General features: G+C 47.0%; 14 protein-coding genes across 23 annotated transcripts; 10 read left to right on the top strand and 4 right to left on the bottom strand.

The window, feature by feature from the left end:
* The first annotated feature begins 1,541 nt into the window (after nt 1-1,541).
* Nucleotides 1,542-15,688, top strand: LOC149365915 (ribitol-5-phosphate transferase FKTN-like). The gene is made up of 8 exons (XM_089547224.1): nt 1,542-1,871; nt 6,897-6,932; nt 7,156-7,341; nt 9,539-9,837; nt 12,260-12,516; nt 13,330-13,463; nt 13,884-14,008; nt 14,625-15,688. The coding sequence occupies exons 1-8, from the start codon at nt 1,776-1,778 to the stop codon at nt 14,851-14,853; spliced, it is 1,362 nt and encodes a 453-aa protein (XP_089403350.1). The 5' UTR covers nt 1,542-1,775; the 3' UTR covers nt 14,854-15,688.
* Nucleotides 15,689-16,339: 651 nt separating this feature from the next.
* Nucleotides 16,340-50,603, top strand: LOC149365914 (uncharacterized). Of its 6 annotated transcripts, none has more exons than XM_089547201.1 (23): nt 16,340-16,443; nt 17,557-17,601; nt 18,534-18,623; nt 19,315-19,458; nt 20,373-20,414; nt 20,507-20,590; nt 20,670-20,711; nt 21,296-21,355; nt 22,926-23,117; nt 23,750-23,919; nt 24,518-24,689; nt 26,264-26,388; nt 27,953-28,124; nt 32,045-32,107; nt 33,162-33,209; nt 34,057-34,206; nt 34,779-34,955; nt 36,830-36,880; nt 38,629-38,719; nt 39,317-39,396; nt 42,601-42,652; nt 42,977-43,053; nt 46,708-50,603. In XM_089547201.1, exons 1-23 carry the CDS (start codon nt 16,417-16,419, stop codon nt 47,008-47,010), a joined length of 2,457 nt encoding a protein of 818 aa, XP_089403327.1. In that variant the 5' UTR covers nt 16,340-16,416; the 3' UTR covers nt 47,011-50,603. The 6 variants fall into 6 exon arrangements, with proteins under 6 accessions (XP_089403327.1, XP_089403336.1, XP_089403330.1 ...); XM_089547195.1 differs by lacking the exon at nt 16,340-16,443 and adding an exon at nt 16,506-17,006 and having other exon boundaries at nt 39,320-39,396; XM_089547187.1 differs by lacking the exon at nt 16,340-16,443 and adding an exon at nt 16,506-17,006.
* Nucleotides 50,604-52,396: 1,793 nt separating this feature from the next.
* Nucleotides 52,397-53,514, bottom strand: LOC149365913 (CDAN1-interacting nuclease 1-like). Its single transcript, XM_089548234.1, has one exon. The coding sequence runs from the start codon at nt 53,300-53,302 to the stop codon at nt 52,442-52,444; it is 861 nt and encodes a 286-aa protein (XP_089404360.1). The 5' UTR covers nt 53,303-53,514; the 3' UTR covers nt 52,397-52,441.
* A 4,459-nt stretch (nt 53,515-57,973) lies between these two features.
* Nucleotides 57,974-66,378, top strand: LOC149365912 (uncharacterized). 2 transcript variants are annotated; one of them, XR_016283329.1, is made up of 8 exons: nt 57,974-58,402; nt 58,510-58,576; nt 58,744-58,912; nt 59,101-59,192; nt 60,160-60,348; nt 62,901-63,146; nt 64,603-64,706; nt 65,653-65,790. XR_016283329.1 is itself a non-coding variant. In XM_089547179.1 (7 exons), the coding sequence occupies exons 1-7, from the start codon at nt 58,212-58,214 to the stop codon at nt 65,809-65,811; spliced, it is 1,113 nt and encodes a 370-aa protein (XP_089403305.1). In that variant the 5' UTR covers nt 57,974-58,211; the 3' UTR covers nt 65,812-66,378. The 2 variants fall into 2 exon arrangements, 1 of the variants encoding a protein (XP_089403305.1); XM_089547179.1 differs by lacking the exon at nt 64,603-64,706 and having other exon boundaries at nt 65,653-66,378.
* Nucleotides 66,379-67,406: 1,028 nt separating this feature from the next.
* LOC149365911 (synergin gamma-like) lies at nt 67,407-90,529 on the top strand. The gene is made up of 12 exons (XM_089547169.1): nt 67,407-67,494; nt 68,410-68,481; nt 70,472-70,630; nt 73,386-73,636; nt 75,555-76,311; nt 78,118-78,720; nt 82,198-82,401; nt 83,723-83,932; nt 84,612-84,709; nt 85,693-85,855; nt 86,804-86,952; nt 89,043-90,529. Exons 2-12 carry the CDS (start codon nt 68,445-68,447, stop codon nt 89,259-89,261), a joined length of 2,850 nt encoding a protein of 949 aa, XP_089403295.1. The 5' UTR covers nt 67,407-67,494; nt 68,410-68,444; the 3' UTR covers nt 89,262-90,529.
* Nucleotides 90,530-98,306: 7,777 nt separating this feature from the next.
* Nucleotides 98,307-159,062, top strand: Kank (KN motif and ankyrin repeat domain-containing protein 2 kank). 3 transcript variants are annotated; one of them, XM_089547160.1, is made up of 17 exons: nt 98,307-98,583; nt 133,125-133,174; nt 136,314-136,451; nt 137,078-137,217; nt 138,931-139,092; nt 142,075-142,297; nt 142,815-142,975; nt 144,793-144,993; nt 148,211-149,865; nt 151,223-151,310; nt 152,053-152,202; nt 152,272-152,370; nt 153,365-153,478; nt 154,172-154,372; nt 155,247-155,345; nt 158,145-158,230; nt 158,868-159,062. In XM_089547160.1, exons 2-17 carry the CDS (start codon nt 133,168-133,170, stop codon nt 158,908-158,910), a joined length of 3,567 nt encoding a protein of 1,188 aa, XP_089403286.1. In that variant the 5' UTR covers nt 98,307-98,583; nt 133,125-133,167; the 3' UTR covers nt 158,911-159,062. The 3 variants fall into 3 exon arrangements, with proteins under 3 accessions (XP_089403286.1, XP_089403283.1, XP_089403289.1); XM_089547157.1 differs by having other exon boundaries at nt 138,925-139,092; XM_089547163.1 differs by lacking the exon at nt 144,793-144,993 and having other exon boundaries at nt 138,925-139,092.
* A 3,773-nt stretch (nt 159,063-162,835) lies between these two features.
* Nucleotides 162,836-169,103, bottom strand: LOC149365909 (uncharacterized). The gene is made up of 4 exons (XM_089547147.1): nt 168,948-169,103; nt 167,876-168,277; nt 166,931-167,297; nt 162,836-164,692 (listed from the first exon to the last, which is right to left on the bottom strand). The coding sequence occupies exons 1-4, from the start codon at nt 168,950-168,952 to the stop codon at nt 163,958-163,960; spliced, it is 1,509 nt and encodes a 502-aa protein (XP_089403273.1). The 5' UTR covers nt 168,953-169,103; the 3' UTR covers nt 162,836-163,957.
* Nucleotides 169,104-169,859: 756 nt separating this feature from the next.
* On the bottom strand, nt 169,860-177,704 carry mRpS35 (mitochondrial ribosomal protein S35). The gene is made up of 8 exons (XM_089547136.1): nt 177,466-177,704; nt 177,016-177,092; nt 175,786-176,011; nt 174,276-174,415; nt 173,596-173,705; nt 172,298-172,367; nt 170,816-170,941; nt 169,860-170,278 (listed from the first exon to the last, which is right to left on the bottom strand). The coding sequence occupies exons 1-8, from the start codon at nt 177,608-177,610 to the stop codon at nt 170,054-170,056; spliced, it is 1,119 nt and encodes a 372-aa protein (XP_089403262.1). The 5' UTR covers nt 177,611-177,704; the 3' UTR covers nt 169,860-170,053.
* Nucleotides 177,705-181,432: 3,728 nt separating this feature from the next.
* On the top strand, nt 181,433-188,651 carry LOC149365907 (uncharacterized). The gene is made up of 2 exons (XM_089547128.1): nt 181,433-182,628; nt 187,709-188,651. Exons 1-2 carry the CDS (start codon nt 181,433-181,435, stop codon nt 188,649-188,651), a joined length of 2,139 nt encoding a protein of 712 aa, XP_089403254.1.
* Nucleotides 188,652-197,961: 9,310 nt separating this feature from the next.
* LOC149365906 (isocitrate dehydrogenase [NAD] subunit gamma, mitochondrial-like) lies at nt 197,962-201,446 on the top strand. Its single transcript, XM_089547123.1, has 2 exons — nt 197,962-198,630; nt 200,668-201,446. Exons 1-2 carry the CDS (start codon nt 198,147-198,149, stop codon nt 201,357-201,359), a joined length of 1,176 nt encoding a protein of 391 aa, XP_089403249.1. The 5' UTR covers nt 197,962-198,146; the 3' UTR covers nt 201,360-201,446.
* Nucleotides 201,447-206,323: 4,877 nt separating this feature from the next.
* On the bottom strand, nt 206,324-207,644 carry LOC149365905 (uncharacterized). Its single transcript, XM_089569421.1, has 2 exons — nt 207,117-207,644; nt 206,324-206,344 (listed from the first exon to the last, which is right to left on the bottom strand). The coding sequence occupies exons 1-2, from the start codon at nt 207,642-207,644 to the stop codon at nt 206,324-206,326; spliced, it is 549 nt and encodes a 182-aa protein (XP_089425547.1).
* Nucleotides 207,645-212,842: 5,198 nt separating this feature from the next.
* LOC149365904 (putative hydroxypyruvate isomerase) lies at nt 212,843-217,093 on the top strand. 2 transcript variants are annotated; one of them, XM_089547120.1, is made up of 9 exons: nt 212,843-213,199; nt 213,660-213,886; nt 213,947-214,058; nt 214,145-214,244; nt 214,305-214,380; nt 214,475-214,524; nt 214,599-214,668; nt 215,174-215,308; nt 215,417-217,093. In XM_089547120.1, exons 2-9 carry the CDS (start codon nt 213,694-213,696, stop codon nt 215,467-215,469), a joined length of 789 nt encoding a protein of 262 aa, XP_089403246.1. In that variant the 5' UTR covers nt 212,843-213,199; nt 213,660-213,693; the 3' UTR covers nt 215,470-217,093. The 2 variants fall into 2 exon arrangements, with proteins under 2 accessions (XP_089403246.1, XP_089403241.1); XM_089547115.1 differs by lacking the exon at nt 212,843-213,199 and having other exon boundaries at nt 213,427-213,886.
* Nucleotides 217,094-218,924: 1,831 nt separating this feature from the next.
* On the top strand, nt 218,925-221,240 carry LOC149365903 (putative hydroxypyruvate isomerase). Its single transcript, XM_089547109.1, has 9 exons — nt 218,925-219,065; nt 219,199-219,416; nt 219,474-219,585; nt 219,680-219,779; nt 219,841-219,916; nt 220,013-220,062; nt 220,142-220,211; nt 220,876-221,010; nt 221,093-221,240. The coding sequence occupies exons 1-9, from the start codon at nt 218,989-218,991 to the stop codon at nt 221,143-221,145; spliced, it is 891 nt and encodes a 296-aa protein (XP_089403235.1). The 5' UTR covers nt 218,925-218,988; the 3' UTR covers nt 221,146-221,240.
* A 6,468-nt stretch (nt 221,241-227,708) lies between these two features.
* Nucleotides 227,709-241,898, top strand: Pif1 (Pif1 DNA helicase). Its single transcript, XM_089547102.1, has 6 exons — nt 227,709-228,388; nt 229,073-229,298; nt 231,087-231,358; nt 233,535-233,700; nt 237,455-237,721; nt 240,404-241,898. The coding sequence occupies exons 1-6, from the start codon at nt 227,858-227,860 to the stop codon at nt 240,730-240,732; spliced, it is 1,791 nt and encodes a 596-aa protein (XP_089403228.1). The 5' UTR covers nt 227,709-227,857; the 3' UTR covers nt 240,733-241,898.
* The last annotated feature ends 41,541 nt before the right edge of the window (nt 241,899-283,439 follow it).

Below are 283,439 nucleotides of genomic sequence, written 5' to 3'. Positions count from 1 at the left end.
GAGCAACTGCGCGACCATCTGCTTGCGTTCACTGATGGCTCCGTGGTGAGCGCAAACTGCTCGCTCGCCGCAGCGGCCACCATCCCCGAGCGACGCGTGCGCTGACTGCGGCGCAGTGGAGACACTGGAGCACATGCTCCTTCGCTGTGCCGCTTCTGCAGTGCCGCGTCGCGAGATTCTCGCGGCCTGCAGGGCGCTGGGAATCATCCCGGACAGTCTCGAAGCGCTCCTGTGGCCGCGCGGCACTGCGCGCACCCGTGATATTCTAGCCTCTATACCCGTGACAGAACAGTGGTGAGCCTCTGTGCGTTCATCGAGCAGGCGGGCTTGACTTCCCGACGGTATACGCGGCCGGGCGCCCCACCCCGGCCGCTAGTGCAGTGTGCCGCGCGCGCGATTAGTCCGAGACAGGACGCTACGAGCGCGCGGCTATGTATACATACAGTTTACTTCTTTTTGTAAGTGATTGTGCGCAGTGGCCGGGAGACCCCGCGCAGGGGCAGACGTAAAGCCGCCGGCACTCTCTCTCGACAGCGAGAGAGAAAGAAATACTTCACTGCTGAATTTCACGTCGGAACCGCCTATGTGCGCGCGCGTATTCGGCACGACTTGTGCCTCGAGAATAGCGGAGAACGGAGGGCCCATGGGCGGGCCGAAGTCCGCCTGCCCGAGAAATAGAATCTTGCGCAGCGCGCCGGAGCGCTCGTTCAACACGTCCGTCCGCCGTGAGCGCTCTGGAAGCCGCTGCGCCCTTTTTAGAGGCTCGTTTCTTCACCTACTCTCGAGTTCTCCGCTCATAGCATGCGCTGAAATAAACGCTCCGTATGTGTGTATAACGACGAAAGGAATTTCTCTCCATTCTCTTTATGAACCACAGTTGAACAGTGACGAGGTCGCGGCCGCACCCTTTGATGAAAAGTTTACCCGCAGTTTTCTACAGTGCACCCAAAAACTCAAGAGTGTAATCAACAGAGACGCGGAGCCTTCAGACAACCTCGAGCTCGGCACGCATTCCGCCAAAGCTGCAACACAGGCGCTGCGCTACTTCGGAGCACGGACGTTCACTAAAAAGCACAGCTGGCTGGCAGTCTGGTAACTGTGGAGGAGGGCCTATTTCCCATGAGTCAGTGCGCCAAAGGGCCCTCGGCAGCGGCGTCAGAGGAGGATGGCTTGCAGAGGCTGAGCGCACTCCCTCCTAGTTTTTTTACCTCCATGTTTAACTCGCATCCTTCCACAGTGCTCTTACCGCAAGTTGAGGGTAGTGATACCACTCGTAGCGTTGTTCTGGAAGGGCCAAAAGGAGTGGACGATAGCAGGCTTGGCGGAGGAACACGATCTGTGAAAGTCTACAGCTCAGTAGTTCCTCCTGATATTCCTAGCACCGTAGTCAATTTCAATGTGTTACGGCAACGGTTGACTTTGGCGGGCTTTGAGGTCACCAAACTCTGTGAGACGTCGTAGAAACAAAAATGCGAGTTTTGGTTTCAGTTTCGTAGCTGCAGGTGTTAAATCCGACATCATCCAACGCAATCCAGTTTGAGCTCTCATTGATCGGCATGTGTGCGATCGCTTTGATCGCGAGTTGTGAGAGAAGCTTGTTTTGTTGGTGACGAGATATGAACGCCACCCATGAGTGCTTTCCAAACCTGAATTCGGAAAAGTAAGCCAGCTGACAGCACTTGGTGCTCAGAATACAAGACAGCTGAAACCAAGTGCGGTGTTGATGTGCAGTGCAGCCCGCTTGACGTGAGCACATCCTGGTAACGGCGTGCTGCATGAGAAGAAATGCTCTCAGACTCGTTTGTTTGCTTGCCTGCGGTGCTGTCTTGCTCGCCGTTCAGTCGGTTGTCCTTCAGTACATCTTTAAGCAGGTAAAAATTTCACTGGTGTCGTTTATAGTGAGGACCGCGCGACATTGTAGCTTGTAACGCGAAGAAAATCGACGTACTTGATTACCAAATGGTTTCTGTGTTGACTGGACCGATAATTTGAGCATGGATTTGCAGCATAGAGGTAGGGAGGTTTGCTGGTTTACTGGAAAACTGCACTGCTTATGAGGTAGAAAAAAAAAATATTCCTTATATTCTTGCATTTTACTTGAACCAGCCAACGTGCCGCTGTCGTTCTTGTTCTGTTTGGATTATGTGAAGCCTGCATGGAAGCAAATAATCAGTTGATGTAGTAACTACAGAGCTGGAGTGGGTGGTTTATGTAAATTCACACAGATCAAACCACTCACCATGTGTTGTACTTAGGTGCAACTAATCAGGTGTAACACAAGCAGATGTCACCTTGGAGCTATTCGTTGTTTCAGTTCAAAAACATCCACTGTTTATAGCGTAAATGTAAATCACTAATGGCATCTCATTCGGTCACTCTCAGAGTAAACCCTACTCACTTGTCAGATGAGAGCTTGTTTCATATACTCTTTTTGTTATAGCGGGACAATCTTTAGGGCCAAGCAACCCTGAGCTACCATGTGTCACGTGTTGGCGGCTTCCCCGCCAGTCTGTACCCTGCCACCAGCAATAAAGGACGTAACATATAATTGGCGACGAGGTAAAAATGGCAACTGCGCTGGGCACGATTGGGGAATTCGTTCCAACAGAGGCGACGTCTTGGCCCTTGTATTTGGAGCGCCTCGAATTTTTCTTTCAAGCAAACGACATCGACGGTAACGAGAAGAAGCGAGCAACGCTCTGCAGCGTTTGCGGCCCAGCAACGTATGCCATCGTTCGCTCCCTTTGTTCTCCGGATGCGCCGTCGGCCGTGGCCTACGATGAGATCGTCAGGCGTCTCTCAAACCACTTCTCGCCGCGACCGTCGGTGACAGTACAGCGTTTCAAGTTTGGCACACGTCAACAGCAGCCCGGTGAGTCAATTGCCGACTACATCGCAGAATTGCGACGTCTCTCGGAACACTGCGATTTCGGTGCGTCGCTCGATGACATGTTGCGCGACCGGCTAGTGTGCGGGGTGCGAAGCGAGACCCTTCAGCGTCGGTTGCTGGCGGAGCCGGAGCTTACGTTTGCTACAGCTCGGGAGAAAGCCATTGCAATGGAATCTGCGCAGCGACAGACCGAGCAAATTCGCGGCAGTGCCGCATCGTGTGAAGTTGGCAGCGTGAGCGGGCAGCGTTTCGACCCGTGTGTTGCGAAGGTCTCTGCGCCAGTGACAGCCAAGGAGGGTACCCATAAGCAGGCTGGTTCGCCTGGAAGCACAAGCGTATGTTTCCGCTGCAAGGGTGCGCATTCGCCAAGCAGTTGCCCATTCATGAATATGCAGTGCCACTTCTGCAAGCAACGAGGGCACATAGTGAGAGCATGCAGGAGGAAGGCGGCAGCTCGCGCTTCGGCTGAACCCAACTCTCAGAACAAAAAACGGGCCAGTGGAGGCCGTCACAAGAATGCTGCGTCGGACGTTTACGACGTGTTCGTGCTGTCTGGTGAAGAGCCAGCCGTGAGAGTGGAAGTGCGCGTCAACGGAAGTCCCCTAGAGATGGAGGTGGACTCTGGTGCAGTGTGTTCAGTCATCAACGACCGGACTATGCAGAAGCTGCGAATATCGAAAAGGGCGTTGCGCCCAAGTACTCTTCATCTCCGAGCTTACAATAACAAGGAACTACGAGTGTTGGGTGAACTGACCGTGAAGGTGGAATTCAAGGGGCAGGAGCATCGCCTGCGATTGGTGGTGGTTAAGGGTGCTAGTATCGGACTTCTCGGTCGGGACTGGTTCAAGTCTTTGGGAATAAGTCTGAGTGGTGTTCACAGTGTGTACGAGCCGAGTCGAACTGGCAGTAGGGGAACAACAGCCTTGCTCAAGAAGTATTCTTCAGTCTTTGAGCCTGGACTTGGGACAAGTAAAGGGCCTCCTGTACGCATAGAGGTGAACCCGGCAGCTCCGCCGCGATTTCTGAAGCCACGACAAGTACCGTTTGCATTGAGACCGAAGGTGGACGAAGCACTGGACAAGTTGGTGAGCCAAGGCATTTTCCAGCCTGTGCGGCACTCGAAGTGGGCAACACCTGTCGTTCCAGTTGTCAAAAAAGATGGATCGATAAGGATCTGTGGGGACTACAAGAGCACAGTCAATCGTGTAGTGCAGTGGGAGACGTATCCCCTGCCGACACCGGAGCAGCTGTTTGCCAGGCTGGCAGGTTGCTCGAAGTTTTCAAGGCTAGACCTTGGACAGGCGTATCAACAGAAGACTGTTGATGAAGAAACAGCTGACTTGTTGACGGTTACAACACATCGGGGACTGTTCCGCGTAACCCGTCTTCAATTTGGCGTGGCAGTGGCAGTGGCTATCTTTCAGAGGTACATGGAAGAACTGTTGCATGGAATTGATGGTGTTCTTGTGTTCTTGGATGACATCTTGATCGGTGGAAAGGATGAGGTGCAGCACAATGCTCGTTTACAAGAAGTGCTCAAAAGAATTCATGAAGACGGTCTGCGACTAAAGTTTGACAAATGTCAATTTGGTGTTGAGGAAGTGTGTTACTTGGGATTCCGTGTGAACTCTGCAGGTGTGCAGCCGACAGAAGACAAGGTGCGTGCTATTCACAAGGCCCCAGAGCCGACATGCAAAAAGGAACTTCAAGCCTTTTTAGGAGCTCTGAACTTTTACAACAAGTTTCTTAAAGGAGCAGCTCATGCCTTGGAGCCACTGTACCGGCTGTTGGACAAGGGTCGCGAGTGGCGTTGGATGGAAGCTGAGGCGGAAGCATTTCGCCAGGCGAAAGATCTGCTACAGTCATCACATGTTCTGGTGCACTATGATGTCAACAAGCCCCTAGTGCTGGCCTGTGACGCATCCCCGTACGGACTGGGTGCTGTGTTGAGTCATGTGTGCGAAGATGGCAGCGAGAGACCGGTTGCATATGCGTCGAGAACTATGAGTGCGGCAGAACGGAATTATGCCCAGACAGACCGAGAAGCGCTCGCCATCGGCTTTGGCATAAAGAAGTATCATCAGTTTCTATATGGGAGACATTTCAAAATTGTGACAGACCACAAACCCCTCTTAGGACTGTTGCACCATGCCAAGCCCATTCCCCAGGTGCTATCACCACGGATGCTGCGTTGGACCCTCATGTTATCGGCTTATGACTATGAAATTGAGTATCGACCAGCGGAGAAGCTTTCCAATGCTGATGCATTCAGTCGTTTACCACTGAGAGCCAGTAGGGCAGAGGAAGAGGAGCAGCGTCTTTGGGAAGTAGGGATGCTGGAAATGGCGCCGGAAGTAGCATGGAACTCTAGGAAGGTGGCAAGATTCACGTCAAGGGATAAGCTGTTGGCTAGAGTCTGCAATTGGGTGCAGCATGGGTGGCCAGAGGGTAAGCTGCCAGAAGAGTTTGCAGCGTTTGTGAGCCGCAAGCATGAACTGTCGGTGTACCAAGGTTGTTTGCTGTGGGGCAGTCGTGTGGTCATTCCAGAGCCAGCTCGACCGTATGTCATGGACATTCTTCACACAGCTCATCCAGGAATTGTCAAGATGAAGGGGCTTGCCAGAGGAGCCGTGTGGTGGCCAGGAATCGACAGAGATGTTGAGCAGAAGGTGAGAGACTGTGCACGTTGTCAGGAATCCAGGTCTGCGCCAGCAGCTGCAAAGATTCACCCTTGGGAATTCACCAAGCGTCCTTGGACAAGACTACACATCGATTTTGCTGGGCCCTTCCAAGGCAAAGTTTTCCTCATTGTGGTGGACTCTCACTCAAAGTGGTTGGAAGTGTGCCGGATGAATTCCATGTCGACAGCTACAGTTTGTGCGAAGCTTCGTTTCCTTTTTGCTACCCATGGCATTCCAGAAACTGTTGTTTCTGATAACGGCACTGCCTTTTGTTCGGAGGAGTTCAGAGACTTCATGTGCCGGAATCAAATCCGACATGTGACCGTTGCCCCATATCACCCTTCTTCGAATGGTCAAGCAGAACGCATGGTGCGCGAAACCAAGGGAGTACTCAAGCGAATGGTTGGAGGCGATATCGACACACGTCTGGCTAGGTTTTTAATGACCCAGCATATCCTGCCTCATGCTACAACAGGCAAGAGCCCGGCCGAATTGCTAATGGGCAGGAAACTTTCAACTGTGTTAGAGCGTCTGCATCCTGACCTGCAGTCCAGTGTGCAGCAGAAACAAGAGCAGGTGATGCAGCGCCGTAGCCAGGCAGTGCGACTGTTTGATGTGGGGGATCGGGTGTTTGTGCGCAACTATCTCTATGGGCCCAAGTGGTTGCCGGGCATTGTGGATGCTGTCACAGGACCAGTGTCGTACTTGGTCGTCACCAAGGACGGTCGTCGATGGAGACGTCATGTTGACCAACTCAGAAGTCGTTCTGCCAGCTACGCATTGGACAGTTTCGCTTCTGGGATGTGTGAAGAGGAGGAACCGCTGGTTGCTTCCCCGGCAGGGTGTTCCGGGCTTGGCATTCCTTCAAGCCTAGAGGACCCTGGAAGACGGGACCAAGGAGAAAGACTGGAGGAGGCTGCAGCGCCCAGTACCGAATCTGCTTCCTGTGGTGAGGACCGTGAAGCGAGTGCTTCCCTTCAAGTCCAGCGACCACAGCGCCAACGCAGCCGCCCTGCGTATCTGAAGGACTTCGTGACGTAGGGGGGAGGAGTGTTATAGCGGGACAATCTTTAGGGCCAAGCAACCCTGAGCTACCATGTGTCACGTGTTGGCGGCTTCCCCGCCAGTCTGTACCCTGCCACCAGCAATAAAGGACGTAACACTTTTGTTGCCCTTGTATTTAGAGTGCGTTCATTTTGATTAGGTGTTTCTGCTATCAAATTTTTTGGCGTATTGTGTGGTCTGGGTTTCATTTTTTCTTTGTTATGTGCTGTGGTGGGTGTCAGACCTTTCGATGATAGTGCTGTTTTGCCTGATTATTGCAGGAAAAGGATTCCGTTCAGCACTTCAGCCCTACATGGGTAAGTCAATGATCTGTGCTTGTAGATATTTAATAGATTGATCGGTGCGGTGTGCATGCTTACCATGGTAGCTGAATGGCTGTGGTGTTCTGCTACTGATTATGAGCTCATAGGTTCATTTCCTAGCTTGGACACTGCAAACATAGCCCGTGTATCGATCTTTGGAGCACATTGATCCCTCTCTCACACCATTGTGAAATTCATTTTGTACGCACTTTTCCAGAGCCTGATTAGAGATGTGGCAGATGCAGCAAGCCAGACCAACTTCCCACTGTTCATCTTGGATGCGGGCATCCTGCAGTGCCTCGCAGACAAGCCCACCCCTTCTGAACGGCCTTCTTGTTTCGACCTTCCCCATGGGCGCGGTTTTGTGCAGTTTGGCTCACTGGGACAGTTTGCCACTCAAAAGGTTGGTTGGATTTTTTCGTCAGCATATATTTCCTTTTGTGTGCGTGTACCAGCTTTCTAGATCATCCAGAGATCGATGAAAATGTGAGGTCAACTGAGGTACAAAACAACACCAGAGACACAGGGTCAACAAGAACCAGCAGTGGCCAGCACAGGTCTTTCACTGCATGCTAGCATTACGGCTGAAAATGATTGTAGAAGCAGTGGAAAAAACATGGCAGCTGTGGCATGCAAAATGTTTCAACTTGAGTTTACTGCCAAGAACAAGTACAGAACCTGTAAAAGCTGCATGAAAGCAACTTGAGTATCTCTGTCCTGCTTCAGTGCTTGTTTGCAAAAATGTTTGACTGATTCCATTTATCAAAAATAAGAGCAATAAAAACCCTGACCTCTTCCACTGCTTTGTGATGGCAGTGACAATTTTTATGGTTGCCTTGAGTGAGAATTGAGGCTCTCCTACAATAGTGGCTCCTTTTCAGCATGACCTAAAATGTGTAACGGATGATATGATTTGTCATTCTACATCTTTTAAGCCCATTTGCCAACGTGACTTCTCTACTGAATTACATGTTACTCTCTGCACTTTCCTATTTCAGATATTTTGAATTGCGAAACATGTGAATTATGTTCATTACTGGTTGCCTGAGAAATGGACTGCAGAGCACCTAAATTTGGGGAACTGCTCTCACTTGAGCACTTCTGGTGCTTTATAGGTGCCTGAAAATATAAAGGTGTTCATATCATAGGCTGATTTTGGAATGTGCCTGAGTTTCAGTTTCTGGCACTATTAGATCCCACAGTGTTGGAGCTCTTCATTTTTAAGTGCTTCTGTCTCGTTAGTGAGAGGTGTGTTGTTTATTGTTCCCAGTAGGGCTGGATACCCACTGGTTTTTAAATGGATACAAGTTTTCTCGTAACCTAGTGCTTTGCTTCTCATAGGTGAAAGGCTTAGAAAATAAGGGTCTTTTGTCTCGCCTCAATCCTTGTGCCATTGTTGCGCCTTGTGCCATTAACGCCTAATCAACATAGCAGGCTTTGTCACAAAGCTTTGTTTTTCTTGTAGGGCTTTCTTAACCATATTATGCTTTTACCAAACTATAAATGGCAATAAAAAATTTTTCGTTAAAAGAATAGCTGCTCACTGAAAGTATAACAGCATCTAATGCATCTTGGGGGATTCCCCATACGCATGGAATGAAGGTTTTCGTTATTTCAGTATTGCAGATTTGCCAGTCTTGTCTTTCTTTGAGTAATCGCTCACAAAGCTGCCCTCATGTCAAAAAATTACCGGGAGAAAAAAGTCTCACAGTTTCATAAAAATTTTGGACACAGCCTTTTCTTCTTGGCTGCTCGAAAGGAGAGTGGCAAGGCCGTGTTATGTTCTAGATGCGTAATTTATTTCCTTGATTGCCGAACCGTACACCAAGTGGGCACCCAATTTTTGTTCTTTGTACAAATATATTGTTTGCCGCTTTCATAAAAGGTGGTAAAAGCTCAGTTTTTTAGTGAAAGCAGTTATTTTTCATTAGAATGCAGGAATCTATTGATGTGGGCCAACTTTAATTTTACCTCGGTGTTTCTTTAGAGGGAAACTGCATATGTTTTAGAAATCAACAAGCTTACAAGGGTCGAATGTGTGAAACTTGCAGGTAAAGCGTGCAAAATCTTTTTGGGTTAGCGTTTGAAACAGTGACGTAATCGCCGATTAAAATCGCAGTGCCCTTCAAGCTTCTCCGCAGTGCAAAACGCCAAGTGCGGGGTGCATGATGACGTCATCGAAGGTGTCATTATATTTCTAACTCATAAACGCCTGCTTTGAAGGGAAAAAAATGCCACCGAAGGCAAATCCTTCCTAGCATTGTTTTACAGTGCCCAAATGAGGCAATGCAGGGTGTGGCTGATGAAAGGGGTAATTTGAAATCATACTTTCCATGACGTCACATTGAACTTCCCCGCACTCCTCCTATGCATTGAGGAGAAGCGCAAAATTCATTCGTCGATTATTTCACTATTTTGAATGTGAGTGCAAACACACGTGGCATGCTTTGCCTACAGCCTATATTGATTTTAATCCTTGAATATCACGAAATTCTCAAAAAGTGGTGCAGTTGCCCTTTAAAGCGCCTGAAACTGGCTTGTTAGCAATTCTCGGCACAGTGACTTATTCGCATTGCACCTTCCTCGCTTGGTCTTGACAGGAGCATGACTTCCTGAGCCTGCTGTCTCATGCTGGTTACCACACATCCAAGCTGAGCATCCCCAACCCAAAAGTTCTGGCCCATGGCTTGGAGGTGCACATCCCCACCCACTACCTCATCTCTCAGAAGCAGAACGCCCTTCACGTTGTCGTCTTTCACGAGCGACCCGGGAACTTCTGGTGGCACGCGGCAGCAGCACTAGATGAAGATGCCAACAGGACTGAGAATGTCTCATTTAACAGGCTCGTCAAGTCTGCCAGTAGCCTGCAGTTTCTCAAGAGTGACGGCGCATACGACAAGTGAGTGTTTAGAGTGCAGTAGTGGCTAAAGCGTGCTTTGAGCTCATGCTAGCTGCAAATCTGGTTGTAGCCCTGTCTGCAGAGCTAGGATACAGACTTTGATAATGTTCACGAATGTTGCTGTTAATTACACTTCGTTTCCTGCACTAATGTGCCCCTTAAAGGAGCTTGCTGGAGGTGAAGGCCAAATACATGATAGGAAGATACTACCTCATATCTCTGCTTTGTATATTTTATTTAAAGTCCAGGCAGGTTGTGCAACTTAGACGTACCATGATAGCTTAGTGGTTTTGCTGGCGTTTGACTGCCAAGCCGGAGGTTGCAGGTTCGTTTCGCAGCCTTATCAACCGCATTTTGATGCAGGCAAGGGCAAAAATATCCATGTGCTATGTGTTGTCATTGTATGCTAAAAAACCCTAGATGGTCGAAATCAATGCTGAGCCCTCCATTACGACTTCTGTCATAGCCCACATGTAGCTTCTGGGATGTTATAGAGACGTTAAATGTGTCACGAGATTATAGTGGAAATAAAAAGATCTTGCCTTACATTGTAAGGATTGAGCACTCCAATACAGTAGAATCTCGATGATACGAATCTCACGCCCTTTTTTTTATCATCCAAAATTTTGTGTCATCCAAACAAACAAAATTCGAATATAGAAGCATAGAAATTGCATTCACATACATCCATTTACAGACGACAGGATTTATTCACGGCCATGAGACCATAGCTCACTACTCGTGCAGCGCTCGACGCAACTGGCAATCGTGTCGGCGGCGATGTGGGTTGTGCACCGCCCCTCACAGCTTACGGTGCGTACTGCACGGTTAGCGATTGCAGCGTTGGTGATGTACGGAGAGCGCCTAATGCTCGAGGGTGCGGCCATGGCTCTACATGTTCGTATCATCCGTAGTTGCACGAGAGAGTTCGGAACATCCAGAATTGTGCACGTTGTGCACAGTGCTCTCAGGCCAGGGAAATTTATGAACTCTTATCATTGCAAAATTCATATCAATCGTATTTGCATCATCAACATTCTACTGTATGCAAGAAACAAGCAGTTATAATTTTATCTTTGCATCAGAAATTTCATAAAACAAATTGCCATGCCACCTCTCGGTGTAACCTGCCATTAACAGTAAATCCCACCTCCTGACCACATCTCTGGGAATTATCGCTAATTTGTTTGAAGTCCACAGTGTTTTTTTTTTGTTCTTTTGAGCATGTTCATGTTGTTTTATTACGGTTTACTCTCTCTCCAGTGCACTGTACGATGAAAAGCAACGCTTCCTTCACATTGCTGGTGATGTGCTTTTAGGTTTTGTCACTAGATGGCAGAATATCTTTTGCATTTCATGGATGGAGTGGTAACCGCGGTTCACTAAAGCTTTCTCGACAAGGTGTACGTCACTGTGCAGTAACAGTTTTGGGTGGGTAAACTGAAATGGGCGGTACTTTTTACTAAAAATGTCTAGTGAATACCGTCTGGTCGGTGAGCTTTATTTTTTGGTACATCACTGTTGCTGATGTTCAATCAGTGACATGCAATCGCTGATCATGGCTTCCAGCATCAGGATAAATAAAGACGGGCGCATGCACTGATCAAAAGATTCTCGGTAAAAGTCTTTACAACATTTCTGACAAAACCATTGTAGAATCGAACACCATAGAGAACAAGCTTTTCATTACGCAGCAAAAAAATATTGGGTGCTTGAAAATTCAGTGGTTAGTCCCTTTAAACTCCACATACCAGCTGTGCAGCTAGAACTCATGGTACAGAGAGTACTGAGAAAACTTGACACAGAAGGTGTAGTGAGCTGTGGATGTGTGCTTTTTCTTCCTCTTTTCTCTTGCAACCATTGTTAGCATATTCTAGGAAGTGTTAATGCGTGCTATTATTTAACTCTGTACCTGGAGGTGCAACCTATAGGGGATATTCAAAATTCCGCAAGTGCGCTTTCCCGCATAACAATGTTGTCCCAAACAAGATGGCTGACCATGCGTTTGCAGCTGAAACAAAGCAAGAAAGACTGTTTTTTTTGTTTGATTCTTCCAAAATACGTTTCTAACATTCTATCCACACCTTTAGCGCCTGTCCTGTAGCCCACGTAGTTCATTTATAGCGAAGTCGGCCATCTTGTTTGGGGCAACATAGTTATGTGGGAAAGCGCACTTGCGGAATTTTGAAAGCACATTCCTGAGTGTTTAGCGTGCATAGCTAAAGGTCCTGAAAGACTGTTCTGGTAGCTGAGTAACACTGTTTGACTGTAAACGTACGTAATCAATGAAAGAATACAGTAAGCATGCACATGTCCAAAAAGACCTTCATATTTGTTGCTCACTGGCAGTTTTCATTGGTCAGCTTCGCAAGCCTAGCTTAATTAGCAATGAAATATTCTCTCCCGTCATGTATTTTTGCAGAGTGGAAGTCCTACCATGCGAGCTAGGAGGAGGCATGCACTCCTTTGCCCCGACACAGTTTGACACGTTTGTTGACGAGCAGCCGTTCATCGAGTGCAACACGACACGTGCCCGTCTCTTCCACACCGTCCACGGTCGGGACGAAACCCCCGAAGCCGAGCTTTTTCGACTCAAAGTGCATCGGCTGCTTGTGAAAGTGAAGCAGCTGCTAGGAGAGCTCGACGTCCCTTTCTGGATCAGCAGTGGAACATGCCTCGGTGGGTCCTTGCAATAAGTTGTGTGCTATTTATTTAAGCATATATGTACCTACTGCACCCAGGTAATGTTATTACAAAGGATATGCACTGAATATTCATATGCAAGTGCTATTACAAAAAATTATGGACAATCAGTGGAATTGATGCGGTAGAGTGTGCATTATCATTAACGTTCCCCACCAGATGGAGCAACCTCTGCTGCTGAAGGGTTAGGCCCTGCCAGTGTGCGGTGCGATCTGGTTCTTCGATCACCGTGTGACGCCATATGCCCAACATGGGGGCTCTAGTGCCATTGCATTAAAATACAGGATATAGTATGCAGAAAAAGTGGGGCAGCGTGGCCTGAATTCGCACCTCAGTCTGAGAGGCAATTTATTCCAAGTGGTAATAGTGTTAGGAGAGACAAAACTGTTCAGTGCAGTATTGTAGCATGCAGGTTTGCAGATTTTTGGTGAATGATAGCATTTTTCATCAATGGCGAAACATGTTGCACTCACTAACATGAGGCACGCAGTTCAACTGCGGTATGGTACTTTGTTATGTTTGATATTTGCAGTGTTGCTGATGGAATGTTGCACGTGCCTTTCCAGCAGAAGCCATTTTACAATTCACTTCTTTTGCACAGCACTTGTGCTGCTGTTTAATTTTTAACGTAATGTAGTGCTACGCAGAATTGTTCTAGTGTCTTGAGCTTGTAGCTTTTTCTTCAGCAAAAGAGAGGAGCAGTGCATGGCGAGACGTTGTTCAGCTGTGTAGAAAAAGCATTGTGCCCAGTAACATGCTCAGCTTTGTTTGTTTACCTCATCCAACCAGGCTTCTTCAGGCAGTGTGACGTTATTCCTTACACAACTGATGTTGACATTGGAGTCTTCATCAAGGACTACAAGCCTGAGATAATCTCTGCATTTTCAACTCATGACATCCCTCTCACGCACCTGTTCGGAAAGGTATGGTAGACTGCACTCCAGGAACAATATTTTTGAATGATAATATTTAATGTTATCATCTTTATCATATTTTTCTTTGCTGAGGCAGGTGAACCAGATGCGGTGAAAAGGGTCTGTGGGCGGGCACCTGTCACTGTTGCTCTGCTGACAGCTGAAAATTGAGCAGTGCCCTACTGATGCCTTTCATATTAGTCAGTCACCTTTCAATGAGGCTGTAATTGATATCACAACTGATCCGAGTGACTAAATTAATCCCATTGCAATGTTCTTGGCCAAATTTAGATATGAAACAGCCTTTCAAATCTGTCCCATGCTGTACATTTGGTGGAGGTGAAAAAGCAAGAGATAGAAAGTGTCATTAGTGATTATCCTAAAATATGGCCATAGCTCGTGTTCAGTATTGCAGTCATTTCATTTTAGGTTGAAGACAGCTATGAGCTATCCTTCAGAGATCGTGACGTGAAGCTGGACATATTCTTCTTCTACGAGGAAGATGATCACGTTTGGAATGGGGGGACACAAGCCAGGACAGGAAAGAAGTTCAAGTGAGTGTCATTTTTGTGTACCGGCTAATAATCCTTGATCTTGCACGGTGGTGTTCCCAAGACGGTTGCCACAGTGGCTGAGGTATGCAACCTTTCAGTGCCTGTTGATGTTAGCACCTTATCCCACCTTTTTCATTCACATCTTTGCCCACACTTTCCCGCACTGTTCTTAAAATGCAATATGCACCAAATCATTACTAGCCCACTTGTCTGTCTTGACCACTTGCCACACAATGCACTAGACAGCAGGTGTGTCATGCAATGACTTAAATATTCATCATTTTGTTCAAGCAACCTGTTTGCTCTTACACTTTACTGTGTTTGTTACCACTTGTCCGAATGTCAAAATTTTCAACACAAGTGCTACGTCATTGCACTGAATCATTGGATGGCTCTTTGTACAAATGTGTAGCCATCCATGTGTAGCTTTGCTTCCTTTCTTTATGTACTTATTGAGTTGTGTTTTGGCCTTGCAATACTGATGCGATACCTAAACCTATACTAAACACTTTCTGTCAGGACAGTGAAAAAAATTGAGAGTGTAGTTTGAAATCAATGAGTGTACTACCTATCTCCTCTACTTTAATGCGTTAATTAACTGTTTACTTTCTACTAGGTACACATTCCCAAAGTTCAAGCTTTGTTGGACGGAGTTTCTGGACATCAAGTTACGGATTCCATGCGAGACTCAGAAGTACATAGAGGCCAACTATGGCTCCAACTGGTTCCAACCCATAAAGAGGTGGGATTGGAAAGCAAGCCCTCCCAATGTTGAAGAAAACGGCGTTTGGCCTGTCGAGGAATGGCCTCATGTCATCAAGCTGTTTCCACTTCCTGAATCATGATGTGGCCTTGATTGCAGATTATGTAGTGTGTGTTAGAGCTGTGCACGGGCTCGGGCCGGCCCGAAAGCCCGTACCCGGCCCGGCCCGCGGGCCGGGCTCAGGCCTTGCGGAAGTCCATTCACCTGGGCCCGGGCCGGGCTCGGGCCACGGTATATTTGTCTCCGACGGGCCGGCCGGGCTTCGCGAGCGAGTACTTGGCCACAGAGTCGACCCCTTGCTCAGAGTTTGAGCTATCAGTTTTTGAGAAGCAAAGCAGCGACGTACTCAAAGCTTTCTCTTCTTGCCAAGAAAGTGTTAGCCATTCCGGCTACCAGTTCAAGCAGCGAGAGAATTTTCAGCGCTGCCGGGTTCATTATGCAGGAGCGCCGTACTTGCCTCAAGCCGTCATCAATGGACGATTTGTTGTTTTTACATAATAACTTGGAGTGATAACTCTCTACATGCACCGTGTTTGCATATACTCACTAATTTTCATCTAGACCATGAGAGCCGAGCATTTTAAAAACACTGAAATAAACTGATTTTCCTTAAATTATCTCTTTCTGTTTCATCGTCACTTCAATTTCAGTTTTGCAGGTCGGGCCGGGTCCGGGCCGGGCCTTAACTCGGGCCGGGCCCGGGCGGGCTTAGGTTTCTTCAGTGTCGGGCCGGGCCGGGCCTCCGTCAGTAGTGTAGGGCTCGGGCCGGGCGCGGGCTGAAATTTGCGGCCCGTGCACAGCTCTAGTGTGTGTTGTCACCATGGTTTGGTTCCAGAAGTGTCGTGTTAAATAATGCAGCCCATTTTCATCTGCCTCTGCCTCTGTACGCACAAATAAACCATTTTCCTGCATGCTTATGCTGATCTCTAGTCTGACGTGAGTAATTTACGAATAAAAGCGTCGTATCAGCAATGCTGGTCTTGGTTTTTACCTCATTCAAGCATGGCGTTGTCATTGACATGTTGAGTAGCATGTTCAGCAGTGAAGGTTTCAGCGAACCTAACATTGTTCAACTGATCTCATTCTTATGAGTTACTTCATGACAAAAATGTCCGCTTCGAATTTTATAAGTGGCCAAAGTTGCATTCCTACATTTCTTTCAGTGCAATGTGCCGATGGAGTATTTATTGCATTATACTATGTGCAATAAACTAATTTTGGCAATCAGTTATGTTGCTTGTTCTTCGCCTACAGTAGCCAACATCAAAATTTTTTCTCCTGCCAATTTTAATGTACCTTTCCTCGTTTCATAACCAGTTCTGTTACTAACTTGATTTCAAAAGTACCCGCCTCCAAGCGAAGGAAACGCAGCATAGAGGTTGTTCTCAAAAACGTGTACACTACAGTTTCACAGAACTTTATGCATTTTGCTGATATGAAGGAAGCTTGTTCCACCATCTGTTGCAAGTAAATTGTTCGAATGTATCGCTAATGATTTAGTCGGTAGCGCTAGAACCGCTAAAACCGTCCCAAAAGCGAGAGCCGGCCAGCAACCCTGCCAAGCCAAGGATCACGGAAAGCGAGCCGCAGTCGTATCGCACTCTCCCGCTACGGAGGTGTCGGCGATTTTCTCGGCGTCGTTGCGATGGCTGCCCTTCCCTCACTCGCACAGGTAAGACCGTTGCGAGTTGGCGAACGCGCCGCAGACCGGGGTGAGACTCCCGAGCGGTCGAGTGCTCGCAAACAAGCTGGTTTCTTGAAGGGGGCGGAGTGGGCAATGCCTGCAAAACTTCTCCGTGGAGGCTCGCTCGATTAGGGTTAATTGTTGTTGTAAAATGAATTTTCGACGCCTTTTCGGCGTTCTCCCGCCGTTTAGAGCTCGCCCGGAACGCACAGCATCGGCAGGCGCGTTCACCGATCATATATGCAGCGTTTCTACTCGTCAGCTTGACGAGCGGCTGTCAAAACAGCAGCGGTCGGTCCTCGGCGAGCCAAGTTCGCCGTGTCGTTGTAGGATGTGTCAACATCGGAATGCTTTCGCGCGGTGCGACGGCTTTGAGCGGACGCGTCTGTAGCGGTGGCGTTTACACGGGCGTGCAGTTGTGCGTAGTTCTTCCACGCATGGTCGAGCCGGGCCTTGGTTCGTAGGGCTCGCTCGCATGTTACATGCCCCTAGCCAAGACACACCTGAGTTGTTCTCGATCTACATATGCCTTCGCTGCTGCTTCGTGTGCTGTACGCCGTTATCGGTGGCCTGAGTTCCTTCTAGTATGTCTGCTCGAAGCGGAAGTAGCTAGTCGAGTACCAGTGAAAGAAATGTAATGAGCAAGCTTGCTTTCGGATTCTACTCGAGGCCAGCAGAACTGCGCGCATTCAGCAGTTTGCGAATCGACAGCGCTTCAAGTCGATCGGTGTCTGTTGTGCTTCAGTATTATGAAGTGTCACTGTTTGTGCTGACATTCTGGGTCTTCAAACACGCCTAAAAGCGTTCTGCTTGAGGATTGGTTGATAAGGTCCGCTCGAGCTTCGCGCGGATGCGAGATAACATCGCGCTGCCTTTAACCGGCAGAACAACACAGATAAGGTGACACGCGGCGCCAATATTGCTTGCGGTTCGCGTGGCAGCCGGAAAAAAATTACGCAGTTTCGCTTCGGCCGCGTACAGCGATGTGAATCAGTTGTCAACATTTGCTTTCTTTTCGTTCTGCTTGCCAGCCTTATTGGCTGTGACATACTGAGACCGTGAATCAGATCAATAAACAGTCCGCGTACCTTGCCATTACAGATTGCTGGAAACCACACTACAATATATGAGGCTTTCTATCAGCAGGTACGTAATCTTCTCATTCTGAGTCCAATTATTGATATCCTAGTGTCAGACAAGTTTATCAAGGTACATATGAGCACAGCTGCGTATTTCATTTCATTTCCAGTTTTTAGTGTGGAAGCATTTCTAGCCCCACTCCGCGGGTTTCAGCAGTGACTGTGTATGTGTGTGAAGCCTCTGAGTAGCAAGTGTAACTGGCTCGCTGCAGTGGACACCTCAGTTGGGCTGTGCTGAGTAGCAAGTGTAACTGGCTCGCTGCCGCGGACACCTCAATTGTGCTGTGAGTAGGGTGTGGCATCCACCTACAAATTGAGGCAGTTAAGCACCTTCCCTTTTCTCAAAACCAGCTGAAGGTAAAGGAAGGGCGCATAACTGGCTCCCTGGGTCAGTAGACACCTCAACCGCTTAGCAGGATATTTCTTGCTTAGCAGTGTTAAACCACCAGCCATATTTTTTGTTTCTGTATGACCGCACACTCTGTATCTGTATGTTTCCCTAGTGTGGAGGGGTTCATTGCATTTAAAAGGACCTGGATGCATTTTTATTGATAACTGTGATGTTTGAGCGGTTTGTTAAGAGTTCTTGACTTCCGATTCTCTGACAAGGCATTGGCAGTGCACGATACCTTTTCTTTATGATTCCCTTTGTTGTAGGTTTGAGTTGATATTAGTGTTTGCTTGTCGCATTTTGGCACATTTCGTACAGATTTCATATGCCTAAGGGTTTAATGCTTACCTGTTGCTCATCTGTCAATGTAATTGTTACGTAATTAATGCAGTTTAATGTCTCAAGTTCATACTGAGAAGTAAGAGTATAGCATGGACTAAGGTGGGATCCCTTGTACTGTAATGTCCAGTGCCTAATTAGCCACGGCAAGTGGTTAATAGGGCACCATAGCTGCACCAAAAGCTGACACAAATATTCAACGCCTGCAGGTGGATCCAGCGGGCATAAATCATGTTGGGGCCCTCGAGGCAGCTGCATTCTTGAAGCGGTCTGGTCTTGCGGACGGCATTCTCAGCAAGGTATGGCAAGAGTCCGCATGGTGTTGTGGAAAGGGCTGTGAAACTGACCAAATCGGCTGGAAGTTACTTTGATTGGTGCTAGTTGTCTGCATAGCTCAGCATGAGAACAGTTTCACGATTAGTTCTGTTGAATATGGTAGTACAGTATGTGTGCATAATTAAAGTTTTATACCTATGTTCAGCATATGCACTGTAGCCTCCAGAACACACTGATGCGTGTAAGGCAACTGGCATAGTCTTCCACCGTTATGATGATCCAGCAGTAATTATTATACCCGAAATCACTATTTGCTTTCCCTCTCGACATGTCGAGATTCTGGATGGAAATGGCGCTCACGCTTGAATTAGTATTCTTCTCACCCATGGTCATTCTAAATGTTGAGGTATCCGAATGAATCGACATTGTTGGTAATCTTGGTTACTTTACATAATTTGTCTGGTAACTTTGCTTAAGAAGAGAGATAGATTGCATGACCTTGACAGTCAGATTTCCACCTGATTGCTTTCGGGAAGTTCTGTCAAACAGAGAAACAGATGTTGTATGGGGACGTAAAGCTTGCAATGTGCGAAATGTTTTTCAAGGATTTAGCATTGCACAGCTGTTTGTCTTGCTGTTTTTTTTTATCTGCTTGTTGCCTATGCTGTGCTAAAGGCTGCTGGTATCTTTTCACCTTTTTCGAAATGTATACAGATCTGGGACCTTGCCGATGCTGGTGGGAAGGGGTTCCTTGACAAGCGGGGCTTTTTCGTCGCCCTCAAGCTGGTAGCCCTTGTGCAGAACGGCAAGCCACCTGCGTTGGCAAACCTGACTTTGCCTGTGCCTGCACCAAACATGGTACATTCCTCTCTGCAGTTTCTTTTTACCTTTAAATCCAGAATAAATTCGCTGCACATGCTTAACTGTGCCACAACAGTGTCTTCTAAGCACACTGCTTCGACTTCACACCCAAGATTTAATGCCCAAGAACATTGATACCTGAAGGAAAGTCCGTCTTCTATCACAAGATGTGGTGCTCTCTGGGTAACACATGAAAATTCATCTTACTGCTGTGAAAAGTGGTTAAAACGAAATGCACATAGGTGACACAGGCTCGGTCCACTTTCACGAGACGCCAACTGTGCGTACGAATTGGCAGGTGCATGTTTGACAGATGCTGCCACCTGTTTCTTGCACCTGTCACCACTGTGAATTGCACATGTGCACTGGTGGTTTGTTTTCAACCAGTGAAATGTTGGGAGAAAGCAGAGAAGGACAGGTATGCATGCACGGAGTGTCCCTGGGAAAAGGCGGGTCGGGGGCGGTGTGGTATCTACTCCCTTGCACGAAATCTCCTTTACATTGAGGAGTCTCCCAAAACGTGTGGCTCCTTTGAGAATCCGTGTGGTGGTTTAAGTCAAACCCTATTCTGTTGTGGTGTTTCCCACAAACCGCACAATATTAATATTGTTTGTAAATACTCAGTGTTGTGAGCCTTCACTGAACATAGCAACTCTGTTGCGATGTCTCGCTTTCAGCTTATTTGTCGCTAGCTTGCAGGTGAAGTTAGCTTTCTTGAAGCAAAATCAAGGACGTGTTTGTCTCTTGAGTTCATATCTGTCAATGTTTTGTCAACCTTGCCAACCGCTGCAATGGAAGCACATGAGGCATGGAAGTAATGCTGAATGCTGAAACAAGTTTCGGAAGAATAAAAGATATGCAATCTGTCAGAATTCGTAGACGATGCTATGACATGTTTTTTCTCCACGCAGGCGGATCAAGTTCGCAGCACAAACATAGATTGGTCGGTGAAGGTAAGTTGCTAGACCCGTGTATGATTTACAATGTTTTTATAGGAGTAGAAATGTAAAATCGCATATTTGTTTCCGCTTTGTCTCTTCCAAAGCCATTAGAACAGACTAAATATGTGGAAATGTTCAACTCGCTCGGGCCTGTCAGTGGGAAGCTGCCTGGCACCAAGGTGAAGCCGGTAAGACGTTTTCCCTTGGCTGTAGCAGACATGTGCCTGACTGCGACTTGAGTTAATGTGTGGTGTGCCTCATTTCTAGGTGATGCTGAACTCGAAGCTTCCATTGGATGTGCTGGGCAAGGTAGGTGCTTAGTTAGGTAGGGAGTAGCATCATATACAAAAGAAAAAGACTGTTTGTGCTAAACATTAGTACATCATTTGTTTTTATTAATGCTGTTTGGCTGACAGAACTTGGCCTAGGGTTGATTTCGCAACCTGTAATCTAAGTTAAATCTGTGACTGTGATTTGCTATTTTATACAAGCTTGCTTATACTCACACTTTTCATTTCCTTTTCAGTCATTTTCCTTCGAGTAAAGTGACTAATATTTATTCCTCTATATCGTGTCGTATGATACATTATTGATACGGCCCCACCGCGGTGGCTCTGTGGTTATGGCACTCAGTGACCGCGGTGGTCGAATTTCTATGGAGGTGGAATTCTAGAGGCCCGTGTGCTGTGCGATGTCAGTGCACGTTAAAGAACCCCAGGTGGTCGATGTTTCCAGAGCCCTTCACTTTGGCGTCCCTCATAGCCTGAGTCGCTTTGGGGCGTTAAACCCATAAACCATAAAACCATAAACCTATAAAACATCTTGATGTCTTTGTATGTTGCATTGCAGCTGATTGCCATTCTCCTGAAGTTCTGTTCTTGCTCCTCTTCTAGATTTGGGACCTAAGCGATGTTGACCAGGACGGTGCCTTGAGCGAGGAGGAGTTTATTGTGGTGAGTGGAACAGCTGGTGGCTGACTGGGTGGCCACCAGCAGTACCAGCTTCTAGAGTGATGTCAAGTTAACCCTGAGGGCAGCTAAGCCCTGTGCATTGCACTAGACATTCCTTTCTGGTTGAAATTTGATAGAGATGTCGCGCTGATTGACGGACGTCCGAAACATGGCCTGAGCAGCATCCCTCAACATCGTGCTGCTAGAGATGACGAGAGAACACGTTCCAAGTGCGACCACTTATTGTTAAAGGGACCGACCACTGACTTAAACATGTCTATGTCGCAATTTTGCAGTGGAAATGAAAAGATCGTGCCTGCTATTGGGAGATATAGCACTGCAGTAACAAAGAACGAGGATTTATCATTTTAATTCATCGTTGCAAGTCACGTAAAGTGCTATCTTGTAGTGAAACCCTGCCATTAATAGTGCAGTACACTATGTAACCACATCTTGGTAAAATATAACTGATTTGTTTTAAATGCACAGTGTGTGTGTGTGTGTGTGTGTGTTTTTTTTTTTTTTTCTAGGAGTGTTCCTCATGTTTTATTAAAGTTTGAAGATGTGCTTTTAGCTTTTGTCACTAAATGTCATCATTGTGTTTTGCATTTCTTGGATGGTGTGGAAATCACGGTTCACTAAAACTTTTGTCGACAAGGTGTACGTCACTATGTGGTAATAGCTTTGGGTGTGGAAACCGAACTGGATGCTACTCTATATTAAAAATATCTCATTACTGTCTGGGGGGTGAAGTTTCTAATCTTTGGAACATCCCTTCTGCCAGTATGCAGTTGTCATCGCTTTCGCTGATCGTAGTTTCCAGCACAGGCTTACTAAAAAAGGCCGCCGACACGCACTGATTAAAAAATGCTCAGTAAAAAATCAGTCTTCTGCGTTTCTAACAAAACCGTTGCGGAATCTAGCACCTCAGACAGCAAGCTTTCTGTTGCGTTTCTGTTTTTGGTGAGGAAGTGTGCTGTTAGTTCTGGTCACCGAGATCAGGCCGCACTCCAGGCCTGGTTGGACAATTCCATCGACACGTGGAGGTTTTTTTTTTTAAAACCCGGTGGAGAATTGCGTGGCAGCGGGATTCGAACCCCGGTCCTCTTGCACGCGAGGCGGATGCTCTACCTCTACGCCAGGGTTAATGGAGTTAATTGGAGAGACATGGGAGAGGCCTTTGCCCTGCATTGGGCGTAGTCAGGCTGGTGATGATGATGATGAAATCTTTCAGTCAAGTAAGATTACTTTACAGTTTAAACTTAGTGGAACATGCTCTTTCTTTCTTGTCCTGTAGTTCTGTTTTACAGTGGACCAGTTCTCTGTAACCCCACGATGTAGTGTGGAGCTCAGAATTAGGCCTGTGTTCATTAATGGCCAATACTTTTTTGTTTGCGTGGTAATTGTTGGTTTCAGGAACAGCAAGTGCGTCAGCAACTTTCTGCCTAGCATGAATTGGTTCATAGTAAAAAAATTCAGTTATGTTAATCCACGGTTACTTGTACCTGTCTGCATCCTCAAGTGTTAAGGATGCAGTGGCCAAAAAAAAAGAATGCCCTCCTCAAACATGCAGGCAATGCACCTAGTGTACAAGGCCTTGGACAACTGTCCCATCCCTAGTGTCCTGCCTCCAGTGCTGATGCCTCGGTCGAAGCAGAGTCCGCTGCCAATGGCCGTGCCGCCGGACTTCTCTCCCATGTCTGGGCTGCGACGAAGACCCAGCACTCCGTCATCAGTTGGCTCGGCTGATGTCGCCTTGCATAATGTGAGCTCTTATGCTACTGCTGGCAGTCTTAATTCCCCACTATTGCGTATTGATATGGGCCCCTTTGTTTCAATGTTCACTAGGTCTCTAATGCTAGTCTTGCCCGTGTCTTCGTGTCTTGGTCTTTTGATGACCCTTCAGTTGACCATTCAGCTGACCCTTTAGTGGCCCCTTTGGTTGCCCCTTTGGTTGCCCCTTTGGTTGCCCCTTTGGTTGCCCCTTTGGTTGCCCCTTTGGTTGACCTTTTGGTTGACCCTTTGGTTGACCTTTCAGTCTCGCATGACCCAGCCATGTATGACTTATTCCAGCAGCCTTCCTGCAGTAAGGGGCAGCTTATCTTATATCATTACTGTCTTATTTCAGCAGGTCATTGTTTTCAGCTTGGTAAACTAAGCGCCAGTTTATAATGTGCTAATGTCAAGGTGCTTGCTTTGTGTCATGGCTGTTCAATTATCAGGTCCTGTGTCGCTGTCTGCACATCTTTTTTTTTTTTTTTCTGTTACCCAAAAATGTTTATAGAAAGATTTGCTTTTATGCTGGACCAATTCTTGTGGTAGAAACTCTGTATGAAAACGAGAAAGCGGAGGTAGGATCTTGAAGCAAAGGTTGTGCAAACATTCTGTCCATGACAGACTCTCCACAAGCCGCCGATTCCATGGGTGGTGAGCGCAGCTGAGATGGCCAAGTTCAACCAGATTTTCATTGGCCTGGACACAGACATGGACGGACTGGTCAGTGGAGCTGACGTCAAAGGCATCTTCCTCAAGACTGGGCTGCCACAGGCCGACCTGGCTCAGATCTGGTCAGTGAGTGGATTGGTTATATTGCGGCAGCTTTTGCTGGCTATGACACCAATTTTTCTTCGCGTTTGTGTGTGAGAACTTAGTAGGGATTGCCTGTATAGCCATTGTCTGGTTTGTACCAAAGCTACGGTCACTCTTCGTAACCTAAACTTGAAAGGGATCAGAAGTCAGTATGAATTGTGAGAAGTCAAAATTGAAGAAATCTTTTTAGTACGCTTGGTGATAATGGGATCGAAACATCAGTTTGAGTAAATCGAAAGTTTCTGATTTAATGATAGGGCACTTTACTTACCGTATTTACTCACTTTGTATACTTTTCCTAAAATTGCCTTCAGAATGGAGGTGTGCAAATTACGCGGAGATTTCGCAGTAGTGTCCTAAAAAACTGCAATGGTCATAACGCGCAGCGTATACTGTATATAGCTGCGTACAAGTCCAGCAACTCTCAGCTTGCGCCCTTCACTTGGCAAAAAAAAAAAAGTTGACTCCAAATATAATGCACATTCGCCGGCTAACCCAGCTTGTAGGTACACCCCTTCCATGTGTTTTTGACTGTGGTTTGTGCTTTTTGTGGTGGCACTGCCCCTCGTGACGCAGGAACCTCTGTGACACCAAGCAAAATGGAACCCTGAATACCGAACAGTTTGCGCTAGCCATGCACCTGGCCGCAGAGAGGACGAAAGGCGCCCCGCTTCCCGCTATGCTGACGCCGGACATGATGCCGCCTTCGCTGAGGCCCAAGCTCCAGGCTGTAGCAGTCGGCTCGCTGGTGAGCTGTGCCCTCGAGTTCCTCTTATAGCTGGACTTATCATTCGCGGAGAAATGATTGGGGTGTCAATGTAAGTGTGTGTGAGCATACTACAGGTCGGTGTTAGTATGATGTTAGGATACACCAGCTCTGCACTGGGGCTTGAGATTGAATTGCATTTTTTTGGGTTGATCATTGTGGCAAATGCCAATTCTAATCCTGCTTGGCCTGTTACGTCACCTCTTTCACTGTCTTTGTGGGGACTTTGTGCAACTTGGTGTCATCATCACATCTGATGTCATCCTCCCAAACTGGGCAAGTGAAGAAGTCTGAGGGCTCCACTGTTTGCCCTGTTCGTATTGCCATCTGTGGGGACAAACACAGTGTGCAGTTGGCTTTTGCAGAGTTTATTTGTTGATTAGAGGCTGCTGGCTCTTGATACTCGATGCCCGCTGAATATCGGGACCCAGCAGCCTCTGACTGGCACTTTCTCACACTGCTGGATCAGTTTAGCTTTGACCGGGATTGATTCATCGATGAAACCATGGACATATCCCCTAGTGAAGCTCTCTTCCCCCGTCTCAAGTGTCAGCTTACCAGTTGTTAGGTGTTAGCTTTATCTAGTACGTATTTATCTTGTGGAGTTTGGCTCATTTTGCCGCTTGTTGCAACCTCTGGGATACAAGGACAAGCATCATAGTTCTGGCTGGGAATACCTCAGCTTCGAGCACAGCAAAATGGCCCAATTGGTTGAGCAGTGAACATGAGTGGGCTAGTTCAGTGTGCTGCATTCTGTTCTGATTTTAAAAATGTTGTCTGAGCTGTGTCCCCATTTGTGGCAAGTAGACTCCAAAAGCTATTAGTCATCATCCCTGTTGTGAGGGCAAAGTTAGGGAGTATACACAATTGGTCAAATGTTTAGGGGAATCCCCCAAGGTGGAGTATAGATTTGTAATAAGGGAGTAATTACTCATTGACATCCACCCGAGCGCAGCCATACCCCTTCCAGCCATACCCAGGAACGGGGGATTCCCCTAAACATTTGACCAACACAGTTCCCACTTCGAGTTATTGATCAATTCGCTCTCGCCCTACCATAAGCTTGCCCACCCGGTTAGCTCAGTTGGCAGAGCGACTGCTCCGGTGAAGCGGTGGTCCTGGGTTCGAAGCCCGGACCAGGACAAATTTTTCTTTTAACTACGAAGTTTCTGAGAAAGCTGTATAGCTTTCCTTTGTAGCCTTACGGCTGCGCTTGGGTGTATGTCAATGAGTAATTACTCCCTTATTACAAGTATACACAATTCTCAAAAAAAAAAAAATATGCAGGTGTTCCACTTTTTAAAATTACAAATCTTGACCTGATGTTCCACCTAGTAGCACACGCTGGTTGGGGTATGCATGAAAACGATTATCCTGGCATAGAGTGCAGCTTGTGTTAAAGGAGGATACACACAGTGCAGGTAGGAAGGTAGGTGGAATGGCCACAGTCTTTTTCTTTTTTTTGGCTTTCAGTGTGTTTGACCATAAAGTGATTAGTGTTGCTTGTTCGAATCTTTAGCTTGGCGTGGTGTTGAGAACGGGACCCTGGTTTGCAGGATGGAGGTGGTCCTCTCGTCGGCCTGGAAGGACTGACCAGCTCGACACCGCCCCCCGTGGGTGCCCCAAGCTCTGGGAACAAGGAACTGGACATGATCACTGAAGAAATGAAGTCACTGCAGATGCAAGTGCCTCACTTTCTTTGTTGCATTTGCTCTCTATTCACTTGCACGTGCGGCGAACCATGTTACGACGAGCGTGTCGAGAACGTGGATGGGATGCTGAGCAGTTGAAATTGCGCAGATGTAAATTCTGAGCATTTCGGTTTGATGGTGTAGTCAAATAAACCCTTCAGGCACCGCGTCCACTTATGTGGACATGACCTAAACTCTATAAAAATTCACCGCAGCAGTGGCCTGATGGTTTGAGCATTCACCTCTCAAGCGGGAGATGTGGAGTTTGGTCCCTAGGTCCACCGGGTACCCAGCAGGGATACAGTGGGCGCAAGCTTTCCCTGGCCAGGTGCTCGGTTTCTTTGGGGTGAAATGCTTGGAAAATGAGTGGCTGAAAAACACCTTGCGCTCTTTGGCCTCAGATGCCCTTGTACCGCACAAAGCCATCATTATTGTCGCTATAAAATTCTGCTTATACAGGATGGAGCGTCCTCTAACGTGGATGCAATAAAATGTACTGAGGCCTGGAAAACTATCTACACATATGGCCACCCATTCAAAATGAACACACAAGATAATGACTTAATGTGACAGGAATCAGTCAAAAGAAGCATCGCTGACACTTTGAAAGCAGCCTCGAGTCTCAACATGGATTATGAGGAGCTGGGAGAAATTGCAAAATTAGTCGGTAGAAAACAGGGGAATTTTTTGTGTGGATTCTTGACATGCTCCTTGCAGAAATTTGACCTCATTGAGTAATAATTACCACCTAAAGGAGATAACAGGGCATGTTGCAACCACTTCTCCGTTTAGTGCGCAAAGCCATTTCTTGTTAGTTGAGAAAGTTTTTCAATTGATCTGGGCCTGTAGTGCTGAGCGCAAGAATTATTATTTTCTTTTCTTTTTTTTTTCTTTTTTTCACTTACCGGAGCAGTAACGGGCTCTTAATGTTCAGAATGTCCTATTCTGTTTTCATCCTTGATGGCCATTACAGTAAAACGCGCCTCTGAAATGCATGCACTCGCTGTCAGTGGTTGCGGGCACCGAGTGTAATGTGTAGGAAGGGGCTGAAAAGGTTTATTATGTTGAGTGAAAAATTTACATAATTGAGCTGATGCGACCTGTCCAGACCGATAGAAGTTGAAATTAGTGTGGCGTCATCCTTGATTGCGCGAAACAGATCGGTTTGACTTGTTTACAGAATTCTGTGAGGAATTCGGAACCAACTGAGTAGCCTAATTTTGGAAGGAAACTAAGCGGAGGTAGGATGAATTGAAGGCGACAGCAGGCATTTTCATATCCTGTCTCCAAGCTGTTTCCTTCTAGTTTGTCAAAACCAACTGGCCCAGACAAGTACTGTCTTGCCTTATACTATGTCGTAAACAGTTCCCTCCTTCTTGAAGTCAAAACTGACAGTACAGAAAAAAATTAAATGATACGGTAAATTATTTGGGATATCTACTTCCACATATGGTCAGTATCACTGAACAGGGTTTGTGCAGTGCTTGTTAAGGGAAACAAAAATTGATAACTTAAAAATTCACGGTTTCCTGCGTGCGGCGTTTGTGGCCACAGGGACAAGTCGACACTAGAGCAGGAGATACTGCAGGCTGAGACAGACCTGAAGACCAAGAACGCTGAGCTGAGGAACCTGGAGACCGAGATTGAGACCGTGTCCGCCATGCTCAAGCAGCTCGACTCGCAGAAGAGGGAGGCCCAGAAGAGACTCGCCGAGCTGGGCGCTCAGGTGAACCACGAGGCAGATTCCTGTGCAAGTGCTAGGACTCCAGGTTAACACGGGACAGTGGGCTGGCCGGTTCTTTGGCGTGTTATTTTGCATCTTGATTGCCTCTACGGTGGGGCACGTAACAAAAATGCAGGAGTATTTATTTCTTGAGAAAAAATACAACCAGCACCAGTAATACCAGCACCAGTAGTACCAGCACCAGTAGGTGGGCACGGAAGCCCTAGAAGCCTGCTGCAGCCATCGATAGTGTTTTCTTCATGCATACAATAGCTTATTTGTTCTGTGTCAGGAGAAAACTGTTGTCCCACTTCACTCACAACAATGTATGATCAAATTGTAAATAAGTGTACTCGTTATTACTTGACCTGGAACATTCCATTCTTGCCCACCGTTTCTTGATGTGTGGCTTAAGAGGCTTGTTTACACGTTGTACAGAACATTAGAGAAAAACACTCCTTTTCGTGACCGTTTCTGTGATATCTCAAAAGTGGGGCGAAAATTCTTTTTAAACTCTGGACCAAAATGAAGTAAATTAGGGGCTGGCGGTCAGCATTGCAGTTCTATTTTTTTTCTTCAATGGTGTTTGATATGCAACAGATGATGCATCCCATTTATTATTTTTACTCTATGTATATTTGTATTATGGAACTGTCTACTTTCGGAAAATGCGCTTCTCATTGTGCTTTCAGCGATATCATCCAGTGATTCAGGTGAAGTAAAAAAGCACCACTGAACGGAGTCGGCGAGCTCCAGCTGCGCTTCTGTTTGTGTCGATTGCAGTTGAGAATACCTTTTTCGTTGTAGGGAAACCAGATATGTGGCATGTCTTGCTTAAGGGGGGACACTGATCTTGAAAAAAAAAAATTTATTAATGAAGTCGCAGTTACGAAATCTTAAGGGAATATGTATTTTTGTGTGCTGATTCTAAATATGTCATTTAATTTCATGGAAAACAATTCCTTGAGCACTTATGCACTTTTTATGCTAGTATTTTGCAAAGAGTTTTGAAGAAAAATTGCTGTGTGAAACTCGCTGAAATGTATGCCATTGGGTTCTCTTGACACCACGGAATACAATAAGGGTAAAATTGTCTTTCTGCCTATCATAGAACTTAAGTTATAGAGTTTTTAAGTTGTCGCTTCAGAAATGAGAAGGAAAGTGTGTATTCCTGTTTCTGAAGTGGCAGCTTCAGTACCCTATAACTCAAGTTCTATGACAGCCAGGATGATAATTTCACCCTTATTGTATTCCTTGGTGTCAAGAGAAGCCAATGGCATACATTTTAGCGAGTTTCCTGCAGGGAATTTTCTTCAAAACTCTCTGCAAAATACTTGCGTAAAAAGTGCATAAGTACTCAAGGAATTGTTTTACATGATATTAAATGACTATCTAGAATCAGCGCACAAAAATACATGTGCCCTGAAAATTTCATAACTATGACTGAATTAATAAAATTTTCTTTTTTGAAGACCAGTGTCCCCCCTTAAATTTCGTGGCCAGTGATCCGTAAATTATTGAGAACTCGATTGCGTAAGAGCGTACTCACAGACGGTGCATTGTGGAGGCAACTTGCCCCTGTTGTTGCACACTATACAAAAGTGCCGCATGTTGGCGTGTTGCCGAGATTTCGTTGCACCGTGCGCATCGTGCCTCCGCCAGCACCCCCAACGCCACTGCCACGACAACGTAGATCCGGCGTAAAAGGCTTCATCCCCCCTGAATGCATGTCTGAGTGAAGAGAAACCCCAACCATACTGGGTTTTTTTTTTCTTTTTTTTTTGCGTGTGTTTCCTGCGTGCATTGCATAGCCGGCACCTGTTTGTTTTGCTGTAGCCGTGGTTTGTCACAGCATGGCGAGTAGTCGGCCGCTCACTTTTTACGGTTGCGCACTTTTGAGAACCTGCAATACTGGATGTGTTCCGCTTCGTTCTGGCAATAGCAGGTTGGTTTGCAGGTTAGAATGGGCAGTCTCAACTCCGCAATTTAGGAAGCTTTGTGTTTGGTGTGTTAAGTCTAGCCTGATTGAGGTTCATGTCTAGAAATTGCGAATATTGCTGAAGTGGGGGAAAAAGCAGCAGGGTGTTTTCTGGATGGTGAGGTCGCCATTTCATTAAAGGACAGCTTCACAGCATGGAAGGGTGGTGCACAGTATGGTGGCATCATCTGTTGCTAAATGTCTTAACAAAAGCTCATCTGGTCGGCGTGTCGGGCGGTTTCGTTTTCATTGGTGTTCTCTGATTTGCCAAGAGTTCGTTAAGACGACAGTAGGCCTCTCATTAGGGTGTAAATGGGAGAAGAAGTACGGGACTTTATTTGCAGTTTCCTCAGCAATGCTGCCACCTATTTGTGGAGAAATAAATGGTGGCAGTGTTTTCGAAGAGCTATGTGTCAGTCTAACAGGGGTTCTTGTTTTCCTTTAGTGCTCGTTTAACAGGGCAGAGCTTAACGTGTGTCAGTCATCAAAGCCTCAGTCATCAAAGCCTCAGTCATCAAAGCCTCAGTCCTTGCAGTAGTGGAAATATTGATAGAAACGAAATGCCGATGTTGACTTTGTTCAAAAAGGCTTTGAGAAAGAACCTGGCATTCACTGCTCTAGACATCTGAGCTACTAGAAATCCTTTCTTAAAGTGGTTTAAAATGTTGTGGTAGTATTTGAACCTTTATGGGGGGTGGGGGGAATATGTAGGGTTTTGGTGAACAGTTTCATTCGCTGGCTGAAGGAAGACTGGAATCAGGCTTAAGTTCAGCTGGGGTGGTCTGCGTTGCAGGCCACACCAGCCATCTGCTTAGCTGTCTACCGGTGCATTCGGAACACACCCAGTGTTGGCTTGGCTTTTTCACATGCATTTTATAGCATTACCCATTTATTGCAGCTCCTTACTTGCCCACGTCCTGATTGATTGAGTGAGATCAATTGTAGACCAGTTAATATTATTGTCAAGTTTTTTGTTAATTCTGCAGCTTAGAGGCAGAAGGCTCGTGTATACTGCACATTTTTGTAGTCGGGCTCAGTCTAGCTGTGCTAAACTTAAAAGGGCTCTGAGGGAAATTCCATGGAATTATTGTTCTCAGTAAAATTTTATGATCTGACCCTTTCTGGCTGTGTTGCCGTCCGTCCAGCAGCAAAAGACTCGTTTACTGGCGAGAAATTCGGTTTTAAAAAATGTTCCCGCCAGTCAAGTCAAACAAATGGCATCCTCACTGAAAAGGACAGGTTCCCATTGCTTTGAAGTGAATGGCAGTGTGTAGCGCATAGCCTCCGAGATCCACGCGGAAAAATCTGTATGGATGCGCGCATTTTACTTGCAAAATCGGCTGGTGATTGCAGCACCTGTATTTCATTGTTTGGTGTTCTCTAGATTATAAAAGCTCAGTTCCCAGTGAGAGTGATCTCTCTGCGATTAGAACTCGGTACCCTATTGATGCAGGCCAACTGTTATTTCTCCTCAGTGTTCCTTTAATATTTGCTGGCTCGTCAGCGTAGCATAAGCAGACAGCCACTTCTTTCCCGCTGCCGCGGTGGCTCAGTGGTTATGGTGCTCGGCTGCAGGCCCGAAAGATGCGGGTTCGATCCCGGCCATGGCGGTTGAATTTCTTTGGAGGAGAAATTCTAGAGGCCCATGTACTGTGCGATATGTCAGTGCACGTTGGAGAACCCCAGGTGATCGAAATTTCCGGACCCCTGCACTACGGCGTCTCTCATAGCCTTAGTTGCTTTGGGACGTTAAACCCCATTAACCAAACCAAACTTCTTTCCAATCACATGCTGCTTGGTAGGTTGCCTTAAATGGGTTTTGCGACAGAAATTGCTGGTTTTTCCCCCCCTTTTTGTGGACTTTAATTTTTGCATGCAACATACCGGAGTGTGACCATGAATAGACATGCATGTCTTTTTTTTTTCTTCTTTTGTGTTTTTTTAGAAGGCGGCATTAGATATGAACTTAGCAGAAGTTAGACACGAGCTTGAAGAAGAGAGAGCGAAGGTACATACCACTGTTACTTTGCCTTTTTCACTTTTTTTATGTTGTCGTTTTCCTCAATACTTTTCTTTCAAGTCTCGGCCTTTTTCTGTTTAGTGTTGGCATGACACCTGCTTCACTGCTTGTAAAAGTTGTGCATGATCACTCTCCTCTGTTTTGCATGAGTGAAAGATTTTGTGCAGTGGCTATCACCTTAGTGGTTACAGTGTAAGGGGCATCTCTACTCTTGGTGCCCCAAGTATTTTTAACCATCTTTTCTGTCTTGAATTTATAATTGCCCTCTTAGTTTTTAACGGAAAGCAGCTTGCAGGCTGTAGGGGTGCATTGTGGGTAACGTTAAGCCTCATCTCTTTTAAAAATGAAATGCTACGATATGCTGGTTTCCATGCACAAGAGAAATGTGTGTGTTCTTGAATGCAAGAGAGTATTGTAAGATAGTATTGAAGGGTGTACAAAGCATCACAATGTGTGACTGGTCAAGCGTGAGGAGTGTTGAAAGTGCAGTGCTTGACCTGCCTGCGTACCATCAAGCACTCAAGCAAAGTCAACAAGGAAGAGAGAACCTTGATGATGAGAAAGTGGCAGCTTCAACAAAGTGTTCCAGGGACCCTTTAAGGTTTGGAGCGCAAACAACTGAAAAAAAAAAAAAAAACTTTGTAATGGTCACTCATTTTGGTGCGGTCAAAGTTGCACTCAAGTAACAGCAGGCATAGTTTTTTGTTCTTCTTGTTAACCACTGTGCGGCCAATTCCAAAAGAAGATTTTCGGAAACTTTGTTATAGAAATACAGTTTACAACACTGTTACTTCTGTGTTGGTAGAGTGGCGCTTCCTTAACTGCGAAACAGTGCCGACCTTTTGGGAGAACGTGTGAAGCTCGGGCCAGTTCTTTGCATGCCTGCCTCTCTGTCGCATGCATTCGCCTTTTCTGGAATTTCATGTTGCGGTTCAAGCTTTCTCTGTGTACTGTCACCAACGTTCTTTCAAAAAGAATTCAATTCCCCTGTGGACGTTGCCTGACATTCTGTTTTGATGCTTTGCGCGGTGTGCGTGCCTAGGTCTCTGCACTAAAGAAGCAGCTTGAAGAACAGGCTAAGCTCTTAGAGGTGAGTGACTGAAGCTTTTCTCTTTTTTTGTTTACGTTTGGCCGTTATGCTTTGCCTTGCCACTTGCTGGCAATAGCCGAAGTGTCTTTAGGTGCCTCGCACAGCAAAGCATAGATCATTGATGCCAGCTCGGGTCATTTGGTTTTGCATCTTACGCTGAACTGTGCAGAAAAAGCACTGTGGATGGGTTAAACAGCAGTGCATGCTGTAACTCTGTGATCATCGTTTCTAGAGATCTGTGTGCTGAAAGCTGGCTTGATGCACCGCAGTTTGTTTTGCAAAAACCGCCTCAGTGACGATGCAGTCGTGCCTCGTTAACACTGACACTTTGGTTCCCTAGCAAAAGTGTCCATAAAGCGAGTTGTTCGTGACAACGAATTGTGAGGAAAAACACTTATCCAGAGAAAAAAAAAACATTTGCCAGTAATGTCTGCTTCTGTGCATAGTGGTGGATGGTGGAGTTGAAATTAGACAATGTATCATCATGATCACCATAGTCTCATAAAATAAAGGTGAGTGTACTGTTCAAAGAGCAGGTTAACAGTATCCTTGCTCGTGTATAATTTACCTGCTCTGGGAAAAATGAATAAGGATGAATTTACAACGCAAGAAAAAGACAGTGCTAAGAGCTGTCATGTTTTTTTTTTTATCACATACGAGATCGACTTCTATTGATGTGTCCAAATAAAAATAATAAAATAAAAATAAACGGTTCTTAGTTCTGCGTCTGTCTCCTCAATCTCTTCTTTCTTGCATTGTAAATTTTTTTCCCAATAGAAACTGCACAGTTTTGATGTGCCCTTGGCGCTGACACTTGACATAGTGCGACCGCGAACCCCCTCTTCAGGAGCAAGAGCGTGACCTTGAGCAGAAGCGGGCTGAGCTCCAGGGCCTGTGCCAAGAAGAGTCGGCACTGCAGGCCGAGATTGACAGCAAGAAGTCCCAGCTGCAAGCACTGAGCCAGACACAGCAGGACACGCAGCTGCAGATCAGCCAGGTGCGACACCGCTCCCTCGTTAAGGCATCAACCACCGATGAAATGGAGGTTCAGCCGTAGTGAACCGAGTGTTTATGCAGTCTGGGAACTCACGCTTACACTCGCAGGATGTGCCAGTTATAGCTCAGTCTCACAGTTTGTTGGAACTGCGAAGTATGGCTGTTGTCGCACAGTCTTTATTCGAAAGAGATTGTCATTGCCCAGGTTCTTGCCAAATAAATTTCGCTGCCACACAAATGTTTTATGGCAGTTTTTGAATGGAGCATACGAGAAGTTGACAGTCAGTTAACATGGATGTTGTTTTCACTCCCTTGAAGTTTAAATTTACGATTTTTTACTATGCGAGGTTGCATTCCTGCTTTGCAAAGCCTTTCAGGACATGGTAGGCTGTAAACTATATTGAAGTAAACTTTATAATGGGTACTTGTAATAAGGCAATGAACAGTGTAAATGCCACATAATACATCTGTTTTGCTTTGGAGATCTGGGGTCTCGCTCATTGGTTACGCTTGTCTTCTGTACTTGTGCCGGCAGTGTTCACTCACTGGGGCTTTTTTCTTGTGTCTTGGTAGGTGAAAGCCAAACACGTTGCCCTGGAAGAACAGCACGTGCAGCTCAAGACGTGGGTGTCACAAGTTGAGCGCGCTCTCCAGGCCGGAGACCCAGGCCTAGTGCCCGAGTCCCTACTACGGGAGGACCATCTGTCCACGGGGCTTCCCGAGCCAGAGTACCAGCAGCTCTCCAACACGGTCAGCTACTGGTCGCTCGTGCTTTCTCAGCAAAATTTGGCTCCTTCAGAGTCTTGCTGCCATTGTTATTGTTCGGTGCCAAAGGGTGTTGGGATGGATGATCAGCAAAAAGCACGCACAGTCAAGCCCACTTATAACAATATTCAAGTGCCATGGAAATACATTGTTATAACCAATAATTGTTATAACAGGGTTGTGCCGAAAAAAAAAAGAAAGGATGACAAACTTCAGAGCATGCCTGTAAAAGCTCGTTAAATCGAACTTCAGGGAACCAGAACAATGTTCACCATTCACCGATGACCAAAGCACCGCCATCACTGTGCCACCGGGAGCTTTGCGCACCTCCACGTCACAGGAATCAAGCCGGCTTTTTGGAAGCTATTCTTATGGGAAATTCAAGAAGCATGCAGAACCAAGGGTGCGGTGACAGCTGACAAGAGAAAAACCGCGCTGGCTGCATGCACGCGCGCTGCACTGACTGATTAGGGGTACGCATGGCGTGCGTAGCCAATGCAGCAATGCAGCAGCTCTCCTGACGCGATGACGCCTGCCTCTTTTGCTTTCGTGGCGTTGCTGCGCCAGCTTAGTCCATTGGTCGGCCCCACACATGCACGCTTTTGTGTTGTAAGCATGGTTTTGCTGGTGTGGTTGTAGCATTTCTTTTCTTTTTCTGTAATGGTTGACACTCAATTACCAGATTTAATTGTTATAACCAATAATGTGCCTTGACAGCATTGCTATAAGCAGTTTATTTTACCATAGAACACATGGTAAAGCTGATGGTGCCATGACTAACCATTGTTATATCCGATATATTGTTATAACCAGTATTGTTATAAGTGGACTTTACTGTATAGGCTTTCACCCTTGGCAAGTGTCATACAGCCGGTTTATGCTCCATGCAAGTTGTTTTAAAGCAAGGGAAAACTGGAGCCATTCGATTTCGGGTTCCTTAGTTGAGGTGCTTGGGAACTGAGATCCTGCATTGATCCGGCATCCCATGAACGTTTTCTGCTGATAGCATGCAACAGGCTGAAAAATGCAGGAGTCAGTAGTGATTGCTGTGACCATTCCTGGAGTGCTGGTGTAGTGTTCACTTTCTTTTTTGCTTTTGTTCAGTTGTCCTAACTTTCTTTTGGTTTCATCTTATGTGCTATACTTTGCCAGCCAGAACAACAGGGGTGTGCACTTCTACTGTCTGATTGTCAGTTACTGAACAAGTCTAGGGTCCCTTCTGTTGTAAGACTCAAGTGATATGCAGTGTTAGACCCAACTTAACCGGTTGACTCTACTTAAAATCTTTTTTATGTTTGCGCGGCGAATTTAGGGCTAACACTTAAAGACTTTGGCACTGACATGAATGACAGCACAGAACTTAATGATGCCTTGCATCGTGCTGCAATTCTGTGAGTCTTGTTAGCCGAGCAGCTTTTACTGTCACAATAAATGGGCCCCGAAATGTGCCCTTCAAGGTTTGTCTTTGTGGTGGCATAACAAGCGGCACCACTAGACTCATTGAAGGCGCCAGAAATGCCAGCGGTCTCATTTAAGGTGGCTTCTGTTTAAAAAAAAAAAATGTGTTTAGGGTGCAGTGGTCTAGAGACTCTGTGCTTTATTTTCTGGAGGAAAATGGACAATGTATGAAGTCACTTCATCATGGTGTGTATACCAGAGTGTAGTGCAAAGCCATACACTTCAGTTTGTGCACAACCATAGCAGCAGCGATGAGTAACAGGCTGGCCAAGTGTTATACCTGCAGGCTGTTTGTCCTTTTGTTGTTCTGCCTGTCTCTGCTTTGCTTTTAAAGGTTTCCTGAGTTTGTCTCCTATATATTTTACTATTTTTTCCTTGGTTCTCCGTTTTTGCTCCTGCAGGAAGGAAGCAGTCCCACTAGCTTTGTGAGTGCACCCGACGACGATAGCAAGGTAACCGATGCAATTATCTGCTGAAACAGTGTCATGCAACAGGCCTAGAGACACGAGGGGCCACCAAAATCTATTTTGTGTGCAGTAAATGGGAAAATTTTTGTTGTTAGCCACGGAACATTTGTAATAGGGCAAGCTACTTGAAAATTCTCAAGATTTATCGTTAACAAGGCTTTTTCAACAAATTTTCTCTGGTTTTGACTACTGTGAGACATTTCGTATTATAGAATAGCATTTTCAAAGCTGACTGGCACTCTTGGCATGCTAAGCATAAAAAATATAAAGCAAACAGCGATGCCATACTCTGTGTTGTTTCAATCTGTACAAGACAGTGCGTATGCATTTTTTACCATGTTTTGTGAGATAGAGCACATGTTTAACGTTCACACCAGGTTAAACCATGCTGAACTGGCTTAACTCTGAAATGGTTAAAATGTTAATGGCTTAAATGGTTATAGGAAATAGTGTTTGGCCGTGGCAACATACTTCCCGCATAATGTTGACATCGCGATACTCTCGCAGTGTAGAACATCTCAGAGCAACACATGCTACAGCATAATTGCAATGCCAACATATGTTAAGTTGGGCTGCATAACAATAAATAAAAGCACCCTGACAAACACCGTCTTCAGGTTTGGCCAATAGTCAGAGGCACATGGATATCAACTTTAGATCATAAAATGGTACTCTGAGATGGCTCTACCATCAAGCTCTTGAGCTGCGAGGAGAATCTAACTTTTTGAAGGCTTTGGGGTGTGAAAGCTGCCATGGTGGCTCAGTGGTTATGGCGCTGGGCTGCTGACCCAAAAGTCGCGGGTTCGATCCCGGACACAGCGGTCTAATTTCTATGGAGACGAAATTCTAGCAAGTTAAACGTTAACGTTAAGAACCCAGGTGGTCGAAATTTCAGGAGCCCTTCACTAAGGCGTCGCTTTGGGATGTTAAACCCCCATAAACCGTGCACCAACTTTGTGGTGTGAGGCAAAGCGTGTGTTGGCTACGAACACGGAAAAAAAAAAAGCCGGCACAGGCCACTGAGAACGGTTAAGTGGCAAATAAGGGGCAAGGAGGGTGGAAGGTAAAAAAAAAAAAAAAGCTGAATGGTCGCAGCGAAGAACAACTCTAAGCACGAAGCAGCGGTGGCATTGAGTTGGCTATATCCATGCTCCATTGCGTCATGAACGATTCTTGTTTATTGCCTATTAAAGGGTGCTGTGTTCATGCAAAGCTTTCATTTCATGTGAAATCAAACTTTCCTTGTGCAGATACAGTACTTCCGAGAGACTGAAACGAAATCGAAAACATAACATGTAATGTGATGTAACTAAAAATAAATCATTAGCACATAATGGGATGATCAGAGCAGGATGGGAGGTATTTCTGCTGTATTTGCAAACCAGCACTATGTGTTTAGTAAGCAGACAGATTATTACCGAGCATCGTCACCATGCCACCACCAACAACTGACATAGTAAAGATTTTTGTGGGTCCGAGCGGCTTTACTATAGAGGGGCTCTACTAGTGAAATTCAAGACCATCCCTCCACCTGCTGATGAAGCAGTACCTTTCTCAAAATTTTGTGCTTGTTTAGCTGAGGAGATTCTGCCGTGAGGATTCTGTATTCTTTTTAACTGGAAACTAAATCTGTTCAGGTAGGTACAGTCTGTTCTGTATGAAATGTGTACAGGGCAGTGCGTTGGTTAACTGCAGTCATAAAATATGCCTGCTTGGCCGTCATTGTCTTTCAGGATGACCCATTCAAGAGCAGCAAAGACATGTTCAACGACATGAATGGGTTCCTGGGAGACCCATTTGGTGGGGAAGATCCTTTCAAGTCGGGTGAGAGTGCCAAGTTTTCATTCTAGTTTATTTCAGTGCATTGAAGGTTGCTGCAAATATTACATATGGGAGGGGGTCCCATAGTCAGTGACAATGCTGCTGGGACTTGCTGGAATTAGGGGAATAAGTGAGTGGCATTCTCAGTGGCATAAGTGTGGCATTCTGCACGATAAGTTTGTTCACTGTTGTCATTACATGTCGATATTGTCACTTTTACATGTTACGTGTTGATGGCATTTCAAAGAAGGAAGCTAAGTCACCTACATTGAAAGTGTGTTATACTATGAAGGTGGCAATATTTTAGTATACCTGATTAAATTAGCTTTAGGGTTTATTCTACTGTTTGATTACAGCGGAGATGTCAGTGGCTTGTTTTAAATGGGGTGCCGCAATAAAGAGTGTGTAGATTGGGCTTGCTGGCATGCTTCCATCTCTTGATTGAGGACCTAGGACAAGAAAATAACTGCTCATTTCCTTCTTTCTGCGCTGACTGAGAGGTTGGGAAGTGTCGTGCACCTTTTTCCGTGTTGCACACATTCATTATCTCTCAACGTAGCGCACATTTGTTTAATTCTTGCGGCGTGTCATTCTCTGCAGTAGACCCATTCAAAGGCAGTGGCTCCGAGGACCCGTTTGCTGGGGATCCGTTCAAGAGCACCTTCAGTTCCGAGACAAAGGTATGCGTCGCCTATTTGTGTGGCTTAGGGAACACAGTCCAGTTCAAGCGAACGGAGTTACAGATGTCTGGTCATGACATACCGCCTGTTCCGTATTTATCTGTCCGTGTTATAAAAAAAAATTCTCCTGCGCAAACTACTGGACTATATGGGCTCAAACGCCGTCTACAAGGTAGCTTATGAGGGTCTTCGTCTTTCGATAACTAATTTAACATCTAAACTTGCCTGCATTTTCAGGAATTGGTGAAAAACTGCATTCGGCTGCGGCAGAACTTTTCGTCCAAGCGAGCAAAGAAGCCATTTTGGCAGGCTGCGCCATCTGGCGAGCGGTGAGTCAACCGATGTCATGGCTTGGGGCAGGAATGCCCACCTCGTGCAGTTTCGTCGAATGTGCGTGTCGTCTGCTCCTTGAAATTAATAAGCTCGCCAGATGGCACAGCCTGTCAAACTGACTTCTTTGCTCGCCTGGACGAAAAGTTCTGCCGCAGCCGAATGGAGTTTTTCGCCGATTCCTGAAAATGCAGGCAAGTTTAGATGTTAAACTACTTATCGAAAGACGAAGACCCTCATAAGCTACCTTGTAGTCAGCGTTTGAGCCCATATAGTTCAGTAGATTGCGCAGGAGAATTTTTCGTAACCGATATAGATAAATACGGAACACGCGGTATAGATGACATGTCATGAGGGTGGAGTCTGTAGGCCTGCTCCAGGCATACCTTATCCCTTTCTGTGCTGAAGTTGTGAAATACCACTAAGTGTGTTCATCATAGCTCAACTGAAGTGCAGGTTACTGTCCAGGGCTGTCGATTCAGTAAAGTGGAATTCCGTTTCTTTTTTTCTCAATTCCTCCAAAGCAGTACGAAATCAAAAGGCATTCATTTCTAATCCTGTAAAATTATTTATGTTTTGACATTATTCTGGACTTATCACTGCTTTTTATCTACTTCAAGAAAGTGTCTACTTGGTCAAAGTTTCTACCAAGGCAGGCAGTTCTCTTTGACCAGTTTAGTAATTATGGTGAACAGTGCTTGAAATGACTATTTTTTCGTAAGTTTGGCTTTTTACAGCTGTACCTTAACCTTCTTGTACCATTATGGGCACCAACACCGGGTATTTGTATGGAGGGACATACCTTTAGCTCATAGCCTTTAGTTTAGCTAGCAAGTACAGAGAGAAGCATTGTAACGACTAATTTTTTTTCACAAGCAGTCCTTACCTTTGGATCAGCCGGTTTTTTTGGGCTTTGGGGAAAGAATGGGGGAGCTTAATCTTTAGCTTTTTTCCTGCTGTTTTGTGTTCGGAGCACATAGACCTCTTTTTGAAAAGGTCTGTAACCCAAGGAATGTTCTTTTACCATTATGAGCACCAACACCTGCTATTTGTATGGAGGGACATACTTTTAGCTCATAGCCTTTAGTTTAGCTAGCAAGTACAGAGAGAAGCATTGTAACGACTAATTTTTTTCACAAGCAGTCCTTACCTTTGGATCAACCGGTTTTTTGGGGCTTTGGGGAAAGAATGGGGGAGCTTAATCTTTAGCTTTTTTCCTGCTTTTTTGTGTTCGGAGCACATAAACCTCTTTTTGAAAAGGTCTGTAACCCAAGGAATGTTCTTTTACCATTATGAGCACCAACACCTGCTATTTGTATGGAGGGACATACTTTTAGCTCATAGCCTTTAGTTTAGCTAGCAAGTACAGAGAGAAGCATTGTAACGACTAATTTTTTTCACAAGCAGTCCTTACCTTTGGATCAACCGGTTTTTTGGGGCTTTGGGGAAAGAATGGGGGAGCTTAATCTTTAGCTTTTTTCCTGCTTTTTTGTGTTCGGAGCACATAAACCTCTTTTTGAAAAGGTCTGTAACCCAAGGAATGTTCTTTTACCATTATGAGCACCAACACTTGCTATTTGTATGGAGGGACATACTTTTAGCTCATAGCCTTTAGTTTAGCTAGCAAGTACAGAGAAGCATTGTAACGACTAATTTTTTTCACAAGCAGTCCTTACCTTTGGATCAACCGGTTTTTTTGGGCTGTGGGGAAAGAATGGGGTAGCTTAATCTTTAGCTTTTTTCCTGCTTTTTTGTGTTCGGAGCACATGAACCTCTTTTTGAAAAGGTCTGTAACCCAAGGAATGTTCTTTTACCATTATGAGCACCAACACCTGCTATTTGTATGGAGGGACATACTTTTAGCTCATAGCCTTTAGTTTAGCTAGCAAGTACAGAGAGAAGCATTGTAACGACTAATTTTTTTTCACAAGCAGTCCTTACCTTTGGATCAACCGGTTTTTTTGGGCTGTGGGGAAAGAATGGGGGAGCTTAATCTTTAGCTTTTTTCCTGCTTTTTTGTGTTCGGAGCACATAAACCACTTTTTGAAAAGGTCTGTAACCCAAGGAATGTTCTTTTACCATTATGAGCACCAACACCTGCTATTTGTATGGAGGGACATACTTTTAGCTCATAGCCTTTAGTTTAGCTAGCAAGTACAGAGAGAAGCATTGTAACGACTAATTTTTTTCACAAGCAGTCCTTACCTTTCGATCAACCGGTTTTTTTGGGCTTTGGGGAAAGAATGGGGGAGCTTAATCTTTAGCTTTTTTCCTGCTTTTTTGTGTTCGGAGCACATAAACCTCTTTTTGAAAAGGTCTGTAACCCAAGGAATGTTCTTTTACCATTATGAGCACCAGCACCTGCTATTTGTATGGAGGGACATACTTTTAGCTCATAGCCTTTAGTTTAGCTAGCAAGTACAGAGAGAAGCATTGTAACGACTAATTTTTTTCACAAGCAGTCCTTACCTTTGGATCAACCGGTTTTTTTGGGCTGTGGGGAAAGAATGGGGTAGCTTAATCTTTAGCTTTTTTCCTGCTTTTTTGTGTTCGGAGCACATAAACCTCTTTTTGAAAAGGTCTGTAACCCAAGGAATGTTCTTTTACCATTATGAGCACCAACACCTGCTATTTGTATGGAGGGACATACTTTTAACTCATAGCCTTTAGTTTAGCTAGCAAGTACAGAGAGAAGCATTGTAACAACTAATTTTTTTTTCACAAGCAGTCCTTACCTTTGGATCAACCGGTTTTTTTGGGCTGTGGGGAAAGAATGGGGGAGCTTAATTTTAACTTTTTTCCTGCTTTTTTGTGTTCGGAGCACATAAACCTCTTTTTGAAAAGGTCTGTAACCCAAGGAATGTTCTGTTGCAGGACGAGGACTATTTTGCTGCCAGCTTTCAGGACGCCCCAGAAGTTCCTGTCGGTAAGCTGCAATTCCTTACTGCGAAGTGATTGGGTCGGTGTGAGCATTGGAGGTTACTTTCCTATTTCATTAGCCGATAAAATGATTACTTCATATAAATTGCTTATCAAACAAACAAAATAAAGCTATGACTTGCACTGAGGTTGATGAGAAAACCAGTAGAATGTGTAATTCTTCATCAGTTGATGGCAGGAACTTGTTTCTTTTCGTTATGGCAAAGTTTGTCTTTGCTGAGCCGCTTTTATTTTAACTGTGAGAGTTGTCGTTTCACTTTTTGAATTGGAGCGCTGAGTGAAACTTTGGATTTGTTTTTTTGCTGTGCAGCTGACACAAAAGACCCTTTCGATCCATTCGGGACAGGGAAAGCAGCTTTTGGTGCAGCCAATCCTGGGCCCGATGAGGTGAGTAGGATACACAGTGTTGCTTGTTAGGGGCGTTGCACAACTTTCCTCAGTTGTGTGTCTTATTTTTATTTCCTTATCATTGTGGACTGTGAACCATGTTGATGTGATTAAAAGGCAGTTGAGGCAGCTTTATATCTACCGTAAAAGCCTGTGTATGAACTGGCGTTTGCATGGGCGCGCACGCTTGGCAAGTGTCTGTAGTCGGAGCTTTGCCAATCATCGTTGTTGGATGCACTGTCTCCCAAGAGGCTCTTGTCAGAGATCTTTCAATAGAAACATGTCTTCAGTACCATCAAATGCATTCGATATTTTGCGCTTCTTGAAATCACAACCGGCAAGCTTCTCGGGAATGCTGGCCCAAGCTTCCGTAATCCAGATGCACAGCGTGGCTGGAGAGGCCCATGTCTGGTGACAGTAACTGCAGGTTCTCCACATCTCATCCAAATCATGTAGCAGTGCTTGATGTGGTATCAATGTTTCCAGCAACTTTCTTTTTAAAAGCAGCCGTGTACTGCTTTTGTGGTCCCGATTCCATGGGAGGTGCAATCGTCCTGGGCATCGCGAGGTCAAGCCAGCATAGTGAAATAGCGTCCAAATCGAAACTGACCAAAGCCACTGCAAGATAGTGCCTCCTCCCTTATTTGGCGCATTTATATTAAACCAGAAAAGGCCTTATTGGGCATTTGGACCATTTTTTTCTCTCATGTCTCCAAATAAAGTGCAACAAACCACACAAAATGGTGCATTTTGCATGACTCTGTCCCACTGCCAGTACAGAGCAGTGATAGTGCTAGACCTAGGTCTTTCACACCGTTTAAAGAAAGGGCCTTCCTGGCCAAATAGGAGTGATACTTTAATGCAACATGAAAGCGTGAATGCTTGCTGCACCACTGCCAACCACTAGTGTAGTGCGGTAAAGCCTGCCAGCTGCAATCGGAGCGGGTACCACCTGGCGCTGGGTGGTTTGATATATCCATTGTTTGGCTCTGTTAATTTTCAGCTGAAAAAGTCTGTAATGTTCATTTGCACCTATTTTCTCTTGCTGTCGCCAAATGGTCTCTTTTCACCAGCATCACCGTCACTGGGCGCCCGCTGGAAAGCGTCCAGTGGTTTGCTTGTTCATATTATCTGCCATGGCTAAGAAATCGTTCTTATCATCCAGAACAGCAGCTTATTGTATGCAGTTCGGGTTTCGGAGACATTTATGAAATTCGTGTCACCAAACTGACGTCAACCGTAATCTTATCGTCCAGATTCTACTGTGTTCTGGGCTTTGTGCTTCTTATCCGATAGAAAAAGGTTCAGTGATTTTCTTGTTTTGTGATGTGGAGATATGGGGGTGACGTCTGTGTCTTGTATTTCTTGTTTTACTTTGGTCCTAGTAGAGTTTCACTCAATGGCCCTGAGCCTTGATGCATTCTGCAGTTCTTCCCATTTACCGCTCCTATAGGGGATATTCAAAATTCCGCAAGTGCGCTTTCCCGCATAACAATGTTGCCCAAAACAAGATAGGTGGCAATGCGTTTGCAGCTGAAACAAAGCAAGAAAGACTGTTTTTTTTGTTTGATTCTTCCAAAATACGTTTCTTACATTCTATCCACACTTTTAGCGCCTGTCCTGTAGCCCATGTAGTTCCTTTATAGCGAAGTCGGCCATCTTGTTTGAGGCAACATAGTTATGTGGGAAAGCGCACTTGCGGAATTTTGAATAGGCTGTGGCTAGAGTTCCGTCCAGACGGAACTACAATTTGCGCTAGAGTTCCGTCCGGACGGAACTACAATTTGCGCTAAAGTTCCGTCCAGACGGAACTGCATGTAGCGATGGGGTTCCGTCCAGACGGAACTGTATCTGACACCATACAGTTCTGTCCAGCATTATCTGCCACATGAGTTATGTCAAGACGGAATTAAAGCTGGCGTTAGGGATTGGGAAACCAGCTTGCTTGCAGACTTTTGCATGACCATTTAAAAAAGTGGCAATCCTATTCCGCCTAATGTGTGACAGGATATTCTGCTGCATGATTTTATTTTCCAAGCAGTCAGTGAGAAATGGCAACAGAACGAGCTTTGGCTTGGGTTTGTTGGTGCGTTTGCATAATGCTTGTTGACCGTTTGTGTACGTCTTAGTCTTTTTCCCGCTACGTCATCGTGCAGCGCAAATAGCGACAGGGCTTCACATCACTTCGCAAAGAGTTCCTGCACTCTGCTTCTAACAGTGTCATTTTCCCGATCCTGCATGCATGCACGGAAGTTATACCTTCGAGGATGTAACTAAACGCAATGCGTGGACAGATATTTTGGTGCCGTATAAATGCATAGAGAGAACATCTGAATGCAGCTTTGTCAACTGATTATTCTAGAGGCAAATAAATGCTTTATGTGGGCAGAAATCACCCATTTTGTATAGTATGGACAATACGGACATTAGACAGTTCTAGTTTTACGTACGTAGAACCTTCACGCACGTAAACGTGAGCGTGCGCTCGTGTCGCTTCGTACAGTTTTAGCTACACGTACGGGACGCAAACTGTGTATATCTGCCATAGAACCTAAAAAATGCACTAGCATGTTGTGCCGCGCCATCTAGTACAGATAAAGAAAACTAATTTTGTTTAGTCGAGCTGCTTGGAGCGGAGCCAGGCCAAGCCATAGTGCGGGCGGTAAATACTTTCCCCCTTTCTTCTGACTGAGCAATTTCAGTCCACCGAACTGTATGTTGCATGTTATCTTCAAAGGGGTTGCATTCCTTCACGTCCCGCAGCATAATTAAATCATCGCTTTTCGAGAAGCGAAGGCGCGCTGGTGTCCCACTCATGTTGACGACGTGCGCATATGGAGCCAAAACGTGCACATTTTTGCTTTTCCCGCTGACCGTGCCGAGGGTCTCGCGATATCCCGCGAGGTTTTGAGCTTCGCGTGGTCTCGCGAGACTGTCGGCACACTCATTGCTATGACGACCACAAACGCTTCTCCGTCAGGCTTAGGAGCTGCTGAAACGGATTTCTATCTGGAAAACAAAAGCTAGTGCTCACCTAAAACTTCATGCGAGAGCAAGGATAGACCATCTGAAGGCAAATACAGCAGTATACAGCACGATACCACGTCGAGGGAATAGCGACGAAGCTGTTATCGTTGTGAAGCGGGCGGGCAGGGCGCCGCCATCTTGCCAACGCCACGCACGCAAGCAATCAACGTGAAGGCCGCAACGCAAAGATCCAAATCTCACGTACGTCCGTGCGACCCACGCAGACACTTCACGTTCTGCGCATGCGCACTGGTGACCCGTAAGCGCTCTACTTACGTGAAGTTTCTACGTACGTGAAGCTAAAACTGTCTATTGTAAGGACGGAACTCTAGCTGCAGTAAATATTCCGTCTGGACGGAACTGCAGCAGCAGCAAATGTTCCGTCTGGACGGAACGCTAGACACTCCGTTTTGAATATCCCCTATTGGGCCATCAGTGCAATTATTGTAGACGAGTGTATGAAGATGTTCCGAGCCCAGTGCTAATCTGATCTTAATTCTGGCAGAAATGCACATATATACGGATGTTAAGCAGTGGCACCGTCTTGTTTATATTGACCGTACTCGTGGCATGCACTGTGCCAGCTGTACCATTCGCACATTTTTACTGGGAACACAATTATTGCAGGCCGCTCCTGCCGCTGCCAGTGCAGACCCATTTGGTACCGACCCGTTCGCGCCGGTGCAGCCCGCACGCGCCGAGAGTCCGACACCTGCATTGCCGCCGAAAAAGGGCAAACAACCGCCGCCAAGACCAGCACCCCCCAAGCACCTCGCGAGCTCGCGGGGCGGCGGTTCATCGTCTGCGAGCGGACCCACACGCGCTGCTCCCGCTCCGCCCGTGCCGCCGGACGACGACCCTTTCGCCAGCACGGCAGGTGGTTCCACCACGGAGTCGTTTGCGAACTTTGCGGACTTTGGGAACTGCTGAGAAGACGCGCGCAGAGAGTCTACGGGTCACGATGCCATGCCTCTTTTACGCCCGTTCACACACGCACCTTTATTTTCTACCCTCCGCCACTCTTGCCGCACGCGTTGCTGCACTATTTATGTGTTGCCGTTCTGTCTTTCAGCTTGGGCTGCGGCTTGGACTAGCTGGCTGTTGAGGTTTGTTCTTTTGGGGAGTTATGCGGTCTTACGAGTGGAGACTGCCTGCATCTCGATTTGTATTTGTGCTTTCAAGGTGTCCTAAATTGCATTGAAAGCGCCGAGCTGAGTGTGCGGTATTGACGGCTGGTCCCCGAATATCTGGAATGCGGTTCATTCGTGACATCGGACGGCAGCAACGGCAGTCCACTGCCTTCGTGTGGCCTGCTGAGCGGTAAAAGTTGAAATGTTGGTTCAGAGAATTCATCTATAGCCATGCCTACAGTGCAGTATCATTGACTGCTGACTGCTGCTTTCTGTTCGCTTGTTCTCCGCAGCTCAAGTGTGACTGTTTTTTGTGGAACTAAGGTGTAGTATTGAATCTCTCGCACTCCGCAAGTGGACACAGCCATAAGCAGTGCGTTACATGCGAACAAAATTGGTAGCCATCCTCTGTTAGCCAGGTTCCTGGCGGGTTGTTATGAGCTTGGCTTGTTTCACTCTTGTGTTTAGGAACATCAGGAGTAGAGCTGACACTACCAAAGCTTCAACGTCGGGATAGGTGGGGCTACTGCCAAATTTTTGCATGAGTAAACCTGGGAGCTCTAATGCTTCTTCAGGGAGGACATAAATGTGCGTTTGCATATCTTGTTAACCACTCGAGCTAATGCTTTGCACTTCTGCATGGGCCACTGGCTATTATGGCACCACTCTTGTGCTTATGTGTGCTTCGTGGACTGAATGGTATCAAGTGCTTGGGCTGGCTTGCAGCAGTGGACATCAAGCTGTGCTTTCATGAGCAGGAGTACCACATAAGCTGCGCTTTTCAGCGCACATTTAAAATTCACAATTCTCGAGAAACATCAGTGCAGGGATTGCCACTTGACCCAAGGGCCGTGCAATTTGCAGAGCCGGCTTGCTGCGTGAATAATGTAATTAAAATTGGGCACAATGCAAGTATTATTGGATAATTTTTCTCTGGATAATCTCTCTGGCCCATTTGGTGGTACATATGAGTGAACTTTTCGTGCAGAAAATGCCTGTTCAACTATACACCACTTGTAAAGCTTCAGAGAGGGAGGGGTAAAGCTGCTGTTTATGTGTTCAATACAGTGCAGCCAATTCATAATTTTGTTTTTTGCGTGCCATACAGACTCTCAACTTTTTGTCACCTTATATAGCTTTCCAGCACATGTGCTTGTGTGAATGCCTTCCAGAGCAATCTTACAGTAGTGGATCATGGGCTGCAATAGTCTTTTGACACTGTTGAAGAGCGTTTGTTTTTCTTCTTGTACAGCCTGTTGATAGCACTCTTGTTGCTAGCGCATCAGTTCCTGCATTTGGCCGCCTGTCATGCTACTGAAGACTTGCTAAGTGTTGTGGCTTTAAGTATGCTTTCTACTGTTGGCGGTCCTTGTTTGGCTGCTGACGGCCAATGCTGGTTCGAAGTGCACATTTGCTAGCTGCCCGTCTTGACATTGCAGCATCCGTGTTTGTAGCAGCAGTAGGAACGCATGCATGTTAGCTGAAGACATCTGTATGCAAGCTTGCCTCTCGATGTTCTTGCCACTAGGGAGTGTACCGTGCTTGCCTCGGCTAACTTCACAAGATGGATCCGCTTGACTGACGGAAGCGCTGTTTTAGCCAGGAGACTGCTCGTCACATGGCTGCGTGGATTTTAGACTTAGTGTTCAGCTCATCCACGTGAGCTACACGACTGACACGGTTCAGTGTCGGCAATTGATGTCGTAGTCTGAGGAGTAGCCAGTGCTTTGGTCAGTCACGTGGCTCCATCTATGATGATGGCACTGATAGTTTCGGAATGCTGGGAACAGACATGTCACTGGGTCAGCAGCCCTGCACAAGGTGGTCAGCCATGTAAATTATTCATTCCTTTCACGGGTGTGGTGCGTTGTTGAATAGTTTGGCTAGTCTGTACATTTTTTGAGTGTTTGGTTAGGATGTGTAACAGTGAAGGACGGGTGTACATAAAGGTGAAGATGTTTTTGGAGCTCACTTCATTGTTTTGTTTCTTCATCATTATTATTACTTAAGTTGCAATATTAAAGGAGTACAGACACCTAATTTTGGTGTCATCTTTGACTCTCTACAATGATGCAGAAGACACTACTGTGCATAAATCATCACGTGGTATTCGCCTATGAACACCAAATAATTTATAATAGAATTTTTCTGCCATGCTGTTTCGGCTTAGGTTTCGGTTTCAACAGCGGAACGATGACTGACGTCAACATGTGCTTATAGGTCACGTGGGGCATGAAAAAACTGCGATATCGCTGCTTCTACATTCATTTTCATTCTATCTGTTGAGGCAGGCTGGCTTTAGCATTGTTATGTATTAAAACAACAAAGCAGCAATTATATCTGTTTTTTCATGGCTCACGACCTATACCGTCTCTGACGTTCAGCTGTTAAAACCGAAGCAGCACGAGAAAGAAATTGAATATAAATTATTTAGCGGTCATAGGATAATACCACACGGTAACCCTTGTATGATGCCTTATGCATCATTTCAAAGAAGTAAAAAACTCGCCCAAAAAGTTAGGTGTCTATACTCCTTTAAGATGTGCGTGAACACATCTCACGATCTTGTGTACATAACTGTGACGCAACTTTCAGCTTATGGCTGTTACACATCAAGATGTCTTCCCAGGTAACAAGTGCAGGTCATGTTCTTTGCCTAGTCTACTTAGCTTGTTTGTGTTTTTCTGAGACTTAAGCACCGCAGGCCTTTGGTTACTGCTGTCTGCTTTGAACAGTTGGTGGGGACACATTGTTTCTGCCTGCCACCAGCACCTCGCGGGAGAGCAGTCTTGGGACAACTCGCATGGCTATGCGCCGCCACGAAATGCATTGTGTATTTCTGCGTATTGCAGGTGGCACTTGTTTTGAGACTCTGCACAGCCATATATATATGTGATGAGTGCACGGGCAATAGCTGCCTTCACAATACTTGCAAAACTGCCCGTGAACCGTAGTGAGTAGTAATAAGCATACATGTGTCGCGCACCTTTAGACAAGTGGATCCAGTGTTCTTGAAAGCAAGTTGTGGTGTAGGCCTACGTGCACGTCTGTGTTTGAATTGAAGTAAATGGTTAAAAAGTAGTGTGAGCACTTCTCTCGCCTCAGAGCTAAGTCACGGTCGTATTTCCTTCAGCAGCTGTAGCACTTGTCTCGAATGTCAAGGCCAATTCTTGCCAGCTTGACAACATATTCATCCGTGATGGCGCGCTTGAGAAGAGAGTACGCTCTCCGTGTGTCTGTTGATTGGCCTGGTGCTATGTTATCTCTCTTCTTGTTCCCAGTGTGATCCACGCGGTGGGACAGTTGCGTTTCGTGTTGAAGTTGATTCTTTTAACATTCCCTTGCATTTTATGTAGATATGTATACCTTTTAAATAAAAGCCATATGCATGTTTGTGTGGAGTTTGAATAGCCTGCATCATGGGTTTGTAGCCTTGCTTGGGCTGACAACCCTGCATTTCAACCCGTTCAGGCCTCATACTACTGGCACTGGGCAGTAGTCTACTCACTACCGTAATAATGGAATGGCAGCTCTACCACTGGTAGCACTTTCAAGAGTGCTGATCACCTCGAGATGATGTGGCCTGTGATAGAGAGTACCCCCCCCCTCCCCTTTCTTATTTTTGGCCTGATCTTGGATTCTGGTTGCCAGCTAGGAAGAGCCTAGTGATGCAGAGCGCCATCACTAATCCGAGTCTTATCAAAGTAAGGTCAGTTCTTCGAGACTTTCACTATGTTGCTTAAGACCAAGCTTATTTCAGAAAAATTTTAAGGGTCGGTACCGGCCATACATGTAAATGCACTAGGTCAACAATGAGAGCAAGAAAACGCACTGCTACTGTTGACTAAATGTTTTTTGAAAGCAGTACATATATATATACTGTTAAAAGAGTCTAGAAACAGGTAAAAAGATGAAAATGGGTAAAGTAAGTGCTGTGGGGCAAGTAGGTTAATAGCTTTGGGACTGCATGGCACACACATGAGAAAACGATGAGGAGAGTTGCAAGTAGCACATGTCCAATCATTTTATCGTCTGAGTGCTAATTTTTCTTACCAGAGTGTGTAAAGCAGTAAGTAAAAAAATTCGCCTTCTAACAAACAAGACTAACCGCATGCCTGTGCCACATGCACATAAGAAATAGCAGTAAATGCTGAAGGCCTTATGTTAACGCCATTATTTTTGGATTCAGTGCTACACGCCCATGTTGAATGTCATTGTACAAAAGTCACAATAATGCCTGCAAGGCACTCAAAAATTTTGCCTCAATATAAACAGTGCTAATCAGCACAGTATTTTGGCTAAATTTTTCACATGTAACATAAAAGTCATTTTGCAGGAAATGTTTCTTTTCTTGCTTGACAAGTTGAAAAAGTAACCATAAACTCTCGTGTCAACATACAAGGTGAGAGTATCTGTCAAAAGTGCTAGCAAAAATAGTGCCCTTTACACTGAAAATACAGAAGAAATGTCTCATCTGGATAGGAAGTTGCTCCAAGCAAAGCTGCGTGCTTTTTTTGCATGTGGAATGGGGTCGACAGTACGCATTGCTCAGGCAAATGAGATATGACATTAAATATGGCATTAAAGCATTAAATTTGTGTGGCATGAATTTAACTACACTGCCAATTCATCCTCTTCGATTTCAGAACAACATTTGAAAGAGCAGAACTGTAACCCTGCTGCTGATCACAAATATTTGCACTGCACCTAAAAATTATTTGACGTTCTGAACTTCTAGCACTTCGTCATTAATGGCCTATACTTTGTTTGCAAAAATGCAAACAACTCGTTGAATGGGCGGATTACAGCACCAGCGAAATTCGCGAACCTGACAACTTTCTGAACGTCTAAGAACGATAGAACCGCGCACTTGACCTATAATAACAGTCAATAGAAGCATCCAGCATAGCGTAGACTATGCCGGATTACCGGGTGCCTCCGTAGCGCATGCGCAGTAGTAGGGGCGGGGCCAAGCGCAGCCGGCGACCGGTGAACCGTATGTTTACGCTAGTACATTTCCGCTATGCTAAATGTCTCTTCTAGCAAGAATGCACAGACGCAGTGATCGTTTAGACAGCGCATGTTTCCTCCGCACCACTAGAGCATTGCTTGAAGCTGCGTGCTGTACGCCATAATGGCGCCCGTGGCTTCACGTGCAAGCCACGGAACAAACACAGGAACAAAGCCACGTGAACAAAACTGCTTTATGAGGCGCGCCATTGTTCACAGGATCAGCTTAAATCTATGCCCATAACGTCCTCCATTCGCACAACGTTCTTGGGCATGTAGTCACGGATTATACATCCATCCTCACGGCTCCCGACGATCTCCTCGACAAAACCGAACCAGTAGATGACCAGGCCGGGCCCGAAGCGATTCCAGTAGCTTCGGTACTGGTCGCGCGAGTAAGTCCTGTGGCAGTCGGGATCGCCAAACTGCGCTTTGCTCTCTATCCAATTCACGATGGTTCCGTCCACCATGATCGGCAGTTCCAATTTGATGTCGGGAGTCTTGTCGTAGCCGCGTTCTCTGAGCGCGTCCTCGTCCACAAAGGCCAGTCCCAGGAGTCTGAGCTGTGTTTTCAGGTGAATTTCGTACTCCAGGCCAATGGAATTTTTCATCGCGTCGCACAGAGGACCGTAGGTGTTGTCGTTCACGACGCATATGAACACCTCGGCCGCCAGCGGGCCGTCCTCGATGATGGCGCTGTTTCTGAGCATCTGACTAATGTCCTGTTTTGATGGGGGTTCCTCTTCTCCCTGATAGTTATAGTGCTGGTAGTGCTTCTCGACGATCAGGCGCGCCATGAGGGCTGGCGAAATACGGAGCTCGTCGGCGTAGACCAAAAGAAAACCGGGCGGTTCGCGTGCCTTGACGCACGCCTTGAAGTAGTAGTAATGCTCGTCCGCGGCTGGCGGAGACGTTAAAATGTGGTACGTCTTTTTGATGTTTCGCTGGGCTTCGGATGAGATGATGCTGCGAAGAGTGACTACGTCCACGTCAGGAAAACAGTACCGCACTTCGTCTAAACAATTGCGCAAGTTCAGGTATGCCAGCTTTCGCACGATCGCCTCGTAGGTGGCAAGCTTCATCTCTGACTGCACTCTCAACAACGCAAACGTGAACTTTCGAACAAGGCGCGTCACACAAAAAGCCGCCGTAGGGAGGGTTCCTAGAAATACTTGCTAGTCTGGCGTCCGCCGGCTGCGGCGGGGGCTGCTGCTGGATGATCGCAGCGGTGGCGCTGCGAGCAACCGGTGTGCCGTGCCGGCCACGGCGTCTGCAGTAGACGCGCGCGTTTCGCCCCTCGAAACGAGCGCGTTATCAGATACTTTGAGCATGCGATTGCGCACTTTCTTTCTATAATTCTAGATTAGTAGTGGTATTTCAATGCACACTTCAGTTAACGACGCAGCGACGCCAATCATTTTTTTTTTTTTGCGAACGAATTTTGTGCGCGTGCTCATGAGTCGAAGGCGAAACAAACCCACTCATTTTTATACCCTATTCTCCTCTCTGAATACTGCAACCGTGCCGTATCGTCATACCGTCTTATGGGGAATTTAATAAATAAAAATACCTTGCTTCAAGACATTACCCTAGGATTCTAAACCCCACGGCTGTGTGTTTGCAACAGAGCGCTGTTGACAGCGGTCTGATCTCAACTTGTACGGACTTTGAAGTTAGAACACAGACTGAACACTGGAAACTTCTAGATGCAGGCACAATTAAAGCATTCAAGATGAAAACCCGAGCCCTGTAAATCGCAACGTGCTTCAGGCGAACTGCGGGCATGCATTCCTATAGTGCTTAGTTACATAGAAATGAACACAAGCATATGCATTCTAAGTAATCCATAACTACAGCGCAAACGACAGGACAGAGATGAAGAAGGGACACCACACAGCGCTCATCTCTGTCCTGTCGTTTGCGCTGTAGTTATGGATCATCAAAAACACCAACTCGCCCAACAAATGCTTTTGTCATTCTAAGTAGTTTCTTTGAATTCCGTGCTCGGTAAAATAGCATTATTAGTGCATGCAATGAAGATCAGACGTACTGTCAGGGAAAATATACCTAAGAATCACTCACGTATGACACCAAATAAAAACTTTTGTTAAACACATTTATTTCCGTCAATTTTGCACTCAGTGTCAGGTTGATCACATTTTTGTTTGCACTACCTACTGACATCATCTCATCTTTAAAAGCTTCAGCTGCTCCTTCTTGGTAGCCCTTTGAACAATGATTGACTTCGTGAAGCGCAGGTGAACCAGAATGTAGAATTTGATTATGCCATTAGCCATTTCATGTCCATGTTTCACGCTGGCTAGAGACGGAAAACGTACAGAAGGCAAAACATATGTCTAGAACGACCCATGGCTGTGTGTTCCGCAGCTCCCGAAGCCGCTGCGATGAGGAAGGCAAAAAATGACGCTGAATGAGTTTGACTGCCCATGCTTACATCCAGACCATTTTTAACCAAATGTATAATCACTAGATATCGCGTGTTAAAACGGAAACATACCAAGAACGTGTTCTAGACAAGCGTTTTGCCCTCTGTACATGTGTTAAAAAATCAGCGAAGTCAACAATTAATGCTCTTATCGTGGAACTTATTAAGGCTAAAATAAGCGCAATGAAGCTGTCTTCAAGGACGGTGATAAATTTTCTTCAAGGGGCCAGAGGGATACAGCAAGGCACCATTATGAAAGTTTGCAGTGAAAGCTGCAGCTTGATCATTTGCTGTAGACGCTGCTTTTTCAGTCGTCAAGGCTGACACAGTCTACACACTGGCTTTTTTCACTGCTTTTCTTGCCCGAGATATAATAAATTAACATCTCGTGGCTTTTTCCTGGAGCTGGGGTCAGATATGTAGCACAGAGACCAATGCAGTTTCTGCATCCTTGATCGCTACTTTATCAATTAGGCTGTCGAGAATAACCAACATATTCTAGCTGCATGGCTGTTCCTTAGGCACCAAAACTAATGAAGTGACCACTTCTGGTGCAGTTTCCCGATGGTGTTCGGTTCGCAAGATTGCAAAATCCGAGTGCATTAACAGCAACCGAACATGGTGCGGCATTCGTCATTATAGCTCCTGACAACTACTGAACCATGCTAAATAGGCTTTCAAGCCTGTCTTGGCTCCGGTTTGCCACCAAACACCATTACTGCAGAAAAAAGAAAACAGCATTCCGTGCTCGCCACCAAGAAGCAGCGCGCAACACTTCCGTAGCCACGGCAGGCACAGCGCGGCGGCCGGTGCAGGCACAGCGTTCCGAATGCGTGCAGCGCCCCCTGCGCGTTCATCCGAGGCGCAGCCAACTGGTTTCGTGGGGAGCTCCGCGCGGACGGCAGACTAGCCGCCGTTATGTTGCGCGAGACATGGGCGTCCGGAGGGGGGGGCAAGGGGGGGCGGCTGCACCCCCCTGGAAAATCACTCACTCGAAGCGTGAGTGATGGCCGCACGTCAGGGGCGGCGGTGCGCTCAGCCAAAAGAGTAAAAGCGGCTCCGCTTCCACGCTTTGGGTCACATCTGCGAAGTGCCGCGTCTGGGGACGCGTCGTTGCAGACATACAGCGGCACCGGCGAGCATGTGTTTCGAGCCGTCTTGAGATGTGTGCCTGTTTCTTTGATCTCTAGAGAGATAGCGACACGGAGGCAGACAGTGCACACCCCGGCCACCGATGAATTCTTCAGGAGGGAGGGACAAATCAGCCGTGTCCATCCCCGCTTTGTCGGGCTGCTCAAGGGCAAGCGGGCGATGAGTTGGTGCCGCCGCCGCTCGCTGTCTCCTCCGATCCACGGGAGAGCGCAGTTCGGTACAAGCGCCGCTTTCAGAATCTTCGGCAAAGGGGATTAGCTGCTTTTGTTCACGGCGACGCAGTCTCCAGAGGCGCCCCCACACCAGCGTTCCTTGCGTCTTCTCCGGAAACCAGCGCCTTTGGTCAAGGCAGCCCGATGGCGCCTGCCTGGCTCGCCTGTCACCTCTGGCTGGGCCTCAAATCCCAACAGCGCCCATGTACTGTGCGATGTCAGTGCATGGTAAAGAGACCCAGGTGGTCGACATTATCCGGAACTCTGTACTAATCCGTCCCTCATAGCCTGAGTCGTTTTGGGGCTCTGAACCCCATAAAAACACACAAAACAAATTTTCCGACCGGAGTGGCGAGTGTCCCTTCCCCTCGGAAGTCGCGCGGCGTTCCTTGCGTGTGCGCGCCTCTGTGTTTGTGCTTCGGTGTTTTTAGTGGCCGGTTGTCAACGAAGGTGAGAACAACCAAGACAGCGGACGAGAAAACGACGAGCGGCGAGTAGTGTGTGTGCAAATACTCGACTGTGCGGTTGCGCGAGCAAGATGGAGCGAGGTGTATGAAGCTGCGAGCGTGCATTTATCTTGTAAATAAGTTTTCGTTGTATATATAGTCATTTTTTGTTTTCAACGTACGCATTCAACCGTTTTTCCAATCAATGTGTATATATTTTTAATACTACCAACCCCGAGGAACTCCATAGCCAGCTTTGTCTCGCGCGGTCCCGAATGATAGACATTCGACGCTTCTTCAAGCGTCAGCGGTTGTCTGACGAAGCATTATCCAAATGCGCCCCTCCAGATTCTGGTGTGACATGTGACAACGGTGTAGCATTTGAACAGAGTGATGCAAGCTTTTATCACCGGACAGTAGCTGATGTCGTCGACTCCATGGAAGGGACTCTGTCAACAGTGAGTTCAGGTGATGCAGCAGGCCGAGATGATTCCATTTCTCCTTTCTTGGGATTTAAGTCCGGATTTGACCAGAGCGATGCAACCTTCATCACCGGACAGTAGCCGACGTCGTCGTCTCCATGGAAGTAACTCCACCAGCGAGCTCCGGTCACGCAGTAAGCCGAGACGATTCCCTTTCTCCTTGCTTGGGATTGAAGTCCGGAGACAACATCAAGAAAACAAATAACTTGCCTCAAGAATATGACTTAGGAGAGTTTCTAGGCAAAGCTAAACTCACTGGCATACCGGACTTTTTGAAGTTACGTCTTCTTACTAAGCCATGGTCGCCAAATGTTACATATGATTTTAAGACGGATGTAACACCTAGAAAGAGGCCTTTTCGACATCAATGGCTGGGAGATTACGCCCCCTGGCTTGCGTACTCAGCGACAGCGAAAGGCGCCTTTTGTCGTTTTTGCGTCATTTTTCCTCCGCGTGTTCACCGGGGTACTCAAGGTAGTTTTATCGTGCGCGCTTTCAATAACTACAGAAAAATGCACGAGGCGTGCAGGGATCACGTAAAATCCCAATGGCACCAGGAGGCAATGACGGCCTCACAGAACTTTATGGATGTGATGAGAACCCGTATACAGCAAGACTGAGCACTCTTCTCCACGAAGTGATAGTATCTTTTTGCATTTTTATTAATTTTAATTCTTTCTTCGTTGATAAACTCCAATGTATCTCTCCTAGCCTCGCTTTAATTTGCTGTTTGTATTTTTTCTTTCATGTGTGTATTTTACTTATTTATTTTATTTATATATAAATAAATAAATTTTCTCCGCAAATAGTGCCTTTTTGCAACGAACATACCCCCCCCCCCCCCCCCCCCCTCCGGCGCCAGAACCAATGGGGCCCCCCCCTGCAAAAAATTCTGCGGACGCCCTTGGCGCGAGACTGCGGCTGCAGCCATTGTAGGTGAATCAGCCCTATTTTTTAAGCGCTGAAATGCGAAAGTGTCTCGTGGCTGATTCAGTTGCTCGAGATTACTGCACAGCGCTGCTAGGCTGCTAGCCACCCTAGCGCTGCTGCGCTGCTTGGCTTGCTTGGTTTCCGTTTTTGTCTCGAAGCGGTTAGTTTCATTGGGAGCTTGTGCGGGTGGTGGACCAATTAATTGAGAAATTCGAAGCGCCTTGTTTAAAGACACTACTTCATGGCTACGTCGTCTTAGACACTGCCATCCAAACTGCGCAAACTGCACATGAAAACACGGCTGGGGCAGCGGAGCCATAGCCATGGCTACGTCGCTTGCGGCACCCGAACCGGCAAAGCATGCTGCAAGCCCTTTAGAGGTGAAAAGTAGAACCGGTAGAACGGTTCGGGCTGCGATTCCATTTTCGCCAGACGTGAGATTGCCCGCGAGAACGAAGAAGAAAGCAGCTCGCAAAGAGCCAAACACTTGTAAGAAATGCGGCATTCCCATTAGGCAAGTAACTCCTTGGCATGCTACGCTTTCTCGTGCTCTCTCCGCGTTTTCAACTCTCCGATCCACTGTCACTCGTTTGTAGAACATCCCTCACGTCTGTCCCCCAGGGGTGCGAGTAGACTTCTTTGCGCTGCGTGCCTCCAGTCATCTCTAGACGTCGGCTACAAGGAGGCGGTAAGTTAGTCCAGGCACGATGGCCCTGTGCGGTCTGCGAAGCCCTCGCGCGGTATTTTTGCGTAACCGCCAAATTTTTAACAGCATTTCACAGCTTCTCCACCCCTGATCAGCTTGATGTAGTCAAGGTTACGACAGTCGTGATCAGTTCCATACTTTTTCGACAGCAAAACAACCAAGCGTTTGAGGAGGAGAAGGCGAAATACCTGGACGATGCGAAGGCATTCGCTGCGAACCTCGCCAACGGTTACGACGACCCAAACGCCGAACGCCTTTATTGCCCAGAGTTCCGACTGCCGCGTGGACCTTGTGCATGTATCCAAAAGTATCTTACCGGTGAGTACCTCGTCGTCGAACCTCGTTATAACGAAATGATGGATATAACGAAGGAATGCCGATTCTCCTTGGAAGCTGGTCCGGACCCCTTCAACTTCGTTATAACGAGATTCAACTGTATATGTCGCCGCGTTTTCTCTGAGGGTTTTGCATTGACAGAAGTATGAACTAAATGCTGCTTGCTGCAGGTGATGGCTCGGAGCAGAAAGTACGCAGTTTGCTGCAGCTGCTCCAGGAAGCCAAGAAGCTGTCGCAGCAAAAATGCTACAACTGGGAGGAAGTGAGCGTGATGCCACATTTCTTTTTTCTTTCTTTTTTTTTCCTTAATGCCACAGTGTTACTAGCGTCGTCGGGAAAAGATGTATCATTGGTCATAAACTTCACCCCTTGGCTAGAGGGAAGTGAAAACTATTCCGTTGAAGGCATCAGCAGCTTTTAATGCTATCACATTGCAAACTTGTGAGGTAAATAGATGTCCATGTGAACATTTTTCAGAATGGCAGTTTGGTGTCAATGCCTCGGGAGATAGTGCACAAACAAATTGGTCTAAGTCCGTATAGAATTAACAGTAGAGCTTACCTCACATTTTCGATCCCACCTTCTGCACGTTGCTTAAACTGCTAGTGTGTGCCAGCAGTCGCTCTAGAAAAAGACCTTACTGTTAACGTTAACAAAGGGCCTATGAGGTGGCTCAGTGGCTTTGGCATTGGGCTGATGATCCCCAAGGTTGTGGGGTTAATCCTGGTGGCCATATTTTGATGGAGACGAAATACAACAACACCTGTCTCTTGCAAGATGTCATTGCATGTTAAAGAATCTGAGGCGATCTAAATAAATCCAGAGCTCTATACTACTGCATCCTTCATAGCCCATGTGTTGCTTTCATACGTTAAACCCCACCATTTACATTTATGTTTTTATTAGCAATAAAATTTAGTTTAAAAAGTGGTGCAAGGCAGCGAATATGTACACCTTGTTACTCTGTGTGATTCTCGCTTTTCACTTGAGTGTTGCAAATTGTCTCATCGTATTTTATAAATGTTTTGCCAGAATATGGGCTCATAAAGGAGCTGTAAAGTTCGCTGGTTTTGCTATGCGTTGTGCCTTTCTTATATATGTTCTTGTGGAAAATCAGTGCACCACTATGCTATACCAGCACTAAGATTTTGCTTCGGTTGTCGTGCAGCCACCAAAACCAGGACCACACATGCTTGATGAGGTGATGTGCGTATCCACGTGCTTTGCAGGTCAAACGTGGCGGCAAAAACCACGCTGTGGGCATGGGCAACGGCCAGAAGCACAGTGAATCTTTCGAGCAGTTTGTGAACGAGCATCGGCCTCGCTTGAGAGAGTTGAAGATGTGTGAGCGAGCAACGCAGAAGATTCTCTTCTACTCCAACAACTTTCTGCACCGGTACCTCAAGACAGAACCAAGCGTAAGAGACGGAGGATTTTGAACCTTTAAAAGATGGGAAAACTTGCACGATGTGCTTTATTCAGCTCATCAGGAACGATTTCTGTTATTCATCGATTTATCTGCTAAGCTAATTATTTGTGGGTTCTGCTTAACTCTCATTTATTGGCGTGATGTTTATTTGTCATGAAGAGCACGCATATTATCCACCCATACCTTCAATGTGTGTGCTTGGTCAGTATTGGCCTGCTATTAACATTACTGCAATAGATGATGCACATGAAAGTGTAAATTTTGGTGTGTCAGCAGTGTTGCACACAGGGCATGTGTATTTTACTAAAGTTTAGAGACAGGCAAGAGCAGATCTGCACAAAGCAATAGCAGCTGCAAATTTTGAAACTCAAACTATATTTTGTGCAGTGATAAAGCAACATTCTAAAAAGCAAAACCAACAGACGAGACTCTCTTGGTGCTTTGGAATATGCAGAATTGACTTGTCAGTAAGATTTAAAAGTTGTAAATTTCTCAAAAATTTACTTTGTATTGCTTTATTTTGACTTACCATTGATGCAAAAGCTGCTGTATTTGTATAATGGGAAAGGTGCTCCACTGAGGGGGTTCATGACCTTGTTTTGTTATGTTTGAGGTACCAGGAACCCACAGAGCTCGATTTTGTAGTGAGCGTGTGGTGTGATGATCAGTAGCACTTCAATTACCTTTGGGGTTCTTGGCAGAGTATAGGCAGCTTCCGCAGTGATCACTGTTGATGACACATCTGCTAATCGCATTTCCTCTGTGGGTGTAATATATGCTGCAAAAAATATACACTTCGTACATACTAATAATGGTATAAAGTTAGGAAAAGGATGAGTGTAATGTTAAGAGACAGGAATAGACGAGAGCGGGTTAGGGAACAAATGTGAGTTTATCTTAATCTAAATCAAGAAGAAGAAGTGGGCAGGGCATGTAATGCGAAGTCAGGATAACCGCTGATCCTTGAGGGTAACGGAGTGGATTCCAGGAGATAGCAAGCACAGCAGGGGGTGTCAGAGAGTCAGGTGGACGGATGAGATTATGAATAGCGGGGATAAGGTGGCCGCATCTGGCACAGGACAGGGTTAATAGGAGAGACATGGGAGAGGCCTTTGACTTGCAGTGGACGAAGTCAGGCTGATGATTTATTTATTTATTTATTCAATAAACCCCTAAAGGCCCTCAATCGAGGGTATTACATAGGGGGGAGCAATGACGCACAACGCAAAATAAGAATGAGCAAGCACCAAGGTGCAATACATAAATACAAAAAGCACATGTAGAAAACAAAACAAGAAACAAACAAAAACCTGTAGTATACACTGTAATTTACACGAAAAAAGAACAGATAGCGTTTTAGAGGCAATAACAATCGCAGGAACAAAACAAAATAATAAAACAGCTAAATGCAGCAAGTGGTACAATCAATTAGTAAAGCTAAACAGACATTTGGGTTAGAAGGTCGTGAAACTTTTTAAGATCCCTTTCAGAAGCGATGTGTGATGGTAGATTATTCCAGTCGACTATAGTACGTGGTACGAAAGAGTTAGCAAAAGAAGAAGTGTGGCATGATATGCGTTTAACTTTCAGCGGGTGGTCGCGACGTGGAAAAAAAGATTCAGGTGATTGAAAAAAATCGTTATGGAGCAGAACATGATGGTAAAGTTTATGGAAAAGGGTCAAGCGTGATAGTTTGCGGCGATGTGATAACGTATCAAGTTTGGCGCGAGCCTTTAGTGCGGTGACACTAGTATGACGAGAATAATCAGAAAAGATGAATCTAACGGCACAGTTTTGCAAAGATTCCAAGTCATCTATAAGGTATGCTTCATCCGGGTCCCAGATGGCCGACGCATATTCGATTTTAGGCCGTATTAAGGTAACGTATGCTAGTTTTTTTAGGTGAAAAGGCGCTTGTTTAAGGTTACGTTTTAGAAGACCCAGAGAGCGGTTAGCAGCTGCAAGAATATGGCTAATATGGTAATTCCATGTTAAAGTGGACTGAAGGTGTAGTCCCAAATACTTGTAGGAAGTAGAAAGTTCAACCGGGTTATTAAGGAGAGCGTAAGATGTCGGGATGCGGCAAGACTTGCGAGTGAAAGAGGCAAGTTTAGTTTTAGAGGAATTAAGGGTCATTAACCAAGAAGAACACCAGTTACTAATGGAATCTAAATCAGTTTGCAAAGATTGGCGGTCAGAGTCGTTAGAAATGCTACGGTATATAACACAGTCATCAGCGAATAATCTGATTTTGGATGATACGCAGGCGGGTAAGTCATTTATGAAGATTAGAAAAAGTAAAGGTCCCAAAACGCTTCCCTGGGGAACACCGGACGAAACGGGTGAGGAGGACGAAAGATGATTATTGACAGAAATGAACTGAGGTCGACATGCAAGAAAAGCTTTAACCCAGGCAATAACATTGGAATGAATGTTCAAGTGGGTTAGTTTGAGCAAAAGTCTGTGATGGGGGACCCGGTCAAATGCAAATGATGGACAAAGTATGGCTGATGATGATGAAGATGTACATATACACTGCAGAAAGGGCGACGCATTCAACGGACCAAGGGAAAGGCTGCACTGGGGAAGCTGAGGAGCCTGGATGAACTGGCCGAGGATAGGTGCTGTCAGCAGAGATGCGCTGGACTGGCGCAGCGCTACGCTACACTCGTCAGCCAGTGGCGTGAGCGGTCGCAGCTGGGCCAGACCGAGAACCGGCGTGTGCTCGCCGAGATGCTCACCCCCAGTGGACCAAACTCAACAAACTGCTACAAATTCATCTCCTGGGTGTGTGTCTGTGGATGGGGGCAATGAGCTGTGAAAGTGCAGAGCGTAGGAGCCATTAAGGGGAAAAAAAGTAACTAAATCCTCTCGTGGTTTTCACCTGTAGCCTAGAATCAGATGACGTCGTACTCTGTTCACCGCACAGACATGTACAGCTGCTATGATAAGTTTACAGAACACAGCTATGGTGAATAAATTTAACTTATTTCCTCTTAGGATGCATTGTTTAAGATTTAAAGAAGCACTATGTTATTTGCACTCTCATGTTTAGTCTCTATATATTTTATTGTAGGGTGGAAGGAGCAACAGCAATGAAACGAAATTTTTCCACTAATATTGCATTCAAGAAACTTTTGGCTATAGGAGTACTATACGAGCTACTGCACAGCATCCACTTTCAGTCTTCATAGATTTCAAGGATGTTCAGTTTGTGCTGGTTGCATTCTCCAGTCTTGAGAGCCAATTGCACTTAGATTGTTGCCATGCTAGTTGTATGTCGGTGTACTAATGAAAAGTATTCATAATAAATGTCTACTAGAGCACTACCCTGTTGGAGAATTGGTAAGCTATGTAGGCTTTCATATTTTCTATGTAGTCGCGGAAATATTTGACGTCAGAAATCAAACTTAACCGCTGCCCGATAAGGGGTACCGCTGTAATAAGGTAACGAAGACAAGTTACTGCTAATTTCTAATAGTAGGCCTGAATTTTCTGTTGGTAATTGGATATACCCTCCCTAAAGGCTGTACCTTAACTGTGCTGCTCCCAATTAAACATTAGCATAATTTGATTGAATTACATCTTGTTTGTTTTGGTTAAAATGCAGTTCTTACTTATTTTCATAAGTTGCTTGGGTTTATAACTTGTACACGTTTCCACTGTACTCCGTGACGTTTCTTACAAAATGGGGCGAAGGCTAGAGAGCCAGTTCACACTCTTTCATTCTACACTACTTATTATATAGTCCCTGGTCGCAGTCAAGAGTGTCCTTTTAAAATGTAGTCTACTGGTAACACTCATTACTTAAGGCACATTCTCATAAATGGACATTTTCAACATTACAGAGTCATGGCAAAAACACTTTTTTTTTATTACAATGGAGCAAAGCAACTGCACATCGATCAGCTTGTCAGACAGTCGTCCTGCGGCTGACCTATTGGCGGATGGGCGCAGTTAAAGACACTGCCTCTGTATCTTTCGCTTCGTTGCCAAAAAATGCTGTCACTGAGTATTAGATTCCTCACCCAGCAGTACTATTGCATGAAAGTACAGGTGAATTATTTTACTTCTTGTTTACATCAGCTTTGCAGCAGCAAACGTTGCCAGCAATGTAAAGTTGTTTGAAAGGTGTGCAACTTTGTATGTACAGTCTTTGTCAAAAGTTTAAAGCCCAGGGGGTTCACTTCTAAGCTTTATACTGAGACTCCAGGAGCATTCATGGAAGTCCTACCTATTGCAGGAGGCAGTACCAGAAATCTCCTCATGTCCAGGAAATTTGGAGCGCTAGAGATCCATTAAAGGGGCTGCGAAACACTGCCTGGGGGAATACCGGCTATACTTCAGGTGGGTTCTTTATGCCACACAGATGCTGACTTAAAAAGAATTACAGGAATCGATGCACAGGAACGGTAGTTATTCAGTGAAGAAATTTCAAAATACAAGCAAACAAAACGCTGCCCTCAACTCGATTTTGGCGGGGCTTCCCACTCCTATTTCGCTCTCCCAATGACGGCACCTGGCGCAACCAATCAAAACAGCCAGCCAGAGCACGTCGCGGAAGTTTGTACTCCATGGTTGCCTGCTCTCTGTGAGACTGGCAGTGTTGTTTCCATGCCAGAGCGCCCCTGGTGGTGTATTTTTATTTTACTTGCTTTGCAGGGCTTTTATCTAAGACAAACAAATTGTTTTTGTTGATCTAATATAAAACGCAGACAGGTAACAAAATGTGTCTCTATTTATTCACACAATTTGCAGTATATTTACTGTCTGTCCGGTCATCAAGCTGGCGCCAGGTGATGTCATATCCGCTGCTAAAAACCCGCCACTGTGTGGCGACACCATCAGACCCATGAAGTTGTTTTTGGGAGGACATTAAAATATAAAAAAACGGAATGTACGCGGTATTACCGACGCTAATAGGACCATTATAACTCACTGTGTGCAATCAACAGGCAAAACAGTTAACTAAGATTGTGTTTCTGGGCCCCTTTAAGAAGGACACAGTGTGGCTCAAAAGGAAACCCCCTGGGCTCCAAACTTTTGACAAAGGCTGTACTTAGTTGTTTTCAAGTATGTGGCTGTGTGTAGTCCTGGTACACGTTTAAGTAGTTTGTTTTTTTTTCTTTAAGGGCACTGCTTTGTTTTGTAAGTTTCTTGAAAATTTTGAATTCCTTGCACTGCAATTCATTTGGCGCAGTTGGCTTAACATGTTGTATATTTTGATGCAATGATACGGTAATTTATTTTTTTCAGGTGGTTAATGACCTCTTTCCTCCCTCATTTGGTGCAGGTGACTGGGTGCAGCTACACGACAATCGCCAAGGTCAGCAAACAGATGTTAGCCACTGGAGGTGACCGTGAACCACCACCTCACAAGCTCAAGAAGTTCTGGGACTCTAAAAACAGCACACAGGAAGAAGAAATCACCGCCGAGAATGAAACATTGTGAAGCATCTAATCATTTTTATTAGCCTTAGACACCTCACTTCATGAAGCAGAGACAGCTTTCATCAGTCATTATGTGTGACATTGTGTATCTGCATGCTCTTTGTGACTCGCCAATGGTGCCAAGTTAAAACAGAAAACATGCATTTTTTGGGGGACATAACCACGGACACTTTTAGTAGTTATGAGCTGATGTAAGGGAGGACTGTACTCTATCTGCTTGTAATTAAATATTTATTTGCAATTTATTGAGGGGAAAGTAGCAGCTAGAGGAAGGAAAACTGAGGTTTGTTAGAAGATAGAAGCATTTACTGTACAGTACCATGCATTTATTTTATCATCCTGCTGTCTTTGAGCTGCTTTTGTTTTAAATATTTGCAGTGAACAACCACAAATGTTTACATTAACATGTTGAGACAATGTAATGCATGCAACCTCTTTGCTCTTCAAATGTAGTGAAACTTCTCTTTTGAAGGATTTGTGCTCATCCTGTCGTCTTGTCTATGTGTTGTCTTTTTTTGCGCAAAGAACCTGTCGTGGCGAATGAAGAAGCTGGGATCTGCAACATGCAGACTGTCCACTCTGTCCTTTTGTGTATATCTGTCAAGCCACAGAATATATTCCTTATATGAACTTAGCGCTTAATTTTATGAAGTGGCTGTGGTGGCTCACTGGTTTTGACAGACTACGCAAGCAGCCACATTTTATGGGAGGTGAAATGCAAAAAAGTTTTTCTGTATTTCACAGCATGTTTAAAGGACCTGGGAGTTTGAAATTAATGCATAAGCCAGAGATACATTTATTGTTCTCTCCACTTCTTGTTCCCAAACTTCTGTGTCCTGTTCACTTCTTTCATCGATTTAACCCCGTATATTCAGCACATTAGCTTGCAATGGAACAAGTTTACCAACTGGTCCAGCTACATGCAATTTCAGCACCAGTACTGAGAAATTACATCATTTGGACTCTCGTTTGACATTCTGACTTTCAAAGGTGAATTGTCTTTGAGCCTTCCAAGTAATCATTCATGATTTTAAGCATTAATTTTTAATCATAAGGTAAAGCTACTGATGAACATGACAGGACATGGTACTGCAAGTAGTATTGGTTTGTTTCCTTCACACTCTTTGCACCATTTTATTGGGACTACGTGTAGGGCATTCCTGGATGGTTGGTTGGTCGGTATAAACTTTATTCAAGAATAAAAGATGGACAATTAAACTATAGCCTTTCGAGGTTTCTTAAACTGCATCACTGTGCGAGAAGTAATAAACCAGTGCTTCATCCTGGTTTAGGTGGATTAGATGGCTCTTTGGTCCCTAACAGTGCTTAAAAATTTTGAGACAGCTTTCTAATCCCATGAGAGTTGTTCCACTACAAATTTGTATGCAGCTGCGCATTTTAAATCTGTTGAGTTTCAGTTTCGTTTACATTTCGTGTAAATTTTGCTGTCTAATAAACGCCACACTACTTTAGTTGTGTAATGCGAACATTACATTTTTCGTTTTGTTTTTCTTTACTGAAAGCATACGATGTACTTTGCTAGCAAAGGTGGTTCATGCCGAAACTTATGACCACAACAGCTGCAAACACGCTTCGCGGCAACCATGGAATATTTTTAGTGCACCTAACAGCCGCAAGGTGGTTGAGCGCAGCGAGCAAGCGAGCAAGCAGACGCCGCGAAGAGGTGAGTAATGCTTTCGGGATATTTCGAGCATTTAATCGAAATCAAATGGCTCTCCCGGACGTCAATTTCTCGAAAAGTGCTCTCTGTCGTTAACGCGAAAGCTTTTCCCGCGTCGTGACTTAAAGATCGTCCCGGCGTATAGACTGTTCGGCGCCACTCGGGGGTGAGAGACGTTGTGAAGCCTTATTGCTTCCTCAGCGGACGAAAACGAAATGTAATGAACATATGGCTGGCGCAGTGCCCCGATAAGCCGGATGTTCGCGCTTCCGTGCCGTTCGCAACTGTAGACGGACCCGCTTTCAGCCGAGGCTGCGTTAACGCAACCGTCTCGCCCGACTGCTGTCAAGAGTCGCGGCGCAGCTCGCGACCTTCACCTAAGCCCGAATTGCTGTACCTCGGTGCTCGCACGCGGTACAGGTGCTATACACGGGCTGTTGCTGTAGCAAGTTCTCTCGACAGATTGCTCTCGGTCGTAGACGCGACAAAACGACAAACCGTCGCGTCGGCTCTGACGACGGAAATCGCGATATTGCGGCATTCGTGTTGTCGTACCTCGCGCAGCGCATGCTGTATTCGGGGTCTTTTTTATCTACGCGCGATGGCACTTCAGAAACGTCTTTGCCGCCAAAGCTCTCTTCCTTCCGATTATCGGTTGGCGCCCCATCGATGTTTTCACTACCTTCGTCAATAGGTTCAAGAGGGCGGTCGCATGTCTGCCTGCGTAGACAGGTCGCGCATGCAGATGATGCGCGTTGTCGAAGTTGACTGCGCGCTGGGGTATATTTTTTTTTTCTCCGTTCCCTTTTACTGCCGTTGTCGCATGTCTGTCTGACGACTCACAAAATAGACAAGGTGTCGGCGACTGGCACCTTGGTGTCATCTGCCCGGGTCGATCAAAAGACAAGCTTCTCGCAGGCGGCGGCGGCGGCAGCCGAGTTTAGGTGGGCAAAATGGCCAGCAAGCAAGGAAGCAAACAACCCCTGAGCGGTAAATATCGTTTTTCTGACCACCCTTTAAAGAGTGACCTGCTTAATTTGCTCCCTTCGCGATGCCTTTACACAGTACTGGCATTTCAACGCGTTGCTTTCTGTGTGGTTGGCGTAGACATGTTTTCTGGTATGGATGCAATTTCATTGTCTCATGGGTCAGTTTGTCGTGCACTGTACTGCGCTATAGGTCGATGGCAGCGGAACAACTGTAATGCAAAACAATCGATGGCAGGAGAAGGCTAAACTTTTGCGTTTTTGTTCTGAGATCAAAGATACTGTCACCAAGTGACTTTTAACACATTTTTTGAGGTCTGCATGCCTTTAAAGACTGGTAGCCGTCCTTAGTAGATTACCTCTAAGGCTGAAATAGTGCATGTTTTTGACTGATGGCCTTACAATGTTCGTAGCTTGTACAGGTAGACAAAATAAGTAACCTGGAAAAAGTTAACCCACGTATGCTACCAATTTTTTTTACGTTGCAGAAGCATTGCCCAGTACAAACAGCCGGTTAACAGCATATCTTGCTCCCAATTGCACATTCGCACATTAAACAATTAAACATTCGCAATTGCACATTAAACGAAAAATCTCATTGCATTTACTGCTTTCGGATGTAAAATGATTGTCATATGTTGCCTCATGCACTTGGTTTTGAAAATCAGTCCATCACGATGTTTATGTGATGGCTGTTCCTAAACTCTATTTTAATTTAATTGTTGCACTGTGACGGCGAATCTCTTATGCTGATTTGAACATCACATTTTGAGAACCAGTATTGCAGAATACTTCAGATATGTGCAATAGATGCGTGCTCAAAGGATTGTGATCAGTCTGTAAAAAGTCACAGGAGAGCAGAGTGGATGTTTTAACCGCTACAAATCAACTGGGTGTGTCAGTCATTTACTTTACTGGAAGCTGTATACCACCTCTCTATGTGGATAGATGCAGGGAAGCGCCATCACACTTTAAGACCAGTGATTGTTCACTATTCCGCATGCTCACATGATGGTGAAATTTGATGGATGGAATTGTGAAGATGTTCCTTTTGCCACAGTATTCACTGCATCATTTGTTCACAACATTCCAGACCTTGATTGTGCATTGTAAAGGATGTTAGATCGGATAGGTGGCTTTCTCTGCCACTGCTCTGCCATAAGGTGTGCTAATGTCAGATTTTTATTTCTTGCTCATAAACTAGGCGGGAACCTGAATATTCTGAACTTTGAACTGTAGGACATCACCATGCCTTTGAGCGAAATTTCAAAAAAAAAAAAAAGTAATTGTCTGTCTCAAAAAGTCCATGAGAAATTTCCGTGTCAGTTATTAAAGGCGTGTTTGTGCCTTATGAGTGGTGTAAATTGAAGAAATAATATGTGCAATATTCCAATTCTGTCATTTCCATCAACTTGAATTGTCTCCTTTGTTTCTCTTGGATTCGGGTCACTGGATCTATCGTACCGCATGCAAAGGCTGCACTTTGGTGCTTCCCTTAACAAAATTAGCCCCGACTACTTATCTAAAAAACAAAACAGTATTGGTGGTGGTGCGACTTAGTGTGTGCGCTGACCCATCAGTAGTGGTTCATGGCAGCATGGTATGGGGCGTATGGTGTGTACTGAGCATAAAATTTGTAGCATTAAGAGGATGGGTACAGAAAGAACTTGTACACACACAGCATTACTTCCAATAAGGTTTACTGCAGGTAGGATCTGATACTGGGAAGTTAGCATTGTGTGCATGCATATTCTTTCAGTCCCCATCCTCTTTGCACTGCATTTTATGACTTATTCGTTAATTGTAGTTGCTTGCCAAGCTCTACATGGGTGGGTGGATGAGGTCCAGGTTGAGGAAGGGGCAGGGCATTTTTAATGAATTTCCTGCCCCTTGGGAGTGTATGTCATTCAATTGCATGTCTCAAGATGTAACTATTTTGTTTTGTTGATTCTTCAGCTGTCAGTCATGTTGCTCTTCGAATGCCCCCTTTTCAGCACTCGAGAAGAAAATGATGGAGTGCTCGAACCTGTTTGAGCAAAGCCGAGGCTCCAGCTTTGCCAAGCCGCGGCTCAGCGCTTCCGGTGCCACAAAGCACACCTACGCATCTGGCTTCAACATGCCGCGACCACCGCAGCAACCTGCACATGCTCCACGTGAGACCTTACATGCCCTAACATGCTTTTGTGAGCGCCATTGAGCTTTTCAGCAATGCTGTAACATGAGAGGGTTGAAGTTTGTAACTTCTGCTGCCTGGCTATCCAATGTAATTAACTTAGCAGGGCTTTCTTCAGCGTTATTTGTTGTGCTTGCATGTGCGTGTGCACATGCACACATGCATGTGTGAGGGATATAGAGAGAGACTTAGTAGCTCCACATGCCTTTGACCACTCTTAATTTTTTAGCAAGGCTGTATCTTTAACTCAGTTCAGAAGTGCTATTGAGTGCTAAGTCCGAAATTAATGGCGTATGTATTACAATGTTCACTACTGTCTCAGGACAGGATCGCAGGACAGTTGTTGGTAGTTGTTGGGGGCTGATACAGGTCGTGTCAGGCCATGTCGCACATGTGCAGTAGTCCCTCGTAACTGGCAAATTATGGTTTATAATTTGTAAAACTACACCTGATCAGGAAGGCTGCATTAATAAGACCTTGTTTTGCATCCCAAGCACTAACAGTTGCATGTGTCGCTCAGTGTACGCCCAAGTACTGTGCAGTGTCAGTGCACGTTAAGGGGGGACGAGGGTCTTAAAACTAACTTTTCTATTTATGGCTACAATCTCATGAAATTTTGCACACTGATGCATTTTTCTCTTCTGATTCCAAATATGTAATCATAATTGAGCTGGTGGTCTTAGATCTTACAAAGTCTAGAATGTAATTAGGTAATTTCTTACGCAGCTTTAATGAACTTTCTCATTGCATTTTGTTGCTTTTATTTACATGAATTGATAGCCAGAGACTTCCCATACCCGATGACATTCTTCGTTTTTCTCTAAAGGCATGTCATCCTGATATACTATGTCGAGAGTAAAAGGTTGCAGTATTTGGCACTGCAACTCGTTAAGGTAATTGTAAATTGCTGTTTATATGTGGCCTAAACAAAAAAAAAAAAGAATGTCATCGGGTATGGGAACTCTCTGGCTATCAATTGATGTAAATAAAAGCAACGAAATGAAATGAGAAAGTTCATTAAAGCTGCGTAAGAAATTACCTAATTATACTCTAGAATTTAAGATAACTTTTGATCTAAGACCACCAGCCTAATTATGACTATATTTTTGAAATCAGAAGAGAAAAACAGATCTGTGTGTAAAATTGCATGAGATTCGAGCCACAAATAAAAAGGTCAGTTTTAAGACCCTCGTCCCCCCTTAAGTAATGCCAGGTGGTTGAATTAATCCAGAGCCCTTCACTGCAGTATCCCTCACAGCCCATTTGAGGGATACTGCAGTTTGGGATGTTAAACCTTATATATCGTACCATACCGCACCAAACTGGTACCATACCAGCTGTGTGTTCTGGTAATTAATGACCATAGTTACATGACAAAAACAGTGTGTGTTTGCTCAAGGTGCACTCTTTCTTCTTGAAAAGCAGCTATCATCGTATTTTAAGCATATAGTGTCTTTATGCAGATATATTGCAATGTCATCCACTTTTTTTGACGCTGCGTTCCGGGAATTGTAGCTGTGTCTTGTGCGTCTTGCCTTCCTCTCAGCAGATGTCATTAGCGAGGCAAATCTGTTGCTGTCAAGAGTGTCACAGTCAAAACTGTCACTGCTGTATGCCCCTACAAAAGCCTTCCTCATTGGTTGTTCGATATTGCTGCTGAAAGCTGCTAATACCATTCTTTTTACCAAAAGTGGCTTGTGGTGTAACAATGTGATGCCACACAAAACCTGCCATTGAATGCCGCCGCATGATGAAAGCTGAGCACAAAATTCTGCTGGTTTGCCCCCCAAAAGCACTTGCATTCGGTCTCTTAAAGTGAAAAATCCAGAAGTTGCTTTAATTTTGCCCATGTTTGTTTTCTAACTTTGGCGGCAGGGTCTAGCACTAGCAAATAACTACTGGGCCATATTTCGTCCTAAAATTGCTATTACCGATTTTTGGCTGTCTTAAAAAAGTGAGGCAATTCCGAGGTCAGTGGTAGAGGAGAACAAAGTGGAGCTCATTGAAGTTTTGCAACGCCAGATTCATAGACTGAAGAAAACCAATACCATAGCCAAGCAGGCATATACTTGAGTGAAATACATTTCTATTTAGTCATGCTTTCATGTGTAACAGCACCTGTGCCTGACCCATTTTTCTCTGCCACCTTCTTGTGTGCTGTGTTTTTTTTTTTTTTGTTAAAAACGGGTCAGCATCTTGCCCATTGACAAATTTCGCTGAAATACAGGGATCATTCTTTGCTTGCATAGTAATTCAGGTTCTGAGACGATTTTTGGGGTGCATTGATTTGATAGTCTAGACATAACTGCAGTGCAACCTTCTGCGTTCACATGAACGAAGGCACTTTGGATGGACGTTGCACTCACAGCTGTTCATTGCTAGAAGTCATGCATGAATGTTAACACCTGCACTGCAAATTTACAGACATACTAAATAAAAAGAAAAAACACAGACACGCACCAAAGGCAAAACTAGGTCTCATACACACTGTGAAGTACCTGATCTTGTAGTAGAGAAAAGGTTGTATCCCTATCTATATTGCAATCAAAACTTCATGTATGCATTCAGTGGGCATCTGTCTTGTGTGGAAAGCTTCCTGCAGTTCTTTCATGGGGACCTGATTGTTTGCTTTGCAATTGTATCTGAAGAAATTCAGGTCGTTCCTTACTGCATGAAACACTTTACTACATTGCTACTTACTCAATTTCCCACGCGTTCTGTACTTTTCCGCGCAGAGGCCCCGCCTCCTGTCCGGCTCCCCGTGTGGTGTCAGCGGGGGGATGTGCCCTCTCTGTACCGGGACCTGGAGCGGCAGGTGACCGGTCCTGCTGGTATCAACGGTGCCCTCGTCTGCTCACTGCTGCTGTCATCAGGGCTATCGCGGCCTGCTCTGGGCCACATCTGGGACCTCTGCAGCCGAACCATGCCGGGGTCGTTCACCCAGGCTGAACTCTATGCGGCCCTCGCTCTGGTCGCACTCGCTCAGGTGGGTAGTTGCAAAGTCCAGACCTGCTGTATGCCCTTTTAGGAGGCTGATTCTTATTCAAAATTATTCTCATTCATGCTGATTTAATTGTGCATTTGCTGTCAAGTCTTCATGTGACCGCATCGTGACTCGACACTGCTTCAGAGGACTCAATTATACTTCTTCTGACTCACTCCTGTCATACGAAGTCATTATGCGAACAGATCGACGCAGTTTAGGCACTTTAAAGCACTCGTGCTTGCCAAACGAACATATGAAAACACGCACTCACTGTAGACACACCGGAGCTACCACAAAGCACGGAAGCATGCCTGGCTTGCAGAGTTGTACATTATATGTTGCAGGTAATTGATTACTTGTAATCTATTACATTTTCTTGTAATTTTGTAATTAAGTGTGCAGTGGGAGCAGTGATGTTTAATCATCATTTGTGATAATTTATTCATATTCTTTGTCTGCTTTATTAATTGTGATAATAAAGTGATAATAAAGTATCTTCATTTCTCAACAATTAATTGTGATAATAAACTGTCTTATATATTAATAAGGATAGTATAAAATCAGAGTGTCAAGTATGTGCAGGTTATGCAGGTTTATCAGGGTTGATGGTTTTAGTTACTGTTTTTCAGTTGGACCTGACTGTATATTTGGATTAGGTTATTGCTTAGCCCAGGCATTCTTCAACGGGGTTCCGGAGTATCCTTGCATTCTTTGAAGTGTTTTTTTTTTGAGTCCTCCGAGCACCTAAACCCATGCATATCTCAACGTCTACCTTTGCTTTCCCCTATCTATTTTTGGACGATCAAAAATTGTCAGGACGTCGCGAAAGGAACGAGGACGAGGCAGGCACAAGAACACTACAGGACAGGTGCCTATCCTGTTGTGTTCTTGTGTCTCTGTCGTCCTTGTTCCATTCACGCCGTCCTGACATCAGCTACAGTAAAAGCTCTTTAATTCGACACTGACAGGACCGCGAAAAATTGTCGAATTATCCGAACGTCGAAATATCGAATGAACAACGAAAAACAATGTTTGCCGCAACAGGACGAACCTTTATTTGGCTAAGCAATCTTTTATCGTCGTCTGCTTTTTCGAGTGAATTTGAGCGACTACGATAGCTCTAACAGCTCCCAGGTGCTCCGCGGCACACGCACCGTCAGGGATTTGTTCACAGAAGTCCTCCCGCACGGACAAGGCTTCTGCGGCTTCTTTCACCGTGCACTTCGGCATTTGGGACAACTGCTCACAATCGTCACCTTCCGACGAATCGTCGTTGTCAGCGCCTGTCACTTCTTCAATCATTTCATCCTTGGTCAGCTGACCGGACACAAAGGCGAGGCGCGCAGGCACTGCACTCTACCCACTCGATAGCAGCGCAGTAAACACACTGATAAAGCACACAATTACCAAAAAAGGCGCTGCCTGACAGTAAATTACCGCGGTCGTAGCAGCAAGAACACGTGGAAACAACGACACACGCCAAAACGAGACTTGCTGTCGATAGGGTTAAGCGGACGACACCAACACGACTGCTGCGACACAACAAAGCACAAAAAAAAAGATGCCAGTCGCTTCAGCCGCCGCTAACCTCGCTTCCCTCGCCCTCTCTCAGGCTGCTGATGACGATGACCATACGGATGGCCTATCAGCCGTACAGTAGCGCCGCTCGTAGAGTGCTCTCGGCCTGGCGGGCTGCGGAGTGAAGTCGAATTAACCGACGCAGGGCAAAATTTGTGCTAATTCACGACAGTTTCGCCCCATAGACTCCTATGTATAATTGTAGGAATCTCGCGTGCGTGTCGAATTATCCGATTTTCCAAATTAACGGGCTTTCACTGTACAACTATGAACCAACTAGCCCAAACCAAAGTTCTTCTTGATCAAAAATTGTCTTTTGGTCTCCCGATCCATCTTGCAGGCCGGCCACCCTCCTGAGCTGGAGCTGCTGTCCCGGTTACCGCAGCCTCCAGTCCCCATGTTTGCCCAGCCCGTCAACAACGTCTCCACTGCGGCATCGATGCCCCAGGCGTGGCCCAACCAGATGTCACCGTCCCCTTCTCCCACGGCCCTGCAGCAGCCCTCGGCGACTTGTTGCCAGACATTCCAAGCTTCGACCAACCTGTTCCCATCGTCCACTAGCTCAAGACCTCTTCAAGCAGCGCCCCCCATATCATCCGTCTCTGCCGTGACGCTTGTGTCATCTGCGGGGAAACCGGTGGTGTGCGCATCACCCGTTCCTTCCGCAGCGCTCGTGTCATCTACTCCCGCTACGTTTGTGTCCTCCGTTCCTGCTGCATCGTTTGTGTCGTCCGTTCCCACCGCCACGTTTGGCTCGTCCATTCCTGCAATGACGTTTGCGTCCTCGGTTCCCGCGGCGACGGCAGCGCCACCTGTCGGTTCGTTGCCAGCTGCGCACGCCGTCCCGAAACTGGGGGCAGCAGCGCCCTCCAACCCTTCGGTGCTCCCTGTGACGCCGTCGCGGCCTTCGGTGACGTTTATGTCTGCGCCGACTCCTGCTGTGCCCAAGGGGTCGCACGCTCTTCCCGGCTGTGGCGTGGTTGGTGCATCTGGCGAGTGCGGTGGTGCTTTGGGAAATGGTGGCGTGTTTGCGTCCTCTGTGCCATCGCTCGTGAACCACGGTTGCCCGGTGCCTGCTACTCTGTCAACTGGTTCAGGTAGGGCCAGTGAAATGGTAATTGCTACTAGATCCTCAGCATTCCTTGCATGTGGATGTGGTGCCTTGGTTTTATGTAGGTTACCGTATACCACCAGGTATAAGTTTTTTTTTTTTTTTAACAAGCATCTGAAATTGAGAGGTCGGCTTATACTCGGAGTCGACCTATTTTCGGGGGTCTAAGGTGGTTTGGTGGTGGTTGTGGTTATGCTTGCTTTCAGAGAATGCAGGCTTGATTAAAGGTGCATTGAAAGTGATTTTTTATATGTGTAATTCAAGGTCATCTTTATATTTACTTCAAGAAACTAAAGTATGGAGACTCTAGGGCGTACTCGGTGCCCATTGTGCTTATTTAGACGAATTTCCTTCACGAAAAGAGTGCATCAAGCGTCATCACTGTCTTCTACAGTTTCTGCATTTGGTGAATTAATTATAAATCTGCAACATAGATGAAAATTTTAATTGTTTCTGTTTTTTTTTTTGTTCATGAAACATGTATTTTAATTGAAATTTTCTTCAGTGTCCCTTTAATGTGGACCTGCCTTAAACTGTGTACGGGACTCCTGTTTTTTTTTTCGTGCGCCTGGTACATTTTGTGCGCTAACTGTAAGGGAAATAAATATGGGAGAAAAGGTGGAAAAGAACCATTTCTTGAGGGCACTAGAACACCTCGTCTTCCCTGTTTGCTGCTGTCCTTGGGGCTTTGGGTCAGTACAGATCTCCAAGGGCTGTTCTGCTACTCAGGTGCGTTATTGAAATCTGGCTGCATCTAGCTCTTCTACAGGGTGTTTCAAGTAACTTGAACCAAGGATTTTAAAAAATCGGTAAACCGCAGCCCGCTGAAACCAACGATACATTGTTCGCCATCATGTGGCACTCCTCAGAATATTTCTTGTATTGCGCTTAATTAGTAAATTAACTAAGATGAATTATGAACATTTCCAAATAATTCATTTTAGGGCCAAGACTGTTACTTTAGGTTGTAAAGCAGGTTTATAAACAATCGATACAGTTTATTGTAGCATCGTATCTTCTGCGGGGTCCTTTTTTCCGGCATCTAAAGAAAGCCCGCGAAATATGAAAAAATAGCACGTGACTACGCTCGTGCGCTACCAAATTGCAGCGCTCTCAACGGCACTTCAAGCAAACACAGCGTACCCGCTGACTGTGGGGAAGTGAACAGCTGTCGCGCCGCTGCGGAAAGTGCTGACGCACTGTCAAGCCGCCGCTAAGAGCAGCGGCCGGTCAATTTGTCACGGTCAGCGGGCACGCTCCGTTTGCTCGAAGTGCCGTTGAGAGCGCTGCAATTTGGTAGCGCACGAGCGTAGTCATGGGTATTTTTTCATCGCGGGCTTTCTTTAGATGCCAGAAAAAAAGACCCCGTAGGAGATACGATGCTACAATAAACTGCATCGGTTGTTTATAAACCTGCTCTACAACCTGACATAACGGTCTTGGCCCTAAAATGAATATTTGAAAGTATGCATAATTTATCTTAGTTAATTTACTAATTAAGCGCAATAGAAAAAATATTCTGAGGAGCGCCACATGATGGCGAACAATGTATTGTTGGTTTCAGCGGGCTGCGGTTTACCGCTTTTTTTTAATCCTTGGTTCAAGTTACGTGAAACGCTCTGTAGATACGCTCATTTGCACTTCACTGTCAACTGGAGGCACTTCTTGTTCTTCTCTTGTATCCTCCATCGTCACGTGGACAACTTATACGTGCTTTCCATTTCGTAGCAAATAATTCTTTGCCATAATGGATATGGCTGGTCTGATCTTATCATTTCTCTCTTTGCACCAGGAGACTTCGATGATGAATTCGACGACTTCAAATCAGCACCAGCGCAGAGTCATCTCCAACCATCTCTTACTACGGATAACGCATCAAGTCAAGTGAAACCATTCCCGCTAGGCAACTTGTCAAGAGTCCCGACTAGCCAGCCACCACTTATCGAACCCACCTTTGCACGTGATCCTCGGAAAGCAAACTCCCTGCCCGACTCACCGAAGTTGGGACCTTCCAAGATTGCCGCTGTGAATGCACACAATATCCAGCTGTCCCATCAACGGAACAACATCTGTGAAAGCCCAAAGATGCCAAAAACGTTTAACTTCGGCCTCAAGATCGATTTGGACTCTCTGATGTCTTTGAAGCCTGCGGTTTCTCAGGCAGCCCCAGTGACTAACAATGTTTCGATGCCGGAGCCGCCGCCGGCAGCCGACGACGATTTCGCTGACTTCCAGACCGCATTTCCTGAGGATTCCAAGCCATCGGCGCCCACTGAAGATCGGTACAGTGTGTTCAAAGAACTGTGCGACGACGGACTGTCGTTGTGGAGTGTGACGGATGCTCCGGCGAGTGATTCAAAGGACACAAATTTGAGTGCAGATATCGTGGACACTGGTAAGGCTGCCTGTTTCTTCCATTCAGAGCCTCTTTGACTTACCAGCTTGACGCTTGCTGACTAAATTGTGTGAACACACCCGAGACATTACGAATGTCGTAGCACGTACTGCCCGGCTCAAATAAAGCAAGCATGTAATTCGCATTAGCTGAGGATTATTGCACAACGATGCAAGAGTGCCTTCGCTGTTGTCTTCGCCATCAGTTTATGCTTCGCATAATTGACTCAAGAAGAAAGTAACCAATGTTAGTACACAGTTCAGGCTGCTTTTTCCAACAGCCCTTCTGCCTCCCCGGAAAATTAACCATGGCATATAAATGTTGTCATATGTAACATGGTTATATATAGTAACATGCCAAACTTTCTGCTTGTTCACAAGCAGTTGAGAAGGTGGGTTAGCAAAGCTAGCATCAAACCACGGAGACAATAATGAAAATGCCATTTAAGGAGTAAGCCCACTCATATCGACACTCAGGTTTGTTTTTTCTTGTGGTAGCGCAAATTCATGACTGTGTTAAAAACTGGCTTGAATGTGAAGCAAGGATGTGTTGTGCTGGCAACATTGGCCTTGTGTTTGACTCCCACACATCATATAGCCTAGCTGTGCTTCAAGGAAACAAGTACCGAATTTTCTGCAGCATTATTTTGATTTCTTGATTTCTTAAGGTGAGTACACAACAATATGGTTTAAGATTTAAGTTGCCTACGTGGTATGTGCGTTGACCTAAAATTTTGATGGTTCAGTGTAGCTCAGTAAAAATGTTTATGGCTGTAATGATATATTTTATATGAGGTCCGTGCAGTTTGTGTTTCCTGTATTTTTTCTTTTATGATAGTTCTCAGCAGTGCAGCCTGAATAACGCTTTTTTCTCCTACATTGCCATTGTTCATGAGCCCACTGACTCAGTGTTCACTCCTATCCTGCCTGAAAATTTAGTGCCTAGTTGAAAAAGTGGAAATAACTTAATTGCTAGAGCTGCATTGTAAGAGACTTCCATAGAAAGGTCAAGTAGCCTTTAAGTGGCACCAGTCCAGTGCATGCTTAAAATGCATAGATGCCTACATTTATTGTGAACGATTTCAGCATTGCCCTAGCACTTGAAATTCTGCCAAGTTTTTATTGATGTTAAGTTGAAACACTGTTTATATTTACTGTACACTGCTGAAGATTTGGTTTTGTAATTCATTTGTTGTACCTCCTCACTTCTTTTTAGCACAAATGTCATATCCATTTTACTTTTTTTTTTTTCAAATTAAACCACTGTCATACACATGGGATCTGGACTGTAACGAGACAACCCCCCCCCCCCCATTCTTTCAAGCTCAAAATTTCCAACTCAAGAGTTCTGCATAAAAATGAAGATTTTGTCAGTTCTGGCTTGAAAAATAAAACAAATAGTAGTACCATTTTGGCCATGTGCGAGAAGTACATATTGACCAATGCTTAATGCGAAGCCCTACACTGCAGCGTATCTCATAGCCACCAGTTCTGGTTTGGCAAATAAAAACTAACCATTAAAGAAGTTGCTAGTTGTCAGTTGTAATTGGTGTTTGTGTAACATTGCTGATGCTGGCTGAAAGTAATTTTATGTTTGCATTTTTTACTACAGAATCCTTATTGTTTTCTAAACCGTTGTCAAACCTAATTTTAGTAATTCTGTGCATGTTGGTGTAACAAAGTGTGATGCCCACGCACACTGCTACAGAGCTGAAACAAAGTTGTTCATGGCTTTCTTGAAACGTGTTATATAAAAAGTCAACCTAATGTCACTGGATTTCAGAACTACCTAATTGTCACTGTATTAGTTTCTGCATACTAGGGAACGGCGAACAGCTAGGAGCCAAATGCGAAACCAACTGAGACTCATCAGGTAACCGTCAATTTGAATTGGCCTCGGCTGTGTGAAGAAAGATAAAAGCTATCTATGTCTGCTTTTGTACCTAAATATATTTGAGGCCTAAAGAGGCGGCCTTGACAAAGGCGATAGCAAAAAGTATGCCAGAGGGTAGCAACATTTTTTTTATCTCTCATATCCATATCCTGCCATGCTTATTCCTCAATTCTAGCTTTGTGCACTTGACACCTGGATTTCACTGGAGGTGAAATGCAATAACTTCTGTGGCCTTAGATTTCAGTGCACGGCAAAGACACACGGCGGTTGAAGTTAATCCACTTCATCACATTTCACAGTGATGCTTTTAATGCATAAAAATTCATTAAGCAATTATTAATCAATCATAACTAGCCTTGCTTTAGCCTGAGCATGGTTACATGATTACAAGCTGAAGGAGTGATTTTATAGGGATGGAAAAATATGAGAAAAGCATGTGTAAACACAAATTTGGCCTTGAATTGACGCTTACTGGGGATAGTGAAAGTGAACCTGAGTAGGCCCCACAGTTTGCAACACCCACTCAAAACAAGTGGTAACGGAAGAACTGACCGGTCTTCTGTGAACCAACCCAGATGCATAAATATTCTAGTATTTGCCCTAGTACCTACTAGCCTGCAAAGGCTTGGGTAGAGTGGTGAGTGTTTTGCTGTCTAACATGCCAGAAAAAAGTTCTCTTGGAGGCATATTGCCTGGTCCAGGAACAGGCAGGGTTATGGGTCATATTTATACTTGCATTATGAATGCACTTTCTTTTGCTAAAATTTACAAAAATTTGGGAACATTTTCTTTATGTGAGGGAATATATTTGCAAAAATTTGTATTTTGATAATAAGGAAACGGGTGTTTTCATTACTTAAGTGCACCAATTGTGCGGGTAAATATGATGTATAGTGTATTACATATGACAGAAACCAAGGGGCACAGGGGATTTTTTTTTTAATTAATTTATTTATTTTGTGCTGTTGATCAATTTAGAATATTGCTGAATATGTCATCGCTTAAAGCTAATTGATTAGAAAAGCAGAAGAAAAAGACAACCACATGCCACCGGTGGGATCCGATCCACATGCCACCGGTTCGGATCCCACCGGTGGCATGTGGTTGTCTTTTTCTTCTGCTTTTCTAATCAGTTAGCTTTAAGCGATGACATATTCAGTAATATTCTAAATTGATCAACACCACAAAATAAATAAATTAATTAAAAAAAAATCCCCTGTGCCCCTTGGTTTCTGTGGCTGTTGGCTTCTGTCATATTTACAACGAGCCCCTCATCCCCCTTCCTTGTTTGCTTAAGTGTATTACATAGTCAGGCACATATTGCCTGTCATTTCCTGTGCTAGCAGCAACTTATGCATTCACAACCTTCGTGCCATTATTTATCTCCCCATCTTTATTACTGCTTTGGGATTCAGTTAGGGGCTACGCTCCATTGTTCTGGTGAATGTGGCGCTGCAAAACGTACTTGTTGGCCAGCAAGCAAGGAGGCTTGTTTAAAGCATTTCATTGGGCTGTCACGTGTGTTCACTGTGTGGCTTGAAAGATGTTTGTGCCTCTGTGGCTGATGAAGCTGCTTTCCCGCAGGCGGGCACACTATCGAGACGTGGCACAACCCGCTCCCCGAACTTGAAGTCAAGGCAGACGACGAAGACTTCGGTGACTTTTGCCACGTCCAAGTCGTTCCTCCGCCAGCACCGGCGACTCCCGATAAGCGAGCCAACATGTTTGGCGGTCTCCTCTACAACCCCGGTCCCTTTTCGTCGCAGTCCAATGACACCATCTCACTAGGTCAGTGATGCCTGCATAGTTTAGTGTAGGGTAGGGTGCCTTTAGTATCATTATTGGCGAGTGTATAGTAGTTGTAACTTGCCAGTGCTAACCTGCAGGGAAGAAACTTGGAGGCTGACGAAAAGGATTAAGCTGTAATGGAGTAAAGGGCAGCAAACTTTTGAAAGGAAAATGGTAGAGGTTACATTAAGAATCGGGAAGACAGCAGAGTGGGTTAGGCAACAAATGCTAGTTAATGATATCCAAGTTAATATCAATAAGAAATGGGCATTGCCAGGGTATGCAAAACGGAGAGGAGTGAATTACTATTGAAGTGAATTAAAGACAACGTACGAAGCAGTAAGTGGCAGAGAGTCAAGTGGCCGGCGACAGTAGGAACTTTGGGGGGGTATGGTGGCCGCAGCTAGCACAGGGCAGGGTTAACTGGAGAGATATGGAAGCAGCCTTTGTCCTGTGGTGGATGTAGTTAGGATGTAGTTACTGGATGAAAGGGGTGTTACTATACACAGCAACTCCAGTTAATGTCTTGGAGCTTATCTTGAGTTAGTGGAAAATTCATGTGTTCCACATGCTCTCAAACATTGTCACAGCTGTTAAAAGGGCCTTCATTTGCTGCTCATTTCAGGGAGCGCAAAACTGGGCAGTGTGGTTGTATTTGCCTTTGCTTTTCAAAACGGCTTGTGTCCGTACGTTATAGCTTTCACGGACATCTGATGTTAAGTGAGAGTTACTAATAATTTTTACATGTTTATTTGTAAAAATGATTTTTGTTCAACAGGCAACAGAAATAAAATCGTTAAAGATTACATCTGCTTCGAGACATTCTTCATTCTTATTTCAAAAATTGATTCCTTTTTGTTTGCCACGATGCATTTGGGCACTCGAGATAGTGTACCACATACTCTGCGAAGTGGACGGAAGGAGTTTATGGCTTATGGCTAATGGGGGTTTTAAGTGCCAAAGCGACTCGGGCTATGAGGGACGCTGTAGTGGAGGGCTCCGGAAATTTCGACCACCTGGGGTTCTTTAACATGCACTGACATCGCACAGTACTGAGCATGTTGCAGATATGTTCTGTCGATTTCCCTGGTAATGTTTCAAAACATAATGCCTGCTTTTTAATGGTGGAGCTGCACTTTATTCTGCTATTTTTCTTAGGTGCCTACCAAATGGTACTGATCAGCAATCATGGTTTACAATAGGTCTTGACTGGTGTTTTGTATTTGAAATCTGGGCTGTTTTCTCTGCAGAGGGGGGAAAGGAAGGAACAGCTTTGTTTGTTCTGCAGGGGCATCAAGCAGGGCACTGTTTACGTGTGCAGGTGATGGGCTTTCTGTGAACAGCCTTGAATTTGGAGCCCGCGAAGGGTCGCTATCCAGCCGGCACGGTTCAGTGCTAAGCCTGGATTTCCGGCTAGGCAACAGTGATGACGACGAGTCCGCATCAGCCAGGACAGGATGCTCGGATGACGCAAGGGTGGCTGCCACCGCTGACAGTCAGGAGGAAGCGTCCGAGGCTGCCACCTCATCAGGTGAGGATTCTCCACTCCCGCCGCAACTTTCTTTCAAAACGAAAATTGAGGATCGGCACCTTTCTGTCCACACGTTTGATTGGCATGGGAAATTAAATTGAGTAATGGTGCTGTTCGGGCTACTTTGTTGTCCATTTGTTAAAAAAAAAAGAGAGAGAGAGAGAACAGCGCACTGGAAACACGAGTAGTCAAAGGCCCTTAGGGCAAAGGTGTTACTTTGAAGGTCTTTAGGCAGAAGGCCCTTATGGTAAAGGCCTTTAGGTTGAATACCTTTAGCACGTAAGGACGTTAAGTGCCCACCGGAACTAGCACTACTGCATGATATTCTGCACTTAACCTTGTTAAATTGCCTGATAATTATTTTTTCCCTCACAGTCTTAGACACCTGAGTACAGCTCGTAGCTTCCACTCCTGTGCCACCAGATTGTGAGACAGAGTACAGCTATACCATGCTTAGTGTTCAGCAATGCTGCCTTCTCTGTGCAAGTACATTAGAGAGCTTGTCAGTTTTGAGGCAATAACTCCATAACACGGAGACCATGGATTGACTGAATAAAAATGAGTGCTCGTAAAGCTTGCTTGGTGAGAAAACCGTGCTCCATGTTGTCCTGATTGAGAGCAAAGATAAGCTGTAACAAGGGACTGCAGCTGTGATCGTTATCCTTGTCTTTGTCTCCAGACACAACGTCCGACACGCAGCCTGAAGGTGCTGCCTCTGTGGCAGAGCAGCCAGTACTGCTGTTGGACAAGTACAGCGTTATCCGGGGCATAAACCAGGTGAGACAGCCGCGAGAATTATGCATTGTTATATAAGCACCTTTGTGTTCACTTCACATGTTAGCTTTTATAGAATAATTTAAACCTGTGTCCTTTGATATTATAAGCCCAACATTGCAACTTCTGTGCTTTGCACTTATGTACATGAATGGCAATACACCTTTTGTTTGCTTGGCTTACACTTGCTTGTCCAACATTTGCGTAAATATTTGTATCTGTTGAAGATCAAGCAGTGCTTGCAAGCATTTTCCACGCTTAGCATGGTGTTGCAACACGAACAGCTTGAAGAAGGGTATATGCTTGGGCTTGTTGGTTCATATTTGAAAGGTGAAAACGTAGCGCAAAAAGAGACAAGGACACAGAAAGACTGACAACACACGGCGCTAACTTCCAACACTGGTTTATTTCAGAAAGGAAAGGTGGTTTTATATCGACATCAAGCCCAACACGCCGTCAAACCATGCGCTAGCAAAGTGTATCAGCCAGATATGCGAGCTCTTTTGCCAGCAATGAAACAGAGGGGGTACTAACACAATCATCTTTCAAAAGTAATATCCATTCCGCTTCTATGATTTCTCGTGTCAACCGGTTATTGTGCACTTTTAAAACCATGCATTGTTCAAGAAGCGGTATGCAGTGACACCCACGGCAGTGGGCTGACAACCCTTTTCCACGCATATCATCTACGTCACGCCCATGCTCTCGAAGCCTATCATTCAGGCATCTGCCAGTTTGCCCTACATACTGCTTGCCACAGGAAATAGGAATCTGATAAATGATATTTTCAGTACAATTGACAAACTTTTCCTATGTTTTTTCGTACAACCAACACCCTTTTTAGATTTTTCGAAATGTTGCGTACACAGATGACTCAACTTCTTAGGCGTCGAAAAAACTACTCTGGCTCCCGGATGTTGTGCTATTTTTTTTTTAGATTATGTTGAAAAGTTCGAAGAAGCTTGAAGAGTTCTGCTTCCCCCCAGGATGCACCAGTTGGGGAGGCAGCCTGCATCGACAGCTGGACGCGCTGCTTGGAGAGTGTGCGCGAGCTCATCGCGGAGGCCGAGTCCGTCTTCAACCGAGAGGCCAGCAGTCAGATTTGCAGGGAGGCGCTCGACACTGAGGAAGGCACCAGCTACATCCACAGTGAGTAGTCGCTGCTCACATCGCTCTTCTTTGTGCCAGTGGAGCGTTCAGGAGCAGTGATCAGCGCTCGTTATTCGGGGCCTGCTCTAAAACAAAACATCCTCTTTGTAGCAGGATCATTCTCAGTTACAGAATTTTTTATTAACAGAGAGCTGACTTTTTCATTCATGGGAACTTCATCTGTTTTAAGGGGGGATGTGGGGATCAGATCGCAAAAATCACGAAAAAAGTCGATTTTTGAAAAGTACACTTTTTGGCATCTCCAACACTGTTTCTATGTTGTACTGAAATATTTCATTCAAAAATAAACTTTACGCGCTCCAAATAAATATATTTGTCGGCATCTACACATAGACAGTGTGCGCTCGCTTAGAACTTTCAGGCTTGTTTGCTCGAAATTTTGTATTGAGCTTAATACTTTGCTTGTGGAAAGCGTAGCACAGCAATTGGTGCATGGATTTTTACCCCGTTTGTTTTGTTGTGATCACTGAAGTGTGGTCTGCATCGATACATTCTAAACATAAAGAGAAGGTGTATATTGTGTCCTCCAAATAAAAGAGCAGGGAAATTTTTGAAAAAAATTTATTTACACCACTCTTCTTCGTAAATATTAAAAGCATTTACAGACCTGTAGCCTGCTTTTATGTCATGCTAGGCTTTCCGCAAGCAAGCAACATGAGAACAACATATAAACAATGATAAAAGGGAACCTACTGGAGGTGTGTGAAACTTTATATCTGATTGTTTGATGCTGTTTTAAGCCAGTCTGCCAAATTTCATTGCTTTAAGTCAAAAAATAGAAAATCACCTTCGATCCCCTCATCCCCCCTTAAGCGGCTTGTCTGTTTCTCTTAGTGGTCAGTTTGTGTAGCATGACACTGAAGAGTTGTCCTATTGTCTCTGCTCTTGAGATGGCACATCGTCCTCTTCACCTCTTATGATGTGCAGACTTGGCCGAGGTTTACAAGGTGTGCCAGCGCATAGCCCTCTCCTCTCGGCTGACGGGCCTGCAGTCCGAGAACCTGGACAAGCTCTGCTCCGAGGTGCAGGCCACCTGGGAGCAACTGACCTCATACCTCGAGAATTCGTGCCTCTTTGTAAGCCTCACCTGCCTTGCTAGTTACCTAGCAGGCTGCCACTCTTGCATGGCATTTAGTGGATGGTGCGAAGACTTGAATTGTCCCCTTGAGTTGTGAACGAATTGTGAACGGTTTATGAATGAAAAATTTAGTCTTTTCGCATTGGCGAATGAGTATAAATGGTGAGAGCAGGCTAGAAGTGTGCCACCGATCTCCTTCTGCAGTTATAGTGTAGGAGCTCAGAACCTACATTTAGGTAGTCGGTGCTCGGGGTTCTATCTCCTCTCACCAATCATGAATTGACATTACTAACAGCCCACTTGTTTTGTTTTTTTCTGAGGTTATGAATTGAGCACTTGCTCTCACTTGGAAGCATTTAGCGTGCACAGTACGCATGTGCGAATATTCAATAATTTCGAGCACATGGCCTAACCGTAAAGTACTCAATTAGAATGTTTGGTGCTCGAAATCTCGAACTATTTGTATCAAGTGAATAACATCTTTGGAACACTTGCTTCATGTGGTCGGTTTAACATACTTCCTGCGGGAAGGCATCGCGGTAAAAGCGAAGCCAAAAGCAGCAGCTGCACAACGACACAATTAAAACCGGCAAGTGTCGATCAAAACTAATAAAACGGCGCAACTTTCATGCCTTCCATTTGCGTGCGCCCCGGCTTATGAAGTGGACGTTCGCCCCCACACTACCTGCCCCTTGTCCAGGAAAGCAACCGTCAGCATGAGCGAGCCAGATATATGGAGTGCAGTTCGAATTTTCGTTAGCCGAACCAATTTGTGTACAAGAACTGACAATATTTCTTTATGGCACATGGAGTTCCTGAATCGTGGCGAGAAAAGATACCGGCACGAGGCATGCAATACCCGTGATCTGGTCGAGCCTACCTCAGACACCAGAAATTGGTCGGCTCCCCCAATTTCGGATGGCCATTTTTCACCGAGTGCAACAAAGCTTCAGTGCACTTAAATTTCTTTTTAGGTGCTAGTTTTGCGTGTTAGACTGACACATGGTTTCGATAATGCTTCATTGTGCCATTCAACCTTTTTTGTGTGCGAAAAGTTTTCGAAATGTTTGCTTCGAAATTATTTGAACAAAATTAATATTCGCTTCGAATTTGCTTCAAACCAAAGAAAAGAACAGTGCTGTTTGCATTGCTATAATTCACAGGCTTAGGTCTACTGAAAATAGTGACACGAGCACCTGAAAATAGGGATTGCAGCTGATTTGAGCCAGTGCCAAGACTAAACCAATAGTATATCTGTGGCAGCGTTCCTAAAGCATCTTGCAACCTTTTTACAGTTCATTCATTCTTCGTCCCATGTAAATGGTTCTCTTTTTTTGTGTGTAATGTTTTGTAGTTACAGTACTCAGCACAATGTACCAGGTGTGTCAGGGAAGGTAATCACTACTTTTTTAAAATACGGTTTTCGGGGTAAAGAGAAACTTTTTGTGGCATAGTAATACCAGTGTTGGCGGACGTCAAAAAACAGGCGTACAATGTTTACTAGTAAAGCAATTAACTAAATTCTAATATTTAAGTTTTTAACTTATTATAAATAGGCACCTGATTGCAATTAGATATTTGTTACCGGCCATTAGTAATAGCCATATCAGTTTTTATGATTTCGAAAACCTGATTATCCTCGCCACAGTGGCTCAGCTAATTTTGGTTGCATTGTGCCAAAACACATCCGCTTTCGATAAGCATGCAGGCAAAGAAACGTCTCCAGTGCACATATAACTAGTCAAAGTAGCGAAATTTTGTCGAGCCACAGCTCTAAGGTTTATAGTGTTTTCAAAATTCTAAAAACCGATTTTCTTTTCGTCAAAAAACCTTGTTCTTTTAATTATTATTCCTCTTCTCTGAAACATCTGGTATATCATACTGATTACACCCACTGTGACCGGGAGGTCCCGTTTTCAGTTTCTCATGCTGAAACTTTCTGTATCCGTGACCCATATCTCGTGTACCATTTTTGCTTGGTTAGGGATAAAGTTTACGATCAATCAATCGATGAATCGGTTTACATATGTCAATATATTGACTGTCATGTGTGGGGTGTGTTGAGACCGTGGGCTCTCCTCGACGCAGACGATGAAGATACCTCCTGCGGAAGACGCCAAGTGGCTGCCCGGTGCCGAAGAATCGGCCAAGTCATGCGGCGTCTGCCTGCTGCACGTTGACAATCCTGAAATCGCATCTTCCAAGCTGTCATACAGCGGCCGCGAGTATCACTCACCGTGTGCCAATCTGTGGGTGAACTGCGTCAACTCGCTGCTTCCCGCAGTGACACCAGTGCAACTGCTCTAGTGGGAGCCATTCTGCAACATCCACATGCACCCCCCCCTCCCCCCCACAACCTCTGAATTTCCACCAGAAACCTCAGATCCTAGACGGTGTATTTTCTTGGTGCATTGCCGACCAGGGAGTCATCTAACAGCCGCGACGTAATTGGGCTTCGTGGCATCGTTCGATTGTCCCGAGCGATCGAAGCTCGCATGTTCGGCATCGTTTGCCAGCGTCGTTTCACCTTGTGCTGGCAACAGAAGCAGCGGAAGTATATTTTGAAAGATCAAGCCGGTGTTATGTGCTTCTGCACGCAGGGCCCCAAGCACTGTGCTTGTTTCAGAGGAGTTGCATCAAGATGTTGCTCACTAAGCCAGTCCAGGCAGAGTATTGTCAACTTGGGAGATCCACTGGGGCCTATGTCGAAGCAGTGTAGCTAACTTTGGCTTTAGCTAAGTTTGGCTTGACCATGCCTTGTTGTGCATGCTGTTTGCAGTGTGGACAACAGCCAGAGCTCGTATGCTTTTTAGTGCTCCCTATTGGGCTTATTCAAGGGCACATGTTGGCACTACAGCTAAACTGAAACAAAAGGTGCATTTTTCTTTGTTTTTGTTTTTCTTGAAGGGCTGAATTTGTGAGAGTTTCAAAGAATATGACTTTGTTTCTTTCAATGCATGCATTTGGCTTGCATTTATTGCAAACCTCTTGATTCAGGACGACTTAAAAAGATGTGCGATAAACTTGTGGTTAACGTACGCCCGGCTTGACCCATTGCATCTAAACATTGTGAGAACCGGTGTTCTTGAAGGATGACAGCAGCCTGCTTTTTTCTATTGTCGTTTGACCATGGCATAGCATTATACAAAGATTGCAGTGTGCTGCCTTAGTGCATTTATTTTTACACTTAAAGTGACTAGCAAAATGATATAAAAAGAAATTGATAGTGTATTTATTTATCAACCTTGTTAACCTTGCCATTGTGGGAGAAGCATTTGAGTGTGTTCTTTTGTGTTATGTTTTCTTGTTATGTTGAAGATTAGAGATGCCACAAATTTTTACATGCCTCATTTGAGGCATTTGGGCCTGTTGTTAAGTGACTGGGTAGGATTATTTCTTTTAATGTGCACATGCAGTTAGGGGTGGTCTGTGTGTAGGCTTTTTCTGGCCGCTAGCAAAAGCATGCATTACAAGGCTTCTAATTGTGCACTGTGTAGGCAGTTGTGTAGAGTCACATGGCTATGAAATGTGATCTGTTAATACCGTGTACATAAAATAAACCTTTTCAAACATAACTGCTTCTCTCTGATGCAGTTTCTGTCACGCAAAGTCGTGGATTTACATGGTTTTCAATACAACTAAAGCCCGTGCTACCGAATGCCTGGAATGCCATCTCTCCCGTATTTTAAGCCTGCTGGACACTTGACCATTCTCTGCAGTGAAGATCCTGGGTCTTTGACCTCTTCAGCCAACAGCACTGGCAGCTGTGCAGCCTCTGCTGTGGTGCTTGATGTCTACTTGTCTAAGAGACTTACTATAGTCTGTGACGAACTTTCTACTCTCCCGTTACCTTTTTATTTTTCTTTCCCATGTGCAGGGCAGCAAATCGAACCCGAGCCTGGTCAAACTGTCTGGTCTGCCTTTATCTCTCTATTTCAATCCCTACTTCCCTCCTAAGGATTCTATGGCTACAGAAAGTGTTACACATAATACACACCCTACAACCCAAACCAGTGATGGCTCTGGGTGACCAGCGGCAACATTGTGCCAGTGGTGTATTGTGCCATGGTAAGATTGCACCTCAAAGCAAAGCCATTTTATAAAAGTATTTCTCTTAAAACGAATTCCTTGGACTAAGGGCCATAGGCTGAACAAGGTATTTTGCTGTACATTACTATGTTCTCGTAGGCTAAGAATGAAAGCTGGGCTAGTATCGACATGCTCGTGGTGGGTTGGCATAAAAAACATCTCCCACTCTAAAAGGTTGCGACTGAATACATCCTAAAGGGCCTCAGAAAGGGTCTGTCAATAAAGTTGCGGTACATCTGGGATGTTAAAGGACGTTGCTCCACAAATAACCTCCAGTAAGAATTTTTTTTTTAATGCATTTCGTGGAAGAGGAGCTATCAACAGTCAAAATGTGAACTTCCGCGTCTCCGCGCCTTTCCCTCTCCTCTCGTCAACTTTCGCACGCCAAAAATGGCGCTCCCCTGCCAGCCCGACAAATTTGGCCCCTGCCTTACCTCCGCCGGCTGCCGACGCGCGCGGAGCGGCCGCGGCTGCTGCGTGCCCTGCTGCGTGACGTCTGAAAGAATTTGGCGCGGTGAACCAATGATAACCCCCCCGGCTGCTGACGTCACTTGCAAGATGTGACGTCATATGCTCGACACCGCGTGTCTCTGCGAGGTGCGAAAGCGAGAATTTTTAAAGATGTAAATTTCCCGCTCGCTTTTGAGGTCTCGTACGCGGCACGAACGCTCGGTGGCCTGTACTCTATATAGTGCAAGCATTATAAAGCCAAGTTCGAACACCCTTTTCTGTGGCCCTTTAAAGGGACCATGAAATGATATTTACTGAGGTTAGGAAAAGGTCACGAGCGATCGGTATTCATCACTGGTCACCGCACAACACAGTTTTTAAGCTGACTTCACTACGACCGCAGATGTTGGCGATTAGGAATGATCCACCGCTTCATCCCCAACTAATACGAGCAGACACGCCGCAGAAAAAAAAAAATAAAGAGGTCGGGGCTGCACAGCACTCCGACCCCTCCACCGCACTTGGGCACGCCCAATGAAAAGGCTCGCCCAGATTCTCCATTTTATCAGAAGGGGATGTGCTGCTAAGAACGCGCGGTGAGGTGCCGCGGGTGCAAGCAGCAATTTTTTTTTAATTGTTTGCAAATTATTGGATCCACGCAGAGCTGACAAATTTTACTCCCCAGCAAACCAAACACCTCTCAGAGACGTTAGTATACGTCTCTGAGAGATTTTTGGTTTGCTGGGTCGAACACTCGAAAAGACTACCTGTACAGATTTCTCGCATTAGAATCATCTCGGGGCCCCTTTAAGCTCAACTCGTATTTTTTCTCGAAAAAATACAAACGAAGCGGAACGGAATTTGTCGAACGCGACGCTGCAGAATGATAACGCTAGCCACGTGTGACCACGCCATGGCGACTGTTTTTCTTCGCTTTTTTTTCGCCGTCTCCGTTTCTGTTCTTAAAGAAAAACTGAGGAGAAACAGAGGTTTGCGTGCATCGATGGGATATATATGCCGCGTTGTAATACAAAGAGACCCTACGAGCGCCGAAAACGGAGGTTTTTATCAGCAGAAAAGACCGAAAAGAAAAACGTATCGCCCTCCGTTTTTTTTTTTTTTACGCGGATCCAAAAGCCAACGTCACACCACCATATTGCGGCGAATTTTTTCAGTGTTTGTTTGTTCCTTCTTCAAAGCTGCCGGCACGCTGCTTTGTCGCTTTGTTTGTGATGCAAGACGCGCCTAGATTTATCTCGATTGATCGCATCCAGGCGGAGCCAATTCTACGTTGTTCCAGAATATTCTGAACTTTTCAAGCTTTATCTGGAAAGTGCGCTATCAGCTTTAAAAAGAGCACGGCCGATCGAGAGCGGCGGGCATTTTATTCGACGACCGCCGAGCAAGCTTATTGCTACGCCGTTGCCGAGTGATCCAGTCCTTTGTGGGCGCAAGTCAGCCCAAATAAAGAGCTTTGTTTAGAAGCCATTTTTCTATGTATTCCTACTCTCCGGACTGCAGTCACCACTAGGTGACATCTGGTGGAGGTGCTAACGGATTTCCCTGTCGCCTTCACCCCCTGGGAGCCGCCAAAGCAGCCCGAGCCGTTTTGAAGAAGCAGATCGCGAGAGAGCCGCAGAAGCCGTCCCAACCGAAGACGAAGTGCGAAGCAGCCGTCGTCTCCACAGGCGTTCACCAGAATACGGACTACTGCCGGACCGCACTCGAGCAAAGAAGGACTCCTCAACGGCAACAGTTGGGCCGACTAGTGAGCCATGTTTTCTTCGCCTTGGAAGGACCAGCGATAATGTGATTCGAAAAACATGAAGCTTCTCTAGCGATGTGGGAATCATATGAAGGCATTCACAAAGACTTGAACCAGCTGTTCCCGAACGCTGCCCCCCTGCCCTCGCCCGCCCAGCCTACGAATGACTCCCAAGCCCCAGGAAGTGCGACGCCTGGAGGACTTCCGACAATCGCCGCTGTGCTTCCATTGTGGTCGCCGGTCACATTTTTCGTCACTGCCCGTACCGCCGTATCGGTCTTCGTGGCTTTGCCTTTGACGCGCCACTACCACGCTTCGGCCAACATCCGCAAGAAATCGACGAGTACCTGCGTCGGGAGGAGTATGCGCCGAACCGCCTTTCGCGCTCACCATCGCCGTCAGCCTCATGTTTTACGTCTCCACGCCGCAGCTACGCAGCCACGGTACGAGGAAGGTCTCCCAGCCCTCGTAGGGGAAACTAAAGGCAGCAACCTCTGGAGGTGAGGTTGCTCACGAGCGAAACGCCGATTGGATTGGATTGGAGTAAACTTTATTTGTGCCTGCAGTTGGACGCTCGCGCGCCCCGACGAGGGCCTACGTCGTCTACGAGGCTGCCGTTACTCGGCGCGGGTCTCCGCTCGCCGTTGCCGGCTCGCTGGATCCCTGCCTTTCGAGCGCCCCGAGGACCTGCTGGACGGCCCATAGCTTTTGGTCATGGTCGTTGCTCTTCGCGGCTGCCTCCAGCCGCGGCGGGATTGTTCCTGATCTTGCTTCCTTTGGATTTTTGATGCAGTCCCACAGGATGTGCGTGTGATCTGCCGGCTCCCTCCGGCAGACTCTACACGTATCGGTCGGGTAGGTCTCGGGGTACATGCGATGCATCAGTCTCGGGCTCGGTAGCGATCCGGTCTGGAGCTGTCTCAGTAGTACCGCCTCCGCTCGACTCAGCCTCGGGTGCGGGGGTGGGAGAGTCCTGCGAGCCAGGCGGTAGGCCTTCGTGATTTCGCTGTAGTCGGTCATGCGGTCCTTGGCTCCGAACCACGTCGGACGGTCTGTTGCCGGGGCGCGGTTGGTTAGCGCTCGCGCCGCTGCATGTGCCGTCTCATTGTGGTTCGCACTGCGTTCCGACGCGTCGCCCGCGTGCGCCGGAAACCACTTGATTCTTACTCCTCTGTCTTGCAGTTTAGTCGCTCGTAGTACGCGCTCGGCCTCCCTGCAGACTTGGCCTTTGGCGAAGTTTCGCACCGCCTGTCTCGAGTCACTCAGCACCGTGTAGCAGTCTGCGTCGGCAATGGCCAGGGCGATGGCCACCTCCTCCGCTTGTTCCGCTCCGGCGCATCTCACGCTCGCTGCCGTCTTCGTGGCGCCGGTCGACGCCTCTATGACGACCGCTGCGAAGGCGTTCCGTTGGTATTCGGCCGCGTCCACGTACCGCGCGTGCTCGTCGTTGGCGTGCAGGTCGATGAGAGCCTTGGCCCTCGCCGCTCTTCTTTCCTTGTTATACTCGGGGTTCATGTTCTTGGGTATGGGGTCGATTCTGGTCTGGCGTCGGACCTCTTCGGGGACGGGGAGCTTCGTCTGCGCGTCGTTCGAGTGTCCTATTCCCAGGTCGTCCAGTATCTTCCTCCCGGCTTTGGTCGTGGACAGCCGCTCCAGTTGAGAGGTCCGTTGCGCTTCGGCTATTTCTTCGAGCGTGTTGTGGATCCCGTGAAGATCCTCCAACGACCACGCGGCATATGAAGATCATAAGATGCCGCTCCCGACACACCGACACCGCATACAATGAAAACCGCGACCACGACGCGAACCTTCAAAAGGACGCCGCCACTCAGAAAAGCTTCTACGACACGCCCTGTCCACGCTTCACATACCCGACGAAGCCGTGACCCGACGCCGAGGACGACGTCCAACGCCAGTCCATCGACGAAGAAGGACGTTCTGGCGGGCTAGTTGGTTCATAATGAAGAGAACGAGTACAAACTGCGCGAACGTAAGGCACACAAAAGGGCTGACAAAGCGCTGACTTCCAACTTATTTTATTCGTGAAAACGCGTGGTTTGCAAGGCCCGTGAACATAACAAGAAAGACACTATCGCCAAAGGGCTCGGCGAAAGAAAACAACAGCAGAAATTTGCAGGAGAATCAGAGCCGGTGTGAAACACGAACATGCTCTTCTAAAAACACCCTCTTGTGTCGACAGCGGTAACGAGGGCGAGCTAACGCAGCCGTCACCCCTTCAGAAAAGCTTCGATAACCTCCCTTTCAGTTTTGCTGCGTGCCTTTAGAGAGGAAGGCAGTTTTGTTCAGGTAAGGAACGCATTCATTATTACATATCCCCCTCTTGTTTTGTGCCGTCGTTGCGCTGTAATAACGAATGTAGGTAACCAACTCGCCCAAAATGTTGCGGCTGTCACAGCTTTCGCAATGCAATGGTAGATTGCTGCCTGTGCCGGTGTGCAGCGATCTTTTGTTGCGAAAGCAACACTACGCGAGTCGCTGAGCCATTTAGCGGAGCTGATCAAAGGCCATACTGCGCATGCGCGAGGAGCGGTGACGTCATTCGGCGCACAGCTGGCGCTGTCGGGGGCGCTGTCGGGGCCGCCGCCGCTGCCGCGCACTCTCCATCGCCTCTCTCTCTCTCGTTGCTTTCGCAATCCTCCAGGTTTAACCAGAGCTAAACCACTACCATTTTTTATGCTCCAGGACTGGCTGATTGAAGAACGGCCGGAAATTTGTTACCGCTCTAGTCGACACGGGAGCTGATTATTCGGTGATGAATAGAGCATTCGCTACGCCGCTGGGGAAACGACCTCTTGGGACGGACCACAAACACCTAATTTTAGTTGCATGTTTTCTTTCAAACGATGCGTTATCCTTTAAAATACATGAATCACCGTATGATATTCTACTACGAGTGCTAATAACTTGTAATTAAATTTCTTCTCTCATGCTGTTTCGGGTTCATCAATCGAACGATGGCTGTGACAAATTTATAGTTGGCCTTTAGGTCCCGTGAGGCACGAAAAATGCCGTCACGACCTATAAGGCGCTGTGCACGTCGTTCTGGCCGTGATTCGCTTCCGCGGTGTGCCACTGCGCATGCGCAGATCGCCCTGAGGGCCAAGATGGCGCGTCGGGACCAATCAGCACGTGCGCAATCGCGGCGCGCGGATGCCGATCACGGCAGTGGATCGCGCTATGATATGTCACTTTCTAATATAAACGCTGATACGTAGTTTTAACTCACGATAACCCTTAAACCAGCCTGCTTCAAGAGCTGGAATGACAACAAACGATGCATAAGCAGTTATATTGCCGTTTTGTTTTTCATTTTTCAATCCTCACGTGACCTGTAAGTCCAACTACACGTCGCAACCATCGTTCGGTTGATGAAACCGAAACAGCGCAAAGAAGAAAATCAATTATAAATTATATTGCGCTCGTAAGCGAATATCGCAGTTTCCTTCACTACGGCGTCGAACATGTCAAACAAGAAAATTACCTCTGATTTTGTATGCCCTCCTCTCTGTAATGCCTCCGGGCCTTGAGAGTATTGAAAATAAATAAATAAATAAAACGAATATCACATGGTCCGATGTATGTTAACGTCTAAAACATCATTTAAAATAAGAAAAACTGCAAAAATGGTGGCAACCCGGCAATCCGTCCTTTTCAAAGACGTCACGAGTTTGAATAAACTGATAGGAAGATTTTTAAATCCAATTTTCTCGCGGATAAATGCGTCCCTTTGCTAACGGGCAAATGTCATCATATAGCCAAAAAGAACCAGATAATCATTTTTTACTGGGAATAGTCGGATGGAGTTTTCATCTGTGCCCCTTTAACAAAGCCTGCTTTTGAAGTAATCTGCATATTCGACATCGTTGATAAGTAGCCTAACGGTTTGGTTTGGTTTATGAAGTTTAACGTCACAAAGCAACTAAGGCTATGAGAGACGCCGTAGTGGAGGGCTCCGGAAATTTCGACCACCTGGGGTTCTTTAACGTGCACTGACATCGCACAGCACACGGGCCTCTGGAATTTCTCCTCCAAAGAAATTCAACCGCCGCGGCCGGGATCGAACCCGCGTCTTTCGGGTCAGCAGCCGAGCACCATAGCAACTGAGCCACCACGGCGGCATAAGTAGCCTAACGATCTTGTCTTACTTTATCATTATAGCCGTGTACGTGGCACGAGAATCGGGGCATGTTGTAATAAAGAACGGAGTGGAGAAATCCTACCGAATGAGGGCATCACTGTTATCACTATCTAAAGCGAGAGGGAATTATTTTACAAAGAGGGGACAGGAAGTGCTATCTGAAGGTCACCAGTAGGGCTTGCTTAAATATAAGGTCCCCCCAGGAGTGGATTATGGTCTCGCATGACCTGAGAGGGATTTTATATGCGAATCTCAGAGACTTAAAATATGCGAAGTATGAACCAAATAGCTCAGATTCAGAAAATTCAGAATATAGTGGACGACATGTACCCCAGGAGGTTTTGCCGAAGTAGTGACTGCCGCAAAGCCACGAGCCGTTTGGTTGACCGAAATAGCTACGCAAACAAAATTTCTTACATTGGCGCCGAATTCGCAATTAAAAAAAAGATTTGCATAAGTGCCTAATGTGTTTTAAAGCACTGCCCTACTAAAGCAGGGGCAGAAAGTTCACGTATTTGATGAAATATTCATTCCATCGCGGTTGGCAGGTTTGCTAATTTCAAAACTCCCGCGCTAGCCTATATTATTGCAGTTCGTATGGGCTACACAGAGAGCGGTGGCGCTACCAGTCAAGCCAGTCTAAAGTTGCTGTAAAATCTCTCTTTCGTGGCAATTAATCTAGCATAATGTACACTGTTTGTGTTTTAAATAAATAGCTTTATATTATCTTAAATTTCTAGTGTTTGTTTTATTGTCTAAATATGTGAAGAGGAGAAAATAAACTATGCGACAAAATAATTATCCAGCGATGCTGACAGTGCCCTAGCGGAGAACATCTGTAACTACTTCACGTTGGCACGGTTTAGCGCGGGGCAGGCTTGAACGCACATTGTTCGGGTCAGCCCACTGCTGCCCACTCGCTTCGCGCCCGCTTTTCCGTCGCAAGTTACGAACTCCGCTTCAAGAAAAATAAGCAAGTCTTGTGGGTTGTCGGCTCACAAGTGTTGCTCGAGGAGCAAGAGTCCTTACGCCTGTGTGTGCCGCTACCAGCCTGCGCGCTGTCTCTTTTGCCTGACAACTGGAATACGCCGTCGCCGCCTCCGTGCCGCCTTCTGTTTCTCGGAAAGGATTCACAGGTGGTCACCGATGACAATTCGTCTTTTAAGGTAAGGCAGAGGAAGACTTTTAACCCACTCTTCCTGCGCTGTCTTAGCGCTCGCAGCTGACAACCCTTTGTGGCCGGTTTTCCTTTCGTATTTGGCGGCTCAGAGATGTGCGTCGCAACTTGAGCTTATCGGCGTCGTCGCCGATAGTGTGGCGATAGCATTCGCAGCAAGCTGATGATGTCCAAAGGGCCTCGCAGGTGCTTCCAAACAATGCTCTCTTTTTTTCTCTTCATAACAACGCTGCGGCGAGGTCAGCGGGGGCCTCTCGTTGACGACGTCGGCGCCTGTCTTATTGGAAAGAAGTTTTTGAATAGGCGCCCGGGTGGAGGTTTCGGACGAGCGCTCTTTCGAATGCGAATGGGACCGTATCGCGGTCGCCCCCGACTGGTAGCGTTTTCAGTTTCTTTTTTTTTTTTTTACATTTGCTTCGTCTTTCGCCGCAGTTTTGAGTGCGTGTAAGTATAGCGCAGATCCCAAAAGCGCACACGCCCCTACCTGGCCTACCTGTTGATTCTTTCGGGTCGTAAAAAGCTGGAGAAAGAGGGGCAGCCGTGAGTCTGGCGGAGGTGAAGGCGCATGGGTGGCTGCCAAACTTGGAGCGGCCTTCACGTTTCTCGAGTTCGGAGCGCCGTCGAAACGGTTCGCTGCGTGCGCTCCCGGGGCTTATGTAAGCGCTTAACGTGTCGTCCAAGTTTGACATTTCCTTCGTTCACAACGGCGATTGTGAGCATGTTTGGGTCATGGCTGTTCATTGTTTGCATGACTTAGCAGCGGGATGTTGAACTGCTTCATCAAAGAAAGTTCGCGTTGTAGTGATACTGCGCGGCTTCGTGAGTTAAATGTTGTCAATGACAACTTCCTTTCTATCGGTAATCGAGCACACTGCGAGCGAAGGCCAACTGAGAAAGCTTTCTAACTCCGCATCCTCCAGTATTCCTTCGCAAGGCAAGCACTAAATGGCATGAAGAAAGACCTACATCATCATGAATTCGTGAAAATGAAATTTTCTTTCATTTATCTGTGAGAGTTAAGCATGTAGTGGCGAATGCGGACAGGAATTTTCAGGTCAGTGGCGAATTTATTAAAGAAATTTATAGTGTGGAGAATTTCTGCATCTGCATGATATCGATTAAGTGGGGAGTGACCGACCACCTTTGAGTTGTGTAGGATTCTTCGTTGCCATTCAGCTTGGACAGCTCAGGTAAACGCTTGAGTTTTCCCTTGGGGAGTGGAAAAAAAAGAGTTAAAAATGCAGCTAAAACAGCGAAACTGCATAGTGAAGAACATAGTGCCTTTGGAACAGGAAAAAAATGACATATTTTAGAATATATAATACAAAATGAGCAGGCGAAATTACTCGCGAAAACTACGCAGATAAAAATTTTAACGAACTATCGAAACACACCTGTATGACACTGTACCAACTATAAGCAACTATAAGATGACGCTGCAAAATTACGCGACTTATAACACGCGGTGAAACCGAAGAAATCGGCTGGGTTCAGACTGAGATGGCATAAAACAAAACTAAATAATCGTACGTCCTTAAAGGCCGGCCTCAACTTGTATTCGTGCAGTATAAACATGTGGAATATGTGTTCGAAAATTGCGAGTGCTGTGCAAAAGAGACTGGCGATTCCTTTGCCACCAGTGCTCGAAACCTCCCAGTGTAGTGCACCATGCATGGCCGAGCGTTCACGCGGAAACCCCTGTCATAATTACACGGCTGCACGAGCACAGAGGCGGAAGAGCTGGGCTGTAGGCCAATCGCCGAGGCTGGCTAACTGTCATTGGCGTAGTACGCGGTAAACAAAAAGAAAAAAACTGGGTCGCATGGCTCGGTGGAAAAGGTGGAGCAGTACACTACGGAGCCCATAATTAATTCGCTGCGAAAGCCGGCATAGAGGGCGTGCCGCTGGTTTCACTTTATTTGTACGTAACGGGACATTGCGCTGGGGTCCCGTTACGAATTCGTAATAAGCAGGTGTTCGTTACAGCGAATTAATCGTAAATGATGGGAGGACGGAAGCGGTGTTGCGGTACCTTAGAAGGCGCGAAAACGACTGTGAACAAAGTATTTCGGGCGTGCCCTTTTAGGTGTATTGGGGGGTGTAACGGCTTCCATAATTACTTTTTCGTTTAGTTTCCCGAGATTTTGCATGCACATTTTTATTCGTATACATAATGCAAGCCCTAACGGGCCCAAGCAGGTTTGGTTACACTGTTGACATTGTAGTGCCACTTGCCGAATAAACGGACCTATTTATATAAACTTGTCCAGACTTTTCCAGTCATCAGTAACAACAAAAACAAAGACTCGTAAGTTGCGCGCGTAGCGTAAGTAGACCTCGCGACTGCTGGTGCGTGATAGGTTTAGTTGGCTATGCGCCATTAAACTTAGCGTAACTAACAACTGTTGTTAACAGCGCGCGAGAGCGTGACCTTACAGCTCGCCGCGAGTGTCGTCAATGGTGCTTGAAAGCCACTTATCCCACCGCGCCAACGTCTTCGGCATTGTTGCGAATATGTCGACTGGGACGCTCAAAAAGCATAATGTTTACGCTCCACGCTTTTTATTACCACCAAACCAAACCAGAGTGAGAAAATATATTTTTTTATTAATGACAGCCATCTGCACCTGGAGCATCTGTGTATCAGAAGTTGCTTTGCAAGAGTTGTTAATATTCAGCTTAGACTGCGCATTAAGCTCTCCGATTTTTAGTTTGTCAAATATGGGTCTTTAATATCGTCTCACATCCGTACGCTAAATTGCGTGTCATTTTGTGAAATTGCTTTTTTTTTTTGCTGGACTCGCTGCATACATATCATGCAAATATTTTCTCTGCGAGTCGGTTTGGCAGTCTTTGTTGTTTTCTTTTTAACCGACCTCGTTCTCTATTTTTGGAGGGGAAGTAAAGGCGTTTTCATGAAAGTTTTTATGAAGCCAGTTGTATCGAGCAGGCGATAGCAGTTATCGGCGTGGTTTGAGCGTCGGTCGCCGTAGAAGGTCGGCTACCCTCCCGCCGTATAGATTGCGCACTCTAAACACAAATACGCCTATATGGGTGTAAAATGGGAGTAAGCTCCCTCTAGCGCACTCTGTTTTATAAAAAGGAGTCGCTCGAGGACAGCTTACTCTAGTAGTAATGAAATACCACGTGTCCAAGGGCCTGGCAACGAAGCTATAAGCTAACAGTGCAACGGAGCAAGTCCACGGGCAGCCCACTTCAAAACAGTGGCTACACAAGCTCGGGACACATAGTTTATTCACATAGTTTATTTGCCATAAAATGAAGCAGCTTTTGTAGACGCTCTTTCGCAGTCTTTGCGGACGTGGGAAAAGCTTTAAGTTATGCGCTGATTATGTCGTCCGAACGAAGCCTTTGCAATGGCTTGAGCAGTGGCGCCGCACGGTTGTGTTTAAAATCACCCTGCGTGGCGGCCATCGATAAGGAAAAATAAATGAACAGCTTTATAGATAACCCTTTTTTTGCCGTGAAGCTTGTCACTTGATTTTATATTAGTTCATTGTCTGAAATTCGCCCCGCGTACGTCTTTGTGAAGAAAACGTACCAGTACGATGCGCTCTGAAGAGGCCAGGCCGCGTGAATTCATCAACCAGACCTGCTCGCTGAGTGATGGGGTGTCGTTTATAGTAGGAATCGTGACACGGTACTCGACGCAGTGGTCACGCCGTAGTCACGCGATTGTCTCTGGTGCTGCCAATGAGGTGAAACACTAACTGCAGCAGCAGCATTGACTAACAGCTTTCTTCAACTCTGCACTCCGAACACGAATGAGCCTATATAGGTGTAAAAAGGGAGTAAGGTGTCCTCTAGCTCTTGCCCTTTAGCGGCAGGGTGTGCTGCCCAGGTTCCGGAGTAGATTTCGATCACTAAATATACGGAGTGCTTACTCTTGGCAATGGAGGCATGTTCCCACCGGAGAGAACAGTAACTTGATGCAGTTATCAATGGGAGGAGACTTAGTTCTCCTTTGTCTGAAATTCGCCCTGCGTACGTCTCTGTGAAGCAAACGTACCAGTACGATGCGCTCTGAAGAGGCCTGACCGCGTGAATTTGCCTAAGACCGGTACCAAGAGGCCCGTCCGCGTGAATTCATCAACCAGACCTGTTCGCTGAATGGAGTGTCTATAACTGTAAACGCGGCAATAAAGGTGTTGAGGTTAGCAAATAGAGGTGATTGGAACCTCGGTTAAAATCTTCGTGACTGCTCGAAGTTCCCATGTTTTGAAGGGGGAGTTTGTTTCCGTTGCCATGCGTAATTATACTCCGTATTTTTAGTGAAGAAAATCTACCCAGGGCTTGGGCAGCATACCCTGCTTCATAAAGAGAGTGCGCTGGAGGACAGCTTACTCCCTTTTTAATCCTTTCGTGTTTAGAGTGTAGTTAGGATAAGCAGTGGTATTTTTTTTTGCACGTTAGTACTGCAGCTCATTTCTCTTACTTTAGATTAATAGTCTCGCCGCAGTGAAACATAACTTGGTCGAGATCGCCACAGCAGATTGCACATTGCTTTATGCTGAAATGTTCTTCTGTCATGGTTCACGGTCGTACTATACTTGTAACGCGAAACCGCCCTATCCAGTCTCCCGGTGTACGCTGCGGCAGTCTCCGAAGTAGAAGCAATGTCAAAAGAAGGATGTGCAACTGAATGGTGGTGGGCGGCGCGTGGTAGGAATGCTTCCTCCTCTCCCTCTGTGCTTAAGCCCTTCCCTTCTCTTTTGTTCTCTGAGAACCAGCGTAGTGACGCGAGTTCAGGATGCCTACCCTTTCCTTCCACCCCCCCTTACCCTCCTCCTTTCTTTTTTCTTTCTAAAGCGCAGTTGTGGACAATAGCGACGGTTTGGGGATGCAGTTTGCTAAGAATCCAAGCGCGCGTAGACCGCGGGCGGACTTTCTTTTGGCTTCCTTCCTAAATGTGGTTTCAGGTACGTGTATAAACAAAAGAAAAAGTCGCTGACGTTTTTTAGATGTTCTCACTCAAAGGACTAGTTTCGTTGTGACGTGACCTAAACCAGCTCACGTGACATAGATCACGTGATCATAGCTGGTATACACACACTACAGCATTCGCTGCCCGGCCGGCATGTAGCTTAGGTTCAGGCCCTCTTGCAAAGGGCAGCTGGTATGCGTATTTATCGTATCCTCATTGGCCACCATTCTGATTATAGACAGGCCGCAGACCTAGACCTCGCTCACTGGTCAGGGGCGTGAGCAGTCCTCCGACCAATGAGCGCGGCCGAGGTCTGCGGCCTGTCTAATCACAGTGGTGGCCAATGAGAATACGATAACTACGCATCCAGCTGGACTTTGCAAGAGCGCCTGAGCCTAAGCTACAAGCCGTCCAGGTAGCGAGTGCTGTAGTGTGTGTGTATATATAGCAGCTGTGATCACATGATCTAGGTCACGTGAGTTGGTTTAGGTGCCACGCCATTGGCCATTACCAGGGCCATTGCCTGCCAGTGGCCAGGGGTGAGAGCGGTCCAACCATTGAGGGGAGTCCGCAAAATGTGTCTCGCGCAGTCGGGGCAACGCCGCAAACCCCGCCAGGCGGCGCGCTGTGCGTTCCCTCGCAGCATTTTCTCCCGAAAGAGCGGAAGGTATACCGCGTTTGTACGTGCGTAAGTGTGGGGAAAAGGCGGGGGGGGGGGGGGGGGGGGGGGCTTAAATTCGAGTTAATGCGGCATGCACTTCTTCGGCCCAAAAACGTGCCAAAGCGCATATACACCGGCTCGCCTTCGTCGTCGTTGTACAGGCACCCTCGAACTTGTCCGTGAGGCTGGGTACGCGCGCGATCGCGTGTACTACACACATCACACGCTTTTTATAAGAGCTTGGCTCCGTGCCACACGACCGGCTTCCGCGGAGGCGCATTAGGGGATGTACAACGTAACCCCCCCCCCCCCCCCCCCCCCCTTCCTACCACTTGTCGATTTTCTTTTTTGCTTGTTTTTGCTTCGCTTCGCGCCATCGTTGAGCAACCGGCGTGATTACAGGGGCTCATGTAACATGCCCTTCGGAGCTCCCTTTGATTGTGCTGGCTGCCAAACTCTCAGCGCCGAATCGATGCGTGTAGATTCTGGGGTCAAGTGGAGCATTTTAGATTAGAAGTACCGAGCGCAGCAGCTTAATTGGACGGAGAGAGAGGGATGCGAGCGCCTGTTCTGTCGTCTCTCTTCGCTCAGTTTTTTTTTTAGGTCACGATCGATATGTTTTAAGAGGAAATGCGTCGACAGACTGTAATTTCGGTGTTCGGTTTTCTCCGCTGCCTGTTCGCACAGGACGCTGCCGACAATTTAATAAATTGGTAAATTGGTTTTTGAGGAAAGGAAATGGCGCAGTATCTGTCTCGCATATATCGGCGGACACCTGAACCGCGCCGTAAAGGAAGGGAGGAAGGTAGGAGTCAAAGAAGAAAGAGAGAAAGAGGTGCCGCAGTGGAGGTCTCCGGAATAATTTCGACCACCTGGGGATCTTTAACGTGCACTGACATCGCACAGCACACGGGCGCCTCTTGCGTTTCGCCTCCATCGAAACGCGGCCGCCGCGGTCGGGTTCGAACCCGGGTACTCAGAGCTTTGGCTATGGGTGGCTCACGCGTCTTCAGTACACAGTGAAGAATGTTCAGTCGGGCCTTGCTTAATTCGAGGTAACGCCGTGTGTTCCTGTCGAACTGTCGCTGATTTCAACGAGGGAAAGAGCGCCGCCGTTGTGACTCAATAGCTCGGCTGCTGCCACGAAAGACGCGGGTTTGATTCCGTCCGCGGCGGTCGCATTTAGATGGACTCGAAATGCAACAGAGGCCCGTGCACTGTGCGATGTCAGTGCGCGTCAAAGAACCCCAGGTGGTCGAAATATATCCGGAGCTCCCCACTACGGCGCCCCTGATAGCCTTAGTAGCTTTCTCATTAACCATCCTCAAACCATAAAATGAGGGAAAACTTCCGACGGGCACCGACATTGTGCTGAAGTCTACAGCGCGTATACAGGCGCAGCCCACACTCTAAACAGGAATGCGCCTATATGGAAATAAAAAGAGGGTAAGCTGTCCTTTGGTTTGGTTTATGGGGGTTTAACGTCCCAAAGCGACTCATGCTATGAAGGACGCCGTAGGGAAGGGCTCCGGAAATCTAGACCACCTGGGGTTCTTTAACGAGCACTGACATCGCACAGCACACGGACCTCTAGAATTTCGCCTCCATCGAAATTCGGCCGCCGCGGCCGGGATCGAACCCGCATCTTAAGCTGTCTTTTAGCGCACTTCCTTATATGAAAGGGAGTGCGATAGCTAGAGGACAGCTTACTTTCTTTTTACTCCTTTCTGGTTAGAGTGCACTGTGCGTCATCCTATGTTCCGACTAGAAACCTCCGTTACTTCGAACTCCGGTTACTTCGAACTCCGGTTACTTCGAACTCCGGTTACCTCGAACTCCGGTTACCTCGAACTCCGGTTACCTCGAACTTCGGTTACCTCGAACTCCGGTTACTTCGAACTCCGGTTACTTCGAACTCCGGTTACTTCGAACTCCGGTTACTTCGAACTCCGGTTACTTCGAACTCCGGTTACTTCGAACTCCGGTTACTTCGAAGAAGTTTCCGGTTCTCTCCGAATTCTAGTTATCGAGATTATTTTGCGAAACGCAGCCGCTGCTGCGACGGTTTGTAATTATTATCTAGAGGCAACAGTGGCGCCACCGTCTTTGCGAGTTTTTTAAAGAACACCTCGTCCACCGCGGGAATGCCTTGAAGGTGAGGTTCCGTGTTCGGCTTGGCTAGTGTTGTGTCGATAACGTGGAATCGGTACCTATGCAGCTCGATGCTCTCCTCTGCGCGCAGACTACATTATTTTAACACTATAGGAGGATACAACATGAGAAAACGGCAGGAGTTAACACTGGGCCACGATCCGCGGTGTCCTGTATTACTCCGCTAGCCAACCGCAACAGTAAACGAAGTCGGCTTTTTAACGTTGGACTTCATTAAACAAGCCAGGTATCGAAATTCTGGAGCTTATTTTTTTCTTCCTCCTGTTTGGGTAACAAGAAAAATTTTAACAACGGACTACTTTTTCGGCGTGGAAGAATTCTGTGCGGCGGTCCTGAATGTGGACGGAACTTCACTAGCCGACTAGCCGACCGTAGTGCGTTTTTCACTTATTCAGTTAATTTAACGCAAGTATTAGGCTGGCATGCAAACTTTGACCGCATTTCTTCGAGGTTTGAGCCGAGAAAAGCGTTATATGTCACGGCTGAATCCACGTTTCATACCCAACAATAGCCAGGTCAGATACGAAACCTCACCTTCCCGGCATTCCCGCGCTTCTGCATGGTGGGTCAACTATATAAAGCAGCGCCATCTTTCCCTCTATAAGTAATATTGAGAAACTGTGTGACTGCTGCAGACAGCGGGGTTTTGAAGCAGAGCAGCATGGGCAGGGCTTAAGACGACTTGGCGGGCCACGCATGCGCAGTGCAGGCCACTTGCGTTACACGAGCCGGTCTGTCTATTGTTTTTTTTTTTCCTTTGTGCGACGAACAGTGAGTGCTGGTACCGCATGTATAAATGCGTCCGCCCTTTGAAGTGGAATATCGGAGCTAAGCAGCCGGTTCTGCGGGGCGTCTCTTGTTACGTGACTGGCGTGTAACGGCTCCTGCTGTTTGCAGCGCGACGGGTGTCCGTTCCCGATTCGACTCGGCGAAAAGCTAGACAAGGGCTGAAAGAAAAGGATGGACGGTCGTATACTGTGCGTCTTGTTTTTCGCGGGCTTGCCTAATGTGTACGCTGCCTCACAAGGACCGTGCAAGAGCCACGTAAACTGGTTCCGGAACCTGAACGCTGTCCGCGCCTTGGTGATTGATCCATCCGTGATTGGTCGGCTCCCGTGCTGTCGTCACCTCAGGCTGCCCGATCAGGACCCGTTTCTGAAATGACGTAATAGCTTTGGGAATTCTTGGCTCGTGATAACTCAAGTGAACAGTTATATTAATCTCATTTCTTTATATGGGACCCGTATGCGACCGTACAGGACCCTGTAGCACTGACGCCAGCTGCGGATCTTGTACGATGCGAGGTTTTAAAATCATACCGAGGAGAACTCCGATTCTATATGACTCTAGCTGTGTTGATGTGTGTTCGACAGCAGAAAGCATTTTTTTGCTGAAAAAAAAATGTATTTGAGTGTACTCTTTTTTTCCTGCCACTCAATTCAAATTCATGACGTCAAGGCCGCAAAGGACTCCGTGATCGCCGTTTGGAAGCGAATGGCGGATGTAGCCTAGGCTCAGGGATCCGCCCTCATGGCGATTTGGGTATGCGCACTGTCGGCGCGCAGGCTCCCGGTGCTGATTGGTCCAGATTGATGCGGCAGGCGAGCGCGCATCTGTCGAGTACCTGGCGCCATCTAGCGCCCTCAAGGCAATCTGCGCATGCGCTCTGTCGGCGCGCAGGCTCCCGGTGCTGATTGGTCCCGATTGATGCTTGGTTTGGTTTATTGGGGTTTAACGTCCCAAAGCGACTGAGGCTATGAGAGACGCCGTAGTGAAGGGCTCCGGAAATTTCGACCACCTGGGGTTCTTTAACGTGCACTGCATGCGGCAGACGAGCGCGCATCTGTCGGGTACCTGGCGCCATCTAGCGCCCTCAAGGCGATCTGCGCATGCGCTCTGTCGGCGCGCAGGCTCCCGGTGCTGATTGGTCCCGATTGATGCGGCAGGCGAGCGCGCATCATGGCGCATCTGTCGGGTACCTGGCGCCATCTAGCGCCCTCAAGGCGATCTGCGCATGCGCTCTGTCGGCGCGCAGGCTCCCGGTGCTGATTGGTCCCGATTGAAGCGGCAGGCGAGCGCGCATCATGGCGCATCTGTCGGGTACCTGGCGCCATCTAGCGCCCTCAAGGCGATCTGCGCATGCGTTCTGTCGGCGCGCAGGCTCCCGGTGCTGATTGGTCCCGATTGAAGCGGCAGGCGAGCGCGCATCATGGCGCATCTGTCGGGTACCTGGCGCCATCTAGCGCCCTCAAGGCGATCTGCGCATGCGTTCTGTCGGCGCGCAGGCTCCCGGTGCTGATTGGTCCCGATTGAAGCGGCAGGCGAGCGCGCATCATGGCGCATCTGTCGGGTACCTGGCGCCATCTAGCGCCCTCAAGGCGATCTGCGCATGCGTTCTGTCGGCGCGCAGGCTCCCGGTGCTGATTGGTCCCGATTGAAGCGGCAGGCGAGCGCGCATCATGGCGCATCTGTCGGGTACCTGGCGCCATCTAGCGCCCTCAAGGCGATCTGCGCATGCGTTCTGTCGGCGCGCAGGCTCCCGGTGCTGATTGGTCCCGATTGATGCGGCAGGCGAGCGCGCATCATGGCGCATCTGTCGGGTACCTGGCGCCATCTAGCGCCCTCAAGGCGATCTGCGCATGCGTTCTGTCGGCGCGCAGGCTCCCGGTGCTGATTGGTCCCGATTGATGCGGAAGGCGAGCGCGCATCATGGCGCATCTGTCGGGTACCTGGCGCCATCTAGCGCCCTCAAGGCGATCTGCGCATGCGCTCTGTCGGCGCGCAGGCTCCCGGTGCTGATTGGTCCCGATTGAAGCGGCAGGCGAGCGCGCATCATGGCGCATCTGTCGGGTACCTGGCGCCATCTAGCGCCCTCAAGGCGATCTGCGCATGCGCTCTGTCGGCGCGCAGGCTCCCGGTGCTGATTGGTCCCGATTGAAGCGGCAGGCGAGCGCGCATCATGGCGCATCTGTCGGGTACCTGGCGCCATCTAGCGCCCTCAAGGCGATCTGCGCATGCGTTCTGTCGGCGCGCAGGCTCCCGGTGCTGATTGGTCCCGATTGATGCGGCAGGCGAGCGCGCATCATGGCGCATCTGTCGGGTACCTGGCGCCATCTAGCGCCCTCAAGGCGATCTGCGCATGCGCAGTGTCGGCGCGCAGGCTTCCGGTACTCCGGTGACGGTAACACGGTACACTCTATACTAAAGGTGTCTGTTATCGCCAGAACACGAGAGTCTTCCGAGACAGGTCAGTTTCGCTGTGCCCTCAGTATCCCTTTTAGATACGCCGGACGTTCTTTCAAGGAATGTTCGCCTGAAAGCATCGGTCGTCGTCGTGGCCAAATTTGTAGCACGATCGTTTTCGTTGGTGCTTGTTCTCATCGGTCTTTTACCTTTTCACCGTCGATCTTTCTTTTGGCCCGCACCCTGCGGCTGCGGACGTGCCCTTCGCTCTGCAGTCGTTCTGAGCCGGTCGTCGACAGCGGGGCGGGCTCCCGCTGCTGTTCTGCGCTTGCACTGAGCGGAGGAGCTGTTTTGCATGCGCCACAGTGTTCTGACGCCCGAAGTGCGTCATTGCACGTGGGTGCGGTCGCGCAAGCTTAGATAGGCGATCCTAATGACCGCAGTTTGCTGAAACGACCAGCGGGACATTCAGGACACTCTTGCGTTCCCAGGGTTTGTGTTCTGCCTCTATCCGGACAGAGGCGAACAACTCTGTCCAATGTCCGAAGGAAAGAAGGAAGGGGATTGAATGAAGTAAGAACGGAAGGGGAACGAAAGAGAAGCGGAAATACGGAAAGAAGGAGAGAGATAGACTGTCTTTCAAAATTTGCGTGTGGCGGCGCCGTCATGAGCTTTGTTCTGGCTTTCGCCACCGCCGTGTTGCACACGCCTGCCTTGGCCTTCCTTCTTCATTGCTGGCCGTTTCAGGTGACAGCCCCGGTGCGGCATGCTCCTTTCCTTTTCTCTGTTACCATGACGTAAGCAATGACACCACCACCACCACCACCGCCAGTCTCGCATACGGTGTTTAGAACAGAGCACTCTGTTCTTAAACGAGTGTTACCATTCAAGCGACTGTAATTGTCACGACGATACTGAGAACTAGCGCCGCCTCAACATTTCTGTGTGTATCCAACGCTTCGGTCTGTTCTACAACAGATCCGTGCATCTTACAACAGATTCCGAACGTGTTCGCTGTTAGCCACATCAGGCTAGATGCACCCCACTTCAAACTCAGTGCCGTCTGCGACGGAATCGGTGCCGTCTGCGACGGAATCGGTGCCGTCTGCGACGGAATCGGTGCCGTCTGCGACAGAATCGGTGCCGTCTGCGACAGAATCGGTGCCGTCTGCGACAGAATCGGTGCCGTCTGCGACAGAATCGGTGCCGTCTGCGACAGACTCTGTGCCTTCTACGACAGACTCTGTGCCTTCTACGACAGACTCTGTGCTTTTTACGACCAACTCAGTGCCTTCTCTATGGGACAGACTCGGTGCCTTCTAGAACATATTCCATACATCCTACAACATATTCGGTGCCTTTTACAACATATTTAATGTACGCTGCAGCACACTCGGCGTGTTCCACAGCAGATTTGGTGTATCCTTGAACAGACGCGGCGCGCTAGCAGCTGCTACGCAGCGTTTTTACCGCGGTCTCTTTTGCGAGGACTTTCCCGATTCACGTCCTTGGCCTCTCGAGTCAAGGCCCGAATCGCTGGCTCGCGTCGCCTTGGCGCTTCGGAGCCTCCGGTTTTATGTTGACATATGGGCCTTCCAAACGTATGAACGACGCTCCAAATGTAGTGCCTCCTATTTTTATATTTATTAGGAAACTGCAACAGATGGAAATGGCGCGGCAGTGCTTCTTTATTAAAACGTGATAGCGTTTGGGAGCTTGTGTCGAAGAAAAACCGGCGTCGATGACCTTGAGCGAAAAATCCACGTCAAATCCGAGAGAAGCAACCTAGGGGGCAGGTGGGTCGCCTAGGTCACGTGACCTTGCGGCGTCGTCACAGCCTGCCCACCGGATAGTGAGCAAACTGGCCATCTTGACTGGCTAAATAAATGATGAGCCCCACCGGTGGCAGCACCTTCCATCGCAGGGCAGTGGCGCATATCGCTTATCCGCTGCACCGCTGCGCCGGAATTGGTATAGGGACTCGCAGCGATCTATGAATGTAAAGTAGAAAATTACCAGTTCCGCATATTTGGACAATTTTTGTATCCACAGACAGTCATTTACTTCTTGTGTAAGTGATTGTGCGCAGTGGCCGCTCGCGCGCACTTATTTTCGGACAATGCTTGGACATTAGCGCGCGAGCGGCGCGAACTTGATTACTTTTGTATTTTGTAAATAGTGTACAAAGCTCTACCCTGTCCTTTCTCGCTGTCGCTCCCCTCTATACTTCTCCTCACTATCCTCTCCCTTTCCTTTTCATTTCCGTCGGCTGCAGCTCGGGTGCTTAAGATATTAGATAGCCATTGCCGCGGCCGGCACCACTCTTTTGCTTCACTTTTTATTTTTTTAAATAAACCACTACCACCACCACAGCTAAAGTTCCGATTTATCGAGATATACAGCCCCCATCACTAGCTGTACATTATGGCCAGTGGTGAACCACAGTCGGCGCCTCTTCACACCTTCAGCGTACTGTTACCGGGAGCCCGCCCACCGCCAATGCGCACACGCCGATTGGTCTCGATGACGCAGGCGTGCGCGCAGCTGCCAGGTACGTGGCGCCCTCAAGACGATCTGCGCATGCGCACTGACGCCGCTCGAGCTCCTGGCACTCCGGTAACGATAACGGTAACACGATACGCGATGTGCTAAATGTGACTACTGGCGCGCCACCTTGAGGCGGCCCGTCACCTCACAAATCGCGTGGCGACGTCGTTGCTCTGGTGTGTTGTTCTCCATGCAATCCATATTAAGGCGGAAGCCTTTAATGCCTCATCGTTGTAATCAGGAGCTGTCGACAAGAAATGTCACGCTTTTCAGTTGGTCGAAACGGTCGTGACGTCACAGTGCGCGAATTTCAAACGGGGCCAATTGTACTTTGGCTACTAACCATGCAACCAATTAAAGGGAACGTATAGTGATGCTCCAAGTAAGTTTGAGTTTAGTTAATTGCTTACTTAACCAATTAGTCCAATTAACCTTTCTAGTCACACCAGATAAATAAATAAAACCGAGTAAGAAATTGGCCGAGCTTGGGAATCGAACCCCGGTCTCCGGAGTGCGAGTCGAGCACACTACCACTCCGCTATGCCCGCTCTTTTTTTGTCTTTATTGCCTGTTTTGACAGATTACAACAGATCATAAACAGATGTTCTGCGCTGCACACTCAAACAACAAGAACGGACATCAGTTTCACTCGCGTGAGAAAATCAAAACTGTCTCAGGGAACACAACTCTCCCATCAACTCGATAACTTCATCTCCAAAACATAGCTCCTTGTACACTTCACGCAGCTTAAATATGTTTTTCCGCTATGCCCGCTCGATGGTTTGGAATGAACAAAGGTGCGTCTAGTGAATACGGTGTCTTCGTTCACTCCCATCTTCCTCCCTTCCCGTTAGGGCGAGGTTCAGGTGTGCACCGAGATATGCGAGACAGATACATTTCCTTTCCTCAAAAAACAATTTACTGACGAGCAAGGCGTATTTGTCCGCGTTTCAGATTGGTCCAAATTGTCGTGATGTCACCACGCGCGAATTTTGACGGGTGTCCACCGAAATATGTGAGACAGTTACTGCGCAACTTTCTTTCGTCAAATACAATTTCGACTAGTGCTACTGATATATGCGAGACAGTTAATGCGTAATTTCCTTTCCTCAAATATAATTTTCGTTTGCTTCATTACGGCCCCTCTTTCTTCTTTCACTCCACTTCCTGCCTTCCTGTACAGTGCGGCTCAGGTGTCCACCGAGACGACAGAGAATTACTGCGCCATTTACTTTCCTTAAAAAGCGTTGCGTTCGAAGGGCAAGGCATCGCGCCGAACGGGTGGTGGCGTTCAATGGACTCTGTGGCAGCGCTACAACACGCTGTCGCGTTCCACTCCTAAAGGCGAAGCTTAAGCGTCATTAATTGGCAGTTAATTAATGCACCAACAAAATGTGAAGTGAACAATCGTGTAGCAGAATGCAGCACTCAGGCTTTCGCCTTTCAGCACTTTAGCCGCTAAAGTTCCTCGTAATTTTTTATTTCACTCTTGAATTGCATGACCTGTTTTGAGCATGGCTGTTCTGTATTTATTGTCTTGTGACCACCCTGTAACGGCCTCAGGTCAACAGTATAAATAAATAAATAGAAATAAGCGGGCATCTCGGTGTACCTAGTCCGTACTGTCCAGAGAAGGTTTCAAGCGTAAAGCGCGACCTTTCGACTCGTATGGGTCGCCCTTCTGCTTACCAAAAGATGCGCTTCACTTGCCGTAAATTGCGGTACGTCACAGCTTGTCATGAATTGGGAAACTATATCGGGACCGTGACCGAAGTCGAAGCGCTGCCACTCGGCAGCGCTTGCTCTCCGACCACGATCACCGTGGTTTGCCGAAAGTTTCGACGAGGACTATGCCTAAAGGAAGAACTGGTGCTGCGACCGTTCATCCACCACGGTAATGCCGGTAAAGGTGTAAACTTCATGTTTAGCTTTGCTGGTGCTTGACCGAAAGTGTGGATTCGGCTTCAGAAATACGGCTTTTAATGCGAAAGCATCACGAGAAAAGCCGGCTTCGTGTGTGTCTACTCGCTGATGGTACAGAAAATCCCAGCGACGGCAAGAAAATAGGGTGACGTCACCAAGCGGCCGTAGGACGCACACAGCAATCCGAGCACCGCCACTTCAGCCAATCCTATACATGTCGTTCGTATATAAACTCGCCACTGGCCGGTCGACCTCCGTTCGGCGCCAGTTTTCCCGACAACATTCGTACGCAAATTGTGACGCAACCGTTTGTCGTACAGCGTTCTGGGTCGTGTCATACGACTGCTCGTTGCATATGCGCTAGTCAAATTGAAGGCTAGCTTGCGACAGGGATTCGCACCGCTTCAATTGTATGTCTGCTCAGACTGTCTTCCGAGACATTTACTGCGCCATTTCCTTTCCTCAGAAACCAATTTTCATATCAGAATTATGATGCAATCGTTTGTCGCATCTTCACTTCTACAGCCCAATCCGTTTTTCCTTTTTGCCAAGCACGTGCCGATCCAAATACGATGTTCACACTGTCCAAAGAAGCGTTCTGCAAGAAACTAGCATAGATAGTGGTGCCCCCCCCCACCTTCCTCATGTAATTTCTAGAAACTTTGTCATGTGGTACAACCGGCACAAATATCCGCAATCATAAGAAAAGAAATACCAGCTTTCAACGGCCGGGACTGCTAGGAAAAAGGTACTGCACGAGCCTTTCTTTCTTACGGTCTCCTTTTATTTATATCCCGCCCCTACGCATGAGTGCACATCACGGTCTTGGTAACTCCCCCCCCCCCCCCCCAAAAAAAAAAAAAAAAAAGAAAGCTTTCGGTGCAAGAAAGTCATCGTGAGGTGAATTGCTCTACACGGAGTCCAAAGAGCCGCGAAGTCATTTTTTTATTATTATTACCTGGTATTTCTTAGATAGCCTGCGTCATTTCTCTAGTCATCGCCTTGGCTTCGTCGTAACGGCGTTTTTTTTTTTTTTCATCTTTCGGGACCGGCGATTGTGTCGGCGCTACTGCCACGAATAGGTCGCTGAACGTGTAGAGCCAGACCTGCTTTTGTACCTTCTGACGCCAGTGGAGGTTAGCGTTGTGCATGCTTGGCAACTTGCGTTCGCCGTCACCGCGGGCGGACGGGGCGCGCGTTTCGTGCACTAAACCCCTTACCATCCCTCGGCTAGACAACCATCGTCGCGCCGCTGCGGAGCGACATGAACGGGTGGGGGGTGCGGCCATTCGTCGCTGCAATCAGACCCGTGGGGGTGTCTGTCGTCAGCTCGTTGACACGAGATGACGACGCGACGCGACTGTGATGGAGCATCGCTTCGTACCGTGAGCATCTTCTGTCTCCTCTCTCCTCTCCCGCACATTCTCTTCCTGCCTCCCTCCTGATCCTCTCCCCCCCCCCCCCCCAACCCCTCCTCTCGCCCCTCTCCTAAGCGTGTCTGCTCGCGCTGCCCACGATAGTGGTCTATGTGAAACTTGTCTCGGCGCGCTTGTTGCTGGCGTGCCCGTGGACTTGTCTGCAAATCCTAACCGGTAGTACAGCGCGCGGCAACTTCGCCACCAGTGGGAGCGATACTGCCACGCAGGCAGGCAGGCAGTCGTCCCAGACCTTCTGGAATCCATGGAAGGTCTGGGATTTTCTTGCTTACGACGCTCATTGGTTTATTTACTGCTAGTCTATAAGTTGTTGACCTACAGAAACGTGAGAGCTTCGCTATAGTTGTGGAAACTGCTGGGCAAGTGGGTACATGGCTGGCGCTTAGAAAAAAAAAAAAAAACCTCCCTTTTTTCCCCTTCGTCTGGTTTCCGCTGTTTCAGAATCATGTCATACCTCTCCGATATATTGATTTGGATGCATTTGCAATAAGATTGACCTGTAATATTTAGCGTTACCACCTCTTGCTTCAGTCACATAGATAAATTTTGTTGCACCCTGTGCTTCGTGTTGAAAAAGTAAATAAAGATGGAGCCGCTGTCTTTGTCCACTATGCGAGCGCGTCGACGACAACTTGCGCGCCCAGTCCGCGCTTTCGCTGTTGTACGTATAGCTCGCCGTGCGAAGGCCCGTTAATTCATTCGGGACGCCGGCCTCCGTGCCTGCCCGTGGCAGTTCCCGGGGTCGCCGTCGCTGTATGCAGCGAGGGGTTTCGTGGAAATAATATATCGCGCTGCTCCCACACGCCGCCGCCGCCGTGTCCAATCCGTTTGCTTTTGATCCCGTGGTCCTCTTCTCTCCACGAACTGCTCTTGTGCCGAGTGTCGCTGTGTGTAGAACGGTGCAGCCATGTTGTCGGATCGCGAGTTGCACAGACTGACGCGCCGCCACTCGGCGGAACGAGTCACTATTTCAGTGGTTACAGACGGCAGCGCTATGTCACTTGCCGTGTTGTGTCACTTATCATAGAAAGGTGCAGTTATTTATCTTCTTAGGTAGCAAGTTTCACAGACTGATGCGCCGCCACTCGGAAGCATCTCTTTCACTGGCGACAGAATACAGCCGCTCGGCCACTTGGCGTGCTGTGTCACCTGTAGTGCTTTGTGACTTGTCGTAGACCGGTGTAGCAGCTATCTTGTTGGATAGCGAGTTTCATAAGAGTTTCATAGACTGACGCGCCGCCTCTCGATGAAAGGAGTTACTATATTTCAGTGGTAATAGGCGACAGCAGCGACGGTTTTCAGCTCTGTCACATGTCGTAGAGCGGTGCAGCTATTGGAACGGGTGGTCGCGTTGTAGCGACCAGTTTCACAGACTGCTGCGCCGCCACTCGGCGAACGGAGTCACTATTTCAGTGGTGACAGACGTGGGCTAATTGTGGGCCAAAATTGAGGTGTGTGTGTGTGTGTGTGTGTGTGTGTGTGTGTGTGTGTGTGTGTGTGTGTGTGTGTGTGTGTGTGTGTGTGTGTGTGTGTGTGTGTTGTGTGTGGGAGGGAGGGAGGGGGGGTGCAGACTGTCTTGTCACCTGTGGCTCACAGAGGAAATACGAACTATACTCAGCGCTGCTCAAAATGTTTCTAGGCACCATCACTAGCTACCGGCGCCACCGTCTGTACAGATCCGCCAAGCAGCCAGCAGGTTTCACAGCGGATCGAGTGGCGGGCTTACGTATCCGGTGCTTATAATAGTGGTGAGCCGCTCCTTGGTCGTGATGCCACGCGCGATCTCCACGACTTGTCAGAGTGGTAAAGAAAGAGTGAAATCACTCTCTTTAATCAGCAACTTAGTGTTAGTCGCCGAGGAGGGAACCGACTTGTTCCATCGGGGCCAGTTGTTCCTTTAACTTGTCGGAGAGCTGAATTAGCGCACGTTTAGTTCTCAGCGAAACGCCCGTTCGTCGTTAACGCGTTACGTCTCGCTGTTAGGGGGATAACTGGGGCGGCGCCGGTTCTCGTACAGCCTCCACTGCACGTATCTCCGTCGCCGTGCGAAACTGGAAGGGCGCCAAGACGTCGCGTCCTTTCCATCTGCTCGCTCGTTATGTTCGCCGGGTTTATTTTGCCTCTCCACATCCCTGTCCCACTGCTCGAGGCATGTGTGTGTGTGCGCGTAGCCTTCCTCCCCGTCTTGAATGGAACGAGCGCTGGTTGCATAACTGGCGCGTGCAAGCGTCGCCCACGCGCGATCAGAAACGGAGGCGCGGAATGTCGTGTCCCGCGCGCTGCTCGCTGATAATGAAGCCGCTGCCTCGATGTCGGCGGCGACTTAACTACGTTGCTTGCGCTGTGTGTGCGCGAGCAAACCGGGCCACCGAAGTGGCTTGGACGGAATTATAAGCGTCGAGGAGTGCCGCGATTGCGGCTCGGTCGACTCTCGCCCGCGCAACCCGCCTTTTTTCACACGGCCGCTTTGCGCATGCGCGCATCTCCTCCTGCAGCTCCAGTGGTTGAAAACAAACCGCTAGCTTCTACTGCGCATGCGCAGTACATGTTGGTGAGAGGCGCAAGCGACAGATGGCGGTAGCTGTCATGCATACACTGTGGTGCACTTCGCAGGCGCAGTTGCGCCCCGTTGAGCCGGGTCGCACCTGCGTCTTCCACGCGCGTTTGTTTTCAACCAATAGCATATGAATTCTCGTCGCTTCCCAGAGGGCGCCACATCTTGTGAAAAAAAAGTTGGCAAAGGCTTAGCTCTGCTATGCCAGGATATTAGGGATGCAGAACTATCGGAAAATTGACTATCGATAGTATCGATAGTTTTTTTTAAACTATCGGTATAGTGTAAAAAACTATCGATAGACTATCGATTCTACTATCGATAGTATTACTATAGATAGTGTTGCTATCGATAGTATTACTAGGGACAGTACCGCTATCGATAGCAAGATTATCGATATTGAAACTGTCGATGGTAAGACTATTGATAGTAACAATATTGATGTTATGCATTTGTTGGCCAGCGATATAACCAAAACATTTGCGTTACCTGATTGGTTTGACGGTCTCATGTGGCTTAATGTCCTGTCAGTTACTCATGCCATCACCTCCATACCACACACTCGGGAAACCAAGTTTAGGATGCAGTGCTTGCGCGTTGTTGATTTTATGACCATGTTTACCTACCGGATTTTTATTTTTATTGTATTGTATCCATGCTATTTCCTCCTGTCGAGTGAACTGTAATCTTGACTATCTTTTCTTGCCTTACTAGACTACAACCGCCTGTGTATTTTGTTCTTATGAGTTCATAGAATTGATCTGTCATTGTTTCATGCCTTAAGCCACGGTAATTTTATGTTCTATCCATCATGTTGTATGTTCTATTCTATGTTCTTTCTATTAATTTATGCCGTATATCACAAAATTTTATGTTGTGTTCTGTATAGAAAATGGAATTTATTTATCAGGGTGTACTGTGAGCTGTACTGTGTATAGCATCTTTTTTTTTTTGTTTATAAGCATTGACACTGTACTGCTGCCAAGTGCATGGGGGCCTGCGGCTCTGTCAAGCTGTCGTTTGTGACAGCTTTTACTGCCGGCCTCCAGTGTCGAGCGTGTACCCTACGACACAAATAAAGAGATTATTATTATTATTATTATTATTATTATTATTATTATTATTATTGTACCGATAGTACTATATATAACAAGTAGTATCGATACGGCTATCGATAGTATTACCAATAGAACTATCGAAAGTACTATCGATAGTGCGCTATCGATAGTACTATCGATAGTCTTTTTAACCATCGATAGTTCGATAGTGACTCAACTATCGATAGTATCGATAGTTCTATCGATAGTTTTGCATCACTACAGGATATACGTAGCGTGTGCAGTGACGTCACGTGGCTCTGCGCCGACGGCAGCAGCGGCGAGGCGCGCCAGCTGTGCGCAGTGACGTCACTTGCGCATGCGCAGTATGGTCGACGGAGGGAGCACGCGAACCGGCGAGACTGTGGCTAGAGTGACTGTGGCCAATGTGGCTCACGCTACAAAAAAAAAAAAAACTGATTTAACGTGTGTGCGGGCGCTCGATGTGCTTACTGCTTAATAAGGACGGAGAAATGGGCGAGTTGGTGGGAATTCATGGTTTAAACTGCGCGCGCAGTTTAAACCATGTTCGATGTGCCTTTCCTTACCTGGCGCTGTGGCGTCTTTTCGAGGGAAAAGTGAGTGACTGCGAGAGTGAATTGTTCAGCGGAGTTGCAGTGTAGACCCTGTCGGGTATACTTTTCACACCAGGGCCGATGTGACGTAATTGTTTGCAGACCGATAGACTGGGCGTGTTGGGCGTCCCGTGAAGAGAAGTATAGCGAGGCGTTTGTGGTATGTCTGAAGTGGAAGGTGGGCATGGCAGAGAGTCGTAACGGGTTATTTGATATGGTGTGGCCGGCAGCTGGCACAGGACAGTGTTGAATGGAGGTGAGTGGGTGAGAAGCCCTTTTCGTGCCGTGGGCAAGCATAGTTGTGATGATGATGAGGGGGAGGATGAAGTGCTCGTATAGCGATCGTTCTGACGTTACTTAACGTTGAATGCTTTCTTCTTGATTCTGTTCCATTGTCTACCTAGTCAACTGACTGATCCCGGCGGTACTGAGGGCGTGAGACGCGGTCACGACCAAGGTTGCAAATGAATAGAATCGGAATAGAATAGTTATGTCATCCCGGGCTTGGGGACCTCTTTTTTGCTGGCTAAGATCCATTAGCTAGTATTCTTTTTTTTTCGCAAAATGGGATGATGATGATGATGCTGCTGAAGCCTTGCACCCTGAATAAGCCGAGCACCAGACCAAGGGAAAGCTCGTCCCCGTTGTATGACCGGTGGGCACCCGGCGGCACTGGGGATCGAACCCCACACCTCCCGCATGCGAGGCGGATGCTCAAACTATCTAGGCCACCGCTGCGGTACTTTTCGCGAAATGTACGAAACAGCGTGACATAAAGGAGAAAGACGCCTGGCGGTATTAATATTGCAGTGTTGTTCCAGTTATGCTTTGTTAAAGTTTCCATTATCGGCAAACTGAATAGGACCCCCCCCCCCCCCCCCCCCCCCCCCCCCCCCCCCTCCGAATATATCGGCGAAGTTGGCGCTGAAACTGACGCGAAGCTGCCCGAGATGGATTCGAACCTATAGGCCTGCGCGAAACCATGTAGCTTGCCCGACGATCTCCTCATATCGCTGAGCCATTTCTGCATTGTTGAGAAGTGTTTCGAACAGTTATCTTTGCAAATTTACCCCCCCCCCCCCCCCCTACCCTGATTGTTAGATATTAGGTGGCCAGACTGAGTATCGTTCATGGACCGCAGCATTAGGTAAGGTTGGAGGATGCGTGGCGACCCGGCCGTTCGGTTCTCGTAGCGACAACGTGGAAGCACAGGAAGCACAATGACGAAATTCTCCCCTGCGTGCAAACTGACTGACTGTTCCATTTAACGCTGCAGCTGCCTGTTTACGTGCTGCCCGGGCAACGATAGCCTGGTGGCAGCGTGTCGACTGCGTTGTTCCCGCCGCTCGTGTCTGTCGGTGTCTGTGTGTTTGCGCGGCGTTCTTCCCGTTGTGCCGCAGTTCCTCGTACTCCCCGCCCCCTTCTTGCGTGACGAATGGGCCCGGTCTGCGCGTCACTCACACCGGAAATGCTCTCTCACGGGAGGGCCTCCACCACCTGGGCAGGTACGCGGGGCGGACACATATATCTATCCATCCACGCTCTGCCTGCTGCTGCTGCTGCTGCTGAGCTTTCTCGTCTCAAGAGCTCGGCCTCTCCCTCCCTCTCTCCCTACCTCCGCGCCCTCGTAGCATCGCTCCTAGCCAACCGCGGCCACTTGCGAGCGAGTGCATGGTTGCGCGTGATGCGTTTTATTATTGCCCACTGTGTGTGTTTGTGTAGTATACGTGCCTTTCCCGCGAACCTTCGCGCTTCGACACGAATTCGCACCCGGCGTGTTGTGTGTAGTGTGTTTGGTGGGGCGGAGAGACGAGGGACGCTTGTTTCTGCGCCATTCTTACAGGTCCTGACAAGTTCCGCGTACGGGGCCGAAGCTGTCGAGTACGGGCCTCAGCTGGCTTGTCTGGAGCGCTATAACACTCTGAACACAAATACGCCTCTATGGGACTAGGACTGCGTTCACTTTGACCATGCTGGCCGAGTGCGTAGCCTCGCCGCCAGCGGTTTCAATACAATATGTATAGTGCATAAAAAGTACTTACATTTTTTTTTTACATGCTGTAACGCTGTTTTTAGAAAAAAAAAATTCGTTAGTTATAGCTACAAGCGATGCAACAAAACAAAGGAACGAGATCAGATGCAACATTACTGCCCGCCGCCATCTTGTTTGGTGCTGAAATTCTGGATAGTCGGCTTTTCTTCTATTTCTATAATTTTTTGTCGTTAAAAACTGTTGGAACTCGTTTTATTTGCGCTATCACCTTAAGCAATCAATTATTGTGAGTGTTTCCTTTTCCATCGGCCTCTTCAGAAATTCCGCTCATTTTCTGTCGCAATTTCTTTTTACTACGGGTGCACTTTTCTTTCCCGTTTAGCACCGCGTAGCCCAAAGTGTCACTGGGGATGCCGAAGCGCACTCCCCATAAGTGTACTTAACTTGTGCGCTTGACAGGGGTATTACTCTTTTTTTTACTCCTTTCGGTTTTGAGTGCGGGTTCGTATAATGAACAACAAGGATAATAACAAAATTGCATGACTGCTTCGATTGAGACGCGGTTCAGGCATTAGTTGTCTGTGAAACCCAGTATAGCGCTTCTAAAGTTTCGGTACTTTTGGTCCACAGAAAGCGCTGTATATAGGCCAGCTCACAGCTGTGTACATTGCGCATAGCATATTCCCGTGGGAACAAATAAAATGCGAACGAGGCAGTTAAAACTGCGTAGTAAAAATTGTTGAAGAAATTGGAAGCGGTTGCCCGACTTTCGAAATTATGATTATAGCCGCGTTAGTGGATTCTCCTGCTCTGAAATCTTGCGTTTGAACAGTCCCATTCTCGTTTTAATTTGTCCAAGCCTGACTATAGTCTAAAACAGCAATACGCGTATAAGGGAGTGAAAAGGTGTTCGCTAGATGACAGCGTACTTCCTTTTTATAGTGCAGGCTAGCACTTTAAGTACATGATTCATATAGTATATAGTATGTACTTTTTATTCTTCTAGAAGGTCATTTTAAATGTCTCCATTGCCTTTTTGGGCTTTTAACATCTTACCCGCTGTCTCTTATACCGCACTTAGTTGCATCAGTGGGCCCTATGCTTGCACCTCCATTGTATCACGGTGCCTTATTGCACTGTTAACAGTCATCTCGTCGCGGCTCTGTGCCTAAATACACCCTCAGAGCCGCGTAGTGCCCGGATTCCAGATTGCGGTCGACAGAGAGCGTTTGCCTCGCGTTCCTACAGGATGATGGCGGTGCAGTCGCGCATCAAGGCATGGCCTCTGTACTGGTTGCGGCGCTTTTCCCTCCCTGTTTATTCTTACTCCGCTTATAACCCGAGCCTTAGATAACGCCCCCCCCCCCCCCCCCCCTTCCCCCTTTCTTCTTTGCTGTCGACGGCATTGTCGATGACAGGATGCATACCCGGGCGGAGCTGTGGTTTTGGTGCTCTTACCGGGAACGGGCATCGCACTGTGATTGCGTGTGGAAAGGGGGTTGCGGCGGCTAGCTTATACAGAGTGTGGTACGCTGTATATTCGGATCGTCCCTCAAGCACTGGGTCGCCTCGGCGCGCCGGCGCCCGGTCTTCTCATGTTACGCCTCAACGTTGACTGACCCCTGCCCTCTGCCCGGAAAGTGAAAGGAAACAGAGCTGTGTAATCTGCCCGCATGTGCGATTTGCGCTGTCTCTGCTTGCGACGACGCCGACTGTCAAGGCCTATGTCCCTGCCCTTTTATTATGGTTATTAAAGTGTTTATGGTATAGCGGAGATGCACTAAGATGTACTAGCGTGGACGGCTGGTCGGGCATACGTCCACTGTATGCTGAAACTCGCCGTTATTGGAGAGTGCCTACTGCGTAGACTGGAGTGAGAAGTTCGCAGATCACGTACGCTACGTAGTGACGTGTACTGGTGAGCATTGAATCGCGCTCTCCGAATACGTTCGGTTTTCGAAAGGTGCGGGAGGTGGCCACAGTTTTGTGGAGCCGCAGCGCCAAGGGCAACTAAAGGCCAGGTACGATTCTCCGAATACAACCAGGGGTTTAACTGTCTTGTAAAAAAAGAAAAGTTCGCTATTGGCTGGAAGTGGCAGATTCGCGCCCCTTTTTTCTTCTAGGAGTTATTTTGCCCAGAGTGACATCAGACAAGTCGACTGGAAAGTGTTGGCTGCTGAGAACAGGTTGACATCAAACTTCTGAGCTCCATGTGCGCTCTTGAAAAAAAAAAAGGTAGTAAGTGCAGCAGTTACTTACTGTGACTTCGTTTGACTACTTTTTTATTAACTATTGGCTACCCTTTTCAAGGTATAGTTAGTAAAAGTAGCCCTTGCTATTTTTTTACCAACTATGGGTGTTACTACCTGTAGTTAGTGACCGTTCCTTTAACCCTAAGGTAAAGTCCAAGAATATAACTAGCACAGACTGTCTTGCCAATAAATTGGTTTTGTAATTAAACATTTCTGTAGGGGCGTGCGGTTAGGTATACTAAGCTGTTTCTATACAATCTCAACTTCATAATTAACGCTGGTATCTTAGCCCGGCCGCTGCGGCCGAATTTCGATGAAGGCGAAAATCTAGATGTCCGTGTTCTGTGCGATGTCAGTGCACGTTAAAGAACCCCAGGTGGTCGAAATTTCCGGAGCCCTTCACTACGGCGTCCCTCATAGCCTGAATCGCTTCGGGACTTTAAACCCGAATAACGAAACCTGACCAAACCTTAGCTCAGCGGTTAAGAACCACTAGCCCGTATACTGAGAGTGAGATATGGGGAGTATATAAGACTGAGAAAGATTTACTCGCGCACATGCACGCGTAGTGCGTGTGTGGGACCCCTTCTGGTTTGTGCTTTTCTTGCATTCCGAACCTTTGTGTGCGCCCGGTAAGGTTATTTGATGCCATCACTTCGCACAATTTGTCCATGTAATGCGCAGTAAGCCTAAACCTAAGTGTGTGATGACATTTCCAGAACGGCTTGCTCTGGAGCAGACTATATACGGAGAACTGTGTCCTATTTACGCGGAGGAGTGAACTTGAGGCGCAGAGCAGCCAGTGGGAGACGTCTTTGAAGAACGCAGAGCTCTGTACTGAAGTGCGGCACATTTCTGGTGGTAGGGGTTCCTGCAGCCACGTGGTTACAGCTCTCGCCATCATCTATCTTCCTTCAGAGTGAAGGTTGTATGGAAACTTCCACCCCGTACCAGCTCAGGGCGGCCTGTTCTTTCTCCCGATTGCGAGCCATCTGTTTCTCGTATAACAAACGGCGAGTATTTTCGGAGCGCCAGTCGTCTTGTCTTTCGCGTGCTTTGCGTCTCTCTGCCCTTGGTGGCAACCGGACATCCTTGCTCCGACCGTGACAGTCCTACACTGCCAGTTTTGCTTATCCTTTCCTGTGCGTTTTCGGACGCCCCGAACAGCGGGGAAATAACCCGAACCCCATACAGTCGCTGAACCCTGATACACCGAATTCTCCTTGCAAAGACATCGCTGTTATACTTCCACATCACCAGGGAAGACAGAAGTCTGCAAGTTTTAGTGCGACAGCAGTAGAAGCCTCATGGAGCCAAAATGCGTCGTCGGTCATAAAATTCGCTCATTTGCTGCAGGGAAGGACGTCATCAGACCGGATAATTCCCATTGGCTGGAGGGAAGTCACGTCACCAGACCGGGTGATTCCCATTGGCTGGAGGGGAGTGACTTCACCAGACCGAAAAAATCCCATTGGTTGGAGGGAAGTGACGTCACTAGACCGGAATATTCCTATTGGCTGGAGAGAAGTGATTTCACCAGACCGGTTAATTCCCGTTGGCTGTAAGGGAGTGACTTCACCAGACCGGATAATTATCCTTGGCTGGACGAAGGGCCCAGTGGACATTGAAACTCCGTTGGACGTCCTGCGGATGTCCAAGATGTCTGCAGGACGTCCATGGGAGGTTAAGTGCCCATCGGGGGGATGTCACCAGACCGGAAGTGGTGTCACTTCCTGTAAAGGCATCAGCCGCTTCTAATGCTATCGCATTGCCAACACTCAATAGGGGTCCCTGTCAATTCTTTTTTCCTTCCCTTATCCTGCATCCTCGCAATGAACTCTCTATACACATGGCTAGCCGACGTTTTCCACTTTCTTTTTCCCATCGAATTCCACGCGCAAACCAGTTCGGCCGTGTGGTCGATATTATCCCTCGGTCCGCGAATTGCGCACAACTTCGGAGTACCTGTGTACTGGGAAGCAAGGAGCGCGGGGGAGTGGGGTGATGGCAGCAGGCCATTGCTCTGTTCAAATAGTGTGCACGCACACACATGCGCGCGCACTCGGTGTCTTGGTAAGTTGCGTAGGTCGCTCAGCGGGCCCTCGCTATGCAAGGCGGCCGCCGGTCGCCGCTTGTCGGTCGTGCCGTGGGCGTCGCTCAGGATCCCCTTCACGCCGCTGTCCTGCACTGTGTTTGTTTTGTATTTTTGTTCATGTTCTCGTTTCCTGTCCAGCGGCCATGGCGTCCCCCGAGCGCCGCGCGGTCAGCGTCCGGCGGTGCGTCGCCCTTTGTTTTGTCTTCGCGGCTTTTTTTGTGTGTGTGGGTACTTTACGCTTGTGTGGAGCTAGCCCACGCTGGGGCGGCGCGATCTTGCGAGCCGCCGTCGTCGTTATCGCGCCGCCGCCGCCGACGACGAACAGAAATAGAGCGACGGCAAATATAACACCGTGCGCCGTCTCTTCCCTTCCTTCTCGCCCTCGTTTTACGTGACCCGTGGTATGGAATAGGCGCAGCAGGCGTCTGGGTACACCACCCGGTGCTGTTGCCGGAGACCCCTCTTTTGTGCGAGATCCCACCGGGTGTATCGTCACTGCGTATTGCCTTTTGCAGAGTAGTGTATGCAGACCCAAGCTTCGTATCCGAGAACCAAACCTTTTAATTCCGATTTCTGATGAAACTAATAAGGGAAAAAATACAGTGTGCTTCTTACTCGGAAACTAACTGTCTACATGCATGCTAATCATGTTCGCTTTTGTACTGTTTGCACTTGTATACGTGGTGATCATCATCATCAGCCTGATTACTCCCACTACAGCACAAAGGCTTGTCCCATGTCTCTCCAATTAACCCTGTCCTTTGCCAGTTGCGGCCACCGTATTCCCACAAACTTCTTTATCTCATCTGCCCACCTAACTCTCTGCCGCCCCTGCTACGTTTGCCTTCTCTTGGAATCCACTCCGTTACCCTTAAAGGTGCACTGAAGAGGAATCTGAACTCGTCTTTTTGCCGCGGGAGCTCGATCTACACGTTCTTAGCATTCTTAGAAACTTCGATTTATTGCCCTGTGTGGCTGATTTTCCTAATTAAATCGAATTAACGTCCGGCTCCCGCCTTTTTTTTTAATTCTCCCTCGTACGGTGGGCGGAGTCGACCAACGCGTGGAGTGCCTTGCAGCCAGCTCCTTGGAGGCTTTGCTTTCGCTTTATTTTGTTTTTTTAGGTTTCCGTGAATAAATAGTTTCATTAGCAGATAATATAGCCGCAAAATAAGCCCGCAAAAATAAAAATACGCGCGGTCTATTTGCTTCTACGGACTGCTACGTATTACTCCGCCGATGGCAGAGCGGCAAGCCGCCGCGGGACTGGCTGAAAGGCACTCCACGCGTTGGTCGACTCCGCCCACCGTACGAGGGAGAATTAAAGAAAAAAGGCGGGAGCCGGACGTTAATTCGATTTAATTAAGAAAATCAGCCACACAGGGCAATAAATCGAAGTTTCTAAGAATGCTTGGAACGTGCAGATTGAGTTCCCGCGGCAAAAAGCCCATATTTTGCGTGGTATACGTGGTATGGATCAGTAACGGCGCCGTAGGTAGGCGGGCCACCCCCCCCCCCCCCCCCCTAAAATTCCGAGCGCTAATTCCTTCAGGCCCTAACGGAGTGTACTTATTCTCATAATGCACCCTTAAGTAAGCTCTCGCCGCTGCATATTGTTGGCCTTTATTTACTTTCGTTTCTTTTTACAGTCTGGTCTTTACGATGAGGAATGCCTCCCCAAAATTTGTGTCCGCCCCCCTTTGTGCTCTGCGCTTATCCACTGCACATATCTGGGCGCCCTCCCCTGATACGGACGAGTACAGTTACTACCAAAAGTAACCGGGCTGCATGGTTTGCTTTTCAATCGTTTAGTAGGGTCCTCACGGCTTTCATCCTAGTTACGGCTTTCCTTGTAGTCGCAAGTGAATACCCCATTGTGGTTCATGTATAGTGATGTCTTATGCAACCATGCTAAGACGAAAACCCGCAACGAACATTTAGGCGTCCATACTCCTTTAAAATAGTGCTCCTTTAAATACTCATTTCAATAGTGCTGGAAGCTATGCCATACTGGTTAGTGAAGATTGGTTTGGTTTAGGGGGTAACGTCCCAAAGCGACTCGGACTATGAGGGACGCCGTAGTGAAGGGCTCTGGAAATTTCGAACACCTGGGGTTCTTTAATGTGCACTGACACCGCATGGTACGGGGGCCACTAGCATTTCGCCTCCATCGAAATTCGACCTCCGCGGCCGGGATCCAACCCGCGTCTTCCGGGTCAGCAGCCGAGCGCCGTAACTACTGAGCCACCGCGGCGGCCGCTGCCACAGCTGGCACTATTTTTTGAGAATGTTGCATTAATGTTAAATGTTTAATGTTAGGCGAAAGTTATTCCGATGCTTATATATAACATTACAGAAACGTTATAAAATAAGGACATTTGGAACATTGAATTAACGTGTGACCAAAACAAAAAAAATTAACATTACTGTAATGTCGCGGTGCTGCCTGGGAAGAAACAAGCAAGGGGGAAGGTTAAATTTGCTCGATATAACGAATTATGTCATTATCTTTGCACTGAAATAGCACACGTCGTATGATTATTGTTCGTCCAGAAGAATACTAACTGTCCACAAGAAAGATAAAAGTGGGCTTGTGATACATTGAAATTAGGGGGGGGGGGGGATTGAGAACACAGGAGAAGCGGTAGCCATTTTTTCGTAGTCGTCAGTGTAAGTCGTCAGTGTAAGTCGTCAGTGTTTGGAATTGAGGAGTGCCTTCAGAAAAATAGGGAGATATGTACACCCTCCCAACCCCCTTGTGGGAAATCGCTGCATGTGAAGCAGTCATTGGCTGAATGCTCATCGCATGCTCCCTTTTGTAATGCAACTACGTGTACATAAAATAGATGTCTGTTGGGTCTCCGTAGCAGCACGGTACCCGCTGCAAAGAAGCCGATATTAGTGCAGAGATTCGGACGTTCCCGGGTTGGGGCTGAATATGAATAAGGGACTGACTGCTGTTAATTGTAAAGGGAATAATGTTGAGTGACACATTTTGAGTAAGGAAAATATTCAAGCGTATAAGACAAGTATTGTGTCTCCAAACAGCTGCGCGCTGTTGGATATGTTAATTGAGATTATGCCTTAGATGTAGATTGTTTCATATATATTCCTCTGGGTATAATCCAGTCCACATGTTGCATGCTTTCGTTTTGGATGTATACGTCTGTGCTGTGTCCCAAGTCTTGAAACCCGTGGTCTCCTCGTCGCTGGAAAGCCGCTTTCTTTCACGTCTTTTTTTCAATCATTCGTTCAATCATTCCTCTGACTCGCAGTGACCTCTCCGCGTAACGTGTCGGAGGGGGTTTTTACCTTTAGTTTTTCCCGACGTGCTCCCTCTCCGAGTTGCTCCGAAAAAGTCGCGCGACTTGAAATACGACCGAGATGCGTGACGGATTATGCGCGCCTCGTTTGCATGCATAGTGTCGAGGAAGACGCGCGGTAACCGAGCGCTCCACGCCCCTTGCTCCGGTCTGGACGAGGGTCGCGAACGCTTGCTCGTGCTACTGAGTGACGGCCGTGGGCGTTGAAAAATGGTCCGTCGCTCTTTTTTTTCTTCTCCTTCTTGTTTTTGCTTGAGCGGCCTGTCAACGTTACGGAGATTGAAATCTGTCGGCCCCCTTCCTACCGGTTTCGACCGAAGAGACGCGCTTCGATCGCGGGTGAACTGTGGAGTTCTTGCTCTGTCCGAATTCGAAACTGTTCATTACCTTCTTTTTTTTTTTGTTCTTCTTTCTATTGCAATGACTGAAAGGCAAGCAGAACTGCGAGCTTCAACAAATGGGATTCGTTTGGGCAGTGGTGGAAACATTTATTGCCAATATTACAGATGTTGGGCCCCGTACATGACACTTGGAATTTGGAAGTCATCCCCATGTATAGAAGCCTCCTTACAAAGCAGATAGAGAGAGCGCTGGTAATAACCTTGCGCTGGTCCCGATCGGAAACGTACTGGTGAGTAGGCGCTCTGGTGCGGGAGGATATGGGAGTCGCATCAGTCGTTGCACGGCCCCTCCTCCAGATGTCGCCCCTGCTCGCGGCTTCTTTGGCGCATGTTTCTTTTATGCAATATGCATCAGTCGTCGTCTCCTCGGAGCTTTGTCATTCGATTGGCCTAGTATTAATTGAAGTAGGAGTTCGTCATTCTGTTCCACCTAACTCTGCAAAAAACCCGTAGGTTACTAACCACGTTGGTTGAGACCATCCTTTCTCGTTAAAGCGCGTCAATCGAGAGAGACATACAAGTTTGTTCGCACAACTGCCCGACAGCCGATTAAAGAGCGGCCTAAGTTATTCGCGGAGTGATGCACCAGTAGTTTCCGGAGATACAGACCGCAGCTGGTGAGCGTCTTTCCAGCGAATGGACAGGGTTTGGAAGAAAAAAGGATGGAATGTTGCGACTGGGCTGTTTCGGGACGTTGGGGAAATGCGGGTATTTTTATCAAAAATTAGTGGCACAACATCCCTTTTGTGTACAGTGCCAAGCGCCTGTGGTGACAGTGCACGTGCAAGCTGTGCGTAGGGTCCCAAACAGCACCAGACCTCCTGAGGACGTCCTCAAATGCTACGTGTATTCTCAACCTGAACAGGACGTCCTCCGTACCCTCGAGTCCGAGCCCTCAGGACCAAACGTCCTCAGAAGGATGTCCTCATTTTGTACGCGGCTCGGCGATGCGAAGATGAATTTCTCAAATGTCCCAAAAACGTCCTCTCGCAGGACAATATTGTGGCACATTGCACTGAAATCTAGCCAGCTTTATCTCGTACAAGCGGCTGGCTCTGAAGAAACTGCAGGTTTAATTGAAAGAACTATCAGTGCAATAGGAGGTTATAAAGAGAGTAATTTTCACCAAAGAAATGTTGTCTTCTATATATATCTTAAAATACATTTGCTCTTTAACCAGGACTTGTCCACTATGTATGTTTCTCGTGATGTTGGGCGGTTAGATTTTTAGGCTCATGTTGCCTCAGTGACTTTACCATTGAGGTGGCAGAATTGAAGCCTAGAGCTGTAATCGTTGTTGTATGAAAAGAATGCACGAAAACAGTCCCATATGGGCATTTACAGATATGTTGATCAGACCAGTCAGTCTTGCTAAGCGAGGCCAAATTCACTTTTACGAAATTTGTTTTTGTCAGAATCCAGCACAGAAAGAGGGAAAAAAAAGCTGTTTCAAAATTCTTGTGAATGCTGCCCACGATGATGAAAGAAATAACCCACATTCTCCGCGCCAAATCGTCATCTTATATCTTAAAAACAAAGTCCTCGGGGGCAAGTTAGATTTTCTTAGGTTTGTGCTGATGTCGGACAACAGGACCAGATGAGGACTTGTCGAGAATTAGTAGAGGACATTCTAAGGAATGTCCTAAAAAATAATTTTCAGGACGTTTTTAGGGTGGAGTTGAGGCTTCGTTTGGATGGTTTGGTTGAGGCGGGGGGGGGGGGGGGGGGGAGCGGAGGCTGTAGCAAATGACCCTCGTCTTTCTGGTACACGCCACGGGTTCTTGACCTCGGCACATTAGGGCTTCGCCGCAGGTTGGTGACGCCTACTGCTCGATCTGGAGACGCCATTTGGTAGTTCTGGACGCCTCGAAGATACGAAAATGCTACTTTCAGTGACGACATTTTGGTGTTATTGCGAACTCGAGCCGTGACCCAAAATGGCGCACATGTCGCCGACCTGGAAAGGGATTCTGGCATCACGTGTGCACTCCCCCACGGGCTGTACTTGGTGCCCCTCAGGTCAACTACCCACTTGACGTCGTACCACCGCCTCTTAAAGCATAGATGCGGCCCGGTTCACCGTCGTGCCGACTCGAGGCGTGACGTCATCCGCCGGCGTCACGTGTCTCGCCCTTGAACGCAGCTGGTGGGACGGTCGCGACTGCTGCAACTACTGTTGCTGCCCTCGAAAGGAAGTTGTCGCACTGACGCGGATGGTGGCGGGACCGTCGGAAAAGGGGGAGCGCGGGCATTTAATTGCTGCGCGCGTACGTACGTTTTTGCCGTGGGCGCGAAGAATGCGCTGGGTCTAAGGCGTCGGCGGCTTGACTTTAGTGCTTGTGTGTTTACCAGTATTCGAAAGTCGCGACAGCTAAGGGTCCCGACTGGAGGAACGTTTGGTTACCGGACGAGTGTTCCGGCCTTGCGTACGTCTCAAAATGTGCAGTGCATCACTCCGAGTCAGTTTCATTTATTTGGATTCAGTCAATTTTTGGTCCTTGATGCCCGCGCGAAGGTTTTAATTAGTGCGAAAGCACTGTTGGCCTCCTAACCTGGAAAATGCCGGTGTGGTGTGAAGCCTCTGGCTAGTCACGTGATGCGGGAAATAAACGAATCAATGTTTGGCGATGGCTATGCTGGTTTGGGGTGGGGTCATATTGGCAGTGATAAAGGCCTTTAGGTGAACGGGCTTCAGGGTGAAGGCCTTCAAGGCAAATGCCTTTAGGTCAAAGGCCTTTACGATCCACACTTCATTGTAAAGGCCTTTAGGTCAAATGATTTGTTTTCGCATTCACAGCATGTGAGAATCCATTCAAAAATTTTCATGAAGAACTTATCATAATTACTCCTTTCTGTGTGGTATAAAATCACTGAGAATAAAGGAAAAGAAAGTGGCTTTTGCAGCTGCGATATGCTATAGCCTTTCATTGTACTAATGTCCAAGTATATATGGTATTGAAACAGCACTGGTCACTGAATTTATGGATCCGTTATGCTTATGAACTTTTGTGCCTACAGTCATATGGAGTTAAGTGCACTTTTTCGGTTTGGTAATTTCAGGTATTTTGCTGGATATTAGATTGGAAAATTTGCATTGTAGCTTGGTTTTCTTTATTATACCATTAACTGCCTTTATTCGTGCGAGTTTTGCTATATCCTATTAATATTACTCCACAAAGTGCCATATCTACTAGTTGGTCTACAATGCCACCAACAAAATGTTGGTATGTCAAGCATCTTATTCATGCCAAAAATGCTACTGGAATAAAGTTTACTGCATTTTAGACGGACTCAAGCAGCTAACTGCTGCTTTCTTTTTCTATATCTCTTGTTTTAATGATCACTCCTTCTTTCATTTCTCTTTCTCTGCCAGGATCTAAGCTGCATGTCTCCAGCACAGAAATACCACGCACATCATGTACGGTAAGTCTTAGAATCTTTCCATTTCCTCTGATTAGTTTGTCTGGGGCCATGTACACCTTGGTTGCAGAACATATGATGTCACGTTGCTTTGAATAGTTATTGTTGCGTTAGCAACACTACGCCAGGTTTTCGCCTCGTCGCGTAGCCGGTGACCGGTAGGCACGAATGGCCTTGAGCAGCCGTTGCCTGGCAACCGTTTCAGCCGAGCTCCGCCAGGTGGCGTCGCCGTCGTCGGCGCCGCGCGCGTAGTCCCTCGCTTCCGCCAGATGCGTGCTGTCCGCCGAGGTAGTGGGTGAGGATGTGGCGCTTCGCGGGGGTATATGCGCGCTTCGCCTCGGTGGAATCTTGTCGCTATGGGGAGCGCTAAAGAGAAGCAACGGCGACAGGACCAAGCTAGAAAGAGACGACGCGCTCGAGAGACAGCAGAGGAACGTGCTGCACGACTCGAAAAGCGTCGCAGCAAACGCAACTGAGCAGGCTTAGTCAGAGCTAAACCACGCCTAATTTTTTTTAATATAGTTATCACTTTCTGTCATGGCGTTTGAGTAAAGTGATGGTCAGTTCATTGACAGCAGTCCAGATTATTGGAAATCTGATTTCTATGGGCAGCCCGAGCGCAAATGGTGAGTGACTTCTAATTAAAGTTATACAGTCAATTTTTACATATTTTAATTTAGATCTCTTGCTGTGGTTGTTCTTAAATAGTTTTTGTTTGAAGGTTGTTTACAGCAAGCTGGTCTCAGTAACCTTCTCTCTGGTACTAATATAACGGAAAGCTCACCATTTAATGTACCTAATTTTACTGCGATATTGTTGGTAACGGTATTAAAGGGGCACCGCGATGATTTTCTCAGTACCAGTTAATATCATTAAATAGATTCGTCATGTTTTCCAGAGAGCAGAGCAAAAAGAATTATTGAAATCGGAGCATGCAAACGAAAGTTATTCCACTCTGAAAATTCGAAATGAAAAGCTCAGACGAAAACGCACTTCACCCGCCCATTTCACTCACCCAGTACCGAGATTGGGCGCTACCAATCAGAACCGCACCTAGCGCACGCGCAGCGGAAGCGTGCATGCAGTTGTTGCTTTGTCGGGGCTGTAGACAGCCGCGCATTTTGACGGCGTCTTCCCCCCGTGTACGCGACGCTGTAGGCAAGGCAGGGGTGACTAACAACAAAGGAAGCTCCCCGAAGTTTCTTTTTTAGTCGGACTGGAAGGCTGTGGGCAGTAGCCCCCCTCCCCCCCAAACTCGACTCCCGGCTCCTGTCCGGCCTTTCTCTTCCCAATTCTGGGCAAGGTGTGTCGACTGGCTTTTTTTTTTCTCTGCCGTCTTGGTATGGTCACGGCCGGTCTCGACGCTCGCGCTTTCTCTTTGGAGCCAACGTTTTTTGAACAGCGCTGGCCGCCACCAAGGTTTGAAGCGGAATGGAAAGTGTCGCCCCTAGCTTCATTCTTGTTAGTTTTCGTTGGCTTTCCCTGCTTCTTTCCAGTTTTTGTGGCATGCGGAAAAACCTTCAGTGCTCAGAGACATAATATTTTGGATTCATTTCGCAAGTATAAAGGAACAATATGCAAACTGGACGCCCAACCAATGAGAAAGGCAGCGCCCTATCTGAATGCCACCTAATTTCCGCTGCCGCAAATGGCCGCCGTGTTGCGACACCATCGGCTCGAAACAAGCATTTCTAGCGAAGATTAAAATATCAAATATTATGATTTCGGTGATCTCATTGCGCGTTCGGGACTCACAATGTCCCTTACTCTGCATACAAAGAATAAAGAACCCATGCTTTATCTACGTCGCAGGGCACCTTTAAAGCAACAATGAAAACAAATAGTAGTTAGTCTATATCGATAGTATACCGCGTTCTAATCACAGAGATTACTCACTGTAAAAGGAGCTGAAAAAAAAAAAAACAAACGAAATGCAGGTATCGTCATTATGACCATTTCGCAAGTACAATGCGTGTGTCGACACAGTCTTTTTTGTTTGTTTTGCACACATCCCAAAGGCTATGCACTACATTCACTTCAAAACAGTGACAACCTTGTCCTTCTCAGTAAAAACATCATAATTATGAATTGACTGATGGGACGGTTTTTAAATCTAATTTTCTGACAATACGTCTTTGCTACTGGACAAACATCACCAGAGCCAGAAAGACCCATAGAATCAGTTTTTACTGTGAACAATAATTGGATGGCGTTGTCCTCAGTCTTCATTTAAATATATTCTACCATTTAATGGTGTTAATTGAGAGATATAACAGTTAAATGCTGGCTAAAGGAAGAACCTGCAAATGAGTAGAACTGGAGCTGCTGGAGTTTTTTTAAGTATGATTGTTTCTTGGACAACTGTTGTCAGCTTGTAACAGAGACGCGCAATTTCTTTGCACAAAAACACGCTGATGTGAGTTGTTTGCCTCGGTTACCTTTGAAAACAGCCCCGTCAGTCAACAATAAGGCAGCCTTAGTCATCAACATACGCTTTCTTTACACCATTAAAAACTGCTAAAAAAATGTGCGCACCAGCTCTAAAGTCTGATGATGTGGTCAGACCATGTCTTGCGAGAAAATGGTTCACAATGCAGTGTCCCTCTAAGCTTCTCTTGGCCATCTGTGCTGGCTGTGCTGGCTTAAAAGTAGAATTGGTCATTTAGCTAGTTATATAATGCTTGCATCGATCTGCACAAGGCAAGGTGCCTTCATTGCTGCTTTAAATTTTTCATGTGTTCTTTTCATTTGTCAATCCTTTCAAGGTGTAAGCTAACTGGCTAGGGAGTCTGACTGCACAAAACTGTTGAAGGCTCCCATGATGTGTCAGAAGATGCTCGAGTTTAATTGTTATGATTCAAGCATACTTTTCTAGAATATTGCATGTCTTGGAGTTGGGCTAAACACTGCATGCATAGGTAGAATTGTTCAACTGGGACCCACTGGTTTAATGTTATTTATTGGGTCATACCCATTTGTGGCCTGTTGAACAACCAGAAACTGACTGTTTACCATTAGCAAGTGGGGCAGGTTAACTGCCAGTGGGTTTTACCGTCGAGTAGAGCGGCCTGCCCGTTTTTTTTTTCTAACTTAACTTTGTCTGTCATTAGATGTTTCGGCTTTTTTTTTTTATTTCACGCAGCTCCAACCCAGTCCGAGCTCCGAGAGAAGCTCGAGAGTCTGCGCTCATCCAGCTCCACTCCGACCGACTGGGAACTTAGGGCACCCACACGAAACCCCAGCAGAAGTCAGAGGCCCAAGCGCACAAAAGTCAAGATGGGTGCGCACCTCTTTAGTTTTCAGCTCTACCTTTGCCTCCGCTATGCATGACGACATATGAAGGTGGCATTTCCTATGCACTGGGATTGTTGACATCGTAGATTGTTTTATTCAAATTTACCTACTATGAATGTTCATGTATTCTAATTTTTTCCACTCCTGTAATAGCCTGTAAAGGCTGTCATTATCAGTAAATGAAATGAAATGGGATTAATTAAATTAAGTGCTCTGCATTATTGAAATGGTCAGACAACAGATTGCTCTGTGATCAGAAAAACAAGAATGACTGGAACACTACAATCAAGAACATAAAAATTTGGAAAGTTTTATTGATGAAGCCATTTAATCGTACTGCTAATCATATTACATGTGATGACTCCTACCACTTTGTAGGTGTTCCACACTGTTCTTTCTTTTGCTTATGCTGCTTATGAGAAATTTTGTCTCTAGTTGTGTGTATGGCACTTCATGCGTGACTCATTATGCTGCTTTGTGCATCACTCATATGCTGTGCGATGCCTCTCTCCGTCTGACACCAGTGCCACGGAAACATGCATAGATATGTTTGTTTTGTTTGAATTTTCGGTGAAACTAGTAACTAGCGTGTCCTGGCCCTCTGTCTCCCAGGGTACCACACGTGGACACCTGGCATGCTGCATGATCAGGTTATGGCAGAGCTCAAGACGCGGGAGGGATCACGCTGCAACTGCTGCCCCTATGGCTACCACATACACCTTGACTTTGTGCAATTCTGTGATTCGCTAAAGGTATGAAGCTGGCTTTTTTTTCTTTGTTTCCTTCTTTCGGGAGTTCAGTGTTGTAAGCTTTGCAAAGGCTTGTGGTGTGTAAAAGCTGGTGCAGGGTGATTAACAACAGTGATATTGACAGTTGTCATTACACATTAGTTCATTAGTTCTCATACAATTACAACAGAGACTGCAGCAGTGATATTGACAGTGATCATTATGCATTAGTTCTCATACCATTACAACAGAGACTGCAGGGAAGAGAGGTTGAGATCGAATTATGCCATTTCATTGAGGAACTGCACATAAATGCAATTTCGGCCTTCCATGAACATATAGCTACGGGCGCTTCCTGACAGGGTGATGCGTTCAAATGTGGGCATGTGGATTACAGAAGATGGGAGTGCTTTGGCTTTTAGCTCATGAGGGTTCATGGGAAGTTTAGCATACTGTATAAATCTTTACGTGGAAAGAGCAGAGCCTAATTGAACACACTGTGGTGGAAACAAGTAATAGGTGCTGGTCATGATGCATTGTAATCAGCAGCAGAAGCATTGAATGACAGCAAGTGTTAACACTAGTAGAGAATAAGAGGTAGTCCACACTGTGTTAGCCTCATGATTTGATCAGAAAACTTATGACTGTTTGTTGCATTATCTCTGTTTCTTCTCCCATGTTATCATCACATCAGTGACAAAACTGCAACTTATGATTATTTGTTGCATTATCTCTGCTTCTTCTCCTGTGTTATCATCACATCAGTGACAAAACTGCATGTTAAGTCTTTGTAGTCTCTAAAAGCATTTACTTTAGGCCACTTCATAACAGGGCTGATGAATGTGTCAGCGACACGTCAGCATGCATGAAACGTAAAGAATATGTTTTCTGACATTATGTGTGTAATGTTCTGTTTCTTTATTGTGGTGAAAAGATTTTGAGGATGTATATATATGTACGCTCATTCTTTTCAAATCAATAGTTGTGAGTTAGCATTCATCCCATTTGCCTTCTTTTCTTACTGTGTCATATGCTAGAAGCCAACAGCCACAGAAACCAAGGGTCACAGGGGATTTTTAATTTATTTATTAATTTTGTGGTGTTGATCAATTTATATTACTGAAAATGTTATCGCTTAAAGCTAATTGATTAGAAAAGCAGAAGAAAAAACAACCACATGCCGCCGGTGGGATCCGAACCCACGACCTCCGAATTACGCTTCCGGTGCTCTACCGCTGAGCTACGGCGACGGCTGTCAAACCTTCTGCTTTCGGGGGTATTTATGTTTACAAATAACCCAACCTTGGGAGTGTTCACCAGCGCCACCCGCGCTCTTAAGCGGCGGACGTAGCACGTCCTGAGTTACCGCTGATGTGACGTAGAACGTCATCGAACGGCGAGGGTAGAAGCTGTGTGAGAACCCTCTTATGCTTCCTAAGGCATCAAGGCTGCCAGAACCGAGGCCCTCGTTAAGCAATTAAGCAGACGAGGAAAGGGGAATGAGGGGCTCGTGCTGTGAAGTAGTCACTCCTTTATCCCTAAAAGTTGCTGCTTCAGTGCTGAAGCTCTGGAGCGTGACAGATTTCAGGTAACTTGGCATTGATCTCGGAAGCGCAGGTAATTGTTAGGCGAAGCTTTTTATTGTGTTCATTGTTCTGATCGCCCAAGCCGTTAAACGTAGCACCTCGAGAAGTGAAGCACGTGTGGCGGATGGCGTGTGATTGGTCCCAGGCGCAGGCGGCCCGGAGCAACATGGATCAGCTTCGACAGCAGTGCAGGGAGCGACGGCGTCAGCGCAAGTCGCTGCAGGCGTACCTCGGGATGATCGACAATGAGGTGGCCAAACAGGACGCTCTCATAGCCGCCCCGCCTAGAAAACTGGAACCGCTTCTGACAAAGGTGGGCACATTTGCTGCCTTCACTTCACAACTCACCACATCGACTCAGCAACTACGGTATTCATCTTCTGAGCACGAGTATGACCGCAGCGGTGGCAGAGTGGTCTCAGCATCCGCCTTGCATGCGGGGGGTGCAGGGTTCGACCCCCAGTGCCGCCGGGTGGTACCCACCGGTGATACAATGAGTACAAGTTTTCCCCTGGCCTGGTGTTCGGCTTATTCAGGGTGAAATGCTTGGGAAATGGGTCTCTGACCCCACCTTGGGTAGAAAAGGAAACCTTGTGCCATGGTGCTCTTTGCCCACAAATGCCCTTGCACACCATAAAAATTCACTATCATCATCATGAACATGAGTATGCAGATCAAGGCTGCTCATATATACCAAAGTTTTCGTGCGTATCATAGAATTCCGGGTGGTCAGAATTAGTTCAGAGCCCATTTCTGAGGTGCGTCACGTAGGCTGCAGTATTTTTTTTGTGTGCAAAAATTTATTTATTAATCCGTCGCATTCATATCAATCAGTCATGTTAATCAGTCTATCTCAGGACATTTTCTTTTTCTTTTTGAAGGCACTAAAAGTAACTTTCGTTGCAGTGCAATGTGGCAGGATGAACTGAGAGAAACAATCAATGTTTGATTGTGCCTCGGGGCTGAACCTTGGGCATGGATCCAAAATAAAAGAAACCCGTGCCAATACATATCACTGCTCACATGTGATATGTATTTTTTTTATGTTGCATAGGTGAAATTGCGCTAGCCAATGGCCTATCTATTCCACTTCCAAAGCTAGCTTAGAAGCCAAGCAGTGCAGGGCATTAATGTAGTGCTGGAACTTGCCCATTAGGGCTTTAAAAAAATATTCACGGATGAGGTCATTCAAGTAGCGTGACAGTGCAAAGAATACAAAGGGCTAGTCCGGAGTGCTTTTCTTTTCTTCTCATGAAGGAAACACGAATGTAAATACATGTAAAGTAAAGTAAGTAGGGTAGAGGCTCTGAACTTGAGCTTCTATCTTTTATCTCTCTACAGTGCTGAAGTGCCAATTGTAGCATTCTATTCTGTTGACACCACCAGTGAGGTAACAGTGCAATGATTTTGATGCATAGCATTGTCTCTCGGAGACTGATAAGGATCTGTGCATTTATGGGTCCTTCTTGGTGGGGGCACTTGGGTGCTCCAACCACCCCCCTATAAATCCGTTCCTGGATAAGAAGATAAGTGCTAACAGTCTTAGACAGAGTAACAAATGTGACTGCGCAAGTGAGATTGACCTAAATAGTTGGTTCAAAGACAATTTTGAACTTGGGCCAGCTAGGAGCCTGCGAACAGCGTGTTTTCCTGTGACACCTGTCATTCTCAGCACTTAGGCTGTTGCTTGGCCCAGTAGCCATTATGAGCTGCAATTTGATCATCAGTCACATACCTCATTTCCTTTGCACTTGAATGTCCTTTGTTTCCACGCTTTGTACTTCATTTTCACTTTATCTCGTCCTTGTTCAGTAATAGAACCAAGTGAGCACCATTGTGCTTATAATCTTTGTTATCTCAGAGGCTTCCTTATTGACGGCTTGTTGAGCTGCTTTGATATGAATGCTGAAATCTTTGTGCAGCGATGTCAGATTACATGGGAAAGAGAGATAAGAGCCGCATTCCCTCTCTGTTTTGTGAATCTTCCATTCGGTGTTTTGCTGTGAAGTCCGCAGCTTTACATGTTGTTGCATCTCCGAAAGCAGGCTCTTTGAGTTGTGCTTAGTCCGTGGTGTTGAGTGACCGTCGGATCCTCGAGGGCACACGTATGTCTGATAGGCGGAAAAAAAGCAGGTGTGGACGTTCTTGTTGCTTTGAAGCAGGCGATAACGGTGATCCTGAGGTAAATCGCATCATTTGTTAATCTTGCTTGACAGCGACTTGCTTTGTCAGTTATCACGTTTGCTTTTGATAGTAAGTGATGTTGCCTTTTGTATGATTGGCATTCTGTTGTGTTGTTAGTCAAACTTGGATGCATACCAACACATTTTACTTTCTTTGGCTGGCGGCTTATATTCGCATTATTTTCATTGATAATGTAAGCACAAAAATGCATGACAGCTAGAAGTACTATCTTTAAAGTACCCTTGGGAGTTCAATGTATTTATTTTCTGCTTCTTCATTTTGCTCATTCCATCGCTTTATCAAATGAACAATCTTTAACTGCATTTCTTGTGAATCGCTGAATGTGGTGTAGAGAAACAGAGGCTGCCTGCACTGGTGTGATTGCATTTAATAATTTACGGTGTAATATTTTGAGTTGCATTCGCATGCTGCAGGACATTTTCCATCTTTTTTTCTTTTTTTTTTGCTCTCACCCGGCTTCCGTGTGTAACCTACATTGTTTCAGATCCTTTGAGATTCATCTTGATAAATGTTTCATTGATTAAACAACTCAGCTACTGTTGATTCATTAGACCTCTCTAAGTCAGTTTTAAGGCTGTCCTTGAATAATTATCTTTGGCATGTTGACACAAGCCGATGATATTAACATTCATGATTGTGACTTACTTTCAGATTACCCCTGTCTGCAATAAAGTACTGAGGCTATGTCAACACTCTGTGATAAACATATGGCTTCAGCTGCTTTTGTGACTGCTGTTTACTGCAAGCAGCTAGTGAAGCCACATTATCTGATGTTTAGCAGCTTTTTTTTTTCCTGTGTATTTTTTGTTTTTGTCTTTGCGAAACAACAAAAATTCTTACGGCAGAAATCAGTTTGCCAGAGTTTCTGTATTTGTTCTTGTGAAGGCATGTGATAGTTGAACGAGTGTGCAATTTATGGATGGAGCTCTCCTACTTGACAGTGCTTTCCTATAGACAGTATACAGCAAAAGTGGCCAGCCACTACTTGCCGTGTATATTTCGGGCAGATATTGCACCTTGGGCTATCAGTAATGAGGAAGGTGCTGAACTCTCGCTGTTCTGTCTTTCCCTTTGCGACTTTGCTCCAAAGGCCCCTCCAAGTGCACCACCGCCTGACTTGCTTGCATCGAACGACGACACTCTGAACGAAGTTTTCCGCAACTTTGAGGACGTCCTCAACAGCCACGAGAAGGGCCTAGGAAATGGGCACCTCGACGACGGCCACGAGATTGAGAGTGAGCTGCAGAAGGTCGACCTGCTTCGAAATGCGCCCAAGTATGCAGATTCAGCGACGGTATCTCCCGACGCTGCTGGTAAGATCGCATGTGCTAGATGCCTCTTCTTGTTTTGTCAAGTGCTGTTGTAAGTGGAGATGAGGTTTCAAGTTATGTTGACTCTACCTACGTAAGGAGCAGTTGCGATTGTGTCATGGTGTGGTTTTGGCAATCGTATTTATTTTCAGATTTGGCATTCACACCATGCATGGCGCTCATTGTTCCGACACAGGCGCTCTCCACTGCTGTCTAGCGTAGCGGGTGGATTGTGCAGTGAAGCTTGGTTGCAGGGGACAGTCTCCTAGCAAGTCTTCACATTATTAAGACTCATCTTTAAATGTGTCTCCAAATGATCCTTTAAGCTGTTTTTTAAAACGAGCTTTCAAGGGAGTGTTCAACCAAGTCTTTAAGTGAGCTTTAAACATATCTTTATACATGTGCGCTTTCTCTTCCAAGGATATTTGGGATGAGAGTTGTTCTGTGGCTGATTCACACAACTGATGATTGCCTGTATGTGCGGGCATTTGACTGATTGCTCCACGTCATCTCTCTTCAGAGCCAACGCAAAGCTCGGGGCTAATCTCTCATTGGCCGGAGGCTGAGCAGCGCAAGGCTAACGAGATTCTAGACATGGTCTTTGGGCCAACGCGTTCGCGCAGCGGGTCCACCAGCTCCATATCTTCGTTGTCGACAAACTCATCCAGTGCTGTTCCCGACGTAAGTGTATAGCGGCGTAATCGAACGCAGTCAACATTGTTGCAGTTGTGGAGCTTTTTATCACGAAATTGCATGCAAAAACACTCAGATAGTTGTTCTGGCATGTCTGAAATCACAGTGCGATACAGGCTACATTTTCATTGTTTAGGGCTCAAACATTGCCAGCATTACATGAGCTGTTAATAACTGCCATTGTTGCCGCCTTTGCACCGGCAGCATTTGTCAGCACACTCCGTAGACCTTTTCATAAACTGTTCAGTGGTCGATGTTGTGTTCCGCATTATGCTGTGGAAGGGATGTGCTTGTAGAATTTGGGAGAGTCTAGAGGCACGAGATACCTGCTGGCAGTTGCCATGCACTAAAAGCCACATGCATTGAGAATTGTAAACCTTGCAACTCTTTGTGTGACCATTTAGTGTACAGCAAACTTTATGTTTGGCATAACAGCTGCATAGGCATATTTCACATTTTTAGCTCCTTTCTAAAAACACTAGTAGTCCAACCATAAGTTGTGTTTTCGTTTTAGTAAAGAATATTCTTGAATAAGTGCCTCTTAAGTCACCTTAGCTGCTGCTTTGACTTCTCTGCCCAGTTGTAGGTGCCATGCACTCTCTAACGTGCATGTCTTGCTGTCATCATTGCAGTGCTTGTTAGGAAAGTGGGCCAAACAGTGGCTTCATAACACTTCCTCCATGACCCAGCAACTTCTTCCTTCTTTTTTTCCTATGCTCTGCATCAACACTAGCAAGAGCTCATAACAACCCAGTGCTGACACCTTGAAAAGATAGTGCTCAAAAGACATTTCTGGCTGTAGGCGTTTTGAATGCATCTTTTTTGTGCTGTTCATTCACAGACAGTGTGCATATGCTGATAAAGCCTTCACGGCCTATTATTTTGTGCGAGCGACATGTTGCACCATCTTTTACGCTTAGTCGGGCCATCACAACCTTCATTTCCAAATAATTTGAAATAACCAATGAGCAGTGACTTAAAGGAGACTTCATTATCTTCTCTTTATATCTTACTTTTCACCATCAGCACTTATTTCTGTATGAGATGAGATTTAATTGGAATCAAGCCCACTGGGAAGGTCTAATACAGAATGATGCAAATAAAATCTGCAGAACAAATTGTCTAAACAAAAAAAGCAGGATTGGAATCAATGAGACATGAGCATCAGCACATTCATAGTCGTCATAACCACTGCGGTTGGTTCGTTATTTTTTTGTAAGGGTGATGTACATGCTGTAATTCTTGCAAATAATCAGAACATCAGCGCCAGTGCTCCCATGCTCACTGCTATCAAGCTCATATAAATATATTAGAACTACAAAAAGTAATTTCCTCTTTCTTTCATTGGAGCCTTACCTTCTACCTTCGTCTTCTTTATTGTTGTTCATTGTTGTATGAAACATAGTTGAGGAGGACAAGCACTTTTAAGCAATCTAGCGCACGAACACAGAGGAAGGACCGACAGTAGTGAAACATGGCTGTAGAGATGACACTTCCATCATCATCATCATCAGTGCCATGGCCCTGTCTTTGTTGAGGAAGAGGAGGTTGTGGCAGCCAACATGGCTGCCCCCAGCAGAACATGAGGGCTTGTGTGTGCCCCAGCTGTGGGCAGTGCAAACACTGGGCGACTCACCGTCAGAGTGGCGGGCGCAGCAGCAGCAGCAGGCGCCATGTGCGTTGCGCTGGTGGCGAGCGTCTTGCTCCTGGCCCTGTTGCTGTTTCTCCTCATGCTGTCTGGGTGCATGGCCGCGCTCCTTGACCTGTGGTCACTGCTGGAAGAGCACCGTGCCATGTGCTTGCAGCTGCCGGGATGGCGGGCGCAGTTGGCGGCAGGCCAGCGTCACCCGGCCCCTCGGACGACGATGGCCGCGCGAGAGGCGAGCCCTAACAACCCGCTAGGCGTAAACCGTGCGGCCCTAACCAGCGTACGGGAGCTCATGGCCACGAGTCTCAAGCGAATCATGCAGCTTGAAGATGAGGTCAAGACCATACCACTGCTGCAGGTATATTCACAGTGGGGTGCAACGAATAAGGGCTGGTTGGTTTTAGGCTAGTTGGTTTTGGGCTAGTTGGGCTAGTTTGTACAGTGGAGTGCAGTGAATAGGGGCTGATTGATTTTGGGCTAGTTGGTTTTGGGCTAGTTGGGCTAGTTTGTATTGGTTGCTGATGAAGTGGGGTGCAGTGAATAGGGGCTGATTGGTTTCGGGCTAGTTGGGCTAGTTTGTATTGGTTGCTGACACTGTGGGGTGCAGTGAATAGGGGCTGATTGGTTCCGGGCTAGTTGGGCTAGTTTGTCTTTGGTCGCTGACACAGTGGAGTGCAATGAATAAGTGCTGGTTGGTTTTGGGCCAGCTGGGCTAGTTTGTATTGATCATTCACTAAAATGGGCTAGTCGGTATTGACGCCATGGCAGGGGGGAGTGGATGGGGTATATTTAATGAAGCATCGAATTAGGTTGGTTGGTTTCTTACCAGCTGGGCTAGTTTGTTTAGGGTTTTTTACCAGCTGGGCTAGTTAGTTTGTTTAGGGTTTTTTTACCAGCTGGGCTAGTTTGTGAGTTTGTCTAGGTTGGATGGTAAATATTTAACTAGTCAGTGTTGATGTCTTTGCAGGGGGAATAGACGGGGTGTATTTAATAAGGCAACTAATGGAATCGGGAAATTTCATGCCATTTGGACTAGTTGGTACTCTCGTAGCAGGAGGAATTGTGTGGGCGGAAGAAGTTTTAAACTTAAAATATTAAGGGTCTGACTGTGTGGTTGAATTTATGTGGTCAGCGTGTTGGCTGTCTGAGGTTTTGCTGGTCAGTGGTACATATAAAATCCCAAATCTCGTGAAGCTTTATTTTCAAGAGGCAAGGAAGGTTATTGCTATAACACTGCACATAGGGTGAGCATCTTGTCCTTTTTGTCAGTTGAAGATACAGACAGCATGGTCACGGACCCAAATTTATAGCAATAAAATCTCGTCAACATCGACGCCGTGTGAATGTATATATGTGTATCATGTCTCAAAGAACTCGTATACATGTTGAGAGGCCTCCATATTTTTTTTTTTTTGACCAGGATAACACTACAATGCTTTAATATATCATGAAGAACTTGGTATGAATCAGGGCACCACTATTGGTTGAGAACAGTTACATATATGTTCGTGCTGTTAGGTAGCAGAAAATACTGCATAACAGGGTCTGCTCGTAGATCTGAGAGAGTGCAGCTGTGACAATAAAAACCAGCTTGTAATGGCATTCAATGTAGGGCAGCAACTTGTGCTTGTTTATTTTTATTTTTTATATACAGCGTAATGTGCTACCGCATGTATGTTATCAGCATTTCTACGTAAAGATAGACTTTCTTGGAATCTGTTTTTTTTTTTTGGCGCATCATAGCCTCAGTTGCTTTTGCGTCATTAAAATCAATATAACTAACTAACTGGGTGTAAAACTATTCTTATCTAGCTTCTCAGAGGATGCAGTTTTGTTTGGCGTAACACTAGAATTGTACTAGGATAACGCTGAATTAATATTAAGTCATCACTGTAGTGTGCCGTGTTATGTAGGCTCACAAAGCTACTATTAAAGCAGGTTACAAAACTGAGGTACAAAATCTTGTCCCCTTAATAAACAGAATTTCTTATTTAGAGTCTCACTTCACTCCCTAGTGAAAATCTTAACCAATCTAACTGATTTATAGAACAATTCCAGTTGATTCTCGGAATTCAATTCTTAGCTGTTAGAATAAAAAAAAAAGGCAGCCGCCGCGGTGGCTCAGCGGCTATGGTGCTCGGCTGCTGGCCCGAAAGACGCGGGTTCGATCCCGGCCGCGGCGGCTGAATTTCTTTGGAGGAGAAATTCTAGAGGCCCGTGTACTGTGCGATGTCAGTACACGTTACAGAACCCCAGGTGGTCGAAATTTCCGAAGCCCTCCACTAAGGCATCCCTCACAGCCTGAGTCGCTTTGGGACGTTAAACCCCATAAACTAACCTAAAAAAAAAGGCTAGCATCAGCTTTTCAGTTTTTGTGCTTTTATATTCTCCGTGTATTGAATTCTTTAAGACTATACTGCTAGTAACTTGGTATCCACTTATATAATGAACCCACCCCTCATTTTTGTTGTTGAGAATTACCTTCTTTCTTTAACCTCGCGTAAAAAACGCACAAGTGACCTTCAGGGCCAGTGTTCAGCTTGTTTGCTCTATTTTGCCGCGATTGGCCGTCACCATTGACTGTCACAAAATTGTAGGATTGTGTAGTGATACAGCAAAAATCTTTTGAAGCAAATGATGCCAAACACTGGTGACACGAGCATAGGTGACTCAGCGTGTCAGCCGTGTGTTTGCTTTTGTTGATGGTGGACAAACATGCAAACGGGTGGTTAGGATAGAGTGCATTCAAGTTTATGGTCGGAATGGTGTGCATTATGAAATTTCAACTTGTACTAAAAAAAAATGTGTGCAAACTTTTTTTTTTCCCCATGTAATGAACCCTTCCCCCAGATTGATGTCAAATTTTTTGGAAAAAAGTGGGTTCATTGCGCGAGTAAATGCGGTAGTTCCACTTACTTGTCATTTTATTATTTATCATTCATTTATTATTATTGTGATATATGTGGCATCCGTTAACTCCCACGTGCCGCCGCAGTGGCTCAGTGGTTATGGTGCTCATCTGCGACGATAGACGCGGGCTCGATCTCAACCGTGGTGGTCGAATTTCAATGGAGGCGAAATTCTAGAGGCCTGTGTACTGTGCGATGTCAGTGCACATTAAAGAACCCCAGGTGGTCGAAATTTCCGGAGCCCTCCACTACGGTGTCTCTCATAGCCTGAGTCGCTTTGGGACGTTAAACCCCATAAAACCATTAACTCCCGCGGCTTGATTGCTGTGCATGCAGGCAGTTGTTGCATTTCGTTTTAGTGAACCTTGCATGTCTGTGTAGATGAGTAATGTGTCTGTCCATTTTTCTCTTGCTTTGAGCTTGGAACATAGTGCTCTTAACAACTAACCAGCAGTCACATGGATTTTTACTGGCCTAGAAATTTTTGCATGATATACAGCTTTGCTTTGCACACGTGAAGTGTTTTATTGCCAATATTGGTATTTTTTGTTGCCTTCCTCATATATGAAGTGGAAGGTAGTGAAAGTTTCAACTGCAGTTAAGGTCGGGCCACCATGTGATCAGACTTCACAAGCTTTCTTTTTCTTTCCTTTCCTGCATGGTCAGGTTAAGTTATCAGTTCTGAAAGAAGAGAGGCGGCTCCTTATGCTGCAGCTGCAAGCGAAGTCAAACGAACTGGACCACCGGTCTGTAGGCGTCGGTGATAACCACATCCTGGGACCACCAAAGAAAGATGCCGCTGGCGACGCCCTTGACCAGTTCATCCGAAAGTTGGAACACCAAAGCACGCCAGCCCCACTAAAAGCGAGCACTTCAGATGCCAAGGTTCAGGTTGGCATCCCGGCCAGTTCTACACATTCCTCAGCACCAAGTGTGAAAGAGAACGAACCATTCCCAGAGTCTCCACCTTTGCGTCCGAGCAGAAGTTTAGACCGTGCTAAGCCAAGCGCCATTCGGGTTCAGAAGACGGTAAGTGTGGGATGCTCGGTCAGCACAAGGTCAGTTGCAGTCGGTGACAACGGTGAACTCCTTCCGACGTCTCCCAAGCATAGCCCAAGTCATGGTGAAGGCAGTCAGGAGAAGTTGACGGCGCATGATACAGACACAGATTGGAAGTACATCCCACGGGCCAAATTGCATCACAGTTGTACACGGTGTTCAGAGAGAAGTAAGAAAAAGTTCGAAAGCAGAGGGATCACAACAGATCCCGAACCTGTGAAGGACGTGCGCAAAAAGTTGGAGCAGCTGACGTTTGATGTCTGCGAGCCAACGTCAGTGAGGCCGGAATCACGGCCCTGCGCACACTGTGAGGAACGCTCTAAACGACTCTTCACCCACAGTGCCACAAACACGAAAAGTGTGTCAACGTCGAGTGTTGGTGTGTCTGTCTCCACTCCGCAGCTGGTTGAACCACCTCCAATCGAAAGTCCACAGCGTCCGCGGAGGTCGCGAAGTGTGGGGGCACAGACGCAGAGAGTCCTGAGAGGAAATGTTGGCGTCCAGATTTCTCCTGGGCCCGTGCGGAAGCGCGACGTCATGCTTCAGGCTGATATTGTCGAGCGACGGCACGTCGGACTGCAGGTCACGACGGTTGAGGCGAAGGCATTCACTGTTTCAACTGGAACAGGTATTTCGGACGTGAGAAAAGTCGTGTGCGACCGCTGTGCCCAGCTCCGTCAGCGATCGGTCGCGGTTGGAAATCACATCAGCCGGAGGGATGCGGGTTTCACCATTTCCTTACAGCCAGAGAAAACCTCTCGAGGGTGTGGCGACAGCTCCGTTACAGATGTGCTCTGCGAAAAGTGCGAGCTGAAGCAGACTGAGACCATCGGTGTCGGCGACTATGATGTCAACTGTGTTGTCTGCGACGCATGCATGGAGAAGTCAACGTCGGAAGAGAAGCCACCCGTGATGCAGTCCGTGGGCACACTGATGACATCTTCAATGGAAGAGGCACGGTCTCCGGACATTGTCAGGGGCGTGCGGTTGTGCGACAAGTGCAGCTGCCAAATCACCACTGTTGCCAAGGACTTCATAGACAAGAACGTGCTCGATCCCGCGCTCCCCACCCTGCAGTCTCGCATTCCAAGATTCTCAGGTCGAGGACCGAGAAGACCCTCGGCTCCTCGTGCTTCCTCTGTTCCGCCATCCTTTGAGGACAGGCACACGCTTCTTGGGAGCACCGATGACAAGAAGGCGGGAACTCCAGGTCAGCTGCCATTGAGGGAACCGCCAGCCAGGGTGACGGAGAGAGCAGAAAAGTAAGCCTGCAGACCCATTTATTGTTAATTTTTTTTTTTAAGCAGTGATAGCCTCCATTGCCATGAAAGGCTGGTCATAAATGGGTAATGCAGTTTGGTAACTATGGTCGTACATGTAGACCCGCTGCAGTGCCTTAAAGAAACATAGTGCACAAACAAAAAGACGACGATGACTCTCATCATCGGCTTTTTGTTTGTGCACTATGTTTCTTTAAGGCACTGTAGCAGGTCTACATGTACGACCATAGTTACCAAACTGCATTACCCATTCATGACCATCGGCTTTTTGTTTCTGCGCTATGTTTCTTTAGTTACGATGTATTACCAACACACCCAAGCCTATTCACTTCTGCAGTGGCTTAGTGGCTATGGCGTTCAGCTGCTGAGTACAAGTTCGTGTGATTCAATCTCGGCCGCGGTGGCCACATTTTAATGGAGATATGAAATATGAATGCATATATGTGCTGTGGAGTGTTGCATGTTAAAGAACCCAGGTGGTCATAAATTATCTGGAGCCCTCCATGTCATCTCTGGTAGCCCATATGTGGCTTTGAGACTGGGATTTGAGACACTGGGCACCACATGTACTATACTGTACTATATCGTACCATACCGTACCACACTGTACCGTGCCACACCGTATCGTCTAGTGGTGGACACTGTATTACGATCTGAAGCATAGTTGGAAGGTTGTTTTGTTTATTCGCTAAATTTAATCGTATACCTTTTCATTATCGAAGGGCAAAAAATGCTTACATATCGTTTTTAGGGGCTCGAACTTCTGATATCACCTAAGTTCTTAAGGGGGGTCTGCTGCATTATAGTAAAATGAGGCTTAACCAGCTTTAACATCATCTTGAAGATTTTGTTTGGGGATGACTATTTGAGTGGGGAGATGCATGTTACTTAACTGCTCGGACTTTCCTGATTGGATTTTATAGACATGAAATCATTCTGGTCTAGTACCATTTTTGTTGCCTCCAATACATGTGTGGTTTGTTTAACGAAACCAACCTGTCATCAGTTAGAACATTCCTTCACTGCAGCCACCACGGTGGCTCAGTGGTTATAGTGAACCGTGGTTATGGTGAACCTTTTGGTGAACCGTACCTCATGTAACCGTGCTTGCATGATATTAACCACTCTGTGTTTATGTAGCTGAATGATTTTCGACCTCCTTTATATCGGTATTTTTGCATGTTAGCTGCACCAGGCAGACTGCGAGTTTTTGCACTGCTGTGCATAGCTCGCTTTACACATCTATGATTGTTCACATCTTGAACATCTCTGGTTTAATTCTGACTGCGAGCAGTCAAGCAGGCCTCAATGCTCCCTCTTCTGATTTTTGTGCATGAAGGCATGAGCCAAGCAAGGAGGTGAAGGCAGCCTGCAAGGTTCTCAATGACTACCTCATGAAGCCTGAGAGGGGGGACCCCAACAAACTCGTGAGTCCATTAATCCGTCTTTTTGCTTCGAGTTCTTTTGCTCATATTTTAACTGGAAGAAGTGGAAATACAATTTTTCGGAGTGTGTTTTTGCTCTGGAATGATACGTATGACTTTAGTAAACATAATTTGTAATTAGATTTTTTTTCCTCTGTAGTTTCAGTTGCCAGTTGATGGCTGTGACGCCACAATTGAGCATGTGATCACTTGAGGCATGCAATGCAATGCAATGTATACACTATGGGACGTTTGCACAATGGGACGTGTGCGCAATGGGACGTGTGCGCAATGGGACGTGTGCGCAATGGGACGTGTGCGCAATGGGACGTGTGCGCAATGGGACGTGTGCGCAATGGGACGTTTGCGCAATGGGACGTTTGCACAATGGGACGCTTGCACAATGGGACGCTTGCACAATGGGACGCTTGCACAATGGGACGTTTGCACAATGGGATGTTTGCACATTGGGACGTTTGCACAATGAGACGTGTGCACTATGGGACGTGTGCGCAATGGGACGTGTGCACTATGGGACATATGCATAATGAGATGTGGGTATGCATTGCTTTGGTATTGGCAAGATGCGGAAGCCATCAGCATTGTTACACATGCCAATCACTGCTTTTATGGTATATAGACTTTTGGTGCCAGCGAGACTTCCCACCTCATTGACAATGACACTGCAATCAGCCAGAATGCTGCTGCCTAAAGAGTATGATGAGCATGTCTCAATTCTTTGCAGAAAACGGCCGTGTCACTGATACAGCAAGAATGGTTCCAGATTTCAAGCCCTGCTGATGCAGATCCCAATGTGGTTGAAGACTACATGGATACGTTCGAGGAGTACTCTCGTCACCTGCTTCATCGAATCGTTAACATGGCTGATGTGAACGTACGTATACTTATACCTGCCATAAAAAAAAGCCGTCGCTCTAACAGTGGACTCTCATCTCATATGCAGGGAAACACGGCCATCCACTATGCTGTCTCCCACGGGAACTTTGATGTTGTGAGCATCCTCCTGGACTCCAAGGTGTGCGACGTCAGCAAGCAGAACAAGGTTGGTTCAGCACTGCTGCCAGTGCAGTTAGTTGTGGTTAGCAGTTTTGGTTGCAGATTTGGTTAGATGAGTGGTACACAGATGCCATGGTGGCTGCCATTTTGCAGACCCAAGTGCTCTGATAAAGACAGAGCGGCAGTCTGATCTGCTTATCGCAAACAGCGCAGAAAAATCTGAGTGCTTTACCTATGTGGCAGTCATAAACTCAATGTGTGAGCTACCTCTCTAAATTCTGTAGCTTCCGCAGTTCTTTCTGCTGTTTCCTCAGATGATTGTTGTGGCATTGAGTGATGGAAGCACAGGACTGTTGTGAATTCTGGCTACTCATTATGGAGTGTTTTGGGCTTTATCACACATGGCACATATGGAGGTTGAGGCCTTGTTTAGTCTGTGAGACACAGTGACAAAAACAGTGCAAAAAGGTGGACATGTGAGACAGAATGGTTCACATATACAGTGCCGTCACATATGGGCTTGCACATAAGTAGTGTATTATATGCGAGTCATTCTGTCTTGTGCACCAGTGTTTTTGCACTTTTGCTGTTGCTGCAACATGGCAGATGCAAAATTGAATTATCGATTATAACATAAAGGATGATTTGGGCATGAAAGGAAAATTTTTGTCAAGCACATTGGGCTGCATCAATAATCAAAAGCGAACTGTGCTTAGTATTTCTTTAACAGTGACATATTGAACCTTTTCATTTGGCACTTGTCTGCGAGTTGACACTTGAGAAACCATGTGATTTTGATCGTTACATAACCTCTTACTACTGGGTTCATGCTTTTTTTGTGTGAAAAATTCTTGCTGCTTGGTGGGAGGTAATTTGTTGCAGTCATTGTAGCAATAGCTCTTAACATATATGAACATCATGCAGTGTGTGTAGCTTGGGCATATGTGCTGATTGTTGACCAGATAAGTCTTGAGTGTTTTAGTAGCTTGCTTCAAACGACATCAGGTGCAGGCCCATGGCATGTTTTCATTTCATTTCAGGCAGGGTACACTTGTATAATGCTGGTCTCTCTGGCTGAAATCAAAAACGACACGCATCGGCTCGTGGTTCAGCGGCTGTTTCAACTTGGGGATGTAAATACCAAGGCTATTCAGGTGAGGCTCGAAGCAGTTCTCTGTGTGCATGCAAGAGAACAGGCACAAAAACTTGGTGCATGTTTGTCTTCTGGCTTGCAAACACTGCTGGAAATGCAATAAGGTGCATTTATATAAAGCTTATATGAAACATACTTGAAGAATCTTCCGAGTGCTGCCAAGTAACAGATTGAAGGACTAGGCAGGGATCAGTTCCTGGTCAGTTTGAGCAGTGAACTACGCTGGGCATAGAAGGTTTGGTTGAGCACTAGCTGATGACTCTTGTTGTTAGCTACTTAGCTGGTTTGCATTGTTTTTTTGTATTCTACCTGTTCATGTTGTCTTTTCATGTTAATGTAGGCTGGCGTAGCACACTGCTCAAATTAAGTACGCAAACTAGCTAGCTTTCTTTGTAGTTTCACTTCAATGCTGAAGTCTCTGAAATCACCGACAAACTTAAGCATGCTGTGTGAGATGTTCAATTTATCTTCTTCACTCGTTATAGAGTGTGCAGCAAATCTATAAAGCTCTCGTGGTTATCAGCAATCGGCATAAAGCTCCTGACAAGTCAACCCTTTCAGGGCTGGCTGATATAGAGCTGTGATAACCTTGCATGTATGCAGCCCTCTCCGTTAACATTCCTTTTGAGATGGCACATGTTGGCAGTGCCAGTAGTGGTAAAAGCGGCGAAATTCTTGGACACCTGTGTTGCAGAATGGCCAGACAGCCCTGATGCTGGCTGCTAGTCATGGAAGGCTGGAAATGATCAAGCTGCTCCTGGATGCTGGTGCCGAGCCGAACGTGCAGGACAATGACGGATCGACGGCGCTCATGTGTGCTGCCGAGCACGGCTACATAGAAATTGTGCGCGCTCTGCTGGCACACCCTGACACTGAAGTCAGTCTTGCAGATAATGTAAGTTGTGTTGCACGGGAATCATTACAAATGACATCAGGTGTAAAGAACACAAGTGCCTGACTGACGGTGTGTATGTCAGTAGTTGTTGTGTCCATTCTTGTCTACATTATTTGTGCTTTTACTGCACTGAACACGACTCAGCTTCCAGAGTGTGTGCTTGTTTGTATGGTACACGAAAATGAACTGCTGTGAGCATTTGAAACAGGGTGGAACCCTCTGGTCTCTGCCCATTACTTTGGAATAAGTACTTAGAAGCAGTGAACAACGAATGCTATGGAAGTGGAATGTAAACTCTAATTGATTATGTAGCCCATATACAATGTCAACTAGATGTAGGAATATGTGTTCATATTTGCTGGGACCTTTTTAGGCAGATTAGTTTTTAAAAAATTCAGTTAGCTGTGGCATACTGAATCTGCTGGCTTGTAGTAATTAATGAACAGACCTCTACTGTAGTAAGTCTCTGTGCCTACAGAGCTGTAAAGAGACTGATGTTCATTATTACCAAACATGCATATGCAGACATGTTTACTGATTTTTTTGTAACTTTCCTGTCTGTGTTATAATGCAGCTCAGGCTCTGTTCAGTTTATGGTGTGATTTCTCATGTTTTCACAGCTGGGAATAACCCATTAACGCCCACCTAAGTGCAGTCATGGTGAAGTAATAGCAGCCAAGACCAAATTTGCAGCTTTTCGGTATGCCCAGATGATTTGATGGCAATGCTTGCTTTGCTTAAATTCTGTTCTACTTTTGGGGGACTCCCATAATCACCTTTGGACCCATAATTTTTTACTAACTGAGGCAAGCTTGACAAACTTCAGTTCCTGTTGTTGCCTGGCTTGAACGGCGGTTTCTTTTCTTTCCCACAGGATGGCAGCACAGCCCTCACGATAGCAATGGAGGCGGGGCACAAAGACACAGCTCTCCTCATCTATGCCAACAGCAACTTCTCGCGAGGCAGCTCTCCTGTGAGTTGCCCACCGTACCAGGACAATGCTTCACATCCATCCTACAGCCAATTTTTTGCTACAGAAAAGCTAGCCACACATTTTCAGTGTTCCCTTCATCATTGGCTGGAAAGCGGTGACCTTTGTAGCTGAGGGTTGTGTGGTCAGTAACTGCGCAGCCTAGTAGAAATACACCTGAGCTGCATTAACGTGGCCACTAATACAACTGAACTATAGATACAGAAGTACTACTAGTGATGAAATGCCTGTGTTTGAAAGCACTCGGTACACTGAGCACTTAGCATATTACAGCGTGCCTGTAATATGTCTTTGTGTCTTGTGCCTGTGTACCAGTGACTAAATAGCATCAGAGAAACTGTGAGAAGAGGGAATTTCAGGGCGTATTGTACCCTTACACATTAGTCCATAAATGTGCCCCCATGCTGTTAGGATGTGTAGTTTTTTTGCAGCTTCAACATCATGTAAACTTTTCAACTGACTGTACAAAAGTTGTGTGAGCTCAGGTATCCAACTTTTGCACATTAATTACTTGTCCGGATGTCGCTATACAAGGCAGATTCTATTCAGTGGTCCATTCAAAGCTACATCTCTCTTTACTTCCATTTGTTGCCATACATTTTGTGTGCATATTTGTTATCTCTTCAGTTGAACTTGGGTTAAACATCTATTGAACGCCTGGAAGCCAATCAAATACTTGCACTGCTGCAAAAATAGCTTTTTGTCCTGCAGCTTCATCGCTAGTGTTGTAATAGTCGAAATCTCATGCACAAATATAGCCGTGTGCACAAATATAGCCTTGTTTGCATGCATCTTTTTCAGTTCTTTATTTTCCGTGTAAGTACTGCAGCCAGATTTAAAAACCTGTTTATACCTTTCATAACGTCTTTCACGTCTTTCTGGGGTTCTTGTGGCACACTCAAGAACGTTATTGTTTGCTAATTAATGGAGTAGTAGTTGGTTAGATATAGTAATCAGGTCAGCTTATGCAAGAATAACGAGTACGATCGTCATCAACTTATAGCTGGCTTCTCCGGGGTAAAATTCCAGGGAAAATGGGCCTCTGGTGGCACCTTGTGCAGGCCAAACATGTTAGCCATGGCACACTTTGACCATGCTACCCTTTCCCCATTAGAACCAAATCATCCTCACAAGAAGGTTTTGTCTTAACGTTCTTCCTAATTTACCTAAAACATGTAGACACAAAAGATTGGTTTGGTTTATTGGGGTTTAACGTCCCAAAGCGACTAAGGCTATGAGAGACACCGTAGTGGAGGGCTCCGGAAATTTCGACCACCTGGGGTTCTTTAAGGTGCACTGACATCGCACAGTACACGGGCCTCTAGAATTTCTCCTCCAAAGAAATTCTAGCCGCCGCGGCCGGGATCGAACCCACATCTTTTGGGTCAGCAGCCGAGCACCATAACCGCTGAGCCACCGCGGCGGCGTAGACACAAAAGAAGCGAAGCATGTGGAAACTACTGTAATTGTAGCTTCAGTTTTTCTTTGATCCCTGAAATTTTCTCTTATGTGTGCTGAACTGTCTTTCTGGGGTTCTTGTGGCACACTCAAGAACGTTATTGTTTGCTAATTAATGGAGTAGTAGTTGGTTAGATATAGTAATCAGGTCAGCTTATGCAAGAATAACGAGTACGATCGTCATCAACTTATAGCTGGCTTCTCCGGGGTAAAATTCCAGGGAAAATGGGCCTCTGGTGGCACCTTGTGCAGGCCAAACATGTTAGCCATGGCACACTTTGACCATGCTACCCTTTCCCCATTAGAACCAAATCATCCTCACAAGAAGGTTTTGTCTTAACGTTCTTCCTAATTTACCTAAAACATGTAGACACAAAAGATTGGTTTGGTTTATTGGGGTTTAACGTCCCAAAGCGACTAAGGCTATGAGAGACACCGTAGTGGAGGGCTCCGGAAATTTCGACCACCTGGGGTTCTTTAAGGTGCACTGACATCGCACAGTACACGGGCCTCTAGAATTTCTCCTCCAAAGAAATTCTAGCCGCCGCGGCCGGGATCGAACCCACATCTTTTGGGTCAGCAGCCGAGCACCATAACCGCTGAGCCACCGCGGCGGCGTAGACACAAAAGAAGCGAAGCATGTGGAAACTACTGTAATTGTAGCTTCAGTTTTTCTTTGATCCCTGAAATTTTCTCTTATGTGTGCTGAACTGTCTGTAAACACAAATGCCTTACCTGATGAAACACTGTTGGAATCCAAGCCCCTCCCCTTATGTCGCTTAGATGCGAGTGGGTTGCTCATGGCAGCATCTAGTTGCATGTGCATGCAGCTTCAAATCGAGTGACCAGTCCCATTAATTGTTTTCTTCTTGTGAAATATCTTTTTATGATCATGATATATAGTCTGCCATGCTTTTGGCAGTCGTACTGGTGGTAAACATGCTATTGCCATTGTTTCCTAATGCCTCTTGGGCTCCCTAGAGTTAGGTAGAAGCTTGCATCATAGCTCGTGCATCATGGTTCAAAGTTCACATGTTCTGTTTGCTTGCAGCACTTACAAGAAGCGAGTCAACTGTTGTTTTACAGAAATGTTATGCTCGTACGCACACTAAACAATCTGCTAGCTGTTCTTTGTTTTAAGACTTCTCTCAGCGCAGTTTAAAGCAGAACCTTCCAGCCAGCTGGCAAGCCTGTGTGTTGTCGAAGCCCCATTTGCACTGAAGGTCTCCTGTTGAAAATTGTAAGGTTGTAGAACTATTCGTACGTGTGCTAAGAGCTGAGACACTGTTTCGTGGCCGCTCACACGCCACATCACCTTTTCAGTATTCTTCCCTGAGAGCACGCAAACACCCCACACCAAGGTCGACACCTCCTCCCAGCCGCCCATCAAGGACCCCTCCTCCTCCTAGGTTAGTACAGCCTGCACTTCATGCACAGTTTGTTCGCGATAGTTTTTAACAAGTTGCTAATGTCATGAACCATTTAAGTAGTAACCATAGTGCTAGCCTAGCTCATCTTCCATAAGCTGCGTAAGGTGCACGGAAATGTTCTCATTGGGCAGCTGCTGCAGTGTTCGCAATAAAATCTGGTGGTTAAAGTTAAATTTAGTAAAAAAGTTCGACTCTTGTCACTGACACAAGAAGATTTTTTATTCTAGTTTGAGAATTTTGAGGCCATAATAGCTTGCTTGCATGGTGTGTTCATGTAGTGGTAGGGCAATCTTTATCAAGGCAAGCACTCCGTGTACTGTCCAAATATTAGTTTTAGAATGAAGCCAATTAAATTCTAAGAACAGTGACCATTTCTTGCACCAAAGGCTGGTTTTTGTTTAAAATGAATACTGCAAGTTGCACAGGTAAGAAGGAAAGTATTTGCGGAACTTCATTTCCAATGCTTAAACCAAGTGTCTGATGTTCAGTATACCTGACCACCTTGTCGCCCAGTCCTTCGGACCCCACTTAGTTTCAAACTGGGTTAATAGTGACTTTGAATCTTGACTTGTTTGTTTCTGATGTTCTCTTCTCTTTCGATCTTTTTTTCGTGAAGCCCTGCACGGTCACGAAGAACATCTACTTCTACGGTAAACTGAAATCCTTGACCAAGCCTACACTACTTCTCGTTAGAAATAACCTGTACTGGACGGCGCACAAGTGATGCCAAGGCGTGCAACAAAGGCCGAATTCGAATCTCGCCCCAAGTAGGCTGCTCCGTGGTTCTGTCAGAAAAGAACCTCCCTTTGGATATTTGTTGTTCTTTATACTGTGAATGTGTTGACTGCTCACCCCTCTTCCCAATTATTATATCGTAACACCTTTTTTTTTTTACCATTTTGTCGTCCGATTCCTGTCCTAGAATGTAGAATGTTGGCCTAGATGCACCAGGCTTCTCCCCGACTGCGACTAAGGATGTGTGTCAAAACCGATATGTTGACTATTACACTGGCGTTTTACTGAAGGAAAGCTCTAAATCCATCCTCTCACAAGTTATCTTCATGCTTCGTGTAGTTGTTAAACTAATGCTGCATACTTTGTGAAACAAACATTTGCTGCAAGTTTTCAATGCAGTCCAGCCGATGGCTTAGCTGTTGTAATAGTATATGCCTTACTGTGACGTACCTCAGGCATGTGTTTGGTGTTACTGTGGTAACGTGTTCCTGGTTACCTTGAAAACCTCGTTTTATGTGGGCAGCTCGTTCACACTGGCACAAAAATCTTTTTGCTTGCTGCGGGTGGTTGCTTACCAGGTTGTGACACAACCCCGTGCCTTAACGAGCGAGGAAAAACAAACCCTGGTTATCAAAAAATGAACAAGGGAGGGGAAAACCTCAGGTTGCTTGAGCCAACGTTTCAACAAGGGGACTTGTCTTCGTCAGACGAAGACAAGTCCCCTTGTCGAAACGTTGGCTCAAGCAACCTGAGGTTTTCCCCTCCCTTGTTCATTTTGTGATCGCCAAGGACCATCTACCACACCCTCTCTCTACCATAAACCCTGGTTATGTATTTTCGCAGTTGAAATTTCAAAATCTTGCAGAAAGCTGGGCTGCAGTTGTTATAATGTTACAGCCCTTCCACTCGCTAGTTTTTAGGCACGTGTTCAAGATTATTTCAAGCCTTTCGCAGAAACCATAGATAGAAAAATATATTAAAAATTCAGATTGATAAGTCTTCCAGATTTATATAAACTGAAGTCAAATGTGTGGAGTCTCTACTCGGACAGAAGGGCAGTGTTCGTGTCCCGACGATCAAGCAGCTTTTGTGTGAGTTTCGCTCTTCCGAGCTCTTTCGTTATCTTTACTGGGCAGCTGTTACATCATTCACTGGCCGCATACCGAAATGAGAGATTTTTTGGAAGACTGCCGACCGAAATTAATACAAGTCTGAAGTTCACTGCAGAGTATTGCACGCAACCAGGACCAAAGAAACATACCCTCGGATCCAACTGGCACAGACTTGCTACTCGGCAGCAACTGCGAAAGAGCGAAGTAGTTTCTGCATTGCTTTTTTAGTCTTGGTTGCATGACAAAACGAGCAATGCCCAGAGGTGCAACAAGTGCAGAGTTGCTGTCACTAACTGTTGGTAGGTCTGTGTTTGTTACTTTTGTGGCTGTTTGCTTTCGTATTGTTTCTGTGCAGTAGCCCTCTGTGGTGCCATTCAGCAAGGTCAAGTGCCAACAGTTTGCAAGGCTGCTTTCTTGTTTACAGCGTGAAAATCGGCTGTACAGCCTCTAGGCTTCAAGATGCATACATGATGGAGACTCGAATGTGATAGCCTAGCCTTTTAAACACCCTTCGGCAAGTTTTTTTTTAGTCCTTTTCCCTTTTAGCCTTTTTTTAGCCTTTTTTAGCTTTTTTTAGCCTTTTTTTTTCTTTTAGTCATTTAGCCTAGCCTTTTAGCAGACTAGTGTAATTCAGAATATATTTTTACACCAAATGCACTAATGTTGTAATACTGAGCAAGCCCTAATCAAAATGCGGTTATCAAGTAGGGCAGCCTGTTTGTAGCAGCGTCTTTCTTTTCGGATGCTTGTTGCTTGTATGACTTTCCGCGCACAGCACCCGAACAAGATGGATGAAAGTTGCTGCACAACAGATATCCGCACAAGTGAGAGCTCTTTCTAGACCTTGAAATACTCGCAGCGCAAACAAAACTTGCGTCTTGCATGTTCCCTCCTTGTGTCTTTGTTCCTCTTGCACTGCAAGTGTTTCAAGCTTTGGTTAGAGTGGACCAACTAGCCCTTCAAGCAAGCACTCCCGAGCCTCTATCTAAATCTTCGTTGTCTGTTGTAGATAAATAATATATACATATATTCAGATGCCCAGTTATGTGCATGGAGGTTAGTCAGACTAACCCACCCATGCTGAGTTGAGCTCCTTTGCATTCCAGCACTGAGCGAATGCAGGCGAGAGTCTCAGATTTGAGGCGAATGCTCTGCAAAACCGCGGCTTTCGTTAACGTGCACTGCTTCCTGTAACTGCTTTATTTCACGCACAGTTCGAGCTTATCGAGCATATGTAGAAAGCACTTTTCATTTTTTTTTCTTGCAAATCATGTGATACGCTTTAGTGGTTTGAAGCTATTTATCGTATTTTACACTTGGCGTGTCCACACAGTGACCTCTAATTGATGTGTTGGGTTGTTGCAAAAGCAAATGTGCCAGAGGTACGCTTTTGCTATTCCTGTGCGAGCTTTGCTATATTTAACTGTTTATGCATTTTTACCGATTTCACCCAGCTGTTATACATTTCTTATGGCCCAGTGTAATTGTTCATTCGTATAGCTGCGTGTATGTAGGCGCAGATAGGTTTGTGCATCTGTGTGTAGTTGTTTGAGAAATATACTGTGTTTACAACTTGATTCTAGCTAGTTTTTTTCTGATGCGCTAAAGGCTCTCCCTGTGCCAGCTTAGCAGTTCTTGAGAAAACATACTCCTGCATTACTGATCATTTCAGTCCGCTTGTTTTCAGCATCTGTACATCAACACAAAAACAAATACTTAAAGAGTGACCTCCTTGGAAATGTTCAGACGAGAATACAAAAACACAACAATTTGCATTTCTTCATTTTATTTTCGAAATAAAAGAGTTTTAACTTTTTATTTGAGTGCCTTTCTTGTGTAGCTTTTCAACAACAGCGACAGCACTGTCTGGACAGCCAATTAGTGCTTGGTAAATAAATAATAGCTTGCGAGCAGTTCTCAAAATGACAAGACTTGCAGTGAGATAGCTAGCAAAACATTCCTGTTTCAAGGCCTTGCTTACGCAAGAAGCAATCCCGATACATCGTGACCCCACGAATGCTTAGCCTTTAGCATCATTCATTTTTCAGAAAGGATTGCTTGATTTCATAACACTTAAACCAACCAAATTAAAGAGTTCTAGTTAGGCCACTGTGGATTTTTAATTGGCTTCCAAGTAGTGCTTGCGGCTTTCTCGTGCATTTGATTCCTTCAGCGACATTCTTGTGGTCATGAGTACTGAATATTTTAGCACAAATAATTGGTGAATGAAAAGATGGTGCAGTTGTGACAGGTCTTCCAAATATTGTGTGGTTACCTCGTCAGCCATAACAGTGACGTTATTCATTGCAGTCAAGTCTCCCTGCATTCTGTGACCTACGTACTTGTCTTGTATAAAACACCCTTTACGATTATGAATTTTAATGTTGTCCAAGCAGCCAGCAGATGCTGATTTTACAGCACAAGAACATGTGGAAGCCATGAGGTTACTAAACTTGTGTCATGAGATTTCTGCCGTAATTATTTAAGCTTATGAGAAAAAGCAATAGAAATAGCATTCCCTTTTGTAAGTGTTCATGTAGTAGTGCATAGGTTAAGACTTGGAGTATGAGCAGAAGCAAATGTTCAATTATGCTAACAAAAATCTGCAGCCCCCAAGGACTTTAACAAGAAAAAATAGCAAGCTTACATAAGCACAAAAATTGCAAGACATTTCGTACGTATCAAAATGAGCCAAAAAGGGCAACTTACGTTCTCTGTGCTAAAAGTCTTTTCTGAAAAAGCCAGTGTTACTATAAGCATGAGATTCATTCATTGTGAGATACGTAAAAGCATGAAAAACCATGCCATATAAATATAAACAGAAAAGACGACCAAACAGGTGCAACAAATGGCATGGCATAAAAGTTCACAAAAGTGAACTCGCTTGTGACGAGAATGCTATCTACAAAACTGCTCCACATCAATAAGGCACTTCACAGTGCTAGATTACGCACAATACATGACAAAACTTAAAAAAAAAAAAAAAAATTTGCACTGTAAAGGAGTGTCAAAACAGCTATCAAGGGCACCAACAAGGTTACGAATACATGAACAAGCTCATGGGACGATTTGCATGCTGCCTGTGCAAGCAGGGAATGGCACTCGCCAGACTGACTTTGTGACGTCGTCGTAATGAAACGTCAAACTTGCTGCTCCGAAACAGCACCCAAACTGGATAAAGTTGTACCAGTAAGAAATGGAACTTTCCCTAACACATTACATGCACTCTTCATGCTTGAACTGTACAGGTCAACTGCAGTAAACTGGTAACACCGGGCATCAGTGACCGTCGGAGATTCTTGCGTTTTTATGACCGGCCTACCAGGTGCACTTCAATGCACTAAAAATTGCGACTGGCATTACAATGGTTTATGGCTGTCTCAAAATCTTTAGCAACCCCTGCTCCCATTTCTTATAAAATTTTATGGACACAAATTTCTTCAAAAAGCAATTCACCATATGGCTAGTGAATGTGACTTTTTTGTATTCATTTGTGTTCTGTTTTTGACGTCTCCTGTGCTCAGTCGCTGATTGTGATAAAGGACAGCAAGAATCAATCGTGTAACAAAACTGTCACCTGATGATTCCTCAAACTACATGCCTTGGTAGCAGCCATCACTACCAGTGGGCTGACTTTGAGCTCACGTTTAAAAGCAGCCAAAAACGAAATAGAACCATTTTCTACGACAAATGGGTTACTTCAAGAGCAAGCAGTTGGCACAGCCATCATCGGCTGCGCTGCCTTTCTAACGGCCTACGCAACAACGGTGTGATGAAGTGCGTGAAGTGTGACCGCGAGATGCTCACTATTCCCGTGTCTTGGCAATCACGGAGGCAGCCTTGAAAACATCTCGCACGGTCACCTTGTGCCTTCCTTACCAACGTGAACAAGGAATTTGGTTCTCAGGCCTTCTTTCGTTTCCTGGACTTTACTGAAAAACTTACTCTCCAGCCTCCATAACGTCTTATCCTTTGTAGTGAAACGGAAGTAGTCATCGCGACAGAGAACTTCCATCTCCATGGGGCACTTTGCCCTGTAGTGGTTTAATTGCACATCCTTCTTATTCAAGAGGACAGTCCGCTGAAGCTTCCCATAAAGTGGAATTAGTGTGTAATGATTAAACACCGCCAGAGAGGAGTTCGTGGTGAAGAAACTCTTCACCGCAAACCCTGGCCTGGTGTAGTTGGCCGACCTTGTGATGCGACTCAGGAACCACGACCAACTGCGCTCGCGTTCAAAGTGGTCAAAAAAGTAGACATTTGGCACGGCCAAGGAAGCGTACGTTGCAAGCATGTTGGGTGATGTGGAGACAATGTCGTCGAGCATTTCCTTCCACGTCGAGTGCCGACGTGGCAAGACAATCTCATCGATGTCGACGAGCAGGACGAACTCGTGTGTTGGGATGTGCCGGTAGTAGCAGTCGTTGTAGGGCACGAGTTCGTGCCTGCGCTTCTGCCACGTGTTGTTGGCGAGGTACTGCCTCCGCCTGGCTGGAAGGTTGGGCTCGTCCAATCCTGGCAGCTGGATCTTTTCAAACTGGACTTGACGGAAACGGCGGTAGTAACGCAGCACCAGGTCAACCTTGGGGTGAACCTGCGAACAGCGCTGCTATTTTAGCCCAGCTGGCCAAAGTACATGTTGAGACAAATGTTCAGTGTCACTAAAAAACATCTGTGTGTTTAAATTCGTTACCTTGTGTTGTCCACATTACGTGATTCGTGATGCTTTTAGAGCAGCAAGTAAATTTGAGAGTCTTCAAAATCCAGCAGCTGTTATCAAGGCATAAAGCATTAATGCATCAGGCATTAAAGGGCCGATGGAATGGTTTGGCAGTGGCTTTAAAAGGCGTGCATTATGTAAAGCCCACTGATAAGCCGTGTACAAATACTCAATTCTCATTCCTATGGGCCGTTTCACATGCTGCGACTAGAACGAAAATAGTCGGCCTAGTCGGTGACGCCGCAGTGCAATTTTCGCACAGTGCTTTCACATGCAACGCGTACCCTGCGAATTCGGTCGGAGGGACACGCAAGGTTGCTCGATGTTCGCATAGGCAACCCACGTTAAACGCGACAGAAACGCTGCACGGAATTTGTTGGCGATGTTATGACCAGCGTGTTTTTAGATGCAAGGCAATATTTCGTATGTTTTGATTAGAATAATCAGTTTTGCTTACGCCGCGGGGACAGCTCCCACGTGACCCCACGCCGAGACGGCGCGTGACGTCACGTCACGTGCGAGTTGTTGCCGCGGCCGGTCTCGACGCACGTGCGCTCTCGCTCGCGCGCCTGGAGACCGGTCGTGGCCGCGGCAGCTGCTCCTGCGTGACGTCACGTCACGTGCCGTTTCGGCACTGCCCATTGGTCAGTCGCAGAGCGAACACACCGACGCTGCGACTGGATTCCAACCGGACGGAACTTGGTCGCAGGCCGTCTGCGGCTAGACCGACAGAATTCGCAGCGTCGCAGGCGAGAATCGCATGCATGTGAAACGGCCCTATGCCTCGCGTCGGTCTCTTGCGCAAATGCTGCCGACGGCGCGACAACGTTCGCGTGACACCAGTCGTGACAGGCTTTAATTCGCTCACCAGAAACCGCACCAATGTTCTAAGACGAAATAGGTGAGAGGCACAGCTGGCTTTAGACGCCGGTCCGTCACTACCCCCTAGTCTTCTCTCTAATGTCGTGCCATGGCGGAAGGGCAAACGGCCAAAAGTGAATAGGCGAGCAGGGTGATGTCAGTCAAAATGATAAGCGGCACCTAAAAGGGCGATATTGAGGGCAAACCGAAGTTGGCCTGTATCAATAGATTACTACGTTCTAAAGACATAACGATCACTCTCACTGAAAAAAAGGTAAGAAAAAATATACCGGTACAGCCACTACCAGGCGTTTTTGCAAGCAAACCGCAGCACGTTAAGACAGCTTTCCGAATGCGAATCCGTGGGCAAATGCTACACCACCATTCGCTTCCAAATGATTACGGAGTTCTTTTAGGCCCTCACATCAAAGGTTTGAACAGAATAGCTGGAAAATTTTTAAATCCGATTTTCTCCGCAATAAATATGCCTTTTGCTGCTGAGCGACATAGCCAGAAGGAGCCACGGATAAATTTTTACAGAGAACAAAAACTAGATGAGTTGGCATGTATAGCTAGGGTCATCATAATCATCATCAGCCTGACTACGCCCACTGCAGGGCAAAGGCCTCTCCCATGTCTCTCCAATTAACCCTGTCCTTTGCCAGTTGCAGCCACTGTATCCCCGCAAATTTCTTAATCTCATCCGCCCACCTAACTTTCTGCCGCCTCGCGCTACACTTGCCTTCTCTTGGAATCCACTCCGTTACCCTTAAGACCAGCGGTTATCTTGCCTTCGCATTACATGCATTACAGCTCTTCCCCATAGCTAGGGTACTGCGTTTGAATCGCAAAGAGGCCACTCTCACTCAAAGCAGAGCTTTTACACGCTCTGCTTTTACACAAGTGTCGCCACCACTGCCTGATTTCACAAGTAAAATGTGTGTGTTAACACCAGTTTTGGGGCACAGATCCCAGAGGCTATGTTAATCTTCAAAGTGGTGATCACAGAGTCCTTTTTTGTACGGATTTCACAAGTTCGAATCGTCTGGCTGGAAGATTTCTAAATCCAATTTTCTCGCCTTGTAAACTTAACTTTGCATCTTTTGTTGCTGGATGAATGTCAGCATAGCCAGAAGGAGGCATGAAATCAGGTTTTAAAGAGAATGAAAACTGGATGGAGTTGTCCTCAATGTGCCTTCAATAAATACTTCGACAACAAAAAGTTGGGGAGAGGGAGGTACTCGAACTTGCCTGGAATACGTAGAAGAACACTGTGTTGGCACCTAGGAGGAACTGGAGCTCGAGCCACTCCACCAGCCGTGCCGAGATGTCTTCCGAGAAATCCAGTCCTTTGACACACACAGCAACGCCATGCTTCGGGTCCTTCTCGGGAGTCTTCGGAACGGCGAGCGAGTTTGGAGGGCAGGCACACGGCTCAGCGACGAGCGACACATTGGCAGGCCCACTGTTGAAGGGACTAGACACATTGAACGGCACGGGACAGGAGAAGATGAAGGGCCGGTAGTAGCGACCGGGAGGCGCTTGGCCGTCCCATGCTGGCAACCATATCTCCATGCGATCGGACTCCACCACGATGGGGCGTGGGAGCTCTTGGTACCTGCGAGTGAAAGAGAAGGGAGGTGGATGTGGCTGATATCCATAAATATGGCACGCCATGTTGAAGAAACATAATGCGCAGCACCAACATTTGTTGTTTCCGAAGAGGAAGGCATTAACAGGCCGGAGAAAGTCCCGGAGAAAGTCCCCAAAACGCTGACAAAGTGTTCCCCACTTATCTGTGCAAAGGTAACGAGAAAAAAAGTGACGATAACAAACAATACTCGTGAGCAAGCGAGCAATGTAAGCAAGTGATATGAAGGGCATTAATCAATAACCTCTTATTGTAAAACTACGTCCTCTTGCTGTGGCACACTCTCACGTATAAATCTGTAGCATGTCACACTTAATGCTCTAAGTACCGACGCAGACATCCATGTTCTTTACAGTTCGTGACGGGCACGAAATATGCATATACATGTATATACTGGTTTTTCGCAGTCCCGTTAGAAAGTGCAGACGATGCGCGAGGCCACAAGCTCCCGTGTTCCCGTTAACTGTGACCGAGATGGTATAAAGTGCGCGCACTCTGAGCAAGCGTCCACTTGAGAGCAGGCACTGAGCAGAGTTTGCACCCACCACATCTGGCAGAAGAAGCGGAGGGAGTCGGCGTCTTCGGACTTGATGACACCCAGGATCCGCACATGGTGCCGGTTCTTTCCGCCATGCACCCACACTCGGGTGTCGTAGTGCGCGGAGAGCAGGTGCAGGTCGGGCACGCCGGGAATCCCGCCCTGCCAACCGGAGGCCGGCGTGAAGTCGATGCGCGGGCACTGCGTGGTATGGGTGTCGCAGAAGAACGTGTGCACCTCGGCTTCGCCCTCGTAGGCCAGCAGCACGGGAATCCGTCGGCGCGGTGTTCGAGCCAGGTGTTCGTCAAACGAGCCCGGCAGGTAGATGAGCACCACCAGCCCGCAGCCGACTAGTACCAGGAGAAGGGTGAGGGTGCGCGGTGTCGGCGCAACCCTCCGCCAGCAGCCGCTAGAAAGAGGTTAGGACCGTGAGTTGAAGAGCAGACACGGTTTCCTCGTCCGACAGAATTTGTAGGCGGGCTACGTGGTTTACGATTCAAGATGTGGTGAAGCACAGTTAAACATAACGTTTGCCTCGCACCCTGTGAGCCTTTTAACTGCGGTTTACCGCTTTTTAAATGTCGGAACAGCTCCGTGTTAATTCAGCGCAACGTTCAAATTGTTTCTGAGTGTTTATAGAGTGGTAAGGAACTTGATTTCAAGTAAACACTCGTACACACGTCAACGGCATCGATATGAACTTCACAACTCGACGTCAGCCTGCTTGTCAATACTCTGGCAGCTCGACTTTCTACGAACGCAGTTCCTTGGGTACAAAACGGGACGGTGAACTCGATTCGGTGTTCTTATCTGGTAGTTATCGAAAACCAGGCCAAGCTGAATCTAGAAAATATTTCAGTATATGCAGTCAGGCATTCCTCTTGCCCGTCTTCTATACAAATACTTTCCACCTTCTCTATTTAAGTTGCCGTTCCACTAAAATCAGTTTTCTTGAAAACTGCAAGGTCTAGTGCTTGTTGCCATCTCAAACACGGCACTGCAAAGCACACCGAGCCCGCGGCTGGCACGTTAACTTTACCAAACGTTCGACTAGCCTGTAGTCAGCAATTAGTACCCACCTCATCTTATCGCCATTAAGTGCCGTTTGCACCGTTAAACGCGGATGTAGCTTATCGGCATTCACATCACGTCGACCACCGTCTGGCACAAGGCCGTGAACATCCCAAGAAGAAATTGTGACTGCTGGGCGCGGCCATGACACTCACCGTTGTTGCCCGAGCAAATTTTACGTGGAGTGAATGCAAGCCGCTGGCGGTGAGTGAAAATATTTGAGATTTGAATGTATGGAAGTAACAAAACTGCAATGTGGTTTATGTTACGAAATGTAGTTTATGTTATATTTTTCTTGCGAGTTTCATTATCAGCGAGAGGTTACTTTTTCCAGGGTTTATGGCGCCCTTTGCCACCGTCGTCGTATGTCGTAACAGAGAAATCCCCCGTTCGCTTGCAATGACACGTTATCCTGGGTGTGTCTGTGGTCTTTCTGAGGGGGGTCCTTTCTGAGAAAACGTGTTTTAGCTGCTTTGCTAGCTAACTTTCCACGTCTCATGTACAGCTATGGCAAAGCAGATTGCTATCGCTCAAGAACTCGGAATAACGGCGCCCCTGGGTCTAAACCAACATAATCATTGTTTATTCTGCTGGCGTGTCGTTTTCCTTAGCTCTCACTGGCACAGGTGAGCATCTAAGCTCAAAGTGCATCCTAGCACGACTTCGTCACTCAGATCTGCAATGTACTTCGCACTACAACAGCAGCACCTCCAACTTGTGTCACTAAGTTGCTTATGTCAACTATCATTTAGAACACAACATGTTTATATCTTTTTTATATTTGTGACTGTTATGAAAGGCCCAATTGATTTTTAAAACTGACTAATACTGTGCAGTTCATGGGTGTCTTTCGGGTCAGCAGCAGAGCTACATAAGAGATGCTCACATGCAGTTTAGTTGCACCTTTGACGGCACACAAATTGTTCCAAAATATTTTATTACTCTACACTGTGGAAACAGAAGCAGCACTTTCTCAGTCAACATTTGCACTGCCCTGTACAGGCAGGCTTCAAACACCGAGCACAGCCCTTTCCACAATGCAACTGCTTTACGACTTTTATGGCGCTCAGATGTCTCGTGATGGAATCACATTCCAAAGTTCTGATGGCACAGCTCATGACGCTTGTACTTCTCCAGCTTCTGGGCTGAGTTGAGCATGTTTGAGACCCAGGAGTGAGCAGACCGAACGCTTGTACTTCTCCCATGCCTGCTCGCTTTCCCCTCCGTTGTGGATTTCACACACAGCTTCCCCATAGTCCTTCACTTCAGCGACAGCCTTTACGTCGTCATCTGTGCACTCTGGTGACAAGCTCTGCACATGAGGGAGGGTGGTTTCGTCCTGCAAAAGAGAAATTTGGCACTTTCATTGCAGGCCTGAAATGTGACTGAGAGCAAGCATTTCGTACTGAAGACGTGGAACACCGTACTGCAACTGCAAAGTGGTTCAAACACGTTATGGCTTTTTAACAAAACAGTACTATGGCAGCGAAAGCATACAGGCAGCACATTCTGTAAGCAACAGCAATGTATATACTTGTGAAAGGGCTACACTTTTTCGAGATTTTTCATGCAGCACTCACACAGAGGTGGCTACATTTCACAAACACAGTGACACCTTGGCAAGCACAAAACGAATCACCAACCCAGCTGGAGGTGCATATCTGGTGCTATTTTGTACATGCGACCATCTATAGCTACGACATGAAAATGTTGCACCAGGCCAACACAACTGAACAATGAGCAACTACAGAGTATACAATGTGCAAGCTGCATAGTTTAAACAGGCCAGCCCCACATTTCCCAATGCAACATAAAAGGCAAGGCAACCAGGTTGCACCTTTGCATCTCCATCAGCTACACGTGAGCGGAGCCTTACCTGCCCAGCAAGCGACTGCTGCAAACGCCTCACAAACTGGACAGCATTGGCTTCTGACCGGCTCTTTTCCCACAAGAAGCACTCCATGTCCGATTCGGCCTTGTCTGCTTCCCACGGCTCTGTTTTCTGGAAATTTCAGTCGAAAGGACTTGTAAGTTGCTCGCCAATGAAGAAATATCACAGGCATACTGAAACATGACCACAAACATACAAAATAGATTTTGTGCATCCGGCAGTTTCAGTTAGCTGCATCAAAGCTTCATAATTGCAAGGCAGAAGCTTCTGCTGGGAAGCCTTGTTAACCAGTATAAATGCCATACTTTCATTACCGTAAAAACCCGCGTATAATACGAGGTTTTTTTCCCATAATTAGTGTCCTAAATTTCCGCCTCGTACTATTTGCGGATCCGAACAAAAATTTTTGAAATTGCTCGAAGTTTTGGTTTCGTTTTTGCGGCGTGGCTACGGCTTGGCTTTGCTATTGGCGCGTGGCTATGGCTTGGCTTCGTTACTCTCGACAAACGACGTCACAGCGTCGTTTCTTCGTTGATCCGTTTGGTGCGCCGGGGGGTTGCGGTGTGCCGTATGCCTGTTGACAACGCACGTGCTAGCATGTAAGGCACGCTTCGTGAAGTGGATATTGTTTTGGGGAGCACGATGTCAGGGTCTCGAAAACAGTACCGGGCTGCTTTCAAGCGAAAAGTTATTTTAGCTGTGGAGAACATCGGCAACGGTGTGGCCGGGAGGCAGTTTGGTGTCGTCGAAGGAAGCATTCGTGGATGGCCACGACAGAAAGCCCTTTTCGCGTGCAGCGAACGCGACGAAGCTTTCGCGGCCGCTTGATGGTTGTGTAAGCAAACCGTTCAAGGACGCAGTCAAGCGGTGCTACGCAGAGTGCATGCGCTCAGGTGAGCTTGCAGTGACGCCAACCGGGCGGCTGAAGCGGGCTTAAGAAGCGCGGCATCTCGAGCGCCCTCGATGGCACGGAAGATGAGTACATTTGGGATGATTTGTCGGACAAAGAAATGTCCGAAGAAAGCGCTACTGAAGAAGAAAGTGATTGAAGTGGAGTGCGGAATGCGATTTGAATAAATGTCTTCTGTGCATGAGCTTGCGTCACTCGTATTATACGCGGGTAAAAACTTTTTTTTCCCATTTCGCGTCTCTAAAACTTCACATCGTATTATATTCGGGTTCGTATTATATGCGGGTTTTTACGGTACTGCAAATTCCACTCATTACTGACAGTGAAACAACAGATTCTAGAACTGACCTTCAAATTCAGAGCTCAGAGTTAAACTGAGAAGAATGAATGGATAGGTTTTCAACATCATACTGACAACAATGTGGATGCCTGTGTGTCTACCTCCAACTCTACACTAGCATCTTGCCAACTAACTCCAGCTACAATGAGATGCACAAATGCAGTATAACACCCAAAGAACATTTAAGACAGCAAATTTCAGCTTTACTCATACTTACCCAGGATTCGTGGTACACAGCAGTGAGGAGGTAATGGGCGTAGTCGTAGTTTTGCTTCTTCAAGGGACACCTGTGATATGGCAGAGAGGACAGTAACAGAAATAGCGCCATAGCGTTAGACGTGACCATCAGACATACCAGAAGTCATGAAAGAAGAAGCTCAAGTTCGTATATACTCATGTAAGGGTAGCACTTTTTTTCCGCAGTTTTTTCCGTGGTTCCGCGGCCCTTACACAGGACCGGCATTTTTACGTTAAATTTTTCCGACTACAGCGATTATACGTCCCTTTCTTATGCAGTGCCATGCATTTTCTTTTATGAATTAGTGCAGTCCTGATGAATCCTTCAAATGCACAATGCATTAAAAGTATGGATGACAGGACACACGCCCGACGACCGGCGTGAATTAACCACATAAAATGAAACAGGCTGCTCGATCAATTTACTGGCAAATGTCATGTAATTCGAGGTAAGATCAAGATCCTCTGAAGGTCCGGTGCTTGACGGACAGTAATGATGCCTTTTGGCCAACGGTTCAGGTTGGCGTGCTAAACGTGCAACCTGCGGCCATCAGTGTGAAATACTGGTAGGTTCCAGACGGAATCCGGCACATGCGACGACGCGTGTGTGGTCATACTGAGTGTCGCAGGCAGTTATAGTCTACCAGCTCCCAGCATAACATACCGCGTGGGCCGAATTAAGCACATATGAAGCAATTGTTTTGTTTGACTTCTTTACTTATTTATTCGAATTACCTGCTGCCAAGACGGGGGTGCGGGTCTTACACGAGTATATAAAGTAGTCAGACCAGATTCCACAAAGCTGCAAGTTAACACTCATCAACAATTTTAAGAGTACTATAAAGTTGCAACACAAAGGGAGAGCATGACATGCAGTTGTATGCTTGTGGATACAGTATATGGTTACGGCATGGAGGAAGAAAGGTTTGCCTACAAGTCATGAAGAGGTCACTGCAAGACTTTTGTTCTTTTTCTCAGAGCATGTCTGTTACAGAGTTTTAGTTGACTTTGTTTGGCCAACGAAATTTGGGAAAATTCACTTTAGATTTTTACTCCCAGGGGAAATTTTCATACATGAGTGGTGGATGAGGTTGCTTTCACTAAGCAGAATTATACTGCCACATTCCCCAATTGCCAGCCAACAATGACAACTTGGAGGCAGATGCCAGCAGTGAAAACAAGAGCATAAAGCAAACCCAAAAGCACGCTGAGGACTCAGTGTGACACTCAACAAAAACACTGGCAAGGATGTCATTAAAGAGTTGCAGCATGGTCTACCTGTCAGTGACAATAGTGAGGACATCGGTAGCAGGGTCGTAGCGGTCTCCAGCCAACCGAAGAAGCTTGTCTCTGGCGTGGTAGTCGAGCTCCAGGTCAGAGAGCTTTACCTGCATGACACAGTAAAGGTTACCTTCAGCTGGTACTCCCCAGGACACCAGCAGTGGCGAATATTTTCCACTACCTACCCACACGCTGGTTGCCAGCAGAAACACTCAATTTGTTGGAAATGGAGCCAACACTATGTTTCTGTGGTTTGCGTCAGTCAGCCACTTAGGTTTGTATCCTAACGAAGTTCAGGCAACAACACACTGCATTTCCTTTCCAGTGCTTCATGTATTTGGTGAGCAAATACTACTGTTCTCATTGTAAACACCACACACTGCATTTCCTTTCCAGTGCTTCATGTATTTGGTGAGCAAATACTGCTGTTCTCATAGTGAACACCACAATCAGATCCTTTCTATTTCTTTCTATCATCATAGTATTTTTATGACACATGCTCTAAATCAAGGGCTGTGTGGCTCTGCACTATTCTGACCAGTCATGCCACTGAAGCAAGCGCATCAAAATGCACAATGGCAGCTAAAAGTAGCAAAACGATGCGAGTGTTGCAGAAAAACCGAGAAAGCTAGCACGCATGTGCCGAGGCACAAAGAAGCAAGCACAGCCACACGCACCCTGAGCGTGACTATCCTGGAGCGGGCATCCCTGATGGACGGGCTCGCGTGGCAGTAGTCGCTGTCAATCACCTCCACTGGAAAATGTTTCTCGCATTTTTCGTCCGTCTCCAGGCCAGCTGGCCACGGTGTGCAGAATGCTGCAAGTGGGCAGAAAGTACACAGAAGCCGTGAGTAAGGGATCTGCAACACATTATTCCTTGGTCTATCTTTCTTTCTTTTTTTCCTGTACAATAGTTCTTAAACTAGTATTAGCCTTACTTAGCTAGTCTTAACCTAGTAACCTAGTATTCATGTTGCTTCTAAGAATTTCGTTGCTGTGTTGTCTGATCCTGTGCGTCCTCATGCAGTCATCTGACTGCCTAGCCTTGCATACAAACAGCACTGCTCATGTGGAATGTACATACCACTTCACTTTTGCTTTGGACAAAAAGATTTTTATTCGTAATACTACTTCTAACTTGTGAATTTTTCCAAAGAAGAACAGCAACAGTTTGTCTAGCTAGTTTTTGGCACATTATTAATTTATGTGGAGAGGAACAGTGCAAAAAAAATGGGGGGGGGGAGGGGGGAGGGGGGCTACAGACACAGAAGAGACCATATAGACAAATGGTCTGGCACCAGTGTTACAATGTGCTATCACCCGTTTAATTAATATCAACCATTTCAATTTCACAAAGATGAATAGCATGGTATTTGTAAACATCACTCATGATACGGTATCATTATGATAAAGCGCTGAGTATTTCTTGGCTTTTATTTAATTCCTTCTTCCATTTCTTCCACTGTTTCTCGCTGCCTGCTAGAGCATAACCATTATAGTCAAGTTCAATTATAGCTGCTCAATCTTTTTGCTGTCAAAACTGTTCAGAGCTCTCACTAAAAGAAACAGAGAGAGAGAAAGAGTGGAGGGGGGAGGCTCGATTGTTCATGCCTGGTACGCTCTATGTTACTTGTTGGTATAATAATCCACCAATACCATACCCCTAGACATAAGAAAACCAGGAATCGACTTACAGCAGCAGTAGCGATAGGCTGCAAAAGGTTTTGGAAAGAAGTGAGCAATGCCTAACCATGGGAGCACGCTTTACAATGGACTTTTGCGAGTTGCAAAATCCAGTAGACTACAACAGCTGCTCATTACACTCCATTACATAACCACCATGCAACGCCATGGAAGTTACCACAATCGGCACGCTCATGAAAAGCATACCTTCGATGATACCACTATTACGTTTTCAGGAAGTCAATGACAGGAAACAAAACTTGACAAGAATATCAAGTGAATGCAAAAACACTTTTCTTAATAGTACTTAAACACTGCAAACAGTTCAACGTGTGTAATTACTGTAGCATCACATCTAGCACTGCTCCAAGTTATTCACTCAAAAGGAGTGAAAACTGTTTGGCGTGTGAGTGCAAGTATTGTGAACAGGAACATGTCGGTAGCTTTGCTACTGTTGCATGGTTTATATGAACGGTGCTGGGGTGGCACGATTCAACCACTCACGTCGAAGGACCTCTGCATGCTTGGCGAGGTGGACTGGTGTCAGGTGAAGGAAGTTGGGCACCTTCATGAGCTCTAGGTTGGCGTACTTGCCCGGTGCCGCCCCCTTTGGGCTGTACCCTTGGCGCAGTGGAAGTGGCACCACTGAGGGCCGGAAGGACTGCGCCGTGGGCCACACACTCGGCCAGTCCTGGTCCACGGGCATGCGCTCGCTGCGTGGCTGAGGGACCTGCTCGCGGAACAGCCGACCAGAGCAGTGAGCTGAATTCAAAGTTGAATGCTGTGAGCATGCGCACAACCTACAGTCGGGACACAACTTGGGTCTGCAGTGGAGCTCCACCCACATTCGTGAGCTCCATGACTAGGAGAAACTGTTGCAGAAGCTAAACACAAGATGACATTAAAAGCACAGTACTTTTGCTTCCTTTGACTTGTTAAATAGCACCATACATCCAAACGTTGATTTAATTTATTGCTGTGATTGATGAAGCAGAGTGATGAAGCAGAGTGATGAAGCAGAGTGATGAAGCAGAGTGATGAAGCAGAGTGATGAAGCAGAGTAATGCAGCAGAGTAATGCAGCAGAGTAATGCAGCAGAGTAATGCAGCAGAGTAATGCAGCAGAGTAATGCAGCGTTGTGCAGGCCATGGGTGACTGCTGTTAACTGCTGTTTTTCTTTTTTCTTTTCTTTTTTCAAGTTGTATCCTACTATAGTAATAACCTATAGCATGCAGTTTCAGCGCATACTTCATCATGCTCAACAGTACTCTAAACAAACAGCTTTAACAAGGTCATTAGCGATGACATAATGAAGATGCTAGATTATAGGTAAGAACAACATGAGTGCATAAACTATGAACATAATTATTTTGCAAGTTGTCTGCAAGCAGCCTCAAGAGAGCCACAACCCAGTGCCTTGCGAACGGCTGTTAAGTGCAGTTCTGTCATACACTTGAAACTGCCGAGAGTACTTCTCTATGCTTTTACGTGTTGCAAGCGAGGCATTACACGCCTTTACTACCCTGTTGAACGTGCGTGAACTCATTGCTTTTTGCTACGCGTCCAATTTTCATGAACTACGCGCAAGTGGCGAACCGCTAGTAATCATCCGGTAAAAACGGGTAGTTCGAGAGCGAAATTTGGATCCAAAAGTTAACAGAGACTGTTTAAGGCATTAACAAATTGCTGAAACAGTTTGCTGGAGAATGAATGAAGAAAAAAGCAAAACCTTACATCAAACTTGATTTCTTCCCTCCTTGGCTTCCTCTCTTCTTTCGGCTTGTAGAGATCCAGCTTTCGAAACTTGCGATCTGTGAACAACACCACGATCATGATGCGAACGGTGACGGGTACATTGGTTGCGAACTAAAATTCGTGTTGGAGTGCACTGTTCTCATTGCAGATGGGAAAGAGCAATCTTCGCAACACGTTGTACTGAGTGCCTTGAACGGAATGAACATAGCGTGGATTCCCGACCGGTTATGGTGCACATCGGTACGATGTTCCAAGAACAGGAGAAAACGCACTTGTGCACTCTGTCTCAACGTCCTCCATACATGCGCGATCAGTTCTCCCCTAAGGGCATTAATTAAACTCCTTGTCAAACTAAATTCCGTCTAGCTCTGGGAGAAAAATAAATGGCTAGCAGAAAAAATTTGATTATGGGCTAATGCGACCGCTCACCTTCGTCTAGACTCGGAGTGCCCGATTTCTCTCCAGCAGACACGAAGGACATCTTCCTCGACAGCACAGTGTTTGAAGCAGGTGGAAACTTCCTAAGGCAGTAGTGTACATCGCGAAGCATCGCGATGCTATGTGCGGGCGGCATTTCGATCGCACAACTGTAAACGCAAACCACAGGATCAAAACGCGCAAAACACGCGCAAAAAAAAACCACGCCGAAATCGCGCTCCACTGCCCATCCAGACGTGCGCAGCAAACATGGCTCCAATATTTCAGTTCTACCGCTACGTGCATTGTGGCGCTAGTGATTTGTCACAGTTGCGGTTTCTCTTTTCAAGCATCTATGCGACTCCTTCACCGTGAAATTCGGCCAGGTGTCTCGCGATTGCTGACGACTTTGCCTTGTTTTATAACTATCACATGCCTTTTGCTCTCATTCTGAGAGTTCAAGCCGGAGAATAGTGATTCGTCCCAACTCAATGAATTTCGAATGATAAGTAAAATGATGCCCACAAAATATATGGTACTGTGGTGGCAGTGGAGGGCTCTGGATTAATTTACACCGCATGGGGATTTCGCCTCCATCGAAACATATCCAGTACACATCCACCCTCTCGGTACACGTATGATAAAACTTACGATCATGGTATGCAGTTATTACATATAACAATGATAAACTGGTTATAATAATTTTTATGATGAAAGGAAAAGCGAAATAACTCTCAGTTTCGATGGACACCTCAACCACGCCGTAAGGGAAGGAATGAAAGAGGACAGATTTAGAGGCGCCGTAATGGAGGTCTTCGTAGTAATTTGGAGTAGCTCTTTTAAATTTGCGGCGACATCACAAACCGCACGGGAGCAGAATTACCACTGCAGCAAAATTAAAGTGGGGTCACCTAGCTGTATGCATTCACAGAGCGTGTATAAAACTGCCGATCATATTATCTAAATAATTAACCGTGTGACTAGTTTACGCGCAGTGTGATTAACCATTCAGGTTCATATGCGATGTTTAGTTAGTGAAAGACGTTTGCATCCCTGCATGAAAACATAATAAAAAAAATCGAGAAAAGAACGTTTTTTTTTGCTACATCTCGGAAAGGGTACGTCAGTTGTCGATAAAAAAGACCCATTTTATAGACGAATGTTCAGTGTTGCGTTGTAGAATAACCTCATTGCACTTTTCGTAGGGTTCTATAAGACGTACTGTGCTTAGTAGATACATAGCTGTGTATACCTTAATTGTCTGCCACTAGACTATTTTTGTCGATATATTGTTATCTTCATTGAGACTTACGCCAGTCAAGTGGTTGACGCTGTGGCATACTGTGCCAGTAACTAATTAGGACGAATTTAAATCGATGATCTCGTCAATACAAATGCATGGAACGTCTCGTAAGGACACCCGGCCGCTAAGCATTTCAGTAGGATGTCTTATGTAGGATGTCTGATGTAGGATGTCTAAAGTAGGATGTCTAACGTAGGATGTCTAAAGTAGGATGTCTTGCAGACAATTCACCAGGACCAGGGAGCCAATTCATAAGCGTCTACATAACTCAAAACATTGTAATGACAGATATTCCAGACATCTCGTATACGCACTTCTGACTATTCTAGACGTCTCAAGACATCTACGGGATATTGTGCGCTCAGCAGGGTCAGAAAAAAAAAGCATCGATATTACTGGCGCGTTCACACACAAAAAGGAGAGAAGGATTGATCAGGAAGGAAGAGAAGAATAAAGGCAGAAAAGGTTAGACGTGCACTGCAGGTATAGGTAGTTATGATATCCTCCCGTACCTCACCTTCCCTCTCCCCTATCTGTGCCGAGTAGGCCCTGGCTCTGCTAGCACTTACTATTCCTATGACGCGGTGCAAAAAAGGGATTGAGCTAACCATGCAATAGTTCCATATTTAGTAGTAATCTACCGGGTATATTTCACGCAAACCGGCCATGCACAAATTTTAAAAATAGGTTTCTTGAGATACAGTTGTAACAGTGTTGGCGGTCGTCAGAAAAAAAAGGGGAGGGGGGGGAGGGGGGATTCATGATGACTAGTAAACTGGTTAACTAAATAGAACCCCAGGTGGTCGAAATTTCCGGAGCCCTTCACTACGGCGTCCCTCATAGCCTGAGTCGCTTTGGGACGTTAAACCCTATAAAACGAAAACCAAATCTAATTGTTGAAAAGTAAAATTAAGATTGGTTTCTGAGGAAAGGAAAATGGCGCAGTATCTGTCTCACATATCTCGGTGGACATCCGAACCGCGCCGTAAGGGAAAGGATAAAGGAGGGAGTGATGATATGATGATGATGAAAACGTTTATGTAAAGCCACAATGACTTGGCTTAAGGGAAGGCTGATCGGGTCCCTAGTCCGGGACGCCGTTGGTAAAAGTCGCTGCCCGGGCTCCGGCGACGAGGGCTCGTTGTTCGAGGTCTGAGCTGGACAGGGCTGCCTCCCAGCCCTCCCGCGTTGGCTGATTTTTGATGTCAATGCTGTTATTTGCCTGACAAGCCCATACCATATGGTATAAGTTTGCCTTTTGGCCACAAAATTTGCACTGTGCCGAAAAGGACTCGGGATCAATGGCGTGAAGCGTAGCTGGATTATTAAACGACATGGTTTGTAGCCTTCGAACTTCGAAGGTGACATTCTTCTGATTTACTAAGACCCTTAGCGGACCTCGGGAGTGTCTGCCTTTCAAGGCGCAAATGCTCTAATATCTCTGAATATGTTGTTAACGGAGAGGGGGAGCCTGAATCAGTAAGGGAGGACGTAGAAGGATTCCGGGGAAGAAAAGCTCGGGCCGAAGCGTGTGCGCTCTCGTTTCCTTCAACTCCCTGCAGTGGTGACCTGGTACCCATATTAATTCCTTCCGCTCAGCTGAAGTCCTACATTTACTAAGAATTTTGCAGGCTAGCGGCGTGATTCTGCCACGCATATAGTTTCTATAAGCCGCCTGGGAATCTGTAACTATATGTATTTCGATGCGGAGTGCGTTGCGGCTAGGGCTGTCGCTACTTCCTCCATAGCCTGTGTATCCCCGTTGCGAACTGAAAGCCCGTCCACGACCTGCATTTGGTGCACCACTGAGATTGTTGATAATCCTTGTACAGGACGCGCAGCGTCCACGAAGAAGGCTTCTTCTTCTCTTGAAAGAAGAGAGAGGCGCCGTAGTGGGGGTCTCCGGAATAATTTCGACCACCTGGGGATCTTTAACGTGCACTGACGTCGACAGCACACGGGCGCCAGAAAAGCTGTGCTGTAAAATATTACTTAAACCGTCTATACGCAGGCATCTCTCTCCCGCTCTGTTGTTCCCAAGGCTCTGCACTTCGTTAGCAGAAAAAAAAAATACAGTCCATGCAAACTTGGTGTCTGCACTCCTGTAAAACACGGCCTTGTAATTGCGTTCTCTCAATGGCACAGTCCCACAACCTGCGGTTTCACCTCCCGGCTTGTCTGACGGCTTTTGACACATGTCATAGAGAAAGCGGTAAATTGGTAAATTGATTTTCTGGGAAAGAAAATGGCGCAGTATCTGTCTGACATACCACGATGGACACCTGAACCGTGCCTTAAGGGGAGGGATAAAGGAGGGACTGAAGGAAGAAAGGAAGGAAGAAGTGCCGTAGTGGAGGGCTCCGGATTAATTTCGATCACCTGGGGATCTTTAACGAGCACTGACGTCACACAGCACACGGGCGCCTTTTGCGTTTGGCCTCCATCGAACCGCGGCCGCCGCGGTCGGGTTCGAACCCAGGTACTCCGGGTTTGTGCTTACGCAAGCGTTTTCTATAGAAAGAAACGAAGAGGATGACGATCGAAGGCACGGTGATGCAGCGAGAGTAGTGACGTCAGAGCGCGAGCTGTCCTTAGCGAAGCCCGGATGCCCCGTTCGAACGAACCTGCACCCCGAGCACTTCGTCGAGCAGGCCTTCTCTTCTGCTAAGGTCAGCCATGAGTGGCGACAGCACATCGACCACCTTCGCCTGGAAGGATCAACTGGACTTTTCGAGGGCTTGTACGTCGGAAGGACCCAAGGATAGATGCTGGCTCATCACCGAGCTGCCGACATGGAACCGAGTACTGTCCGGACTCGGGTACGAGCTTGCCGAGCTACTTCCCGGCAAGCTCAGTATTCAGTACGTTCGGGATGGCAGCACAGACAAGCGCCGGAAGACCGCAGCACGCGAAACGGCCTTCTTGATCTCGCAACTCATCGAGCACCACCACGGCTGCATCGACGAGCTTCGTCTCTTGTGCACCTGTCGTTACGACGACGCCGGCCCTGAGCTAGCTCCTGTCCCCATTCGCTTGCGTCCGCCACCAGGTGAGAGCCACATCTTTAACATTCGCAGCCTCGAGGTAAAGGCTTGCCCGCTCAGCACTCCCAACAGCTCGAGCCACTGCTACCTGCCGAAGGAAGACATCGAGACCATCTTAGGCCTCGAGGAACTTAAGATAAGCTGTAGTGACGGCAGCGTTGAACCAGGACTCATCATACTGCTACAACAAAACTTCGTCTCACTCAGAATCGTCGAAGTCACCGAGTCGAAGCTGTCGCGGCGAATGGTCGCTGCTCTACACTGTATTGAGAAGTGCCAGGCGATGATGGTATCGCGTTGCACGTACCAAGACGATGGCTTCCTCAGTGTAGACCCAGTTACCCAGCTCGCGCAGGGATTGGCTAACGTCGAGAAGTTCAAGTTTTTTCCAGTCGACGTTACGAAGTGGAACATTTGCGCCGTAGCTCAAGCCCTGATGGCCCACGTGTCTTTGAGGGCGCTCGAACTGTACTTGCACAGGAGTAACGTTCCAATCAGAGAACTGTTCGTCGCTCTTGAGGGGAACGTCAGACTGAGGACGCTGCGGATCAGCGCTCGCCGTGTTGATGCAAGCTGCAGACTGGCCTTGGCGTCGGCACTGCGCAAGAACACTTGCCTCCGTGACCTGGACTTGACTGCTGACGTCGCCGACGTCTGCATGGTGCACATGGCCCAGGCTCTTTCGCAGAACACCACGCTGGAGAGCCTGGATTTCACGGGCTCCGAGGTACGCCTGAACGGCGTCTTGGCACTGTGCAACGCGCTTCTCACCAACACCACGTTGGAGAAGCTGGTGTTTCCCGCCTTCGCGGCTTCCCGGGCGGAAAGGTACGTTGGTCCATACTGTACGAGAATTTCGACTTCCTTGTGGCCTATGCTAACTTAATATGTTAATATACGTTAATATATTTCTTAATATGTTATGATAATAATATCCTTAATAATATGCTAATACTATAGTTTTTAAGGGTACCGGAGTGGATTCCAAGAGAAGGCAAGCGTATCAGGGGGCGGCAGATAGTTAGTTGGGCAGATGTGATTAAAAGTTAGCGGGGACAAGGTGAGCGCAACTGGCAAAGGATTGATTGCTGAGACATTGGAAATGTAGGAGTAGTGAGTAGGAGTAGTGAGGAGTAGTAGGAGTAGTGAGGCTAATGATGATGCTGCTGATGATGATGTATAGTATATAACAGCTGTATCTTACCGGTACTCACTTATGAGGCACAGACGTGGAGGCTAACAAAGAGGGTTCAAGCGTGCTATGGAAAGAAAAATGATAGGAGTAACGTTAAGAGACATGAAGAGGGGCGAGTGGCTGAGGGAACAAACGTGGGCTAATGACATCCTAGCCGAAGAGTGGCAGGGGGCGGGAGGAAGTTAGGTGAGCGGTGAGATTTAGAAGTTTGCGGGGACACGGTGGGCGCAGCTGGCAAAGGACAGTTTTAATTGGAGAGACATGGGAGAGGTCCTTGCCCTGCAGTGAGCGTAGTCAGGCCGATGATGATGCTCATAAACTTCTATAGTTTGCCGATAGTAGCGCGATTTATACTTGGAAGTGATTGCCGGCAGCCGGCTAAATGTAGCTCGAAAAACATAATGCCGGTAGTGTCGGCTTATTGGCTCGCAGTAGTCACTTGGGAGTGTGTCTCCTTTAGGTAGCATTCCGAGATTCCTTTGGATTAGATTTGAATGGCGGCTCCAGGAGCTATTTGTGCGGGGTACCCTGCCGGCAAAACAGCTGGAAGAAGAGAATGCCGGCAGTGTCGCTTTATTGGCTATGTGACGTGATCTGACCGGAGTCAGTCAATGGGGTCAAACTGCCGGCAAATTTTACTAGGGCTATTTTGACGGCTGCCGGCACAGTAGTCTCGTTCTTTATAGTTTGCTGCATGGTTTGTTGGGTGCCCCCCGCAGTCCTCACGTTCACGTGTACTAGTGCGAAAATTACTGCGCTTTCCTTTTCTTGTGTAACATCTCCATTTTTTTATTTATCTTGTGTGGCTGAAGGGCAGTGAGAGCAACGCATTCGCGGAATCCTTTTTTTTCTCGCTCGCATTAATTCGCTTCCACTCCACTCAGAATAAGTTGTGACGTTGACCATGCTGCGCTTTCGACGTAACGTGAGAAAGAATTGCACTCATAGTATATGTGGATGTGTATCACCACGAGGCATCTTTGCCTAAAATTTTAATTTTCCCACGCTTTCTTCTGTGATCACATCTTTTACTTCATAGGCGCACTTTGGTAACGGCTGTGGACTTTTCCTTAGGACTTTACAGTGAACACGTGCCGCCTGTTGCAAAGGTTTACAGTCCCTCGAGCCGTTCAAAGCGACTGACCGCAACGTCATAATAGCATAGGTTGACGCCATTGGTTGAAGGGCCTTCAATAAACCTTTGATGCGCAAAATGTTCCTTCTTCTCCGAGCAGCTGAAAACGTAGGTGATCCCAGTGGACACTGCAATTCCCTTGGACGTAACATGGAAGTCCTGGACGTCCACAGGACGTCTAAGGGAGTTTCAGTGCTTATTGGGATATAATTTAGAGCGTAAACAAATGCGGTGCAAAAAAAAAAAATGTTTGCAATGAGCAGTTTCTCTTTGTTTTCCGTATTCTTCGGTTCACAAGTTTGAATTTTTGTTCTGAATCGAATCAAACATGATATCTGGACTGTACAATCGCGTTCGTATTCTCGTACAATCAAGAGCATATTCTAGCAATCACTCGTTGAGCACCTTTTCTGTTTAACGTGCTGGTAAACTGGCCTCATTCAATGAGTCTTTTTTTTTACGATGACAAGCGAGACCAGCTGCTCGTCTTTTGTTATGATGTTCATTTGGCACTGTCTTACAACACATGACAACAAAGGAAAAAGCTGGCACAATAGGCGAGAAAAATGAAATCAGCGGTTGCTCCTCAGTTACGCTATAGCCTTACAAACTTTTTTAGACTGCCTGTAGACTTCTGTCTATAAAGTCTATGGACTCTCTATAGACAAATCCTAGAGAACAGTCTATAGGCAATACAAATGCTATAGACAATCTATAGGTTTATGGCCTTGCACTTTTAGTAGATTTTTATCTATAGACTCTGAAGAGACAAAAATATCTATAAGAAGTCTATAGACTGTCTATAGATGAATGAATGAATGAATGAATGAATGAATGAATGAATGAATGAATGAATGAATGAATGTTTATTTTGACAGAAATACAAAGAAAGTCTGTCGAGGAGGCTGACAAAAGAGCAACGAATGCCTGACTAAGTGTCAGTCCCTTTTCTGAATACACAAAACACTCAAGCAAAACGGGGTGAGCAAACTACATAAAGTATATACATACACTTAAAATGGAAGGTACATGCAATAAATAATAGAAACAGTGAAAGCATGTTGCACTTTCAAGGAAAACAATCATATCTGAATAGATAACAAGTACAAGTTTTTTTTTTTTTTGAAGTTTCCTAGAGATGACGATTCGTTTACAATGCTGAGAATGGTAAGATGATGATTAAGGAAATCTGGCATTATAAAAGATTGCTTTTTCATACCGTAGTTTGTCCGTATCTTGCCTGTGTTGTACGTAGTGTGTCTAGTGTGTAATCAAGGCTGCGATTTGGGCGAGTTGGTATTGAGTCATAGTGAAAACAGTGCGGGGAAAACGAGACGAACGAAGAAAGACACAACACAAGCGCTGACTCGCAGCTGATTTCTATTCGAAGAACACCAAAGCACCAAAAGTAAAGGAAGGCAACCAAAACTACTGATCATAAATGGCGGTGACAAGACACGCACGTCATCGCCGTGGCGTATGCGCGTGAGACAGTTAGATGCCCTTTCCGGATAAATAACAGAACTCTTTAACATTGAGAGTGATAGAAGGATCGCTGATGCACCCGTCACTGTTATCGTGAATAGGAAATGCCTCTGTAGTTCCAAGTGTTAACCTATCTATGTTTGGCGAGGATGACGATGCTAGAGAAAAGAGGAGTGCATGAACCTTTCTTCCAATGACTGGCAAGACTGCATGAAGGATCATTGGAGCGGCAATTTTAATGTTCGCTCAAACGAGCATTTATGCATCGCCGCGTATGGTCTATGTAAACCGCTCCGCAAGTACAAGGTATCCTGTACACCACCCCCACACTGCATGGTACAAAGCGACTCTGATGGTTGGTCTGGCAACCACCCATCTTTTTCTTTTTTGTGTTTGTTCCCTTCGCTTTTACCTCCACTTGCCTGCACACACGGTGAAGTTTGCTGGGTGCTGAAAACACAACGTCAACGTTGTATCTCCCTGCAACATTCTTAACCCATGCGCTACACCATGACTGCGCGGCATTAATAAAAACTTCTTTCTTTCCCGTTTCGGTTTATCACCTTTCTTCACCGATCACATGCCCGAGGAATCAAATGGGAGGGGTAACTGCTTCACATTAATCGGGCAGCCTGACAAATCGCACACTCATTAATCCTATCTTCACAAAATTTGGAAATGGCGGAAATAGCACAAGAGAATAATGCCATTTTTTACCAGTTTTGTATGACCCAACTTGTAGTTCCCGAGAGACTTGGTCGACCGAGGAGAGTATAACCAGCACACATGGTATACTTTTAAGTGTAGTCTTAACCCCATCTTCTGGAAGTTCTGTTATTAAAGTCAGCCCTAGCGCGCTTTCTCTAAAAACCTTCAATACGTCTATTAGCCTTTAGGTGATGTTTCCCTTGTGAGTGAACACGATGTAGTCATCTACGTAGCGAAAAATATTTAAGTTTGTCAACCCGGGCGAGGAAGTTGTTGGAAAGCGCCGGGGCTGCTTTAGACCCGGTACACACGCCATCATTTTGGACAAAGGACCTACCATTCCATTCAATTACAGTCGACTCGAGGTAAAAGGATAAAGGAAGTAAAGGTAAAAGGTAAAGGTAAACAACACAACTTGCAATGAATTCTGTTTCATTATTGTCTGCATAGATGCACATTTTGACATTTTTCATTCACGCGGTAACGAGTAGTACAGGTCTTGTACGTTCACACTGAAAACATTGCGCCTTCCCGGACTGTCGGTTTTTAGAAAGTTAACCACAGCTTCGGAGTTAGGAACCTAGAAACGATCATAAATTTTCACCTTCGACAAGTGCTTCTGAAGATAGCCTGACACCATGCAATCCCACCATGCATTCTTCATGCAGTCTTGCCCGTCATTGGAAGAAAGGTTCATGCACTCCTCTTTTCTCTAACACCGTCATCCTCGCCAAACATATAGTTTAACACGTGAAATTATAGGGGCATTTCATATTCACGATAACAGTGGCGGGTGCATCAGCGATCCTTCTGTCGCTCTCAATGATAGAGTTCTCTTATTTATCCGGAAACAGACATCTAACTGCCGCACTCTTGTGTGCCACGGCGATGATGTGTGTGTCTTGGTTGGTTGGCCTCAAATAAAATCAAGACACAGGCGGTGAACTGATGGAAAGAGGAGCATTTGTAGAGGAAAGGGAGTAGTATAATAGGGTATAGGCTGACAGATTGGACGATGCAACGACAGGGGACCTGTTAGCTGGGAGATGTATGATCAGTATATAGTTTTGGTTGTCTTCCTTTACTTTTGGTGCTTTCCTGGATAGGAAAGCATTTAAGGAACGTGTTCTTCGAGTAAAAATCAGTTGTGAGTCAGAGCTTGTGCTGTGTCTTTCTTAGTTCGTCTCATTTTCCCGCGTTGTTTTCACTAATTTTTTACAAGTGATAAAGGGTTAAGGAGCATCTATTGTCGCTTTGTTCCTAATTTCTATCCGACTGCCCCCTTAATTTCAGCTAAATACCAGCCTGAGCGCAGACGTTAACTTTGTTAAGGACCACATATTGGCAGATTTTGCAAGAATGCATGAATCCTTTTTACCTTCCAGGACAGTGCTGGCCGAAAAACTGGCACGAAGCAATAATTACAACCGCGTGCGATTTCCTCTGAAGGAGCCTGACCTGGTAGCGTTGTCGGCTCCCCTAGCCCCTCATGTAGTGTGGCCAGAAGAACTCGACAAGATCGACATATGCAGTGTCCCCAACGCCCGGCTCAAGACATTCTTCGGTGCCCTCGCCTCGAGCAGCTCCGTGCGGACACTCAGCGTATTCGCCGACGAGAATTCACGAGGAAAAGCAGCAACCCTGTGCCAGATGCTCAGAACCAACCGATCCCTCCGGCGCATCGACATCCACATGCACAGGGACAATGGCCAGTTCGTCCCAGAGCTCCTTAAGGCCCTGGAAGCCAACGAGAGCATCAACGAACTGTCGATGAGCAGCGTTGTGTTGGCGGTCCAGTCGGCTACAGCGATGTCCGATTTCTTCGCTCGCAACAGGAGAATCACGACGTTCCGGCTGTCGCTCCTTGGTTTGGATTTCGATGAGCTGGTACAAGAACTGGTCCGAGGGGTGTCGACCAATCCGGTCATCGTGGATTTCCAAATGGAGGGCTGCATCTCAGGACGCACACGCTGCATGCTTTCCGACACACTGCAGAGGAACCGGGCTGCTTTGAATCGCGCCGTCGATTTTGTGGCCATTCGCGCCAAGAACAGAATGTGCGCGGAGGCCTTCGAGCTTTTCTCCGGCAGACCGTGCTTCTTCGACCATCTGATGAAGACACTGGGACTGTCGGAACGCGAGACACTGCTGGCGATATCGTCGGCCGAGAACTTCTTGCTCGACAGTTACCTCGTCATCACGGGCATCGTGAAGAGTGCTCTCGTGTGCCACCCTGCACCAGATGGCAGCACTCAGTGCGATGAGCTGAACGCTGAATGTTGGCGTGACATTGCGCGCCATCTCAAGGTTACCGATGTGCTAATCTAGCTTTTCCGATTTTTCCACTATAAAGGACAACTATTCTTTTTGAACTTCATGCATGAGGAAGATAGGGATCAAGGGTACCGATGTGCTACTCTAGCTTTTCTGATTTTCACTATAAAGGACCAAGGGCGTCAGCAGAATTTTTTGCAGGGGGGGGCCCATTGGTTGTTGGCGCCGGAGGGGGGGGGGGGGTATATTCGTAGCGAAAAGGCACTATTTGCGGAGTAAATTTATTTATTTATATATAAATAAAAAATAAGTAAAATACACACATGAAAGAAAATTACAAGCAGCAAATTAAAGCGCGGATTGTAGAGATACATTGGAGTTTATCAACAAAGAAACAATTAAAATTAATAAAAATGCAAAAAGATACTATCAATACTCGAAGTGCTCAGTCTTACTGCATACGGGTTCTCGACTCACCCGAATTCATGACCAGCACACAGCGCAATATGTTCACAAACACGCAACTACAGTCACTCAGTCAGTCTTCCTGAACAGCAACTGTAGGCGCCTCGGATTTTTCTGGGCGAATTGCGTAGTTACACGGGTGATAAATTCATTTCTGTGCTTCATTACACGCTCTCAGTGCACAGTCATCATATAGGCAACGGGCGAACGTAACTCCGGCGCCGACGGAGGCGACTCTCGCGGCGAGCAGCGCAGCAGAGACAGGATACGCTCGCCGTCGCACGCATTGGCAGTCAGCTCCGTATGCCATCTGATCGCCGCGGCTGGGCTGCGTACTTTTTTTGCGAAGAATGCCGGGGTCAAATACGAATGATTCTCCTGCTGTTGTCAATCTGAAATAACAATGAGAGATGCGAGCCAGAAAAATACAAGCGATGAACAGACGTAGCTTACCTCGAGATCTCCACGCTCTTCGGCGGCGCGTTGATTATACCTGTTCTACACGGGTACTTTCGAATGACATCTGAGTCGAATGGCAGTCGAGACTTGGAATGGAATTCGAACTCGACGGACTCCCGCGGTGCTACACGGCACTTTCCAAACGCATTCGAAATTCTCAGCTCGTTTTCAGTGTACAACGACGACTACGTACGGTCACGCTAGTCCGACAACGGCACTATCACGGTGAACAGCAGCATGTGATTATAGCGAACTATCTAGTTTATTATAATATTATTGTAGTGGAACAAGTTTTTTGGCTAAACGACACCGACTAGTCCGATCAGCGGACGGTCAGCTTTCATGCCCTCGGGAGTTCGGCGGCTGAGCGAAAACGCGCTGAGGTGACGGTGCGAATACATGCGCGCTTATACATTATGCGGATTGGAAATAAGCGAAGCGAGCGCCTATATTTCACATGTGCACACATGGACACTCACTAGCGACAACCACTTGCCAAATTAATTTCAGTCGACGACGACTCCGTTCCCTTCAGCGACGACTGGCGAGCCCGCAGGGTTGGATCGGTGATTGTGAAGAACGAATTCACAAGTTTTAGCGAATGCAAATGGTCAACGAGCGTAGTTTTGACAAGAGTGACATGAAAGCAACTATTGCTTACATCGCAGGACGAGCATACGATGAACGGGAAGCGGCGGTGTGACTCGGGCTGCCGAGCAGTGCTTTACGGCCAGCAGCAGTCGTCGCCGTCGCTAGCTTGTGGGTATCAAGTTAAGCCATTTCAGTTAACGCGAACGGTCACCAAACATGCTTCTGGATAAAGTAGTTTAAAATAAAGTACGGGGCATGTCGGAGGAAGCCGGGAAAATTAGGAGAAGCGCCGGTCCTACGCGATGTCAACAACCCGGCTGTCAAGTGTTTCTCAGGCGAGCGATCGTGTCGGCGCTTCCCACAGATTGTCGCACTGCGTAAACAGGCACGGGTACAACCGGTACAGAAGAGAGGAGATTATTTAATAGAACTAAAGCGCATATTTCGTTTTATGTCTTGCAAACCAGTACAAGCTGTTCATACGCAGCGATGTAAACAGCAGCATGAGTACAGTCGTCCTCATCAGCGCACTCCTAGGGAAATTTCATGCACACGCGGTAAATGTTCGTTGGTGTACTATTATCTGCAAGCACTCACTTAGACGGAACATGAACTATTTGCTAAACAAACAGCAGAAAAAAGCGAGTAGCGGGTATCGAAATGAACAGCCACAGAGCCTAAAGCAGTCGCGCGGCTGTGGGCGGGGCGAAGCGACGGCGGCAGCGACGGCTTCGGTCGCTTCGGGCTGTGCTCGCGTTTCGAAGGCAAAAATCTGGAATGTCTCCGCGGAGCTCCGTCGACTCGAATGTCATCTGAACCGAATGCCGTTGAAAAACTTCGTGTAGCAGCGTTAGCTCGGCAGTCGAGTCGAATGACATTCGGTTGGAAGGCATTCGAAACGCCCGTGTAGCAGGGGTCTGCGCCATGCATTTCCCCCTTATTTCGGAGCCGCTTGAAAGCACGAGCTCTTTCACGTTGTGCACGTGACCGGCTTCAAGCAAAAGCTTGCCCTTTTTCAAGTTCGCTCCTCGGAAGAAGGAATTCAAATCGTCCAAATCGCGAAAGGCCGCCGACATAACCATCGGCACGCTTTCCACCGCCATTCTACCAGCCTCGCGCAAGGCTGCATTGCCGTCTGCTACGGCGGAGCAATCCTGCGATATGTTCCCCGCCTGCCCGCTAGATGGCGCTGGTTGTTCAGCGATCGTGGCGGCTCCTGACGACTGCCCGTTGCCTATATATTGATTGGAAAAATGGTTGAACGAGTACGTTGAAAACAAAAGATGACTATATATACAACGAAAACTTATTTACAAGATAAATGCACGCTCGCAGCTTCATACACCTCGCTCCATCTTGCTCGCGCATCCGCACAGTCGAGCAACCGCACACACACTGCTCGCCGCTCGTCGTTTTCTCGTCCGCTGTCTTGGTTGTTCTCACCTTCGTTGACAACCCGCCACTAAAAACACCGAAGCACAAACACAGAGGCGCGCACACGTGCAAGGGCTTACTTGCCACAATATCCACGAATGCGCACTTTTGGGGTGTAAGGAACGCCGCGCGACTTCCGAGGGGAAGGGACACCCGCAACTAATTCGGCCGGAAAATTTGTTTTTGTGCTTTTATGGGGTTCAGAGCCCCAAAACGACTCAGGCTATGAGGGACGGAGTAGTACAGAGTTTCGGATAATGTCGACCACCTGGGTCTCTTTACCATGCACTGACACGCACAGTACATGGACGCTGTTGTGATTTGAGGCCCAGCCAGAGGTGACAGGCGAGCCAGGCAGGCGCCATCGGGCTGCGTTGACCAAAGGCGCTGGTTTTCGGAGAAGACGCAAGGAACGCTGGTGTGGGGGCGCCTCTGGAGACTGCGTCGCCGTGAACAAAAGCAGCTAATCCCCTTTGCCGAAGGTTCTGAAAGCGGCGCTTCTACCGCACCGAGCTCTCCCGTGGATCGGAGGAGACAGCGCGCGGCGGCGGCGCCAACTCGTCGCCCGCTTGCCCCTGAGCAGCCCGACAAAGCGGGGGTGGATACGGCTGATTTGTCCTTCCCCCCTCAAGAATTCATCGGTGGCCGGCGTACGAACGTATCGCGACCTGTGCCCTGTGCACTGTCTGCCTCCGTGTCGCTATCTCTCTAGAGATCAAAGAAACAGACACCCATCTCAAGACGGCTCGAAGCACATGCTCGCCGGTGCCGCTGCATGTCTGCAACAGGTCGTCCTTCAGCAGAGCTGGCTGTGGCGTGGTTTGAAAACGGCGGAACGACGCGCGCCCGGACGCGGCATTTCGCAGATGTGACCAAGCGTCGAAGCGGGGCTGCTTTTACCCTTTTGGCTGAGCGCACCACCGCCCCTGGCGTGCGGCCATCACTCACGGTTCGAGTGAGTGATTTTCCAGGGGGGTGCAGCCGCCCCCCCTTACCCCCCCCTCCGGACGCCCATGTAAAGGACAACTATTCTTTTTGAACTTCATGCATGAGGAAGATAGGGATATGTTAGACAGCAAGTATCACTGTCTCTCAACAGTCGGATCCTGCTGCAGTTAATCCATTTTTTTTCCAGCGGTAGGCTGCAGCTACAGGTAAAATTAAGTTCAAATATTCACTTGATAACACTTTTAGGTGACATCACGGTACGCGTCTGAACGCTAGTAAGTTCTCGTACATAAGTTCCTTTTGAAATCTTCTGGCGACATCCGATGGAATAAGCCTTTTACCATTCCTGTTTTCAAGCCAGGTGATAAAAATTAATGTGATAATAGTAGGCTGATGTCATTGATCTGTGTAGCATGCAAGCTTCTAGAGCAGTTATCTCGTCGAATATCATTCATGACGTATCTTGTCACCTTTCAGCTCGTTTTTATTTTTTTCAAGTCACCACTGTTTGTAGCGTGGGCGCTGATGCGAAACACAGCTATTTGAATTACTAACCGATCTACATCAGTCCTTCAATCACATTTGCCGATTGAAGCAATTTTCATCATTTATTTTTTTCCAAAGCATTCTATCGCGTCTCCCACAATAGACTTAATTTACAAGCTTACTTGTGTTAATTTGCCGAGCACCGTCATTAACTGGATCAAAATATCTTTATCTAACCTGGTTTAATCTGTCGTAATATAAGTATATCTCCACTCCATTACCGATTAAGTCTGGCGTTTCGTGGGGCTTGGACCGTTACTCTTCCTTGTGTACATTAATGACCTAAATCATTACACCCCTCCCCCTATGTAATGCCCGCGAGGGCCTTCAGGTTATGTAAATACAGAACTGTGCCGTGGAGCTCTGCGTCGTCCTTGTGTTCCCGGAGTGTCTACTTCAAGGTACGACGCAAATCCTAACTCGTTTAATTCTCGGTTGGAACCAGCTGGGAAATGTTCCATAAAGCCCTGCCGCGGTGGCTCAGTGGTTACGGCGCTCGGCTGCTGACCCGAAAGACGCGGGTTCGATCCCGGCCGCGGCGGCCGAATTTCGATGGAGGCGAAATTCTAGAGGCCCGTGTACTGTGTGATGTCAGTGCACGTTAAAGAACCCCAGGAGGTCGAAATTTCCGGAGCCCTTCACTACGGCGACCTTCATAGCCTGAGTCGCTTTGGAACGTTAAACCCTCGTAAACCAAACCAAACTATTTGAAACGAGTTATAAGTCTCGCCTCCTCTACTCAAAGCGAGAAATTTTACACGGCAAAACCATGCTGAAGCACATTTGTTGGGAGAAAAAAGTCCACGATACACACGGTTCAAATGGGACCGCTCCCCCAACTGCCTTCTGAAGAACAACCCATATATCCGCCCTGGAAACTTTAATCTTTTCGAATAATTCTTTTCACACAGACCTGGGCGCCAGGGCGAAACGTTCTGATTGGTGGTGTGTGGCGGAGGCCGTACTCAAGTTATTGTGTGAAACAGGCCTGGATACCCGTCTGTGACCGCCTGTGCACTATCTACTTCGTTTACACATTACATGGTTTACATTTGTGTTTTCATGGAGCCCCTACTCCAGTATGTGTTAATGACATGAGTCGGTGTGTGTGTTCAAGACATTAGTTTCACGTGGATCTGCTCACCGCGATGCGAGTGCCAGCCAGTGTGTGTGTGTTTGCGTGTGGACATCACTCATGAAACTCATTGTATTATGCCATCATCAACCTTCATTCGCCCTTTCCTCCCCTTCCCTTTCCCCTGTGTGGAGTAGCAGGCCAGGGCCATGTTACCACCGGCCGACCTCTCCACCTTTTCCTCTCATTAAATTCCTTTCTCTTTATTTCTCTCATCTAACCTTGCAGTCTTAGCTACCTTTGCTCCATTAATATCCACCGCTACCACCACCATCATCATCATCAGAATTCTCGAAACTAGGTCAGACGACGCCCTCTGTCACCAACTCTATCCTTCCGCTCTCTCAAGCCACCTCCCCATTTTCCGTCTGGAGCAGCCCCGGATAGCAGCGAAAGCCGTTCACGCGCCTCAGAAGCCTTCCTGTTTCCACCCCGTACGATGTTTGTGCAGGCATATTCTGACACGAAGTCCACGTGCCAACTGAGCTTGTTGCACGGAACTTTCGTCGACTGCTGGTGGCCGCTGCCAAGGCCAACGAAGAACTGTGCCTTACAACTGGATGCACAGTGTGAACGGAAGCAGACAGGGGCGTGGTGGAAGAGGCAGCAGCCTGCGCGTACAGAACCCGACGGCCTTGTCGACGACCCTGAATGAGCACACAACTGTGACCCACTTTCCTGCAGCCGGCCGCCACCGATAAGCGCGCGTTCACGTTGCCGGCAGACCCCCCCTGTGACGTCGCTGATAACTGGCGCTCTGCAAGACCGGGGAAACACCAGCTCCGTTATCTCGCGTCGGGGGAATGTAGGTGGAAGATATGGCGGGAGGCTAAGATAAGCGAAAAGGGGCTGTGGTCGTAAACTCTTCTGAGGTACGCCTTTAAGCTTCCTATTTTGCATCTCGTGTCAATAAATGGAAGGAACAAACACGTCAGGCTCTAGGAGGTTTGATACGATACCATGATTTGAACCTGCGCACAACAGACACGACAAAATGAAGAGTGAAAAAAAAAAAATGGGTCAGACCACGCGGTAGGGATTATGTGGGTGCTTAACGTGCCGAAGCGACACATCGGCTATGAGGGATGACGTAGTGGAGGGCCTTTTGCGTTCCGCCTCCATCAAAATACGGCCATTTCGGTTGGTATCCAACCCACGACCTTCGGATCAGCAGCCGAACGCGAAAGCCATATATGGTAGGGATTCATAACGTGTTATAGCGCAATGTGGACAAAACTAAGGTAACCATGCACAGGCAAGCTCTGACAACTAAATTTTAATCAACTGGATTAGAGTATTATTGATAATCAGAGCTTGTCCATGGTTCCCTTCTCTTCATATGTCTTGTCATCCTTGCGAAGTGACACGTAATGCGTCTGACAGAGTCCTTCCTATGATATATATCAGGAGCCAGTTGTTTCGGTACGTTCAAATCGAGTGGCGCTGACCATAAGAAGTTAGCTACTTATTTGAAAAGAACTCGTCAAAAAGTATTCGACGTGCTCACTCCCAGTTTCAGTTCATTCACTTCGCATTTATAAAAAAAAGGCGCGCGTAATATTCGCAAACGCGGTTTCCTCATGTAGATGTGCACTGCGCGATGTCAGAGCACATTCGAGAACCCCAGGTGGTCTAAATTATACGGCCTCCACTATATGGCGTCCTTCATGGTCTGTGTATCCTCAATTTACAACTTACCTTTGGTGAATATATTTGTTTTTTCAGTGGTTATCGCTCTCGGCTGCCGACCCGACAGACACGGGTTCGATCCCGGCCGCGCCAGTCGAATTTCGATGAAAGCGAAATTCTAGAGGCGCGTGTACTGTGCGATGTCAGTGCACGTTCAAGAACCCCAGGTGGTCGAAATTTCCGAAGCCATTCACTACGGCGTCCCTCATAACCTGAGTCGCTTTGGGACGTTAAACCTTCGTGGACGATATAAATTTGTTGTCCTAATTAAGCTGCGGTGGTTTGAGTTCCGCACAGCAAATTCGCTGTGGTTTTCCCGCTCTTTCCTTTGGGTTCAGGCATGATCAAACTTATCGTTTGTGTCGTGCCTTTTGCACAGAGTAACGGAGCGGGAACTGCCGTAATGCCATGCTTATCGGCTTGCGTTTCTTATCGGTTAATTAAATGTCATCGGTGAATCCACGCCCATCAAAGCGTCATTGATGAAATGCTACTGGGATTTCCCTTCAGAGCATCTCAGTTCCAGTTATTCACGCTCACATCGACGCATTTTAATTATAATGCGTCGATTCCTAACCTTTGAAGGTGCTTTCCTAACCTTTAAAGGTTAGGAAAGCCCTGAGACACCTTTAAATAATTCGCTCTAAGTACCTGTTTCAGCCTTCACTGCCAACGTTGCAAGGGCATGCTCAACGCGCTTTTGAAAGTGCGCTCCGCTCTTTTTTTACTTAATGGCCATAGGAGAAGTACTTGTAGACCACGCCCAGCCTTCCAATACGAATAACAAATTGCAGACTCTACAGCAAGAGTTTTAATTATTCCGGCAAGACATACGCGTGCTGTCCATTTCACGATAAAAGGCCTAAAAAATATATATTTTTTAAACGTACGATTTATTTGTGATGTGGTTGTGTACTTTTATTTCGCTCGTTTTGTGTAACCCAGTTTTGCTGCTTATGCATGTATTTCGAACAGCTGGCTCATGTAAAAAAGTTACCGCATTCGCGACAACTTGAGAAGGCATTTATATGTTGGGTTACATTCACAAGAGAAAGAGTATATAAGATCGTCCGCTCTGTTTTTTATTGAGCATTTATTTACTGTTTTCCTTCATATAGTAGGTAGTTTTTTAGTACAACTATTTTGCGCGGGTTTAAACATTTTTTTTGTTCTCTTTCTGCATTGGAAAGACTGGTTGACCCTTCATTGTCACTGTTTCCTGAGACTGAACTCTTATTTTTTTTTTGTCAAGATGTAGTTGAAGCTTAACTATATGCACCGCAGTCTGAAAAGTAAAGCTGCAACCTTTTCCTAAAATTTTCCTATAACCATAACAATTCCTATAACTTTATACAGTCTGGATATACAGTCTGGAAACAGTCTGGAAACACAGCCTGGATTTAATGTGTTCTACCGCGGGAGACGGAGGCAGCGGAAGCCGCAATTAAATGTTGATAAACAGCGTAAAAATAGAAATGAACCAGAAAAAAAGAAAAAGGCTTTCCGCTTGAAGGAAGGCAGCATCATGGAGCCGGGATTTCCTTAGTCCCACATCCCAGGCAGTAATATAAAGGCCGGGGCAAAGATAAACGAACTGGATTGCATGTCAACTGAGTCATAAACCTTCCACCTTTTCTTCCAACGCACTTCGCTCCTCCACTCTATAAATATTCCCACGCAGCCGCGGACGCCTTTGACAAAAGAAGGAACCCGCATATAATGTCACGGAGTTGTAAAGGGCCGAACGGAGAATGTCAAGGAGCACGTTTCGCACCGATCGCACAATCGCGGTTCGAACGCACCTGTTGCATTTCCATCGAGCAAGTGTTTGCTTGCATTAACCGACGCCTTAAATGCATTACAGACCGACGTGACTGGTCGCTTGCGGCATCGTCTGCAGTATGACCCATCCACCGGCGCCGCATCGACATGACTCATCTGTACGCAGAAATATACTACGCATGCGGAGAGGAGGCAGCTGCGGCGAAGCCGCCAGGAAGAACGAACATTAAAAGAAAAATATATATAAAAGGAAGCGAGGGAGAGGAGGCGGAGGCGGCATCTTCTCGCCGGCCGGCTCTCGCTATCGCATTGCGCAGCGCAGCCAACGGCCGCTGCCAAGTCTCGTCTGCTTTTCGCGCTCAACAGGTCGCTGCCTCACGCAGCCGTCGCAGCAACTCGCTACGCCGTAAAATAGACGAACATACGCCGCGGAGCGGCGTGGTAGTAGAGCAGCCGCTCAGCTTCTGAAGGTCTGTTCCTTTTCCGCCGCGCGCACGATCATGGCCGGCTGTCGACTGCTCGTACCGCCTTCTCTGTGCCGTCGTCTGCTAGGCCTAGGCGTAGCAGCGTCCAGGTCGTTGGACGGGTCGTTGGACCTGTCTTCGCCGCCTCGGCGCGGTCTCAAGTCTATGTACGGCGGCCGCTACCTTGTCACTTTGCTGCCCGGCCACGGCATCGGGCCCGAGATGATGTCTCACGTGGAGAACGTCTTCTGGCGCGCCAAGGTTCCCGTGGACTTCGAGAAGGTCGAGGTCGACGACTCGCCGGAGTCGCTGGACAACGCGCTGCTCTCCATACGACGCAACGGCGTGGCACTCAAAGGAAACGTGGAGACGCAGAACCCGCTCAACGTGGAACCGCGGAACCTGGCGTTGCGTAACGGACTCCAGCTGGATGTCAATGTGGTCCACTGTCGAAACCACCCCGGCATCCGGACCAGGCACAGGGACATTGACATCGTGGTCATCCGACAGAACACCGAAGGTGCGTGTGCTAGTTGGAGCCTGTGAGCAGCGGTTTTTTAACCGTAGTCTGGATTTTTTACCCGTAGACTGGTAATGGTATTTTTTTTTAATATTTGCTATCGCGCTTGTCAGTAATTGCATATTCGCGTGTAACGCCTTTAGCGTGCATTTGTGCTTACACTTGGTCTATTAAAGTGCGCAGTTTTTCATTTATGAAAGGATGATTATTAGCGAATTATGGCAGTTATAGCTGGTAAACATCCGTTTTCTTTGTAGAGCTTGTCTGCTAAACGTAGGGTATTAACAACACTCGGATGAATGTCCGCCTGTGCTGTAACTAGACTCAATAGTGGTATCTTGTAACACGGGTGATTAATCATATGATGGATGTCATCGAATTAGCTAGGTGATGAATATCTAAATTAACGAGCTTTAGCGAAATAATTGGTTTATCATAATGGCGATGAAGTGAAAACTGCTACATTTACGTAGCAGTTGTGAATGCTTTCGAATCGTTTAAGTGGATTTTCATTCGTATAAGGGACTTTCAAAATTTAATCGTGGAGCAAAACTGTTGATTCATTAAAAAATTCACAAGTAAATTCTAAACTGTCCATATCAAATCTGGCGGAACTTCAGAGCCTATTGACCCTTTCAAGAATTTTTTTGCTCTTATCTCCGGTAGCGGTATGGCTCATTCACACGCGTACTGAACACGGCGTCGACGACGCTATCAGCACCTTCAGCGTAGTGATTTGAGTCGGTGATAAAATATCTGATTTCAGCAAGGTGCTCTTTGAGCGATCTTCTCTGCATTAGGCGTAACCTGGGATTGTGCATATTAATTTGATTTCTGCAAGGTTCTCATTGAGCGATCTTCTCCGCATTAGGCGTAAACTGGGTTTGTGCATATTAATTTCACAACCTTTATATAACACGCTTAAGGGCAGCTAGGATATCCGCTACCACTGGTGACAGCAGCAATACTAGTAAAAACATCTTTATTAGAAAAAAACTATAATGGGAGATAGACTATAATGCCAGTTTATATGAATCTGCTGATACTGCGGGGAAAAAAGATATTGGATTTGTACAGCACTATTGACTGATTTCACTCTGTATACATACAGTCGAACCTCGTTGTAACTGAACGGTTTATGGCGAAACGATGGATGTAACGAAGAAATGACGATTCCCTTTGGAAGTTCGGTCAACAGGGGCTGTAACGAAGCTACGGCTATAACGAAGTAATCGCCGGGCCCCTTCAACATAGTTTATAACAAGGCTCATAGGTGGACCTGCCCATGCGCGGACCAACTGCGCATTTTTAGCTTCTGCGCACGCTTTGCGTTATCTGTCGCATATTATTCTTCAGTTAATCACGATTTCATTGAGACCACATAGGAATGTAAGATTCAACTCACTAGCTAAAACTCAACTTCTTGCTTTTGTTATCCCGACGCGAAATATTTCCTTCTATGTCTCAGGCAAGCAGGCTTCGAGTGTTGTGCATCAAACCACGTCAAGGACCTTTATAAACTGCATTAGAGACGGTCGTCGTAATAATTGTTTAATGGTTGTTGTTATATACTCGTAATATTTTATACGGAGGGAGAATAACAAATTAAGCTTTCCATCTCTTGCCGACACGTATTTGAAGAAAACACGGTGAACGTAATAACAATGACGGGAATGTGCATGTTGGCCTACATTCATGCTCACATAACTCTTTTAAGGTTTTTCTATCCTGCTGATTCCGGTATGACGTTAGCCAGTCATGGCCAACACAATCAGTTCATGATGTTCTTGGTTTTGGCGCTCGAACATCATGTTCACCAAATCCCTTGGGGATTTGGTGACTTGATTGTCTGTTGAAACATTAGCGCAATGAGGTAGTACGTCTGCACGGTGTACGACGCGGAGTCCTGTACTCGGAAGTAATTGCGCACAATCTTTGACTTGATCGCCTGTTGAAACGTTAGCGCAATGAGGTACGTCTGCACGGTGTACGACGCGGAGTCCTGTACTCGGAAGTAATTGCGCACAATCTTCGTAGGCGAATACAGCCGGCTGGAGCACGCCAGCGCCCCTGGGGTGGTGGAGAGCCTCAAGATCATCACGCGCCAGAAGTCTACCGAGATCGCGCGCTACGCCTTCAACTACGCGCGCACCCACAAGCGTAAGAAGGTCACCGTGGTGCACAAGGCGAACATCATGAAGCTCTCGGACGGCCTCTTCCTGCAGACCTGCCTGGACGTGGCGCGGGAGTACCCGGACATCGCCGTCGAGGACATGATCATCGACAACTGCTGCATGCAACTGGTGCGCAAGCCCTCGCAGTTCGACGTCATGCTCGTGCCGAACCTCTACGGCAACATCCTGGTCAACATGGCCTGCGGACTGGTGGGCGGGCCGGGGATCACCTCCGGCAGGAATTACGGCCGCGAATACGCCGTCTTCGAGACGGCCACTCGAAACACCGGCAGCCATCTTGTGGATAAGAACCTGGCCAACCCGTGCGCGACGCTGTTCGCGGCTGTGGACATGCTGAAGCACCTGGGACTGCGCGACCACGCCTACCTCATCAAGGACGCTGTGGAGAAGACCCTCAACGAGGACCGCATCCACACGCAGGACCTGGGGGGCATGGCGACCACGACGGACGTAGTGGACAACGTGATACGTGAGGTGGAGCGACATACCACGGTGCCGCTGGACAACAGGCCGCACGTTAGCGCTCGAGCCTGAGACTCTTGCACAAGTTGTTTTGGTTGTTGTTGTGGTTGCTGCTGTGCGCCCCAGAGTAGGGGATAGGAATTAAAGAAACAAAGTTTATCTGGTCTGCGACATGTGTACGACCTCTTCGACGATACTGGCTGAGCATATTGGCTTAATTAGCTAGAAGTAGTAGGATGGCTTGGCGGGTTGGTGTGTGTTCTGTACCGATTCAAATGAATGTGGAAGTATTGATCTCGCTGTGCATTGGAAGAAACATTTTTCTTCATCTTTTCTCCCGCTAGACTTGGCCGAAAGCAAGGCCTATCTGAAAACTAAAGACTCGATCGGTTACGAACGCTGTTCGACCTTCAGGGCCCTCCGGGTGCCCATCGGTGATACAATGGGTACAAGCTTTCCGCTGGCCTGGTGCTCGGCTTAGCGGGGCTGAAATGCTTGGGAAATTGGTGCGACTCCGTCTTATCTAAAAGCAAATGCCTTGTGCCATGGCGCTCTTTAGCAAAAGAACTGACGTCATAAGAATACGTAATCATTTCCCCGCATATATGTATGAGGAGCAAGGTTTTGGAGCGTTAGCTCTACTTCTCGCGTTTCAAGCCTCCGAGTTAGGCTGATTCCACGGATAAAATCCAATATGGCGGCCTCCATAGCAACGACATTGTATTAGACCTTTAAGCACTACTACTCGCGTTTCGGGTCTCAGCGTTATGCGTTATAACGCAGATCGTAACCCAGTAGTTGTGACGGTAACCTAGGTGGTTACGCAGTGGAATAAAATAACAGGCGGCAGCGTGATGCCTGTGCACCACAACTAAAAACTAAACTATGTCGATCTAGTGTGTAGATTCTTGTCTGGTAGACGTCAAAGTCGGGCCACTTAGTCCCGATATTCGTGTAAAATTTGTGGGCCAACCGCGTCGCAGAATGTTCCGGGTGGTGGCAAACGATTCAGCGTTTCGAGCAACATAAATGTACTTGTTTAGTTGGAGCCTAGCTCGCGGCAAGGATTCGAACCGGCGACCTTACATATGTTAGGTGTGTTAATGCTCGATATTCGATCGCTGCCTCAGTGTCGGCTCATTTCTTTAGTTTCTAAGTTCAATGCCGAAGGATGTTTTCGTCCCTGGGCGTAACTATGTGTGTTCCTTTTCGTATGTATAGTGTCTGTACGACAGAAACGGGATTCACGTGCGCTGACCAAAGATGGGCCTGAACTGCCGCAAAAAAAGAATAAATAGACACTATGTATGTTTCTGAGGTCGTGGAAGTTTTTAAGGAAATATGTGCAAGTATGTTGCAATAATCACTTCGATCTTATATTGTCACGTGGCGTTGACGGCAGTATAGCGCTGTCAGAAAGACGGTGAAGTGCTTTTGAAAGAAAGTGCGACACGGACTTTCGCTCGTAAAGTACTGAACAAGTCTGCGGCGCGATAACAAGAAGCGTGCTCGTCAGTCGTCGAAGAACAGATTCATCGCCGCTCTCAGCCGCGCTCAGTTTAAACAGCTTGCAAATAACTTTCGTGATAAGGTGCCAAAAGCAACTACAAAAATCTCCAACAACGCAGAAGCAGTTGCGCGTGGATGCGGTCATGAGAGATAAGCCTTGTCCCATCTTTGCGTCACTAAGAGATAAAGCCATGTTCTGGCGTCATTGAGCACAGACAGACATTGCGAACTTTCGCGGCAGTATGAAACAATTTGTTCAGTGTAACCTTTGACTCTCACGTTCAAAATCTCGGAGGAGGGTAGGTTGCGAAACATTTCCAATCCCTGCGTTTGGGATATCAGTATGCTATTTGTAAACGATACAAATACTAAGTGAAGCACGATGCGACAAAAAGGTAACATTGCAACGAATCTGATAGATGCGCGTAGTATTAAAGATATCGTGAGGTGTAAATTCTAGGCTACGTTGCTATGAGTCTTCGCTCTTTCTTTTTCTTGTTGTGCGTGTAAAGGGCTTACAGAAATAGGTTTCAGCACATTGGGCTTAGAGCGCTAGTATGAGGCATCATGGCAGCTTAAGCCTCGAATATAGTTTATCACGGGCTACATTCAATCGCAAGCCTCACACTTGCCGTGTATCTAACCCCCGTCACAAAGAGGGAACCTCTGAAGCGTGCAGAAGTCGCTCCTCTGAGTGGCCGTCATCAGCAAGCAGAAACAAACAAACAAAAAACTGTTTGGTCTGCTCGACGCTGATGGGGCCATTCGGAGGCTAGATAGCGATAAGAGCTTATTGAAGGAGTTGGCTTGGGTCCTATATATAGCGGCGGCAGTGAAAATGGGGCCGCGGGTTAAGCGGTGCCAAAATTATTATTCATACATTTATTTATTTTACCCTCAAGGACATTGCCATTGTTCATGATGGAGTCGGAGCGGAAGAGGTTGTCTTTTACAACCTCACTCTATATTCTGTTCATGATGGAGAGCTGGTTGTTCCTCTGGTGCATTGGACGTATACAAAAAGAGCGCGGCGCGCGAATTGTTTTACGCGACAAACGTAAACAGCTAGTTCGGCCGAAAAGCAGTCGGCGTAATAGTAGTTGTGAGCACCGCGTGTCAGAAATAAGCGGGCGCTGCGTAAAAATTGTCGCAGAATGTTCCGAATAGTGTCATACGATTCAGCGTTTCAGAAACTTACTGGTTATGTTAGAACCTAGCTCGCGGCAGGGATTCGAACCGGCGACCTATAATGGGGGCTGCGTAAAAAAGCAGCATCATGGGCGGTTTGTGTGTCCACCAAGTTAAGTGAGACTGTTACTGCGTCATTTCCTTTCCTCAAAAAATCCGAAGGCCGCCGCGGTGGCTCAGTGTATCGTGCTCGGCTGCTGTCCCGAAAGACGCGGGTTCGATCCCGGCCGCGGCGGTTGAATTTCGATGGAGGCGAAATTCTAGAGGCCCGTGTACTGTGCGATGTCAGTCTACTGAATTTTATCGGCCATATTTTCTTTGCGGCAACCGACAGCTCTTTACTCAAATTACCGTTTAGCCAAGTGTGGTGCCAAGAAGTGCGGTAGAACATTTTAAAATAGAATTTATTGATGTGGGAACACATCTGTATGAGATGGGAGTCTCATCTGGCAACCATCTGGATTTCCGCAGCTCGGCGACAAACATGGCGGCGCCCATCGAAGCTGGACGTCTCGCTTCGGACTGAATTCTCGTTATTGCTGCCTTTTTCAGTGCGTTCATTGGCCATAAATGGGGCGCCGGTCTTTCGCTTCGTCTCATCTGGCCTATAAGAAAATGTATAAGTGATAAATTTGCTTTATTTTAATAATTAGAGTGACGATTCTGCCGCTTCTGGGCTTAAGTGGAGAGTCGGTTTGTTTCAAGGAGGATCCTCCTTGGTTTGTTTACAGCAATGGTTCCCGTCCTGACAACCAGATGGCGACACTATAGTCTGAGTTTATTTTTGCGTCTCTGCTAACATACACTGAACTAAATGTGGGAATGTGCCGGCGTTTAGCGTACGTATAACTAGGCACTATAGTATAACTATAAATATTCATGTGATTTACAGAAAAAGCGAGCGGTACGCCTTCTACAGTTTACTAGAACAAAACGTTCGTTTCTGTGACATTGGGGCATACTAACGGTACGTAGTATATTCACTTATGCTTCTACAAAAAAAAGACTACCACCTGCAGCAACAAAATGAAGTTTGGGGTCGCCACCATGCATTTTTACGCGACTTTTAACGCCGAAATAAAGTATAAATTCCTGCCTAAACCGGGAGCAGTTCCCTCGTTGTTGATGTTATAGGGTGCCAACTACCAGAATATGCCATTATTTATACACTCATCTCGGTGAGTAGACTGACCCTGTCCCTCATAGCCTGAGTCGCTTTGGGACGTTAAACCCTAATGAACCAAACCAAACCAAACCAATCAAAAAACCGGAAGGCCCTCACGTTTGGCAAGTGAGACCCTGGCAGGCCGTTTCCGGTTTGACACTTGTTCCTCCCCAGTGATCTGTCTTTTCGAAACTCGTATTCACTCACCTGAATATCATGGAGTCATGCTTATATACCCATTAGTGGCGAATGGGTATAATAACCAAAGTTCTCTGAAAAATAATGGGGCTGCGCATGCGATATCTATAGCGAGTAATAAGAGATGTGGTTGCAAAACATCTTTACTGTAAAAACGATGGCAAAAGTTCTGGAAATCACCGCTCGAAATGTATATGTAATGTTGTTTCTTAAAGTTATTGCTTTAACATAGTAATAACGTTTAGAAGACTGTATTAAAACAATGTTGCGTTAAAATAGCGTTTTCTAGGTAACTTACAACGTTATATGCTGATGTGTTCTCCAGTCGGAGTCTGAGGCAAAACTGTTTATTCAGAGAAAGCGTACAAGCGGGGCAGACAGTCGGGATAGAGAGAGAGAGTGCAGAGTTCAGTGTCCGCGTGTAGCTTCGTACATGCATATGGTACGTGCCAGGACCGAAGAGCCGCGGAGACGCGGGGATGAGGTGTTGAGCGAAATACGATGCTCAGGCCAGACAGAAGGTACTATACAGGAAGCGGCTCTTGGAGCGGCAGTAGTGTGATACACAATTGGAGCGGCAGCACCACGATACACAACACTCCTCCCCCCTTAGACGTAGTAGTCTCGGAGGTGAGAAGGAAACTTCCTCTCTCGGGCGGAGCGTCGAGGAACGGTGCCGGTCGCCGGAGGAATTCTGTCGGAGGTATCCGCGTTCTCTGAGTTGGAGCGGCTGTGCCCGGGTTCTGGTGAGTCGGCGTCTGGCTCGGCCGAAGTGCTAGCGGGTTGTTCGTCCTGGTCTTCTGACTCTGAATTCGGCTCAGGCAGTTCGAGTTCAGGTGCACGGTGAGGAAGATCGGGTAGGTTATAGTCCCTCTTTCTAAGGTGGTCGACGTGCCTACGCCAGGACGTACCGTCCAGTAGTTCGACTTCATAGGACACTGGTCCTTTGCAGGAACGGATGGTCCCTTGCTCTTCCCTAGTCCTTCAGCGAAGACTTCTGGGTATTCAGAGACGGCGTTCAGCAAGGTTAGCGGAACTTCGATTTGAGATGCGTGGTTTATTCCGCAGAGCGATATTCCCAACGCAGAAAACCAGTCTCTCCCCAACAGGCTGGTGCCATTTCCTCGGACAACGAGAAGTTGAAGTCGAGTGCTCTTCGTTCTGTATGAGACGGCAACTTCCAATGATCCCAGAATCTCCAAGCTTTCCCTTGTATAGGAGCGCAGCTGTAGAGAGGATGGCCTTAAGTCTTGCCTTGACAGCCGAAGTTTCTCCATGGTCCTCTCGCTGATGATGGTGCAGGCGGCCCCGGAGTCAACCTCCATGGTTAGAGGCCTACTGTTTATCAGGACGTCCACGCAGACTGCCGGAGAAGTGATGGTGTTGGCACCACTCGTAGACTTGCGGTCTTGAATTTCCCGATGAAAGCTGACCGATGCCGTAGAGTTTACGTCTTGAGCTGGATCAGCTGATTGCAAAATTTGATGGTTGCGTCCACGAGAGTACTTGTTTTTGCGAGAAAACTCCTTTCGGTGTTGACCAGGCATGGAAGTTTTTTCTTTTGCTGCTTTCTTCCTGCAGGCCTTCTCCAGGTGACCTTTGTTGCCGCAGTAGCGACAGATGGCGGAATGATAGGAGCAAGTACGAGCGTCATGCTCACCGGTGCAACGCCAACATTGATGACTCGGAGGATGGGCGGGCTTGCCGTCCGGGCGCTTGGGGTTCCGTTGCAATTGATGCGTTTCTGAGGGGACCCTTGAGCGGCGAACCTCTTCTGTCTTGGCTGCTGCTTCTTCCGCAGCACGTGCCAGTAGGATGGCCTTCGACAGCTTGAGGTCCGGTTCAGCCAGGAGACGTCTTTGGATAGGCTCTTCACGCAGGCCACAGACTAGGCGGTCGCAAAGAAGTCGATCCAGCCAATCCCCGAACTCGCAGTAGCGAGCTAACAGTCGAAGAGCGGCGAGATATTCCGGCACCGATTCACCAGGTTGCTGGTCTCGCTTGTTGAAGCGGAATCGTCCCATGGTGACGGACGGTTTCCCGATGAAGTGGGTGTCGAGCAAGGAAACGATTTCTGAGAAGGGAACCTCCGAAGGTGCCTTGGGTGCGCACAGCGAGCGCAACAGAGTATACGCGTCGACGCCGCATACGCTGCAGAGGAAAGCCCGTTTCTTCTCATCGGACTGGATGTCGTGGGCTTGAAAGTAGAACTCGAGGCGTTCTAAGTAGACTGGCCAGGAGGAAGGCTCGGCGGGCGAGAATTCTCCGATCGTGGCCGAAGGCAGAAGCGCTGCCATGTCGACGGACGTGCAGGGCTGGAGCGGATCCAGGAGCTTTGCCTGAGGCGGTCAGTATTGACTGCAATTGCGCGCTGGGGATCACGGCGATCCCATCCTCGTCGCCAGGTGTTGAGCGAAATACGATGCTCAGGCCAGACAGAAGGTACTATACAGGAAGCGGCTCTTGGAGCGGCAGTAGTGTGATACACAATTGGAGCGGCAGCACCACGATACACAACACTCCTCCCCCCTTAGACGTAGTAGTCTCGGAGGTGAGAAGGAAACTTCCTCTCTCGGGCGGAGCGTCGAGGAACGGTGCCGGTCGCCGGAGGAATTCTGTCGGAGGTATCCGCGTTCTCTGAGTTGGAGCGGCTGTGCCCGGGTTCTGGTGAGTCGGCGTCTGGCTCGGCCGAAGTGCTAGCGGGTTGTTCGTCCTGGTCTTCTGACTCTGAATTCGGCTCAGGCAGTTCGAGTTCAGGTGCACGGTGAGGAAGATCGGGTAGGTTATAGTCCCTCTTTCTAAGGTGGTCGACGTGCCTACGCCAGGACGTACCGTCCAGTAGTTCGACTTCATAGGACACTGGTCCTTTGCAGGAGCGGATGATCGCGGGAAGCCACCGAGACCCATGTGGCGAAAAATTCCTAGCAAAGACTGAGTCACCAGGCTCAAACTTGCGGGTTGGTGTAGCGCGGAGTTTCCGCGACAACTGGTCGCGTCGCAAGTTGCCTTCCTGAGAATCAGGGTGCAAGTAGTCTAGGGCGGACTTTAGCTGACGTGAGAACAGTAGCTCCGCCGGGCTTCTTCCTGTAGTCGTGCACGGCAGCAAGTGCTGCTGGAACAGGAAACGACTGAGCTGAAGTTCGATGTCGCCCCCTTTCAGTCGTTTAAGAACTTTCTTTGTTTCCTGAACGAAGCGTTCGGCCTGTCCGTTAGAAGACGGGTGGTAGGGTGCGACTAGAGCTTGACGAACGTTGTTCCTGGCGAGGAACTGCCGGAATTCAGCTGATGTGAATGCAGAACCGTTGTCAGATACGACGACGTCGGGAAGTCCGTGTGTGGCGAACAGCCGTCTGAGTTCTCGGACAACAAGTGCTGCTGAAGTTGTCCTCACCACAACGACCTCTAGCCATTTTGAGAACGAGTCCACGACGATAAGAAATGTCTTGCCTTGGACTGGTCCAGCGAAGTCCACGTGCAGCCTAGACCACGGTCTCGTAGTCTGCTCCCAGGGATGGACTGCAACGCGGGGTGGAGCATTCCTGGATTCTTGGCAGGTCTCACACGCATGGACGGTGTTCTCCACATCGCTGTCGAGTTTCGGCCACCAGACGTAACCTCGCGCGAGTCCCTTCATGCGAACGATTCCTGGGTGTGATGAGTGAAGTAGCTCAAGCACTTCCATGCGGAGTTGCGGTGGAATCACGACTCGGGAGCCCCACAGAATGCAATCACGATAAGCGGAGAGTTCGTCGCGGCGCACGAAGTAAGGTTGGAACTGGTCCTCTACCTTTGCTGGCCATCCGGTACGAATCCACTTGAGTACTCGCGACAACACACGGTCCTTCCTTGTCAGCTGAGAAATCTTGGATGCATCTGCAAAGGCTTCTGGGGGGTTTTCTAGCAGCAGGACATCTGTCATAACAGGACTTTCGGCATTTGTGGAGGGCAGCGGCAGGCGGCTGAGTGAATCAGCATTGCCCATTTGACGTCCTGGTCGGTAGATCAGCTCATAGTCGTACTGTGCGAGGAGTAAATTCCATCGAAGCATCCTCGGTGAAAGTACGCTAGGTATTGGACGACTGTGATGCAGCAGGCCCAGCAACGGCTTGTGGTCAGTGTAGACCTTGAAGTGTCTGCCATACAGATATTGGTGGAACTTCTTGACACCGGAAACGACAGCCAGAGCTTCTCGGTCTGTCTGAGAGTAGTTCCTTTCGGTCGAGCTCAAAGTACGGGAACCGAATGCAATTGGAGATTCTTGTCCGGTAGAGTCTTCGTGACTAAGGACAAATCCTATCCCGTAGGCAGACGCGTCGCAGGCAAGCGTGAGCGGCTTGTGCACATCGTAGTGGACTAAGACATCGGATGTCTGTATAAGTTCCTTGGCGTGCTTGAAAGCGTCGGCTTCTTCTTTGCGCCATCTCCACGTCTGATCCTTTGCAAGCAGACGGTATAGAGGCTCGAGGGCGTGAGCTGCACCGTGCAAGAATCTGTTGTAGAAGTTTAGCAGTCCGAGAAAAGACTGAAGTTGCTGCTTGTTCCTTGGACTGGGAGCTTCTTTAAGAGCTTCGACCTTTTCTTCGGTCGGATGAATACCGGCAGCGTCAATGCGGTATCCAAGGAAGGTTACTTCCGGCATGCCGAAGGTGCATTTATCTCGGCTCAGACGAATGTTGTCGTCACTTATGCGTTTCAGCACATCTCGCAGGTGTTTGTTGTGCTCGTAGGCATCTTGACCTCCCACTATAATATCGTCCAGGTACACGTGCACCCCAGGTAGTCCCGAGAGGAGCTCTTCCATGTAGCGCTGAAATATGGCTACGGCGGACGACACTCCGAACGGCAGGCGAGTAACTTTGAACAGTCCCCGGTGCGTATTGACTGTTAGCAGATCGGCTGTGTCACTGTCCACGGCAAGCTGCTGGTAGGCTTGATTGAGGTCTAGTTGTGAGAATACAGTGCACCCCGCAAGGTTTGAAAAAAGCTGATCGATGGTTGGAAGAGGATATGTTTCCATCTTGATTGCTTGGTTAACGGTGCTTTTGTAATCACCACACAGCCTGATCTTGCCGTTCTTCTTGACGACGCAGACTACCGGCGTCGCCCATCGGGAGGATCGCACGGGCTGGTAGACGCCTTCCTGTACAAGAACGTCGATGGCTTCGTCTACCTTGGGCAGTAGAGCCACCGGAACTTGACGTGCTTTCCTGAAGATGGGAGCGATTTCAGCCTTGAGCTCAATACGAACGGATGGTCCCTTGCTCTTCCCTAGTCCTTCAGCGAAGACTTCTGGGTATTCAGAGACGGCGTTCAGCAAGGTTAGCGGAACTTCGATTTGAGATGCGTGGTTTATTCCGCAGAGCGATATTCCCAACGCAGAAAACCAGTCTCTCCCCAACAGGCTGGTGCCATTTCCTCGGACAACGAGAAGTTGAAGTCGAGTGCTCTTCGTTCTGTATGAGACGGCAACTTCCAATGATCCCAGAATCTCCAAGCTTTCCCTTGTATAGGAGCGCAGCTGTAGAGAGGATGGCCTTAAGTCTTGCCTTGACAGCCGAAGTTTCTCCATGGTCCTCTCGCTGATGATGGTGCAGGCGGCCCCGGAGTCAACCTCCATGGTTAGAGGCCTACTGTTTATCAGGACGTCCACGCAGACTGCCGGAGAAGTGATGGTGTTGGCACCACTCGTAGACTTGCGGTCTTGAATTTCCCGATGAAAGCTGACCGATGCCGTAGAGTTTACGTCTTGAGCTGGATCAGCTGATTGCAAAATTTGATGGTTGCGTCCACGAGAGTACTTGTTTTTGCGAGAAAACTCCTTTCGGTGTTGACCAGGCATGGAAGTTTTTTCTTTTGCTGCTTTCTTCCTGCAGGCCTTCTCCAGGTGACCTTTGTTGCCGCAGTAGCGACAGATGGCGGAATGATAGGAGCAAGTACGAGCGTCATGCTCACCGGTGCAACGCCAACATTGATGACTCGGAGGATGGGCGGGCTTGCCGTCCGGGCGCTTGGGGTTCCGTTGCAATTGATGCGTTTCTGAGGGGACCCTTGAGCGGCGAACCTCTTCTGTCTTGGCTGCTGCTTCTTCCGCAGCACGTGCCAGTAGGATGGCCTTCGACAGCTTGAGGTCCGGTTCAGCCAGGAGACGTCTTTGGATAGGCTCTTCACGCAGGCCACAGACTAGGCGGTCGCAAAGAAGTCGATCCAGCCAATCCCCGAACTCGCAGTAGCGAGCTAACAGTCGAAGAGCGGCGAGATATTCCGGCACCGATTCACCAGGTTGCTGGTCTCGCTTGTTGAAGCGGAATCGTTCCATGGTGACGGACGGTTTCCCGATGAAGTGGGTGTCGAGCAAGGAAACGATTTCTGAGAAGGGAACCTCCGAAGGTGCCTTGGGTGCGCACAGCGAGCGCAACAGAGTATACGCGTCGACGCCGCATACGCTGCAGAGGAAAGCCCGTTTCTTCTCATCGGACTGGATGTCGTGGGCTTGAAAGTAGAACTCGAGGCGTTCTAAGTAGACTGGCCAGGAGGAAGGCTCGGCGGGCGAGAATTCTCCGATCGTGGCCGAAGGCAGAAGCGCTGCCATGTCGACGGACGTGCAGGGCTGGAGCGGATCCAGGAGCTTTGCCTGAGGCGGTCAGTATTGACTGCAATTGCGCGCTGGGGATCACGGCGATCCCGTCCTCGTCGCCAGTGATGTGTTCTCCAGTCGGAGTCTGAGGCAAAACTGTTTATTCAGAGAAAGCGTACAAGCGGGGCAGACAGTCGGGATAGAGAGAGAGAGTGCAGAGTTCAGTGTCCGCGTGTAGCTTCGTACATGCATATGGTACGTGCCAGGACCGAAGAGCCGCGGAGACGCGGGGATGAGGTGTTGAGCGAAATACGATGCTCAGGCCAGACAGAAGGTACTATACAGGAAGCGGCTCTTGGAGCGGCAGTAGTGTGATACACAATTGGAGCGGCAGCACCACGATACACAACATATGCATAATTAAAATGGAACTTGTAACATCACTGCAACTTGCATAGCATTTTTATAACACTAATGTTCGGTGCTACCTGGGTCTACACCGAAGCCTAAAGCCACGATCTAGTGGCCGTCATCCGTGCGTTGCCCAATCAGATTAGTGTAGAAGATAAAATTCAAGGCACCCTCAAGTCAGTGATCCAATTTACGTGGAAGAAAACTGTTCGGTAGTTGCTGTGAGAAATCCTAAACAGCTTTGTGAATTCGACCTCGGAGGTTCCCCATTGCAATGAATGCATCACAGGACAGCACAATTAAGCGCTTAACCGAAATATAGATGCGTGCGGTGCTCAGGTTAACGGAGTATAGGCACCTAATTTTGGTGGCATGTTTTTTTTTTCTCTGTAATGATGAACATACTACTATGCATCAATCACGACCGCTAAATACTTTATAATCGAGTGTTGTTCATGCATAGTAGTGTCATTGTAGAAAAGAAAACGTGCCACCAAAATTAGGTGTCTATACTCCTTTACCTTAATAAGAAGTAGAGAACAATTTGTTATCGTAAACAGCGGGCAGAATAATTTTCAATGAATTCTGGCGCGCGTCAGCTTGCAATTTAAATAACGCGCTTAAGAACACGTGATCAATGCGGACCTATGAAAGGTTGCTTAGAGCACAGAAGGACAGCAAAAGTTGTCTCTGCTCTACTGCTAAAGTTTGTGCAATGTGCAAAAGAGTCTCCCGGCTCCCTAGTGCCCTAGCCACCCTACAAACCCACAGCTAGAGTGTACTAGTACACTCTACCACAGCTTTCGGTGCTGTAGGTGCAAGCAGTTCATCTGACCGTCTTGAGCGCAGACTCAACTGGCGCCTCAGGTAAGAACAAACGTCTGTCTCTTTCTGCACGACTTTCAGATATGTCGAGGGTTGGAGAATTGCCTTTGAAAATTGATTTTTGAGGAAAGGAAAGGGCGCAGTAACTGAATCTAAAAACGTTGAGTATCTGTCTCACATATCTCGGTGCTCACCCGAATGTGAGTGAAAGAAGAAAGGAAGAAAGAGGTGTTGTAGTGGAGGTCTCCGGAATAATTTCGACCAGCTGGGGATTTTTAACGTGCACTGACATCGCACAGCATACGGCCACTTTTTGCGTTCCGTCTACATCGAAACGCGGACGCCGCGGTCGGGTTGGAACCCGGGTACTCCGGCTCATTTGACGAGAGCCACCGCGGCGGGTGTCGAGAGTTTGCGCAGTCGTTTATTTTTGTTTTGCACCCTTGCTTTTTGTTTTTGCAGTGGAAGATAATCTTTGTTGCTGACTGTTTCCTTTTGTCAGTCAAGGCAGAAGATTGCCCGGTGCTCCATTCAAGATGGACCTGAAATTTGCTGCCAACATCTCGACAATGTATCAGATCGTACCGTTTTTGAAGCGCTACCGGGTAGCCCAGGAAGTGAGATTCAAGGCTGTGGAATGCGAGTTTCCTTATGACGTCAGCATTGACAGCATCCGCAAGGCAAAGCTCGGCACCCGTTTGCAGCATGTGTTCATCAGCTCGCATCCAGGTGAGCGACTGACACTTAAAAGTATAAGTGCCCCCCAATCACACATTGTGCAACTTTTAGGCGACTTGACCAAAGGTGAATTGGGCTTTGCTGCGATACCAGGATGTGAATCCCAATTTACGAGCAGCTTGGAGACTTCAATAAAATATGCCAAAGCCGTGGACTGCAAAAAGTATGCTTCTTTCGCTCACATGCATCTTGTTGACCTTTCTTTTTCCAAACTGTATGTTTGCTTACTCGCCTGTCGCTCTTCCATATAATACACATTCTAGCAGGAATTACAGGACCCGATCGAAACGTTGCAATGGAGGAAACATATGTGAATAATTTGAAGACGGCAGCTAAATTACTTGAAAAGGTAATTGGGATGTATGGAGGTGCATATTTCTCTACAATCTGTACTGTTCTTTTTTTTTAGGAGGGCATTGTTGGTGTCATAGGACCCATGTGCAAGAAAGTCCAACCAGGATATTTTCTCGACAGTTTCAAAGAAGGTAACACGTAGGCCATTGTCAACATTTCTCAGTTCACATTATGTGCATGCAAAATTCAATTTGTTCCACTTAAAATGATATTTGTGCATTTCAGCAACAAGGTACATCAAGCAAGTAAACCATCGAAACATACGGTTACTCTTGGTAATCACAACCTTCATATTCCTGGCTTGGAGATGGCATATGTGGTGTGCTGAATGTGAGAACATTTTTTACAGAACATGTTCCACCTTCAGATGATATCAGGGAATCTGGTAAACACTATGCAAGCTCTTTCTCCTCTTGTAGGTGAGTCAATTATCACTGTTAATGAAAAATGCTTCCATATATTTCACTCCTCTGTGAAGAACTGGAAGTAATGTTGCATCACATCCCCAATTCCCCCCCCCCCCCCCACCTCCCCTCCGATAAAGAGAAGAAAGCAAGGATGTTAACTACAGCATCCATGGCCAGAATAGCCTGGAGTAAATTAGCACAGTTACGACAGCAGCACCACTTAACCTGGGAAATGCTTCCTCTACATTGATAACAGTGGAATGTTTATGCACATTCCATGCTGGGCAGGTTGGTGACAGAACATCTTAGACAAAGAGCAGTGCAAAAAGATGAGACGAAGAAGGATTAGACAGTGCTTGTGTGTGTCTGCTCCTTCTATGTCTCATCTTTCTGTGCTGTTCTTTGCCTAAGATGTTTATACACGTAGCCTCGTAACTAATCAACAGCTTCTGGAGACCTTCAGAGCGTTGCCTACTGTGGCCTCTATATATGCTAAATATTTTTTCTTTGTTTACAGGTCACATGCAGATTTCTCAAGCACCAAACAGGAATGAGCCGGGTGCACCTGGTGAAATAAATTACCGGTACATTCTGAATCGCATCAAAGCTATGCCTTATAGGGACTATATAGGCCTCGACTACACACCAGCAGGTAATGGTTTTTTGCTTTCACTAAATTTATGTCGTCTGCGTAGGGCGCTGGAGATTTTAGCTGTGGAATTTAGTTTTTAAGCAACTTTGGCTGTTATTTTTTGCACAGGAGGAAGTGTAGATGCCACTGATTGGATAGACTGCTTTGGACACGAACTATGAAGACTACCAGGGAAATTGTTTTAAGGTTGTAAATATTTGTATATTTGTCCACAATAAAATGTGTTGTTCTGGCTTGATAAAAATGGTGAGATGTTTTACATGACATTAATACATTATAGATATGGAAACGTGTTATGTGGTGGTAACGAAAACACTGCACTACAGGATGGAACGAACACATAAGAAGGCATACGTGAAGACTTCACCTTGCGTATATATACATACCTGTAAAGGGACTTTAAATAAGTAGCTTTATAGAGTTGTATTGAAAAACTTAATTTATTAAAAATTGCCTAAGTGTCATAAAGCCCCACACACCATTAGATTTATTTATTTCAGATACTGTCAATCCCATTGGAATTTTTACAGGATGGGCTCATAGTGAGAAGGTACAAATTGAATACAAATGGGATGGAGTACATTATAAACACTGTTGGTTGAAAATAATTACATGGGTATGGCAAAAAAAATACAGATAACAGAAAATAAAACACATAACGAAAGAGCATTTTTCACAGAAAAGGGTGCAACTTTATACATTGTAAGTAATGTGTTCATGCAGATGCTGTTATATGCAGTGATACGAGTGGCCTGTTGTACTTGTCTAATTATGTTTCAATTATCGTGCAACTGTTCTTCTACCAGAGTTACAAATTTCTGCAAAGATGTATCAGTAGTGATAGAGGGGTCCAAACTATTCCATTCTTTTCTGGCAAGCGAGAAAAATTAATATCTGAAACAGTCGGTTCAGAATGTGTACTCTCTAAGGGTTAATGGGTGCTTATGCCGGGATGGTCTAGATTCATCTACAGATATATATAACGAAGTATCTATGTTTAATGTGTTATGTACTAATTGGAACAATAATTTTAGTCGTGCTAGTCTGGCGCGTTTCTCTAAAGTAAGAATACATGCTTGTTTTAGTAGTTGAGATGGTGAATCACTGGTCCTGTATTTGTTAAAGATAAATCTAATTGCCTTTCGCTGCACTCCTGTGTAGGGAAACCAAATTGTGTTTCCGTATTTGAGAACTGATCGTGTAAATGTGTTATATGCTAACAGTTTGGTCCCCGGTGGCGCTTCTCGAAGCCGTCTTCTAAGGAAGAACAATCGTTTTAAAGCAGATGAGACTATACTGTTAATATGTGATTCCCATTATTGTAAGTTTTGATTATTAAAAGTTTTAATCGAAGCCCAGACTTTGTCAAGACAGGATGTATGTATATAATGTAGCAATACATATACTGCTACATTACTGTATTACTGCAGTCAAATCTTGATGGTACAAACTTGAAGGGGGCCCAAAACTTGTTTAAATGATGAGAGTTCATATTGACGATATTCCACTACATGCTACATTGTATGTTTTCGGGCACGCTTTGCCTGTCAGTACTTTGTACCTGAATGATTAAATGTGCAGTCTTTTTGCAATGTATAGCTGAAAACGTTTTTAAGTTCTAGATAAATAGGGGTAAAAACATACGCACAAAAAAATAATGCTGGCCATGAAAGCATGGCCAAACCATGATTTAATTAAAACTGTGCAATCTGACATATTTTTGTTCATTTACCGCATATTACCTTGCCTGGTGCCCTTCTGAGATTTTTTTTTTTTTTGCATATTTTGACGACATGACGTTACGCACGCATCTAGGATTATATTTAAGTGCAGCGAATAACCATTGATTTGGCATTTTGTTCGCCAAATTTAGTGTGGTGAGGCGGAACGATCGCTGCATTGAAATGAATCTCGCGAAAAGGTGGCACTCCTGAATCCTGCTTTTACACGCGAAGAAGCGTTGATTATTTTGATCAGTGGACTTTTGCTTCTCACCAAATAGCAAAGAAACACGAAGCCACTCTTGGCAATGCTACGCTGCGTTTTGAAGGCCACTCGACGTATGGCAGTCTCGAGGAGGATGGTGCGCTGTGCCTAGTGGCGTGCAATATCATCTTTAGCAGCCTGGCATCGGAAGAGGTTCATCGCACGTCAACGCCGGTCTGCTGTCAGTGGTATCCCTGTTCGTCGTGCGCGGTGGCTGTTGTGCGATGTGGAAGACACTACTATGCATGAAACACCATGTGGTATTCGCCTACGACCGCTAAATACTTCATAATCGAATTTTTCTGTCATGCTGTTTCGGTTTGAACAGCCGAACGATGGTTGAGTTGCGTTAGAGGGAGCGATATGATCGCTACCTCATCGTTTTAAGCATGAAATGCTTTTAGCTCCCGTTGTCGGCAGTGTGGTGACGTCACGCCGAGACCGAGAGCCATCATCCGGGCACTGAAATCCACTCATCCGGGCACTGAATTCCAGTCATCCGGGCACTGAAATCCACTCATCCGGGCACTGAATTCCAGTCATCCGGGCACTGAAATCCAGTCATCCGGGCACTGAAATCCACTCATCCGGGCACTGAATTCCAGTCATCCGGGCTCTGAAACGAGAACATCCGGGCACCGTACGAGACTTAACGAGATTTAACGAGACACTCTAAGCCCTCCTACGCGACCGGCATGCAAGCGCCGGTTGGTCTCCAAACGAGACAAAAAATAACTGCTGCCAGTGCCTTCTCAATGTTTATCAAGATATCAGTGGAGCTGTGGGTTTGATAATGCACGGAATTATAATTTCCGATTTCTAATAACGCGTGCAAAAAGCACATAAATGCCACGTTACACTTCGTTGTCATACGTGATCTCTTAGGGGCTTCGCGCATCGAAGCAAAGGCGCACAGGGGCCCGGGGTAGAAGCGCTGCGTTCAAAGGGCAAGGCATCGCGCCGAACGGGTGGTGGCGTTCCTCCCTTCCTTTACGGTGCGGTTCGGGTGTCCACCGAGATGGCAGAGAATTACTGCGCCATTTCCTTTCCTCAAAAAAACCTTGCGTTCAAATGGCAAGGCATCGCGCTGAACGGGTGGTGGCGTTCCTCCCTTCCTGCATGTACGGTGCGGTTCGGGTGTCCACCGAGATTACATTAGGCCCGTAAACATTTCATGCTTACTCTACTCTCGTTTACGGGAGAGGCAGAGTTTTTAATTCACTATAGTGCTAAAGCTACCCTTTCTCAAGAGCTGGAACGACAACTAATGTAGAAGTACCAATTATATTGCAGTTTTTTTTATGCATAATTGACCTACAGCTTCCCACTAACGTCAGAACCAGCGTTCAACGTTGAAACCGAAAGCGAAACAACACAAAAAGGCACTTGATTTTATATAATTTAGCAGACGTACAAGAATACCACGTGGTATTCCGTATAATAATGCTTCATACGTCATTACAAAGAAGAAAACACGCACCCAAAAGTTAGTTTTTTGTATTCTTTTAAACGTATATTCAGCAGATTTTTTCGGCCTGTTTCGGCAGAATGCTCGGCAGTACTGGTGGCAACACTGGCGATGCTTTATCGATGTTCTCGATAAAATAAAAGTATAATAGCGGCAGTTTGTTATCTCCCGCCTGTTCTTGTGCCTCTTCAGCATATTAGGTAGATCCATGTAGATCTCGCACGTTATGCGCTTGGGCTGCTGCATTAGAAGTGGTCGAGCTTTTCTGACTGCCTGGAATTCAGACGCAACTAGGTGCCTCAGGTAGGAGCAGGTATCATTTGCTCTGGCGCGGCTTTCTGACAGCTCAGGGGTGTGCACCGTCTGGCAATGCATTTCGCTTTCTGTTTCCTTTTCTCACTTAACGCAGAAATCTGTCCGTTCTCACTTTACGCAGAAGTTTGTCCGGTGCTCCATCAAAGATGCCACTGAAGTTTGCCGCCAATATCTCAACCATGTTTCGAGACAATGATATGTTGGATCGCATCCGGCTAGCCCACGAGAGGGGATTCAAGGCCGTTGAGTGTCAGTTTCCCTACAAGTTAGATGTTGAAAAGCTCTCGCAGGAAACAGTAGACTGCGGTGTGCCGCACGTGCTGATCAACTCGTATCCAGGTGAGCGACTCTAACGTCAATGTTAGATCACCCGGTCACTGATTGTGCGACTTTCAGGCATCACGGAGAGAGGCGAACTGGGTTTCGCTGCGAAACCAGGCTGCGAAGCCAAATTTCTGAGCAGTTTGGAGACGTCAATAAAATATGCCAAGGCCTTGCAGTGCAAAAAGTATGCTTTTTTCGCCCGCATGCACCGTGTTGACATTTGTTATTACTATTATTTAAACTGTGCGATTGATTACTAGCCTGTCGTTCTTCCATAGAATACATGTTATGGCAGGGATGACAGGACCCGAGCCAGACGCTGCTATGGAAGCACTGTACGTGAAGAATTTGTTGAGGGCAGCTCATTTATTCGAAAAGGTAATGGTGCTGTATGGGGTTGCGTGTTTTCTTCTGTAACGACTGCACTGTTGTTTTCTAGGAGGGAATAGTAGGTGTCATCGAGCCCTTGTGCAAGGAAGTCAAACGGGGATACTTTCTGAGTAGTTATGAACAAGGTAACTCATAAGCCATGGTTAATATTTCTCATTTCGTCTTGTGAATTGTGTGCGTGCAGAATTGGTTGCACCTATAATCGTGTTTATGCATTACAGCTCTAGATTACATCAAGAAAATAAACCACAAAAACATACGGCTACTCTTGGTAATCACAACTTTCAATTCCTTTTTTTTTTTTTGAGATTGCATATGTGGTGTGCTGAACATAAGAACATTTTTTGCAGGACGTGTTCCATCTTCAAATGACCTCGGGAAATCTTACAAACAATATCACAAGTCTTTTTCCTTATGTAGGTGAGTGAATTTCTCACTCTTATTAAAAACTTCCTTAACCTCAGCTCCCGACATACGGTTATCTGTTATCCGAATTACATTCCCCCTGAAGTCCTTTTTTTTCTAAGCCGCCGCACCACGGTGGCTCAGTGGTTACGGCGTTCGGCTGCTGACCCAAAAGACGGGTTCGATTCCGGCTGCGGCGGTTGCATTTCTATGGAGGCGAAATTCTAGAGACCCGTGTACTGTGCGATGTCAGTGCGCGTTAAAGAACCCCAGGTGGTCGAAATTTCCGGAGCCCCTCACTACGGCGTCCCTCATAGCCTGAGTTGCTTCGGGACGTTAAACCCCAATAAACCAAACCAAAAACTTCATCCACATTTTTTGCCCCACAGTAATGAACTGGAAGCAATAATTGTGCCACATTGCCCCCCTTCCCCCCATGTAAAGAGTGCGAAGAATGGAAGGATGTTAACTGCAGCATCCATGGCCCGAATTGCCTGGATTAAATGAGCACAGTTAGCACAGCTGTACCACATAACCTGGAGAATGCTCTCTCTACATTGACAGCAGTGCGATGTTTTTGTGCGTGCCGCCTGGTAGCTGATCAGCGTTCCCTTCGAGCCCTTCATTGTGTTGTTTCCTGCGGCCTGAATTTGTACTAAATATTTTTCCTCCTTTACAGAACACATACAGATTTCTCAGGCACCAAACAGGACTGAACCTGGTGCTCCTGGTGAGATAGATTACAAGTACATACTGCAGCTCATTGAGAAGCTGGGTTATACTGACTGGATAGGCCTCGAGTACACGACAGAAGGTAATGATTTTTGCTTTCAAGTTATGTTGTCGGTCTAGGGCACTACAGATCTCAGTGTGCAAATTTGTTTTTTTTTTCACAGAAATCACTTATGATGGCCTTTATTTTTTATCGCAATATGGATACAGCCTATAAAGACTGCCAGAGACATTGTATATTGTTGTAAATATTTCGTCCATGATAAAATGTATTTCTCTGTCCAAATAAAAGCTGCCAAAATTTTCACATAAGCACTATGGGTATGGAAACTGTTTGTATGGTGGTGATGGAAATGCCACTCTACTACATTGAACACACACATCTAAACAAAAATGGGCAAGCACAGGTCTCATGAACCTTTTTTTTTTTTTCATTGAAATTTTTGTGTGATGGGTGTTGTCATAAAGGAGTGGATTTCACTTTTTCAAAGGAGCACTGTAGCTTTCTGGGGAAAAAAAAATTGTGGATTGCGAAAGATGGAGAACATTGGTTTTGCAATTTTGCAGAGTTGCAAGTTTGGATCTGCACTGAACAAAACAAAATTATGTGGAACTGAATCTTTTTTTTCACTAATTACATAAGTATAGGCAAAATGCTAGAGGCCCATGTACTGTGCAATGTTGCTGTACATTAAAGAACCCCACGGCTACTGTGGTGGCTCAGTCGTTATGGTGCTCAGCTGCTGACCTGAAAGACGCGGGTTCGATCACGGCCACGGTAGCTGAATTTCTTCGGAGGAGAAATTATAGAGGCCCGTGTACTGTGCGAGGTCTCAGTGCACTTTAACTCAGGTTTATCTGCGTGTTGAAATCGAAAAGTTAAGAATTGGCAAAAATGAAAAGGCAATTTGGATTTTAAAAAAAATCGCCTTTTTTTAAAGGGACAGTGAGGAGAGCACTATTAATATTTTTTTTATAGCAAAATCCGATAGTTTGACATGTCATGGCTTTGTTGCCACTTGGCCGGCAGCGAAACATGCGTTTATTTCTAAGAAATTTGGATTCGAAGTTGAAAAAGTTTTTCCCGCCGCTCTGATTCTAACTTGGGATTCTCCTATGACGACACAGGACTAAGTGACGTGAAACATGACGTGAACATGACGTAACGCAGACTCCGTGATTTCTGGCGGCCAGCAGTGTGGCCTAGCAGCAGCCGAAAAGAAAGCTACCGCCGGCCGCACGTTGAAGGCATCTATCGGCTATATATTGCGGCCTTCGCTACAGTCGCTTTGCTTACGTTTGCACTGGCGTTTTGCCAGCGTTACGATGGATCTAGTTCTCGCCTAACACCGGTGAGCAGGCGCTGATTGGTCCCGATGCTTCAGGCGCGTGCCTAGCTGCCGGGCGCGTGGCGCCATCTGGCGACGTCAAGGAGATTTGCGCATGCATTGGTAGCGTCTCAGTGATTTGTGGATTCTCGGGTCCTAGAGCTGCTAGAACCAAACACTGCTTTGTCCTATGACGTCATCACGCTTGTACTTGCGAGTTCGGCCTGTGGCGGCGATACCTGTATTTTGGTTCTTGCTCTTTTCTACGTTACAAGAGCTTTGTTGTCAGTATGAGTGGCGTTTTTGTAATCAGGAGCTGGTATTCTGTCGATACAAGCCAACTTCATTTTCTCCTCAGTGTCCCTTTAAAAAGTGTATTACATGGCCCTTATGCAAACCATATTTTTTCAGTTACCATTTATTTCTTTGTTTATTATACATGCCCTCAAAGTACATGGTACAATTATTTATTTAGTTGTTTATTTATTTATTTATTCATACTGTAATCTTAAGGAGGAAGTTTAACTGGTTGGGAATACAGTAAATAAAAAACAAAACAAATGGCAGAGTACATGAAAACAGTGTCAAGTTTCAACATTATGCAGTCAAGAAAAAAAAGCAACAAGCAACACATCAAGGCAAGAGCACTGCAGGCAGATATAAGGTACACTAGAGATCGCAAAAAAAAAGCCAAAACAGAAATCTAAAAAATAGGAAAAAAAGAAAATAGAAACCTACAAATGACATTCAGTGTTTATGGGTTTATTGGGGTTTAACGTCCCAAAGCGACTGAGGCTATGAGGGACGTCGTAGCAAAGGGCTCTGGAAATTTAAACCACCTGGGGTTCTTAAACGTGCACTGACATCGCACAGTACACGGGCCTCTAGAATTTCACCTCCATCGAAATGTGACCACCATGGCCAGGATTGAACCCGGTTTCTTTTGTGTCAGCATTTGAGCACCATAACCATTGAGCCACCGCGGCAGCTTGAAATCATGATAACGGCGTAACCATGATATCGTGGTGCGAATCTGCAGTCTCACATTTTGGCTTATTGAATGCTTATTGTCTTACTCGGAACCTGTCTGACCTTCATTATCATTATTTTTTGCGTGCGTGTGATAAACTGTACAAACACAAAGAGAGGAAACTTCATGGTAGGGTATCATATGGTGACAAAATTCTCCGAAGCCATGCTGCGATGAACAAATGTTGGTTCGAATTATAGTAACAGTAAGTGCTATCAAATGCAAATTATATTTTTCTGAAGTTTTCCAATAAACGTAAGGCTCATGAAAACTCCTTTTTATAAATATAATCTCTAGGCACTGGCGTTAGCATAGGTCTCGGAGGCCCGATTGTGTCGACCACCAAGGAAACCGCTGCAAAGTTCGAAGCAAGGGTCGAGAGCTGAGTGGGAGCTGAGCACCAGGGTGGAGACACTGGAGCGAGAAATGAGGTAGAAACTAGAGAAAGGGGACTCGGGGGGGGGGGGGGACGTGACATAGTGGAGGTCCTTGGAGAACGACGAGCACCTGGAGAAGGCAGCAAATAATAGGTGCTGAGGTGGTAGAAAAAAACCCGAGGTCAGGGTCAATGCCAGGAGTGCAACAGAGTCGGTGTCGCAGGAAGGGCAAAAGACAAGCTCCGGGAAAATGTAGCAAGGGAGAACCTGACGGTCATCTGTGCAGGGGTGAATGATATGCTGCAGGATAGAGGGAGACGTCTGGGAAAGGAGATAAAGACGAGACTGTCAAAGCTAACGGCGACCTCCGAGGCTGCGCACATTGTCCTGTGCAGTCCGAGAGGTCATAGGGCAGGGCCCATACATGGAGGACCAGGTCATGAGGGCCATCACAGTGATCAGGGAGGTGGGGAAAATCCCTCAGGCACAACTTCATTGATTTCTACCGGCTGATTCATGGAGACAGGAACTCTGTCCGTTCTACCCGGACGCCATCTATTACGCCGAGCCAGCAGGGTGGAATGGGGATGGGCCTTGGGGCACTGGCTTTTTTGCAGGTGCACGGGTAACCACCGGAGGCCAAGGGGTAAGTGAAAAATGTGAGAAGGGAGGCAGCAGAAAGACATGGAGGAGGAAAACGAAGCAATTGCTAAATGGTGAGTTCATAAACATGTAGGTGGGCAGAAAGAGCACTAAGTGGGAAGAATCGGAGAACAACTAACTACAAACTGAAAATTTTTTGGTATGCAGGGTTGGTGAAACTTGCCTAACAGACATGGAAGAACCTTTACACATTGCAGGTTGAGCACAGTGTAACACAAAAGGGAAAGTCTGTAAAGGTGGAGGCATAGGGGCATTGGTGAAGGGGCAAGAGTGGGAAAAGGTGAGAACTGCAGGGATCATTTATGGCTGCAGGGCATTGTGGGAAGTCTAAAGACAATATTAGGGTTTGTATATCTTAACATGCAGTGATTAGAGAGAGGAGAATACAGGTCATTTCGAATACATGTTTCATGGTGTCGGGAAGTTTTGCTTGAAACTGAAAATAATTATCTTAGGTGATATGAATGTTCATTTGAAATACTGTGGTACAGCTACAGATGCAGAAGGGAATATGCAGGAGAATTTTGTGAAGTTTATGATCTAGTAATGGTTAGTACAGAAATAAATTGCAGGGTGGAAATAACATGGGAAAGGAATAACTGAATTATTGACTATTGGCTGATGTCTCACAAACTGTATGACAGGTTAGAGAGTATGGAAATTGACGAAGGTACGAAAAACCTGCGGAGTGGTCAAGAAAGAATTAAAATTTTGGTAGGCAAGTGTCTGCAATAGAAAATCAAGAGAGGGAACGTAAAGATTACCTCAATGATGTACAGGTGCCGTCAGAAGTAAATGGAAGGCAATATTAACGAAAAAATTAATCATTGCCCCCCCAATTCATGCATCCTTGAATACATATGTGCAGCCTAATTGTGATTTTGCGAATTACACTGTGCACCAACAAACATGGACCATTATGTGTTGGATTTAAAGGAATTAAATTTTTTTCACAAAGTTGCCTTCCATTTACTTTTGACAGTGAGTGTACAGCTGCAGGATATGTTGAAACACATTGAAGGCTTAGTATCCAAGTAGCCAAACAGGGAGTGGACATATGATGACCTAGCAGGGTTTTTTAAAAGGGAGCTAGGGAAAGGTCAGATCAAAAAGGGAAGAAGGAAGGGAAAAAAACCCCAAAAACTAGCAAGACAGCGAAGTTCAAGCAGCCATAGCATGATACCAAGAGGCTTCTAGAGAACACACATTAACAAAGAAAAGGGAGCCACACCAGGTGAATTGGATTCAAAATGTGATGGATGTCTTGAGAGGAAAAGGGAGTCATCGTGATTAATTCAAGGCAAAATAAGAAAAGCAGGGGTCCAGGATGATGGAGGTAAATAAAAAATAAAGAAATCCCACAAAGTGGTTTGGGGAGCATATGAGGATAGAGGGGAAGAGGATAGACTGAGTCCAACACTCACTGACCACACTGGAGGGAAAGAGCAGAGGAAGAGGAGGCACGAGAATGCATGTGACAAGCAACTGAGGCAGCGTTTTCAGAGCTTGAGGTGAGTGAAATAGAGCTAAGAAAGCAATGACGGCAGGAAGGAAGAGCTCAGAGATTATTGCAAGAGAATAATACAGAATAGAAAGCAATATTTCCATGGGAAAAGCGATGGAGCCAGATGACATACTTGTGAGGTTAAATAAGATACTAGGCCAAAAAGCAAATTTAAATTATTACAGGTGATGAAAAAATAATTGGGGAGGAGATGTACCAGACGATTGGAAATTGAGCAGGATGAGACTAATATACAAATGTAAGGGAAAAAAAAAAGACAACATTAAATCCTAGTGACCAATTGTGGTTACATCTTACAGGCTAGCAATGCAAATGGTTATAATGGAAATGGAAGAATGGGCAGATTATATTCAGGGAGATCTTAAGAGAGCTACATAACGGTTTCTGAAAGAATGGAAGATTAGAGGATAATCTATTTGTTATAACTCCGTTTATAGATGTAGCAGAGGCCAGTCGGAGGCTATTATGTGTAGAATAAATGACAGCAAGGGGGCATTTGACAATATGAATCAGGAAGGTTTTGGGGCCAGGTGAATCTGCTGTTGAGGTTGTAGTAACATCGGAGAAAGAAACTACAAAACCAGCTAAAATAAAAAGTGGGCCTTACAGGGCTGTCCACTGTCACCCCCTGCTTTTCATAATATGCATGAGTCAAATGGAAAAGAAGGAGCGAGTAGTAAGGTACGAGTCGACATGAGTTGTATGCTGGGAGGCCAGAACGTTGATCAGTTGCTAACAATTGATGTGTGCGGACTACATTGTACTGCTAGCAGAGAAGTGGGATAGGTTGCAGGAAGTAGTGATGGTCTGTGCAGGGGATGGCGAAAAGTTGGGTAGTTGTATGCTGGGAGGCCAGAACGTTGATCAGTTGCTAACAATTGATGTGTGCGGACTACATTGTACTGCTAGCAGAGAAGTGGGATAGGTTGCAGGAAGTAGTGATGGTCTGTGCAGGGGATGGCGAAAAGTTGGGTCTGCAGTTCAGTAAAGAGAAGACTGGGATAATAGTATAAAATGATAAGAGAGCAGATCCACTAGATTGAGTACCCAGGCATATAGCTAAATGAAGGAAAAAAAAAAATATCTGGAAGAGTGGAAAAGAATAGTGAAGGACAAAGGTAAAAGGAATTCAGACAGGAAACGCAGATTAGTATAGGAACTGTGATAGTAATAGGTATGATGTTATTGTTAGAGGTTTACGGAAAGGAATCATGGCACCAGGCCTCACTTTCGGTTATGCAGTGAATCGGAAGTGCAGTCGGGCATAGAAATCAGTAGTGTAGGCAGGTTAGCCTTTGGTACACATGGAAGCTAGTACTCCAAATGATGGACTCCAAGGGGACATGGGTTGGCCGTCGTTCGAGGTTAGAGAGGTGGTAAAAGAGGTAAGGGGATATAAAGAAAGCTATGGAAGGAAAGAATGCAAGGAAAATCGGCGTTCGGGCGCGAAAACGGGACATTTATTTGATAGCTCGTTACTTTTCGAAGCTAGCACAGGGGATAACTTTTCGAAACGTACAGGGCTAAAATGCACAAGCGCTGCACAAAACTTCATTCCGCTCTTCCTGAGGAAACAGCGCTGGGATCTACTCGGGAGGACGAACGTATGGATCAGAAAAGTGTTGCCTTAACAAAAGGGAGGTTAGAAGATTGGTAGAGGAAATCAAGAGAGGCGTGAATTTGCGAAAATTATGCTCGAATTTGTTTGAAAGGGATTGTCGAAATTGAAGAGAAAAAATTTAACGGGGAGGAATCATAAACTAGATGGCGCAAGCTGCCGCCAGTACAAAGAGTACAAAGGGTAAAGCCATTATCATTCATCCGCTTAGCTGCGTTGCGATGGCGATACTGCTGGCCTGTTCAATCTGCGGTTTAAATATCTGGCGGTCGGCTTGATAACTTCGCGCATGCAAAGTCTTTTGTACCGCTATCTTGTAATCCTCTTTTACTCATTGGCTGGTGATCATTTTCCAGCCTGTTGCTCCCGAGGTTAAAGCGTGGACTGGATGGAAAACCCGTGTGTGCAAATTTCTCCCGTTGTGATCACGGGTACCATCACCGTCGAGTATCTTCTAAACAACGGCGCGCCGGCTCGGAAAGTGACCCATCAGAACGCCGAGGGAGCGCTTTACAGAAATGAATTTCGAGACATTCTACTCAGGGCACACTTGGGTCCCCGCACCGTTGTGTACTCCCTTCAGAATGCCGTTGTTCACAAGAAGTTCGCGCGAGAAGGCAAGATATCGGTCGCCCTCAGGGAAGAGAAAGTGCATCTATATTTCTCGAATTGTCCTCCCGGCAAGTTGTGTGCGTTTGTCAAGTTTCTGGAAGCGAAAAAAGCGACGCAGGCGCCGACCGCGACTGCTCGAGAGCGCCTCAAATCCGACAAATCTAAAGGAATTCAGGAAATAAGCCCGTTAACGCTGCGCGACGTTAACGTGACCCAGACGCAAGGTTTAAAGAGGCCTCTTCAGAATGACGAACAGACCACACCTACGGGGAAGAAGAGTCGGCCAATGGATGCCAGCAGTGTTAAGGTGAAGCGCAAGAAAGTTTGCTTTTTATGTGATAAATACGCCGAGCATGTTTGTCTCGTAGTATCAATTTTTCCCCGTAACCGCAACTGTGTTTTCGTAAGATTCCCGCTTATCTCGATCATTTGCTGAATGAATGAAAAGTTCGCCAAGGTGCTGTATGTCGAAGGATTGCGTAGTAAAAAGCTGGCTTTCTCTTTTGCATATCCGAAAGGCGTTCTAAATGCATATAATCTGTTGGGCCTCTGAGAGTTTCACTTGTAAGAAAGACTGTAGGACGGAAATTAATCAAAGAAAGAGAAGCGCCTATTCTGAGCGTGTATAAGGAAGCAAATGTGAATTAAAATGAGATCAGCCACAGAAGTGCTACTTTTTTATTTGTCTAGTTCTTTCTCCAGACTGACCTGTGCATTATTGTGCATGCATTCTGGTGAGGCTACACCGTGCATCGGAGAAGTGCTGATGTTAGCATGCCTTGCATAAAAAAAAAAAAAGAACTGAATCGTGCAAGTTGTTTACACCCACAATTGCACTTGGATTAAGTGGTCTGCAAATATGTTAGGTTTAGGACATAAGCCAGATTGTGTCCTCTGAGCATTTGCCGTCACTACACTTCCGTAATGTGGGAGATCATTGCTGAACCCATGACAGCTGCATGCTGAACACAATCTCTGCCACTGCTTGCAGCCTGGGAGGAGTCTCAATCCTGTGCAGCTAACGTTTGAACAGAAAACCGTCCTCAGTGCTGTCCTGGCCGGACGGAGCGTTTTCTTTACTGGTGGTGCCGGTACAGGGAAATCGTACCTGTTGAAGCACATTCTGTCATCGCTGCCCCCGCAAGATGCCTTTGCCACGGCTACGACTGGCATCGCGGCTGCTCAGATCGGTGGCACCACACTGCACGCATTTGCAGGTGACGTGACCTTTGTGGCTTCCACTGTCAACTTTGATAACCTGAAAAGTACTTTGTGATGTGTGCAGTAGCGTAATGGTGCCACGGATTACTGTGGTAGCCCTAGGTTCTTTGCACTAGCCTGCAAGTGGTTCAATAGGTGGTCACCAATTTAGCATCACAAAGGCTAGTCGCTTGGCTTACCAATGTTGCTCAAGGTTGTAGATATCATTGGACTAATCATGTACAGTGCTGAAGTCTGCAGCATATACCAACATGTCACTTATCTCGCAGTCAATACTACAGTGTGCCATGCGTAGGGCTGACATCTGACATTTTTACTGCGTAGGGCTGAAATCTGACTACTTGGTTTTGGTTTTGGCATCAACAACCAAGAAATAGCGGGGACGTCATATGCGGGACGTCATATGCCAGTTTAGGTTATATGAGGCATGAAGAAAACTGCAGTAGGATCGCTGCTTCTTCACTCATTTTGATTTTGGCTCTTGGGGCAGGCTGGCTGTAACATTGTAGGGAATTAAAACGATGAAGCAATGAATGAAGCCATTTATTCTCCGTGTTCCTATTTGATTCTTATTTTAGTATTTGCACACCCCTAGTTAAAGTGTTTGAAGATTGCCAAAGACAACTTCATAAAATTTCTCTTCACTGCAAAAATTGATTGAATGGCTCTTTGTGGCTATGTTGATGTTTGTTTGGTAGTTGAAGACGTGTCGATTACTTGTAAAATGAGACTAAAAAATAGTATGAACATTTTTTTTCTCCGCTACTCAATTCACAGTTGTGACATCAGTGATGAAAAGGGCTCTGTGACCACCACTTGTAAGTAAATGCAACCAAAATCTGCACTGACATAAGAGGAGTTGTTCTAATGGAAACGGCTGGTGGCAGCAGTACCTCGATTTAATTTTGGGGTTTTTCTACCTAACTGAGGCTCCGTTTTTAATGAAGGTAGCGCCTTTGTCATGAGTTCAAGTTAATCGATTGATGGTGGTATGTGTGGTTTAACATCCCGAAGCGGCATGTGGGCTATAAGAGGTGCTGTAGTTGAGGTGCTGGATTAATTTATACCACCTGAGGTTCTTTAAAGTGATGCTGAGGACAACTTCAACTTATTATTTTTCAGCCAAAATTCGTTCTCTGGCCCTTTCTGCGTATGTCAATGTTTGTCCGGCAGCAAAAACTCATTCATGTCTGAGAAAATTTAATTAAAAATTTTCCGCCCCTCGATTCAAACTTGCAGCACCCACTGAGAACTGCTATTGTTTTAAAGTATTTTGCACTGTAGCATATCCTTTATGATTTGTGTGAAAAATTCGGTCTCGACGCGTGCCGTTTACTTGTGAAATAACCCGATGATAGCGACACCAGCATATAGTTTTTTTGTTTGTCTTTTCTAGGTGATGAAAGCTCTGTTCTCAGTGAGAGTGGTCTCTTTGTCATTAGAATACCATAGCCTACTGATACGCACAAACTTCAATTTGTCCTTAGTGTGTCAGTGCCCCTTTAATGTGTGGTGACATCGCGCAGCGTATAGACGTTTTTGCATTTAGCCTCCATCGAAATGTGGCCTCCGTGACCACGTTCAAATCCGCGGCCTTGAGGTTAATCAGCTGATATAGACCAACTTTAATAATTTTTCGTCAGTGTCCCTTGAAGGGCGCGTTTAGGCACATGACTGGAGTCAGCGCCAGTTGAGACAAAGTCAGTGCCATCTTTACCACTCCTGTGGTGTGGCGTTATTTACCCCTGACCCATTGCGCATTGTGTGGTGTGTGCTTTGTGCAGGTGTTGGGACAGGCACTGCGACGGTGGAGGTGATGGTCCAGCGAGCGATGCGACCACCCTGGGTGAACCACTGGCGGCGCTGCAAGGTGTTGGTGGTGGATGAGGTGTCCATGCTGGACGGCCGCCTCTTCCACAAGCTGGAGCGAGTGGCGCGGCTGGTACGCCGCAGTGACCGCCCATTTGGCGGCATCCAACTGGTGCTCTGCGGTGACTTTCTGCAGCTGCCACCGGTGTCTCGTAAGGATGAGCCGTCACCGGTTTATTGTTTCCAGGTATGGCAATCCGCTTGACTGCTGGCTTCCCAGATTCGTGCGTAAGGATTAATGAAACACAAAGGGAAGAAGCTGTTTAAAAGAGCTTCTCACAAGTGATTAAACGAATCTGCTGCTGTTGCAGAGTCATGCTGTTGCAGAGTTATGATCTTGCTTAGTTATGTTGCTGAGAGAGAGAGAGAGAGGAAGAGTTGCAGAGAAAGGTAGTGTTATAAGAAACACCAATTTACCACTGAGCTTTTGTCTATCCTCATTAGATAATGAAGTCGTGAGTTAGACGAAAGCTTGTGGCCGCCGCGGTGGCTCAGTGGTTATGGTGCTCGGCTGCTGACCCAAAAGATGCGGGTTCGAACCCGGCCGCGGCGGCTAGAATTTCTTTGGAGGAGAAATTCTAGAGGCCCGTGTACTGTGCGATGTCAGTGCACGTTAAAGAACCCCAGGTGGTCGAAATTTCCATAGCCCTCCACTACGGCGTCCCTCATAGCCTTAGTCGCTTTGGGACGTTAAACCCCATGAACCAAACCAAACCAAACCGAAAGCTTGTCTGGTTGGGATAAATCATAATAACGTGAAATTAGAGACGCCGACCAAAAACAAACAAACAAAAAATGCAAGGCTCCCGTACAGGAGCCGAACATCTCGTTTCTTTGTTTTTGGTTGGCATCTACAATTTCACGTTATCACTCAGTAGATAAGTTCAAAATTTCAGTGTGTACGTTCATTTAACATTGTTCCTTCTCAAGGGTCGGCTTTGTAGCACTTTTTACAGTGACAACTGCTAACTGCTTGTTCCATGGGTTTTGCATTGTTGTAGCAGTAGTGCTTAGCCATAGTGTGGTTACCGGGAAAGGAGGAGGGTATGGTGAGAGCATTGGGATGCGTAACCCACTGGGTGGTAACCATGCTATGGCCAAGGCTTAGGAATGTGTAATCCTCTGAGCGGTAATTGTGTGTGTAGGAGAATATGGCGAGAGTGGAGCAATCCACAACCGGAGGGTGACTGCCACTAGAACCACCCGGACCTTGGAAGTAGGAGGCTGTAGTAGGGAAGCCTAACCGAAGGGTGGTCACCTTGGGAACCATCCTGAGGTGGCTACTGGGGAAGGAGAAGAGTAGGGAGAGAGCAGAGGAATGCGCAACAAGAGTGTAGCCAGCACGGGAACCTCTCGGGGGTTAGGGAGGGTATGCAAGAGTAAAGGAATCCGGAACCGGAGGGTGGCTGTCAGGGGAACCACACGGAGGGTGGTTACCATGGAAAGAGAAAGCGCCTTGAGGGCTACCGTGGCAGGAGGAGGTTATGGCGAAGAGCATAAGAGTGCGCAGCCGGATGAGTGTTGCCATGGAAAGAACCTGAAGAGTGGTTACCATGTCAAGAGGAGGGAGAGTAGGGCTAGAGCGGAGGAATATGGCACATGCCATCTACGGCAGCCCGATGAGCGGATCAGCGGTGGTGGCAGCAGGCGCCTGTGATTGGCATACTAGAGGAGAGTGCTAGTTGAAGAACAAGTGTCTGTAGAAAACTAAAAAGACTGCTCTATAGGTATGCATACATATGTATGCAACCCTCAATGTATTGTGAAACAAAAATGCCTCAACAGTTGCTGCTGAATCTTGCGTTACAGAGGGGTAATCATCCTATGGGTTTTCAGGTTGAAAGCACAGTTAAAGAAAGAAACTGCCTTGAAAAAATGGTCTGGGCACATTTGACTGGGCTGTATGCTTAAAGGTCACAGAAATGAAACACATAAATCTTTATTGAGCTGTCTTCTTCTTTCTGTTTGACACAACCCATTTAGTACAGTAAAGAATTGCAGCGAATGTTTTACGTGCAAGTAAATTTCACAGTTTCCTTTGCGTTAAGAAAGCTGTAACTGCTCCCTGAGCGGGGGCTTCCACCTCCTTAGCTGCCATAGTACATGCTTTCAGAGGTCCGTGCTCTTAAGTCAGTCTGTTCTAACATCTTTCGACTTCAGCATAAATCAGCCTGTGTTGCATTGTCTTACAAAAGTGTAAATTTCTTCGGGAAAAGAGGCAGCAGCTGTGCTGTGCTTGACATCAGAAGTTATCAGTTGAATTTGCGCATACAGTACCATAAAACTTATTGATGCATCTGAACATGTCAATTGAATGCACCAGTGTAGTGCAGAATGGGCTGTTTTTGGACGGAAACTTGCAGACAGCAGCATGGCGCCAGTGCGTCAACGTCACCCTGGAGTTGAGGCAGGTGTACAGGCAGAGGGACCCGAGGTTCATCTCACTTCTGCAGCAGGTGCGGATGGGTTCCTGCCCCGAATGGGTCGAGGAAGTGCTCAAGAATACGGCCAGTCGTCGTCTGGACACAGGTGCGCTTGCTTTTGGTTCTCCTGGTAACAGTTCCGCAAAAAAAAAAAAAAGAAGCGAGGATGATTCTGAGCGTTTCTTTAGCTTCGACCAATTTCTGAGCCGTTTTTTCCTGTGGAATGTGAATCAGCTAGCCCTTCTTGCTCGTTTTTTTTTTTTTTTTTGTATCGGAACTGTACATGGATGACAACCAGGCATGTGCGAACAGCGTTTTTTGGTTCGGAGCGAATAGTAATTTTCTTTGAATAACTTTGCGGAGAACATTTTGAATACTTCTGGCACACTAAAAAGGTTCAATGGCACAACAGGCATGTTCGAAATCATGTATTTTTTTTAACACACAAAGCCGTTGCATGAAAAAAAAAATAGGGAGAGTGCATTGAAGCTTTGTCACACTCATTGAAGCTGTGTCGACATCCCGCAAAATTGGCGATCGGAAATTGGGGGAGTCGACTTTTACGCCAGACATCTGCTTGATGCCAGACATCTGCCCTTCTTTCCTGTCTTAAGTTGTAGACCCCCCCGCCGTGGTGGCTCAGTGGTTACGGCGCTCGGCTGCTGACCTGAAAGACGCGGGTTCGATCCCGGCCGCAGCGGCCCAATTTCGATGTAGGTGAAATTATAGAGGCCCGTGTGCTGTGCGCTGTCAGTGAACGTTAAAGAACCCCAGGTGGTCGAAATTTCCGGAGCCCTTCACTACGGCGTCCCTCATAGCCTGAGTTGCTTTGGGACGTTAAACCCTAACCCGACGTTAAACCCTAAACTAAAACCAATAAACCAATAAGCTGTAGACCTTTCGTACACAAACCATTCAGATTGGAAAGCAAGGAGAAGGCAACTCTGCATGCTCAGTATTACTGACGTTACCAGTTAGGTACAGCTCATGTGATCTCTAACGGGAATGGCGCTGTTGTTAAAGATAAAGCAGTCTGAAGAAAGTAGTACATACCACTAGGAGCTCATGACAGAGGCTACAAATTCCGATTTTAAGCAGCAGTTACAGATTCCTCACCTCACTTTTTGAGAACAGTGTTGCAAAATAGATGTCGTATTCTAGGTGAAGGCTAAAGAAAAGACAAAGTTATGTATATGTGAATGTACTGTACAGCTTAAGGGGGGACATGGGTCTTACAGCATTTTTTTTATTTACAGACCAAATGCAATGAAACTGCACACACTTACTCAATTTTTTCTGCTGATTTCAAATATGCAATTCGTTTATTTCTAGGCCAATTAGTTCCTGAGATAATAATATACATCGTGCCATTGTCTGCTCAAACAATAGAAAAAAAATGGGCCACCAGAAATTTAATTTCATTATGTGGGTAGATACTACAATGTGTGAGGAATGCAACGCTGGGAGCAGTTTTCAGTTTTTTGTCCGTGTGGACAAATGGGATTAATAAGTTAGTTTCATGTGCGTCGTGTTTTCTGGCACTGTATGTCTGGTTAACTCACTTGAAAACTAACTATTAATACCATTTGTCCACACGGACAAAAAACTCAAAACTGCTTCCAGCATTGCATTCCTTACACATTGTAGTATCTACCCACATATTGAAATTAAATTTCTGGTGGCCCATTTTTTTTTCTATTGTTCGAGCAGACAATGGCATGATGTATATTAATATCTCAGGAACTAATTGGCCTAGAAATAAACAAATAGCATCATTGAAATGCGCAGAAAAAACTGAATAAGTCCATGCAGTTTCATTGCATTTGGTATGTAAATAAAAAAAAAATGCTCTAAGACCCATGTCCCCCCTTAACTTATATATATGTTGCATTACACCGCATTTATATTGTGGTTCATTTCACGTGTTTAGAGAAACAGAAGGCATAAGAACAGCTTATGTACCAGAAGGGTTGCAAAGTTGGCATGGAAGAAGCAGCTAGGTCGGTGCAAATAGGTTGTAGATTACAGATGTGAATGTGCCCGTCACTGGCACTCAAGGTCCTATGGGGACACACTGTCTTTGATTCCACCTCTTGACGACTAAACTTCTGTTATGTGTAATTTACTTCAGTGTGGAAACAGTGCCGGGACATGATAGCGTTCTGTGTGAGGTCTTCAAAAACTTAAAAGGAGAAGTCATTGATGCCCTTTTGGGTGTAATAACTGAGGTTTGGCAAATGGGTGAAATTCCACTAGACTTGTAAGCACTCAGTCGTGGTCCCTTTACCAAAGGCTTGGAAGCCTCTTGCCAGCACACAGTCATTATGGCCTATTTCACTGACTCTCACAATTTGCAGAATTTATGAGAAGTTGATTGCCACATGCTTGTCATGGTGATTAGCGAGGCAGCAAAAATTGCATCCACAACAGATTGGGTTCCGGCCTAACCTAGGCACAGAAACTAGGTTGGCTACACTGGCTGAAGAGGTCATGCTTGTGTCACCTCATAGCCACCTTGTGCGCACGATAGTGGCTACAGACATGGTAAAAACATCTTACAACGTGTCCCATGCCGAGATCGTGGAGAATATGGAACGCATGGACATTCCCTTACATATTTCAAAAGTTGTATGCAACTTGCTTAAGGACCCGTCATTCTCTATCCGCCTGAATGGAGAACAAATCGGTGCTCACACCTCAAATAGTGGAGTATGACAAGGTCCAGTTTTAGCCCTTTTACTATTTACTATAGCTTTTATATCATTGGCATGGGAATCAATTAACGGGAATACCATACGTACAGTTCATGATTTATGCAGATGATGTCACCATATGGTCCACTGTTAACCACTTGGAGACCAGGAAGGAAGGGAGGAAGAGCTTCAACCTGTGGCTGACAGGCAGCATTAAGAGTACAGACCCTGCTCAGGTTTCTAGATGAAATTAGCTTTCACGACCTTCTATGGTATATTAACTGCCCCTTCTTATGACACATGGCAAGTCCTTGAAATAAAAAAAAAATGTGGAAATGCCTTACTTGACATTGTTATGTTTTTTAATTACAGTCATGAAATATTACAACCTCATAATAACAATTTATGTAACCTTGGCGCACATGATGGTGTCTGTATGTGTGGCATCACACACCACGTGACAATTAGGTATCACTCTCTTGACTAACAACGTATGACGTATGTACTTGTGACGTACGTGTGATGTCATAACCCTCTTGCCCAGTCTGAATTATTGTCACAGTGCCAGCCCCCGGGTTTTCTCTGTAATGGGACCTCTAACATTATTAGTACATACGTAATACGTCATTTTGATTCAAATACTTTGCTCCAAACCTGAATGGAGGCAATAAGCAAAGAGAAAAACTGCGAAAGAAAACATCCCACTTGCAGGTCATTCCACTACCCTACTCCAGGTTTTGATATGTTTGTAGCAGATGATGTACTCAACTGGAAGCAAGAGTCGTCCTGTTAGTTCTCATGACTACCACTGGGGTCGCCTTCCTTCTCTTGCCGGCAGCCACGAAACTGATTCAGTTCCAATAACATTGACTGAGAGTGGTTAGTTTTTCCTTTTTGCAGAGCTTACTGAAGCTTGTCTGACTGCTTATAAGGCAGGGTTGGTAGGAAACAGGCAGTTGGGAGTTGAAGGGGAATCAGATCGAGTAATATTGTTCAGAAGTTAGCTGCAACATAGGGTACACTGTTTGTAACAGGAACACTGAGAAGTGCCTCTGTCTGACAGACGGCTTTATTGTAGTGGTCAAAGATGTAGTTTATAGTTACTGCTGTATGTGTGCTTCTGCAAACAGGTTTTGTGTTTAAATTGTGATTGTTTTATTGCTTCAGGTGACATACAGGCAACCCGGCTGAGCACACACACGGATGATGTGGAGTTCATGAATCAGAGGTGCTTCGAACAGCTGCCAAATTCACCTCGCGTCTTCAAGGCCATCGACTCGGAGGGGTCATCAGCAGACTTGCTGGAGACCTGCGCACCTTCTGTCCTGAACCTTAAAGTGGGCGCACAGGTCATGTTAACCAAAAACACGCAAGTCAGAGCTGGGCTTGCCAATGGGTCGCGTGGAGTCATCGTGGGATTTGATTCTGCCTCTGGTGAGCTTTAACTTCTCTTTAATGCTTGCTGTCCAACATCATGATGTGTCAAATTCTTTCATGTTGGAGTAAGCAAAGAGTGCAATCACTCGTTGCACAGAGCTGTAGAGGTGCAATGACAGATAATGAAGACCAACTGACTAGTAAATGATTTTATTAAGGTGAAAGCCTTTAATGCCGTATCGTTGTCGACAGAAGGTTGTCAGCAGAAGGTTGTCAGCAGAGGTGTCACGCTTTTCGGTTGGTCGAAATGGTTGTGACATCAGAGTGCACGGATACACAATAATGAGGTCACCCACGGATGCCTGATGCCCTCTTTTGGAGCAGACGACAACTAGTAATAAAATAGTTGTGGTCTGCTCCGACAGGGGGCGCAAGGCGTCCGTGGGTGACCGCAATACATACCTCATTACTGCGAACAGAGCCATGGACACACAACCGAACTCATCGAAGCAGAGAGAGTGTCGTGCTAAAGGAGCAGCCAAAGTCGGCAGTCAAAGTGTGTAGTTGTAATGTGCAGTCAGTGTAGTCAAATAAAGCACTAGTAAAGCGCAAACAGTCTCGCAGTCAATGCCAAACAGTGCGCCAGGAAAGGCTTTCGCCTTGCAGCACTTTAGAGAGCCAAAGTGCCCCCTGAATTTTTATTTAGTAAGTGCACAGGAGTACAGAACAGAAGCCATCATCTCATTTTCACGATGTTGCATATGAATATTTGCAGTGCTCGGCCACTGACCTGCGTAGAAAAGCATACTACCACCTAAGTCACGTGAAGTAGTTCGGCTGTGGAGTTCTGAGGCTGACTGTACTACCCCGTGCCTCCACAATTGTTCGGTGGGGTTTATTGAGGGGAATCGGGACAATGGGCGCAGCAGTAAAAAACAGTCTGTTGAGCACAGGCCGGGCATAGCCAGGTCGAACACAGAGGTGCGCTGCAATGCCACTGAAGTGAATGCTCATCTTGTTTTTGTAATACGAATACAAAACAGCGAAAACAAGTCCTGTGAAAATAAGCGGTGTACAGAAGCGATAATGTCATATTAACGGCAGGCAAATGCGGAATATACGCTACATCAGTTATCATGACACATATGTATAAGCACATAGGTGAAGGACTGAGGCAAAAGTTGCAGTAGCTAAAGTTGCAGTGGTCGTGTTCAGTGAACAGATGCGTTCTTAATGTGACCATTTTTGCTGTTATGCTTTGTGCAAAGCTCAGAAGGGTGAAAATGCGACACAACATGACCTTCAGAATTGCTGAAAAGTTGCCTTGTCATTTATTAATGTCTGCAAGAGACTGCACCATGTGATGTCACGAGCTGACAAGTCACGGGGTGAAGATGATGAAATTAACACAAATCGACATACAGCAATTAACACACATAAATTATGCAATTTAATTTAATTAGGTAACATGAATACTAATTACCATAATCAGTGATGCCATCATATGATTGTGACGCCGTTCCATGACAACAGTGTAATGTGACGTTGCACCAAGTCACTTGACAACGATGTAATAAGTTCAAGTACCCCACTGATGTTGACGTTTTTTTGGCAGCACTAAGTGCATTTATTTCTGAAAAAATTGGATTTAAACGAAGGACATGTTTTTTTTCCCAATGGTTGGATTCAAACTTATGACGTGAAGACCGAAAAAGACTCAGTGATCATCGTTTGGAAGTGAACAGCGGTTTATCCTGGCCTCGGTGATATATGTCAAATCAAAAAACGATATTAAAGGGGCTGCAAAACACTGCTTGGGGGCATACCGGCTATACTTCAGATGGATTCTTTATGTCACACAGATGCTGACTTAAAAAGAATTACAGGAATCGATGCACAGGAATGGGAGTTATTCAATGAAGAAATTTCAAAATACAAGCAAACAAAACGCTGCCCTCAACTCGATTTTGGCGGGGCTTTCCACTCTTATTTCGCTCTCCCAATGACGGCACCTGGCGCAACCAATCAAAACAGCCTGCCAGAGCACGTCGCGGAAGTTTGCACTCCATGGTTGTTTGCTCTCTGTAACTTGTTCTTGCTGAGACTGGCAGCGTCGTTTCCATTCCAGAGCCCCTGTTGGTGTATTTTTATTTTATTTGCTTTGCAGGGCTTTTATCTAAGACAAACAAGTTGTTTTTGTTGATATAATATAAAACGCAGACAGGTGACAAAATGTGTCTCTATTTATTCACACAATTTGCAGTATATTTACTATTTGTCCAATCATCAAGCTCGCGCCAGGTGATGTCCCATCCGATGCTAAAACCCACCACTGTGTGGGGACACCATCACAGAGCCATGAATTTGTTCTTGGGAGGACATTAAAATATTTAAAAACGGAATATACGCGGTATTACCGACGCTAATAGCACCATTGTGACCCACTGTATGCGATCAACAGGCGAAACAGTCAACTAAGATTGTGTTTCTGAGCCCCTTTAACGTCTGCAGTTTGCTTTCGAAAACGGCTGGTGATACCTGTATTTTAAATTCTCAAGCTTTGAAGAGCTTAAGTGAAAGATTCTCCTTTTCCATTGGAATGCGCTAGTCTGTTCGTGCAGGCGACCATTAATTTGTCTTTCGTAAACATTTAACATCGTCAGTTTGAAGTGCAACGAGCATGTCTTTTACATCAGCAACTCAGCGGAGTTCTTGTGTCACATCCTTCATTGTGTGCAGGGGACCCCATAGTGCAGTTCATGAACTCATGCAAGCAGACCATCTCGAGGGAGCGCTGGGCCATCCGAACCGGCTCTGAAGGCAAGTGCCACGTGCGACGGCAGATCCCCTTGCGTCACGCCTGGGCCATGTCCATCCACAAGTCCCAGGGCCTGACACTCGACTTTGCCGAGCTGACGTTGGGCCGCGTCTTCGAGGTGGGACAGGCCTACGTTGCGTTGTCGAGGGTGGCCACCCTGGAAGGACTGAGAGTGCTCGACTTCAAGAAGGAGTGTGTCCGTGCCGACCCCCGCGTGCTCGCCTTCTACCAGAACCTTGGTGCTTGCTGACCCATAGAAAGCATGCGAAGTGCTAGAAATGCAATGCGCACTTTCATACAAACTGTTCGAGCTAAGCACAGTGTGTTGTGCACATATACAGTGCTGCTGTTGTCACTGTACACCTGCAGTTGGAAGTTTATGGCATGCAGTATTAGCGAAAAAGAACAGCTTTCCCACCTCTGCACACAGCTTGGATTAGATACATGCAGTGTACTTCTGAGAACTTGAATGACACGTTACTCTAGTAAATCTCAATGAATGTCACATTTTTGAAAAGGAATCTCATTTTATTGTTAGTCACTTGCCATAAACTTTTTGACTGAGGGTGTACGTGGTTAGGCAAAGCATCCATCCGTGTGCCTTTTTTTCACCTCCATTTTATTGTTTCATTCTATGTGATATTCTAAGCTTTCTGTCAGCATCGTATCTCTAAAGAACAGGGAACAGCAGTTCTCAATTGGTAGCAAGTTACTGGAAGTACTAGTAAGAGAATATGTCTACATAGGGCAGGTAGTGACCGCTGATCCGGATCATGAGAGGGAAATAACTAGAAGAATAAGAATGGGGTGGAGCGCATATGGCAGGTTCTCTCAGGTCATGAACGGCAGTTTACCAATATCCCTCAGGAGAAAAGCATACAACAGCTGTATCCTACCGGTACTCACCTATGGGGCAGAAACGTGGAGGCTACCAAAGAGGGTTCAGTTAAGGACAACGCAGCGAGCTATGGAAAGAAAAATGATAGGCTAAGAGACCGGAAGCGGACGGAGTGGGTGAGGGAACAAACGTGGGTTAATGACATCATAGTCGAAATCAGGAGGAAGGAATGGGCTTGGGCAGAGCATGTAATGCGAAGGTAAGATAACCACTGGTCCTTAACGGTAACGGAGTGGATTCCAAGAGAAGGCAAGCATAGCAGGGGGCGGCAGAAAGTTAGGTGGACGGATGAGATTAAGAAGTTTGCGGGGATACGGTGACCGCAACTGGCAAAGGACAGGGTTCATTGGAGAGACATGGGACAGGCCTTTGCCCTGCAGTGAGTGTAGTCTGGCTGATGTTGAATGATGATGATGTAGAAGTAACTGCGAAATTCTCTCTTGTGTTCCCATTCATCGTGGATTCATGTGTATCTGTTGGTCAGCGGGTGAGAAGAGAGAGCAACTGTGGGCTGTTCAGACATTTCTTGTGTTGCATACATTCTTCATTTTTCAAAAGGACTGTATTTAATTATGGGAATTGATCTCTTTATAATCGTGGACAAGAAGTCATTTGCCTTATTATTTGTTTTTTTATGTGTCCGAATCATATGTACGAAGATGAAATTCCTTTTGTTTGGTGGGGTACTGCTCGGTGGTACTGGTATATTTGCTTTTTATCCACATACCTTAAGCATCCATGGGGCCATTGCATATCTGCGCAATGTTAAAGGGACACTGAGGAGAAATTGAAGTTGACCTGCATCGAAAGAATACCAGCTCCTGATTACAAAAACGCCACTCATACTGACAACAAAGCTCTTGTAACGTAGAAAAGAGCAAGAACCAAAATACAGGTATCGCCGCCACAGGCCAAACTCGCAAGTACAAGCGTGGTGACGTCATAGGACAAAACAGTGTTGCTAGAACCAATAGTTCTAGCAAAACTAGGACCCGAGAAGCCACGAATCACTGAGGCGCAGCAAATGCATGCGCAAATCTTCTTGACGTCGCCAGATGGCGCCACGTACCCGACAGCTACGCGCACTCCTGCAGCGCCAGGACCAATCAGCGCCTGCTCACAGCGGTATGTGGGCTCCCGGTATGCCGCTAACAGTAACAAGGTACACGGTATGCTAAAGGTGTCTATTTGCAAGAACTTCGTTGACGACTTCGAGAACGGGATCCATTGTAACGCTGGCAAAACGCCGGTGCAAACCTAAACAAAGCGACGGCCGCAATAGCCGATAGATGCCTTCAACGTGCGGCCGGCGGTAGCTTTCTTTTCGGCTGCTGCTGGGCTGCACTGCTGGGCCGCACTGCTGGCTGCCAGAAATCACGGAGTCTGCGTTACGTCATGTGCACGTCATGTTTCACGTCACTTAGTCCTGTGTCGTCATAGGAGAATCCCAAGTTTGAATCAGAGCGGCGGGAAAAACTTTTTCAACTTCGAATCCAAATTTCTTAGAAATAAAGGCATCTTTCGCTGCCGGCCAAGTGGCAACAAAGCCATGAAATGCCGAACTATCGAATTTTGCTATAAAAAAAATATTAATAGAGCTCTCCTCAGTGTCCCTTTAAAATGGAATTCTTAAAAATGTACCTACAGCTGACATTCGACGTCTGACTCAACCCTGCCTGTAGTAAAGGCCTTCGTATGTGACGATGTAATGATGCTATTAATTTAGTAGTAGGCATGTAGTTCATGCAGAATCTTAGTGACATATCAAAACCAAAAGAGCCATAAATAGCAAATGGTGGTGGTAAAAAAATGCTATCAATGAATATCGAACAAGAAGTATTGATTAATAGAAGTGCTCACTGTTACTGTATGTCGCTTTGCAGTGGACAATAGAGGCACTAGTATAGAAAGCATTACACTTTCTTCGAGGCAGGTACGCTGTAAAGCCTTACAGCTGGTGGCCAAATATGTGATTGTGAATGACAGTTTGTCCCAATGATAAACGGCTGAATGAGTGGTGTGTGTGGTGATGCAGAGGATTACTGAATGTAAACATCGTCTGGTTTCTGAAAAGATAATCTTGGCTAGGAAAAATGTGTGAGCTGTATGGTTGTTTTGGAATGCAGCGAATGTTGACTGCGATACAGCATGTGGAAACGAAAGAGCGAAATTGTTTTTGAAGTCAGTGCAGATTGAATTCGACAAGTTTTCATATCTATAATGTTTGATGATTGTGAAAAGGTTTCACTGATGAATCATGCAGCCTTATTTTATAGTAACTCCAGCATGCTTATCGAAAACACCTGAGCTGGGTTTCAGATACTCCTTATTATATTCTAAACGAAGAGAGAATGGTTTTAATGGTCTTGTTTGTTTTAGAAAAATTGATCTCCATCTTCCAATCATGATGGCAACAATTCATTTTGTCTACCCTTGATTATTATTTTATTACTTTGATGTACTTATGTGAAATACTATTTGTAAAAGGCGAACTGCGGAAACAGGTTTCTTTTATTTTACCGAGTCCTGTAACCGGTTTTTGTTTTTTCTACTGAGTCCTATAAGCGTGACATTTTCTGCAATTTTTTTTCTCATTTTTGGGTCACTATGCATTTACCATGTGACAATCACTTTTACATGCAAAAGATTTTTGTTATTGGCTATGTGTGTTTCTTTGAATAGAACCAGTCTTTTTGGTCAGTGCAAACATTTGTGGCAAGACTACTGTGTGCATGAATGATATATGTATTTATTTGTGTTATTTATTAGTGTAAGGAAATGTGCTGGAGTGGATGATTCACACATTTGTGTAGGAGTCATTCTTTGTAACCTTGCAACTTGAGCTTTTGCATTTATGGCGGTGAACGTGATCTTCTGGGCAAGTGTCCTACTGTGCATGCATTGCTGTTCACTTAGAGTTTTTGCTGGCTCACTGTGAAATATATAGACATCCGAGAAAAAGAGGTGCTGGAAATTCAAAACGGTGATGTATGACTTCCTGCTTACTGTGCCTTCAAGGAGCTCAGTCTTCTCAATGAAGTCCATTACTCTTTCTAAAAAACAATATCTGCTCATTGTAAGGAAACAAAATATAATTAGCATTGTGCATTTAATTTTATAGTTTGAATTTTCGAATACAACTATCATCTTGTAAAGGTCTTTAAGAGGAATTTTAATGAGAACAAATGACGATAGTTTTTTGATGTCAGTTAAATTGGGCATCACAAGGTCAGTTTGGGCTAGATGGTGCATATTATTTGAGACAGAAAGTAACTACACGAACACCTCATAGCACATGTGCTGCGTTGGTCTTTCTTGTGTTTGTCTCACTTTAGCGCTATTATTTTCTGTCTCATGTTTTGCATTTCTTTGATTTTGGATAATTTCAAGACACAAGCAGAACTCTTAGCTTTTACAGCAATGCTTTTGATCTTTTCGCAGTGAAATTACAATTGTGGAATGTGTGGCACATGCATATGATTACTGAAAAAGATTGCAGTGATGCCATTCTTGTGGCAGTGCACTATGCGAAGCGAGATACACTGCGTTATCATATTAATAACTGGGAAAATGGTGCCAGACTGCTCCAAACTCATTGCATTTGAGTCGAGTGGCTCTGTGTGCCAGCTGTCCAAGCGAACATAGGCTTAGTTATCAGCGCCATACTGTCAAGAACCGTCAAAGCCCACTTATAGCAAACATGGCTATCACGCGGCATTTGTTCTTTATGTCCTGAGGTTTGCAGTAAACGGACTAATAAAAATGAATGTCGCAGCATGGACTTTCATGGTATACTTTATTTATTTATCCAAGTGCAGCACAGTAATACAGTGATTTGGAGACGAAGAAATGGTACAAGGTGTATAAATACAAAAGTTAATACTAATATACATTTTGGACTGCAAGCAATTAATAAAACCTGTGAGAAAAATGTATAATATTGACAAACGAAGAATAACATCTGTATGCAATAGTTAGCGGCAATGTGCAGACAAAACTTGCATATGGTGAATGCAGAATACAGTGCGATATTGTGACTGCAACAAAGTGCTCAATTCGTTTTTATATCTTAAATGTTAGCACTGCGCTGTGAAAGACTATTCCAACACTTCATAGCATGTGGCAATGCGGGAGGGGTAAACGCGAGTGCTCGGCTGAATACACGTTGAAAGCTTCGATTGTTATGCAGGTGGTGTGAATCGATCTTGTAAGTGGCAGTGTTGATGCATGATGGCTGTAGATTGGTTTTTGCAGCAAGCAAAGAGGTGTGATATCCCTACGTGACTGAACTTGTGAGTGTTTAACTTAATGGGTGTGGCGCAGGAATGAAGGTCGTAATTGTCAGAAATGAAACATGCTGCATGGTTCTGAACTTCTTCGAGGGAATAAATTAGATATGCCTGATGTGTTGACCAGATTGCAGCAGCATGTTCTAGTTTAGGATGCGTGAAGGCCAAGTTTGCGAGCTTGTCTGGCTCTGATCGACGAATGCGCTCCAGTGCAAATTATATCACTTCGCTTCCAGCGGTTTGGTTGAGGTGCAGGGATCTCTTTTATTACCTGCTGTGAAATAGCATGCTTATTTCTCTGTTTAAAGGCACAGGGAAGACAGCAAAGGACATGCTGTGAGATCTGCGAGATTCTTTACACGAGATTCACACAAGGGAGAATTCAACCTCTCCTGAGAAAGGAATTGCATACACGTCACCAGAATGTCACGTTGCTGAGGCGAGTCAACTGCTGGGGTACCTACCTCTCCGGGGGGTGAGGGTGCTTCTCCTTGGCTGGTACAAACGCTCCCGGCCTGCCTCCACGGGGAGGCGGCCAGTGAAGGTGAACAAATTGGCAGGGTTACTTAGCCATCTGTGGCAGGGATGGGGGGGGGGGGGGGGGGGGGGGCACAGTTCCCTACCAAGGGGGCAGGGCCAGGTTATTGCTCTCTGGCAAAGGCATTGAACTTCCCCCTCCCCCACCGAGCTTGAAATAGACATTTCGAGCTCGGAGGGGCAATGCTGGCCTTACATGGAACATTCTTTTCCTGCTTTCTTTTGCATGCGTATAATTGCCAACATTTTCACATTGTGTGCGGAAATGCTCATGCACGTTCGTGATGGAGAGCCCTACTGTGCGGCTTGTTCCCACACACAGGTTTCTAGTCCGGGATCGTACGTTCTATTCAAGACAGTGGAATAGCCGTAATGCGCATTTTACCTGCATTGTCCGCTTAATTCGTTAGGCTAGGGTTCGTTATAATTTAGCCCAACTGCATGCAGTTGCTGCGTTCGCTCTTCGCCATACCTTTCAGCTGGGCAAAATGGGACCCCAGTGCTCTGCCATTTGTTTAAAAAAGTGGCCATTTGTTTAAAAAATCTGCCGTTTGTTTAAAAAATAAAGCGTTATACTTCGCCAGTGTTAGTGCAGGCCTGGTGCACATTCCAGGCAGAACTGTCGAAGATTATGCTTGGTCAGCACAGGGACTGATAAAGACTGTCCATGATCACAACTGATGGTGATCAACTTCTTTTGAATGATAGGAGGTGCAAACGTGCCGGAAAACATGACACTTTCTGACACAAACGAAGAACAGAAGAGGTTTTAAAATGGATATTTGCCAAAGCCTTTTAAGCTTTCCGAAAAAAACAGTGCAGCACCACACATCAGTACATCTGAGCTACTGTTTTTCATTAGCACTTGCAAAGTATGTGCTCTTCACATAAACATTCTGTGGCATATTACGCAAAACTGTCTCATCTTTAATTACACAGCATAAAACTAAGAACTGACTTGAGACTGTGTGCTAAACATGACAAACTTTACATCACACTTTTACATCACATTCAAACTTTTCCAGCATTGTTTGTCAACAACATTTGGAAACTAAAAGCGAGATGTTCTAGTGTGCTTCTAAAGAAGTCAGTGTTTTACTGCTCAGAAGACCTCCAGATTGGATATTGTAGTGCACCAGACTGCTCCTGAATTGATGTTCCCCTGCTGCAAAGTGCTTCAGATTGAAAATTTTATTGTTCCAATAATTGCATCTTGAAAAAATTGTGCACAAAAACGAGGGCTAAGCCAGGAAAAACACAAAAACGCAAGGAAGCGATGACCTTGTGGTAGAGCCTCACATTTGGGAGGTGCTGGGTTCGATCCCCAGTGCCGGTGGGGCCCCACCAGTTTTATAATGGGTACAAGACTTTCCCGGTGTAGTGCTCGGCTTTTCTGGGGTGAAATGCTTGGGAAAAGGGGTCTTCGACCAAAACATTGCGTCGTTGGGCCAGTGATTTGTTCTGCCGTCAAGCAACCCTAAATCTGTCTGGTGCAATAGAAGCCCACTTGTGGCCCTTTTTTTTTCTGCTCAAGATGGGATCCAGGACCTATTTCCCAAGCATTCCACCCTAAAGAAGCCGGTGATGTGCTTGGTGGTCGGGACCAGGGACTTCACCGCATGAGGACGAAGTGGGCAGACTGCGAAGGGAAGCCTTCGGGAGGAATAGCTAGCTTGAAGGTTTATTTACGTGTTTTACAGAATAGCAAGGAGACCAAAAGTCAGAAAAGGGAGGATGCTCTCGACAAGAGGTCAGGGAGAAGCTCTGTGACACAGCACAGATTGCTGCTTAAATACCGTTCACATTCCCCAGGCACCCACCTAGGGAATCTGATCTCTGGTTGAGCGGCCAATGGGCCGTTAGCTTCTTCTTAGGCTCCGCCCTTACCACGTGACCGCGCACACCGCACAGACGCACACACTGGCAGGGAGGAACTTGGCGCCTCGCAGTCGCGAACTGTTTGGTTTGCCGCGGGCCAACCAGGCCCAAAGGTCGTTAGCTGCTGTGTGGCGATCCTGATCGCGGGAGACGCGTGTGCTGACGGCTCACACCGGTGACCTCTTCAGTTGGGTGGAAGGGACAAATCAGCCGTGACCACCCCCCTTTGTCGGCCGCTCAGGGCGCACTCGGGCAATGGGTTGGCTTCGCCGTCGCCTCCGCCGTCGCCGCCACTGGGTCTCTTCCGTCGGTCCACGGGCAGTCCGGGAGAAGCACCGCACTCAGCATCCCCGGCGAAGGGGATTAGACGCCTTTGTTCATGGCGACGCCGTCGCCAGTAGCCGCCCCCACGCCGGCTTTTCGTGTGCTTCCTCCGAACAGCAGCGCTTTCGATCACGGTAGCTTGATATGGCGCCTACCTGGCTCGCCTGTTACCCCTGGCTGGGACCCCGATCACAACACCGGGCACCAGGCAGGGGAAAGCTTGTACCCATTGTATCACCGGTGGGTACCCGGTGGCACTGGGGATCGAACCCCGTACCGCCCACATGCGAGGCGGACGCTCAAACGACTTGTGGAAAAATTCAGGGGGCACTTTGACTGTCTAAAGTGCGTAGAGGCGAAAGCGTTTTCCGCACCACTTTGACTGCTTCTGTGGCACTGGTGGCGTCACATATAATTGAGTACTAATTACTAAGTGATGACAAATCACTAATTAATGCTTAATTACTCATTAATGCCTGAATACTAATTCACTGCTAATTAATGACGCTTAAGTTTCGCCTTTACGAGTGGAACGCCGCAGCGTGTTGTAGCGCTGCCAGGGAGTCCACGGAACAGCAACACCCGTTCGGCGCGATGCCTTGCCCTTTGAACGCAACACTTTTTGAGGAAAGGAAATGGCGCAGTAATTCTCTGTCATCTCGGTGGACACCTGAACAGCGCCGTAGAGGAAGGGAGCAAGTAGGAGTGAAAGAAGACAAAGAGGGCCCGTAATAAAGAATATGAAAATTGTATTTGAAGAAAGGAAATTACGCAGTAATTAACTGTCTCGCATATCTCGATGGACAGCCGTCAAAATTCAGGGGGGCACTTTTTTGACCTAAAGTGTGGTCTCTGATGTGTGGTTAAGATGTTAAGCTTCGCCCTAAAGTGGAACGCGACAGCGTCTTGCGATGCTGCCAGGGAGTCCATAGAACGCCATCGCCCATTCGGTTCTACGCCTGGCTCGTCGGTAAATTGGGTTTTGAGGAAAGGAAATGTATCTGTCTCTCATACCTCGGTGGACACCTAAACCTCGCCAGGAGGAAAGGGAGGAGGATGGGAGTGAGCGAAGACACCGTATTCACTTGACGCGCCTTTGTTCTTTCCGAACCATCGCGCTGGCATGGCGGAGTGGATAGCATCATGGAGGAAAGAAAACTAGGAGGGAGCATGACGTCACAATCGTGAAGCCTAGTCATAAAAATATAATGGAAAGCATCATGGGAAATAGGCCCTCACGTGACAAGGCAGCGGTAGCTCTTAGCCGGATTTCGGTTTCGCTCTCTCGCTCTACGAGCAACTGCGCGACCGTCTACTTGTGTTCACTGACGGCTCCGTGGTGAGCACAAACTGCTCGCTCCCCGCAGCGGCCACCATCCCCGAGCGACGCGTGCGCTGACTGCGGCGCAGTGGAGATATTGGAGCACATGCTCCTTCGCTGTGCCGCTTCTGCAGTGCCGCGTCGCGAGATGCTTGCGGCCTACAGGGCGCTGGGAATCATCCCGGACAGTCTCGAAGCGCTCCTGTGGCCGCGCGGCAGTGCGCGCATCCGTGACAGGAGCCTCTGTGCGTTCATCGAGCAGGCAGGCTTGACTTCCCGCTCGCTCTTCGCCAGGTAGTGCACGCGTGACACGAACGCTCCGTGGGTGCTACATCGAACGGTATACGCGGCCGGGCGCCCCACCCCGGCCGCTAGTGCAATGTGCCGCGCGCGCGATTAGTCCGAGACAGGACGCTACGTGCGCGCGGCTATGTACATACAGTTTACTTCTTTTTGTAAATGATTGTGCGCAGTGGCCGGGAGACCCCGCGCAGGGGCAGACGTAAAGCCGCCGGCACTCTCTCTCGACAGCGAGAGAGAGAAATACTTCACTGCTGCATTTCACGTCGGAATCGCGTATGTGCGCGAGCGTATTCGGCGCGACTTGTGCCTCGAGAATAGCATAGAACGGCGGGCCCATGGGCGGGCCGAAGTCCGCCTGCCCGAGAAATAGAATCTTGCGCAGCGCGCCGGAGCGCTCGTTAAACACGTCCGTCCGCCGTGAGCGCCCTGGAAGCCACTGCGCCCTCTACAGTGCACCCAAAAACTGAAAGAGTGTATTCAACAGAAGTGTTGAGACGCGGAGCCTTCAGACAACCTCGAGCTCGGTACGCATTCCGCCAAAGCTGCAACACAGGCGCTGCGCTTCTGCGCTTCATCAGAGCACGGACGTTCACTAAAAAGCACCGCTGGTTGGCAGTCTGGTAACTGTGGAGGAGGGCCTATTTCCCAAGAGTCAGTGCGCAAAAGGGCCCTCGGCAGCGGCGTCAGAGGAGAGAGCTTGCAGAGGCTGAGCGCGCTCTCTCCTAGTTTTTTTCTTCCTCCATGGATAGCATGTTCGTCTAGCACGCCGAAGACCGGGGTTCGATTCCTGAGCTCGACCGATTTCTGACTCGATTTTATTTATTTATATGGCCTGTCTATAAAAGTTAATTAGGCTTATTGGGTAATTAAGCAATTAACTAAGCTCAGTCCCACTTGGAGTATCACTGTACGATCCCTTCAATTGGTTGCATGGTTACTTTCGTAAGTACAATGGCCCCGTTTGAAATTCGCGCACTGTGACGTCACGACCGTTTCGACCAATTGAAAAGCGTGACATTCTCTGTCGACAACTGCTGCTTACAACGATGAGACATTAAAGGCTTTCGCCTTAATAAATGTGTCAGTCAGGCGTGTCAGATCAGTTTGTGCAAACCCTCACACGTTGACTTACATTAGAGGAGCGAAGACTGTCACCAGCATTGAAATCACATACACAGCCAGTTTAAGCACTAGAGTGGTTTTGAGCACTTGTATATCACTGAAACAATGTTATTGATTTCTGTCACCAATATTGTCAACTTATTTTGCTGATTGTGGACTAGGGTGACTCGTATCCCCATCGAGGCGCCCAGTTGTGGACGTGATGTCACTGCCGCTGTTACCGTGGTGGCAGTCGTAATTAAAATATATATATATATTTTAAAGGGTGATAGAAAAGCAGAGCTAAATTTAACGATTTACTTGCAGTGGGCAAAAAAAAGAAGTCAATGTTGGGAATGCGGCGCCAAAGGCTGCACATGCGCGGGAAGGCTTAGCGCGGTTTACGTGTCCGCTGTTTGGAACGCCTTTGTCAGTGACCGCTTTACACCCGCCGCGGTGACTCAATTGTTAGGCGCTCGGCTACTGTGCCGCAGTACCCGGGTGCGAACCCGACCGCGGCGACCGCGTTTCAATGGAGGCGAAATGTGGAAGGCGACCGTGTGCTGTGCGATGTTAGTGCACGTTAAAAATTCACTGGTGGTCGAAATTATTCCGGAGACCTCCACTGCGGCACCGCGGGTGCACGGTACCGTAGAGTAACTCATGGAAGCTCAGCTGACGTCGCTGGAGCAGAGGCTCCGGACGACGTAGGCGGGACTCGTTTCCTGTCAAGCCTGAGGATTTTAGGGACGGAAACTCCCTCGACCGGGTAGTTTTGCCGTTAGAAATCCGTCAATCCATTAGAGTCGGACCGCTCCCTGCAGCCCAATGGACATTGAAAGTCCCATGGACGTCCTGCGGATGTTTTGGATGTCTGCAGGACGTCCTAGGGAGGTTCAGTGCCCATCGGGTAAGAATGTGCTGGTGGGTCGTCACGATGGACGGAGAGGCCCAAGGCGCAGCTGCTTAGTGAAAAATACTCGTGGGATGGAAGCACCGTGTTTGAGGCAGCGTAATGTAGACTACCAAAAGAAAACGTCTCCGCAGTGAGCATTTCCCGCAAGGTATAGCAGCCTCGGCAGTTACGCGAGCAGAGTTTGGATGGTTGAAGAGGATACTACAACGCTAGGAATTACTCAGTCCTCGCCAGCACAATTCTTTGCGATTACAAGACGGTCCTCCGCAACTTTGCGCGAGGGTGAATCTCCGCCACCGAGTACCACGATGCCAAAAGGCAGGAAAGTAATTGGCCTGGTTTGGGTCCCGGCTCATGAAGGGGTCGCTCACCAATACGCTCGAGGTTTTGTCAGCCGTGCTGGTGAGGAGGATTCCGACGCGAGGACCTTGCGAAATGAGACGCTGGACAGCTGCCAGACCATTGCGAGTTATTACAGAGATCTTAGGGCGAGTCTGCCTCCCCTGCATTCGTCGCTGAGCCGAGGTCAAGCCACCACGGGGAGGGGACTGCAGACACGGTCGCTGCCAAATTCATGGGTCAGTGCGAATATATTTCTGATCTGGCAAACCCTTACTGCCAGAGTTGCGGTGAACTAGCAACGCTGGATCACATAATTTGGGATTGCACGGAAGATCTGCCTCCAGCAGACCTGGTTATAGCTCCCTCAAAAGCATGGGAAGCGTACAGTCCAAGGCCATGGCAAGAGGTAGCCAGAAGTATTTTCGCCGCCGGTAAAAATGTAAAAGAAAGCCTGCTTCCAGCCCAACAAACACAAAACCTCCTCAAAATCTCCCAAAAATAACCCAATTGGGACATTTGGAATCTCCCCAGGAGGTGCTCATTTTTCCCGAACACATCCAAAAAACGTCCCCACAACTAGTAGTGTCCAAAAAGTTGTGCGTCCCATGGAAAGCTCCAAAAGGTTAATACTCGATTTCTCGGCTCTGTTTCAATAAAATTGTTCCTCCTTTTTCGTGCAGCCTGCAGGCATCCAAGCGCACATATGTGCCAAATTTCAGGCGCATACTTACGTTGCAGGTGGTGTAAAACACCTTTCCACTCGTGTGAATGCGTGCTGGCTCGGCCGTTCTGCACTTACCCGTTTACGTGAAATGTCCTAGCATTTTACACAGAAAGGAAATGTGAATTCAAAAAGTCACCCTATCTTGCCCATATAAGAGCAAATAGCAGCGCCATACAGAAGTCATTTCAGTTTACTAGCTGTGCTCTTAGCACGAATTACATCCTGTCGTCCATACTGGCGACCGCACCATACACCACCACAATCAAAATGCAGTCATGTTTCAGTCAAAGAAAAACAATACAGATAGAATTGAAACTCTGTGCCGAACAAAACTTACGTTCAACGGTGCAAATTTGAATGAATACAAACAGCAGACGGAAACATATGCACTATTTAATACACAGTGTGCATAGCACTATGGCGCCATGCATATAAAGATGGACACTTTTTTCTACAGCTCTGAGAAATCTGAAAACTGAAGCAAGTAAAACAGAATACAGGCAGAAAGTTGATAGGGCTACAAAAGCAGATATGCACACGCAAAAGCAAACGTATGTAAAGAGCAATCCGCATTCCATTGCCGTCTCTCCTATCGGGGTGAACAGGTGACGTTGCACTTTCACGCAGCAGCCTGAAAAAATCAGTCGAGCGCCATAGGGCGAGAGCCTAAAACATAGGTGAAGCAATGCGATCCCCCCCCCCCCCCCCAAAAAAAAAAGAAAAAGAAACAAAGGTGTTTGCTGTAGCCTCAGATAGAACACGTGCGAAGTAAGACAAAAGATAAGGCCACCCGCTTGTTCTCGGCACGGCGGGCGAGAATTGGCGAGATTAGGCCTAAGCCTACCGGGCAGTGCCGATGGGGCGGCAGCATGGCCGCGCCCTTTCAGTGGTGCTCGGGTGTAATTAGCTTAATTATTGGTGACGTCGTTGGAAACTGACCTTGACTGAGTGAACTAATGAAACCCTTCCTGTCTACCTCATCGAACTGTGATGTCTTCTGAAGCCCTGCATTAATTGGGGCCTTGGAACTATTGTCAAGTTAGAGCCGGACAGGAATTGAAGAACCCAGCTATTGCCGGCGCCTGACAAGGTCGTGTTCGTGCCACCTGTTCGCCTGTCCATCGCTAAACACGGCGGATACAACGCGATACAACGAATTTGTGCAAAGGTGCCACTGCTGCCAGCCTGTCAACGAAGTGCGGTGTTTTCGGCGTCGCCTCTTCAAAGGGTGAACTCGGCTTGCATGAATGATGCCTTCCCAAAGCTTCATCCGCGGCAACAAGAACGGTAAGTGCAATTACAATCGGTCAGTTCTGCAACTCGCACTTCTGAATTCGCGAGTTTTGTAATACTCGAGCTTCTATTAGCGTAGAAAATGCGTTGAACGCACTTACGAAGATGCCGTAACGACCTTTACCCAGTGTGATTTCTTGCGCCAGTCGCAGAAGCACAGCTGGCTGTGCAGGGATAGGCAACATGCGATCATGTGTAGCTGAGGGGTGATCGCGTGCTTGCTGTTGTTCTAGAAGTCAAGGCACACCTGCAAGCAACGATAGGCAGCACGTAGCGATGTGTATCTGAGAGGTGATCGCTGATCTAGAAGTCAAAGGCACGCCCTGAGGCGATCGTCCGTTCGGGAAAGCAGGGAGGGAAGTAAGCACCGAAGTTGTCGCTCAGCGAGTACTGCAGATTTAGGAATTAGAAGCACTGTTCTTCTCTGTACCGCAGGGATTGAACCTTCGTACCAGTGGTTTAAAGCATTCTCCCGAAAAGGTAATGTGGGGAGGTTAGCTGGAAGAGGATACCGGATCGATACCCTGCACTCGGGGAAATGAATGAGAGGATGTCAAGGTGCCACGAGAAACGGTAGAACGCTGTTCTCTAAAGAATGAAAAGACCGTTCCCCTTCGTAACACATTAGAAGCCTTCACTTTTTAGGTCATAGAAAGGCACGCGATTGGCTCGCATCGGCCCGAGTGCTCCGTCTATCGCATCGATTGCACTGGCACGCATATATTGACGAAGGGGCTCCAAGTTTCGCCGAGACTTCAGCCCACTCCAGTTGCACAACACTTTTGCACTAACATGAACTATGGGGAGGGCATTTTGCTGCACCTTGTGGAGGGGGGGGGGGGGGGGGGAGGACATTTTGCTGAACTGTGTGGAGTTTATTTTGCTGCCGGCAGCCCGCAGCCTGCCTAATCTTGATGTGCCGCTCTGCGTTCGCACAACTGAGCATGCGCCCCTTTAATTAGCCACAATTTGTACGCAGAAGCAGAGAGCCTTCGCAACGTTGTCGCAAAAAGCCCTTGGCGTGAAATTCCCAACTGTTCGGCTCCGGCATACATGACCGTATCGCACAGGTCTTCATTAAGGCGTCGCGTTCTTTCTATTTTTGATACCTTTTGATCGGCCACGGCAAGAAGTAGGCCCAGATTCATGCAGGCTGTCGCAGACACTATGCGCTGCCAAGTTCCGACGCTATCGGGATTCGTTCGCCTATCTTGGTAGCGGTTTGTTGCGATGATCTTTACAGTCAGCATTCTGGTTCATCACCGCCGACGCAAGGCCTTAGCGTCGTCTTTGGCCACGAATCGCGTATGCGCGCCAGACGTGATTAGAAGGCTGGCGAAATATCGCAGTTTTTCATTTCTGATTTCGCAATGTTCTAAACTGTTCGCGAAGATGTATGCATACGGACTTTGTCAAAAACACCATGTGTGTTTCACCTAAGATGTTCTGAAATTTTTGAATATATTTTTTTCAGTTAGAGTGCTTTTTTTTATCTGCCTAGCATTGACAGCGGTATAGCTTATCAGTGTACAACTAAAACATGCTAACTAGCAGGCTGGTTAAGTAAACTTTGTAATTTTTGCTGAGTCTTATTCAGTGCCATGCGTGAAATATCTCTAGAGTAATATCCATACTAGTTTTTAGAATTTCGAAAACGCAATTACTTTCGGCGCTGTGACCCAACAATTTTGCCTACATCGCGTCAAAATGCGCGCACTCTCGAAAAACTTGCAGGCGAGGCTACCCCTCCAGTACTCGTAACTCGTCCAAATAGCCAAAATATGCTGGGCCATAGCACCGAGGGCAACTGCGTTTGAATTCTAAAAACTCATATTCATATGATTTACGCTGCGCTACATGCCTATCAGTAAATAAGGACACTAACGGTAATAATTGAAAGTTATCTGTATTCTGATGCGCTACACTGCTGACAATGCTATGCTGAAAAAGCGCTCTTACAGCTCAAAAAGTCCATTTTCAAAACCCGCAGGTCTTCTCGGGTGAAACACTCGGTATGTACACGGTCGTCCACTGCTGCGGTAGCTCAGTGGTTACGGCGCTCGGCTGCTGGCCCAAAAGGTGCGGGTTCGATCCCGGCCGCGGCGGCTGAATTTCGATGGAGGCGAAATTCTAGAGGCCCGTGTACTGTGCGATATCAGTGCACGTTAAAGAACCCCAGGTGGTCGAAATTTCCGGAGCCCTTCACTACGGCGTCCCTAATAGCCTGAGTCGCTTTGGGACGCTAAAACCAACAAACCAAACCAAACCAAACCACTTCTACCTTGAACAGAGCTCTGCGTGGCTGAATGGATGGATGGATGGATAGGAGCGCCCCCTTTGAAACCGGGGGGTGACAATTGCCACCATGCTCAGCTTTTCTTTCTTTATTATTATTTTTTGTTTACTGTGTTGGCAATTCTCATTAAGATTCGCCATCACCTTTACCTACGGTTTCCTACAATTCTAACCTTACGCCGCATCTCTGCTTTTCAGCCACCAATCCTCCAATCGCTTTTTGCTAACTTCCACTGCGGATCTATTTACATGACCATTGTTACCTTTAAACCCTAGGGCCCCAGGAAGAGTGACTGTGCCTGCATCGAGATCCGGATGGATACCATCACATTTGAGTATGAGGTGTTCAATTGTTTCCACAGATCTACCACACACTGCACATGTGTCATCTTCTTGGTTAAATTTCTTTTTGTAGCTGCGTGTTCCAAGACACCCTGACCTAGCTTCAAAAAGTAGGGCACTGCCTCTTGAGTTATCATAGAAAAATTCTTTCCTGATCTGCCTTTTCCAGTATCGATATAGTTCTACACTATGTTTCTTTTCCATTGAATTCATCCAATTTTTAACTTCCGCGTTTTTAACCTGTCGTTTAATGCTCTTTCTTTCTCCGTCCTCATGACCTGCATACTTACTGGTTAGTTTTCGAGTTCTTTTCCGCCACTGTGAGTCAACGCTCTTCCTGTATAAATATTTAAATACCTTAGCTGCCCACCTGTTATCGTCCAATTTCCTCAGGCGTTATTCATATAGTATTTTACTCTTAGCTTCCCGTGCTTCGAACGATGCCCAGCCCATATCCCCTTGTACTGCCTCGTTTGTGGTTTTGCCGTGGGCACCTAGAGCTAATCTTCCAGCAGCTCTCTGATTTACGTCTAATCTCGATTGAACTTTTAAGCACAGAATCGCATTGCCGAAAGTAAGTCCCGGCACCATTATTCCTTTACAAATACCTCTTAGTACTTCATATTTGTTGTACCCTCATAATGCCTTATGTTTCATTGTCCCGGCGTCTCTTCGTCCTTTTGCCCTAAGAGCCTGTTCATGCTTTTCCGTGTATATCTGCCCTTCGTTTAGCCATATCTCGAGGTATTTGTATGCGGCCACTTTGGGCATTTCGTGGCCTTGTATTGTAAGCACCTGGTCAGTTGTATCGTTAAAAATCATCACACCTGATTTAGTTGCGCTAAAACTGAATCCCAAAGCGTCTCCTTCGTCTCCAAAGCAATTAACCAAAGTTTGTAAATCTTCCTGGCTATCTGCTAAAGTACAATATCGTCCGCATAAATTAAACCCGGGAGTCGCTGCTCAACTACATTTCCGCCTAATCTGTACGACAGATTATAACCTAGATTACTTTCTTCTAGCCTTCTTTCCATATTTATGACGTAAAGCATGAACAGCAGCGGTGATAGAGGACAACCTTGCCTTAATCCTTTGTGCACCCCCATAGTTGTGGTACTTTTTTTTTGCTTCCCATGTAATTTCAACTTCATTATCTCGGTAGATTTCCTGTAGAAAATCAATTACCTCATGACCGACACCTAAATCTTTTAATATGCTCCACAGGAGTTCCCTGTTCACGTTATCGTATGCACCGCTTATGTCCAGAAAGGCTAAATACAGAGGTCTGTTTTCGGCCTTAGCTATTTCTATGCATTGGGTAAACACGAACAGGCTATCATCTAAGCGCCTACCCCTTCTGAACCCATTCTGAAGTTCTCCGAGTATCCGATTACCTTCTACCCATGACTGCATTTTTAATTTCACCGCCTGCATTGCCAGCCTGTACATAACAGATGTTATCGTAATCGGACGGAAGGATTTTATGTTCATCTTATCTCCTTTCCCTTTATAAATAAAATTCATTTTACTCTGTCTCCAGCTGTGCGGAATTTCCTTATTTGTTATGACTGTCTCCAATGCTTTTATCAGCGCTTCCTTGCTTCTTTGGCCAAGTTCATTAATCAGCTTAATTGGAATTTCGTCTTTCCCTGCGGATGTGGTTTTAGGAATATTTGCTTCCGCCTTTTCCCAGTTAAGACTAGTCAGTTCAAAGCTTTTCTCTATTGTGCTGTCCCGTGTTGCCGCCTCACTTGGGGAGATTACCCCATTGTCGTTGCTAAAAGACGCAGCTATAAATGGCGTAATGTAGTTCACAGCATCGTTTCCCTCTAAACATTTTCCCTCAGCATCTATAATCTGTTCCTGCGTTCTTTGATTTGTTTTTCCCAACCAGCTTATATGGTTCCAGAATTTTCTTGGCCCCCCTTTATTTGCCTCGCGAACTTCAGCCACCCATTTATCAGAGGGCGGCTTCATTTTAGCCTGGACTAGGGCCTGAACTTGCTTTTTCTTTTGTCGATAAGATTCCCATTTTTCGCCTATTTCCTCTTCAGATAACTGCACCCTCTTTGCTTCTCTGTGTTTCCTTGAAGCCACCCGTCGTTGTTCGATGGCCTCCTTAATTTCCATATTCCACCAGCAGCGCTCCGCGGAGCGCCTCTCGCGGGCGCCTGGGGAACTAGCGCGCAAGCGCAGTGGGAGCTGTAGGTGGGGCCTCCGCTGCGACGTCTGCTTAAAGGGCAACTGCAGCACTTTTTTGAGAATTTCGCAATATTCAAGGATTCAAAACTATATAGGCTGTAGATAAATCATGCCAAGTTTTTTTGCACTGGCAATTAATACAGTGCCGTAATCGACGATTGAATTTTGCGCTTCTCCTCAATGCACCGAAGGAGTTCAGAGAAATTTAGCGTGGCGTCACGGAACGTACGATTTCAGATTACCGCTGTCATCAGCCGCACCCGGCCCTGAGTCGTTAGACGCTGCCAAAGAACTCTAAGCAGGGTTTGCCTTCGGCGGCATTGATTTTTTCCTTCAAAGCAGGCGTTTGTACGTTGGAAATTTACCGATACCTTCGATTACGTCTTCATGCGCCCCCCCCCCCCCCCACTTGGCGTTGTGCGCTGCAGAGAAGCTTGAAGGGCATCCGGATTTTAATGAGGAATTACTTCACTATTTCAAGTGCTAGCCCAAGAAGACTTCGCATGCGTTACCTGCAAGTTTCACACATTCGACCCTCTTAAAATCGTTGATTTCTAAAACCTATGCAGGTTCCCTTTAAGCGCGGCGGCCCCGCCAAGGCCGCCCCGCGGCGAGTTCAAAAAAAGGTGGGAGCCGGGACGTTTAATCCGATTTAAATTATGGAGATCGCTCGCACAGGACACTAATTCGAAGTTTCTAAGAATGTTCGGAACGTGTAGATCGAGTTTCCGCGGTAAAAAGACTAGTTCAGATTACTCTTCGGTGCATCCCTCAAGAGAAAAGTATACAACAGCTGTATCTTACCGGTACTCACCTATGGGACAGAAACGTGGAGGCTAACAAAGAGGGTTCAGCTTAAGTTAAGGACAACGCAGCGAGCTATGAAAAGAAAAATGATAGGTGTAACGTTAAGAGATCGGAAGCGGGCGGAGTGGGTGAGAGAACTAACGCGGGTTAATGACATCCTAGTTGAAATCAAGAGGAAGAAGTGGGCTTGGGCAGGGCATGTAATGCGAAGGCAAGACAACCGCTGGTCCTTAAGGGTAACGGAGTGGATTCCAAGAGAAGGCAAGTGTAGCAGGGGGCGGCAGTATGTTAGGTGGGCGGATGAGATCAAGAAATTTGCGGGAATACGGTGGCCGCAACGGGCGAAGGACAGGACCAATTGGAGAGACATGGGAGAGGCCTTTGCCCTGCAGTGGGCGCAGTCAGGCTGATGATGATGATGACACAGAAAGACTGGCGGGACGGGCGCTGTCGGTCAGCGCCCGTCCTGTCCGCCTTTCTATGTGGTGTGTGTTAAATTAGAGCTATTTTTACCTTTCATTAGATAGACATCGCTTGAATGTGTCGTGATGGACACTGAAGAAAGACAATGCACTTTCTATTGCCAGCTGCGTGCATAACTTTTCGACACCGCTGGGCGACCGCTGCTTTGTGATTGGAGTTCCGCCTATAACTTGAGTATTTCAAGTCACAGTGAGCGCCATGGTGTCCACTCATGGCGTCTGTGGTCACAGTGTTTAGAGTTTCGCTTGAACAGCGTGGGATCGAGAGCCTCGGCCACCTCGATCCCCACGACTGTCTGGTACACGATTCACTGTCGCTGCTGTGCCGACTAGCTTTGCATGATTCCAGGCAAAAGTTAATTCACCCAAGAAATGGTTTGGTTTGGAAGTCACATTTCCAGTCCTGCCTGCATTTTGTAATCGTTACGTAACTCTGTGCTGAGCCACGTTGCAAACTTTACTATGTTTTCTTGCGTGCAGGGGCTTGCCAGTTCTGGTGAATGACCGTGACGTTTTCTCTTTACAGCAAAGTCAGTTTTTGTGAGTGCTTCGGCAGCAGACATATCAGTACCGAGGCACTTGATCGTCATTACCTGTGGCGTCTTAAAGAACGCCCTCAGTTCCCTCTGCCTCCCAGGTAGCACCGAAACATTACAACAATGTTACATTTTTGTTTTGGCCAAACGTTAATTAAGTTTTCTTAATTTTTTTCTAAAATTTTCTTAACCTTACAGGTGAACATCCTAGTAAACTTTTCCTAACATTAATTAAACATTTTAACAAAGTAAATGTAACATTGTCGAAAGTAATGAAGCAACCCTGCACTAGTATGCAGGCCCACTGGTGTGACAATTTAATCAACGCTTTGAAAGGACCAGCAACGAAGGCGGCACTTCATCTCCACAGTAGAGCCCAACATGTGACTAGTATGTACTTACCTCCGAAAGCATGCAGTGGAGTCAAGCTTATACGCCCATTCATGAGGGGTGTCCCATGAGTGCTAATGGCGAAAGGGTAATAAAAGGTAATAAGCAGTTTTCCAACAAAATAATCTGGTTGAGCACGTTACCTATGGCGGGCACAATCTAAGAGATTTAGTTGCGCGAAGCACTGCTAGTAGAAAAACATGTTCACTGTAAAATTAGTGGAGAGTGTTCTGGGACTAAGGGCTTGAAATATTTATTTATTTGAAATACCTTACAGGCCCATTGGGCATTGTGTAAGGGGGGCGAAAAAAAAATATAATACAGTGCATTAAAACCAGAGGAAACAAAAGGGAAATTATGACCATGATAAAAAAGAAATAAATCTATACAGTGCATTAATAACCTAAGGAAACAAAAGAGAAACATACAGTCATGATAAACAACATATCAACAAATTAGTGGAGAAGAAGAAAATATGCGCGGATTTGCATTGTTTTATAGTTATGATTCAAACATAATAATGTTTAAAAAAACAATAATGAGACACTGCTGACTTCGAACGTTAAAGAAATGTTTATGCTGCAATATTTACCATCATTTGTTCATTTTTAACATTATAACAAGAGTTGAAAGTCAGGATTAGAATAATGTTTACTTTCAGTGTTAAACTAATTTTTATGCGTAAAATATAAACGTGAATGTTAATTTCTAATCGTTAATGAAAGGTTTCAATGTAACAATGTTACTGAACTTGCATAAAGTGTTCATAAGATTGTTCTAATGTTCGATGCTACCTGGGTGTGGCCAGCATATCGCCTTTGACACGTGTGGGGATGGGGGATGGACAGCTTTATTTTAACAAAAAGGATCTTTTGTTCTTGACCAAGAGTTCAGGCTCCTGGGCTTCACTGAGAACTCTGTACACTTCATGTTTGGCCAGCTGGTTGAGCAACTAGCAGAATGTCATCCCATGAGGAGGTGGACGGGTTGGGTAGGGGGGGACCTGCCATAGGTTGGGGGCATTCCCACACCGCGTACTGTGTGCGATGTCAGTGCACGTTAAAGAACCCCAGGTGGTCGAAATTTCCGGAGCCCTCCACTACGGCGTCCCTCATAGCCTGAGGCGCTTTGGGACGTTAAACCCCCGTAAAGCATCCCACAGGTAGTGTGTTAGTGTGCCTTGGCCGCCCCATATGTTGAGCAGAGTAGGAAGGTCAAGGTAGTGTGGTGGCGATGAAGGAGGTGCGATGAATGTCTGCAGTTGCCGCCAGACTGCACTGTATTTTGAATCTCGTGTACGGTGAGGTGGTGGGAGGGTAAGCGGCTGTTTTTGTAATAAGTGGCGTTCTGATGGTATGTGAGAAGAACCCGAGAGGATTCCTGCGTGGGTTTGGGTGTCCCATCTTCTTGGGGCCTGAAGGATAGTTCTCGAGTTAGCGCATGAACGCACTGGTTACCGGGGATCGAGGCATGCTCATGAACCCACGTGAGGGTTATCTCTTGGGTAAGCGTGTGTCCTGATGCGAGAATGCGTCGAACGGTTGCGTGAATATGCTTTGCTGCGTGACGGTACACAGCTTTGGAGACGGTGGAGATATGCGTGGTGTTGGGATCGTGTGCAGAGTGTATGAGCACCAAGCCCATTGCCGCGCCTTCAGCCTTCGTAGAGTTGTTGCTGGGGAAGGTGGCTGCGGCCCCGATGGTGCCATCCTCGTTAGGAGGCGGGGACAGCGGTATAATAGCCCGGTAGGGTGTGTTGTGTCGCGTCTACATAGAGGTCGGGTCTGCCTCTGTAGTGCTTGTCGTAATACTAAGCTCGGGCCTGGCGTCTGCCCTTGTGTAACTCGGGGTTCGTATTTCTGGGTAGAGGTCTGATGCGCAATGGACCCTGGATGTCAGGTGTACTGATTTGATAGTTGGGGGCAGGTGAGCAGGTAGACTGGAGCCTGGCGAAGATGCCGTAAGAGGTTTTGGCCGGTTTCTGTGCGGGTTAGTTGAAGTATCTGGTTGCTTCGTTTCGCTTCGTGTAGTTCCGAGATAGTTTTGTTGGTGCCCGTTGCGAGTAGTGATTTGGGCTTAGCGACTGCGGTAGGCGGAGCGTTGAGATGATTGCCTTTCTAATAAAAACATCAGCTTTGTGTCGTGAGAAAACGGCAAGGAACGTGAAAAGTAGTGTCTGGTGATGAGGGCGTCTGTCATATTAAGGGTTTCCCTCACCGACAGGCCATGGTTACATGTGGCCACACTGCGGAGAAGGCCCCCGATTTGTTTGGTTCGCTTCTCTAGGAGTTGCACAGTGAAGGTTGCATCCAAAGCGTCCTGTATACGCAGTCCAATGACCTATGGTGTCAAGGACGTCGGAGTCCAAGGAGTCTATTGACCAACTCCAGGGAACCAGGGGTATGTGGTCGTCGTGCATTCGGAAATGCATGCGTGGATCCCGGGGAAGTGGTCTGATCATCAGCAGTTCCGATTTGAGCGGGGAGCACCTAAGGCTTATATTGGTCAGGTTCGAGGTGATGATATCAACTGCCAGTTGTAACGTGTCTTGCGCCTCTGCTATGGAGCCTTCAGTCGTCCATAAGTTGATGTCGGCATATATAGCCGCGCGGAGGTCAGGTATGTTGCTCAGTTGTTAGACCAGCGGGGCTAGAGTTACATTAAACAGGAGGGGGGAGAGAAGATCTCCTTGTGGAGTGCCCCGGTTGTGGAGGGAGAATGGTGGTGATGATACAGTGCCGAGTTGGATCTGGGCCCTTCATTGTGTTAAGAAGGCTTCGATGTAGAGCCATATTTGCGGCCCACAGCCCGTAGTGGCCATATTGCGAAGGTTATATTCGTGGCTAGAATTGTCTGTGGCTACTTTAACTATCTTATCAATATTGATAATGACATTTCCCTCTTTGTCTCTTTGCGCATACATCTAGTATTTACCTATGCCTAGTTTTTTCTTCACTGCTTTTAGGCTACCTTTGTTTCGCTCCTACCTTTATCCCTTCCCTTGCGGCGCGTTTCGGGTTGTCCACCGAGATGTGTGAGACAGTTACTGCACCATTTCCTTTCCTTAAAACGAATTCTCAAACCAATTTTGTTTTCTTCAGGGCTCGGTTTTAAAACTCGGAAGTCCGTCTCAAATACAGGAAACATCCAATAGCAGCAGGCCTCAACACGATTGATTCCTTGCTGCGTGCTGCCCCCTTCAACTTTGACAGAATTAATAACTCTTCCTCAAAACACGTTAAAAAAAGTAATCAAATCAGTTCCAAGATACGATGCACAGAGCGATCTCCACAAAAGCGATTGACTCTCCGAATCGCGCGTCCCGCCCTACAACTTTGATAGGGCACACTTAAAGTTAAAAAGAAGACAAACTAAACTGACCCCAGAGTCCCGTTCTACACTGGTCTACCGGCGCCTTCCTAGAAAACATTCAATTATGACCCACCGAGCGTTTCCCATGCTTAAGGCGTTGCCGTAAACCGGAAGGGTCACTGTTGTGCAATCTCCCCTTCGTGTGTGTGTGGTGGGGGGGGGGGGGGGGGGGGGGGCAGGGAGATTGTAGTTGGCCGTTTGCGATCAGCTGTTGCTTGCCGTTCCTATCTTCTTTCTCAGAACTGTCCTATCCCCTACTCTCTTGGTTTTTCCTTTTTTCCTGGCGGCGAGGGATAACCATGTGTGGCTGACGACCCTGTTTCGCGCCTTATTAGTTTACAGTGGTGGTGCACATTAGGCGTGGGCGGGGCTTTTTAAAGGCTCCTGTCCCGTCCCCATGCCGGGCTCCACGGTGGGCGGCTGGCGCCGTTGTCGAGCACCAAAACTTTTTTATGGCTTCTCATTTTTTTAACGCCGATCTCCCACGCAAAAGAGGGCGCACCGAGACAGCAAAATTCTTCTCAAATAATCAAACCAGCGTAGAACGGTTCCACGTAGTGCACTCTGAACACGCAGAAAAAAAAAACTGCTAGACGCATTTCACCGTTTCTTGTCACCAGAACTCTCACAGATAGCATAGGCCAGGGCTATAAGATAAAGAAACTAGCAAACGGGGACTTCCTACTAGAAATCCTGTACAACCACCAGCACGAAAAGTTAGCAGAAATCACCTCTTTTGGCGACACACCTGTGACAGTTGCATTGCAGTAAAGAAATGGCATTGCGCATCTGGTCGATGGTCCTGTGTGATTATACTGCAATGCACAAAGCTCCTGACATCGGCGCGAACGAAAGTTCGCACTGTCACAGGAGTCTGTCAACACAAACGCGCATGCACTTAGCGCAAAATAACCGCTCGCTACCCTACCAGATGAATTCGCGTCCACCTGGGAACGAAATAGCCATCATAATGCGCGATGCTTGAACCGGTGCTTTAATGCGCGCATTAAAACGACAATGGCGCAGGGTTCGACTTTTCAGCACACTTTCCAGTGCCGAGTCTTGCTATCATCAGCGCGACCTCAAGCGAAGCTGAGGACGTGGTGGGAGTAAGCTGGCGCTTCTGCATCTGGTAAAAGATGAGCAGCGCAAGCAACGCAGCAGCTGAAGCTCGCCTTTTGAAATTCCACTCGCAAGAAAGTACGCATAGAAAACGATGCACCAGCTCGACTGAACCAAGATGGAAACCGGAAGCTGTGGGCGCGGTGTTGTCAGACCGCCACGCAATTTCGCATATCGTCTGTTATCTCAGTCAAAGTAATATCGTGGCGCACAGGCTAACTTGAACCCGGGCTCCGTTTGGTAGCGTGTTGAGTCTTCAGGCTGAGGAAGACTGAAGCTTCGAAGTTTGGGGAAAGCGAAAAACAAGTGGGTTTATTGTCACTTTTAAGAAGCTTATTTACATACTGAATATTAAAACACACGTGGTCCTTGCGGCGCCGCGGGCCTCAACTGCGGCGACAAGCTGTCTACGGAGTGGCCGGCTCTTGACGGAAACGGCAATCCCTTGGGCTCCGTCTCTTTATTTCCCCGAACGGGCGCCCTTGGTTCCGTCCGTCGTCGGTCGCTGCCCTCGGGCTTACTTCGCCGGGACGCTCATCCTTAACCGGCGAAGCGTGACCAAATACGGCAGGCACTTTCTCAGCGCGGCATCTTTCTTTGGGGTGTCTGGTCAAACGCCGGTCGCAAGCTGCGTCATGACAGTAAAACAAAACATATCCTTCATTTAAGCACGGAAGCAAGTTTCTTCGATGCGCAAACCTAGGTTCTCCGTTGTGGTGCAACAGGGCACGGTACCACAGTGGCTTCCGGCTCCTGCTCAGGCCACACACAGTGAGCCTGTAGCAGGGCCACCATCGCCCCAGGTGGCAGCACCACCACCGCCATAACAGGCTGCGCGGACCTCAAGGACCCTCCCCACACGGAGAGGCCCAACACGAAAACAGCCGTGCGTTCTGCACGGGCGTCCAGCGTATCCGAGTGTGCGACGGACACCAGCCGAAGCAGTTCTTACCGTCAACGTCAGGAGGGCTGCAGGGCTCCTTGGATCGGCACAAAATAGAGACGCCCTGAATCAGGGCGCCCGAAAACACAACTTAGTTCTTCCACTACCCACATAATACAAGATGGATTTCATACACTGGAATCGCACGGGACTCCTCCAGGACCATAAAGAACATAAGACATACTAGCCACACACTCACCTGAGGCCTTGCGTGTACTGGAGACAAACTTAGGCTCTAAACACGAAAACAATCTAAAAAACTATAATCCGAATCGAGCGTTCCGCCCTACGACTTTGATAGTGCACACCAAACCCTTTAACTGAAGGTGACGACCATAATGTTGAAACAGTGAACGATCGTCTCACAGACATCATTACGGAGTGGGCCGTAGAAATAGGCGGTAGGATGGTTCGACAGGACACCGGGAAGCTATCTCAGGAGACTAAAGATCTGATTAAGAAACGGCAAAGCATGAGGACATCTAGCTCCATAGACAGAATAGAACAAGTAGAGCTGTCGAAGTTAATAAATAAGCGCAAGGTAGCCGACATCAGGAAGTTTAACATGGAGAGAATCGAGGATGATGTAAAGAGCGGAGGTAGGCTGAAAGCAATGAAGAGAAAATTAGGCATGGGTAAAAACCAGATGTATGCGATAAGAGACAAAGAGGGCAGTGCCATTAGCAATATTGTTACGGGGCGGCGGGCCCGCGCAGAGAAAGGCACAGAGACTCAGACACAGGAGACTCAGACATAACCGGCCGCGGCGATTCACCTTTGTTCTCTACCTCACGCGCTAGCGCCGCGCGCTCTCCCCTCGCGCTCGCCCCGCGCCTCTCCTTTATTTGTATACCGCAGCGCGCTCTTGGTTGCGAAGGTCGTATGCCGTTACATCTTTCCACCGGGGGGGAAGAGGTGGAAGATAAGAGTCTCTTCCAGTCTCCAAGATAAGAGGGGGAAGACACCGCTGGTGTCCCCTAGCGCGTGCTTCGCTTTGCAGGCGGCATCGAACTCGTCCCGATGAGCCCGGGCTGAGGTTCTTCGCACCGGCGCAGCTTGGTGCGCAGGATGCATCGTCACGTTGTGATGACAGTGTCGTCTGACACGAGACGATCCCGGTAGATCCCGGGGCTGCTTGTAGGCGACTCCTCGCCGTACGAAAACTGCGAGGGCTTCTCGCACCGCGGGACTTGGGATTGCGTTCACGGAGCAGCGCTCCACTTAAGGGGCGGCATTCCGGAAGGGAGGCCTGGTGCTGGTACGGGAGGGCGGCACTAGGGAGGACGTGGGAGCCAAGTCGGGATCACGGTGGGTGCCGGAGACATAGCTCTTCATGTTGGAGACATGTTCCGGAAAAATGTGGTGTACACCGCGTGGTCGAAGCTCGGGGAGGTCTTCTAGACGGTACGCGTAACGGGGCCGAGCCGTGCAACTACACGGTAAGGGCCGCGGTATCGGGGCAAGAGCTTCGCGGCACGGCCAGTCGCGCGGATGGTGCGGCGAACGAGGACCAAGTCGCCGGACCGAAAGGAGGGAGGTGGTGGTTCTGCAGCATTGGCCACTTGCGCACGCGCATGGGCCGTGAGAAGGTTGCGCTGAGCGTCGAGGCGGGCGGAACGAAGTCGTTGGGCGCAGTCAGTCGGTGACGCAGTAGGATGGCGAAGGCCCAACTGCGCGTCGAGAGGGATGGAGGGCGTTCTGCCATAGACGACTGAGAACGGCGTGACATGCGTTGTTTCTTGAGCCGCAGTGTTGAGTGCAAAAGCTGCAGTAGAAACAAAACGATCCCAGTTTGTGTGGGACGGAGCGACGTAGGAGGCGAGTATATCCGTAAGGGTGCGGTTGACACGCTCCACGAGGCCATTGCACTGGGGATGATTGACGGATGTAGTGGAATGCGCAATGCCGAAGGAGCGGAGGGCACGCTCAAATTCTTGGGACATAAAGCAGCTCCCGCGGTCCGTGATGAGGCGTTGTGGCACACCATGCCGAAGAACAAGATGTTGTTCCACAAACAAGACGGCATGAGCGGATGACGTGTCGGGAACGGGCAGTGCTTCGACCCACTTGGAGAAGTAGTCGACCGCAACCAGAATATACCGGTTTCCGGCGCGTGTCTTCGGGAACGGGCCCAAATGATCCAGTCCAACCAGTTCGAAAGGTGAACTCGGCGGCGAAAACGCCTGCGGGGGTGGCTTGGTTACTCGTGTGGATGACTTCCTGAACTGGCACGTCTGGCAGGACGCCACGTGTTCCCTGACGTCTCTGGACATATTAGGCCACCAAAAGCGCTCCGACACTCGTGCGTAGGTTTTGCTGCGACCAAGGTGACCAGCCGTGGGAGCGTCGTGTAGGCCGCGCAAGATTTGCGACCGCAGTATTGCCGGCAGGGTGTCGAACCGGAACTGAACCCGAACCCGAAACCGGAACCGAACCCAAATTTTCGCCCGGAACCGGAACCGAACCGAACCCATATTTTTTTCGCCATCTTGGAACTGAACCCGAACCGGGACGATTCAAAGGAACCGTTCCGAACCGGTTCGAGACCCGGTTCAGCCCCACTTTTTTGCATCCCGGCATACGTCTTGTTTTTCGACAAAATGAGATGATCTATCGCATAGATTTACGCACCCGTATAGCTGTCTGCGCTGGGAAGTGCGGAAATGGTACCCAGTCTATGTGACAGCAAACTTACAGGAGGTCTGGTGCCTGGGTAGAAGCCTAATGGACGCTTCTGTAATGTACTACCGCCAATTGTAAAGACTTGCACGTCAGGTTTATGTGAAATCTTGAGTTATTACTTCTCCCCTTTTACATATTTGCGTAAATCTTTAATCAAAACGTTAGGACTGATCTAACTCAATAAAGTAATGTTTGGTTTAGTTTGGTTTGGTTTATTAGGGCTTAACGTCCCAAAGCAACTCAGGCTGTGAGGGACGCCGTAGTGAAGGGCTCCGGAAATTTCGACCACCTGGGGAATAATTTCTACCTGCTGGGGATCCTTAAAGGGCAACTGCATAGGTTTTAGTACTATAGATACCAAACTTTTGCTTGCGTGCTTTCTTCTTTCAAACGATGCGTTAGACATTGGTGTACATGGAGCACCGCGTGGTATTCACCAACACATAATAAATAATTTATATCTGAATTTCTTCTTGACCCTGTTTCGGTTTCACCAGCATAACGATGGATGTGACGTGTAGTGGAAATTAGGTCGCGTGAGGTCCTATAAAACGGCAATATAGATGCTGATACGTCGTTCGTTGCAAATATAGGTCTTGAAGTCGGCTGATATAAGTGCTACAGTGAGTCAGAACAACGTATCAGCGTTTGTATTAGTTTTCCCGTGCCTCACGGGACCTAATGTTGAACTCACGTCACAGCCATCATTCGGTTGATGAAACCGAAACAGCATGGGAGGAAAAATTATTTTCTAAATTATTTAGTGGCAGCAGGCGAATACCACACGGTGATCCATGTATTCTAATATCTGTGGCGTCATTTGGAAGGAGAAAACACGCAATAAAACTGGGTGTCTATAGTCATTTTAGTACCGATTGAGAATGTGCCTTCCTTTTCTTTGCGTCATTTCTCACAAATAGGCGAAATATTATCGCGAGTACCCAACAATGGTGCGATGGTGGTTTCTGAGGTAAGGAAATGGCGCAGTCTGTCTCACTTCTTGATGGACACCTGAACCGCGCCGTGAGAGAGGGAGGAAGGTGGGAGTGAAAGAAAAAAAGAGAAACAGGCGAGTAGGGGTGGGCTCCAGAATAATTTCTACCTGCTGGGGATCCTTAAAGGCCCCCTGCCCACCCGCGGCCAGCAGACACTCTCTACCCCACTTTGAGCGAGCCTCCTCTCCTTCCATTCCCTCCTCGAAATTTTTCTCTCCCGCTCCTCGTCGAGTAGGCTCGGCAAGGCAAAATCACCCCTTCCTTCTCCGGTGTAAGCCGGAGGCGTGGTGTCTGTGGAGTGCGTCACAGGGCGACGTCATGACCCCGCCTTCAATAGAATTATTTTCTTGATTTTTGCATTTTCTCCGCACACTGAACGATCGAGAGGCGCGATCGGCTCGACCACCTAGACTTGTTAGCGAGCGCATCCTTTCATACATCTGTTTGTCATTCCCAGTTAACGAGCCACCTTTTCATTTTCTTTTAGGCCTCCCCACCGTTTCACGAGCGGAGGGGCGGAAGTCGGTTGTGTTCGAAACACACGGCGAAGCGCGGACCCGGCAACCGCCCGTTTGCTTTTCTCCATGCGTGTTTGTGTTCTGTGTGTTTGTGTCTTTTCTCCGCTCCAAAGCATATGTCATTCATTGGAGTCAAGGCGTACGCAAGATGCACGAAAGATAAGCGGTGTGTGTGCGGAGCGGTGAAGTGGGCGAGCGAGGGAAAGGCTCTGCTGCACTACTAATTAAAACCTTGTTTTGGGGGGCTCGCATAGAAGAAAAAAAACTGAGAAGGGAGCGCGCACGCAGAGCGTCTCGTGACGGGATCACGGCGGGGGGGGGGGGGGAGGGGGGCGAGCCAACTCCCTCAGTTTTACTGTTTTTTTACTTTTTATGGCTAGGGTTCAAGGCTGTCGCCGCACGCTCCCTCCGCAGTTTTTTTTTTTTGTTCCTTCATGCGGGTTTGTAGGCATGAGCCAGAACAGAAGGCGCTGCGGAAAGCGTTGTGCAGACGACGTGACGCCAAGGCTACGCCCAACCTTCTCCCGTCAGTCAGAACGATGCACCAATGGAGTGCCTTTAGCGAAAGTAGCCCCCCTTGACGTCAGCGGGGTGCAGAGTAGTGGGCCGGGCCCGTTTTTGAAGGAAGGAAAGAACGAACGGGCTTTGATTTGAATTTTCGCAGCTTTTCGGGGCGCGCATGGCTCTAGTATTTTGCAGAGGTTATCTTCGATGCCTCATCTATGCAGTGGGCTTGTTTTTCAAAAATGTCCGGACCCTGGTCAGTGGCCCTTTAAAGGGCAACTGCATAGGTTTTAGAAATCGACGAGCTTAAAAGGGTCCAATGTGTGAAACTTCTAGGTAAAGTATGCGAAGTCCTTTTGGTCTAGCATTAGAAACGGTGACGTCATCACCAATTAAAATTGCGACGGCCTTCAAGCTTCTCCGCAGCGCACAACGCTAAAGGGGGGGGGGGGGGACGCATGATGACGTCATCGAAAGTATCCGTACATTTCAAATGCATAAACGCCTGCTTTGAAGGAAAAAAAACCAACGGCACCGAAGTCAAAGCCCCCGAACGTTGTTTGGAAGCGTCCAACGGAGCACGGCAGGGCGTGGCTGACGGCAGCAGTAATTTGAAATCATACCTTCCGTGACATCACAATGAACTTCCCCGCGCTTCTTTGTTGCTTTGAGGAGAAGTGCAAAATTTAATCGTCGATTACGTCACTATTTTAATGGTAGTGCAAAAAACTTAGCATGCTTTACCTACAACCTATATAGATTTGATTCCTTGAGTATCGTGAAATTCTCAAAAAGTGGCGTAGTTGCCCTTTAACGTGCACTGACATCGCGCAGCCCACGGTGCCTTTTGCGTTTCGCCTCCATCGAAACCTGGCCGCCCGGGGTGAGTTCGAACCCAGGTACACCGAATAAGTAACCGAGCGCCCTAACCAATGAGCAACCGCAGTGGGTATTGCAACATTTACTTTTGTAGGCGCTCATTGTCTTAGACGGCAAGTTCTAAATAAAACCCCTAACGATGGGCCTGTAGAGCAATAAAGAAAAAACATGGCTCAATGGCTGTGGAGCTCGGCTGCTGTTTCCAAAAGTACAAAAACCAGCGTGCTCTGTTGCACGTCGAAAATCCCCAGCTGGTCTCCGTTAATCTGTAGTCCTCCAGTACACCGTCTGTCATATAGCCCCAATGTCTACTCAACACGTTAAACCTGAGATATTACTGCTAGTATTACCAAAAGAAGATGTATAAGCTTCTTTTTTTTTTTAGAATCCGCATATTCTTGTTTGCGCGCGACGGAAATAAGCAACGAAAGGCGGGTTCTTGGCAAGGGTGGAGATGCACGAATAAGGAAAAAATTAAGTACCTATTACACAAAAGGGCAATGCGGAAATACATGTGCTCGCTGGCATGCGATAGTGATTACGCCCAAAAAGATGCTACTGCGATGCAATGTAACTACGATGAAGTGATTTCGTTATGCCGATTCACTGAAATCGTTCTGCTTCTAAGAAAAAATTGCTGCCAGCCGCCAGCGCGCGGCTCCATCTGCTGTTCGCGCACTGTTCGATCTTGAGTTCTCTGTCTGGCGACTTATATCTACTTTTCGCGGCCGGGATCGAACCCCGGCGGCGGCGGTTGAATTTCTTTGGAGGAGAAATTATAGAGGCCCGTGTACTGTGCGATGTCAGGTGGTCGAAATTTCCGGAGCCCTCCACTACGGCGTCTCTCATAGCCTGAGTCGCTTTGGGACGTTAAACCCCATAAACCAAACCAAACCAATTCAGTTCTTTCACTATTTGTTTAAGTTTTGAAAAGATACTATACATACTCCTTAACACATGCACATACAGAGCATTTCTACCTGTGCGAGCAACGAGAAACAATTTCAGCACTAAAATGATATTTTTGTCATGATGCTGTATTCTTTTGGGCACGAAGGTACGTCCTAACATGTAAGGTCCATGTCTGAAGGGTGAAAAAGGTTTTTGTGGCCGATTAAAACAAAGCCGAGCCCACTTATAGCGAACCTGACGGTCCCGCAGGTTCAATTCGTTATATCTGATGTTCGTAGCAAGTGGATTCTTCTTACAACAGCCAAAAATACTAAGGCCGCTATAAGTGGCAATTATTTCTTACAAAGCTGCGTTAAGCGTGCCTACTTGTGCAAAGCAGAGCCTGCCGCGGCTTTTTCCAGGCTATCTAGGGCGGTCATTTAATCCTCGTCGAGACCTTGCTGCCAACTATCAAATTTAGGGACGGGTATAACTAATCATGGATGAAGTCTGCATAGCAACTGGTGGCAGGTCGGCCACGTAAATGAGATTCCTGGCAGTAGGATAATCTCGAACTTGGTGTTTAACGTCTCCGTCAGAGCAGGCGCTTCTGCGACTTTGTTGTCCGCAGGAACGTAGTTACCCGAGGAAACATCCGGTCGGCTATAGATCAACAAAGCGTTGCCAGAAATCTGCAATCCACATTTCGTGTTTCGAGCTTCATCTGTCGTTACTGGGCTGATCCAGCGACGAAGTAGCGCAGCGCTTGTGGCGCAGAAGGCGTTCGTTGCACTGTCCGCTATATGACAATGCCTGCACATGGCAGCGGCGCCAAAGATTGAGACGACTGGGCAGGCTATGCATACCACGTGGCTGGCATGGCCAGCAAGGATTTCAAAATTATCTAATCGCTGTTTTAAGTTGATCCGCGAGATTGGTCAGTTGCTTCGCTTTCGACGATGCCCTTGTCTCAAGCGCACCGCGCTTCTTCTACTCAGGATGCTTTGCCGAGCCGGCGAACGCGCTAGGCAATGATCGCCCTCGTTGGCCATCGATGCGGGTTTGGCCAGCGGCTACTTACTATTTCAATAGAAAATTGTAGCACATGGTTACCGTGTTTACTTTAGCATTTACAGTGTTACCGGACGCCGGACTTTCCGGTTAGCGCTGCGCACAGCAGTGCCACCTTATAATTCCATTTCTGGGTTGACATAGTCTTTCCGGGGCGGTGTCGTGAAGGTTGAGAGGCGCTATTTCATCTGCGTACTTAGCGGAAGAACGACGTCCACAACCTCGGGGTAGTTCACCACGCCACCTCGTTCGCTATAACCGAGTGGTGTGGCCAGAGTTGTTCGCTGTATCTGCGATGAATTTCCGTTGCCCTCATGCATATTTTCACGCTTTCACCACACCCGCTCAAAATAAGCGAGGGTTCGTTATACCTATGGCCATTGAAGTGGGCTCCACTGTACATCCGCTGATTTCGCTTTAATACACTAGTATCAAGAAAGTTTAGGTAAGGCTGAAGATGTATGGGTAGAGAAAGTAATGACCGATCGCATCATTTGTCATCTGCCTTGTGGAGAGGCCGTACAGGTAAGTAAAAGCGTATAGTGAGAAAACCGAATGAATCAGCACTCTCGAGAATGTCCAGAAAAGACAGGCAAGCACTTACTCACCTATTAAGCATAGCTGCCAGAAAGGGGTTGTTTGTGGCTTTGGAAATAAATGCCTGAAACAAGTTGGTGGACAAATGGTGCATGCCATATAACCCCTCCTTATCACTCTATCAGGGGCGCAAAAAAATTTTGTGGACGCAAAGGTTGCATTTGATAGCGCCCCAGGAAAAGTCCCAAACATTCTATCACAAATAAATTTCTTACTTTACTATAGCGAGAAGCCACGATTAGCTGAGTTTTTGAAGATACTGAGCTATAGGGGCTCAGGATATATAACGTCAGTTACAAAGGCGATGTCGAATAGGTGATTTAAATAAAATATGTTTGGTAAGTTCAGGATGTTAGGGAGAGCCAGTGCTCCCACGAGGCTCTCGTTGGGTGGGGGATGGGCGTTGGAGGGATTCTCGAACATTTTCTTACCATGTAGTAAAGGAGGGGGGACAGGCAAGTCGGTTTCGGTGTGACGGAAAGGTATCTGTCTGTATGTATACGGGCCGATACATGACAGTTTCGTTTCTCAGTAGTGCGCGGGACGTAGAGGGCGCGTGCGGCGGCAATTTTGGGGCCCCGTAAGTACACTGCGTACGAGAAAGTCCCAACTCACTAAAGCTTCAAGGGAGACCTATTACTCGCGCTACGGGGCCTCCCAAACTACTCAAGCAGGAGGGTCTTGTAGATGCAAAATGTATCGGCTTTTCATCCTACACCTCATAAGGTGGATTATAGCGTATATACATAACCGATTTTCATTAATTTCGAGTTCATTTGATTTTGCGGCTCTTACCGTAAATTCGCCTTTTTGCTGCGGACAATAAATAAAATGGGTAAGGTGAGAACATCTCGCATTAAATAATTTTTTCATGCTCAAGTAACGCAGTAAACACGACAAAAGGAAGACAGGAGACGACACGAGCGCTGACTAACAACTGGTTATTTTATTCTGGGAAAAGGGGCAGGACAGAGGAAACAACCCCAGAAAAACAGAACAAAGGTTAGAACTTAAAAACCATACTGCGCTTGCACATCACAGTCGAGTCGTGACGTCTTTTTGAACGAAATTCGAAGAGTATCTTCGATAGTAGACGGCACTCACCTATCTCCTGTCCTGGACCTCACAGAATGCCAAGCAAGCCTGACTCCTTATCTACCAAACTGATAGATGGTGAAGCAACACACTCATCTGCTTCCCCAATTAGAAAGACAAGTCTCCTGTTTAATCACCCTGATCGAATTTGTAGGGAGATGGTGGAGGCCTGTATGATCAGGAAGGATGCAGATGAGCGTGTTGCTTCACCATACATCAATTTCGCAGATAAGGAGCCAGGCTTTCTTGGCATTGTGTGAGGTCCAGGAGATAGCGGAGTGCCGTCTACTATGGAATATAGTCCTCGAATTTCACTGAAAAAGCTGTCATGACTCGACTACGATGTGCATGCGTAGTATGATTTTTTAGTTTTAATCTTTGCAATTCTGTTTTTTGGATTGTCGACTGTGTCCTGCGCCTTCATATACTTTTCAGAGAATGTAATAACACGTTGTTAGTCAGCGTGTGTGTCGTCTCCAGACTTCCGTTTGTCCTGTTTACTGCGCGGCTTAAGCTACCGTTACCAACTAGCTCAGTTTTATGTTCTCGTAAACAAATCTTTGCATTTTTTATTTTGTATAGCGATGTGCAAGAAAAAAGAAAACGCATATCACTGAAACCCACCTGCGTTCTAATTTTTTTTGTCCTGAACCCGTTTGAACCCGTTTGAACCGGTTCGAGATGGTCCGAACCGGTTCAAACCGGAACGGAATCGCTCTCTGGAGCCGAACCCGCAACTGAACCCGAAAGGCGTGAACCCGAACCCGAACCGAACCCGAAAACATACCGGTTCGACACCCTGATTGCCGGCACAACTGGCAACCACACGGGTGGTCGACCACGGAACCACTTCACATGACACAAGAGGTTATCCTTCATTTGATAGACCCGGCGCAGTTTGCGGAGACCTGCGCCGACGGCGGTGCCAAGGGAGTGGATTATGGCAGCAACGTCGGGATCTTGCGCTTGCGCAGTCCTGAGGTCCGTCAAAGCTGTCACGGAACAAGGGTGGCGAGAAAGGAAATCGGCATCCTGATGTGCAGAGCCGCGCCGATGCACTATGGTGAAATCATACTCTTGAAGTTGCAGGGACCAACGTGCAATCTTGGCATTTAAGTGTTTGGCAGACTGCAGCCAAGTCAGAGCGCTATTGTCCGTGACGATGGTAAAGTGACGGCCGTACAAGTAGGGACGGAACTTCTCGACGGCCCAGACAACGGCGAGGCACTCGAGTTCTGAAGAGTGGCGGCGCGCTCAACGTCGGAAAGCTGGCGGCTGGCATAAGCTAGGACTTTATGGTCACCAGACTCGTCTTCCTGCAGAAGGACAGCGCCGAGCCCATCTTGGCTGGCATCCGTGTGGAGGACGATGGGGGCCGATTCGTTGTAATGGGCCAACGTAGGAGGCTCGAGGAGCGCGTGCTTGACGTCAAGGAACGCGAGCTGGTGGGCCGGTGTCCAACTCCACGCTGCATTCTTCTTCAGTAGGGTGGTCAACGGAGCGCTTCGCTTGGCAAAGTTGGGTATAAAACGACGGAAGTATGAAGCAAATCCGAGGAAACTTTTGAGCTCCTTGGCAGTGGTGGGAGCTTCGTAAGCCGTAAGCGCTTTTAGCTTCTCCGGGTCGGGACGGATGCCATGCCGGCTCACAACGTGACCTAAGTACGTGACCTCTGCGAAACCGAATAAACATTTCTTTGGTTTTAAGCGAAGCCCAGCAGAGGTAAGGGCTTCGAGGACGAGTTTGAGTCGCCTTTGGTGTTCATCAAACGTGGCCGCATGGACAATGACGTCATCCAGGTAGACCAGCGCCATAGTCCACTTCATATGGCCTAAGACGCGGTCCATGAGGCGCTGAAAGGTGGCTGGAGCATTTGAGAGACCGAACGGCATACGGTTGAATTGGTAGAGGCCGTCGGGAGTCACGACTGCTGTCTTTTCCACATCATCGGGGTGAACAGGCACCTGCCAGTAGCCCGAGAGCAGATCTAGGGTGGAAAAATAACGGGCCCCCTTCAGGCGGTCAAGTGCATCGTCGAGGCGGGGCAGCGGGTACACGTCGAGACGAGTGATAGCGTTCAACTTGCGGTAATCAACGCAGAAGCGGAGTGTTCCATCCTTCTTGCGCACAAGGACGACAGGGGAGGACCAAGGGCTACAAGAAGGGGCGATGATTCCCTGGTCAAGCATGTCGCATACGTGCTGCTGGATGACTCTCCGTTCAGCTGGCGCGACACGGCGAGGTTGGTGATGAATAGGCCCACGGTTTTCGGTGTTTATCCGGTGTTGGGCCCAGGAAGTGCACCCGAGTTCACTGGCGCATAGAGCAAGGCAACTGCGATGCTCGAGCAGCAAGGCATTCAGAGAGGCGAGCTCCGCGCGGGTCAGGGTGGGCCCAAAGTTAAATGCGTCCCATGATAGGACCGCCGGCGCTGGAGTGTGGTGAGATGGTTTTTCATGCTGCAAAGACGCAACCGGTGATGCTGAGTCCAAGACTGACGTGCACCCAATTGCGTGCCGGGAGTCAGCACGAGCAGTGCGCGGCTGATATTAAGCATTAACACGTGGGCCTCTCCATTGAGCACCGACAGAAGGCTTCGAGGGGAGGTCATCTCTCGGGCCGGAGCCGAACACCGGGTAGGTTCGAAAATCACATCCGCTGTGATCGGATTGTCAGACTTGGCATGCACCCAAGTTGCCGCACCCGGTGGCAGAGTCACGGCGGTCGCCACAGTCACGGTAGTGACGTCGACTGGCTTGACTCGACGTGGCCACTTCGTCCCGAGGTAGCGCACAGATCCTGAAGCACGCTTGGTCGCCGACACCAGGGACTGCCACAGGGTGACACCGGCGCTGGAAATCCAGCTAAGCCAACCCGGCCCACACAGAGTTTGGCTCGCACGTGGTTCTGTGGTGGTAAAATTGAGAACGACTCCGGCTTGCTGGCACCACCCGCACCCGAGGACCACTGGCCAAATAGGGCTGTCCGCGACAACAAACTCGGTAGAGATGGTTTTTCCGAGTGCTGTCACGTTGACGGTAACACGTCCGACTTGCTCCACCGGGGCGCCGTTAAAAGCTACGAGCCGGGTTTTGGCGGCTGGAAGAAGCAGGTGGGGCGCGTTGACAATAAGCGATTTGTCGAGCACATTAACAGCCGCTCCAGTGTCGACCAAGGCCGCTACGTGCGGATCAAGCAGGGCGACGTCAACGAGCACGTAGGGAGCTTCCGTTGTCATCGAAGCCGACGAAAGAAGGGGACGCGGCGAACTAAGGAGTGCGGGGACGTACTTTATCCGGGGGCACCGTTCCACCGAATCGTTTTCCGACGTCGGAGGGCCAGCACAGTCCCTCGCGCAGTGTCCCCTCAGGCCGCAGCGGAAGCAGGTCGTGCGGGTGTCATTACGCCTGCGTCGGGTAGAGGCCGCTGTGGGGACTGAGAACCGAGGAGCCTGCACCGGGACGCTGTGCTCGGAAGACGGTGGCGACCCCCGCGTGGCCAGCAAAGTCGATTCCGCCTCGACGGCGAGCGCCATGGCGGCGCGGACGGACTCAGGACGCCCAGAGCGGACCAAGCGCTGCACCTCAGGGAGTCGGATGGCGTCGACGAATGCCTCGGTGCCGACCAGGGCCACGGCGTTCTGAGGCGCCCCCGGCAACGACTGCAGAGCCAGGCGTTCAATGGCGGCGGCGAGGTCCTGGTATGTCTCCCCGGGCTCTTGACGGCGGACTCGCAGGTGGTGGTACTGCACACGGGGGTGACCTGAGGCACTGTAGTGGTCGGCGAGGAGGCCCGCCAGGACAGTATAAGAGCCCAGCTGGTCAGGCGGCACGTTCTGCAGCAGCTCAGTCGCGCGGCCTCTCAGTTTGGCGACGAGCATCCGTGCCTTCATCTGCTCGTCCCAGCCTCTCGCCGCCGCAATACTGTCCAGCTGGATGCGGTAAGCATCCCACGAAATGGTGCCGTCGAACGTGGGCAACTCCACGACGTCCAATGATGCGCCCGCGCCGAGCACGCCGTTGGCGGCTACGACCGCAGGTACAGCGACGGCAGAGCTGGGTACAGCGGTGGCGGGGACGTCCAGAGGCACCGGACCCGTGTTCGGCTCGACTGGCAGAAGGCGACGGAAGTCGCGCCGGATCGCCTCCATCTCCCCAGCCTGGGCAGTCAGACGGGCCTCCCATGCGTCCATCCGCTGAGTACAAATATCGAGGAGGCGCTCAATACCGGCGTCCAGCCGCTGCGGAGAACCGAGCCCCTCCGAGCGCCCAGGTGTAGCGATGCCGGCCGCGGCGTCGTCGGCGCCGTCGGCTGGTGGCGGAGTCCTGTCGACTGGCACGTCGGGGACTTGATTCTGGGAGCGGGTGAGCGGCATGATCCCACCGCTGCCACCAAATGTTACGGGACGGCGGGCCCGCGCAGAGAAAGGCACAGAGACTCAGACACAGGAGACTCAGACATAACCGGCCGCGGCGATTCACCTTTGTTCTCTACCTCACGCGCTAGCGCCGCGCGCTCTCCCCTCGCGCTCGCCCCGCGGCTCTTCTTTATTTGTATACCGCAGCGCGCTCTTGGTTGCGAAGGTCGTATGCCGTTACAATATGGAGAAGGTAGTTAAAGTAGCCGAAGAGTTTTACACAAATCTATACAGTAGCGATTGTAATCAGAATGTTACTGAGAGAGGCAGTAGAGCACAGCAATGGGACATCCCGCCAGTAACGAAGGAGGAAGTAAAGAAAGCCTTAGGAGAAATGCAAAAGGAGGAAGCAGCTGGTGAGGATCAGATAACAGCAGATTTGTTGAAGGGTGGAGGAGAGAATGTGCTCGAAAAACTAGCCCCCCTATATACGCAATGCCTTGTGAGCTCGAGCGTACCTAGAGCTTGGAAAAACGCTAACATTATCTTAATTCATAAGAAAGGAGACGTCAAGGACTTGAAGAATTACAGACCGATCAGCTTATTGTCTGTTACCTGCAAGGTATTTAGGTAATCGCTAATAGGGTCAGGACAACCTTAGTCTTCAATCAACCAAATGATCAGGCAGGCTTTCGTAAAGGATACTCGACAATAGACCATATTCACGCAATCAATCAGGTGATAGATAAATGTGCAGAATATAACCAACCCTATATAAAACTTTCATTGATTACGAGAAAGCATTCGACTTAGTAGAAACCTCAGCAATCATGCAGGTATTGCGGAATCAGGGTGTAGAAGAGTGTTATGTGAAAATATTGGAAGATATTTATAACGATTGCACAGCTACCATAGTTCTCCATAAAACAAGCAATGAAATTCTAATAAGGAAAGGTGTCAGGCAGGGAGACACGATCTCGCCTATGCTGTTCACTGCCTGTTTACAGGAGGTATTCCGAGGCTTAAAATGGGAACCGTCGGGGATAAGAGTTAATGGAGAATACCTAAGTAATCTGCGATTCGCTGATGACATTGCCTTGCTAAGTGACTCAGGACATGAACTGCAAAACATGATCAATGAGTTAGACAGGCAGTGCAGAACGGTGGGGCTAAAAATTAGCATGCAGAAAACCAAAGTAATGTTCAACAGCCTAGCAAGGGAACAGCAGTTCGAAATTGGTAGCCAGGTGCTGGAAGTAGTAAGAGAATATGTCTATTTAGGGCAGGTAGTGACAGCTGATCCCGATCATGAGAGGGAAATAACTAGAAGAATAAGAATGGGGTGGAGCGCATATGGCAGGTTCTCTCAGATCATGAATGGCAGTTTGCCGTTATCCCTCAAGAGAAATGTATACAACAGGTGTATCTTACCGGTACTCACCTATGGGGCAGAAACGTGGAGGCTAAAAAAGAGGGTTCAGCTTAAGTTAAGGACAACGCAGCGAGCTATGGAAAGAGAAATGATAGGTGTAACGTTAAGAGATTGGAAGCAGGCGGAGTGGGTGAGAGAAAAACGGACGTTAATGATATCCTAGTTGCAATCAAGAGGAAGAAGTGGGCTTGGGAGTGCATGTAATGCGAAGGCAAGATAACCGCTGGTCCTTAAGGGTAACGGAGTGTATTCCAAGAGAAGGCAAGCGTAGCAGGGGGCGGCATAAAGTTAGGTGGGCGGGCGAGATGAAGAAGTTGGTGTGCATAGGATGGCTGCAGCGGGCAAAGTACAGGTTTAATTGGAGAGACGTGGGAGAGGCCTTTGCCCTGCAGTGGGCGTAGTCAGGCTGATGATGATGATGATAATGTCCCCGTGAATGTGCCCATAAATTTGATTGTTCATAGAAATGAATATCCGGGAAAAACAAGCCAATTTATTACGAAAAGAAGTTTGTGACGAGCGTTTGATTCTGTGCATACCGAGGAGAGCATTATTATTCAAAGTAAAGTTTCACAGGTTCTTTCGTCTTCCTTATTGCACCAGCGGTGCCCCGCCAGAGACGGTTTGTTCCAACTGGAAGACTAAAGCTCTTCGCACCAGGGGTGCCCGTCAGAGACGGTCATGTGTTCAGTTGAGACGCAGGGGTAAGGCGAACACTTCAAATTTTATGTACAGTATTTACAATAGATACAAGTTAAGGCACTAGACACATTAAGCAGCAAAAAGGACAAACCAAGCAACAAAAAGGTGGATCTGGCTAATACTAGGGGAGGCCCCTACTCGGCGTTGCCGAAGATGCGTTGCATCTCACCTTAGCCCAGAACCCCGCTTCCGGCTCCGGGGCCCAGTTTTAAAGACTTAAAGGCCCGGCCCACATTTGGTGGCTTCCAATCATGTTACGATGTTCACATGATTGGTTTATCGAGAGCCTGGCCAGCCCTCCAGCTTCCGTAGGGCAAAACGCCCTTTCCACAAACCCAAACGCACGGTCGTGTCAAATGAAAATAAACACAAATATACATTCGTGCTCGGTACCGCGTGTCGGGTGGACACTCGTACTTCCCGGCGCGTTCGCGAGCGGCCGCGTTCCAAGAAAGGAGACGCTCCGCTTTGAGTGCCCCCAGCCGCGTTCCGATGACCCCCGCGAACGCTACCGATACCTTACATTCAATGTAAACAAACCTGAGCTACGTCAAGGGCGTTCTCTCGGTCACCATTGTCCCGAAGAAACTGAAGCGTTTTCTGTGGAGACCCAGTAACCATGGCAGCACTCTTCGATGGCTAGATTTAATCCAAGCCTTTTTTGTTTTCTTCATAAGTGCAGTAAATTCGCGGATTGAAAGCCTTCCCGTAGCACGCACCACTTCGTTGTCACGTGTACTCGCCACTCTTGCTCTTCACAGAAGCATTCAGTTCCATTCTTGATGATGATGATGAATTCTTATGGCGCAAGGCCATA

Source organism: Amblyomma mixtum, chromosome 1 (genome assembly GCF_055824585.1).
Source record: "Amblyomma mixtum isolate Tamu chromosome 1, ASM5582458v1, whole genome shotgun sequence".
NCBI lineage: Eukaryota > Metazoa > Arthropoda > Arachnida > Ixodida > Ixodidae > Amblyomma > Amblyomma mixtum.
The sequence above is the reverse complement of the archived record's forward strand: the minus strand, read 5'-3'. Positions and strand labels throughout refer to the sequence as shown.

Coding starts and splice junctions, on each gene's coding strand:
- LOC149365915 (XM_089547224.1), top strand. CDS start 1,776: ATGAGAAGAAATGCTCTCAGACTCGTTTGTTTGCTTGCCTGCGGTGCT. Junction 6,933..7,155: donor AGCACTTCAGCCCTACATGG/GTAAGTCAATGA, acceptor GCACTTTTCCAG/AGCCTGATTAGAGATGTGGC. Junction 12,517..13,329: donor CAGCAGTGGAACATGCCTCG/GTGGGTCCTTGC, acceptor TCATCCAACCAG/GCTTCTTCAGGCAGTGTGAC.
- LOC149365914 (XM_089547187.1), top strand. CDS start 16,938: ATGCCCCTAGCCAAGACACACCTGAGTTGTTCTCGATCTACATATGCC. Junction 19,459..20,372: donor CTGTGCCTGCACCAAACATG/GTACATTCCTCT, acceptor TTCTCCACGCAG/GCGGATCAAGTTCGCAGCAC. Junction 38,720..39,316: donor GGAAGATCCTTTCAAGTCGG/GTGAGAGTGCCA, acceptor CATTCTCTGCAG/TAGACCCATTCAAAGGCAGT.
- LOC149365913 (XM_089548234.1), bottom strand. CDS start 53,302: ATGAAGCTTGCCACCTACGAGGCGATCGTGCGAAAGCTGGCATACCTG.
- LOC149365912 (XM_089547179.1), top strand. CDS start 58,212: ATGGCTACGTCGCTTGCGGCACCCGAACCGGCAAAGCATGCTGCAAGC. Junction 58,913..59,100: donor TATCCAAAAGTATCTTACCG/GTGAGTACCTCG, acceptor TGCTTGCTGCAG/GTGATGGCTCGGAGCAGAAA. Junction 63,147..65,652: donor GCTACAAATTCATCTCCTGG/GTGTGTGTCTGT, acceptor CATTTGGTGCAG/GTGACTGGGTGCAGCTACAC.
- LOC149365911 (XM_089547169.1), top strand. CDS start 68,445: ATGGCCAGCAAGCAAGGAAGCAAACAACCCCTGAGCG. Junction 73,637..75,554: donor CTCTGGTCGCACTCGCTCAG/GTGGGTAGTTGC, acceptor TCCATCTTGCAG/GCCGGCCACCCTCCTGAGCT. Junction 86,953..89,042: donor TCGAGAATTCGTGCCTCTTT/GTAAGCCTCACC, acceptor TCCTCGACGCAG/ACGATGAAGATACCTCCTGC.
- Kank (XM_089547157.1), top strand. Junction 136,452..137,077: donor GCGCACAAAAGTCAAGATGG/GTGCGCACCTCT, acceptor TCTGTCTCCCAG/GGTACCACACGTGGACACCT. Junction 154,373..155,246: donor AAGTCAGTCTTGCAGATAAT/GTAAGTTGTGTT, acceptor TCTTTCCCACAG/GATGGCAGCACAGCCCTCAC.
- LOC149365909 (XM_089547147.1), bottom strand. Junction 167,298..167,875: donor CGCTTCTTCTGCCAGATGTG/GTGGGTGCAAAC, acceptor TTTCACTCGCAG/GTACCAAGAGCTCCCACGCC. Junction 164,693..166,930: donor TGTTCTTCTACGTATTCCAG/GCAAGTTCGAGT, acceptor CGCTGTTCGCAG/GTTCACCCCAAGGTTGACCT.
- mRpS35 (XM_089547136.1), bottom strand. CDS start 177,610: ATGCCGCCCGCACATAGCATCGCGATGCTTCGCGATGTACACTACTGC. Junction 170,942..172,297: donor CTGTGTACCACGAATCCTGG/GTAAGTATGAGT, acceptor TGAAATTTCCAG/AAAACAGAGCCGTGGGAAGC. Junction 170,279..170,815: donor AGCAGTCGCTTGCTGGGCAG/GTAAGGCTCCGC, acceptor TCTCTTTTGCAG/GACGAAACCACCCTCCCTCA.
- LOC149365907 (XM_089547128.1), top strand. CDS start 181,433: ATGAGTGGCGACAGCACATCGACCACCTTCGCCTGGAAGGATCAACTG. Junction 182,629..187,708: donor GCGGCTTCCCGGGCGGAAAG/GTACGTTGGTCC, acceptor TTTACCTTCCAG/GACAGTGCTGGCCGAAAAAC.
- LOC149365906 (XM_089547123.1), top strand. CDS start 198,147: ATGGCCGGCTGTCGACTGCTCGTACCGCCTTCTCTGTGCCGTCGTCTG. Junction 198,631..200,667: donor CATCCGACAGAACACCGAAG/GTGCGTGTGCTA, acceptor CAATCTTCGTAG/GCGAATACAGCCGGCTGGAG.
- LOC149365905 (XM_089569421.1), bottom strand. CDS start 207,644: ATGGCAGCGCTTCTGCCTTCGGCCACGATCGGAGAATTCTCGCCCGCC. Junction 206,345..207,116: donor CAGCAGCCAAGACAGAAGAG/GTTCGCCGCTCA, acceptor CTGAATACCCAG/AAGTCTTCGCTGAAGGACTA.
- LOC149365904 (XM_089547120.1), top strand. CDS start 213,694: ATGGACCTGAAATTTGCTGCCAACATCTCGACAATGTATCAGATCGTA. Junction 214,525..214,598: donor GAAACATACGGTTACTCTTG/GTAATCACAACC, acceptor CATTTTTTACAG/AACATGTTCCACCTTCAGAT. Junction 214,669..215,173: donor AGCTCTTTCTCCTCTTGTAG/GTGAGTCAATTA, acceptor CTTTGTTTACAG/GTCACATGCAGATTTCTCAA.
- LOC149365903 (XM_089547109.1), top strand. CDS start 218,989: ATGCGCTTGGGCTGCTGCATTAGAAGTGGTCGAGCTTTTCTGACTGCC. Junction 219,780..219,840: donor CAGCTCATTTATTCGAAAAG/GTAATGGTGCTG, acceptor GTTGTTTTCTAG/GAGGGAATAGTAGGTGTCAT. Junction 220,212..220,875: donor AAGTCTTTTTCCTTATGTAG/GTGAGTGAATTT, acceptor CCTCCTTTACAG/AACACATACAGATTTCTCAG.
- Pif1 (XM_089547102.1), top strand. CDS start 227,858: ATGGAAAACCCGTGTGTGCAAATTTCTCCCGTTGTGATCACGGGTACC. Junction 228,389..229,072: donor TGGATGCCAGCAGTGTTAAG/GTGAAGCGCAAG, acceptor CACTGCTTGCAG/CCTGGGAGGAGTCTCAATCC. Junction 237,722..240,403: donor GGGATTTGATTCTGCCTCTG/GTGAGCTTTAAC, acceptor CATTGTGTGCAG/GGGACCCCATAGTGCAGTTC.